Source organism: Lepidochelys kempii, chromosome 25 (genome assembly GCF_965140285.1).
Source record: "Lepidochelys kempii isolate rLepKem1 chromosome 25, rLepKem1.hap1, whole genome shotgun sequence".
NCBI classification, from domain to species: domain Eukaryota; kingdom Metazoa; phylum Chordata; order Testudines; family Cheloniidae; genus Lepidochelys; species Lepidochelys kempii.
The window spans coordinates 5,190,440-5,440,825 of NC_136404.1; the positions used below are offsets into that span (position 1 = coordinate 5,190,440).

At 48.6% G+C, this 250,386-nt stretch overlaps 3 protein-coding genes across 3 annotated transcripts; all 3 read left to right on the top strand.

Moving 5' to 3' along the window:
• Nucleotides 1-36,300: 36,300 nt before the first annotated feature.
• On the top strand, nt 36,301-50,402 carry ANGPTL4 (angiopoietin like 4). Its single transcript, XM_073324028.2, has 7 exons — nt 36,301-36,946; nt 37,415-37,525; nt 38,127-38,259; nt 45,365-45,478; nt 45,575-45,670; nt 46,797-47,072; nt 48,684-50,402. The coding sequence occupies exons 1-7, from the start codon at nt 36,458-36,460 to the stop codon at nt 48,860-48,862; spliced, it is 1,398 nt and encodes a 465-aa protein (XP_073180129.1). The 5' UTR covers nt 36,301-36,457; the 3' UTR covers nt 48,863-50,402.
• Nucleotides 50,403-73,846: 23,444 nt separating this feature from the next.
• Nucleotides 73,847-103,482, top strand: RAB11B (RAB11B, member RAS oncogene family). The gene is given in 6 exon segments (XM_073324599.2): nt 73,847-74,069; nt 74,072-74,239; nt 92,522-92,717; nt 93,819-94,012; nt 95,839-95,919; nt 98,290-103,482. Coding segments are annotated over 6 exon segments (1,008 nt in total). The 3' UTR covers nt 98,436-103,482.
• Nucleotides 103,483-113,373: 9,891 nt separating this feature from the next.
• Nucleotides 113,374-204,154, top strand: MARCHF2 (membrane associated ring-CH-type finger 2). Its single transcript, XM_073324472.2, has 5 exons — nt 113,374-113,514; nt 145,274-145,503; nt 159,136-159,331; nt 191,519-191,728; nt 200,626-204,154. Exons 2-5 carry the CDS (start codon nt 145,328-145,330, stop codon nt 200,782-200,784), a joined length of 741 nt encoding a protein of 246 aa, XP_073180573.1. The 5' UTR covers nt 113,374-113,514; nt 145,274-145,327; the 3' UTR covers nt 200,785-204,154.
• The last annotated feature ends 46,232 nt before the right edge of the window (nt 204,155-250,386 follow it).

Sequence of the window (250,386 nt, forward strand, 5' to 3'; positions counted from 1 at the left end):
TCAGGAAATCTAGTTGAGCAAATGAGTTCAAGACCTCTTGGAAAGACATGTCACATCTTAAACTAGGGCCTGGGTGGGGGAGGATTTTGCTGCATTCCTTTCTGTGCTTCTGACTGATTGGCTTTAAGTTAATGGCTGCAAAGAATTTTCTCTTGGTCTCTTAGCTGGTTCAGCTGAAAAAATCATTGCTGAGAAGAGCAACTCGTGTGTGGACGGGTGGGTGGAGGGATGAGCTGTCAGTGCAGATTTATGCAGGGTGAGAGAAGGCCACTTGCACAACTGCCCCTGTCTCTGGAAAGGCAACATTCCAGCCCTGGGGTTATGATTCCGCTTCCAGCTGGCGTCCTGCGGCTTCACCAGGCACCTCGCAGGGAGTGACCCGCTGCTAGGGATCTGAACAACACGGAGCGGCAGGTGCTTCCAGCCCCTTTTGGGCACAACGTGGGGGTCCCTCCCTGCACCAGACACTTGGGACCACTCCCTGCTTGTTCTGAACTGAGGTTCTGCAGCTCACGCCATTGGCTGAACACCAATGCAGTTCCTGTAGTGTTAGCAAGGGCAGGCCAGGAGCGATCTCACAGCAGGAGCAGGCATCTCCCTGGGTCCCCTAGACCAACCTTGGTGGGCTCAGGACCCACCTGTAACTGGTTATGGCCTGTCGCCACACAGTAAACAGTCTGGGGGTGGAGGCCCTGGGATGGTCCTGCCCAACACTCACCCCACAGTGGTGGCTTCTGCAGCCCCTGTGCTGTGGGGCTGGCTGGGCTCGGCTCCGGGTGTTGCAACCCCAGGGTGCCTGTGCCCCACCCCCGTGACTGGACCAAACTGCTGTGAGAGGAACTGTGCCCTTGCTCACGGGGAGGCAGCACCATTCACGGAGATTTGGCCTGCCCGGGCTCCCATCGTCATGACAACTTGGGACATCAGAGGTTGCAGAGCTTGCACCAGGGAGGCGAACCCAGCCAGCCCCATGGGACCGGAGCTGCCATGGGACCCACTGAAACATTCTGCTGACCCACCGGCTGAGAACCCTGATCAAGACCTGCCCTGAGCAGGGCAGAGTGACATGGTCATGGGGATGCAGTGGGAGCTGCACTAATGCTACAGCTGAGGCCAGAGCTTTCTGGGCACAGAGCTGCCTGGAAGGGGATTTCTGGGCAAGGGAACTTCCCGTTTCTGTTTGTTCCCACTGTGTTCAGGAAAGCAGGGCCTTGTGCACCACAGAAATACCTGACGCGGGTCACTATTGCGAAGGGTTCGGTCACGGGGACCCCCTTGGGACTGTCACCTGACATAGTGGAATTACCTCTGAGCCTGTTTTCCCTGCTAGCCTGGGACTCCAGAACCCTGCCTTGTTGAGCCAGACATGCCAGCCTGCTGCAACACAGATCCAGGTCTGGTCCATGCCTCCAAAGCTGCAGGCTTTAACCAAAAACTGCTCAGCAGGTTACCTGACTCCAACACCCAGACACCCAGTTCCCAATGGGATCCAAACCCCAAATAAATCCATTTTACTCTGTATAAAGCTTATACAGGGTAAACTCATAAATTGTTCACCTTCTATATCACTGATATAGAAGCACAGCTGTTTGCTCCCCCAGGTATTAATCACTTACTCTGGGTTAATAAACAAAAGTGATTTTATTAAGAATACAAAGTAAGATTTAAGAGGTTTCAAGTTATAACAGACAGAACAAAGTAAGTCACCAAGCAAAATAAAGCAAAACCATGCAAGTCTAAGCTTAATACATTAAGAAACTGTTTACAGGTAAAATCTCACCCTCAGAGATGTTCCAATAAGCTTCTTTCACAAACTAGATCCCTTCCTAGTCTGGGCACAAACCTTTCCCCTGGTACAGTTCTTGTTAGTTCCAGCAGACATCTTAGTGGAAACTAGGGGTGTTCTCATGACTGGCCACCCCCTTTGTTCTCTTCCACCCCCTTTTATATCTTTGGCACAAGGCGGGAATCTTTTGTCTCTCTGGGTCCCCACCCTCCTTCTAAATGGAAAAGCACCAGGTTTAAGATGGATTCCAGTATCAGCTGACATGTTCACATGTCCTGTGAGACCCCAGCCTCCATTCTTCCAGCGCTGGCCGCACGCAGCCAGGAAGTTTTGCAAGTAAACAGACCATTTACAACCAACTGTCCTAGTCAATGGGAGCCATCAAGCTTCCAAACCACCATTAATGCATAATTACAATAGCACCTCAGAGTTATTCTTCATATTTCTAGCTTCAAATACAAGAATGATACATACAAACAAATAGGAGGAATATATTTAGTAGATTATAAGCTTTGTAATGATATCTTACAAGAGACCTTTTGCATAAAGCATATTCCAGTTACATCATATTCATACTTATAAGCATATTTCCATAAAACATATAGAGTGCAACGTCACAACTATCTTCCCTTCCTAACGGCAACAACCCTGCAAGGATATTGCTAACCACTCAGGCCAACGGGACAGTGCTACCATACAGATCTCCTGGGTGCGTGTCCTGGGGCAGTCTCTACAGGAAGTGCTGGTCTAGGCCCTAATGGACATGCTGTGTATCAGGTCTGCAAAGAGCAGCTCTCGTCTAATATTTATTATGGGTCGGAGCGTTTCCTGCACACTCTTCCTGCAGCTTTCGCTTGAGAGCTCAAGGAAGATTTGAATTTGCTAAATAGCAAAAAAAAAAAAAAAAAAAAGGCTTTTCAGCAACACATTGATCGCAAAGCCACTTATCTCGTAAGGCATCCAAGGGGCAGCTCCAGGCGATGCAACCTCCAAACACCCTGTCTAGTCTCAGCAACACTTGGTGAACCATTTCTGGTGTAAATACTCATGTTTTGAATGTCAGACTTCACCTGCCTATCCTGGACACAAATCAGACGTCAAGAATTATAACATTCAAAAACCAGTCGGAGAACACTTCCACCTCCCTGGACACTCAATTACAGACCTAAAAGTTGCAATTCTTCAACAAAAAACTTCAAAAACAGACTCCAATGAGAAACTGCAGAATGGGAATTAATTTGCAAACTAGACACCATTAAATTAGGCTTGAATAAAGACTGGGAGTGGATGAGTCATTACACAAAGTAAAACTATTTCCCCATGCTAATTTTTCCCCTACTGTTACTCACAGCTTCTTATCAACTGTTTGAAATGGGCCATCCTGATTATCACTACAAAAGTTTATTTTTTCCTGCTGATAATAGCCCACCTTAATTGATTAGTTTTGTTAGAGTTGGTATGACAACCCCCATTTTTCATATTCTCTATATAAATATATCTTCCTACTATATTTTCCACTGCATGCATCTGATGAAGTGGGTTTTAGCCCACGAAAGGTTGTGTCCAGATAAATGTGTTAGTCTCTAAGGTGCCACAAGTACTCCTCATTCTTTTAGGAAAGTCACTGTTTCTCTGCAAAATTGCTGGCTAGAATATTCATGGAAAGGGAATGAGACAGGACTATGAACACAGGTAACGTAAATCCAGCCTTAATCACAGGGAATATCTGCCAGACATTGTTAGAGTGATTTACCCACCCTCTCCAGTGAATGCTCTGAAAAGAAAAGGATTCACCAACTGGCAGTTTTGTTGTACTTTTTCCTAATCTTTAAAAACAATGCCTACTTTGGTCAAATAGCTCAGTGTCTATTATTTGATTAAGGAAATGGGTACAATTAGTATGAAACGCAGCTACGAAGGTGCTGAGAGCCATACAAATGCCTGATGAGGAAGAGAGCGAGCAAGATTATTTTGTTATGGGTTTTTATTTTTATGTCTTCCTGATGCTAAAATCATCCAATCCCCTCCTTTCCTTAGGTGATGAGTTTTTCTTGAGCTGTTTTCTGCACATGAACAACTGCACAGTGGTGATTGGCACTTTGTCGGCTCTTCGTCAGCAAAAAGGGCACGTGCTTTACCTGGCAGATCGGACATGAACCACACTTGAGACAGGTTTGGGATTTTGCATTTCTTGGGCATGACACTTAACACTCCCTTCTGGGTAGAGCCCTTCCCTTCTGGAGCGCTTCCCTCAAGAGATGAGCAACAGCTCCCCTTCGGCACAAAATTGCGTTGGTGCTGAGCCTTGATTAATGGCGTTTAGTTGGGTTAGCCTAAAACAAATCCTACTGAAGTCATCTTTCAGAGCTAAGTGGCAGGGCTGTTCTGGGGCCCTGTGCAGCCCCCCTGGGGGGGAGGGGCAGACCTCCATTGGCGGGGCTTGCTTGGGGGGCAGGGAGGAACTGTCCCCCCAGCACTCATCAGCAGTGCAGCTGGGGCTGGGTCGCTGTACTTCCCGCTGCCAGTGAGCGCAGGCCCAGCCCTGCTGCAGTCTTCAGGGGAGTGGGGGCGGGGTGGGGGTGGAGCAGGGGTGGGGCCATGGGGAAGAGGCGGAGCAGGGGCTGGAGCAGCACGCAGCCGCGTAGGGCACCAGGAAATGTGGTGCCCCAAATTTCCTGTTGCCTTACGCAGCTGCGTACTTTGGGTATGGGTAGGGCCGGCCCTGCTAAGTGGGTGCAGTCAGGACTGTGATTTCAGTTTAGGCAGTTCCTTTCAACAGGGCTGGTTCCTGCTGCCCTTGCTTGATCCTTTTTGTGCATGTGGCCCAAATGGTCTAGACATGGGTATGGGCCCTGCCAAGTGGAAGACGTATGTGACACTGAAGACACCTGCCTAGGTGAGATATTCAGGAGCAGAGCCCTAGGGATGTGATTTCTATAGTCTAGTGTGTGCAACTGCCATTGATATTAATAAGCCTGTATGAATAGCTCCTGTTCTCGCTGCCCTAGAACGTGCTCCTTCATGTGGGAGGGGTGGGCCGGGGCAAGTGGACTCTGGCCTTGCCCTGACCTGAGCTCTGTCCTCGCACATGTCTCCAAAGCCTTGCTCAGCCCTGCGACCCTCACGCCAGCCTGCATATGGAAGTGGAGAGCTAGGCTGTGAGTCAGCCTCAGAGGATGTGAGCAGGTTCACAGCCTCCCATCCAAGACGTGCACTCATTCACACCCGTGTCGGGAACGAGCACCTGTGCGGTCAGGCATTACCCGGCTGTCAACTCCTGTGTGCCGGGGCGTGTTAGCAAAAAGCTGCTGGAGAGGCTGCCTCACTGGCCTCCGGTGCATTGCACCAGAAGTGACCTCATAGGACTTGTCTATCTCCAGTTCCTGGAGCTCTACAAAAGCCATAATGCACTAGCCACTCTGCCTCCCAGCCACAAACACCTCGCACCCTCCGCTACCCAAGCAGCTCCATGCTCAGTAATTCACACTGAGTCCTGGCCATTGACCCGTCTGCACCCCTTGCCTGGCCACAGACAGAACGTGTGGGATGCGGCACAGTTAAGGCAGCAGAATGGTTTCTTGTTAGAGCTCAGTTTTGGCTCCTTGCTGAATTCCACGTATACAGTCAGCTGAGCTCGAAGGCCGTTTTGCCAGGTCAATGGCCAGCAAGGACATTGCACTACAATCTGAACAAGGGACTCCCAATGTACAGTCCCCCCAGATTACCTGCGTTTAAACTTCCAGCACTTGGGTAACACTTTGTGTGTCTGTGAGCACAGACAGAGAGCAAACATGGGCCAAGCGCCCATGCCACTGACTGATATTGCTACAGTGGGAGGCGGTAGCCAACTTTATTAAAGACCAACTCACTCCCACATGCAGACAGACTGTAGGGCACCGTGCCGACTTCAGCCCCATTGACAGGAATAGGAGAGGCACCAATTTTGCATAGGGGATAATTTAGAAGTTGGTGCCTTTTGTCATGTTTTCATGAGACAGATCAAAAATTTCCCCAAAATCAACAGAGTTGCAATGCAAGTGCAGGAGCTGGCAGTGCTGAAAAAGGGGCAGGCCCACTGTGCACCAACTTATTCAGCCCACACATTATTCTTCTGCCATTTGTGTAACCATGCCCAGGCCCCAACCCTGCAATGGGATCTGCATGGATGGATCTTCATGACTGCCCAGAGCCCCACTGACATCTCCGGGTGGGTTCTTGGGCCGTCATGGGTCTGATTGCAGCCCGGGAGCCTAAGTGTTAATGGTTTCTTCCTTAATATGTCAGTGAAGATGAATATATCACAAAAACGTGGAGCAGCTCTGTCATAAACATACAGCTAAGGGTAGCATAAAATCCCCCCATTACCTGTAAAGTGTTAAGAAGCTCAGATAACCTGGTTGGCACCTGACCAAAAGGACCAATAAGGGGAGAAGATACTTTCAAATGTGTGAGGGAAGGTTTTCGTGTGTGTTTCTTTGTGTTCTCTCTGGGTCAGTGAGGAAGCAGGGCAGGGAAAATACATCTCCTAAAGCCATACCTGAACTAAGCATCTAAGATTACAAATTGTAAGTAATAGGAAGAAAATGCATTAGATTATCTTTTGTTTTAGCTTGTGAATTTTCCCTGTGCTAAGACGGAGGTTTATCCCTGTTTTTTGTAACTTTGAAGTTTTGCCTAGAGGAGAATCCTCTATGTTTTAGATCTTATTACCCTGTAAAATTACCTTCCATCCTGATTTTATAGAGGTGTTTCTTTTACTTTTTTTCCTTTAAAATAAAGTTCTGTTTTTTAAGAATCTGATTGGTTTTTAGTGTCCTAAAAACCCAAGGGTCTGGCCTGTGCTTACCTTGTTTACCTATCTGGTTAGTAGATTATTCTCAAGCCTCCCTAGGAAAGGGGGGTGGCAGCAGTACTCATTCAACGACAGGGAAGGATTTGTGCCTTGGGGAAGTTTTTAACCTAAGCTGGTAGAAATAAGCTTAGGGGATCTTTATGCAGGTCCCCACATCTGTACCCCAGAGTTCAGAGTGGGGAGGGAACCCTAACAAGCTCCAAGACACAGATTCAGGGGCTGGCAGGGTCAGGGCTTGAAGGGGATTACCCCAGGCTTTAATCTACTTTCCCATCATTACAATCTGCCGCCAGGCAAAGTCCCACAGACTGAAAAATCTATTTACAATTAAAAACAGCAATGCAATTCTTTTTCCAAGAAATGTAAAATAAACAAAAAGCCTCTATTCTTTAGAGCATGTCCAACGAGTGCAGCTTTATTACCTTGCGCTACCTCTCTCAGCTGTGCCGTAGAGTAACAACCAACATCTCAGCTGGGCACACTCCTTTATTAACAAGTATTTGAAGGAAAGTAGCGCACAAGGGCTCCACTCAGGATTGAGGGCATATTGTGCTAGGTGCTCTACGAGCTAGAACAAGTCAGTCCATGCCCTGGAGGACTTGCAGGCTAAACTGTTGTCTGACGACATGGGTGGGGTACAATCAAAGAAGCTACAAAATGGGACCATGTTGACTGCTAGCGCCTGAGAAGTAGAACAGGGGAAATCAACGTTTGCCAATGGAAAAAGTCGAGAGAGATGGGCAGAGGGTGCAACTTTAAGAGGAGGTTTATCCACGCAGGAGAGAAACTATAAGCGCTGTGACTCCCTCAGACTGGGTACTTCCATATTATGCCAGAGCCCTGGGCAACTGGGAATTTGTGAACTCACTCCAATGGAAAGGACGTTAATGAAATTCAGATATAACATTGGTTTCAGTGTTTATACCAAGCTATGCCACAAACCTGGTTCAGAGACCATTTGCCCAGCCTACAGGAGATGATGTCACAGGCGGAAACATCCACTGAATGCATCCGATGCAGTGAGCTGTAGCTCACGAAAGCTTATGCTCAAATAAATGGGTTAGTCTCTAAGGTGCCACAAGTCCTCCTTTTCTTTTTGCGGATACAGACTAACATGGCTGCTACTCTGAAACCATTCTAAAATCAGTAACTGATAAAGGAAGGAAGGGAAAACAAAGGCAGGAATGTCTGTCCAGTCTGCTCGATAAGTAATCCAGAAATGGACACATTTCCAGGGCCAGCTCAGCACCATTGTCAGGGCCATTACTGCAGCTCCCACAAAATGATTTGATTCCATTCTGCTCAGGTTCTTATCTCACTCTCGTCCCAGCACCGGCTCAGCACCTTCCACGGAGGCCGTGACTAACAGCTGTTGTGTGGTTTGTTTCCTCTCTCATTGTCTCTCCTCCAGGGTGAACAGTGTGAAGTGCAGTGTTTTGTTTTGGTAGGGTTGTGTTTAAATACCTCCAGGCTGCTCAGTGATGCAAGGCCAGTCAGAGGAGCACACTTGGAGCAGAAGGCAAAAGGTTTGGGACAATCCTTAGCTCCCAGGCAAGTTCATTCCACGGACAGACTCGGCCCAGCCCCACAAAAGCTCTGTCTCCTGCACAAGCTCTCCCTCCACTCAACCAAGCACAGCCCTGCTGCTCACAACGGCATTTCCTGGCCTCCTAAGCCAAAGTGTTTCAGATTCATCAACCTCTCCATGTAGTTTAGCCACTCAGTGGGGACAAAGAGCCAGGCTGAGCTGCGCTGGGTTGGCATGGTTCACTCAAGGTTAGCGAGGTGTCCAGCTGGACCCAGAGTCTGCGAGGGGTGGAGGCAGATGGTTTTGCTGGGACGGGAGGTCAGTGTCTCAGCTAGTTTTTCAAACAGCTCCCCCCTCCCACCAGCATCACCGTGAATCTGCCCCATCGCTGGACTCCCCCTGGCCTTGGGACAGCCTGGTGGTGGCATTGGCTGCATCTGTGGGAAGTGAGACACCCAGTAGGGCTCAGAGGAAGATTGCTGGCTGAGAAGCCTGTCACCTTCCCATCTCCCCTAGCGATTTCGTGTGGATACTGAAGAGAACAAGTCTTGCAGAGCGCCCCAGGTGAGGGCCCTGTGAGGGGCGGGGTGGGGGCACAGTGCTCTGGGTCCTGCTGGAAAGGAATGATTGGAGCACAGCCCCAGCCATTCCAGCTATAGCATGTAGGCATGTTAGCAGCTCTTATGGCTGACAGTTTTGACAGCTGCAGAGAGGTCAGTTCACAGGAGCGTGGAGACATGGCCGTGAGGAGGTCAGCCTGGAGTGCTAGGGGGGCAGCCCCTGTGACTGCAAAGAACCCAGGATGTTGGCAGATGCCACAGCATGATGGAGCCTGGCCGTCTCTGCTTCTGCAATTCGAGCTATGGAGCAGGAGCGTAACAGCCCCACGCACAGGGCCCAAGAAAGGTCTGTCTGCACCAGCGCGAGGAGACCTGCCCACTCTAGCTCTGCTTGAGCGGGAGCACGGACAATAGCGTGGAGCCTTGGAGCCATGAGTCAATCCCGTCTGAAAGACTAGCTGCATGCATGGGGCGGCCGGCCCCACGCCTTGCCTGCCTTGCCACGGCTGTACCCTGACCCCATCAGAGCTAGTGCGGGCAAGTCTCCCTGAGCGGGAAGCTCCCCCCAGTTCCAAGGGCAGGCACCTCTGCACTTCAAACGCTGCCTCGGTGCAGCTGGAGCACGTTAATGGAGGCAGGAGAGCTCTGCCTACTGGTGGAGCTGACCCACCTCCCCGGAAGCGATGGCTACGCCGGTGAGAGAAGCTCTCCCACAGGGGGTGTAACAACGTCCCCCCGGAGCGAGGCAGTGATGCTGAAATAGGTCTGTCGTGCAGACCAGAGCTCAGTGGTTTTCAGTGAGTCTACGTGCAGAGTAAGGTCCGACACAGTGCAAGCAAGAGGGGGTCGGATCAGGCCCTCGGGGCACAGATGCATTCTGCACTAGTTGGAGCTACCAAACAGTCCCTAAGGGTGGCTCATGCAGATCATGTTTTAATATCCCTTCTTGAGGTGAGTGAGGCCTGGCCAGCTGTAACAAGATCCTGTATCCCACAGGAAAGGTCACGCCCCCCTAGCCAGCGCTGGCTGGAAAAAACTTCTGTTGCTCCCTGGACGCAGTTAGGAATCTCACAGGGGCCTCCTAACACCAGCCTGACAGGCCCAGAGCAGACTCATCACTCAGCAGGAGACACAAACAGGGCAACTCACTCTCCTGCGTGCCCCTAGGGTGGCCCGGCACTGGCAAAGCAAAGGGACTGTAATGCTCATATGCAATGAAACAGGGACCTAGCGTGAGGTTCTGCGGGGTCAGTGACACCTCCATGCGGCTACCCAGCACAGGCTGTACATATGGTCACATAGGCCCTGTGGAGATAAACTCCACAAAAACTCACAAGGCCAGCCTGACAGTTTCCCTCCTGGCCCCTTTGGTCCAGGTGCCCTAGCCCAGGGAGTTCCAGGAAGTATCTGTGCAATAAGGGGGACTCCCCCACCAGCTATCATAACAGACCTGCCTCGTGGATCGCTCCTGGCCTCCTGACCCCACTCTGACCCTTGGCTCTGACTCCTGATTTTTGACTCCGGCTCTGCTCTGGCCTCTCCGACCACTAGGCCTAACCACCCAAGCCCCTGTCATGACACCTGGAAGTGAGGTTCCCCAACTACACTGACAGGCCTGCAACCTCACAGCCACCAGAGGAGTGATGCCCGGCATGGGACAGCCTGGACAGCAAATGAGCAGCTGTCCATGACAGGCCCTGGAATCTGTCAGAGAAGAAAAAGCAGAGTCCCTGAAGTGCAGCTCCAGCCCCCTTCCCTGAGTGCACAGGTGTGTGCAGAACCCACCTGACCTGCAGGGGTGAAGGCTGCTGGGAGATTATTTGTAAATATTAGCATGGTCAGGAGACCTTTATCCATTCTCAGAGGCACTCACTGACCAACAGACCCAGCTCCATAGCAGTAGCAAACACCAGAGTGAAAGGGACCAAGGACACCAGGGCTCTTTTGCTATGACTCTCTCAGGCATCGACCCTGAAAAAGGCAAGTCAGAGGCTAAGAGGTGACTGGGCAAGACTGTCAGCATTAAGCGTTGGATTCCTGAGCATGGGCCCAGAAGTGCTCCTTGGAGGGACACTTCCCTTCCATGCAGGCAGCAATCATTCCAGGGAGACTGACTACGAATTCAAGGGAGCAAAGGGACATTTAGGAGACACTGTATCACTTGTCAGGGACAAAAGATGGTCATATATGAGCAGAGCAGACAACTTGCTCTGCAGTATTCTCCTCTAGAGAAATCTGAGACCCATCTGAGTCCATCTTTCTCTAGGGGCAAAGCACAACTGAGCCCTGACCTGAGCCTGGAAAAATGATAGCCCCAGCGTGACACTTGGATCACCAACCACGCACTCTCCAAGCCAGACCAAATGCAAAGTGCAGAGCATCCTGACCGAGCATCTGTCTGAACTCTAGGAATAGTTTGGGGGACACATCGTGTATGGAGGTGTGATACAGACTGAAGTGGTGTAAACCCAAACTACTCTAAAGTTCTACAGAATTTCCAACAGGGAAGCAGTTTGGAAAAAGAATTTCTTTAAAAGAAATATTCACTCAGAAAGGTAACAGGTCTGTCTGGCTCCTGGAATCATGTTTGACCCAGAAGTACAGAACTTTCTCTTTCCCCTCTGTTCTGTATGGAATTTATTCCAAGTCCTTCTCATTTGCAACAACATACTTGGTGGAGAAGAAGTCAAGGTTATGGAAGGGCTGACCATGCACTTTTAGGGTGGCACTTGCCAATGCTTGCAGAATACAATTGTTTCCTTTCAAAAATCAGCCAACAAACAGAGCATAGAGTGGCATCTAATTCTGTCAAAGTATCCAAGGGCACCGGGATCCCGAAGAGCCCCACTAAAGGATGAGCTGGGAAGGTACATCTGTTACACTTGTGAAAAGCCAGGGCATACTAGCCGGGAATGTCCACTGAGAAGGAGAACAGAGTCCCAGGCACTGAAAACCAATGGGGCACTAGGAGCGAGTGGTCCATCTACAGTAGAAGGCCAAGCAGTGGCAGAAGGATTCCTAGGCCTCTCCTTGGTGGAAAATTACTCTGCATACAGTGTTGAAAGGAATCATAGAATCATAGAATATCAGGGTTGGAAGGGACCTCAGGAGGTCATCTAGTCCAACCCCCTGCTCAAAGCAGGACCAATCCCCAACAAAATCATCCCAGCCAGGGCTTTGTCAAGCCTGACCTTAAAAATATCTAAGGAAGGAGATTCCACCACCTCCCTAGGTAACGCATTCCAGTGTTTCACCACCCTCCTAGTGAAAAAGTTTTTCCTCATATCCAACTTAAACCTCCCCCACTGCAACTTGAGACCATTACTCCTTGTTCTGTCATCAGCTACCACTGAGAACAGCCTAGATCCATCCTCTTTGGAACCCCCTTTCAGGTAGTTGAAAGCAGCTATCAAATCCCCCCTCATTCTTCTCTTCTGCAGACTAAACAATCCCAGTTCCCTCAGCCTCTCCTCATAAGTCATGTGTTCCAGTCCCCTAATCATTTTTCAGAGTAACAGCCGTGTTAGTCTGTATTCGCAAAAAGAAAAGGAGTATTTGTGGCACCATAAGTACTCCTTTTCTTTTTTCTAATCATTTTTGTTGTCCTTCACTGGACTCTTTCCAATTTTTCCCCATCCTTCTTGTAGTGTGAGGCCCAAAACTGGACACAGTACTCCAGATGAGGCCTCACCAATGTCGAATAGAGAAGAACGATCACATCCCTCGATCTGCTGGCAACGCCCCTACATATACATCCCAAAATGCCATTGGCCTTCTTGGCAACAAGGGCACACTGTTGACTCATATCCAGCTTCTCGTCCACTGTAACCCCTAGGTCCTTTTTTGCAGAACTGCTGCCGAGCCATTCGGTCCCTAGTCTGTAGCGGTGCATGGGATTCTTCCGTCCTAAGTGCAGGACTTTGCACTTGTCCTTATTGAACCTCATTAGATTTCTTTTGGCCCAATCCTCTAATTTGTCTAGGGCCCTCTGAATCCTATCCCTACCCTCCAGCGTATCTACCTCTCCTTCCAGTTTAGTGTCAACTGCAAACTTGCTGAGGGTGCAATCCACACCATCCTCCAGATCATTTATGAAGATATTGAACAAAACCGGCCCGAGGACCGACCCTTGGAGCACTCCACTTGATACCGGCTGCCAACTAGACATGGAGCCATTGATCACTACCCGTTGAGCCCAACAATCTAGCCAACTTTCTATCCACCTTATAGTCCATTCATCCAGTCCATACTTCTTTTAACTTGCTGGCAAGAATACCGTGGGACACCGTGTCAAAAGCTTTGCCAAAGTCAAGGAACAACATGTCCACCACTTTACCCTCATCCACAGAGCCAGTTATCTTGTCATAGAAGGCAGTTAGATTAGTCAGGCATGACTTGCCCTTGGTGAATCCATGCTGACTGTTCCTGATCACTTTCCTCTCCTCTAAGTGCTTCAGAATTGATTCCTTGAGGACCTGCTCCATGATTTTTCCAGGGACTGAGGTGAGGCTGACTGGCCTGGAGTTCCCAGGATCCTCCTTCTTCCCCTTTTTAAAGACGGGCACTACATTAGCCTTTTTCCAGTCATCCAGGGCTTCCCCGGATTGCCATGAGTTTTCAAAGATAATGGCCAATGGCTCTGCAATCACATCCGCCAACTCCTTTTGCACTCTCGGACGCAGCGCATCCGGCCCCATGGACTTTTGCTCGTCCAGTTTTTCTAAATAGTCCCAAACCACTTCTTTCTCCACAGAGGGCTGGTCACCTCCTCCCCATGCTGTGCTGCCCAGTGCAGCCGTCTGGGAGCTGACCTTGTTCGTGAAGACAGAGGCAAAAAAAACATTGAGTACATTCGCTTTTTCCACATCCTCTGTCACTAGGTTGCCTCCCTCATTCAGTTCGGGGCCCACACTTTCCTTGACTTTCTTCTTGTTGCTAACATACCTTCTTGTTACTCTTAACATCTCTTGCTAGCTGCAACTCCAGGTGTGATTTGGCCTTCCTGATTTCACTCCTGCTTCCCCAAGCAATATTTTTATACTCTTTCCTAGTCATTTGTCCAATCTTCCACTTCTTGTGAACTTCCTTTTTGTGTTTAAGATCAGCAAAGAATTCACTGTTAAGCCAAGCTGGTCGCCTGCCATGTTTACTGTTCTTTCTACACATCACGATGCTTTGTCCCTGTAACCTCAATAAGGATTCTTTAAAATACAGCCAGCTCTCCTGGACTCCTTTCCCCCTCATGTTATTCTCCCAGGGGATCCTGCCCATCAGTTTCCTGAGGGATTCACAGTCTGCTTTTCTGAAGTCCAGTGTCCGTATGGGTAATGCCAGCATATCTAGTGACTTCTGTAAGCGAGCATTTGGAAACTGTCTAACTGCTGAAGTATGTATAGCAGGGGTGAAGACCAGATGTTTGTTAGATACTGGCTCAGAAGTCACCCCCGTTACTGAGTTGCATTTTCAAAAATATTTGAAAGACAAGGAGCTGACCGTGCACAGCACATAGTTTGTACGTCTAACAGCAGTTAATGGGCTGGCAATCCCAGTGATGGGATGCCTCAAAGCAGACATAGACTACATGGGCCAGACACTGCCAGGGAAATGCATCTTCATCCTGAAAGACAAAGACTCTGAAGGGAGCCATATGGGAGGAGGAGTCCCAGGGATTCTAGGGATGAACATCATTCTTGAGCTGAAGGAGCTACCGTTGCCAGAAGAAAGAACCAGGAGGGTGAACGACCATGGGCACCCCGAGAAGAATGCTGTGCTGAGTAGAGTACTGGCTCGAGCACAGAGATAAAACCCTGCATTGGGCCCTGCGGGGCGGGTTGGAAATGTTAAAGTGGGCAGAAAACACAAGACTGTTATTCCTCCTCGGAGAGGGAAGATCCTTGACAAACACTGCTGTGTATTGGAAAATACCAATCGATGTCGAACTCTTGTAGAGCCTACATCTGGGGTAAACCTACCTAATGGACTTCAGTCAGCCAATGTACTGACTAGTGCCAGCAAAGGAAGAGTACCAGTGAGTCTTCTACACTCCAGTATGAAGGCTAGGGAGTTACAGCCTGAGGAGGTGATCCCGCAGGTGAAGGTAACATTTGGGGAGAGGGGAGAACAAGTTACCTTTCCTCAGGAAAGATGTGGTGGGAGACTGCCAGTTCCAGTTCAAGCAGCATGCCAAGGGCTGATTCCTGCACAGGTGGCTAACTTAAGGGTGTTGCCAGAGAAGCATCAAGAAGCCTTTTCAAAGGATGAGGTGACCAATTTTGATGACTGGGTCAAAGGTGTCCATGGCAGGCCAAAGACAGCCAGCGAAGTTGCTCTCAGTACAACTAAAGACACAGCCCAAAGTAGGAAAAGGACTTATGATCGCAAGTCCAGTGGGGATCTCATCAGACCTGATGACAATGTACCAGTTCGTAGCCACAGACACCAGAGATGTAATAAAATACAGGACAGATGGGAGCCAAATCCGCACACTGTGGTCACCCACAACAATCCCGAACTGTCAGTGTACGCTATCCAGCCTGAACAAGGAGGTCCTGAGAGAGTAGTACATAGGGACCAGCTAAAGCATTGGACTTTTAGTCTTACCAGGGCTCGTAGGAGGCACAGAGCAGCATTTCCAGAGAAGACTAAAACCAATGGGGTAAACCCAAACCCTAACGGGAATGGCCAGATCCCTCAAACTCACCCAGTTTTACCTGAGAACAGGGAAATAGAAAATACGCGTAACGAACCACCAGTTTTAAGAAGATCCCAGAGTGCTAATAAGGGTGTACTTCCTCTTAGACTTAGATGATTATGTTATTGGTTCTATGAAGTGTTTTAATGAATATTGTTATGTAGAGTATGAAGAAGTAGATGTGAAATGTTAAATATGTCAAATGTTCTTTTGATCATTGTTAATGGGTTTTTGATATGATATGATGTGGGTATATGGTGTTACTATGGGGCCCGGATGTACTGGTGTGAATATTGTGGCTGTGGCAGAATTTTAGCAAGGGGGAATGTAAGGGGACTGTTGCCCCCTTACTAACAGTCAGTGGGGGTGTTTTGGTTGGCTAGCTCCCAGTACTAAAAGGGGAGGGGTCTATAGGAAATCAGGACCCTGAGACTGACAGTCCCCAGGAACAATGGGGAAAGGCCAATGCTCCAGGTCATCCTGAATGACAGGGCAGGCAGGCTAATCAGGGAGTCAGGAGGCCAGGGAGGTCCCGTCCTCCCTGTGAGCTGGTTTTGCCTGGGTCAGACAGAGTGGGGCCGACCTCAGGAGAAAGCAGGGGCCTGAGCTGAGCTGGGGAGCCAGAGCTGGGCCAGATGCAGAGAGAGCAGACCCTGTCCTGGGTGCAGAGCTGCAGCCCCAAAGCCAGAGGCACAGCCCAGAGAGAGCAGACCTGCCCTGGGAGCAGAGCTGCAGCAACCAGAGCCAGAGGGGCCAGAAAAGCAGCCCAGGAAGCAGGTCAGTGCTGGGAGCAGAGTCTCAGAAGCAGCCTGCAGAGCAGACCTGTCCTGGGAGCAGAGCTGCAGCAACCAGAGCCAGAGGGGCCAGAGCAGCAGCCCAGGGAGCTGGAGGCAGAGCAGCAGCGGTGCAGAGACCGAGTGGTGGGGCTGGGGCTGGAGCAGTCCGGAGCCGGGTGTGGTGAGCAGCTGGGGAGAGCGAGGGGGACCCTGGGCAGTGGGCCCAGCACAGGGAGACGCCTCAGCCAGGAGGCTCTGCAGGCCAGGCTCGGATCGTAACCCCGACAGGGCGGGGGCGACACTGGGAAGAAGGGTCCTACCACTTAGAGCCTGAGAGCGTGAGGCCACCACCAGAGCAAGTGTCCAACTCACAGCATCCCCGCAGCACAGCCAGGGTCGGAGAAGGAGGCCTGGGACTTACAAGGAGCAGACTGTGAACTGCCCTGACGTTCCAGAGACCCTGTTTGTGATGTTCCCTGCCACAGAGCGGGATGATGTGTTCCCTTTAACAGTTCCCATTATTCCTTATTCTTTTTAAAATTAATTGTTGATTAAATAACTTGCATTTGCTTTAACTTGTATGTAATGGTCAGTGGGTCAGAGAAGGGCCCAGGGCAGAGAGAGTACCCCGGAGTGGGGTCACCCTAGCCCCTGTCCTAGGTGACCACAGCAGGGTTGGGGGTTGAGCCCCCCAGGAATCCTGGGCCCAGCCTTGTTGGGGTTACAAGGACTCTGCCAGAGAGGAGAGGGGAAGGGGAGTCCTCAAGGGCAGGGAGGCCACTGGGTAAAGGAAGTGGGAGTGAGGACTCAGATCCTTTCGCTAGCCCACTTCACCGGGGTAGTGCAGACTATTCCCCCACTAACATAGAGTCTCCAAAATAAACTGAGGGCTGGAGATTATGATGTGGAACTTCCTCCTTGGGAGGCCTTGAGATCTCTCCATCAATGAACTGTGGTCTCCAGCTCAGCAGGAGCCAGTAATTTGAAACGCATGTTGTTTAAATTGAAGGATGATTGTAAAAATAAGGGACTACATTCTCAAGCTGCCAAGCCTCCCACGTTCACTGAAGACCTCCGCTTTTCTGTCTTCCGGCTAAACATGACCTTTTACACAGTAACCTTAGAGTCCCAAAGTGAGTCCAAAGAAGAGAGGGCAGGAAGAATAAAGGGTAGCAAAGAACTGCATAACTTCCATTCAGTCCAACCAAGGAAATAAGGGTGAGTTGGGTAAATGGCACTTCTCTATAGCCTTTTATGTTGGCTCTCAGCTTTTGCTACGTAAACTAGGATTCTTGTTTCAGGTTATTGTCAATAGAACTTATTATGTGTTGCTAGAAGAATGTCTTGTCAATATGTTGCTGCCTGGCAAAGTGTGTGTTCTCCACATCTATCCTCCCCGGCCCGAGGAGAAAAGCAGTGTCTGGATTATGCAAAGGTGCAGTTGCATGGCCCTGGGAACTGATATCTGATAGCCCAGCAGGTACAATAAGCACAAAGCAGACACTGTAATGACAAAGAATTTTGCTTGATGCGTGGGGTACGTCTAAGTAGCACAATACTTGAGGGCCTGATTCTCACTTACCCTGAGGCTCTTTTATGCCTCTCTGGCATATGGCCACTTATAGACCCCGGTACACTGCCAGAGCGGTGTAAAGGAGCCTCAATGTAAATGAGAATCAGGTCCTTGTGAATTTATCATCTGGCCTGCATGTGCCGGCTATTCAGCAGAGATGGGAAAGCTGTGAAGGAGCCAGCCCTTCCCAATCAGTCCAGCTTGGACAGGTTAGTGACAGCTTTTAACCCTGGCAGGAGAGAAATCAGCCCAGTAAGTGCCCAGTTTAACAGGCAAGAGGGAAGGATGGTCTAGTGGTTAGGATGCACAGAAACCTGGCTCCAATTCCTGCTCCACCATAGGCTTCCTGTGTGACTTGGGTCTAGTCAGTGAGGGTCAAATTTCAAAAGCACTTAAATCATTTAGGAGCTGAAAATCACTGAAAATCACTGGGATCTAGGCTCTGAAGTGCCTAAATCCCTTCTGACAATGGGACTTGGCTCCTAAGTTGGTTCATAGAATCATAGAATCATAGAATATCAGGGTTGGAAGGGACCCCAGAAGGTCATCTAGTCCAACCCCCTGCTCAAAGCAGGACCAATTCCCAGTTAAATCATCCCAGCCAGGGCTTTGTCAAGCCTGACCTTAAAAACCTCTAAGGAAGGAGATTCTACCACCTCCCTAGGTAACTCATTCCAGTGTTTCACCACCCTCTTAGTGAAAAAGTTTTTCCTAATATCCAATCTAAACCTCTCCCACTGCAACTTGAGACCATTACTCCTCGTTCTGTCATCTGCTACCATTGAGAACAGTCTAGAGCCATCCTCTTTGGAACCCCCTTTCAGGTAGTTGAAAGCAGCTATCAAATCCCCCCTCATTCTTCTCTTCTGCAGGCTAAACAATCCCAGCTCCCTCAGCCTCTCCTCATAACTCATGTGTTCCAGTCCCCTAATCATTTTTGTTGCTCTTCGCTGGACTCTCTCCAATTTATCCACATCCTTCTTGAAGTGTGGGGCCCAAAACTGGACACAGTATTCCAGATGAGGCCTCACCAATATCAAATAGAGGGGAACGATCACGTCCCTCGATCTGCTCGCTATGCCCCTACCTATACATCCCAAAATGCCATTGGCCTTCTTGGCAACAAGGGCACACTGCTGACTCATATCCAGCTTCTCGTCCACTGTCACCCCTAGGTCCTTTTCCGCAGAACTGCTGCCTAGCCATTCGGTCCCTAGTCTGTAGCTGTGCATTGGGTTCTTCCGTCCTAAGTGTAGGACCCTGCACTTATCCTTATTGAACCTCATCAGATTCCTTTTGGCCCAATCTTCCAATTGGTCTAGGTCCTTCTGTATCCTATCCCTCCCCTCCAGCGTATCTACCACTCCTCCCAGTTTAGTATCATCCGCAAATTTGCTGAGAGTGCAATCCACACCATCCTCCAGATCATTTATGAAGATATTGAATAAAACCGGCCCCAGGACCGACCCTTGGGGCACTCCACTTGATACCGGCTGCCAACTAGACATGGAGCCATTGATCACTACCCGTTGAGCCCGACAATCTAGCCAGCTTTCTACCCACCTTATAGTGCATTCATCCAGCCCATACTTCCTTAACTTGGTGACAAGAATACTATGGGAGACCGTGTCAAAAGCTTTGCTAAAGTCAAGATACAATACATCCACTGCTTTCCCTTCATCCACAGAACCAGTAATCTCATCATAAAAGGCGATTAGATTAGTCAGGCATGACCTTCCCTTGGTGAATCCATGCTGGCTGTTCCTGATCACTTTCCTCTCATGCAAGTGCTTCAGGATTGATTCTTTGAGGACCTGCTCCATGATTTTTCCAGGGACTGAGGTGAGGCTGACTGGCCTGTAGTTCCCAGGATCTTCCTTCTTCCCTTTTTTAAAGATTGGCACTACATTAGCCTTTTTCCAGTCATCCGGGACTTCCCCGGTTCGCCACAAGTTTTCAAAGATAATGGCCAGTGGCTCTGCAATCACAGCCGCCAATTCCTTCAGCACTCTCGGATGCAACTCGTCCGGCCCCATGGACTTGTGCACGTCCAGCTTTTCTAAATAGTCCCTAACCACCTCTATCTCCACAGAGGGCTGGCCATCTCTTCTGCATTTTGTGATGCCCAGCGCAGCAGTCTGGGAGCTGACCTTGTTAGTGAAAACAGAGGCAAAAAAAGCATTGAGTACATTAGCTTTTTCCACATCCTCTGTCACTAGGTTGCCTCCCTCATTCAGTAAGGGGCCCACACATTCCTTGGCTTTCTTCTTGTTGCCAACATACCTGAAGAAACCCTTCTTGTTACTCTTGACATCTCTGGCTAGCTGTGCTTTTGAAAATTTTATCCTTAGTCTCTCTGGGCTTCAGTTCCCTCTTGTCCAGTGAGGGTCATAGCACTTCCCTGCTGTGGGTGGGTGGGGTGGAGGAGGGAGAGGAGGGGCTCGACATTACAGTAATGGTACCAAACCCGATAGATAGAAATGGCCCTCTACCTCAGTGCCTGTGCAAATCAGGGCAGCAGACTAGGGATGGGAACTTGGAGTTAAGCAGCTGCAAAGCAAAACAGAGCTGACTCCGCCAAGAATCAGCAGCTAATTAAGTCGAGTAGCCAACTAATGAAATTTCCTTCCTCTGCTCTAGGTTTATGAATAGTTTGCAAAGGAAAATAGCAAAATATCAGCCCTTATTATTGAAATAACAGTCCAGGCACGGTGAGAAAACCTTGGCGTTATGCTCATTTTCACTTAGGCCCCCCGCCTGTGTAAAGAAGTTTTGAAGTGGGAGTACGCCAGAGTGGTGTGAAGTGGAAATGAGAATCTGTTCTTTACCGTGTTGGATGCAGTCAGACGTAGGCCATGGAGTCACCTACACTGTTTAGAATCTTGTTCGACCCCCTGTTTATACAGGTTCTGCCCCTACACACTTGCCCACAAACAACAGCTCAAGGCGGTTTGATCTCTTTCCATATTTCTGTTGCTCGGTGTCTGACTCCCAGCCCTGCAGACATCTGAAATCCTTTGCTGCTCTGCAGACTAGGGACACTTTCTAGTCTGTTTTATACAGCTTCTTCTCCTGCCCTCCACCACAGGGGCTGAGCACTTCCCAGAAGGGCATTAAGCAACATCTGTCCCATGTGGTTTGTTTTCTTGACGTTGAAACAAAACATTTTCTTTCACCCAAATCATTCGGGTTTTTTGTTTTGGGGGGATTTTTTTGGTTTGCAAAAATTTCTAAGGGTTTTTTTGTTTTGTTTTTTGTTTGGAGCAGGAGAGGGGTCCCAAACCAGGAAAGGGAAAAAATGTGAAACCTTGAAAACTTTTACAGGGTGGGAACCCTGTTTCCTGCCTGCTCTAGTGTTGAGGTTTGGGATAGGTGCTCGTTCCTGGGGGCTCCTTTCCCCCTTGGGTCCCCACACTCATTGCTGACGTCTTTTTTCCAGAGCTGGAGGAGACAGCCAACTCTCGGATCTTGGTTCAGTCATGGGTCTCTTGGCTGGGTTGCTAAGGGGTATGTGCTATGGAGACTCCCTCCCAACCCAGTTCATGCAGGAGGCCCCAAAGAGGGATCAGAGGGCAACAGCTTCCAATCACTGCTAACCTGGGTCAGATTTGAACCACGGCCTGAGCGGTTTGTCTACACACAAAAGTTGCACCATTTTAACACCGCTGGGCTAAAGTGGTATAATTCCCTAGTGTGGACGCAGTTATACTGGTATAAAGGTGCTTATATCAGCATAGGAGAATAAACAATCTCAGTATAAGGTACCTTTGTTCCAGTTTAACTGTGTCAACAGGCTGGCCTTAGGCAGGGGTGAGCGGGGAGAAAGCCCATGGCCCTGCTACAAACGGGCACCTCCAGAGCAGGGGAGGGGCTCTGATGTCAGGGGTGTCCCCCCCGCCCAGGTACCCCATCTCTGCAGAGCGGGTGTGGGGGAGCGGGGACAGGGCTCATCAAGAGAGGGACGGAGCTGCTGGCAGCTGCTGCTGTGTCTGAAGGAACCTTCAGACTGATGAGTGCCGCTCTCTTAAAGGTCTCCCACACACTTCCCCAGCTCACACACGCTGTCTCTCTCACACTCATCGCCCCCCAACACATACTTATCTTGTTGTTGTTACTTGTTGGTACTTCCTGCAATGCACATATATTCTCTGTCATTTTATTCTTTCAAAGTGCTGTTATTTTAGTGTTTTGACTGGTCTGTGCATTTCATCATTTTATTTCTTCTCTTTATATGCTTTCATTGAATTCTTTGAGTAGTGAGGTCTAAAATGCCTAACCTGTCCTGGCTGGAGTAATTATCATTATTACTGTTATTATCATATTGTGCTTTGTCAGTCATTATTTAAAGTGGTACAGTCCAATAATAGTATCCTCCTAGAATGTAACTTTAGCTTGTACTAACCTTAGCAGTGCCCGTTTAAAAAAAATTAGCTAAACACAGAACTATAGACACTGGGCAGATGAAGGTCGCTTATTTTCAAATTGTATTTTTAGTTATATCTGTAAAATAACTTAAAATTTGCATGAAAATAAACGCAGTTCCAGCTCTGATACCAATAGCAATGATAGAGTCCAATGTCAGTGAGTCACACACATGATTGTGACTGGTAAACGTAAATGCCAAAATAATTGGAAAAATTAATTCCCTTTCTTAACAAAATAGAAAGAAAAACCTTAATCGCATATGTTAAAATTATGTTTTAAGTGAAAAACAATTGACTAAAATAGAGGCGATAATGGCAGTAACACAATGTGTCTGTTAGAGAAGGTAAGCAGTATTTATTAATTTTTATTTATCTTTACTAAAGATAGTGTACAAGGTATCAAATATCAGGTTTCAGAGTAACAGCCATCTTAGTCTGTATTCGCAAAAAGAAAAGGAGGACTTGTGGCACCTTAGAGACTAACCAATTTATTTTTGAGCATAAGCTTAAGGTATCAAATGTGTGTGTGATCCATGGCTAGAAAGGGTTAAACAGCGTTCACGCTGAATGACCCAAAGCCCACCTTTAAAGACATGTAAGGAAGGTATGAGAATGATAATTAGGGCCATTCATGCTAAATAGGCTAGAACTTTGAAATGCAAAGCTATGTTTTTAGAAATAATACTAATTGTGTGTATCTTAGGTGCTACCTGTAAACAGACAGTTCCTGTCTGTCCCGATAACTATTGATTCACAGATCAAAAGGGAATATTAACATTTGGATGAATCTTGGGTAAGACTAACACGGCCGTTATTCTGAAAGGGGTAAAATAATGTAATTGTCTATACGTTTCTTTGAAGTTTGTAATACACTGCCTAATGGATAAATTGCCCTAAGTTAATTTGTGTAACTAATTACTGGTGGTGTTTACAAAGCAAAAGGTTACATCAAAAGCCTATTGTTTAACCAGGACTGTGGTCAAGTGGATGCCAGAACATTGTATAAAAAGACCCTTGGGTCCTGATTCTGTCATCTCAGATCTGCTTAGGCTTCATCAGGGGAAGTTTGAGACACAAGACTGAGGTCCCAGTTATGCTGTTATGCCCTGAATACGAGATTTGGACATCGGACTATAAACTCTGAACTATTTCTGAAAGAGCTCTCTGCAACTACAAAGTTCACCATCTCTGCTATGAATCTGAACCTCAACGGACTGAACTCATGTCTGTATGTAAATTGATCTTTTAACCATACCCTCTCTTTTTTGGAGGCCTGAGGTTGGATCACTTTAAGGGAACTGTGTTTGGTCTTCTGAGTAACCAGTGAGGTAATAAAGAAGGTTTCAGAGTAGCAGCTGCGTTAGTCTGTATTCGCAAAAAGAAAAGGTGGACTCGTGGCACCTTAGAGACTAACCAATTTATTTGAGCATAAGTTTTCGTGAGCTACAGCCCACTTCATCAGATGCATTCAGTGGAAAATAATAAAGAAGCTGTTTTGTGCTGGTTTGGTAAATCTAAGTATTGGAATATCCACCAGCTTTTTAGGGTTTGGCTGCCCCATTCTTTGCAGATCACCCTAACTGAGTGACCACAGCTGGCCCCCACTAGGACCCCGGTCACAGTGGCATAGTCGTGCTTGGATACACATTATCGCAGGTTAATTGGGTTTTTGGATCAGAACCACACGCTTGTCAAAATTTTATTTTGATATTGGAGAGTTTAAGGGTTAAAAATCAGTTACAGTGAGTGACCCATGATCAAGATCCTGATAGAAAAAGCCTGTAAGACTTTTGCTTACAGAGAGGGTGGTCTTTTAAGCAAAAGGCTCCAGAGCAGGAACTGAAAAATCTATTAATTGCCAGTGATAAGGAAGCAAACGCAGCTAAAATGTTTGCGGTTAGAAACCAGCAGCTGGAATTTGAACAAAAGCAAAAAGTAGCTGATATGGAAGGAGAAGCTGCTGAAAGAGAACGCCTGTGCTTTGAACATGAACAGAGAATGGCATATATTCGATTGCAGGAACTGGAAGTTAAGGCAGAAGTGGACAGACTTAAGCTCCAACTCAAAAGAATAAAGGAACAACAGGAACTGTATCATCCTGGAGAGCCACCCTTACTTCTGCGCTACTGCTGGCCGTGGCATTGCCTTCAGAGCTGGGTGCCTGGCCAGCACCCGCCAGCGTCAGGCCGCCCTGCCAATGCCTAATTTGAGCTACGGCTGAGCTCTGGCATCTCTTTCAGCACAAATTAAACATGCTGGGAGGCCATAGGACCTAGAGGTGATGGGGGGGGGTCCCAGGGATCTGTGCAGGCCAGGGATGATGGGGAGGGGGGTGCTCAGGCTGCAATTTTTCCTAAGGCCAGCCCTGCATGTCCATCCCAGTGTTTGTACCAGTGTAGTTAGAGTGGGGAAAAATTACACCCCTAAGCAAAAAAATCTATGTGTAGAGCATGCCTCAAGCTCAGTCAGCCCCTGCTTGATTTCCTAGTGGGGCTGGCCTTGATGGCGGTTTGGAACCATCCCCAAGACCCAGTTCAGGGCAGTTATCAGGAGCCTGTGTTCCAGGCTGACATAACTTCACTACCTCAGGAATATTGGTTCTTGGGGAAGATCCGAATTTATTTTCCAAACCTAAAATACCCTGTTTCCCCCTTTACTTCAATCTTCTCTGTTATGTGGTGGCATGCCTGTTGCTAACAATAAAGCAGTCTTTTGATCAGCCTTCCTGTAAATCAGCAAGTTTCCCATCTTACTCAGTGACGTTAATAACCATCACCAGGCTCAGCAGCTGCAGGCATTCATTCAAGTTCAGATCATGCTGAACTTTTACACAATAACCTCCAGGGTCAGCATGGGAAGGAACAGTATGGAGAAAAGATCAGAACAAAGACAATAACCACAGACCACTCCTCCTGCCCTCCGCTCAGCATCGCCAGAACCCAGCTCTTCAGAGGGAAACCTACTACAAGATAGCCATGTGCACAAGAGAGTGCCAATGTTGTGTAAAATGGGCTGGCTATCCCTGGCTGTTAATTATATTCTAGCAGCACTCACACTGTGTTAGGTGCTGGCTGAGCCTGTAGGAGGGACAGCCCTGCCCTGCAGAACTCATCTGACAAGACCATGTCAGAAGAAGTAAATGTGAATCCCTAGCCAGAAAACGAGGGACAAGAAATGTTCCATTCCTGCCAGGTCCTGCAACAGAGACAATGCAGACCCTGATGAGCCAGCAGGGGAAATTCAGGGAAACGCTGGCAAAGCAATACGGGGCAGAAAAAACCAGTCTCCCAGCCGGCTTGGGGCAGCTGAATGGGGATGTGTCAGCAGTTCCACACGCAGGGCGAAAGGCAGAACTTGGCCCATCCTTGGCCTGCCCTGCAGTCCTCGGGCTGGTTTCTCTTTTGACTTTTTGAAGTTTAATCATTATGAGCCAATCAGCCCCTTAGTGCCACATGTGGAGCAGACCCTTCATGCTCCGATCTGCCCCTCTCCTCTCAGAAGGAGGCAGTGAGCCACTGCCTCCTGTCATCACCGCATGCTGGACAGGGGGCTCTGCCTCGCCCAGGGCAGGTGCAGAAGCAGAGAGGAGACAGGGCAGGTACAGGGGAGGAGTGGGCAGGTCAGGGGCATGGCCAGGGTTGCACGTCATTATTCCCCTGAATCCCCTTCCCCTCCCCACCCCAATCAAGACCCGGGCTGCAGAACATTGTCAGCAGAAAGTATCACAGCCCGGAGTCTCTGGCCTGTGGTGAGGGGCTGGGATTCTTGGCCTTCTTGGAGTCAGGGAACTCCAAGAGATGGTGCCAGGGACCAGCACCAATGCAGAAGCACTTGGCCGCTGCCAGGGTAGTGCTGGCTGCCTGAGAACTCTCGGGGGGCCTGCTAGGGTTTGGGGCAGGGCTCTTGGCCTCCACCACAAGGCCAAGCCAGGACAGTGGGATCGGGGAGAACCTTGCTGGTGATCTCCTCCCCCAGGGACTGGAGGGTTAGGCCCCAGGATCCTTCCCCCCATCTCGCACTGAGCAGAACCCGACTCCAGGGATAGCTCTGTGTGAGTGAGGGAGCACCCTCTGTCAGCAGCGGTGTCCTAGCCACAATTCCCTGTTCTTTTGGGGCAGCGCTGGGCACCCCCCCGCCATGTCAGTCAGCAAGGGGGGTGTATACCAGAGGCTTCCGCGGCCCAGGCCAGGCAGAACAGCAGCAGGGTCTGTTCTGGCACAACTCCTCCAGGAGCACATGATGAGGAGCCAAAGTGGGGAAGTTGCTGGGGGAGGCAGAAGCAAGGCCACAGCTTTTGGGGCAGGACCAGCCAGTGTCCTCCAGAGAGGTGTGGGGGTTTGGGAATGGGGATGCGTCCCTGAGTCCTGGAAAGCTCTAGGACAGGGGTGGGCAAACTTTTTGGACCAAGAGCCACATCTGGGAATAGAAATTGTACGGCGGGCCATGAATGCTCAGAAATTTGGGGTTGGGTGTGGGAGGGGGTGAGGGCTCAGATTGGGGGTGCAGGCTCCAGGGTGGGCCAGGAATGAGGAGTGCAAGGTGCAGGAGGGGGCTCCAGGCTGGGGAGTAGGGTGCAGGTGGTCGTGTGAGGGCTCCGCCTGGGGATGCAGGCTCTGGGGTAGGGCTGGGGATGAAGAGTTTGGGGTATAGGAGGGTGCTCTGGGCTGGGACTGAGGGGTTCGGAGGGCGGGAGGGGAATCAGGGCTGGGGCAGAGGGTTGGGACACAGGAGGGGCTCAAGGGTGCAGGCTCCAGGCAGCACTTACCTCAAGCAGCTCCCAGAAGTAAGCGGCATGTCCCCACTCCTTCTCCTATGCGGAACCATGGCCAGGTGGCTCTGCATGCTGCCCTGTCCACTCCCATTGGCTGCAGTTCCCAGCCAATGAGAGCTGCGGGGGCAGCGCTTGGAGCAGGGGCAGTGTGCAAAGCAGAGCCCCCTGGCTGCCCTACATGTAGGAGCCAGAGCGGGGCCATGGTGCTGCCTCTGGGATCCGAGTGGAGCGGCTCCTGACCCTGCTCCCTGGCTGGAGTGGGGCAAGCCCCAGACCCCGCTCCCCAGCAGGACCTCAAGGGCTGGCTTAAAATGGCTGGTGGGCTGGATCCAGCCCGCAGGCCATAATTTGCCCACCCCTGCTCTAGGAGATGTGGGACAGCAGGGCCCCACAGCTCCCACTGGTGCTGGACCCAGCGCAGTGCAGCTCTAAGTGATCCCCGTACAACATACTCAAGTTATTGATACACTTGGAATATCCTTCATCTGCTGGGTGAGAAGAGACCCACATGGGAACAGACCCATCCCGGACACATCACTCAGGTACCTTTTCTGCTGGGCTTTCCTGTCCCTATTTTGTGACAGTCGCTGTCAGGGTTGGGGGTGAGCACTGGGGGGCGTTGCTCAGTATATCATAACCACACACCCTGCCTCTGAGCAATGACACGCTGTGTGCTTCTGGTGTGCCTTTGAGCTGGGGATCTCAGAGCATTCACAGACATCGGTTGCTTAAGCTCCAGCGGAAGTGAAGACAAATCCACCCATTTCTAACAGCAGAGTGAATTTAGAGGCAGACCCCAGCTGCCAGGGCTACAGTTTGGCCAGGACTCTGGGGCTAACACTGAAAGCACCATGGGCGCTTTAATGACCCCCCAGGGGTCAGGACCTCCATTTTACAGCTCCTCTGAAGGGCAGCTGCAGAGCCACACACTGGTGCAGTTATTCAGTACAGGCGTGGAAGAAGACTCCCAAGTACATTCTTTCTTTCAGTATCTGAGTGCTACCCGGGGAGCTCCTTGCCAAGTAGCGAGATCTTGGAGGATCACAGCTCAGGTGGCTGCAAGGCAGGTTGAGCCCTGCAATTTCAGCTGTGACTGTTTATTCGTCTGCCAAAGCTAATCACAGTGACTTAGCCAGTGATGGTGAAAGAATGGATAAGAAACCACCGCTGGACTGGACAGCCGGGTTAAAGCACATAGCAGAAAACCATATGTAAGCAGAGACCCACAGCTGATCAAAATAAGGAGCTATGTTACCCAAAGCTCAGAGTCAGAAATTTAATTCCCACTCAGATCGTGGGCAGAACCATAACCAAAGGGCAGAATCTGACAGGCATTTCACTGGAGCTCAAAGATTTGTAGAGTTATGCACATTTCTCTACAAAAGGGCAGAAGTGAAACCTAGAATCCTAGAGAAATACACTGAAAAATAGAACAGGTTCTGACGAGTCCCGCTAAGTGTATCTGACTTTACTGAGATTGGTTTATAGCACTAAGTAACTCAGAGCCTTGGGGGATTTTCCATTTTTGTTTGTTAAAAATTAATATTTTTCTTGGCATATCAGAGACTTTTCAATAGTAAAATACACACAAAGTAAAATGCAGAACTTTTGTGCTTTCTAAACAGTGTTTTGTATGTTCCATTATATCTCCCTTATTTCAGTTCAAGCACTAAAAATACAGAAAAAAACTGCAGGGGAAAAGTTAGTGTGAATAAATATATGAACCAAATTCATCCATTCATCTTCCGGTGAGGTCAATGGATTTACACCAGGGATTCATTTGTCTTGATGTCTTTGACCTAGACAAATAAGATACTTTAAAGAGAGTTTCTTTGTTTGTCCCAATGACCCACAAGTGTTCTCTGATTCCTATTTTCGTGAGCTCTTGAGAGGTTGTTGAGACTCTCGCTTAAATGCATTTGAACCTCAAATTCCTCTGTTTGATTGCACACTCAAAAGGAGCACACTTTTTCATGCCTGGTGCCCTTTCTCAAGAACACCGGAAAACTGGGGAAAGGATAAAAAGGAAGAACAATTTCCACGGTGGGGGGGGGGGGGGGGGAATTGGAGGGAATTTCTCCGTGGGTCTTGCTGTTAGTTGGGCCTTTTGCATCAGACTTGGTGTCTAGCTGCAGAACCAATAGAAATCTTCAGGACATGTGGACGGACACAAAAGGACAGTGAGTATTATTAGTGACTCTAGTGAGGTGAAAGGTTTTGAATGAAAAGGGGTTTCCCTTCTTTTCTTCACAATCAAACATCGTCAGGAAAAGCAGTGAGGTTCACCATGTTTTACCATTTTCCACACCCTTTTTTCATCATATTCATCATTTCTTTTCATTCAGGGTTTTTCCTTCTTTTCCTTCAGCTTCTGGGCCATTTTCAAAAGTAGAAATTCCCCCCCCCCAAAAAAAATGACTGATGATAAAAAGAGAGAGGAGGGAGAGAGAGAGAAAAGAGGGAGCAAGGGTGCGGGGGTGTTTGGGGTAGGGGTCTTCGGTGAGGAATGTTTTGGGAATGTGGGTTTTTTGATGGGAGGGGGACTGGTGGGGGCAGGGCTGCTGGGGTGAGGGTTGTTGAGGGAGGGGAGGGGATGCAGAAGGCCCAGCCAGGGCTTTGCTCCCCCTCCCAGAGGCCAGGACATCTCCCTGATTTCTCCTTCTTTCCCCATTTCTGGGTCCCTGAGCCATCCCTCCCCCACTTTCTTATTTTCATGTGGTTGGGTGTTGGCAGTGGCGGGGGGCAGACAAGGTGGTTCTGGGTCATTTGTTTCTTGCTCTTTTCCTTCTGCTGTCTCCTCTCTTTTTCCACCTTCTCCCTTTGTCCCCTGCCCACCCCTCCTCTCTCCTCGGACTTTTCCAGAGATCTGGAGAGACAGGTTTCTGCCCCTGCTCCCAGCCGCCCTCGGGCTCTGAGGGCTGGCTACATTACAGACCTTATCCTGTTGGCACACACACTTGGGCAGGGTGCAGTCTGCTGACAAGACTGACCTGACAGCCTCGACCTTGGGAAATTGCGCTTCGGAGCATGTCAGTGAATGTGACTCCCCCAGACTACAACCCCCAGGATATAGAATGAGCCTGGCAGGGGACAGGAGGCTCCTCGTCTTCATGGGGAAATCTGGGGAGGGAAAAATCTAGTGCAGACCAGGCCAGGTACTTGAGGTACCTCTCCCCTCACCTCACTGCATAATGGCCCTCCCAGAACTCAGTTGAGGACATGGGGGCTGAGGATTTCAAGGCAGCCACCCCACGGGACATACCCAAGAGCCGGGGACTGGAGAGAGAAGGGAGCAGCCACTCTTTTGGGAGATGCCTCTGGGAAATCAAACCGTCCCAGAGGTTAAACAATGTATATTTGAAAATTTTTTCACAAATCCCTGTTGATAAAATGACCCCTGGGCTCTGTGCCCAGCACCTGCTCCTCCTGCAGGCACAGAGCAAGGATCCAGAAGGGAGCAGGCTCCAGGGGGCTGTTGGGGGGTGGTGGTGGACCAGACAGACCCAAGAGAGAGGGATGGAAAGACGGCACAGGAGGAGAGAAGGCCTGGGAGATGATGAACGCAGACCAAGGGAAGCAGCAGGGAAGGGAAGGCTAGAGCAGCAGCTTTCTGCCTATTCCAGCCCATAACCCCTTTTTACAACAGAAAGACAGTGGGTTAGGCCCCTCCATTTAGCCATGGGGAGTTGTGACCCCAGCTGGGGGTAGAAATGGGGCTCACATCCACTCACCTCCTCAGCTTGGACACCAGAGCCATCCTGTACGGCCACTCAGCCTGAGACCTCAGCTGCCAGGGATGCTTTTCCCAGCATTACCTCGAACCATTGACCTGTCACTGGCTGAGCGTTGTTTGAATGGATGGGCTTTGGCATTTATTGATCAAGAGCTGACCTGAGGCACTAACGACCTGATAGAAAATAGGAATTAGGCCAACACAAGGGATGTGGGAGATTATTGCTGAGCAAACATTAGAGATGGTGTAATGTGCAGCCTTCTATAAAACCCAGATAATTTACATCCCGCTCTCATTTGTATATTTGTGAATAACCACTTCCCCCATTGCAAAATCTGACTGGCACTAAACACCCTGCAAGCCCAGGATGGAGGGGAGAGATTGGTGAAGCCTTCCCTTTGTGGGACATTGTGCTGATGGGTCCTGCCTGTGCCCTGATTTCTGATGGCAGAAGATAACCTACAGCAGAGACACTATGGCCCAGGCCCACATGCTCATTGGGGGAAAACAATGGCCTTCAGTTAAACTCAGCACCAGCAGCTTCCCCAGCAACAATAATTTCTCATCGCCCCCAACTTCTGTTCTCACCAACAATCACCTGCACCTGGATGTACTATACTGATACAGAACCAACCAACCAACCCCTGACCGGAGAATAGGGCAGAACCACTCAACACCCTCTGGGAACAATGCAGAACCACCAAAACCCATCCAGAATGGAACAGACCCACCCAACCCCATACACACACACAAGAACAGGCCAGAACCACCAAGACCCATAAAGAATGGGACAGAACCACCCAATCCCCCCCAAGAATGGGATAAAACCACCAAACCCACTGATAATGGGACATAACTACCACAACATATCAAGAATGAGGCAGACTCACCCAAGCCCTTAAGAATAGGGAAAAAGTGTTCAATAAATATTTCTGTTCTGTGTTTAGAAAGAAGCAGGATGATATGTGTATATCCTGATGATGATGAAGTACTTTCTAATCCATTAGTAACTAAGAAGTGTGTTAAACAACATCTACTTGAGAGAGAAACCTTTTTAAACCAGTAGGCCCGATAACAGTCCTTACAGAACCGGCTAAGGAGATCACAGACATCTCGGTCCCTAGTCTGCACAGATTCGGTCCCTAGTCTGCACAGCTACAGACTAGGGACCGAATGGCTAGGCAGCAGTTCTGCGGAAAAGGACCTAGGGGTGACAGTGGACGAGAAGCTAGATATGAGTCAGCAGTGTGCCCTTGTTGCCAAGAAGGCCAATGGCATTTTGGGATGTATAAGTAGGGGCATAGCGAGCAGATCGAGGGACGTGATCATTCCCCTCTATTCGACATTGGTGAGGCCTCATCTGGAGTACTGTGTCCAGTTTTGGGCCCCACACTACAAGAAGGATGTGGATAAATTGGAGAGAGTCCAGCGAAGGGCAACAAAAATGATTAGGGGTCTGGAACACATGACTTATGAGGAGAGGCTGAGGGAGCTGGGATTGTTTAGCCTGCAGAAGAGAAGAATGAGGGGGGATTTGATAGTTGCTTTCAACTACCTGAAAGGGGGTTCCAAAGAGGATGGCTCTAGACTGTTCTCAATGGTAGCAGATGACAGAACGAGGAGTAATGGTCTCAAGTTGCAGTGGGGGAGGTTTAGATTGGATATTAGGAAAAACTTTTTCACTAAGAGGGTGGTGAAACACTGGAATGCATTACCTAGGGAGGTGGTAGAATCTCCTTCCTTAGAGGTTTTTAAGGTCAGGCTTGACAAAGCCCTGGCTGGGATGATTTAACTGGGAATTGGTCCTGCTTCGAGCAGGGGGTTGGACTAGATGACCTTCTGGGGTCCCTTCCAACCCTGATATTCTATGATTCTATGATCTCTGGCCTGCATAGGTTCATTTTTAATAAACCTTGGAATGCCAGGGAAAATTCAGAAGACTGAAGAGTGCTAATGTTGTTCCAATATTCAGAGAGAGTAAGTGGGGTGACCTGGGTAACTATAGGCCTATTAGCCCGACATCAATCCAAGGCAAAATAACAGAAAGGCTGATATGAGATTCAACTGATAAGGAATTAAAGGATGGGAATATAATTAAAACAACAAAACATGGAAAACAGGTTTTGTCAAACTGACCTGATTTCATTATTTCATAAAATTACAAGCATTAGGCTGGAAGGTGTTAATAGCCCCATCAATCCCAGACATGGTTGAAGCCAGGGGTCTCAAATGCCCGGCCCGCAGGCCATCTGCATCTCACGAGCCTCCCCAATGTGGCCCACAGGGCTCCAGCAGTGTTGGGTCTCTCCCTTGGCCCCACCTGGGGCCCCCTGGGTGCTTTCCCCCCCACCAGGGGCCCCGGCAGCACAATGGAGCTGAGTGGCGTCTGCCTGCTCGCTCCAGTGGTTGCCAGCCCCTCCTTGTGACCTCGGGGTGGGGCAGGGCTGTGCCTTCACGCTCTGCCCCCGCCCCGAGTGCCCCTGCAGCCAATGGGACGCTGTGGGGGTGGTGCCTCCCCACAAACCCTCCAGCCCCCAATCTCCCTCCCAGAACCTGCACCCCAGACCCTCTCCCCCACCCAAACTCCCTCCCAGAGCCCAAGCTCTCACCCCTTCTGCACCCAAACTCCCTCCCAGAGCCTGCACCCCAATTCCCTACCCTAGACCTCCTCAGGAGGTCATCTAGTCCAACCCCCTGCTCAAAGCAGGACCAACACCAACTAAATCACCCTAGCCAGGGCTTTGTCACTGCAGAGGCCAACAGTAACCATGGAAACTGCTACTGCTTGTTAGTTCCTACTGTGGTCAGGGAAACAGGACTGTGTGGACACCCTTTGTAAACAAATAGGACCCCACCAAAGCAACGCCTGACTCATCAACTTCTCCTAACAGAAAGAACCAAGCAATGCCCTTAACACTGGCTAACATAGCGGTTTACAAACTTTTTGAACTTAGCCCCTCCACCCTGTCCTCTTTGAGTTAGAATTTTTGGTCGCTCCCCTGCAACCAGACAAAAATGGACACAATACCTGCTCCTCCCACCTCGGGTTTTCTGGGTGGGGGAAGGCAATGGTCTCTGGGGGTGGAGCCAGTGTTGGGCACAGGGGCTGCTGGGAGTGGATGTTGACACTGATCCACAGGCCAGCCTGCTGAGGGGAGTCAGGGTGGAGGTGGCAGAGCTCCCTCCCTGAGCCCCATTGCGCGGAGCTGGTCCAAGCTGCCTGGCATCGCTGCTCACCCCCCCAAAGGTTCCTCCATGTCCCTCTAGGGCAGAGCCTAGGGGCCACGGCCCACAGTTTGAAAACCACTGGGCTACCTGAATACAAGTTTGATTGATGACGCGAATTGCGTAGATGCAATATACTTAGACTCACATCTGGCATTTAGCTTAATACTGCACAACATTTCAATTAAAAACCTAGCTCTATAGCACATCACGAGCGCACACGTTACATGGCTTAAGAACCAGCTGACTGACAGATCTCAAAAACGTGGTTGTCATCTACAGTTGGGGAATCATCGAACAGAGGCGATTCTAGTGGGGTTCTGCCTAGACCAGGACTAGATGCTATTCAATGTTTTTATCAGTGATCTGGAAGTAAATGTAAAATCGCTGCTCATAACGTTTGTCAATGACACAAGGGTTGGCGGAGTGGTAACTACTGCTGAGGACAGGGCAGTCAGTCAGAGTGATCTGGGAAGCTGAGGGCTATTCAAACAAAATGTTTTTCAATACAGCCAAATGCACAGTTATACAACTAAGAACAAGGAGTGTCGGCCACAGCCACAGAATGGGTCTCTGTCTCCTGGAAAGCAGGGACTCCAAAGGATTTAGTGGTCATAGTAGACAAGCAACTCAAAAGTAGCTCGCACTGTGATGCTGTAGCAAAAAAGGGCTAATGTGATCCTGCAACGTATAAGTGGGAGAGTAGAGAGTAGGTGCAGGGAGACCATTTTATCTCTGTATACAGCATTGTGAGACAATACAGCAATACTGCATCCAGGTTTGGGGTCCATGTTTTTAAAAGGATGCTGAAAAATTGGAGAAGATGCAGAAAGGAGACACAAACATTATTTGAGGACTGGAGAAAATGCCAGACGGTGAGAGACTTAAAGAGCTCAGTCTATTTAGTTTATCCAAAAAATCATTGGGCAGTGGCTTGATTACAGTATATAACTATCTTCTCTGGTAGAAAACAGCAGGTACTAAGGATTCTTTAATATAGCAGAGAAAGGCAGAATAAGATCAAGTGGCTGAAAGCTGAAGCCAGGCAAATTCACATTAGAAATTGGGCACAAATTATTAACAGAGAGGGTGATCAACCATTGGAACAAACTACCAAGGGAAGTGTGGATTCTCCATCTCCTGAGGTTTTCAAATGCAGACTGGTGCCTTTCTGGAAGATGCTTTAGCCAAACACAAATTATCAGCTCAATCCAGGGGTAACTGGGCAATGTGAAATGGCCTGTGATGTACAGGAAGTGAGACAAGATGATCTAATGGTCATAAACTTCTGGCCATAAACTCTATGAACCACCCAAACCACCAGAAAACAGGGCAAACACACTCACACCCCCAAGAATGAGACAGAACCATCTAAACCCACTGGTACCAAGGCAGAGGGTGGGCACCCAAACTCACCAAAAAGAGAGCTGGCTGGGCAGTGCTATGCCCATCAATGGAGTGCCCCCAGTCAGCACTGCCCCCAGCATGCCCACCCCAGCCAGTCCCTGGGCCAAAAGGGGAGAACATGCAGCTGAAATCTAGCAGGGAAAGGAGACTGAGAAGGGCACAAGGCCTTATCCCTGCACAAAGCATCCAGATGGAGCCCTAGGGCAGCCCCCTCCTCAGGGTAGGTCCAGGCCTGCAGCTGATGGGGCTTTTCCTTCACAGGGGTGAGGTGACATGGTCACTGACACCCAGGCGTGCCCCATGGGCTGGCTTGGAGCAGCCGAGCCAGGCTCCCCACCAGGCCCAAGGGTCTTGCCGGTGGTTTGCTCTAAGAGGGCTGGGACTGGGCCAGGGCACAAGGTGTTTTTGTGGTGGTTAGTGCAGGCAAAGGCGTGGTTCCCTGGGTTGTGTCTGGGAGGCTCGCTCGGGGGTACTCCCTTCTCGGGAGGAAACCCACAGCGGCGCCCCTGGGTGATGCCTCCTCCGGTTCTTAGCGGGCTCCTGGAGAGCAGCGCCGGGGCTGGGAGGGCGGTGGCGGCTGGGGCGGCAGGTCCCCAGCAGGGAACTCCCAGAGCCGCCTTTGGAAGCAGCTCATCCCCTCCCGCCAGGTAGGGACTGGGGGCTCCCGGCCTTTTCCAACTTCACACGCCAAGCAGGGCCCGGCCCCAAGAGCTCCCGCGTGCCCGGGAGACCGCAGCTCCAGCCTGGAGGGAGACACGCTGGCAAGGGGGCCTGCACGCCTGGAGCTGGGCTCAGCCCCCTCTCCCCGTGCCAGGCTGCGCTGCGCGGGGAGGCAGGCGGCGAAACCGGAGACGCTCCCTGGCCGCTCCCCAGGGCACTCCCCCGTCATTATGCAAAGCAGAGCGGCGAGGTGCACTGGGAGGCTATAAAAGGGGAGCGGCCGGGTCTGGGTGTTTACTCCGCTTAGGCTGAGCCGGCTGCTGCACCGGGCCGGCTGCGCTGCGCTCCCACGCGCCGGGCCCCCGGGCTGCGCTCTGCACCGGGCCGGCTGCGCTGCGCTCCCACGCGCCGGGCCCCCGGGCTGCGCTCTGCACCGGGCCGGCTGCGCTGCGCTCCCACGCGCCGGGCACCATGCGGCTGGCGGGGGCAGCCCTGATGCTGTGCGCGGCGGCGTGGCTGGGCCCCCGGGCGGGCGGCTTCCCGGCCGGCAGCAAGGAGAGGAAGGTGCAGTTCGCCTCCTGGGACGAGGTGAACGTGATCGCGCACGGGCTGCTGCAGCTGGGCCACGGGCTCAAGGAGCACGTGGACAAGACCAAGGGGCAGCTGCGGGAGCTGGGCGGCCGGCTGAGTGCCCACAACGGCTCGCTGGGGCTGCTGCTGCGCCAGACCCGCGAGGCGCAGGAGCAGGGCGGGCAGCTGCGGGCCGCCGTGCGGGAGCTGCAGGGCAAGGACCAGGAGCTCTTCAGCCTCTCCGAGGCGCTGCGCGAGAAGCTGCAGCAAATGGCCGGGGACAAGGCGGAGATCCAGGGCCGGCTGGAGCAGCTCGAGGGCAAGATCCGGCAGGTGCTGCAGGGGCGGCCCTCGGAGAACCAGAGTGCCACGGAGCTGGGCACGCTGCAGGTGAGTGCGCCCCTGGCCGGGGGGGGGAGGGTCCCCCCGCGCTCCCTGGCCGGGTGGGGGGTCCCCCCGCGCTCCCTGGCCGGGGGGGGGGTGTCCCGGGGGGCGCGTACACGTGCCGGGCCGCTCGCCGCTCTCCCAGGGACCGCGGTCTGGGTGAGCCCCCGACCCGGCGAGGCTGGCTGCCGCTCCCTTCTCGCCGACGCCTTGACCTCTCCTGGGGGCTGCTGCCGGGAAGGGGAGGCCGCTGGGGCCGGCGGGCTGAGCTGTCAACTGAGCGCTTCATGCGCTACGTGCCGGACGAGCCGCCAGAGGCAGAAAAACCAAAAGTAGCCTGGGGGATTCCCAGCCTTGATCTCGGAGCTGGGCAAACGTGGGGCAGAGCCGGGCCCGCCCGCCCGCCCCCAGAGCGACCCTCGCCCGGCAGCGGGGACAGGGGTTTGCCAGCTCATCGTTTTCTTTGCATTTTAGTCCCTAATGGATGCTCAGAACAGGAGAATCGAGGCGCTTTTGCAGAAGGTCAAACAGCAGCAGTACAAGCTGGACAAGCAGAACCTGCAGATTAAAAGCCTGCAGAGCAAAGTAAGTTCCGCAGGGACTTTTCCTGAATGTTAGTAGCGGTTCAACTAGGGAGCAGAGACGGACACCAGCAAACGCTGGCCGCAGGCTGGGAGCCTCTTGAGAGCCTAATCTCACTTAATAATTCAGGACCCAGCCCAGGGGCTTCATCGCTGTCATGGGACGGTAGAAGGAATCCTTTAGCTTCACAGGGCTTTAAAAGGGCCTGCTGTGTTTGCACAAAATTCTGTGTGTGTCTGACCCAGAGGATCAAAGGCTAGAAGTGGGAACCTTTTATCCAAGCCCCCTCACCCTCTGAAACGGGGGAGGGGGTTCAGATAGATTGGACCTGGGCCTAGACCTGAGGTGCTCTGCTCTGCTACCTCTTACTTTGTTTGCAAAATAAACTCTTGGCTGACACGGCTGTACAAAACCACAGGCGCTCCGAGCCCCAGACAGGTTGTATAATCTGCCCAGGTGAGTTCAGCCATCACTCGGGGCTGATCCTGGAGCAGGCAGGCAGTGTCACCCCTAACTGCTCTGGGTTGCAGACCAGCTCACTTATGGATCAGTGTTTCAAGTCTGCTCCATAAAAGTCGCTAACTTGTCCATGCTTTTGGCACAGGTCAATCTGTTGATCCCTCTGCATCTTAAGGACAACAAAACTCAGAGTCTAAAGTGGAGGATAGACCTGAAGAAAAACATCAGACCCACCAACCAGAGCCAAAACACCAGCGTGGAACCTGCACAGCCACAGAGTGAGTATCTGTCACCTCCCTCCCACCCTGTGAGCAGAGTCGGCCTGTCAGCAGTTCCAGCTACAGCCCAGAAACAAAAGGTTCAATTGTTCTGATTCAGGATGTGAAATTGGCTTTCACGGGAGTTGAGTGGAACTGGAAGGATCTGCTGTGTGGTCAGGGTCTGGCATCCAGGATCTAGCAGGGATCCAAGGATCCAGTTGGGCAGGGATTTAAGGATTTTACAGGAGTCTTTCAGCCTCAGATGGAGAATGCCCATGGGAGGCAGATTAATTCTGCCTGAAGGCATGTAGCTAAATGGATGAAGTGGCTGAATGAGGCTGGCAGGCCAGGGTGGTAGCACTTGGTCATTGGGTTTGTGCAGAGGTATCTTGTTCTATCTGGGGGTTGAAATGCAACTGGGGAGTCTTCCCATATCCTGTATCCCTCAGTGTGGGGGTGGGGTTCATCTGCCACTAGCGAAGGACAGGCAATAGATGGGAAGCTGTGGTTCTATCTACCTGTGTCACTCTGGTATGCATCCGATGAAGTGAGCTGTAGCTCACGAAAGCTCATGCTCAAATAAATTGGTTAGTCTCTAAGGTGCCACAAGTACTCCTTTTCTTTTTGCGAATACAGACTAACACGGCTGTTACTCTGAACTCTGGGGTCTGAACACCTCACCATCCAACACCCCCATGAACAGGGAAGTGCTGAGGCTGTCTCCACTGCACAGAGGGGGAGTGAGGTGCAGGGAGCTGGAGGCTTACCTGGGAAGCCTGTGGCTGAGCAGGGTTTTGAATCCCAGTCCCAGATTAGTGCTCTGGACTGCTGAACAATTCCCCGCGCGCGCACGTTCATTGGGCCTGTGACCTTTGGAGCAACCTCCTTCAGGCTGCACAAAGAGCCTGGCTCTGCTTCCATCACACTGCATATTCCTGCTGAATTCAGTGGAAGCAGGACCAAGGTGAGTGGCTTAGTGGCTTGTTGGGCCATGCACTGCAGGCTGTTCCCCGGACAGGAGCTCTGTGCAGACTAGGGAAATGACTAGGCTCTCCGGCTGGCTGCGTAAAGGGTCTGATCCAAATAAGAACGATCTAGAAGGCAAGTGGGTTTCCTCTGTCAAGCACAGGAGGGTCTCCAGGTAGAATGGCTTCAGAGGGGGGCTAGTTAGTTAGCATGTGGGAAGACTGAAAGCAGAAAGTGCTATTATCTGGTTGCTGCTGCCCCTGAAAGAGCAAAACACAGAGCCAGGGGCTAGGCAGAGAACAAAGAGCATAAGAGACGAATGCAGACGAATGCAGACAGGGAGAGCCCAAAATATAGCATGCTGCATGTGGGGAACTTCCAGCCAGCTTTCAGTTGAGTTGGGTTAGCCATTGGTCACACTGGGTTCTTGGAACCAAAGTCCTCTATATTAGGACAATGAGGAGCAAACTAGAGCACCCAAGTTCCCCTCTGCCCTTGCCTTACATGGCTGGCATGAGACTGGGCAGGGATGGTGTCCCTATCCTCTGTTTGCCAGAAGCTTGGAATGGGAGACGGGATGGATCACTTGATTGACTGTTCTGTTCATACCTGGCATTGGCCACTGTCGGAAGACAGGGTACTGGGCTGGATGGACCTTTGGTCTGACTCAGTATGGCCGTTTGTATGCTCTTACGAGGGCAGCATCTCCCCTAACCCTGTCTCTACGCTGGGGCATACTGACTATTACAGGCTGTGGCAAAGACTGGCCAGCAGGACCAACAGTTACAGAACCTTGGGTCTCTTTCACTGTGGAGCAGGCCATGCTTATTCTGTTGATGGCAATGGTGGTTCCACTCAGGACAAGGTTCCCCTTTTAGGCCAAACCTTGAGCTCCTCTTCATTTGTCTGATCACTTTTGTTGACTGGAAACTGCAATTAAATTTTTGCCGTGATCAGCAAGGAGAAAGCCTTCCGGCAAGTGCTGGCCCCAGTGTCCTCCCTGGGCTGTTGGTTCCCTTCATTCCTAGCAGCCATCACTCCAAAGGTTGGTTCCCAGAACTGCTCCCTGCGTATAGAGAGCCCGTCCCCCAGTGCTGCACTGGGGGTCGTGTGGGCAATGAGCCCCCTAAGCAACTTCAGAATGGCCCTTTTATTTACATCCAGTGAACACAAGTTAACAGACTCCATGGCACTCGGTCAACTGTGCAAAAGTTGAAAGTTTGAAACAACCTCAAGAGCAAGAGGTTTAATCACTTGCAAAAGGCGGATCATGTCTTCAGACGCTGCGTACACTCTCCTCCCTGGCAGCTCGCCAAGTAGGCAAAAGTTAAACCCTAGTCTCCCAACAGTGCTGGGATTCCAAAATAATTTGGTTGGGGAAGGCGGGGTGGGGAAAGCAAAGCAAACAGTTCCTACTGGGAGTAAAAGAAACACTTGAACAACTGAGCCTGGAATGCAATCCTGTGTTCAAGGAACAGTGTTTACTCGCCGCTTGACGCGTTCCATAAATACATGGCCATCCAAGGAGTAATTCTGCTGGGCTTTGTTGTTTTAACGTTCCTTTATGGGTTTATTTGTTTTTTAAATAAACACTTCACTCTTCATTTTTATGAGCCTGTGGGCTCAGGCTCTTCCACGGGGGATTTAAAGCTTCACAACTAACAACACTAAAAACTAAAGTCAGAACTACGACTTCTAAAGCAAAATGAGCTGAGGTTATGGAGCTAGCTGCACCTCACTTAGTTAGGAATGTAGCTGCTGCAGCAGGGGAACAAAGCAGCAGCTGAGCAGAGTGGTACATCTGGCAAAGCCCAGCAAGAAGGTAACTGTTCAACAGGAGCTGCTCAAAGATTCTTGGCCCCAGCAAACAACAATCTCTCTGGGGCAGTGTGGTGTGATCTGCCTGACTTATGGATTGGCAAGAGATCCAGGCATCATTCCTGCAGATAGTTAGGTCAGATTAGAGAGGGAAGCAGTGAGTAGTCCTGAGAAAATGCGGCATGTGATTTCTTCTAGCCCCTGGGTCTACGTCCTAGACTGGGAGGCAAGCCCACCCTGCCGTAATTTCTGCTGACTCACCTGTGTTTGGCCCTGTGTGAGACACGCATCCGCCACTCTGCTGGTCAGAAGCTTTAGGATGACTGGTCAGTGCCTGCATCCAGCCCATGACAAACTAAAGTAATGGATAAGACTAAGAACCCCAGCCCCTTCCTCAGCCCTCTCTCCAGATCCTGTTTGCTTGGCCCAGCAGAGTGAGCTGGGGCAGGATCGGGATGAAGGTTAGGTGAGTGAGTTTTGTGGTTTGGTGCTATTTGTCACAACCCTGACATGACTAAACAGCCCCTCTGGTAGCAGGGTGACCAGACAGAAGTATGAAAACCAGGACGGGGGTGGGGGGAAATAGGAGCCTATATAGGAAAAACACCCAAAAATCGGGACTGTCCCTATAAAATCGGGACATCTGGTCACCCTATCTGGTAGCTCGCCTCTGGACTGGCCTGGTCCAGCCTGGTCTTGTCTATGAATGACTTGGTGGGACCTGGCTCTGATGGCCCAGCCCAAGTGCTGATGCTAGTCCGAGAGGCCGGTGCATGACGGCCAGCGTTCGGCCGCCTGTTTGAACGCTGGCGTCTGTGCAGGCTTGCGTGGGGAGAGGTTACCCTGCTGCACCTCCTTGGTGAATGGTGATTTCAGCTGTCAACCCACCACCTCGCCTCTGCTCAGGGCATCTGGTTTCATGGTGTTATGGGGGAGGGAGGAGGAGTAACCTGCCCAAAGAGTCAACTAGGTGAAAGTTCAGACCTTAGCAAGAAAATAGCTATTATGACAGTCGGGTGCGACCCACGTGGGTTGGGGGAGGGGGGAGCATGGCTGATCAGAAAGGCAGCACGGTGATTGGCTGGAAGGAAATTGGGTGAAAGTTAACAGTCCTTTCTAACCGTCCCTCCCCCTTCCCCCGGAGCAGGCTTGCTTCATTGTTTTGGGAAGAAACCCCTCCCCCAGCACGTTCCCAGGCTGGGCTAACCTTTCCCCTACTTCAGACTCAGATGCTGATGTCAGAGCAGGGGGGCGGGTGCAAGGAGGCTGCGGGGAGCCCTTATCCCGGCATCTGCCTTTCGCAGAGAGTGGTATTTAAAGCCTGGACAGGGGTTTCCATCCCTGTAGCATCTTGGTGTCACTTGCTTTATATTAAAAACAACCACCCCACAGTGTGACCCCACTGGGTGGGGTGCTCGGTGGAGTTTGGGAGGGGCTCTTTTGTCTGCTGGCCTGGGCACATGGAGAGTGGCTGGCACCAAGTGCTGCTTCTTGCACTTCCCATTGGACCTGCTGCCCAGACACTAAGGTGGGAGAGGCCTTAGCAATACTCTTTGTAGCATTCAGCTTGAGCTCTGACAGCAAGAGCCCTGGGCTCGGGGCCAGCACAGGGAGCAAATGGACATTCAGGGGGGGAAGATTCCTGAAAATCTCACTCCTGTGAGGGCAGCAACAGAACCTTCTCAGCAGCACCCCAAGAGATGGGAATGGAAAGAGGACCCCCACGTCCCACCCAACCCCCAGCATTGGGGGAGTGGGGGGAGAGCAGCATCCTTCCCTCCCTGCTGGGGGACAGCCCCGTCCTGCTTACCTCCCTTCCACAGCAGCTGGGAGGGGGTGAGTGGCTGGGGCTGTGTTAAATGACAGACCTAAAAGTGGCAATTCTTCAACAAAAAAACTTCAAAAACAGACTCCAAGGAGAGACTGCTGAATTGGAATTAATTTGCCAACTGGATACAATTAACTTAGGCTTGAATAAAGACTGGGAGTGGATGGGTCATTACACAAAGTAAAACTATTTCCCTTAAAAATAAAAGGAGGATTTGTGGCACCTTAGAGACTAACCAATAAGCTTTCGTGAGCTACAGCTCACTTCCCCTTGTTTATTTCCCCTGCTCCTGTTCTTGTAAACTGCTGGAAATGGCCCACCTTGATTATCACTACAAAAGGTCCTCCCCCCCCCCCCCCCCCCCGCTGGTAATAGCTCACCTTTCCTCATCACTCTGGTTACAGTGTGTATGGTAACACCCATTGTTTCATGTTCTCTGTGTATATAAAATCTCCCCACTGTATTTTCCACTGCATGCATCCGATGAAGTGAGCTGTAGCTCACGGAAGCTTATGCTCTAATAAGTTTGTTAGTCTCTAAGGTGCCACAAGTCCTCCTTTTCTTTTTATGGATACAGACTAACATGGCTGCTATTCTGAAACCTGTCTAAATGGGGGTGTGAGGCTGAAGTGAGGGTTTGCTGAGAGTATGCTCCCTTGCAGTCCCTCCGTTTCCAGAGCCCTCTGCACCAAACCCGACAGATAGCTCCAGCATGGGCTGGAGCACAGTGGAGCCAGTTCAGAGCCCAGTCCAGTGCCACCCCCGGGGCCTTCTGAGCTGGAGCCTAGAGAGTTCTCTGAGCCCTCAGTGCAAGGCTAGCTTCTCTCTGGAACCCCAATAGCTGTGTGAAGTGCTGCTCATCCCCTACCAGAGCTCAGCTACTTTGTATGATGCAAGACATACTGTACATTGCTTTACAGTAAAACCCCTCCAGGCCTGGGAGCTCAGTGCTGAGAACGAAGTTCCTGCGCTCCCCAGTGGAGGAACAAGGCAAAGGAAGTGGGGGAAAGTTCATGTTTACACTCACATCCCTGCAGTTCCTCTTGAACTTGTGCTTATGGCAGCTGCACAAGAATCCAAGCTCCAGTTCGCCAAACCCAAAGGAGGGGGCTGTCTTCATTTAGACATATTTTTTTTGTCCCTGCAGCTCAAGGGAACAAAGACAATATGTTTCAAAGCTGAATGCAAAGGGCACTGTCCCAGCTTCCCCCAGGCAGCTACATTAGGAACAGACCTCACTTTGTTTGGGGAGGTGCTAGGAAAGGGGCTCTTGCCACCTGTTGCAGGCAGACAAAGAGCTGTTTGATTTTGTGGCTGTTCCTTGATGCTCTGCAAAGCTGGGTAAAGTCCCTGCATGTCCTGACACCTTCCTGTCCTTTCGACTCAGGTTTTATAACTGGATTCTTCTTAGGCCTGTTGATTGCTCCCAATGGACTTTTACCAGTTCTGTTGAAATGGTGATTTGCTGGCAGTTACAGTAAAGCCGAGGCCAAAGTCCAGGCATCTGGGGAGAGGAGGAGCAGAACTTCTCTTTGTTTACAATTAGTCTTGCTGATGCTTTGCAGGGAACAGTCAGAGCCTCTGGCCAGTGGCCTTAGTGGCAGCTGTGGGTTGGTGACTTCCCACGGGCCCTGGCAGGGCAGCCCTCTCCGTGTCTGAGCCAGTCCTGGCCTGCAACTGGGAGTCCCACCAGGGTTGTGCCTGGTCCCACACTTCCCCCTATTCATTGCTTATGGGGGCATTGGTCTTATGAGGGGCTCTGGGCAAAAGGGTCACTGTATGCTCATGGTCTCTGATCCGCACCTGCTGTTGTGTCAGTCAACAAGCCATGCACTAGGCCATCCGGCAGCACGTCTTCCTAATGCTGTGAGTAGCTGGCATGACTACAGTCCCATCTGAGAGCTAGATGGAACTTGCAAGCAGTTTGTGCATTAGTGGTAGTCTGGGTGAGTTAGAACAATATTCTGCAGCTATTGCCCTCTGCAAGGGTGGGGTGGGGGGGAAAGGAGCATTACCCCTTCCTACGATCTAGCCTCATTAGAGATAATGTCTGGAAGCCGCACCATGCTGCTACCTGTTTGCCCCTGGTCTGCAGACTCTGCATAGCTCATGTGACCTGTCTCACCAGCTCCTCCTCCTGGGTTACACACTTGGCCCTGTTCTCTGGTTGGCTGTAGGTGTCTATTTACCTGGGCTCTTTGAGTCCTGTAGTAACTTCTGTACAAAATGAAACAAGCCCAAGGGCCTGGAGATAAATGCCTTGGAAAATTTTAGGGCTTTATTTTTTATTACTTCTTTTATTGCCGTAGTACCGAAAAGCCCTAATCATGGACCAGACCCTATTGTGCTAGGTGCTGTACAAACCATCTCTAGCTGTAGCATTCAAAGTGGTGATTAAGCTGGGCTCATTTGTAGAAGTGTGTAGCTGCTAGGATTGTGGTGTGAACAAAACTGTTTGAGAGTAGCATGCTGAGACAGCTTCTTCTAAATTCCCCCTCTGTCTTTTTGCAGAGCTCCCGCTGGATTGCCAGCAGCTCTTCCTGGCAGGGGAGAGAAGCAGTGGTGTGTTTCAGATCCAGCCCTTTGGATCTCAGCCTTTCAAAGTCTACTGTGACATGACTGCTGGTAAGTGAGGGGAGCACCCTAGGCCATTCTGAGTTCTGCAAACTGTTCTTGGAAATAACAGAACTGAAATAAAGGAACAATCTCTTCCACCCGCAGAAGGTGGCTGGACGGTGATTCAGAGGCGTCTGGATGGCTCCATGGACTTCGACCAGCTTTGGGAAGCCTACAGGAATGGCTTTGGAGACCTTAGCGGTAAGCAGATGATGGAAGACTTTTATTCTTTTTATTTTAGCTTTTCCAGATCAGCAAGCAAATTCCATGCCCACGCTACCCCGCCCTCCCAGAGATGGACCAAAGATCTTCATGCAGCAGAACACCCAGCTGGACGAGTGGGCACAGCTGGCTGAGAAGGGATTGAGGAAGTTGGGCCAAAATTGGAGGATTGGGTCAAAAGAAATCTGATGAGGTTCAACAAGGACAAGTGCAGAGTCCTGCACTTAGGACGGAAGAATCCAATGCACCGCTACAGACTAGGAACCAAATGGCTAGGCAACCTAGGGGTTACAGTGGACGAGAAGCTGGATATGAGTCAACAGTGTGCCCTTGTTGCCAAGAAGGCCAATGGCATTTTGGGATGTATGAGTAGGGGCATTGCCAGCAGATCGAGGGACGTGATCGTTCCCCTCTATTCGACATTGGTGAGGCCTCATCTGGAGTACTGTGTCCAGTTTTGTGCCCCACACTACAAGAAGGATATGGAAAAATTGGAAAGAGTCCAGCGAAGGGCAACAAAAATGATTAGGGGACTGGAACACATGACTTATGAGGAGAGGCTGAGGGAACTGGGATTGTTTAGTCTGCAGAAGAGAAGAATGAGGGGGGATTTGATAGCTGCTTTCAACTACCTGAAAGGTGGCTCCAAAGAGGATGGATCTAGACTGTTCTCAGTGGTAGCGGATGACGGGACAAGGAGTAATGGTCTCAAGGTGCAGTGGGGGAGGTTTAGGTTGGATATTAGGAAAAACTTTTTCACTAGGAGGGTGGTGAAACACTGGAATGCGTTACCTAGGGAGGTGGTGGAATCTCCTTCCTTAGAAGTTTTTAAGGTCAGGCTTGACAAAGCCCTGGCTGGGGTGATTTAATTGGGGATCGGTCCTGCTTTGAGCAGGAGGTTAGACTAGATGACCTCCTGAGGTCCCTTCCAACCCTGATATTCTATGAAGTTCACCACACAAGGGTGCATGCACCCACTGACCTCCCTAGGCACATTGTGCTCACCAGAGAATCTGGAGTGATCCTAGCACTGCATGCTAACATCTTCCTTGATTTGCATAGCGCTTGTGTGTGATGCCAACTCATGCAAAGTTCCTTGTTTCAGGTGATTTCTGGTTGGGCCTGGAGAAAATATACCACATTGTCCAAGAGGGAAGGTACAATCTTTCAATTGAGCTGCAAGACTGGGAAGGAAACTCTCAGCTTATTCAGTTCCTATTCAGCCTGGGTGGAGAGAACACCGCCTACACACTCAGTCTCCTTGGACCTGTGTCAGGAGAGCTGGAAAATGCTCTTGGGGACTTCAGACAGCTGCCCTTCTCCACTCGAGATCAGGACAACGATTTCAAAGCTGACACTAATTGTGCCAAGCACCTGTCAGGTTAGTACTGGCAAAGGCAAGGTGCTATGTTCCTAAGCAAGAGTCTGTTGTGGGGGGGGGGGGAATAGCTCAGTGGTTTGAGCAGTGGCCTGTTAAAGTCAGGGTTGTGAGTTCAATCCTTGAGGGGGCCATTTAGGGATCTGGGGCCAAAAAAGGAAGGGGGGGGGCAGTACTTGGTCTGGCCCTGCTTTGAGCAGGGGTTGGACTAGATGACCTCCTGAGGTCCCTTCCAACCCTGATATTCTATGATTCTTTCTCTTGGTGGGTAGGTCTTCCTCCATCTGCCCCAAGCTGCTTGAAGCCTAGCTCTCCTTTTCCAGTGTAAGACCCTCCTTGTTTTGGCGCAATGCGAACTGAACTCTGCTTTCGACAGCTTGGGGCAGATGGCACTGGTGAAAAACGGCCATTTGGGTATTTTGACTCTGACCTTGTCGCCTGCCTCGCCATCCTCCTCCTCCATGGGGATGGGACCATGAGCTCCACAGAGGGAGCTGTGCGAGCAACTCTAATCAAACCTGAAACCAGGTGACGTTCTCATGGTTCCAGGTTCTGTTACAAAGTCATAACTTGGCCCAGCTTGTTCCCAGTGACTCAAACTATCCAAGCAAAGGAGGAGGCCAGTTCATGGACTTAACACGCGAATTCACCTATGTCTGAATGTTTGGCTTGTTTGAACTGTAACCTGAATACAGATGAAACAGACGACCCGTGTGAACCAAAACGGTGGCATTTCCCACAAGGCTAGCTCTGCTAGCGGTGTAACGCACCTACCCTATCCATCCAGGAGTCTGCTCCTGTCTCCTGGGGCCACACCCCCCCCTCCCCCCGGTTACTTCCTGCACTCCCATCCCAACCCTTGCTCACCTCCGTTCCACCTATTCCCCTGAACACGCTGCCTCTCCCTCGCCTGAGAGGGAGGGGGGAGAAGCAGAGCTGCCAGGTGTTCAGGGGAGCGGGCGGAGCAGAGGTGAGCTAGGGCAGGGGGGTGGGGAGGGGGGAATGTGGCATGCCCGGGGGAGGAGGCGGGGCCAGGGATTTGGGGAAGGGGCGGAGCCAGGGGCAGGTGGGCGCCAAAAAAAAGCTGGGGTGGCCAAAATTTTTTTTGCTTGGGGCCGCAAAAATCCTAGAATCGGCCCTGCCTGCACATATGCCCCCCTCCTCCCTCCATGCTGGGTGTCACTGGGCAAGTTGCTGCAATTCAGCCTGTATTCCCTAACTGCAAAATGGAACTAATAACGCGTCCTATTGCATCAATGGATCTGCCCTACCACCTAGGGCTCCATATGACTGGTATGGGGCTATAAAGTATTTGCATTAATCTGGCCTCTTTGATGGCCATGCAGGCCTAGCTGCCTGCATGGCTTGATCTCCTTCAGACCTGGAAGTAGTGTTGGAATTCCCTGGAGCATGGGACCCTCTGAAACACATGTCATGTACACACTTCAGGTCTCTTAACTTTCCAAAGCTCAGCAGGGGCAGACTGTGCTTCGAAGGGAGGGTGAAGCAATAGCTCTGAATCTGGGGTGATTTTCTTGCCCTGTTATGGGACTTTTTAGCTGTGAGAATTCCCATTGGCTGAAATCTGCCTCTTCCTTTCTTCCTTCCTTCTAGGAGGCTGGTGGTTCAGTACCTGTGGCCATGCTAACCTCAACGGAAAGTACTTCCGCTCCATCCCCCGCCAGAGGCATGAGCGGAAACAGGGCATCTTCTGGAAGACATGGAAAGGGAGGTATTACCCGCTGAAATCTACCACCCTGAAAATCCAACCCACAGAGCTGGAACAATCCTAACCTAACTGCCACTTGAAAGACTAAAAGAAGTGCAGATTTGCAGCTCTGTAACTTGGTGTTTACAGAAACCAGAAATGCAACCCTCAGTGACAGTTCAGAGAGGAACCTTTCCTCACATTAGCAGCTCTTTAGCTGGCAGAGTCTAGCATGGAGCAATGCAGCAACAGGCTCTTCCTGTAGGTATAACCACTTAGTGTTACCGGGGTCCAATGAACTCAAAGGATGGGAGCTCCCAGAATGGGCGAGTAGCCCTGAACAGGGAGAAGGGTTACTGTGGAATGCACAAGCTGGGGGAGCAGTCACAGACCAGTGCTGCTGCTGTCCGAGTCAATGATGTACAAAGCTTTGTCCTAAGTCTTAGTTGATCAGTTACCTTTGCTGTTAAAGCCACTGTGCTTTCAAGGGGCTCGCTTGGTCCCAGCACTGAAGCTGGGGAGAGGTGAGGTGAATAGGGTCCTCTTATAACCTAGATAGAACAGCTGTACTCTGGGCCCATGTGCCACCTTACTCCTCTCCTCTCACAGGGATTTCCAACTGGAGGAGGTTCACAAAGCCCCCATGAGCCAAGAGGCTGCTGACACTGTCAGGCTTTTCTTCTAGGATAGCTCCCTGCTGGGCTCTGAGGTTTGGAGCCGTGGTCAAGTGCTGCTGCCAAAACCCATCCCATTCCCCCCAGAACAGCTGACTAGAGACCCTCCTCTTCTGCCCCACCTCCAGCCATGGCAGGTCAGTTACACGCAGCAGCAAATATAACTCGTGTCTGACACCTTGCTTCTCATGACCTCTGCCCAGCTGCCCCCCTCTCTCCTCAGTTACTTAAACCCCATTTGACTGTTTTCCTCCAAGGGGAAGGTTCTGGGGGCCCCTCTTGAGGAGCAGGGACTGAGGCCCATCTAGCTTTCTTCATCCTCAAAGATTACATGCAACTCCTCCTTCCTGGCCTCCCCACCTGGGAAGAACAGTTTCAGAATTTCACCCAGTAATTCCCCCAATCGCCTGTTACCAGGAGACCAGACTAGATCATAGATGTCTGTTTTGGCTCTGTGAATCCTGAGCTTCAGGGAGAGCCTACCAGTGCTGCTCCGAGTCAGCTAGAACAGCTGCTAGAGTGGCATGAGGGACAGTCTGCCCTTGGGCATGGGCCCAACCCCGCCTCTCCACCCTGAATTCCCAGCGAGGGCTGTGCATCTCTTCCTTCACCTTATCCTGGAGGTTTAGTTTCTTGAAAGATTCCAAAATCCCAGTGTGGACTAGACCCTGTCCCCTGGCTGTGACCTGAAATTGAAACACTCTCTCTGAAAGGTGAGGTCCAGTAGAGTTCACTCAAGATGCTGGGAGCAGCATCAATCGCACATGGTGTCTGCCCCTAAACACTGCACAGATTATTCTGGTATCTTCAGCAACTGGATTTGAGGATTTCCCAGAGTATCTTAGAGGCAGGGAGCAGGTGTGGTGGGGTGCGTCTGATCTTTGGGGAGACCCTGGGTAAAGTGGTGATCACTGAAAAACTGTTACAGGCCAAGTTTCCCTCTTGGGTGTTCCCAAGTATCCTGCCCTATTTGAGTCATATTGACTGACTTGCTAGAGCTCTTAGCTGCTGAATACTGTAAATAGTCATTTGTAGAATGCTGGATCTTTTTAATGAATTTTCTGTTTAATTTGCTTCTGTATTTAAATGCAGCGTTAATAACAGTGTGGTCTAATTTATAAATGTTGGGTTTGAAAAAAATTGAGTAGTTTGTCTGTTTTCAGCTCTTAACCTTTTTATACTAAAATCTGACTTTCTGCAGATGTTGTCGTTCAATAAAACCCACCAACCTGATCAATCTCACACATGTGTTCAGAGTTCTGCTCTAGGACTACTAAGGAGGTGAGGGAGGCCACCTGGTGCACTGCTATGTAAGGGACTCACCTCTTGGTCCCAACTATGCTAGGTCAGTTCTGGTGTTCACATGTTAAAGGACGTCTGGCAAAACTGGGGAGGGCTCAGAAAAGCTACGAGAATGACAAGGTCTGGAAAACAGGCCTTAGTAAAACTAAGGAAGCTCAATCTGTTTAGCTTATTGGAGAGAACATGACGTGCCAATTCAATCCCCCATAATCACCTATGCAGGGAGGAGATCTCTCATATCAGAGGGCTGTTTCTTCTAGCAGCCAATGGAAAAATAAGATCAAATGGCCAGAAGCTGAAGCTAGACAAATTGAAATGGTCAAACTTGAACGTTGCTTCCAGTGGAGCAGCTTTTCAAGAGCTGTGTTGGATTCTCCATCACTTGGTGTCTCAGGCATCCAGTCTCTAGTTAAAAGAATAAACTCTTAAGTCAACAAATGCTTGGACTCTGCACCGGAATTGCTGCTTGAAGTTCTCTACTGGCCTGGAAGTGCTCATACAAACCATGCAACGTATCCACGCCCCCTTGTGTTCTGAAATAACACGTTGGTGGATAGATACGGGGGGGGGCGGATGGTGTTGGTTTCATTCAAAACTAAATTAGTCCCAGGGTGTGTGAAGACATTAGAGACCCTCTGTGCTATGTTCACTGAAGTAAGATGCTCCTACGAATAAAGAGCAGTGAAAGGGCTGCACCCTTATCTGTTCATTTCTGGATTTTCATTTTGTGGCAGTTGGAATAAATTTTCCAGCTTTACGCTCCAGTGATACTCAACCTTTATTTCCAGCACCAGCCAGAAATCGTTCCCGTTGTGAGCTACTTACTGCCTGGCACAGGGGCCCTAATGTGCAGAAACTGGCTTTCTGCAAGACTCCAGCCAAAAGAGCAAAGCTAGCAGACAGTCCAACCTTTCACAAAAGACTAGCACTGGGACGCTTGCAAGCTAGCTAAAAGAGCTGACCCTGACCAGCTGGAGAACTATCTGCTGTTCTCACTTATTCCTTGGTCCTGATCTACCCTATGGTGCAATTCCACCTCTTGCTGTGAGGGATGAGACCCCCCCAAGGCAGAGACTAATCACAAATTAAGTGCGTTACTGGGCCTTCCCAGCCAGGTGCGGATCGTTCTCTGGGAAATTCCACTATTGTGACATACATTAACAAGGAAGGGGAAGTACCTGGACTCTTAACTAGAATTCCCTCTGAATCCCTCCTCATCTATTTTCCAATGCACACTTTGAATTCTGATTTTAGTTTGATCTTCAAGTCCAAATGAAAGATGAGGGCTCCCTCTGGTGATGAGAGAAATGACACTACATGCAGTGCTACTGAGGAAAGGGCCATTTCAAATATTCCTGATATTCCAAATATTCACAACCATGGATATGAAATGCCCCCTTCCCAGGAAACAGGGCAGCACCAAGTTGATATCTGATGCTGTGGCCTTATAACAATTAATTTAAGAAAGCATTTATGTAGCAGCTTCCATCTAAGGACTGCAGCGCAAGTCATGCAGCACGAGAGTGTTCTGAATTCTAGTGAACCGCTTCCCCCGTGGGGCACAAAGCTCCGCAGCCTTGCTGGAAAGAGTGGCTTGTTTTCCCACCCGTGAACAAACTACTCTTCCCTCAGAATAGGTTCTCTGCCTTGGATAGAGAAGTGTTTATCTGACTGACAGCTGTGCTTCAAAACCCCCCAAGAATTTAAAAGTGGTAACAGAATCTAGATCCAGGCTTTAAAATGAGTAATAGTGTGTAGCTGAAAATCAGTTCTCCTTCACTCCCCTGCCATGAGTTTGGTTCAGGTGCCTACATGGCCCCTGGTTGTAGAGCAATGCATGAGCTGTTCTATGCTAGAGAGGTGGAGCATGTCGCCAGGGGAGGCGACCATACAGAGTCCTCAGGGACAGAAGCCTCAATGAGTCCTGAGGGGTGCAGTGAGAGGTGGGTAGATGGGAGTGATGTGGGGCTGCTAATACAAACTGTGCAGGCCAAGAACTCCGTGGCCCTCAGAGTCAAGGCTGGCTGGAGTCAATAGGCTGGCCTCGAGGCAGTGGTCACGGACAGATCAAGTGTGACACTGGCGTGGTGAATCACTCATGTTTTAAGCCCCTCCAGAGCAGTATCACCCACCGCAGAGGTTTCCATATACTAGTTCAAACTAGGCTTCCAGACACTAGGAAAACAAAGAAAGGGCTTTAGGCTTAAATAAATGGCATTTAAACTGACGCAGGGTCTTCTTTCTAGTACAGCTAACAGACAGGATCTTCTGCCCAAGGGGGCCCCATAAGATTTTGGCCTACCAGGGCCCTGTGATGGGCGACTTCTGGTAAGCTCTAAGCATGCATATAGGAACTTTCAACTACCTGAAAGGGGGTTCCAAAGAGGATGGATCTAGACTGTTCTCAGTGGTAGCAGATGACAGAAGGAGTAATGGTCTCAAGTTGCAGTGGGGGAGGTTTAGTTTGGAGATTAAGAAAAACTTTTTCACTGGGAGGGTGGTGAAGCACTGGAATGGGTTATCGAGGGAGGTGGTGGAATCTCCATCCTTAGAGATTTTTAAGGCCTGGCTTGACAAAGCCCAGGCTGGGATGATTTAGTTGGTTTTAGTCCTGCTTTGAGCAGGGACTTGGACTAGATGACCTCCTGAGGTCTCTTCCAACCCGGATCTTCTATGGTTCTATTGTTTTTATGTTTCCTGTGCAATGCTTTTACCTTAGGACTCAGTGTGCTTGCTCAGACAGAGCTGGGAGGTACCTTGTACCTGCTGGCAATACACTGTTCATTGCCTTTGGAGAGAGAGCAAAGCGCAGGTGCTACCTTTAGGCATGCTGGCTTGCTGGAGATATCACAGTGTAAGGCAGGAAGATGGACAGCCTTAAAACACTGATCAGAAGGGAGAGAGAGACACACAGGTCTCCACCCAAGAGAAATAACAGCTGGGGGCCAGAAACCTTAGGTAGGTGCCCTTGAGGCTCCACACAGAGCAAAATACAGGTGCAGTTACCCTGAAACTATGACAGGAACTAAACTGCTAGATCCATCCTCAAAAATCATGTTTGAGGGCAGGAGGTTTCTTCTCCCAGTTTAGACAGGATATGAGAGGGAAGAAGTGCTGTTAGGGGCTATGTTTGCTTGGTCCTTGGGGAGGGGAGGCAGATGTACAGCAAATGGGTGAATTCATCATTGTGTTTCCTTATTTCCCTCTTAAATGGTACCCCACTTGTGTCTCAGTCCAGCTGACTACTTTTACATTTCCCATTAACAAAATGCCTCCTCACGTTGCAGCTTCTGAGTCCCTGGGATGGAGGTGCCAGACACTTCCTCCCATTGGCTTCACCTTCACGCCAAACAGTCATTTGTTATTTACAGAACTGTCGCTTCCTTCACACGGCAGCCCTTCCCCGGGGCTCGTGCTGACACAGAGGTTGTACGGAGGTCCACAGTGAGAAGATTAACAAGTGGTGATACTCCTGGCTAGCAAGCCTGACTTTAGGATTTTTGAGTCCCCATCAGAGTTGTTCTTGGAAGTTGGCATTTCCTCAACACCTGTTCTTCACCCACAGCAAATCCCCCCGGTCTCTTCTCTCTTGTTTCCTTCCACCCTGCACTGGCAATGGTTAAGAAAAAGCTTGCAGGACACTGGGCAAAGAACACACACAGCTGCAGACCGTACATCCCCACAATAAAATTGTGAGCTACCTGTGAATCCAGGTGTTAGTCTCTATCTGCAAAAAGAACAGGAGTACTTGATTCAATGGCTGGGTTATTAGACATATAATAGCTTCTACACTTTCCACAGCATGCATCCGATGAAGTGGGCTGTAGCTCACAAAAGCTTATGCTCAAATAAATTGGTTAGTCTCTAAGGTGCCACAAGTACTCCTTTTCTTTCATCACTGACTGGTTTTCCAAGAGCAGAGTAGTGTCCATCTTGACAGCAAAGCATTCATTCAAGGAGCCATCCCCACCTATCTGTGAGAAGCAGCAATGGCTGCTCTCCTTCCTGGTACTCCTGTGAGACTGCTCCTCTGACCACATCTGAGGAGATCTCTGCAGGAAGGAGAAGGGATTCCTGAAGGAGGGTAACTCACTGGAACGGAGAGAGCCTTGTTGAGGTGTAAGAGGGAGGCGAAAGCCATACGTCCACCTCCCTAAGCACCACGCCTTTTTGTACATCACTCCTCCTTGATCAGATGGTGACATGCTCAGTGGCACCATTGGTGGGCTGTGTTCTATGCTGTCGGCCAATCACCATATACTGAGGCTTGTATTCTCACGTTCTCTGCCTAAGGCCCCCCAGCTTATCAATTACTAAAGTCAAAGGGTCATCAGGAAAATATTATTCTGGAAAAAGGCAGCATGTGTTCTCTGAGAAGAAGACAATCCCTGGAGTACATCTATACTGTTAATGCTGAGTCCCTCCTATTATCTTTCTCTTCCATGTCCTGGGCTCCCCTCCCATGACCTTCATGTCCATCTTTCTGCACAGGAGTGACTGCATCATGTTAGCAGCAGCATCTCTCCCAGAAAAGAAGAACTCCCTGCCATGAGTCATCCTCAGACGGCTCTTCCTCTACAGCTACCCGACCTCTTCTGCACCATCCTGTGACTGAGCCACATCCTCTACGCTCATTAGGGACCCCAATCCATGGCTGCTTAGTTTTCCCAGTCAAAGCATGGACAATAGCCTGGTGCTACCTGTCACAGAGTTCACTCACTGCTAGGGCACCTCCTGGCTGCTCTGGGGATTAGTTCCTTCCAGGTCCTATGCCCCCTTCTGTCACTCGTTCCTGTGCACTGCCACCCATCTCTCTCTCTCTCTCTCTCTCTGTGACTCAGGGTGCTCTCTCTTCGTGACTTGGCCCTCTGTGCAGGAGAATGTGTGCTCTCCCCTTCTGGGGGTTATCAAAGTCTCTCCATCCAAAATGGCAGTCTTCTTCCTGTCTAGACTGTATCACTTCCCCAATGGCTGGTAGGGAAATCTGGGCCTGTCTCTTCTCCAGATTCCAGCTCAGGGACCCTCTAATCAGCAGCCAAGGTCTGCAGTGTCCCACCTTGATGCCATTTCACTGAGCCTTTTCCCCCGCTTCTGGATAAACCCTTCCCTAGGGCCCGGGTTCCCTGGGGGTTTCTGTTCTCGCTCTGGGTTTCCTTCCTCCCCTCTTTAACATCCTAAGAGTGGATGCTGGCTCCCTCACTACAGCCTTTTCTGCTGCCAACTTCCTGGCTTTATACCAGCCATGCCTGTTCCTTCTCAGCTGGGGTTACTTAGGCCACCTAATTCCCCTCAGGTGTGGCCTATCCATTTAATTGGCCCCTTCTCAGCCTCATTAACACTTCCTAGGCTAGTGTGAGGTGAACACCCCAGCACACTACCATGCAGTAGACTGCTGTAGGCTGCCACGGGCACAAGTGCCCCGGGAATAGGGGTTAGCAGAGTGGGAAAATGTGAGGGGTAGGAAACTGTAGAAGATAAGAGAAAACATGTTCAGCCACAGCATCAGGGGCTCGTTCACCTGCACATCCACCAATGTGATCTCTGCCATCATGCGCCAGCAATGCCCCTCTGCCATGCACATTGGCCAAACCGGACAGTCTCTACGCAAAACAATAAATGGACACAAATCTGACATCAGGAATTGTAACATTCAAAAAACAATAGGAGAGCACTTTAGTCTCCCTGGACACTCAATAACAGACTTAAAACTGGCCATTCTTCAACAAAAAGAAAAACTTCAAAAACAGCCTTCAACAAGAAACTGCAGAACTAGAATTAATTTGCAAACTTGACACCATCAAATTAGGCCTGAATAAAGACTGGGAATGGCTGGGTCACTACAAAAAATAATTTTCCCTCTGTTGATACTCACACTTCCTTGTCAACTGTTGAGAATGGGCCACATCTACAATGATTGAATTAGCCTCATTAGCACTACAAAAAGTCATTTCCCCTCTATATTCACCCCTTCTGGTCAACTGTTGGAACTGTCCTAATTGAATTGTCCTCTTTAGCCCTGACCTCTGCACTTGGTAAGGAAACTCCCATCTTTTCATGTGCTGTGTATTTATACCTGGCTACTGTATTTTTCACTCCATGCATCTGATGAAGTGGGTTTTAGCCCACGAAAGCGTATGCCCAAATAAATGTGTTAGTCTCTAAGGTGCCACAAGGACTCCCCATTGTTTCAGCCTCACTGAAGCTATCAAAATGCATCCTGTCTGATTTTGCAGAGCTCTCTGGGAAGCAATGGGACCTGTGGATAGATGTACAGTAGACCCCATGTCTACAAGATTAGGAAGGCATCAGACAGGACACCTGGGCTCACGCCCCCCCAGAACAGAAGATCTTGTTGTTTTGTGTTGCAAACAGGTCCACTCAAGAATAATCTCTGTCCAAAAAGACATTCTGGAGGATGGAGTCTTTGATTTCCCCCTTGTGGTCTGAAGAAAAGCGTCTGCTCAAATGGTCTGCTATGCTGTTTTGCAGACCAGGCAAGAGTACCGCAGAGAGTGAGATCTGGTGCTTGATGCACCAGATCCAGAGCCTGACTGCTTCTTGACAGAAAGGGGAGGATTTTGCCCATCCACTTTGTCAGGGTTCCCTCCGCACTCTGAACTCTAGGATACAGATGTGGGGACCTGCATGAAAGACCCCCTAAACTTATTTCTACCAGCTTAGGTTAAAACTTCCCCAAGGCACAAATTCTTTGCCCTTGGAGGGTACGCTGCCACCAACAAGTGATTTAACAAAGAATCAGGGAAAGGACCACTTGGAGTTCCTATTCCCCCAAAATATCCCCCCAAGCCCTTACATCCCCTTTCCTGGGGAGGCTTGAGAATAATATCCTAACCAATTGATTACATAGTGATCACAGACCCAAACCCCTGGGTCTTAGAGAAATCAGTCAGGTTCTTAAAAGAAGGATTTTATTAAAAAAAAAAAAAAGTAAAAATCACCTCTGTAAAATCAGGATGGAAAATAACTTTACAGGGTAACAAAGATTCAAAAACACAGCAGAACTTCCTCTAGGCTTAGTTTCAAAGTCCCTCCCTCCAGCAAAGGAAAAATTCACAAGCAGAACAAAAGATAATCTAACACGCCTTGCCTGGCTTTTATAGGAGAAGGAGTTTTCTGACCTCATGCTTCTCTGCTTCCCAAGAGAACACATACAACAAAGCCTTCCCCTCCTCCCCTTTCCCCAAGATTTGAAAGTATCTTCTTTCCCCATTGGTCCTTTTGGTCAGGTGCCACCCAGGTCATTTGAGCTTCTTAACCTCTTACAGGTAAGGAGGAATTCTAGGCTACCCTTAGCTGTATGGTTATGACACACTTGTTAATGTAAAATATGGTCATTGTATTGTCTGTCATTATCTGTACAGACTGCCCAGACTGACCCACAAGCTTTTGTGGACTGTTCTGAAGTCTAAGAGGCTGAAGTGTGTTTGTGCTTCTCAAGGCATCCACGGGCCTGCACCTGCATACCATCTATTTGTGCTCTCCGTCCCAAAAGTGAGGCACCTGTCTTCTTAATTTTGAATGGGAGGAGAGGTGTAAAGGGAACTTCTCTGCAGGCTTTGTAGAGTCCTTCCACCATTTCAGGTTGACAGAACTAGTGAAGGCATACATCCTGGCCATATCCAGATGATATTTGATGGGTGTATACCAATCTCAGCCAGACTTGCATGCATTGGAGTCATAGTCTGCCATGAGACGTCTTGAAGCTACACAAAGCCATGTGTCTGAAATGAGTGAAGACACTGTGGTGTCTGGATGCTTGAATAATAGGAATATAGCAGTAGGAATATACTACTAACCAACTGACCGGGATGGTGACCAGCAGTTGTGAAATGCTTAGGGAGATTAAAGAGGCTACAAAAACAGAAAACCAAATAATAACAGGATTTCAACTATCCCCATGTTGACCTGATACATGTCATCTCAGGATGGGATGCAGAGATTAAATTTCTAGACACAATTAATGGCTGTTTCTTGGAGCAGTTGGTCCTAGAACTAGGCAATTCTTGATTTAGTCCTAAGTGGCGCACAGGATCTGGTCCAAGAGGTGAATATAGCGAAACCACTCAGTAATAGCAACCTTAATGTAATTAAATTTAACATCCCTGTAGGGGGGGGAAATACCAAAGACACCCACCACAGTGGCATTTAACTTAAAAAAGGAGAATTACACAAAAATGAGGAAGTCAAATCATGGACTTGTTTGAATCTAAAATTGCTCCGATGAATTTGATTCTCTGGATGGGAGTCAGATAGGCTTTTGAACACTGACTTTCAGATGCAGGTTCTGGAACAAGTTGAGTGTGTAACTAATGGCTTCTGAGACGTGTTGAGGAGATTGTCTCTGTACCAGTCAAACATCCAGGTAAGGATACACTAAAATATTCCTCCTTCTTAAATGTGCTGCCATGACTGCTAGCACTGTGGTAAATACTCTTGGTGTGTTCAATAGACCAAAGGGTAACATTCATAAGAACATCAGAATGGACCTACTGGGTCAGACCAAAGCTCCATCTAGCCCAGTATCCTGTCTTCCAACAGTGGCCAATGCCAGGTGCCCCAGAGAGAATGAACAGAAGAGGTAATCACCAAGTGATCCATCCCCTGTCGCTCATTCCCAGCTTCTGGAAAACAGAGGTTATGGACACCATTCCTGCCCATCCTGGCTAATAGCCATTGATGGACCTTTCCTCCATGAATTTATCTAGTTCTTTTTTTAATCCTGTTATGGTCTTGACCTTCACAACATTCTCTAGCAAGGAGTTCCACAGGTTGACTGTGAGTTTTGTGAAGAAATACTTCCTTTTGTTTTAAACCTGCAGCCTATTAATTTCATTTGGTGATCCCAAGTTCTTGTGTTATGAGAAGTAGTAAACACTTCCTTATCTACTTTCTTTATACCACTCATGATTTTATAGACCTCAATCATATCTCCCCTTAGCAGTCTCTTTTCCAAGCTGAAAAATCCCAGTTTTATTAATCTCTCCTCATAAGGAAGCCGTTCCATACCCCTAATAATTTTTGTTGCCCTTTTCTGAACCTTTCCCAATTCCAATCTATCTTTTTTGAGATGTAGTGACCACATCTGCACACAGTATTCAAAATATGGGTGTACCATGGATTTATATAGAGGCAACATGATATTTTCTTAAAAAAGGAGTTCTTGTGGCACCTTAGAGATTAACAAATTTATTTGAGCATATGCTTTCGTGAGCTGTAGCTCACGAAAGCTTATGCTCAAATAAATTTCTTAGTCTCTAAGGTGCCACAAGTACTCCTTTTCTTTTTGCAAATACAGACTAACACGGCTGCTACTCTGAAACATGGTATTTTCTGTCCTATTATCTATCCCTTGCTTAATTATACCCAGCATTCTGTTCACCTTGTTGACTGCCGCTGCACATTGAGTGGATGTTTTCAGAGAACTATCCACAATGACTCCAAGATCTCTTTCTTGAGTGGTAACAGCTAATTTAGACTCCATCATTTTATATGTATAGTTGGGATTATGCTTTCCAATGTGCATTACTTTGCATTTATCAACATTAAATTTCATCTGCCATTTTGTTGCCCAGTCACCCAGGTTTGAGAGATCCTTCTGTAGCTCTTTGCAGTCTGCCTGGGTCTTAACGATCTTTAGTAATTTTGTGTCATCTGCAAATTTTGTCACCTCACTGTTTACCCCTTTTTCCAGATCATTTATGAATATGTTGAATAGGACTGGTCCCAGAACAGACCCCTGGGGGACACCACTATTTACGTCTCTCCATTCTGAAAACTGTTTATACCTACCCTTTGTTTCCTATCTTTTAACCAGTTACCAATCCATGAGTGCACCTTCCCTCTTATCCTGTGGCAGCTTATTTTGAGTAAGAGCCTTTGGTGAGGGACCTTGTCAAAGGCTTTCTGAAAATCTAAGTACACGATATCCACTGGATCCCCTTGGTCCACATGCTTGTTGACCCCCTCAAAGAATTCTAGTAGATTGGTGAGGTATGATTTCCCTTGACTAAAACCATGTTGACTCTTCCTCAACAAATTATGTTCAACTATATGTCTGACAATATTGTTCTTTATTATAGTTTCAACCAGTTTGCACGGTGCTGAAGTCAGGCTTACAGGCCTGTAATTGCCGGGATCACCTCTGGAGCCCTTTTTAAAAATTGGTGTCACATTAGCTATCCTCCAGTCATCAGGTACAGAAGCTGATATAAATGCTACTACAGTTAGTAGTTCTGCAATTTCACATTTGAGTTCCTTCAGAACTCTTGGGTGAATATCATCTGGTCCTGGTGCCTTACTGCTGTTTAATTTATCAATTTGTTCCAAAACCTCCTCTAATGATACCTCAATATGAGACAGTTCCTCAGATCTGTCACCTAAAAAGATGGCTCAGGTTTGGGAATCTCCCTCACATCCTCAGCCATGAAGACTGATGCAAATAATTCATTTAGTTTCTCCGCAATGGTCTTATCATCCTTGAGTGCTCCTTTAGCATCTCTATCACCCAGTGGCCCCACTGGTTGTTTAGCAGGCTTCCTGCTTCTGATGTACTTTTAAAAAAACTTGCTATTACTTTTTGAGTCTTTCCTCAAATTCTTTTTTAGCCTTCCTAATTGTATTTTACACTTCATTTGTCAGTCTTTATGCTTCTTTCTATTTTCCTCACTAGGATTTAAATTCCACTTTTTAAAGGATGCCTTTTTGCCTCTTTTGCTTTTTTTTAATCAATATTGGTAGTATTTGTGTCCTATTGTGAATCTCATGTACTTCCTGTGTGATAGTATTATTGCTATGTGGAAGCACACCTCCTGAATATCAAGAGATGTGAACCAATCCCCTGGATGCAGAGTAGGAATTATGGAGGTGAGTGTAATGGGTTCCCCCGAGGGTGCCACCTGGAACTGGAGTACCACTGAGCCCTCTGACACACTAGCCTGGATTCCCTCTCACACTGTGTAGCTGTGACAAGCTGTAGACTCACTCCAGGTCCTACACTTCCTCCAGCATTCACATGGGTAGGGGCACACCCAGCTGCAGTTACATGCAGCCTCTCTGATCACCCACGGCATAAACCAACAATAGAGAGGCTACAGCCAAAATAACCATCAGCTTCCCAACCAAGGACCCCAGAAACTTAGTACCATCCTGCCCTGGTCCAAACTCCAACCAGTATGAATTTATTATCCAGTTCACCTCCCTCTCAATGTGGAGTGGAAATGCAACAAGCCTGTGTTAAACCAAGTTGAGATTTTCCCCAAGACACTTCACTTAAAGGCACAGTGGGTTTAAATTAAAACATAAAACAACTTTAACAACTATAAAAGATAGATTTTAGGTGATTATAGAGGATAGCAAACAGATCAAAGCAGATTACCCAGCAAATAAACAAAAATGCAAACTGAGCTTAACGTACCAGATAGATTGGATATGAATTAGCAGTTTCTCACCCTGAGAGATGGTACAAGCAGGCTTGTAGATTCTTAAGAGACAAGCTGCATTTGCTTTGCAGCTTGGGATCCCCAGGTTTTCATACACAGGCTAGAAATCCCTTTAGCCTGGATCCAGCACTTCCCCCCGTTCGATCTGTGTTCCTCAGGTGTTTCCAGGAGTTTTCTTGTGTGGGGAGTGAAGAACAACAGATGATGTCACTCCCTGCCTTATATCGCTTTAGCATATGGCAGGAGCCCTTTGTTCCAAAACTAGCTCCCAGATCAGTGGGTGGAAAAATAGACACCCCAAGATAGAATCCAGAGTCATGTGGCCTGGTCACATGCCTTCGCATACCTTGCTGAGTCATAGCAGCCATTATTTACAGGCTGTCTGGAATGTTTACAGGAAGGTTAAGTTCTTCCGGGATCCATTGTCTTTGCTGATGGGCCAACAGCACTATTTGGCCTCTTCACTGTTGTACCTGAAAGGCTAGTTGTGGGTTTCACCCAGAGTAACCACATTTTAAATACAGATACATAGTTAATATTTATAACTTTAGATACAAAAATGATACATGCATACAAATAGTATAATAATATTCAGCAAATCATAACTTTTCTGATGACATCTGTGACAGGGTCGGGCCAGATGGCTATAGGAGAGTAATTTTTTTTTGTTTGAATCAAAAGATGTTTTTTTATTTGCATAACACACTTACAAAGTAAAAACAGCAGCATATGCAATGTGTAACATTGCAACCAATCACAATTGTTTTCTCATTAGCTTCAGGGGAGGGAAGTGTTCAAGCTTGCTTGGGCCCAGAGTGGGGGGCTTCCTCGACTCTCGTGGTCTTCCACCCTTCCGAGTTACCTGGTGGCCCAGAGCGAGGGGGCTTCATCGACTCAAGTGGTCTTCCACCCCTTTGAGTTGCCTGGCGCCACGCCCGAGTGTCACCAACAATTCCCTCCTCTGAAAGCACCCAACAAGAGGGGCAGGCTGTGGGGTGGACAATCCGGGGGGGGGACGTGCACCCACATGTGAAAGGACCCCTCTAAGGTGGTGGTGTCCGCAGCAGCAATGGCTGGGGCTGGGGTCCCTTACTCTCTCCCCCAATCAAAGGGTCAGACAAAGGGACCCGGACGGGGACACCGAACAGAGAACCTCGGACAGTGCCCACTGCTCCTCAAAAGCGTCAAGGGAGTCAGTGGACGCCGCCCAGAGGAACACTGCCCAGATACATGAACGGACTGAGGATTGGAAAATGGCCCTACAGTCACAGGAAACTGCATCAGCCAACCTCCTCTCTCTGATTTTATAGATGGCCGTTTTAGCCAGGGCCAGGAGGAGGTTAACTAGGAGATCCTGCGACTTTGTGAGGCTACAGATGGGGAGTGCATAAATAAAAAGGTGAGGGGAAAAATGCAACCAAAAACATAATAGGAGATTTGTGAGGAGCTGGAACAGGGGCTGCAGCCTGGCACACTCCAAATATACATGCGCCAGGGTTTTCCTCACACCACAAAAGGGACAAGTATCTGGGACGGGGGTGAACCGCGCCAAGTATGTGCCCATGCTCACAGCTCCATGAAGGAGCCGCCAACTGATGTCTCCGATGGGCCTCGGAACCAAGGTGGAATATAGGCTGGCCCACTGGGGCTGCTCACCCTCCAAAGGTGGCAGAAGGTCTCGCCACTTTGTTTCGGGGCGGGACACTAGGGTGAGGGCGTGAAGGGTGTGGAGCACAAGCGTGTATAGATGTTTCCTTGGCGCGGTTTGGAAGCGTACCGGCTGCAGTTCATGCAGCCGGCTCGCAGTGAAGGGGTGAGGGGGTCGATTGGGTCTGCAGGGCAGGGGTCCAATTAAAAGGTCTGGCAGGCCTGGGGTAGAGGGTGGGCGGGGCGTGCCCTTGAGCAAGACCCGGTCGAGGTAAGCTCGAGCAGCAGGCGGCAAAGCGGCCTTCGCCTCCTGAAGTACGCGCCGGGGGATGTGAGGTCTGGAGAGCCCCATGCGCCGGGTGAGCGTCAGGGGATCCAGCCAATCTCCCCGGTCGTAGTCCAGGAGGTCTCCGACTCTTGTGACTTCTGCCAGGATCAAGCTCTGGCGCACCAAGCGGGACTCCGCCACCTGCACACGGAGCTGGGGGTTGTGTAGCAGGGGCTCCGCGAGGAGATCTACCCCCTCGGTGGCTGCCACGGACCTGGTCATTAAAAACAGTTTCCAAGTCTGGAGGAGGTCCTGGTAGAAGACCGGCAGCCCCGAGAGGTCTCGCGGAAGACCTCCCGGACAGAGATAAAAGAGCTGCCGGTCATATCAGAGCCCTCGGATGCGGCGCAGGATGGCGTGCGCCAGTGTGCTCCATGCCAAACTGCCTGCACCTTAGAAGAGCCTCTGTAGGGCCTGGAGGCGGAAGACAAGGACCTGAGTGTGCAGACACTTCAGGTCCTGTCCTCCTTCCTTCAGGGGTAGATGAAGAATCCCTACAGGGGCCCAGTGCATTCCTGACCAAAAGAACCGCAGAATTGATGTCTGGAGGTTGGTCAGGAAACCCAGGGCCAGGACCAGGGTGTTGAGCCGGTACCAGATCATGGACAGGACTAGTTGATTAAGCAGCAGCGCTGTCCCTCAAAGGGAGAGACATCAGAGTAGTCCCGTCCATTTCCGGAGCTGCTCTATCACCCCGCCGTCTACATTTTCCCAGTTTTCCAGCGGAGAGGGATGCATGGCAGAAAGGAAAACGCCGAGGTAGAGCAGCAGACCCGTGCTCCACCGGATGGTCTGAAGCGTGGGTGGGAGGGAGCTCGCCTGCCGCCAGTCTCCTACCGCCAAGCCAGAGCTCTTGACCAGTTGACCCGGGCGGAGGAGGCTGCCGAATAGATGGCCTGGCAAGCCTCCACCCGCACCAAGTTGCCGGGGTCCTGGATCACGAGGAGCACATCACCAGTGTACGCCGACAGGACCAGCTGCAGCTCCGGCTCCAGCAGCACCAACCCTGTCAACCTCCAGTGGAGCAGACAGAGGAAGGATTCGATCACCAGAGCGTACAGTTGGCCCAAGAAGGGGCACCCCTGCTGTATTCCTCACCCGAAGCTGACCGGTTCGGTCAGGGTCCAGTTGAGCTTAACCAGACACTCTGCGGAAGTGTACAGCACCTGGAGAAAACCCACAAACTGCGGTCTGAAGCCAAATGCCTGAAGAGTGCTCAGGAGGTACCCTTGGTCCACCCTATCGAACGCCTTCTCCTGATCTAGGGACAGGAGGGCGAACGACAGATCATCTCTACTCTCGAGTTCCAAAAGGTCCCGAACCAGAAATAGGTTATCAAAGATACTGCGGTCCGGGATGGTGTAGGTCTGGTCTGGGTGGATCACGTCCGCCAGCACAGACCCTAGCCACAGTGAGATTGCTTTCGCTACGATTTTGTTGTCCGTGCTGAGGAGCGAGATGGGAACAACCCCGGGTGTTCAATGTTGCGATGGTGAGAGGTGTCATGGGGGGGGCAGGGGGGATCCTCACTAGCGGGGACGCTCGCATCCCCCAGCAGGCCGCGCAACCGTCCTTGACCCATCCCGTAGGTGAGTAATTGGTCGCGGAAGACGCAGACCCGCCAGTAGGCCGCGGCATCCTGCTTCCCTGTCCCTTTATCTTCCCCCATGAGGGCCCTTGTGGCCCGGAGGATTTGAAAAAAATCCCCCCATCGCTGGAGAGCAATGCTGCGGGAGTCACGGACAACCTCTAAAAACTTCCGCAGCTCTCCTCGCAGCTCATGGGGGGGTAGGGTTATGGTTTCCTGGTTGTTCCCCACCGGGGCCCTTGGTGCAGCCCCGTGGTCCACTAAAATGGACAAGCACGGTGCGGACCCCCGACGGGGTGCCTGATGGGCTGGTGTTTCTAGGCTCGCCTCAAGCTCTGGGGCGATAGTGGGCGGTGGAGGGAAGATAGCAGCTCCTAATGGGACAGAGCAGGAGAACACAAAGGCCGCTCCCTGGGGGTCATTAATTGGGAAAGGGAAGGAGACAGCCCCAGGGGCAGCAATGACATTGCAGGAGTTAAATTGGATAGGGGTAGGGGCAGGAGCAGGGGTGAGGTTCTGGGTTTCGGGAGGCAAGCAGCTGGATGGTGGCACCTCCAAATCAGACTCAAGGGTTAAGGGGGTGGGGAGGGAGCTCTCAGTGATACCGGGCACGGGCTCTATGGTGGATTTAGCGGCCACAGCATCAGGAGGTGGATTATCTTCTGTTGGGCCCCCACCCAAGAAGGAAATGGATTGCTCCAAACCAATGGGGGGTGCCCCTGGTGACTCGTCTCCCTGCCGCGTGGTGCCGGCTGTCACCTGAGCAGGCTCGGTGGTCGTCAGCGGGGTGCCATCAGTGGTCAGGTCGGTGGAGGAGTCCAGGGGCTCCTTGGAGGTGGGAGCAGAAGCAGCAGTTAGGGGGAGGGAGCATGGGGAAAAGAGGGGTGGAGTGAGGTCGCCCAAATCGAGGTTTGCTGGCAAAAGGTCACCCTCCCCCTGGGCAACTGGGGTCAGATCTAGGGCCTCGATCTCCTCGAACATGGAGGAGAGGACACTTTCCATCGCCCCAGGGTTCTCCCCGCTGGCACCTGCCACGACGGTTGCCTCGGGGTTCACGGGGGCTTTGGGTAGTGTCAGGACAGAAGGGGCTTCCTCGAGGGTCTCGGAGGGGAGGGTCTCCCGTGGAGGGGAGACACTACCTTCCGGTGCTACCACGTCTTTCCCGGCTGACACCGGTGGATGGGATGCACTCGTGGGCAAAGCGGAAGGTTCGGCATCGGTGCCCCCCTTCCTGGTCTTTCGGGGGGCCTCCGCCTCGGGTAGATGAGGCGGAGCTCGAGCCTTCTGCTTGCCTCGCTTCCCCTAGACTAGGGCCCAGCCCTCCATGGCATCATCTGGGGGCTGGTTAGCAGGGGTCATTTCAGGGGATAAAGGCAGTGGCTCAGGGACTTGGGGGGGGAATGGTGGGGCAGCATAAGGGAGGGACGACTCTCCCTGGGGCAGGCTCTCTCCCATGCCTGGTGGTATCTCTGCCACACCCTCCTCCATAGGCCCCTCCAGATTGTCAGCAGCGAGGGCGCGGCTCTCCCGCTCATCTGGGCGTTGTAGGGGAGGTGCCCCTTGGGCCTGAACAGGAGAAGTGGTGGTCTGAAGGGGGGGGGGGGTTCAGGTATCGGGCAGCCAGGGGCGTCGGCAATGACGGGCCGATGTCCTGCTGGGTCTCGGGGATCCCAGATGCCCCTCCTTGCCGGGCTAAGGGGCAGTTCCTCCGGACATGCCCTGACGCCCGGCAGAGGTAGCACCCGGTAACAGGCCCCCGGTGGGGGACTAGGAAGGACCCCTCGAGTGCCTCTCCGTCAATCGCCGCCGACAGCAGTAGAAGCTGCACTTGCCGGCGGAAGGAAAAGATGTGACGGAGGGTGGGGTCCTTGCAACCCAACAGGAGAGGGCTGATGACAGAAACAGGTTTCCCCAGGCTGGAAAGGGCGGGTAACAGGGCAGCACTGGGGAGAAAAGGAGGGACAAAGGTCAGGACCAGGCGAACGCCCAGGTCCTCTAACAGCTCTAGGGGGACAAACACCCGCCCCACTGCCAGGCCCCTTTCCACTGCCTCCTGGGCGGCAGCCTCCGATGCTAAGAAGAAGACGACCTTCCCATACATTTTGGAGGCCGCCACAATGGCTGAGGGCCCCACCACCCTCGCCAAAGCCCGCACGTAGGTCTTGACGTGGGGTGAGGTGGGCACCAGGAGGCGTCGGACACCATGCTTCCTTGTCATGGTGGGGAAGGGGCCCCGGCTGCTGTTGATGGTGGCGGAGGCGGTGGGCGGGATAGATGATGAGGCGGCAGGTAGGGGGGCTGCCGCCGCCTGGGCATACATCCTGGGGGGTGAGGGAGGGACACCCACAGAGCTGGTGAAGGGGGCAGCGGGGAGGGACGCTGTGGTCGGTGATGGGACCACAGCAGTGGGGGTGGCCCCTGCCACGGAGGGCCTGGTGGTTTTAGTGGGGCCCTTCCCCTTCTTCTTGCCCTGGCCTTTCCCGCCGGCTGGGGGGGCTCCCCTAGAGTCTGGGGAGGTGGTGAGCATGTCAGCGGCGGAGGTATTGCCGATGCCCCAGCGGGGGCGGTGGCAGGTTGTTAACAAGCATTGGGGTCAGGTAAAAAGGGACAGGCTGTGGGATGGGCAGTTCGGGGGGACACATGAACCACCATACGCTTGTCCAGAGAGTTCTGTTTGGTTGGCTGGTGTTTCTGGCCCACACGGTGGAATCAGGGCGAGCAGCTAAGTCCAGAGGTAGATGTTAAAAGCCAGCAATGACGGTGGAGGAGGCAGTTGTGAAGATGGTAGTGTGGGGGTTGGGAAGATACAGATGGATCAGGGGGCAGCTCCGTGCCACACCCCCTGTGTCCCTACAAACACAGTCACGACACAGTCAAGGCCTCCCCCCACACGAGAGCACAGTTTGAAAGTTACTCAGTCTTGGGCCCCCTCCACAGCGATTTGCAAGTTCCCCGGGCGGTGTTCCTCTGATAGATAGCTGTTTCTCTGTCTGTTCCGCGTTTTCTTTTTTGCATTCCAGAAATGCCGGAGCAAGTGATAAGACTCCTTTCAACCAAAGACGGGTCCACAAACAAACAACAAGCGGCTGGGTCTGGGTCCTTCCACTCCCCCCCTCTGGGGAAGCGGGCCGGCAGGCCCCCCCCCCGGGGGGGTTCAGCTGGAGCGGCAGCAGCTTCTGAGGGCAGGTGGGCGGCAGCCGGCCAGCACTCTAGCAACAGCGGAGAAAGAAAAAAAAACAACAAAAGGAAAAGAAAGGGGGGGAGAGCGACTGGTCCACTCGGGGTGGGGAAGCTGAAAGCAGGGGCAAAGTCAAGGAAAGCCCAGGCCGGAGAGCAGGCTAAGTAGGTCCCTTTTCCCTGGGTAAGGTAATAGGGAAGATTTCAGAACAATCAGGAACCTTCTGGAGACAATTAAGACAGGCTGATTAGAACACGTGCAGCCAATCAAGAAGCTGATAGAATCAATTAAGGAAGGCTAATCAGGCACCTGGGTTTTAAAAAGGAGCTCACTTCAGTTTGTGGTGTGCATGTGAGGAGCTGGGAGCAAGAGGCACTAGGAGCTGAGAGTGAGAACGCAGACTGTTGGAGGACTGAGGTGTACAAGCATTATCAGACACCAGGAGGAAGGTCCTGTGGTGAGGATAAAGAAGGTGTTGGGAGGAGGCCATGGGGATGTAGCCCAGGGAGTTGTAGCTGTCGCACAGCTGTTCCAGGAGGCACTCTAGACAGCTGCATTCCACAGGGCCCTGGCCTGGAACCCTGAGTAGAGGGCGGGCCCGGGTTCCGCCCCAAATCCTCCCAACTCCTGGTCAGACACAGGAGTCGTCGACCTGGACTGTGGGTTCAGAAAAACGGCCAAGCTGAGGGCTGCCGTGAAGCTCCAAGGCGAGCAAATCCGCCAATAAGCGCAAGACCCACCAAGGTAGAGCAGGAACTTTGTCACACATCTTACATGCCCCATCTTGTACAAAATGCATCAAAATTATATCATAATAATATCACTGTGAAGAATATGTGGTGCAGTGTCACAGTGAGGGTGACCGTTCTGAACTTCAAGTTGTGTATGATTGAGTTCAGCTTTCTTAAGTCCAAGATGGGTTACCATCCCCCTTTCTTATTTGGGATAAGTATTTGCTGTAGAACCCTTTCCCCCAGTATTGAGGTGGGACCTTTTCTATCATTCCAAAAGAGAGGAGTGAGAGGACCTCCTGTTATAAAAGATCCTTGTGAGAAGAGTCCCTGGAAAAGGAAGGGTAAGGGGCTTTGGAGGTAGGCGCAGTGAGAAACCAGGTGGTGTAGCCTGATATCATGTCCATAAACCCCTGGTCTGTGTTGAGAGAGGACCACATGTCCCTGAAGAGGGTTAGGTGATTCCCAAAAGATAGGATCGGTTCTAGATCTGAAGAGGTGGGCTCATATCTCTCAACAGTCCCACCAAAATTAATGTTTCTGCAATGCTGGGTGGGTTGCTGAGTGTGGCTGCCTGTGTCAATGAAAATGTCCCTTTTAGGAGGCTCTGTAGACTTCTAGTGGAAGAAGGGTGGCAGAGCATGAGATTGCTGCCTAAAATGCTTCATTTTAGGGACCAAAGTGTAGACAGAAATCACAGAGATCCTCCTCTGCAAGGTGTGAAGAGCCTCATCTCTTCTTGAGCTAAAGAACTCTGCACCTTTGAATGGTATGTCCTCAATGGTGGATTGTAAATCCCAAGGAAAGCCAGAGCCTTTCAACCATGAGGTGTCCTCATGACCACCACTATGGCCACTGATCAGGAGGCACTGTCTGCAGCATCCAGAGAAGTCTGGAGACTGGACTTTGCCATGAATTGGTCTTTGTTGATTAAAGAGAAGAACTCTTCTCTGGCTTCTGGTGGAAGTCTGTCTGTAAAGGCTGCCAACTTTTTGAAGACTTGGAAGTCATATCTGGCCATTAGAGCATGATAGTTTGTACCCAAAATTATAGTCTTGCTGAGGAATACAACTTATGGTCAAATAAATCAATTCATATTGGTACTCAGACTTTTGGTGTGTCTTGGTTTTGCTGTGACTTCTCGTGTGTAGACGTCATGACCAGTAAAGATGGCATAAGGTTTGTATAGAAGAATTCAGCTCCATTAGGGAGGACTTGGTACTTTTTGTTCACCTTGCAGGAAGTTAGTGCTGCTGTGGGTGGTGTTTGCTGGGTCCATGTAGAATGTCCATTAATTTGTGGATTGGCCTCCTGGATCTCTTCTATGGGGATCTGTAAGGCTGTTGTGATTCTCCAAAGTAGGTCCTGAACCCCTTTAAGTCATTCCTTTGAATTTGGGGAGTGCTGGAAGGACAATGGCCTTGTCAGGGGAGAATGAGGTTAAAGTCAGCAGCAATAGGTGCAACCTCTTTTGGTACCTCCTCAGGAACAGGTGAAGGCTGATTTGGTGAAGGTTCCAGAGCAGCCAGGGTGGCCAAGACTGTGTATGGAAGTGTCTTAGGTACAAAGGGTCTGAGGTTAATTATTCCTCTTTTTTGCTGACCAGGGTCCCCAGTACAGCCACACTGACATTGAGAGTTATGGACCAGTGGCCAAGGTATTGCGATCCACATTCCGTGACCCGATTGATGGGTTTCCCAGTGCCTGTCTCCAGAAAAGTCTCTAGACCATCTGTAAGGCACTGAAGAGGAGGCAGGAGAAGCTCTAGGGAAGTACATGTGCTGCAACCTCTCCGAGTTGTGACTGTCATCTCAGGCCACTGAGGAAGAGTATGTCAGCTCTGACAACACCACTTACGATCTTGGTGTGGTAAGTAGAGTCACTGAGGTAGGCAGTGCTATGGTTGCTGAATGTTTTGGCACCAGCAGAGAAACTGATGTAGACAACAGAGGTGATTCAGGCTCCTGCAATATAAGCATATCTGACAGTACTGTAAAACTCTGATGCCATCTGGTGCTGTGGAGTAGACAGTCTACATGGGGCTATGGTCTCTTTGAGTAGTGTCATCCCAAACTGCTGGGGTTGCAGTGTCTAATGTAGGAGTACCATAAAAGCTTTCGGCGATGCCAAATGTGACATCAAGAAGGAAGAGCCCCTGAGCGAAGGCAGCTTCATCAGTGACAATTGTGATGGTTCCTCAGTGTGCCGCTTTGGTGGGAACCACACTGGGCCACAAAATCTCGGTGGAAGAGTGCTTTGGGAGAGATCTCCTTTTGGATTAGCTCTTTGTAGGGAATCTGCCCCTGGAACTCCCGGAGCCATAAGGGAACTCTGATGTTCTTTTCTTGGGCTTAGTCACTAAAGCTGAAAAGGGAGCCCCATGAGTCAGAGAACCCATGCTCATGCCAGAGGTGCAGTCTTTCTAAGCTGCTGGGGAGTGTTTGACCCCCACTCCACCGCCCCGAGCTCCCCCCGCCTCCTCCCCAGCACCTCCTGCACACTGCTGAACAGCTGATCGCTGGTGTGTGGGAGGCGCTGGCGGGGGTGGGGGGAGGAGGAGCTGATTGGGGGCTGCTGGTGGGTGCTGAGCACCCACTCGTTTCTTCCCGGAGTTGGGAGCCAAGCAGCGCCTGGCCAGGGTGGGGTTGGGCAGAATTGATACCAGCCAGCTGCCCTCGGGGCCTGCCCGGGGTGGAGCTTGGGGCCGCGTGTCCTCTCAGCACTGCCGGGGGGGGGGGACCAGCCGGGTGCCCTCGGGGCCTGCCCGGGGTGGGGGCCGCGTGTCCTCTCAGCACTGTGGCGGGGGGACCAGCCCGGTGCCCTCGGGGCCTGCCCGGGGTGGGGGCCGCGTGTCCTCTCAGCACTGCGGGGGGGGGACCAGCCTGGTGCCCTCGGGCCTGCCCGGGGTGGGGGCCGCGTGTCCTCTCAGCACTGCCGGGGCGGGGGGGACGGGACACCAGCCCGGCGCCCTCGGGGCCTGCCCGGGGCGGGGGGGGGGGGACGGACACCAGCCCGGCGCCCTCGGGGCCTGCCCGGGGCGGGGGGGGGGGGACGGACACCAGCCCGGCGCCCTCGGGGCCTGCCCGGGGCGGGGGGGGGGGGACGGACACCAGCCCGGCGCCCTCGGGGCCTGCCCGGGGCGGGGGGGGGGGACGGACACCAGCCCGGCGCCCTCGGGGCCTGCCCGGGGCGGGGGGGGGGGGGACGGACACCAGCCCGGCGCCCTCGGGGCCTGCCCGGGGCGGGGGGGGGGGACGGACACCAGCCCGGCGCCCTCGGGGCCTGCCCGGGGCGGGGGGGGGGGACGGACACCAGCCCGGCGCCCTCGGGGCCTGCCCGGGGCGGGGGGGGGGGGGACGGACACCAGCCCGGCGCCCTCGGGGCCTGCCCGGGGCGGGGGGGGGGGGGACGGACACCAGCCCGGCGCCCTCGGGGCCTGCCCGGGGCGGGGGGGGGGGGACGGACACCAGCCCGGCGCCCTCGGGGCCTGCCCGGGGCGGGGGGGGGGGGACGGACACCAGCCCGGCGCCCTCGGGGCCTGCCCGGGGCGGGGGGGGGGGGACGGACACCAGCCCGGCGCCCTCGGGGCCTGCCCGGGGCGGGGGGGGGGGGGACGGACACCAGCCCGGCGCCCTCGGGGCCTGCCCGGGGCGGGGGGGGGGGGGGGACGGACACCAGCCCGGCGCCCTCGGGGCCTGCCCGGGGCGGGGGGGGGGGGGGACGGACACCAGCCCGGCGCCCTCGGGGCCTGCCCGGGGCGGGGGGGGGGGGACGGACACCAGCCCGGTGCCCTCGGGGCCTGCCCGGGGCGGGGGGGGGGACGGACACCAGCCCGGTGCCCTCGGGGCCTGCCCGGGGCGGGGGGGGGACCAGCCCGGTGCCCTCGGGCCTGCCCGGGGCGGGGGGGGGGGACCAGCCCGGTGCCCTCGGGCCTGCCCGGGGCGGGGGGGGGGGACCAGCCCGGTGCCCTCGGGCCTGCCCGGGGCGGGGGGGGGGACCAGCCCGGTGCCCTCGGGCCTGCCCGGGGCGGGGGGGGGGACCAGCCCGGTGCCCTCGGGCCTGCCCGGGGCGGGCTGGGCGGTCGGTGCCGGCTGCGAGGGCCCCGCTGCAGCGCGCCTGCGGGCTCAGCACATGACGTAAGGCAACGAGCGATCCCTCTGTAATGGCCCGGCCCGGCCCGCGGCGGGCAGCGGCCACAGGCCGTGTCCCGGTGGCGCGGGGGCCGCTGCCGGCTCGGGGCGGGGGCTGCAGCAGGGCCGACGCAGGGCTCCCCTCACACCACGGCGCTCCTGCCCTGCTCAGCTAGGCTCCGCCCCGGCCTGAAATGATTGGTTCGGCGGCCTGTCGGTCCTCAGGACGCAGTCTCCCATTGGGTGGTATCTGCGGACTCGCGCCGTGCCCGCCCTCCGGCGTCCTTGGCGGCCGCTGATAGGCGGCGGCGGGAGCGGTTCTCCCCACCCGCACCGCACCGCGTCGGTGCCTGGCAGCCAGAGGACCGGCCCCGCCGCCATCGCCATGGGCACCCGGGACGACGAGTACGACTATCTCTTCAAAGGTACCGCGGGCGGGGGGCGCTGCCCCGTGCCGCGGCCCCCGCCCCCGCCTTGGGCCCCCCTCCGCGCCGCTCCCGCCCTCGCCCTCGCCCTCGCCCTGGCGGCAGGCCCGGGAGCGGCCCCTTCCGCCCGCTGCCTGGGCTCGCTGCCCGCGATGGCCGCCGGGCAGCGGGTCGGGGCCGGGGCCGCGGGGCTTGTTCTGAGGGGGGCGGGCAGCGGGGCCTGCGGCGCTCCAGGGGCGGCGTATCCCGCGCCGAGAGCCGGAGCCCCCCGGGCTTGGCAGCCCGCGTGTGGGATCTGCCGCAGGCCGTGGGCGCTGCAAGCCGGGCCGGGCGCTCGGCGCAGGTCAGATGGGTCTGTCGAGCGCTTGCCCAGCCCCTGCCCCGCGGCCCGTCTCTTCCTCCCCCGCTGCCGGGGGTGGCCAGAGCGTGTCCGCTTTGCCTTGCAATAGTCGGGGGGCTGGTGGCGGCCCGGGCTTGATGCACAGAGCGCCTGTGTCCCCCCCGAAGGGTTTTCCAAGCACCTTCGAAAACCCAGGTTTTTTTAATGTGGTGAAGACCATGCTCCTAGCTGAGCGTTTGGAAGTAGAGGAAAAAGGCGTGAACGCAATTTTTTCTGTTCTTAGGCTCTGTGTGTCTCTCGGTTTTTAAGCACTTAAAAATGTGAGTGTAATGCTTGGCTACGTAAGGCTCCGTCTACACTACACAGCTTTTAGCGACATGGCTACGTTGCTTGCTGCATCCGTGCTGCTAAAAGTTGGGCAGTGTAGCCGCTGTTTGTCGGCTCTCCTGCCAACAAAAAACTTCCGCCCCCAAGGAATGTTCCTGCCAACATCGCACTGTTCACACTGGCGCTTGTCTTTCCGGGGGTGGGAGGCGTTAACACCTCTGAACAACAAAACTTTTGTCTTTCAATTGCCAGTGTAGACATAGCCTTAGAAACAACAGGTTAGCATAAATTTAATTTTTCCACAAAACTAGCTTTGGGTTGAGACCAAGCACAAGAAACTTCAGCTCAGATGTTGCTCAAAAATTGCTAAGTGAACATGGAGGTTAGAATAGAAAACTCTTCTCCACCTTAACTGGAGAGTTGCTATAATAAGCAGAAATTACTCTATTGCTATCCCAATAGAACTGCAACTTTCTAACTACTGGACAGCTTTAAACTGGGATTACTCAGTAGATATTTAATCCCAGCATGAAATTAATAAATTAACTTCATAAAATTCTTTGAAGCCGGTTGCTGAACATCTGCAGAAGTTTTTAGGATTAGGGATTTCTCTTTAGAGAGCTGAAATGGCTTTGTGCTCTCATCCAAAAATATTGGTGGTGGATGCTCTGGAGTTTTAAGGGTGTGTGTCTGTTAACACAAATATCTCATTGTCACATCTTCGCTGGCAGTAGCAATGATGATTGCACTAGTGCAGACTGACTGCTGGCCCCAGCTCGGAGCTGGTCTGTGACACTGGCAACAATAGCACTCTCGCTATAGCTTCCACCAGTTGAGTTGGAACAGTGTGATATTCTAGGAGAACAAGCTGAGGGTTGATGACATCTAGGTGTGTAGTTGATTTTTGGAACTGGAGTAGGATGTGTGTGTTTTCTCTGGTGAAAATCTTCCTGAGGATTTGAAGTTGATGTGTATTGTAGGACGGTTGCAAATAGCAGTACTCCTAGTGGTAATCCAGGACACTCTCTGTGCTGTAACAGTGTCCTCACAAAAAGAAAAGGAGTACTTGTAGTACCTTAGAGATTAACAAATTTATTTGAGCATAAGCTTTCATGAGCTACAGATGAAGTGGGCTGTAGCTCATGAAAGCTTATGCTCAAATAGATTTGTTAATCTCTAAGGTGCCACAAGTACTCCTTTTCTTTTTGCGAATACAGACTAACACGGCTGCTACTCTGAAAAGTGTCCTCACAGTGAGTTAGTGTGTGGCAAGCTAGTGTGCTGTAGATTCACACACGGGCTTGCCATGCTGGAACTTGCTATTATAGACAAGCACTTGTTCTTTTCATTGGTGGCCATGCATATATATTTGGCTTGCCGGGGAAAAAATGAGTTTTTTCCATTAGCAGCAGTTTACTGTGTCTCTTACTTTACATTAAAGTTAATATATATTGCACTATATGACCCACTCATTTTAAGAGCTGCCAAATAGTTGGAAAAACTTTCTTCTTCCCTGCCTCCTTTAAAGCACAATTGATTGACTTCCAAATTATGCTAAGCTGCCATGTCTGGTACTAAATCTCATCAGCTTTCCAAATGGCTCAGTATCCTAAGACTTTAAAGCTTGACAGCTGTCTTATTCTTTTCCCCCTCAATAATAATTTGATTAAGTAGATGAAAGTACACAACATTACATGGATCTTGTTTAAAAAAAATCTACACTGTTTAGAAATATCTGAACTTAAATTAGACTTTAAATTTTCAGGGAGGGACTGTGCTTTTGTATTTCTATTGTAAAGTACTTTCTAACACTGTTTAGTGTGGGGGAACCCTGTTCTATGTGGCTGTGTCTAAATTCCTTAGGGGGGGACCATGTCTTCTATGTGCCATGTGGTGCTGGAAACGCACTGATGTTGCTTAGATATTTTTTTATTATTAATTTATCTCTTGGCCCAGCAGTAAAAAAATCTGTTGTGCTGTTCCCCTTCTAGCTATGGGATCACTGATACCAGAGAAGGAATCCTATAGTGGCTCATGATTCTGACCTGGAAAGAGATGGGGCTGCTGCCCAAGCTGTGTCCCCAAAAGTAATAAGACTGAAGTTGGTCTTACCCACTATCTCCACTCGCTTGTGGAACTATATATCAGGGAGTTGTGCAGGCACTGCAGAAATTATTGGTGTCTGAGTGAATTTTTTACTGGTCTTCTGACTTGCCCTTATTTTTATCTGTGCACTGGCTTTTTGAGTTTTTCTACCACTGTTCCAGCAGCCATATATTCGGGGATCTGAGCAGGAAGGAGATGATTGTATTTCAGGAAGGAATTTTTAATTTTACTCTCTGTCAAGGAGAGAGACTATGCTAACCACTTTCTCTGAAAGGGACCTGATATTTATCTTCTGGTGCATCTTTATGATATAATTTAACTCTAATTTTAGTTTTACAGATACAATTTGCTAACGAAAGATACGTACTAATAATCCTCCCAACTCACATATTGGAGTGGCTCTTAGTAGACCTAATGAGGCTCAAAAACTTCAGGTTTCAGAGGGGTAGCTGTGTTAGTCTGTATCAGCAAAAACAACGAGGAGTCCTTGTGGCACCTTAGAGACTAACAAATTTATTTGGGCATAAGCTTTTGGGGGCTATAAACCACTTAATCGGATGCATGATATGAAAAATACAGTATGCAGTTATAAATATACAGCATATGAAAAGATGAGTTGTCTTACCAAGTTGAGGGGTCAGTGCTAACGAGACCAATTCAGTTAGGGTAGATGTGGCCCATTCCCAACAGTTGACAAGAAGGGGTGAATATCAACAGAGGGGAAATTATTTTCCTAGTCCTTATTCAGGCCTAATTTGATGGTGTCAAGTTTGCAAACTAATTCTGCAGTTTCTTGTTGAAATCTGTTTTTGAAGTTTTTCTTTTTGTTGAAGAATGGCCACTTTAAAGTCTGTTGAGTGTCCAGGGAGATTGAAGTGTTCTCCAACTGGTTTTTGAATGTTACAATTCTTGACGTCTGATTTGTGTCCATTTATTCTTTTGTGTAGAGACTGTCCAGTTTGGCCAATATACATGGCAGAGGGGCATTGTTGGCACATGATGGCACATATCACATTGGTAGATGTGCAGGTGAACAAGCCCCTGATGGTGTGGCTGGGTCACTACAAAAAATAATTTCCCCTCTGTTGATATTCACCACTTCTTGTCAACTGTTGGAAATGGGCCACATCCACTCTAACTGAATTGGTCTCGTTAGCCCTGACCCCCCACTTGGTAAGACAACTCCCATCTTTTCATATGCTGTATATTTATACCTGTGTACTGTATTTTTCAAGCCATGCGTCCAATGAAGTGGGTTCTAGCCCACGAAAGCTTATGTCCAAATAAATTTTAGTTTCTAAGATGCCACAAGGACTCCTTTTTTTTTCTTTAAACTTCAGAATCTCACTCTTCAACTGTTAAAATATTTACTGCTCTAGAACTTCCTTTGTAAAATCTTGAGTTCAGTAGCTTTTTCTGTTAGCAAAAATGGTATTCAGCAGCTTTAAGAAAAATCATTAGCCAGTGGAAGAATTTTAAATTGGGCTTTTCTCTCTTCTCCACCCTGATGATCTCTCTAGTGGCCAAGAGAAAAACAGCAATGTTTTATGTGAAATTACTGCATAAACCAACTGTTCATGCTCAAGTTTCTCAGCCATTTTCAAATTCTGAACTGTTGCTACAGCCAGCTCACCGTTTTGGTGTTCTCTCACACAAGATGGCCAATTCTTTTGTGTATGTGGATATGGCTGTTTTTTAATGACTGTAGTAGATATGGAAAGAGATGGCTGAAATCTGTCCTCAGGTAATTTGTTGTTTTTGTACTTGGAGGGTGAAAGTGTGGTTATGGTCAGAAAGCTGCTCTGGAGGACTAGACTTTCTTAGAGTATATCTGTATAATAAACTTTAGTGTCATGTTGTGCATCTTTGGTCAAATCTGTTTTTTTTTTATGGATCAAAATGAAACTTTGTCCACTGTCAGCACTGCTCTAGCTTTGTCTGTTTATGCTCTATCTGGGGAAGAACAAGCTGATGTCTGCATGTGGCAGAACAGAATTAAAATTGCCAGTGAAGGACTTTGAAATAAGTCTCTCGTTGGTGAATAATACACAAAGCTGAAACAGTTTGGATTTTTCTATTAGCAAATTAGCTTGCAGTGTGGGCTTTTTTAAAAAGCAGAAACCTTTTGCTTTGAGTTATAAATGGAAGATATAGCAGGTGGGTTCATTGGTCTGTTTAGAGTCAAATACATTAATAGTTGTCCTTCAATGTTTCATAATATCCCCTAAATGGTCTTTGAGGTGATTCACTGTACCTGAAAACTGCAAACTCTGTCAGTTGTCTTCTAACAAGAAAATCAATTGTTACAGAAAAAGTTCACTTTTTTAAATAAAAATTTTGCAGGCTGCAGGAAGGAAAAATTGCTGACCTTTGTTAAGAAACGGTATCTAGAGCTAGAGAAATATTTGCCTCTAGCTTTTTTGGAATTACGACCAGTATAACTGAAGCTTTAGTAGTAGGAGCAGTAGTAGTAAAGGTAGGTTTATTCATAATAAACCACTTTAAATAATACAAATAATTTAACATATAGGGATGCCAAATCTTTGTGCAACAAGCTTTATTTCTGCAAGCCCTAATGGGAAATGTGCTCTGATATTGTTTAGAGAGTTCAAAATACCACAGGCAAAAAATTAAAAGATGCTAACAAAATTTATTGATGGATTCCAAAGCCAGAAGGGATCACTGTGATCGTCTAGTCTGAATTTCTGTATTATCTTGCAGGTGACACTAAACTGGGAGGAGAGGTAGATACGCTGGAGGGTAGGGATAGGATACAGAGGGACCTAGACAAATGAGAGGATTGGGCCAAAAGAAATCTGATGAGGTTCAACAAGGACAAGTGCAGAGTCCTGCACTTAGGACGGAAGAATCCCATGCACCGCTACAGACTTGGGACTGAATGGCTAGGCAGCAGTTCTGCAGAAAAGGACCTAGGGGTTATGGTGGACGAGAAGCTGAATGAGTCAACAGTGTGCCCTTCTTGCCAAGAAGGCTAACGGCATATTGGGCTGTATAAATAGGAGCATTGCCAGCAGATCAAGGAATGTGATCATTTTGCTCCATTCGGCATTGGTGAGGCCTCATCTGGAGTACTGTGTCCAGTTTTGGTCCCCCTCCCCCCCCCACTACAGAAAGGATGTGGACCAATTGGAAAGAGTTCAGTGGAGGGCAACAAAAATGATTAGGGGGCTGGAGCACATGACTTATGAGGAGAAGCTGAGGGAACTGGGATTATTTAGTCTGCAGAAGAGAAGAATGAGGGGAAATTTGATAGCTGCTTTCAACTACCTGAAAGGGGGTTCCAAAGAGGATGGATCTAGACTGTTCTCAGTGGTAGCAGATGACAGAACAAGGAGTAATGGTCTCAAGTTGCTGTGGGGGAGGTTTAGGTTGGATATTAGGAAAACCTTTTTCACTAGGAGGGTGGTGAAGTGCTGGAATGGGTTACTTAGGGAGGTGGTGGAATTTCCTTCCTTAGAGGTTTTTAAGGTCAGGCTTGACAAAGCCCTGGCTGGGATGATTTAGTTGGTGTTTGTCCTGCTTTGAGCAAGGGTTTGGACTAGATGACCACCTGAGGTCCCTTGCAACCCTTGATTATTCTATTCTATGATTACTAAGGCCCTATCAAATTCATGGCCATGAAAAATGTGTCACGGACCATGAAATCTGATCTCCCATTCTGAAATCGGGTCTTCTGTGTGCTTTTACCCTATACTATGTAGATTTCACAGGGAGATCGATGTTTCTCAAATTGGAGGCCCTATCCCAAAAGGGAGTTGCAGGAGGGTCTTAAGGTTATTTTTAGGGGGGGGTCGGATCGTGGTATTGCCACCCTTACTTCTGCGTTGCTGATGGTAGGGTGCTGCCTTCAGAGTTGGGCATGGCCAACAGCCATTGCTCTCCAGCCACCCAGCTCTGAAGAAATAAGGGTGACAATACCATACCGCGCCATCCTTACTTCTGTGCTCCTGCTGGACCATGGTGCTGCCTTCAGAACTGGGTTCCCGGCCAGCAGCCACCGCTCTCCAGCTGCCCAGCTCTGGAGGCAGCGCCGCCACCAGCAGCAGCGCAGAAGTAAGGGTAGCGGTACTGCGACACCCCCCTCTCTCTAAACTTGTACCCCCAACTCCTTTTTTGGGTCAGGACCCCTACAATTACACACTGTGAAATTTCAGATTTAAATAGCTGAAATCATGAAAGTTACTATTCTAAAATTACTAAATCCTATGACTGTGAAGTTGACCAAAATGGACCTTCTCATGGCCAATGATTGGTTAGCCTCAAAAAGCTCAGTCTATTTAGTTTGTCACTATAAGGCTTGTTTTCAAATCCTTTACTCATTCTTGTGGCTCTAAACCCTGCTCCAGTTTATCAACATCCTCCTTGAATTGTGTGCACCAGAACTGAACTCAGTATTCCAGTAGTGGTCGCATCAGTGCCAGCGATAGAGGTAAAATAACATCTCTGGATTCCCCTCTTTATGCATCCCAAGATTGCATTAGTTGTTTTGGTCACAGCATCACACTGGAAGCCCACCCCCGAATCTTTCTCAGAATCACTGCTTCCCAGATAGGCCATACTTACAGGATGGGGGACTACATTCTTTGTTCCTGAATATATAGCTGACATTTAACCATTTTAAAACTACGGCTATCAAGCTATTAAAAAAATTAATAGCAATTAATTGAGCTGTTAAATAGTAATAGAATGCCATTTATTAAGTATTTTTGGATGTTTTCTACTATTTAAAATATTGATTTCAGTTACAACACAGAGTACAAAGTGTACAGTGCTCACTTTATATTTTTTATTACAAATATTTGCACCGTAAAAAAGAGAAGAAATAGTATGTTAATTCAGCTAATAAAAGTACTGTAATGGAATCTTTTTATCATTAAAGTTGAACTTACAAATGTAGAGTTATGTACCAAAAAAAACCTGCACTCAAAAATAAAACAATAAAAAACTTCAGAGACTACAAGTCCCTCACTCCTACTTCTTGTACAGTCAATTGCTCAGACCAGGGGCCGTCAACTTACGGCTCTGGAGCTGTATGTGGCTCTTTGGCTGCCCCCTTGTGGGCAGCCATTTTTTGAGGGCAGGTGAAGTGGGGGGTCTGGCCAGGAGGTGTTTACCACAGGTGGCTCCTGTCTGGAAGTGCAGCTGGGCTTGGCAGGCAGGCTGCCTGACTGCCCTGGCCCCATGCTGTTCCTGGAAGTAGCTGGCTGCTGGCACATCTCTGAGCATGCCTTGGTGGGAATGGGGGCAGCGGGTCTCCGTGCACTGCCCATGCCTGCAGGCAACACCCCTGCAGCTCCCATTGGCTGGTTCCCTCACACCCCCTGCACCCCAGTCCCCTGCTTTGTAATCCAGGAAGACTGGCACCCAGCAGAAGAGGTGGTGGGAGGTTTGCATGCAGGGGATTCGGAGTCTGATACAAAGCCAGGGTGAGGTTCACATAAGCACTGCAGCACAGATGTAGTTACTGTGCTGTCTCAGGTACGCAATGCTCCTGGCACCCCATGATTCAGAAATGCAGAGACCACTCAGCCCTCAGGGAGCACACACATGGTATAGTGACATCGCATTACTGTGACCCCCTACCAGGATACTGGCCTTATTCAGAGCCTCATTTGAGGGACTGCCAGGTCGCTTCAGGCCCTGTAGCAAATGTATTTGAACAAACCCAAATCTGAATGCAAGTATTTGCAGGAGTGATGGGTTCAAACTTATTTGTATGTCATGAACATCAGTAGTCCCCAACTGAGATCAGGTCTTCATTGTGCTAGGTGCTGTGCAAATGCAGGGGGTGTGCCTGCATTGCAATCAGAAGCGTGATTGCAGCTCTGCTAGCTTTACTCTAGCTACCCTGGCTAAAGATATCGGTAAAGATGCAACAGCATGAACCCAGCATGGACCCAGCATGGTTTAACACCATGGCTACATACGCAGGCTGTGGGCAGTCTGGTACAGTCCTCGCTGAAGCCTCTAGATTGGGGATCGGCAACCTTTGGCACGTGGCCTGCCAGGGTAAGCCCCGGCGGGTCGGGCCGGTTTGTTTATCTGCTGCATCTGCAGGTTCGGCCGACCGTGGCTCCCACTGGCCGTTCCAGGCCAATGGGGGCTGCAGGAAACGGCAGCCAGCACATCCTGCACTGCTTCCTACAGCCCCTGTTAGCTTGGAGCGATGATCCGCGGCCAGTGGGAGCCGCGATCTGCCAAACCTGCAGATGTGGCAGGTAAACAAACCGGTCTGGCCCACCAGGGGCTTACCCTGGCAGGCTGTGTGCCAAAGGTTACCGATCCTTGACCTAGATTCTAGTTGCATTAAAAGTATTGGTGAGTAGTAATAACTTTAATATGTTCAATTATTATTAGAATTTATCAACTAACTTTACAAGTAGCTTTGGGTGTGATAGCAGCAGAGAGTCTGTGGCACCTTATAGACTAACAGACGTATTGGAGCATAAGCTTTCGTGAGTGAATACCCCTTTGTCGGATCTTGAAATATTTTGGTCAAAGACAAAAACAAAAAAAAAATGGCTCTTCTTCTTTGAAAGGTTGCCAACCCCTAGCTCAGACAAACCAAGTTTGTTTACATTTGCAGGAGATGCTGCTGCCTGCTTCTTGTTTACAATGTCACCTGAAAGTGAGAACAGGCATTCCCATGGCAGCCTTGCAAGACATTTACATGCTAGATGCACTAAAGATTCATATGTCCCTTCATGCTTCAGCCCCCATTCCAGAAGGTCATGTGTCCATGCTGTTGACAGTTCTGCTCGATAATGATGCAAAGCAGTGTGGACTGAGGCATGCTTATTTTCATTATCTGAGTCAGATGCCACCAGCAGAAGGTTGATTTTCTTTTTTGGTGGTTTGGGTTCTGTAGTTTCCGCTTCAGAGTGTTGCTCTCTTAAGACTTCTGAAAACATGCTCCACACTTCGTCCCTCTCAGATTTTGGAAGGCACTTCAGATTCTTAAACCTTGAGTGCTGTAGCTATCTTTAGAAATATCGCATTGGTACCTTCTTTGCATTTTGTCACATCTGCAGTGAAAGTGTTCTTAAAGCAAACAACATGTGCTGGGTCATCATCTGAGTCTGCTATAACATGAAATATATGGCAGAATGTGGGTAAAACACAGAGCAGGAGACATACAATTCTCCCCCAAGGAGTTCAGTCTCAAATTTAATTAACACATTTACTTTTTAACGAGTGTCATCAGCATGGAAGCATGTCCTCTAGAATGGTCATTGAAGCATGAAGGAGCATATGAATGTTTAGCATATCTGGCACATAAATACCTTGCAATGATGGCTACAAAAGTGCCATGTGAACACCTGTTCCCACTTTCACATGACATTATAAATATGCAGCAGGTAGTATTATCTCCCGTAAATGTAAACAAACTTGTTTACTTATAAGGAAGTAGTCATCATGTTCCCTAGTGTGATATGATGGTCTGTACAAGACACCAACTAATAGCCCATCTTGTGCTTAATCTATAAAAACATCGATCTGTAAGAATTAAGTATCATTTTCTTCTGAGTTATCAGTGACTCTGAAACAGGTAATGCCGTTTTTGACAGTGCCCCTCCCTCTCCCCTTTTGCCCACTTGATCCTTCCTGACTAGGTTATAATAATTGGTGTTGATGTTCCATTGTGCAAATCATTTCACTGGGCTTCAGTAATACCAACTAGATTGAATTTATGTGCATAAATGAGCAATTCCAGTTCTTGTTACCCAGACACCTAGCATTGGTGCATAGGCAATTCAAGGCTAGTGAATGTCTCCATGCCCTTTTGGTTCCTTGATTAATTTTTTTGCTGAGTGCTCATATCTTCCCTCTCTTTATCCTTCCCTTTTATTAGCTTAGCCCCCTCCTGACTACTCAAGCCAGCTTGTCCCCAAGAAGATTGATCCCCTTTCTACTGAGGCAGAGGTCATCCAGACTGTATAGTCCCTTCTCCCCATAGAAGGTGGACCAATGTTCTGCAAAACCAAAACCCTCCATCGTACACCACTTACCTATCCAGTGGTTCACTTCCTCAGTCTTCTGTCTGTCTTGTTCATGGGACAGGAAGGATCTCAGAGAAGATTGCTTGGATGCTTGTCTTCAACATGCTTCTGAGTTTCCTGAAGTCCTCTACTATCTGAGAGATATTCCATGACCATGTCATAAGTGTCAATTTTTAATGTCAACTAGTGTCAATTTAAGCTGCACAACTGTAAGAAAATCAACTTTTGTCTTTGTGCTCAATTTTTTTTAATCCGGTCTTCCATCTTTACTGCTCTAGCTCTGCTAGGAGATGTGTATTTTTAAAGTCAGGATGTCTGCTTATTTTTGGTTCTTACTGGCTGAACTTTGCCATTGGTGCTTCAGTTATCTGGAATTGAGTATGAGACTTGACTCTTTTTGTGAACTAGGTAGTGTTAATAATGTATGTTGCACCTCCAGATAGGCAGAAGACTTCAACCATTTCTCTGGGATGAGGACCTAGCAACAATAATACGTTAATTCATTACTTCTAGACTAACGCACAACAGTTCCCTCTACACTGTGCACTTAAAGGCCAATCTGAAGTTCTAACTTGTCCAGCACACAGCAGCTTGCCTTCTGGGTGGGATGAACTGGTGTGTGTGAGAGAGGAAAAGTACATCACTTCTACACTCTCAACTCTGTCCAGTTCAGGGTCGTCTTCCTAGATTTTTTTTTTTAAAAATGCCTTTAATGACCTGGGAACAGACTATTTCAGCAACTAGTTTACCATTTGTCCCCCTTCTTTCTTTTGCCAACTTACTGTACTATGTTTGGTACTTGTAATAATTAAACTGATGGCACAGTGTAGTTAGAGAAAAGGAAGTACAGGAAAGAGGTAAGCAGCAGTGTAGTTGAAGATCCAAGTTTGGTTGACTTGAGATCGGGTTAAACTGATTTTAAGTGCACTTACATTAGGGATTTGCACTGGTTTAACTAAATTAAAAATCTATCTAGTTAGATCAGTGCAACTTTTTTAGTACCTTTAGAGCCCATTAATGTTGTTGTGGTTTGGTATATTCCAGCGTAGGAGCATTTGAAAGTGATGTATAATTTTATTTATTGCAACACCTAGAACTCCCGTCATAGACTAGGTTCCCGTTGTGCGAGGCCCTGTAGAAACACAGGACGGACTGTCCCTACTCTAAAGAGTTTTTACAATCTGAGTTTTGCCCTATTTATTTCATGTTTCATTTATTTAAAAAAAAAAAAGCTTCACACCACATCCAAAACCATTTTTTTTCATTTAACTCCACCGGGAAGCTCTGCTGATTGTCTACTGAATTGTTCCTGATGCTAGGAACCTCTTGAATTCTAAACTCATGTCTGACTTTGACATGTTGTCTGACCTTTGAGTAAGTCACTTCAACCTTTGTCTTCTGCTTCCTCTTGCTTAACTCTCACAAGGTTATTATGAGGATTGATGTTTGTAAAGTACTTGGAGACCTTTGGATGAAAAGTTGTATAAATACTAACGAATACTTACTGAAATTTTTAATTTAATTGGGTGTAATGACTGGAGAAACAAACTTGATATCTGCAAATTTCTAACCAAAATGTCATTCAAACACACAATATCCTGATACAGGTGAAATGCCACTCCCCCTTAGCAGGATTTATGGCAAGACTAGGGAACTACTTAAGATTTTAGGAGGTGCCTGAATTCGCTTGTCACAGAGGTTGCATGAAATGACCCCTTCCTCCCCCACCCCCTTCTCCATTTGTCTATGAATCTGATAACCAAAAATGTTGAAATGTATGTCTAGATCAGGGTGTTAATCTCATTCTAGGGATAAGGCAAATTCCATTTATGGTCTGTGGAAACTTGAGACTGCTTATCCCCCACAATCCGGAGTGTAACTCCCCTTGGAATCAGTGGGAGGTTGGCCATTGTGTAGTTACTAAACTTCAAGGGCCCCATGAAGCTGACTCAGTGTCTGACTACTGTGGTTTATGAAGTAAAAATAATCACAACTAAACACATTTTAAAAGCTTTTATAACTTTATCAAGACTTCCCTCACCCCTTGGTTCTTACTCTGCATCCCAGCTATTGGGGATATTACATACACAAAGTCACTTAAATTGCTTTGAAACTGATTAGTGCAACTTTCTTTATGGGTTTTTTGGTTTTGTTTTTTTTATCCAGGCTTTCAAAAAATAGTCAGTATATCCCAATTCTTGTTCACGTCAACTAAATAAAACTTTGAATTTTTAGGCAAAAACCACTTTTAAGTGGCATTCTAAAAATGTATATGTATAGTCTTGTTTCCCTGCTTCCTCCTTAAAATTTCCAATATCTCAGTTGGCAGAGGAGTACTTGGCAAATGTCAGGTGGATTAGTGCTGAGTTTTGGCAGTGTTTTTTGTGGGCTAGGAACCAGGGAAAGGGGTTCAAAATAGGGCTTTTCAGTCACTGATTTGTTTAAATTTTAAGGTAAGAGACCATTAGATCATTTCATAGTCTGATTTCACATATAACATAGATCATATAATTTCACCCAGTTACTCCTGTATTGCCCCTAATAACTTGCAGTGAAGAACTAGTCACAAACTTAACTGTAATTCCACACATATACTAATAGAATGTTAATGTCACAATTGAGCACTTGGATTAGGAGATGCCAAAGCTAAGATTGGACACAGCTTTAACTCTGCCCCTTTTTGCATGTGTAAAGGCTATCATAATTATATGATCACATTCTATTTCTCAAATGACAAATACCTATAGTATTACAACATTAAATACACGTATATCATCTTGGAATACCTTTTTCATTTTTTGGCTTCTGCGGTGCAAAGCAGGGTTATGAACAATATTTGAATGAGGCTCTTAGGATCAACAAACTTCTTTACCAGACTACTGGTGGGATAAGCCTTCTCTAGAAGATGGAGAGGGCACTTCTTGCTAGCTTAATCCTTTCTTGGTGTAAGAGCAAAGACTAGTAACTTTTTGTCCAGGTAAGTGGAAAAGCATTCGTCCTCCTGTCCTTCCCACTTCAGGTTTTGTCTACACTGCAAAATTAAATCAACCTAAGTTAAGTCAACGTACAGCCATTGCAGTAATTACTGCAGTTTTTCAGAGCCACACTAGCTCCTTCTGTTGGTGGTGAACGTCGTCCTCAGGAGTACTTGTACTGAGGAAACTGACCGTGTGGAGCAATGACAGCCTGGAGCCCCGACGCTGGGGCTGACGGTCCAGAGTGGAAAGCAGGAGGGGAAGAGCACAAGCCTGCCCACCTCCCAGTAAGGGATTGGGGGAAGGAGAGCCCAAGCCTGGCCATCACCTGGGCTCTCCACCCCGCCAATTCCTCCCCAGTTCCTCATCAGGAGGTGGCAGCAGGACTCTGGGCTGTGGGGAGATGGCAGGGGGCCCCAGGCTGTCAGCCAATGGGCAATGTATATGCCATATGCCAATGTCAGCCAATGGGCATAGTGATCAATGGCTCAGTGTCTAGTTGGCAGCTGGTATCAAGTGGAGTGCCCCAAGGGTCAGTCCTGGGGCTGGTTTTGTTCAATATCTTCATAAATGATCTGGAGGATGGTGTGGATTGCACCCTCTGCAAGTTTGCAGATGACACTAAACTGGGAAGAGAAGTAAATACGCTGGAGGGTAGGGATAGGATACAGAGGGAACTAGATAAATTGGAGGATTGGGCCAAAAGAAATCTGATGAAGTTCAACAAGGACAAGTGCAGAGTCCTGCACTTAGGACAGAAGAATCCAATGCGCTGCTACAAACTAGGGACCGAATGGCTCGGCAGCAGTTCTGCACAAAAGGACCTAGGGGTTACAGTGGACGAGAAGCTGGATATGAGTCAACAGCATGCCCTTGTTGCCAAGAAGGCCAGTGGCATTTTAGGATGTATAATTAGGGGCATTGCCAGCAGATCAAGGGACGTGATCGTTCCCCTCTATTCGACGCTGGTGAGGCCTCATCTGGAGTACTGTGTCCAGTTTTGGGCCCCACACTACAAGAAGGATGTGGAAAAACTGGAGAGAGTCCAGCAGAGGGCAACCAAAATGATTAGGGGACTGGAACACATGAGTTATGAGGAGAGGCTGAGGGAACTGGGGATGTTTAGTCTACGGAAGAGAAGAATGAGGGGGGATTTGATAGCTGCTTTCAACTACCTGAAAGAGGGTTCCAAGGATCTAGACTGTTCTCAGTGGTAGCTGATGACAGAACAAGGAGTAATGGTCTCAAGTTGCAGTGGGGGAGATTTAGGTTGGATATTGGGAAAAGCTTTTTCACAAGGAGGGTGGTGAAACACAGGAACGCGTTACCTAGGAAGGTGGTGGAATCTCCTTCCTTAGAAGTTTTTAAGGTCAGGCTTGACAGAGCCCTGGCTGGGATGATTTAATTGGGGATCGGTCCTGCTTTGAGCAGGGGTTTGGACTAGATGACCTCCTGAGGTCCCTTCCAACCCTGATATTCTATGATTCTATGAATGTAAGTAACGCAGTGTCTATGCTGACACTGCGTCATCCTAACTACATCAACCTAAGTGCATGGATGTGGAGTTAAGTTGATGTAGTGGGCTACTTGTATTGGCAGGAGCGCCATTGTAGTGTAGACAACTAGAGCTAGATCAACGTAAGCTGCCTTATGTCGACTAACTCTCTGTGTAGATCAGGCCCTAGAAATATCTGAACCACCACTCCTTGTGGAGGGCCTGTTATCTAGGGTGGCTTAAAATCTGATTTAAATAAACTAGATTTGTTTAAATTGGATTTATTTAAATTTTTTCTTTTTACAAATCTGTTTAATTTTAAACTTGAAATAACAGCCTGTGCTAAGTCTAAAACCTCCTATAGTATATGTTAAATAAGAAATAATTCAAGCAGTATATGTTTACTACTGAAGTTTTTAAAGGAAGTCAAATCCCCGAACTGGTGGAAGTCACAGTTAAGCATCTGGGACTAGAGTTTGAAGTGGTAAACCAGTTTTTCACAGCAGTAGCCTCTGTTTGCACATGCAGAAGAATATTTTATTTATTTCAGTTCATTCAGCTAGTTCATTCAAAGCTGTAAAAGCAGGAAAGCTTATTTTCCACCTCCAGTCTCTGAATTAAAGAGGTCTAAGACTTTGAAATAAAATTTTTAGTTCTAAAATCTTCAAGGGTACAGGGACCAGAAACAATCAGGTCAATTCACTGACTACAGATAATACGTCCTTTAATAAATTAAATACAAAATATGTTCTCAAACTTCTTATGTATCCAGAAATATTTACTTAACTAATGAAAAGCTTTTTAAATGTCTTGTGCATTTTTAATTGAATTTAAATTACCATCTAAATGCAGCTTGACACAGATCATGAGTAGAGAAATTAATCTAATAAATAAAAAATCCCGTTTCCTAATTTTTCCATTTTTGTATTGTTAGAAATCTTAAATGTATGTTAAGCAATATAATTGCTTAAATGTGTGTGGAAATGGTGTATGCTCCTGGCTATCAGGCAGAAGTACCACATTTAGTGAAGAGGAAGTCTGTGAGGCAACCTAGGACCCACCCACTATAATTCACTCTTGTTATTGCAATAACGGGATGTCCCACATACCGTCTGTCTGTGTCTTTTTGAACCTTCTTCAACTTCAGTAACCCCTTTTGGAAAAGGGATGCATGATGCTCATATTTTTTGCTGTGATTGGTGAGGGTGGCTTTTGTTGATTTGACCATGAGTTTCCATTTATTTATTGCTTGCTAACTTGTGCACTCCCTAAAGTAGGAATTTAAAAAAAAAAAAATAGTAGTCCTGGTACCTATAATTCCCCCTCATGGTCCCACAAGAGCTCAACTCTAGGCTCCTCAGTCATTACCTCTCTTGGATGGACACCTTTGTCTTTGTCCCTCTTGACCAGGGTTTTTCCAGGCTTCATAGTTCCTTCCCCGCACTGAGTTGCTCCAGGAAGGCAGACTGCCTAAACAGGCCTGTTTCTGCACTTTGCTACCTCCTCAGGCTATAAATAGTGTAATTGCCACAGTAAAGTTACCACACAGCTCTTTCTAAGCAAGTACATTTATTCTTAAGGTAACCGCATTAGAACATTAAAAAAATAAACAAGCTTAAATGGATACCAATAAGCTTAACAGAGATCATCTCCCCAAGAGCTCCAGCTGGTGTCAGTCCTTTCAACCATACCCTAAGGATTGGGGCCTTCCCCTTGGACAAGTCTGATCCTGTTCATTTTGCTGGATCAGAACAAAGACTGAGTCAGTTTAAACTCAGGCTCTTTAGTCATTCCTTTGTCTGTTGGCCTCTGGAGAATCCAGTTTGAACTAATAAAAGGGAGCCTCCCCAAGGCATGGTACCTCACTCTGGAGGTGTTAAAACGGAGGTAATTAGGCAAATTCCCTCACTGCTGTTCATAGTTCCTAAAGGGATGTGGTTACCCTCCCCCATGGAATTCTATATAATCCCTGTTCCATAATGATACATAAACTTAATATGGTAAGATCTCTCAAAGAGATTGTAGGCAACTGCCTAAAATGTCTAAGTCCCTGCAATGTTCTGTTAAATAAACTTGTTTGATAGATCTGGCTGAGAAAATGAGATCTGGCTGAGAAAATAAGTTGTTGTTGGTTTTGGGGGAGAGGGGATTGTATTGGGAGCTCAGCAACTGACCAAAGAGTAAAGGAGCAACCTGTTTCTCCTTAGAGTGTGAGCACAGGTGCAAGCTAGGACTGGGTTTATATCCAAATACATGTAATGAATGTTAAGTGTGGCTGGTCCCAGAGTTAGGAAATGGCATTGGGATCTGGCATTCATTTAATTTTCATCTAATTGCAAGTATTTTTGTAAAATTGATAATTTGTTTGTAGTCAAGATCTCATCAGTGCTGTTTATACCAGTGATTCACTACCTATTTACCACTGTGGTAAGTGTTTTATGTGGGCCATAGCCAATATGACCTGTATGGCCCTGAGGTTGTCCCATGGACTGCAGCTGTGTGCTGATTGGGCCACAGGTTGAGAACCACTGGTTTATACCATTTCTCTACAAGGTTTAGTTGGAACCTTGCCATGTTCAGGTAGAGACTTTCAAATGGTCATTTATCAACAATGATGTAACCTACCAGAAACTGGCTGTTGGTTGAATTACAAGTTTTACACTATGAAATGTGGGTTTCTTTCAGATCTTGCTCATAGTGGTAAGTGACTGTCTGTTTTCTTTCTGCCTAACTTTATGTGAAGCTCTTGCTTATGCCTACAGATCAAAAACTTCTTAGAATGAAACCTGTACCGAAGGGACTGCAAATAATTGTTTATTTTAGGGGTTTTGTACTCCGCATCTGGGCAGGCAGTGAGTGGCCTGATAAAATTTTGTTGACTGGGGACTCTGGAGTAGGGAAGAGTAATCTTCTGTCTCATTTCATATGCAATGAGTTCAAATTTCCCAAGTCATAAAATATTATCATTAATTCCTTCTACAAATCTCAAGATAAAGGATTAATTTTGATTTCTTCCAGTTGTGTTGATTGGAGACTCTGGGGTAGGGAAGAGTAATCTTCTGTCACGCTTCACTCGCAATGAGTTCAATCTTGAGAGTAAGAGCACCATTGGGGTGGAATTTGCCACCAGGAGCATCCAAGTGGATGGGAAGACGATAAAAGCCCAGATCTGGGACACTGCAGGGCAGGAACGATATCGTGCCATAACCTCAGCGTGAGTATTGCCTGGCACCAGCTCTCTTCTGCTCCACTTCTGCTGTTGGTGGAGATGCATGAGAAGGAAAGAAACCAGTTTTACTTTCTACTCCCAGGATTAATCTGCATTCAGTGAGGCTCAATAGAGCAGTGGTTCTCAACCTTTCCAGACTACTGTACCCCTTTCAGGAGTCTGATTCGTCTTGCATACTCCAAGTTTCACCTCTCTTAAAAACTACTTGCTTACAAAATCAGACCTAAAAATACAAAAGTGTCACAGCATACTTATTGAAAAATTGCTACTTTCTCATTTTGTTTGTGTATGAAATTTTAATTTGCACGGACTTCACTAATGCTTTTTATGTAGCCTGTTGTAAAACCATGCAAATCTCTAGATGAGAGGTATGCGTGTCCCTGGCTGAGAACCACTGCAGTAGAGAACCACTACAATGCTACTTTTACAGTCGCTTTTCAGAGTACAAACACACTATAAAAAGAATGGTTTCAGAGTAGCAGCCCTGTTCGTCTGTATCTGCAAAAAGAACAGGAGGACTTGTGGCACCTTAGAGACTAACACATTTATTAGAGCATAAGTTTTTGTGGGCTACAGCTCACTTCATCGGATGCATAGAATGGAACATATAGTAAGAGGATATATACGTACAGAGAAGGTGGAAGTTGCCATACAAACTGTAAGAGGCTAATTTCTCCTGCGAATAATAGCTCATATTAATTAATTAGCTTCTTACAGTTTGTATGGCAACTTCCACCTTCTCTGTATGTATGTGGAAAGCTCTATTACATAAACTCAGCAAAACTTTTTTGAACAGAAGTCTCCTGTTTCTTATTCTTTGAAACGATAGTGAGTTTCCCTTTATGCTGCTAATATGTCCTGCTTAAAACAGTCTCCAGATCTTCAGCGTTTTGTTAAATACATTTCAGTTTTCTGAAAATCCCATTTTTAAAGTTGAAACTCGCTTTTCTCTTTTTAAAGAAAAAAACAAACCCTTAGTGCCCTTTTTTGAAAATAAACATTAAAATAGAAAAACTAACTGAAATGTTTCTCTGTAGATCCGTGAGCTGAATACCGTCTAACGCAGTGTATTCTTTATGGTTTCAGCTATTACCGTGGTGCTGTTGGGGCCCTCCTTGTCTATGACATTGCCAAACATCTCACCTACGAGAATGTCGAGCGCTGGTTAAAGGAGCTCCGGGATCATGCAGACAACAACATTGTCATCATGCTGGTGGGAAATAAAAGTGACCTGCGCCATCTGAGAGCTGTGCCCACCGATGAGGCCCGGGCTTTTGCAGGTTTGTGGACTGTGTGTGTGTTTTATCTGTTAAGCAGTGTTTTAACTTCAGCACATGGTGTGTAGCAGACTCAAGTACTCCATCTCAGACAAGGGGCAGCCTTCCATTTGGAAGTTCTGACTTAAGGGGTGATGTGATATTAAAAAAAAAAAAAAAAAGCCAATGGAAAAAGTGCTCTGAAAGGTTGAACAACAGTGTTTGATTAAACTCTTTTGAGACCCAGAGCTAGGAAGATGTCTTGCAAACCAGTAGTGATCCTGTCCCTGGGCTGCCTGATATCTGAAGACTCTTGTCCGTCTGGGAAGAGTAACAAAGATCAGGATGAAAAATGTTGCTGATGTAAAAACCAGTGTCAAAGGATCTTGGGGGATGAATAAAGAAGAACATAAAACACCAAAAAACTAAACTTTCTCTGAGTATTACATTCACTAAAGAGTGAAACATTTGGGTTGAACAGAGCTTTACCTTTGGCTGTGGAAATGGTTTAAAACCCTCCCTGCCTTGGTGTTGGCTAACACAATGTAACTGAACAAGTCACAAATCTCAAGAGACAAAATGGGTCTTTCCCCTGCATGTGCTACTGAAAGCGATATGGAATGAGAGGCTGCAGCTTCTACCTCAGCTGTTCGATCATAGTTAATGATGGGGCGGGGTCTGCAATGCAGACTTCCAATCTAAGGTCTCACATTTTGGCAGGCAGTACTGTAGCATCGTATGTGTAGCATTTAAACATTGATGGTGGCAGTAGTACATGACCTCTGTGGAGGGAAGGCAGTCCCAGGGGTGGCGAGTTGTGTGGGTCTGTGGTGCCTGGGCTCCAACAAATTCAGGGGCCGGCTCCACCAATGTTAGGGGCCGGGTCTCTCCCCCAGCCCCGCCTGCTGCCCCTACATGCCTCCCCAAGCGTACCTGCCCGCCCCAGGCAGCAGGCAGCTGCCCCGCCACTCCGTGCTGTGCTCCCTCGCCTGCCACTGCCAGCTACAAGGGAGCGGCGCTGGAGGCAGGCTCGGGCGGCTGCTGCGCCTGCAGGAGGAGGAGGCACATGGCAGCCCCCCCTTTTCCCCCTGCAGGTGAGTCCTCTCTGGCCCTCCCAGCCCGGGGGCAGCCTGCCTGCTGTACCCCAAACTCATCTGCAGCCCTGCACCCCAGCCTTCTGTCCCAGCCCAGAGCCTGCACCCTAAACCCCCTCCTACACCCTTCCCACACCCAAACTCCCTCCCAGAGCCTTAGGCAGGTGGCGGGGGGGGGGGGGGCACTTGGACCCATTCTGGGTACTACCAAAAATTATACAAACCTGCCATCCCTGGGCACTCCTGTTTCATTGTTTCCTGCCCTTTCTAGTGTGCTGTCTCCTGTGATCCCACATCCAATAATTCCCTGAAGTCCTGCTTTTTCCAAGTCAGTCCCTCTGGGAGTGGAGGGAGGGTGAATCCTGCAGTTACTCATCTACATGACCTGTGCCTGTGCTATTGCTCAGAGGCACTTCTGTGTTGCTGGGAGCTGCATCACACTGGTCGTGTCAAACGGCTGTTGGCGACTGCAGAGGAATAATAGCGGGCAGGGCAGGGCAGGAGACCCTGTTGCTTGGCAGAAGAGGGATTGAAAGGAGGGAGATGTGCTCCGACTTGGCGGATTGCTACTGCTAATAGGACTATAGCTAAATAAAACGAGGTGCCAAATCCATTTGAGCAAGTAATGGAGTCTCCCCTCTCTCACAGAAAACAAGACTGGGGTCCGGGCCGTCTAAACCAAGAAGTCGAAGCTAAGGGCTGTAATTCAAAAGTGCTGCTAAAGTCTTTAACTGAATGATCTGTTCCTTTTTACAGAAAAAAATAACTTATCTTTTATTGAAACTTCTGCCCTGGATTCCACAAATGTAGAAGAAGCCTTCAAGAACATCCTCACAGGTATCGCTTTGCTTTTTGGCTTGCATGTCTGCAGTACGACACACTAAAGGGTTTTACATGGGGAAAAGCTAATGAGAACCTCTGTAGGAAAGGTTTCAAAGTGGTAGCCATGTTAGTCTATATCAGCAAAAACAACAAGGAGTACTTGTGGCACCTTGGAGACTAACGAATTTATTTGGGCAAATGTGTTAGTCTATAAGGTGCCACAAGTACTCCTTGCTGGTTTTGCTTGATAGGAAAGGCACCTACCAGCTGGATAGAAGACTTGAGTCTTACGTGATGATGGGTACAGTGGAGACAGACCGTTAGGGACAGCAGTTAACTTCTGAAGCCTTTTTGCTGGTTTGTAATGCCAAGATGACCTGGAAGGGATTTGTGCCCTTGCAATTGCTGCTGATGGATACCGATGAACAGAGAGGTTCTTGCTGTGTTTTTTATTATTTTATTTTAAATTGGGACACTAAGGGCTGGATTTGGATTTTGCTTGAACTCGGGCATGTGGTGTTTTCTTGGGCTCACCATTTTGTATAGAAGATGGTAGAAAGACACTGAGTGTGCCAATGCATACATACACCACTGTCTTTAAATTTAATCTGAATTTAATTGAATCTTTCAATGTTTTTTAATTCAAACATGAAAGAAAAAAGAAAATCCATCCACACTAGCACTGTACATGCTGTCATACAGGGCTGTGGAGACCCATTTAAAAGGAGGAGTGGGGCAGCCTCTAGCTTAGCCTTGCCCCTGCTCAGCTTCTCCCAGCCCCCTTGCTCTTGCTGTCTCAGCCCTGCCCTCTTGTGGATAGGGAACTGTCTGTTAGGGCTTGAGCTCCCTGTAGTTTATGGTCATCGCTGCTTTCTTTATGGGGGAGTGGAGGATGGGCTACATACAACAAAACAAAGGAACACACAAAACATCCTGCAGGCTGTCCTTGTCCTGGGAGAGAATTAGCCTCTCAAGATCCTTTTATGTCTGGGGGACCCATCTGAAACAGACACCAAAAGTGGATCCCCTCCCAGCAAGGAGGAGGGCACACAATGCCAGTCTTCCTCTGTATCAAGGTGAGAACACTCCTGCTGCCCTGCTCCCAGACCCTCTGCTTGGCTTCCCCAACCCTTTGCTCTTGTTCTCCCAGCTCTGTCCTTTTCTGCATCTCCAGTCAGCACCTCTGTCCCTGGGGCTGGGCCATGATCACTGCTGACTGTCCACTTGCTGGCTCTGGCTGCGTGCTCCAAACGGCTGCTGCTGCCTGAATTCCACTGCTCAGGGTGCTGTCTGCTGCCCAAGTGGAGTGAGAGTGGGTTGTAGATGGCGACAACAGCAGCCAGCACAGAGGAAGCAGCCAGAGCCATCTAGCAGACAGTGAGCAGCCTGGAGGCACTTCCTCTGTGCTGCGGCTGTTACTTGGAGGTTGCTGGCCCTCTGAACAGAATGGTGGGCAGTGAACACTGACTTCCAAGCAGACACCCCTTCTTTGTCTGCCCACCATGGTAGGCAACTGGCACAAGGAGTGAAATGAAATTTGATTTTAAAAGGCCTTTTTACTTGAATGATTTGTTACGACGCAGGGATCAGTTCTGGGTCTGGTTCTGTTCAGTCACTTTTCAGTGATTTAGATAACTGCATAGAGCAATGGTTCTCAAACTTTTTTTTTTTTTTTTTTTTACGGACCACTTGAAATCGCTGAGGGTCTCAGCGGACCACTTAATGATCTTTCCAAATGTACTTTGAACCGTTAGCGAACTATTTGTAAAGCTCTTTGGATAAAAGCGCTATATAAAAAAACCCCTTAATTAACAGGCACGGACCTTAAAGGGAACTATCCGCAGACCACCTGAATGGAGCTCGTGGACCACTGGTGGCCTGCAGACCACAGTTCGAGAACCTCTGGCTTAGAGAGTACATATATAAAGTTTGTGAACGATACCAAGGTGGGAGGCCTTGCAAGTGCTTTGGAGGACAGGATTATAATTCAAAATTATCTGGAGAAATGATCTGAACTACATAGCATGAAATTCAATAAGGACAAATGCAAAGTACTCTTCAAAAATAATGGCTTTGAGGTGTCAGTGGGTATTAATATTCTGCCCTGCTTTGGATTAAGCAAAACCAGAATTTGACTAAACTAGAAGAGATTTGGGATTAGCTAGATAACACTGTATAAACCTTGTTATGGCAAGGCAAACCGCCTCCTTTTGAGCCAAAAGGGTCTGCTGTGGGTAAGCATCAGGGCTGGTCAAACTAGATTACCCTTGAAACTCTTCAGTACTACATTCTACAGTGTCTTTTCTGTGGAATGTGCAAATACCTTGTTGGAGCAAATGTGTTTTAAGTCTAGGCTCTCACTAATGAGTCTGTTCTCATCTACAGAAATCTACCGCATCGTCTCACAGAAGCAGATTGCAGATCGATCTGCACACGATGAGTCTCCTGGCAACAATGTAGTTGATATCAGTGTCCCGCCAACCACCGATGGACAGAAATCCAACAAACTCCAGTGCTGTCAGAACCTGTGACCTGTAGATGCTGTCTGTGCCCCTTACATCATCTGTGCTTCAGTTAGAAACTTGTGTGGGCTTCTTTCAAATATTCTTGTGATTCAATGACTCCCTGTGTTCCTCTTCTCCACACCCCTCCCCAAACCCCGTCTTTCATCTTAGAGCTTTAATTGTAGGGCTAACATTCTCCTGCCTCTGAAATTCCCTTTTGAATGTGATGACTTTTGGGCTTGAAATGTAGGCACTGATCTGGTAGACATATTTATTGTGGAACATCTGCTGCTGGATGTTATCCTGTGAAGCACTCTCCTCAAATGTATATTTTTATTTTTGTGTGGGAGAGGAGGTATGGGGACTTGGTTAGAACGGCTGAAGAAATGACTACATTTAGGTTTTCATTTTATCTCTTAGTCAGACTTTTTCAAAGCCCCATATGTTTCTGTAAACATGGGGGAGAAATTAAAAGAAAATATCTATTCTACCAAACATTCTGTTTCTGTCCAGATGAAGCATCTCAGTGAGGTTTTTAGGGGCTGCACACATGAGTGGTGTTGATAAAACTTTACTTATTATGTAATTCCCCTGAATGCAGAGTTAGTCTGGCTGTGCAGTTTACTGTTTCCTGCCTGGGAAATCTTCTCTTCTCTTTTAATTTGTTTTATTTGGGATCAATGAAGTATGTCTGCAATGCATTATTTGCCATGATGGATGCCTGTTCAGCTCTGTGCAGGCAGTATGGAGTGGCTTAATATTTATTCTTGGCTTTGTTAATTAACATTAATGTACAGTAAGTGCCAGCATATTAATTTTAAGATCTTTTTGCAAGCTATAGAACTAGGTTCATTTTATACTGTAGATCAGTGTCTGGAGGAGAAATCCTCTCTAGTCCCAGAATTTTTTTGCATGCTGCTTTCTCACTAGGTCTATCCTTAAATCCATTTGAGTGAGAGTAAAGCAATATTTTCATGTCATGTACATACCTGCACTTGTAAGGTTTTTTGGTTGTTGTAGAGAAACACAATACTTTATACATTTTGTAAAACTTATGCAGAACTGTAGCATCTTGGATTTTCTTTCCATTATCTGTCACTGTTGACCTTGTGCTTAATTTTTTTTCTTGACCTCTACTAAACTGTATAAAATTCCACATAATACACACAGTCCTGCTACTTCACTCTTAGCCTGTTTTCTGAATTGCAGGTTGTAATTTCCAAATGACTATCTGTCATCAGCAGGGCTAACAACTCTAAAACTTGTTGAATGGGAATAATTTTATCAAAACTTGTCAGTCGCTTGCAAGCTTGTGAAAATCCTCGGTGGGGAAGGGTTCAGCATCACCAGCTCTAATACTGTTACGTCTTTGCAGTAACCAGTGTTGTGTTGAAAGAGAATCCCAGGTGAAATGATCAAAATGAGGCGTTGGGAGCACCAGCTGTTCTTGGGAGGCTAGCTAAAGCAACTTGCTTCCAAATTCCGAGTCCATGCCTCACTTGACAAATCCTACCTTGCATGTCAGTGAGTTGTTGAGCTTTTTATGTTACAAAGTGAATCTGAAACTACATTGTGTGCTTGGGGTTGGGGGGTGGGGGTGGAGTTGACATTCCAGTCTCAACTGTTTTGTATCTGGTTATGTAATAAAATTAAGGGCAGTTAACTCTGATGGCTTTTCTTTATAAGATGTCCAGCCAAATGCATTGAATTTTACAAATAGAAGGCCAGAGTTTTAAACTAAGCAATCACATGGTCTTAGTACTTTATAGTTTAACATAAATTCTTTAAATTTAACCTGTTTTCTAGCACATTCACTGCAGTCACTGGCTAGGGTTCATTTCAGGCTGTGGGATTATGCTCTAGGTGAACAATCCCCATCTCATGGTGAAGGTATTTATCCCTCCTGGGAATTGATGGTGCTGTCCCAGCAAACTCCCAGTGCTGGAAGCACTCTCAGCACATGACACTATCACTAATAACCTTCTGAGAACAGGATTCCTAGCAAGCCTGAACTGGAACCCTTCTGGTGTGTCTGAGCCATTGTGTGACTTGCAGTTAGTATTTGGAGGCTGGCGGGGGAAGCACATCATGCATAATATATTTAAATATTCTCACAAAGGTTTGAAAATATTCCAGGCAGCCGCTCTTGGAGCTGGATTCTCTCTTTTTTTTTTTTTTTTTAAGAGCTCTATCAACAGAACGCTTTACGTAAAGGAGTAGGGAGCAGTCCCTGAGTACTTGCGATGGCATGAGGAAGAATTGTGCTGTTAAGAGGCCTTAGTTCAGGGTAATTTACTAATACTGTGATTATCCTGCAAAGCCTTTGTTTCTAAAGATGAACTTCACCTTCCTCTCCTCTTGTTAGCTGGTGAGGGTTTTTCTGGCTAGTTTGAGAAGAGTTGAGAGAAGAGTAGGTGTCATAATTGGTTACATTCCTAGGCTCTGGAATAGAAACATTTTACTCCTGGGATTCGTGCAGAGCTCTAGGATTTGGCTCAAAGCCCTAATAAACCATCCTTGTCCAGGGCTCAAGTACAACCGACTGTCTTGCTTACTGAAGAGATCCTGTGCTACTTCCACCTGCCCTAAGAGGTCCTGGCATCATGAGCTGCTTAGTTGTGCTCTCCCCTGGTGATAAAGTGGGACTACACTGCCCGCATCACAGCGCTGCCGCGGCCATGCTGTAACATGGGCAGTGTCGACCTACCCTTAGTTTTCTGGCTGCACTCCAGCCCATACGTGACATGAAGTTTTTGTCTGCAGTGGTTGGTTGCTTCGTTAGACTAGGTCTGGACTGTTTCCCAGAGCCTGTTCTGCAATTGTTTGCAAAGTCAGCAGAGCACAAAACTCTTCCCCCTCCTGTGAGGATGAGATGATTTTGCCTAAGGTATGCCAGAGGCCATTAGCACTAGAGAAAGGGCACTTACTGTAGTCTTAAGTCTTATTCACTCTTAAATGTCTTCCCATGCACAGATAGGAAACCTTAATGGGGTTACCCTGTAATCTAAACTACCTTGATTCTTCCCCCATGCCAATCCCATACGCTTCTGAAAGGTAGAGTGATTAGAAAGCATTACAGGTGCCTGCTGTTGGAGCCCATGCAGAGGGGAGCTGGACGAAGGAATTCAAAGGAAGCTTTCTGATAGTCAGACCTGGAGTAGCTAGAACAAACCTTCCAATAAGCTGTGCAGTAGTGTGCACTTTCTTGACATGAAAAAATTGAGCTCATCTTAGCTGCAGCATAATTTCATAGGAGTCCCTGGCATAACCTCATTAGCTCCATATCCCAAAGTTGTAGTGCAAGGAAAAACAAGAAGGGGTACACTTCTGCCCTTAGTCACTTGTCTCCAATGGGGGCATTTGCATGTCACTGAAAGCAAAATTTGTCTCCTAAATTAAAACTTTTGTTTACAGAAAGCTGTCTGTCTGCTCAAGGAAGCAAACCAGTTCTGTGGGAGTTAAAGTTAAATCTTCACAAAGCTTGTTCCCCAAGCTCCTGCTTCACCCAGACACTGCAAACAAACAGTGTTAGCTTTCTAAAGTTAGTTAAAGCTAACTTTAAAAATGTCTTCCACCATCTGGTGTGGATGGTCTGGTCGTTGTCTCCATTTTGAAGCTCCCTGCTGACTTTAAATTTATTTCTGCCTTGGATGGGGCCATGATAGCAGCATCTTTTAGTAGTTAAATAACTAGCTAATCACTGTCTATTGAAGATGTTTTGGAGAGGAGGCAAAAGACCAAAACTGACAAACATTGGGTGTTCGTTACTGAACACATGCACAGTAGAACCTCATTATATTGGCTCATCCTATTCTGAGCAGGGGTCTCTATTGTTAAATCTCAGTCGTTTCTGTCTCAGATGGGGAAGTCTCAGTAACTGCCTACATGACTGAGTTCAGTGAAAGATATTCAGCCTGTCTTTCTGGAGTTCACCTCTGATGTGCAAAGCAAGCAATTGTGGTCCAGTGGAAAGTTTAAATCACTAAAATTGTTATTGCAAAACTTCACAATGGCTGTCTGCTGTAATTGTTGAATCCCTTTGTTAAAAGGACTCTGTCTGCTGTAGAAGTGTTTGCAAAGGGGAAAGGAATATGATTTCCTCTTTCCTCCCCCCACAGCTCATCAGAGCTATATCGGGGCACCACGTATAGTCAGCTCCCTCTACAGAACCCCCAGCCTGTGGGAAAAGACCGAGTATATTTGTCCATTTTAAAAAAGATCAAAGTGGGAAATATAAATCAAGAGAGAGCTTCACACTGCAAGACAACTGCCCTTTCAATTGGAATTGTTAGGCTGCCATCTTGATTTTGAGGACAGGTCTGTGCCTTTGCTATTTGAACAGGTCACTCATTGAAAGAAGCCAACTTGCTTTGCGAATCTGCTTCTCTGTTTGGCCAGTAATATTTTGATTTGTGGGCTAGCCCTGTGGGCACAGAATGCAGTCATGGCCTTGATCTGTCAGTGGTGTGAAAGTGTGTCCGTCTGTTCTCCTGTGATAGGAGAGTCTCCATTCCGAGCATAAAGGAAGAATACTTTCCTTAGACATTTTGATCTCAGTAGACAAATACAGACCTAATTCAGTGTTTCATAGGCACCTACTGAGGCCTTTTTCCCCCCCTTCCTAACAATAAAGGAACCTACACTAAGGACCTGCTCTTTTTAAAGAGGCAATTTGGAGTGAAGGCTGAAATTGTCCTGAACTGATCTACAGCCCGTAAGGGCTGAGCTTGGACTCTCATGGTTTCTAGAAGAGAACCTTAACAGGACTGTAATGTAGAATTTTGTAGTTCAGAATGATGAGTAGTGGGCTATTTCTAGAAAAATTTTGTGATCTCCAAGGCTGCTTCATTACAGTTATTTACACTATCCTCTTCTTTTTGGTAGAGTGTAGTCGATCCGGCTTTGTGGGATGTAACACTGGACCTTTATGCAACTGAGAAGAGGTTCCTTTCACCTACTTTTACTCATGGTTAATGTGTTCAGTTAAGTGCAATTCACTTTGTAAATATATATATGCATCACTTGATTTTTGTGCATGATTATGTATTGTGGATATAAAGATTGCCAAACCAAATTGCATGTGTAAATTTATTTTGTTCTGAACATTCTTAGAATAAGATGGGAATCTGTTGCTTTTGGAACTGGCAAGGTAACTTTTTTTTTTAAAAAAAAAATTTTTTTGTTTAAATGGATAAAGAGGGCCTGAAAGCTTGGAGCCTTTTTTGGCTTGTTTTGAGTGAGTGTATTGTCTCACACACATTGATCCCAGTACTTTGCTTCTCCAAAATCCGTATGTGTCAACCTCTTGTAGCCAAAAACAGACCATAAAGAGCTACCCAAATTTATATAAGCTAAAAGAAGTGCTGCCTGATGTAGCGGAGGGCTCCCTGTTTTTCCTCAAAATGCCAGTTAATGAATTCTCTGCTTCCGCCCTCTATCCATCCTAATTCCCTAGTAGTTATGGAGTTTGTGGTGCATATCAATTAGCTTTGTCCTTCCAGCCTTTGCCCCAAACCATCATCAAGGGTACCCACCCACTCCCATGTCAACTTTGTGTGCATGTACATCCCTGATATCTAACCTGTTGCTCTCCAGCACACCTGTATGCTTCCAGCAGCTGTGAAAATCCTTTCACCCCTCTGGGAGGATGGGGGCACTTTCCAGGTTCTTTGTGTACATCTCCCAGATCTGAGATGGTGGTCAGCTTTAACAGGCTTGCGTCTTCAGCCTCCCAGGCCTGGTCACACGCAATGAGGGAAGGGAGCCGCTAGCTTCCTCTTTCTGAAGGTGGCTTTGGCTGTGCTTTCTCCTCCCCTATACAAAATTTCTATGGGCCCCTGAGGGGGGTGTGCTCTATTAGGCTCAGGCAGTAGCTGTCATAGGCTGGCTCCCTACTTTCAGAGGAAGAGCAGCCAATCAGAGGAGATTCCCCCTAGGCAAGTCTGAAATTTGCATGAAGGGCTGGCGCTCTTTGAGGCACAAGACAGACTGAAATTTCTTAACCATATGCAGAATGACCACAATTTTTGTTAAGTGAAATCTTGTATTAATGAATGTGTAATATGAAAGCTAAAGGTCTGGGGCAGAAGAGAGATTAGCAGTAGCTATAGTAGGATCTTAGTCAGGGTCACAGGAAAAGGGGGGAGGGCAGACCAGGGAGCCATGGTCCCATCACTTTTTACCAGCCATAAGGGAGAGCAATGGAGAGGAGCAAGTAGGGCCAGAGCCAGTGTAGGGGCAGGGCCTCAGGGGTGGGGGTGGTGCAGGGGGACAGGGCCATGGTTCAGGCACTGGTTACCTCCACACTTTTAGGGAGCTTCCACAGCTCCTGATCGGAGTTGCATGGCTAGCTAATGTAGCAACAATCAGCCATAGCATCTGAGCTGCCCTGGACTGTTCTAACTTGTAATGGGTGTAGAGCTAAAGCTATATTCAGTTCCAACTGATTTGAACAAGTCTATAAATCCCTGCCTTGTCCTGTACTATAAATGCCCCCTTATGTATCCATCCTATGCCCTGAATGAAGCAGTGGGGTACAGGCAGTGGGGGAAGGGAAGTATGTGATCATGTAAGTGAAGGACTGTATCACAATGATACACACAGGGGCAAAACATATGTAATTTCCTACTTCTCTCCTCATCCCACCCTTCTTTTGAAGGAGAAAAGTAAAATCATGCAATTGTAACAGTCCCCTCCTTCAAGTATATGTGCCTACAGGTGCTCTACCATAGGCTGCGTGTGTGCTGCTGTGCTCACCACTGGAGACTGTAAACAGCAGCATCCATGCCGCTGTAGAGCAGCACCTTATGCTCCCACACAAGAACATAGAAGAAGCATGGAGCTGCTGCCCCTCCAGTTCCTTCTCAACCAGCTGTGGCTCAAGATGGAGCAATTGCATTGTCTGCTGCTGTGACCCCCCAAAGCACCCCAATACCAGTTGGCACACAGGCGTCATGCTATTACATGCCACCTTTTGGATATATATCACTGGAAAACTAACAACTCACTGATGACTAATGTTCTCTCATGGTGTAAATATGGTAAACTCAAAGGACATAAATATAAGCTGGAAAATGTTATCAAAATGTATTTGGCAAGCAGCCCCCAGGCCATGCCTGTTCCTGACAAAGGAGTGTCATTCCACCTGCTTGAATGCCTTTCTGATATAAATTAAGAAAGGTGTGCCCAAAGAAAAGCACATTTACATGCAAGAGATACAGTCAGCAGGAGAGCAAGTAGGGAAAGATGACCACTTAATGATCTTGCTGTGGGATAGAAACTCCACCCCCAGGAAGCCCTCCTGCCCCTTGAAGCAGAGTCAAAGATTTTGGAAAGATACAAGGAGTGAAAAAAAATAATTTTAGCTTTCACCAGAGGAAACAAAGGCACCAATCATTCTGAGCTCTGTGGAGAGTCAGGGCCAGAGTCTAGTCAGCTGGGCTGGAAAAGGAGACTTGGTAAGAAACATCTTTGAGCAAGAGATGAGTTTGTTATATCAGGGTGTATCTTAGTGGTGTATTTTTACTTTTGTTTTCTTGTCACCCTTTCTGTCTTCATTCCTTATACCTGGTATCACTTAAACCTCTCACTTTTTGTTTAATAAACTTGTTTTACATCTAAATTCAGTGCTTTGATTAAAAGGATGTGTGTTAATGCCACTTAAGGTAATAAGCTGCTAGGTACTGTCTCTTTAAGGGAACAACAAATGAATAACTTCTGTAAGCATTCAGCAAGAGAGCTGGACACTACTGGGCAGATGATTTGGGGGAAATTTGGGACTGGGAGGTTGCAACGTTCCCCTCTGGTGTTATCGGGACTGGTGATCTGTAGGTCACTCCAATCCTTGACTCTGGGAGCCAGCTTTACCCTGCTCTGCTGTGAGAACCCCCACTCCTGGGCTGCTCCCAGCTACTTGCAAGCAAATGACACTAGCACATGTCTCCAGTCCCAGACACAGCCCTAGAAACCTCCATCTTGCAGTGTCTAGTTATGCCTGCTGGATGCTGCAAGCTTGTATGAGTTCATCAACTTAAAGAAATTGATATGTAGCAGGCTTGTTATCCCAAGGGGAGTCTCTGACACACTTCAAACCAAACACATTGCTTCAGGTGGAAGAAAAACATTTATTAACTACAAAGATAGATTTTAAGTGATTATAAGTCAAAGCACAAAAGTCAGATTTGATCAAATGAAATAAAAGCAAAACACATTCTAAGCCGATCTTAACAGTTTCAATGTCCTTACAAACTTAGATGCTTCTCACCACAGGCTGGCTGGTTGCTCTTCAGCCAGGCTCTCCCCTTTGATCTTCCCTTCAGTCGCTTGGTGTGGGGTCTATAGATGTAGGGGAGAGAGAGGAAGAGCATGGCAAACATCCCTCCCTTTTATTATGTCCTTTCTTCCCTCCTGGGTTTGCTGCCCCCTTCAGAGTCAGGTGAGCATTACCTCATCGCAGTCACAAACTGACCAAAGGAAGGGGGTGACTCACTCAAACAGATCCTTTTGTTGCTGCCTAGGCCAGCGACCTTTGTTCCTGTGAGGCTGGACTGGGTTTGTCTCATACCTGCCCTGATGAGGTGTGAACTGCCTCTCTGCTCTTGGAGAGTTTTTGCCTGGGCTTATTTTAAGCCATTGGGATTCATTTTCAGCCTCATAACTAGATACAGTAATGTTATAGGTTATAATTTCATGTAACAATTACTATAACATTATACCAACAATGCTCAGTGCATCATAAGCCTTCTGAAGACACCCAACATGACAAACTTTGCATTGGATACCACACAATCATTTTACAAGGATGAACATGGGGGTACTGGGTGTTCCCCCAAGGTACAGAGCATCACAGAGGTGCGTTAGGGTCACCTTGCGTGATGTAATTCGGCAGTGGAAGCCAGGGTACGCCTTGCATGCTTGTATGCTAGTTGTTGGTGTCACGGCTGTGCGCAACACCAGCACAGCATTTAAGGCACTCAGAATGGCAGGGCGGGCAGTGACACAACCCCTTACTGGCCTGGATTGAACACCAAAGTGTTACAGCTGCACTGCCTTTTTGTTATTGTTTGGTTCTGTATATATTTAGTTATTTCTAGGGGTTTTTTCCCCCAGTTTTAAACACAAATTGTGCTTGGGGTGTGTGTCCCCCCCTACAAACTTCTTGCTTGAGTGCTTTGGCACTTCCGTGGGTTATGCCTAAAACTACAAGGTTCAAGCCCTGTCACATGCACTCTAGTTGACTCCATTGTCTGAAACACTCGCGTCCCATTGAAGTGTAAAGTCTCTGTGGGGTTTAAAGGCAGGTCTTGTAAAGATAGAGAGGTTAGGTTGAAGCTCCTCTTAGTGGAACACTCCCTAGTTCAGTGGGGTCCACTCACTTGCACCCCTGAACATTGGCCTCAATCTCTCAGGCTACTCTGCTGACTTCTGGAGCCTCAGAGGTGGTTCCAGAGATGAAGACCTCTAAAAGTAAGAAGACCAGAGACTCTAGAAAGAGGGCTAGGTCACCTCATCAAGCTGACTCTTGGGAGACCTCAGATCCCATAATGTGTCCCACTGAGGCTCCAGCTGATGCCAGTACCGAAGCTTTTGTACCACCTAAGAAGTCCTAACCAGAGAAGCCTTCAGCTAAGCAGCACCAAGAAGCCCCTATCTCAGTAGCATCTCACATCTTTTGGCACCAAGATGCATCTAAAACTGGAGACCACCAAGACTGGCACTTGGTTCCCTCCCCAGTACCATCTTTGGAGCATCAATTCTCCAAGCTCAGAGACTTAGTCTCTTCAGCATCTCCAGTACCACATGCAGCATTTGCAGCTCTACACTGATCCCCATTCCAGGTTCCTTTACCAACTCAGGCTAGAACTGTAAGCTACGACAGTCCTCCAGCACCCTTCAGATTCTTTTCCCCTGAGGATAGCCTCATCTTGTAGGAACCAGAGTCCTTTCTTCTAAGGAGCACCACAAGGGCTCCTTTCCCAGTTCCACTCTTGGCATCTGACAAGAGAACCCTCCTATATCACATCACCTTCCCCACCCCCCTTTTCAACTCAGTGATGACATTTTCAGACTCTAAGGTCTCCATACAGGGCTCTGTTTTGGCATCATATAACCATATTCCTCTAGGAATCTACACTTCCCAGAGCCCATCAGATGTCCTCGGTCCCTTGTACATTAGTACTATTGGGGACCCTTCCCCTAACCACCTCCTCAGTGGGTTCACTGGAACCCCTGGGCATGTTACAGAGACCAATTTTATAGAGCATTACCCCAGAGGAAATACAATCAGTCAGGACCACAACACTCAGAGGCACAGCAAGATCACCTGCAGTACCATGTGTCCCCTTGCTATCCGATGAGATGCAAGAGGAACAGGAGCCACCAAACGAAGGCCTGCCCCCTTTGGACAAATCCTTCTCATTCCCTGAAGAGGCAGTAATACTGCCACCGTCCACCCACACTGAAGATTTTGGGGCCTTTCAGGACTTAATGAGCCATCTAGTGAAATCTCTCCAGATTCCTTTAGAGGAGACCAGAGCCTCAAGATTCCCTGTGTGACAGGTTCCCCCCAGGGTGCCACCTGGAACTGGGGTACCACTGAGTCCCCTGACCAATGTTCCCTCTAATTTTTTCCATCCATGTGTGGAATAAATTTTGTTATGTGCATCAAGGTATGTGCAGATTTGTGCCACTAGTAAAAACAAAAAACCTAGATATATATATATTTTTTAAAAGTTACCATAGGGATATTACTCCAGCCAGGACCGTTTAGGCATTTTAGAAGTCACTACTCAAAGAATTAAATTTAAGTGTAAGAGAAATAAAAATTATGAAATGCACAGACCAGTCAAAATACTAGAACAACACACTTTGAAAGAATAAAATTATAGAGAATATATGGTTTCAGAGTAATATATGTACATATATGTATATATTATATGTAATATATGTACATTGCAGGAAGTACCAAGAAATAACAACAGTAATACAAGTATGTGTTGGGAGAGGAGTGTGAAAGAGAGAGAGAGTGTGTGTGTGTGTGTGTGTGTGAGACAGAGACTATGTGAGTTGGCTGCTTGGGAAATCTCAGAAACAGTGCACTGTCTCTTTAAGAAAGGCAGTCACTCATCCTTCACCACAGCAGCTCCAAGTCTTGACACAGGCTGTATCCCCGTTCCCTTGCTCTGTGGAGATGGGGTACAGGGGCAGGGGGACATCCTGACATCAGCACCCTCCCTCCCCCACTCTGCACAGCCAGCAGAAGGGTCCCGGGAGCAGCTGCAGGATGAAGCAATGTGGGGGGAGGGGCACCTGAACACATGCTGCTGGCCAGCTGGGCGGCATTTGAATCTCCCCTGGGCAGCCACACAAGCATGTAGCTTACAGGGAACACAGCCCCTGACCCACTGGCCTGGGCTCCCTCTCACACTGTACTTAATATACTAAATAGATGGGATATGAAAAGCAGATTATTACCCTAAGAGATGATACAAGCAGGCTGCAGATTCTTAAGGGGCAGGCTGCACTTGCTTTACAGCTTGGAATCCCCAGGTATCTCATTCACACACTAGAAATCCCATTAGCCTGGGTCCAGCACTTCCCACAGTTCAGTCTTTGCTTGTCAGGTGTTTCCCAGAGTCTTCTTATGGGGGGAGTGAAGAACCACAGATAATGTCACTCTCTCCCTTATATAAATTTTTGCATATGGCGGGACGTTTGGTTCCCAGACCAGTTGGGGAAAAATACTGACATGTGGTCTGATCAAATGTCCTTCTGGAATCATATCAGCCATTACTTACAGGCTATTTGGAGCGTTCACAGGAACGCTCCCCAGGTGGGAGATAAGCTTCTCCTAAGGCCTACTGTTTTTTCCAAATGGCCCATTGCCCTGAATAGGCCCTTCCCCACCAACTATCCAGTCTGAAAGCATCTTGTCTAGTGGTTGTTACCCAGGTGTTACCCTCTGCATTTGAAATGCACAGACACGGTCAATATTCATAACTTCAGATATGTACATGCATATAAATAGGATAATCATATTCAGCAAATGATAACCTTTCCAATGACACCTCATAAGAATTATCTTGCATAAAATACATCATAATTATATCATAATCATATCATATCACTATGAAGAATATGGGGTGCAGGGTCACACTGTGGTGGACATTTTACACACCACCTCCCAAGATCAGATCATCCTACCCACTAATAAGGCACCATTATCGCCTGCATGCACTTCATGGTAACTGACTGCCACTATTTCGCCCACTTGTAAGTGGGCAAAAAAAAAATTGTTACATTCCAGCCAAGGGAATGGAGTACTACTTTTCCTATCCCAGCCCCAACTACCTGGTTATGGACACAATCAATGAAAGGAATCATCAAGCAAGCTCCAGATCCTCTCCATCCAACAGGGAGTCCAGATGCCTAGATCTCCTGGGTAGGAAGAGCTATGTGTTGTTGGCTCTTCAATTTTGAGTCGTAAATTACCAGGCCTTGATAGCAAAATATGATTTTAACAGCTGTTTATCGTTCACTTATTTTATTGAACATTTGCCAGAAGAGCAAAGGAAATATTTTCAACCCCTCATTTTGGAGGGTCCCTTAATTACCAAAACTACCCTACAGGTCGCTCTCAATGCCACCAACATAGTTTCTTATCCTTAGCCACGACAGTGGTTATGCTGTGAGCATGCTGGCTCTAGAGTTCTGGCCTCCTGAAGGAGGTGCAAAACACTCCTTTGAAGGGCCCAAGTTCTTCAGCAGTGCCATGGACTCCTTGCCCCACTCCCTTAAGGTTTCAAGGGCTCCCATTGTGGTTCCTGGGAATATATGTGCTTGCAACAAAGAGAAGTTTCAGCAGGTCTCAAACCTGAAAGAGGTACGGTAGTCTGGAAAGGCTACTGCTCTAAGAGACGATTTTGACAATCTCATCAAGAGCCTCAAACAACCTCTACTGCACAACTCTGCCATCTTCCCCCCTTTGGAGACCGCCTGTCCCACCTACCTAGGAGTATATCACCTCAGACAAGTGGATCCTGGAGGTGGTTGCTAGGGGATACTCCATTCATTTCCACTATATTCTCCACTCCCAAACCGTCCCTCATCAGGAACTCCTCTCATGAGGATCTCCTAAAGCAGGAAGTCTAGTCCTTCCTGGATTTTGGGGTGATGGAGCTGGTTCCCCCAAAATTTGTCCAAAGAGGGTTCTATTCCAAATGCTTCCTGATTCACAAAAGAAAGAGCAGCTGAAGACTGATTTTTGATCTCAGAAACGTGAACACCTATGTCCTATTGCAGCACTTCAGGATGGTAACGCTAGCCACCATAGTGTCATCTTTAGATCCAGGGGACTGGTTTGTCTCCTTTGACCTCCAAGACATCGACCTCCATACTGCTAGTTTCCTCTCCCATGAGCACTTTCTATGCTTTGTCACAGGCTCAGAATATTACCGATATCGTGTCCTCCCCTTTGGGCTCTCTGCGGTGAGGGTTTTCATGAAGGTCCTCTCAGGAGTAGTGGCTCACTTGCATCAGCAGGGCACTGCAGTCTTTCCATATCTGGATGACTCACTCCTACGGGGCTGCACCACCCAAGAGACTCAGTCAGCAACCACCAGGGCCCTAGCCCTATTTTAGTTCCTGGGCTTTCCCATCAATCTAAGGAAGTCTACACTAATCCCAATCCAGGGGATAGACTTCATCAGAGCCACACTAGACTCCCCATCCACCAGGCTTATTTCCCCAAGGAAAGCTTCTTCACTATGACCAGCCTGATGTCTACTCTAAAGCACAGCCCCCAAACAACTGCAAGGGCCTGCCTACAACTCCTGGGCCACATGCTGTCATCCACACTTGTTACACCGCCGGGGAGGCTGCACCTCAGAGGTCTTCAGGCTGGGGTAAGAACTATGTAGACCCCAAACAGACAGGGTCTTTCCAAACGAATCACAGCGCCTCAGCTGGTACTAGACTCTCTCCGGCGGCGGAAAGACCCACTGACGGTCTGCGTGGCAGCCCATTCTCACATCCTCCCCGTTCCCATCGGGCCCAGGAGCGGAGTTCGGGGACTGTCTTCCAGAGCATGGACCAAGCCGGGGCCTCACCCAGACAGACTCTGGGCACCCCGAGCCAGCGAAGACGGTTCCGCTGACATGCGGCCAGTTCTCTGCCGCGGGAGGGGAGCGGCAGCCGCTCCCCGGGAGACGTTCTGCCAGGGCGCCGGCCCCGCTGGGCGCCGGCCCCAAGGCCTCTGCTCGCCACACCGGTGCTCAGGCCGAGGCACGGGGCGGCGAGCGGTAACCGGGCAGCGCCCGGACGGGCGAGACCGGCGCAGCCGCTGGGGGTCCCTCGCCTCCGTGTGGCGGCGCCTCTCAGCCGGCTCGGCCCGGCCCCCTCAAGCAGCCCAGGGCGGCTCCCCGGGAGTCAAACATGCGGCGCCTTCTCCGGTCCGGCCGGAAGGTTTCCACTGTGGGGAAGCTTTGCGAGCCCGCCGCGCCCACGGGTCGGGGTCGGGGTCTGGGGGCCGCGGAGGAGGCGACAGCTCAGCCGCAGCCGGACCGCCTTGCCTGGGGCTCGAGCCCGGCCCGGCCGCAGCCCGAGGGCCCAGGCGCGGGCCGAGCCGGGCCCCAGCCCCGGGCGGGCCCCGCTCCGGCCCCTCGCGCCCTGGCCCCTCGCGCGCGCCCCGCGACGGCCCCCGGAGGCAGCCCCTCCCCCGCGCTGAGGGGCGGGGGGAAAAGGAGGCGTGGAGGCCCCGCCCCTGCTCGAGGCCCCGCCCCTCGGCATCCCGGGCCCGGCTGGATTACGCTCTTCCCCAGCCTGCTCGTAGCTCGAGTCATCCAGGTAATGCCATGACGTCTAGAGTCAGGTCTGGCAGACGATTGGGCGAGATGTCTATCCTTCTGTGTAGTCCCGTGCGCTGATTGGCTGTATGGGTGGGGGCGGGGTTTTCCGCGGCCGCCGTGACAGCAGGAGGGAGGCAGTAGGCGGCGTCCGGCGGCCGCTGGAGCCGGGGTGTGGGGCGGCCCAGGCCCCGCTGCGACTCCGCCCGGGGCACCGGGACCGGCCGGCGGGCGTCGTGCGATAGGCCCTGGGTGCCCCTGGGACGGTGAGGCGGCCCCTGCGGGCGCGGGACTGGGCGCGGGGAGGGAGTGGGGCGACCCCGGCGCGGGCGCAGCGGGGGTCGGGGCGGCCGGCGCTGCGGCAGGGCTGGCGCTGGTGGGGAGCGGCGGGGGCCCTGCGGGCAGGGGAGGAGCGGCGGGGCCCTGCGGGCAGGTGAGGAGCGGCGGGGCCCTGCGGGCAGGTGAGGAGCGGTGGGGCCCTGCGGGCAGGGGGGGAGCGGCGGGGCCCTGCGGGCAGGGGGGGAGCGGCGGGGCCCTGCGGGCAGGGGGGGAGCGGCGGGGGCCCTGCGGGCAGGGGAGGAGCGGCGGGGCCCTGCGGGCAGGTGAGGAGCGGCGGGGCCCTGCGGGCAGGGGGGGAGCGGCGGGGCCCTGCGGGCAGGGGGGGAGCGGCGGGGCCCTGCGGGCAGGTGAGGAGCGGCGGGGCCCTGCGGGCAGGGGAGGAGCGGCGGGGCCCTGCGGGCAGGTGAGGAGCGGCGGGGCCCTGCGGGCAGGGGGGGAGCGGCGGGGGCCTGCGGGCAGGGGGGGAGCGGCGGGGCCCTGCGGGCAGCGAGGGCGGGGTCCTCCGGGGCACAACGGGGGGATGTGAGCGTTGGGGGTTTAGGGAGATAACGGCCGCCCTCATGGGGCGGGGGCTTGCCTCGGCTTGCGACCGTCTCCCCTGCGTAGCTGGGGAATGCTGCGGGCAAGGGCTAGCTGGAGGAGGGCTGGCTGGGGGGCTCTGGAGCCCCACGCTGGTGCTGGAGAAGCTGCTCCCATTCCCCACACCGCCCGAGGTGCTGCGCTGGCCCAGGGCAGCTGGCAGGGGCAGCGTCAAGTCAGTTCGGGTGGAAGCTAGATACTTCCCGCCCTGGACTCCCCGAGGCTGAGGCAGGTTCTCTGGGGCAAGGGACAAGAGCTGGCTGTGCCAGCGTTTCCCTGGGGCTACGAGGCTGTCAGTCTGCCTAGTTGCCCAGTGACATTTGGGATTCCTATCTGCCTGTTGGAGTGTTTGACTGTTGCTTTCTAGCTGTAGTTGTTCCCCTGTCCATTTCGGGTTCTGGTCTTTCCTCTTTAATGCTGGCAATGGTACTTGGTCTGAATTTTAACATGCCCACCTTTGCCATGCTGGATAAGCTTTCACACCTCTCCTCTTCCAAGCATCTACAGAGTAAATAGTGTGATGCCTTAAGTATATTTTGTTCTGTGATTAAAATATGTAATATAATAATGCTTAGCTCTTACATTTCCTTTTTTCATTAGATCTCAAAGCATTTCACAGTCCTTAACGTATTGCTCCTCCCAATACTCCTGTGAGGTAGGGAAGTAAAAGCCATAGGTTTCTCCAAGCTTCACATTTAGATTAGGGCTCTGGTATCCAGTACTGTGTTGTCTTTCTGTTGTTGTTGCTTTTTTATTGTAGGACACTTCCGGGGGTAGGACCTTGTTTTCTTAGCACTCTGCAAACTCCAGCATAGTCAGAATTCAATTGAGTGCTCTCTCAAACTTCTCTGGGGTTCTGTCACCAAATACAGCAAGATTCATCTTGAGTTCTCCATACTGGACTCTGCTCTTCAGCTCTAGCCTGGGGTCAGTGTGAGCAAGCCTCCCTTTGTCCAGGTGTTTGATTTCACATAGGCAGAGTGACACCTGGTGGTGTCCAGTCAATAAAGTTTGCTGAGGAGATACAAGACTGGGTGGTGTTGGTATGTTTTTGGCAATTGAGCCTACATTATCTTGCAACTTATCCGTGAGTTCTCATATTGAAGGGAAAAGAGGCAGGGGCAGCAGTGATTTCTGCAGATCTGTGCATGTGAATGCTCTTGGGGATGGGGAGCAGCTACGCTCTGGGGCCAGTTCAGGAGAAATTATTGCAGCAATGACAATGCTGCACCATCTGCTCAGGATAGGTCTTGTAAGGTCAGTAGCACCTTGTAATTGACTGCCTTGAGCATTGCAAAGAGACTGAATAGTATCAGTGTTGAGGTTTGTTCTCTTTCAGTTGCCATAAAGAGGTTGTTGACTAACTTTTAGGGCTTGTCTCTGTGTCACATAGAATCATAGAATATCATGGTTGAGAAGGGACCTCAGGAGGTCATCTAGTCCAACCCCTTGCTCAAAGCGGGACCAATCCCCAATTTTTGCCCCAGATCCCTAAATGGTCCCCTCAAGGATTGAACTCACAACTCTGGGTTTAGCAGGCCAATGCTCAAACCACTGAGCTGTCCCTCCCCCCAGTCATGGATTGAAACCTGACTGTGGAGAGTCCATGTCAGCATGGCTAAATGGGGAAGGTTGGAGACAGGGCACTAGTAGGAAGTGTGTGTTGGTACCAAGGATTGGCTTTTAAAGACGTGGTAGACTGTTGCATTCTCCAGGGGCCTGGTAGGTTGCCTTCTCTGAAGGAGTTGTAATTTCCATTGTATGGCTCTATTGTTGTTCACTGGCTTTCCCTACTTAGAATAGGCAAGGATCTGTTTCAGAAGTAGTGTCCAGATGTGTTTCAGAGCAATCTAAGGTGTGTATATGTGTGGTGATACTGTGTTCATTCAGAGTTGTCAGGATGGATATTGCTCTCTATTATGGTCCGATTCTCTTATCTTGTCCTCCAAAAGTTCAGATTTTAAAAATCCAAACCCCTGAACGATGTAGTTAAGGCTTTGTCTACACTAACACTTCTGTCAGCAAAACTTTTGTCGGTCAAGGGTGTGAAAAAACACATCCCTGACCGACAAAAACGCTGGTGTGGATAGCAAGTTTCCAGTTTAGAACTAGCCCTTGTGCCACAAGGGGGTGGCAATTAGAAGATACCATCCTACTTTTCCACCCCCAATCAAGAAGGAACTTAATCAAAGGGGCCAGCAAAGTGCATGGGCGTGTTGAAGCCTGACCAAAGAAGAACCCAGCTTAAGGAGTCCAGGGGAGCTCAGAGAGCAGCACAGTCATATTTTAGTATTTGCTCACTTTATACTGAGTGGTTTCTTATTCTGGCATCTCACATGGGCAGAGCTTGGAAGAAGACTGCCACACTTTAACTTATCTTGCTCAGGGGTGTGGAATTCTTACTCCTCTGAGAGACAAAGCTAAGCCATTGTAACTTTTCAGTGTAGCCCACCCCTTTTCTAAAATAAAATCTGAGATTCTGGAGGACAATTTAATATTGGGGGGGCATAACAGTTGTCAAGTATATAAAAGGTTGTTACAAGGAGGAGGGTGAAAAAAATTTCCCCTTAACCTCTGAGGATAGGACAGGAAGCAGTGGTCTTAAATTGCAGCAAGGGTGATTTAAGTTGGATGGTAGGAAAAACTTCTCAACTGTCAGGGTAGTTAAGCACTGGAACAAATGGTCGAGGGAGGTTGTGGAATCTCCATCATGGGAGGCTTTTAAGATCAGGTTAGACGAACTCCTGTCAGGAATGGTCTAGTTATTACTTAGTTCTGCCTTGAGTGTAGGGGACTGGATTAGATGATTGGTTGAGGTCCCTTCCAGTCCTACACTTCTATGATTCTATGCTTGTTGTAATGAGCATTTTACTGAAAACAAACATTGGGACCTCTTATGTTGTAGACCACGTGCTAGAAGACTTATCTGCTAGAAAAGACAGTTGAGCCTGCAGTGGTGTGTAGTCTAGCAATCTGAACAGAGAGCTGGAAATCGTGGGGTTCTGTCACTGATTTAGCCCGCTGTGGCTCAGTCTTCTTGTCTGCATAAAAGGGTCATCTGCCTCTTGGGCTGTTCAGAGACTTAATGTTTGTGGTCTTCAGAAAAGTGATACAAGTGCAAAGTATTGTGACTGATGATAATCTACTACTGTTAGTATAACTGTGTAGTCAGGCAATCTCAGAGTTTTAACAATGAATCAAGTGGACTCTTTTTCCGCCCCAATTCTTTCATGTAAACATCCTTCAGAAAGGTTTCAGAGTAGCAGCCGTGTTAGTCTGAATCCGCAAAAAGAAAAGGACTTGTGGCACCTTAGAGACTAACAAATTTATTTGAGCATAAGCTTTCATGAGCTACAGCTCACTTCATTGGATGCCTACGGCTGCTACTCTGAAACTTTCAGAAAGAGGTACTTATGACCTAATGCTGATAGCCTCTTTTAGGCAAATGGAGATTACATATTTTTGTTCAAAATGTAGCTTTCCCAGAATTAACATAATTCTAACAATTTCTAGCCCCTCCCAGGAAGTTTTATGTTACACTTCTTCAGCAGAGTATGAACTCTTAAAATGTGGGCCATCATACACACCATGTTTAACACCTGGTTAATTAGCTTAATTTTTGAAAACAAGAATCAAACATTTTTTATCCTACACTATATTTTTAAGCAGATCTAGGGCCTAATCCTTAAAAGTGTTGAGAACCTTCAACTCCCATTAAAGTCAATGGGAGTTGAGGGTGCTCATCTCTTCCCAGGAGGCTTTCAGCACATTACACAAGTAGGCTCTTAATGATTTAATGTTGATGCTATATGTAACAAAGGTTTTGGAAGATAATATAACATCCTCCTCTTCTCTTTCAGTCTGGTGTCACTGCATCATACTCATTTCTTGAACAAAGAAAGAACTTGGAAACTCATACTTTGTTCTTTAATTTATGCAGACATAAATATTATGTTTGTATTTGAAAGGATTTTTCTTATAATTGGTTTTGTATGCCTGTTGTATCCTCTTGTCTTTGTGGACTCATACTGAATCTCATTTGTCAGACTGTGTTGCTGTTGGCATACAAAGAATTGTCTGGCATAATTGGTCAAGCTTATGAAAGTACAGAAACACAGGTGCTTGTTTGTAGAACTACCTGTCATGGCTCAGTTTCACCTTCCTCTGCAACATAGGGCACAGATCACTTGTAGGTTTAGACTAGTGTAAATGGCAGATTTTCTGTAGCTTGAAATCTTTAAACCATGATTTGAAGACTTTAGTAACTCAGCCAGAGGTTATGGGTCTATTACAGGAGTGGGTGGGTGAGGTTCTGTGCCTTGCAATGTGCAGGAGGTCAGACTAGATGATCATGATGGTCCCTTCTGACCTTAAAGTCTGAGTACAGTTGCACCTATGTTCCCCCTCTTGTGGTCCCTTAAGGGCTCCCAGCTTCTCGGCCATCACCTCTGTTGGGCAGAGACATATCTCTCTTTCTCTCCTGACTAAAGTATTTCCAGGCTGCACAGTTCCCTGCCTAGACTGTAATTTCCCCAGCAAGCCAGACTGCTTAAACAGCCCAGCATCTGTGCCTTGCTTTCTATCTGAAGGCTATGATCAGCTGTAGCCACCAGCATCACAAGTTACCACACAGCTCTTTCTAAGCAAGCACATTTATTCTTAAGATGAAAGCATTACAGTGAAAACCTACTAAAACAATAAAAGAACCTACACAGATGTCCATAAATTTACCAGAGATTATCCCCCAACTAGTACCAGGACTGTAAGCTGACCCTGGCTGGGGCTGACTGTTTGGTTTCCTCTTCATTTTTCTTTTTCCCTATCTGCGACCAGAAGCGGAGAGAAGCAGTGGTAGGAAGCGACTCAGGGAGGGTAACTTACAGGGTATTCCCAGAGGTTGAATGCTGCCGACCCTCCTAGGGCCCTGGTTTGGAGTCCAGTGGAGTGGGTGGGCCTGGGCTCCCCTACCACTGCCCCACAACTGAGTGGACGCTAACCACTAGGCCTCCCAACCGACTGACAATCCTATTACAAGCTCCTGCAAAGGGCTTTTTCTGTGGTCACAAGTTCATAACGGCCCTAGCTCAGAACCAGCACAATCATGAATAGTTAAGTCTTCCCTTTATACAGCTGATTGTTCATACACTCGGAATCTGTAAATCCATGTTGTAAGATTAGCAGGTACCCCATCCCAAGATAACTTGTTTAGTATTGCTCTCCATCACCACTGTCCTCTGCTCCCTCTCCTCTTCTGTGTCCCTTGCTCCAATGACAAACTTGTGGCTGGATGGTGGGTTTGTGACATTAGAGGCACTTCTTCCTCACAGGACAGTTGATGGTGTCATATGAACACGGTTATTGGGTGGGGAGACTGTGACATAAGAGGGCAACGCTTTTTTGAGGCCTGTTAATCTGAACAGCTCTCCAACAACTCTTATTATACACTTACGGGTTATGGACTTTCTAATGACTACTAGAGCAGAAGACCACTTTACCAGGATTTTATTAATTCAGACACACGTGACATGCAGACTCTACAGCAGGGGTCAGCAACCTTTCAGAAGTGGTGTGCCGAGTCTTCATTTATTCACTTTAATTTAAGGTTTTGCATGCCAATGCTACATTTTAACATTTTTTAGAAGGTCTCTCTCTGTCTATATATTATATAACTAAACTATTGTCATATGTAAACAAGGTTTTCAAAATGTTTAAGAAGCTTCATTTAAAATTAAATTTAAATGCTGATCTTACACCGCCGGCTCGCTCAGCCCACTGCTGGCCTGGGGTTCCGTTCACCTAGGCCGGCAGCAGGCTGAGCGAGGCCTGTGGCTGGGACCCCGGGCCAGCAGCGGGCTGAGCGGGGCTGGCGGCTGGGACCCCGGACCAGCAGGTCGCTGAGTGGCTCAGCCCACTGCCGGGCTGGGGTTCCATCCCCCGGCCCCTGCCAGCCGGGGTCCCAGCTGCCGGCCCCGCTCAGCCCACTGCCGGTCTGGGGTCTCGGCCCTGTCCACATAGAGTAGGTACCTACTTTCTCCCTGGTTCTGGCCCATTCTCTTCCTCTCTCTGCACTGAGCTGAGGGTGGGAGTGCACTGAGCACAGGGCTGGGGGTGAAGGAGCAGGCTGGGGGTTGGGGTGCAGGGTCTGGCCAGGAGCTAGAATGAGGGAGGGGGCTTAGGGTTCTGGCAGGAGGTTTGGGTGTGGAGTGCTTACCTGGGCAGCTCCCATTTGGTGCGAGGGGTGCAGGTGGGAATATATGTGTGTGTGTGTGTGCACGCGCGCGTGCAGGAGCTCCCTTTTGGTGCGAGGGGTGGGGGTGGGGATGTGGGGGGTGCAGGAGTCAGGGCAGGGGGCTGGGGAGGGGGGGCTGGGTATGTGTGGGGGATGCTGGAGTCAGGGCTGGGGTTGTGGGGGGGTTCAGGGGTCAGGGCACGGGGCTGGGTGTGTGTGAGGAGGGTTCAGGGGTCAGGGCAGAGGGCTGGGGTGTGTGTGAGGGGGTGCAGGGGTCAGGGCAGAGGGTTGGGGGGTGCGGGCTAGGGTCGTGGGGGTGCTCCCAGCCCCCTGCCCTGAGCGGCTCATGGCAGGGGGCTGGAGGGGATATGCTGATTCCACCCCCTTCCCCAAGGTCCTCGGAGCAGAGAGCGCACTGCGGCTCCGTTTTTCCTTCTCCCCCTCGGTAGCAAGGGCCATCAGCTGATCAGCCGCAGGGAGGGAGAAAAGGAGGGGCAGGAACCCAGCACGCTGGGGGAAGAGGTGGGGGGAGGGGGAAGCTTGCCTGCCCTGCAAGGAGAGAGCGGTGGGTGGAGAAGAGTGGGCCGGGCAGGATTTTTATTTGCACGCAAAAAATTGGCACGCGTGCCATAGGTTGCCGACCCCTGCTCTACAGTATAGAACCATAGTAGAGATGTGATGGAATCTTCTCCCCCAGACTCCTCTGATATTGGACACAGTGCACTGAACTGGAATAACCCAGGAGAGATGGGGTTGTGGATGTTGAAGGGAGCCACAGCAGGTACAAAAGATGAAAGGAGTCTGTGATTCCTGTAAGTGCAGGAGATGGCTAAGCCATCTTTAGGATACATACCATGTATGTGTATCCTAATCCAGACTTCACAGCATGCATGCTTGGGTAACTGTCTGTGTGGCTAAGCTTTTTTTAAAAAAGAAGTATACTTGAGGGGCTTTCCTTTTTTGTAAGATATCAGTACGCTTCTTGGCTGAACAAGCTCAGAGAATGAGGTTGGCTGTTACCCAGTTCACAGGAGCACCCTCAGGTTAATTAAATGCAAAACAAACCTTTTAATGAAAACTAGTGTTGCACAGTTCAGAACTTATTTCAGGAAGTGCTAATGTTAAGGTTGAACACGAAACTGTAGCTCTCTGTTGCACATGTGCGTTGTAACAATCTTCAGTTGCATGATCTCATGTTCTATCTTTATAGTATCATACATGTGTGTCTAAGTTTGTAGAAAAGATGCCACAGATCAAATCGGGTTCCCCTTGCTGGCAGCCCTCCAGATTGCTGTGAAGGGATCCACCATTGAATACACATGTGTCTTTTGCATCTGGACTCTGAACAGAGCCCAGGCACTGTCCCTGTCTTGGGTCTCGGGGCACACACTTGGGATGCAGAGCCCCTGTCTAGCCCCCCCCCATTCTGAGAGTTTAGACCATGTGGTTCCTCTGCCCAGTCCCTGGAACCAGTGCTGATGCTTTAAACGTCTCCTGTAGCTTAAACACAGTCTCTCCCAGAACACCACCCAAGGTGTGAGCCTTCTGTCTCTCCTCTTCGGGGGCGCTGGTGGTAAGAATAACACTTAACACGCACAGAATTCTGTATAAAAGAGTCTAACACCATTGTTCTTTAGTTAACAAATAAAGCATAAGAGAGTACAGATCATTTAGAAAACTTCAAACATCCTAAATGCAGTGCCCCTGGCTAGCTCACCTTTCCCTTGGAGTCCTTGGAGGTTCTCTTTATTCAGAGGAGCAGGCTTCCCCTTTGGGCCCTACATGCAGCTCCTCTCTTCAGCCATTTTCACCAGCTAAAGCTGAAGGAGCAAAGAGGTCCTGCTCTTTTTTAACCTTCCAGGCCCTTTGTCAGGTGACCACCTGGTCAGTCCCAATAGGTGATCTCATTGCTAGCTGTGGTGGGGTGTACAAACCCCACACTGGGCAACACAGAGTTAACAAGCTAATGTGAGCTCAGGGCATGGGCAGGAGGAATAATAGGCCAGGGGAGGCTAAGCCTCTCCTAAGCCAAGCCCTGGCCCTGCCCACACTGCGCCCTGTTCCCAAAGCTGGTGCCAGCTCAGCTCCAGCCATATGCCAGCAGGTGGCTGGGGCCAGCGAGCGGCCTGGCACTGGGGCCAGCCAGCGGACCAGGGCTGTTCGGCCGTGGCTCCTCCAACTGTGCACTCAGGGCTCTGGCAGGCATTGGGGGGGGGGGGGTGGAATCTGGCTCGGGTGGAAGGGGCGAGGCCTCATGGCTAGCCTCCCCGAAGCAGGGGCTCATGCACCGTCCATGGCTACGAGTGCCCTGCCCTGTCAGTGCACCTGTGAGAAATGTCAGAATTTGAAGGAAGAGCTTAAAAGCCCAGTCCAGTCAGTGGCACACTTCTGAGAAGAGAAGGTCTCCAATATTCAGCTCCTGGAGCAAGGTCTGACTAAAGATTAAAAACTGCTCAGTTGATCACTGCCTGGTGACCCGTCCCCGGAGGGAAGAAGGGCGGACCTGTTGTGGATCCACTTGTGATGCCTTTACACTAGCCAGTGAGCCTAGTTGGGCCCCCAGCTTTACAGAGGAGAACTTTACCACATCTGAGAGGCAATTGGTTTGTGTTTAGTGACAACCCCTGGAAGGGGTGGACTGTCTGGGGCTCAGGCCTCCGCCTGAGCCTCTTGAGACTGGGCAGGTGTACAGGAACAGCCACATACCCCGAGAGCAGAATGCTGGTTTACAGCCCTGGGGATGCCCTGGCAAAGGGACCTTGTACTGTAGAATATGGTCCACTGGCTACTGATTTAAAAGTCATTGGCATGTTCTTAAGAGGACAGATGTAAATAAATTGAAAACTAAATTCTTTCCAAAAAAGTTCTGACATAGAATTGTTTTCCTTTGGTTACTATATTAAATAGTAGTTGTATAAAGACAGATGTGTTAATGAAAGATGATTGGTACATGGCTTATGAAAAGTGTTAATATTGTAAGTTAATGGTAATTTCCTGTGTATGCTAACACTTAATATTGTTTGCTGCTTCTTATACAGCAGATGAAGCGTGACTTATGTTTTTCTGTGTACTCATCATTTTAAATTACCTTCAGTCAATCTGGCATAGATGGGTAGTACAAGATGCTATACAAGTGTATTTAAAGAAAATATTGAATCTGAGAACTAATATGTGATCATGCAGTTTGTATCGTGATACATGCACAAAATGGAACTGAGGTAAGGTTTGTATGGACAGCCTTAATATTGACTCTTTAAGACATAAATTTGTTATGCACTGTTAAGGTTGCAGGGTTAGAGTGTGTGTGGATGTATAGTTACATTATAAAGATAAGGTTGAACTAAGTTTTTTGCATTTAATATCAGTGATTCAACTTCTTTATGTGTGAAAAATATGTATAACCATCCCAAGCTCATAACACTTACTCTTGGAGTAATGAGTGAATTTCCATTAAGGAGCTCCACATGGCCCTACTGGCTCCCAAAAAATCTGCCGCAAGTTGGCTTCCTGCTACTACCCTGCTCCCAAAGTTTCACACCATGATTCCAAATCCACCTCTCAGCTTTGAATCCCTGTGGACTTTCTGAAGATCACCGGACCTGCTGTAGACATTAGTGCAGCACACACAATCAAATATGGATATTGTAAGTTCCAGAGCAGCTCCTGTGGCCCCTTTAAAAATCTGAAGGGAGGGCGATCTGGTGTGGGAGTTAGGAAGTAGGCAGCAGATAATCAGGAAAACTGGCTTTGACTCATAGACATGGGCAGGCATCAAGGTCTGTGTGGCCTTGGAAAGTCATGCAGGAGCTCTGAAAGCACCCCCCGGAAGCAGTGGCAGTCAGGCCACTTGATGCATTGTGCAATTGATTGTACACATATTGGCACATGGTAATGGAGCTCAAAGTTGGGTTCCGTGATTCTGCATCACTTACCTCTCCTCCTCTATCCTCACTTGGATCAAAGCAGTTCTGTTATCTGGGGGAGATGCCACCACATTTTGTTCTGTGTTTGTACAGAGCTTAGCACTCTGGGCCCTGGTCCAAGACTGGTGCTCCTGGTTCTACTGCAACACAGATAATACATATGCCTCCAGTGGGTGTGATGATTATGCCACTTTCATCTCCAATTCCACACCTCACCCCACCCAGAGGAAAGTTCTGATATCTGCATGAGAAGATCCTTCTGCTGCATGGGTGAGCCAGGTAGCATGCAGAAGCTTATACCACCATGGATTATAAACTCTCTGGGGCAGGGACAATCTGTCACTGTATGTCTGTACAGCATCTGGCACAATAGGGTCCTGACCTTTGTTGGGACTTTTAAGTGCTACCATATTACAAATAATAAACTGAAACATGATTTTCTTCTACAGACGGGTCTGGGCAGTTTCAGATGCTCTTAAGAAAAGCTGAATGACTGTCACAGCAATGAGTTCTCTGGCAAAAAAACGTGGCCTATATTTTCAAAATTGACTAGCGATTATGGGTGCTTCAGTGTTGGGGGGGGCATCCAAAATCACTACTCACTTCTATCAATATAGGCATCTGACTCTTATGGTTTTGTTATAAAAAGTGCTGACCCTTGTTACCCCATCCAGCTTACTGCTGGTCAAGATGCCTCTATTAGTCTACAGCTTTCACCCAGTATCGTCTGAGGTAGTGCATAGGATTTTTAATAGTTTTTACTCATAAAGATTATGAAAGTGGTTTAAACTACATTTTTTGTAAAATATTAATCATGTTTATTACAGTAGTGCCTACGGACCAACCAAGAATGGCTCGCATTGTGCAAGGCACAGTACCAACAAAGCAATAGACAGTTTCTACCCCGAAGGCGTGACAATCTAAATAGACCAGAGAGAGACAGGGTGGGGACCAGCAGAGGGACCAACATGAGGGCATCAAATGGCATGTTAGTTCCACATTTTACGGGGGATGGATTTAGTTAGGAAGGGATCAGCTAAATGGGAAGGGAAGAGAGATGAGCGGGGGTAGGGGAGGAGAGGGTAAGAGGAGCAGGGGTGGAGTGAAGCTGAGGTGAAGGGACTGTGAGGGAGGGGAAGGCTCGGAGCAAACAGCCTGTCAGCACAGGGCAGTAGAAAGTTCTTTACCGCCCAAATGTCCCTGCTATGGCAGCTTCTGCTCCTTCCTGATGGAGCCTCTGGCTGGTTGGTTTCTCTCTGCAGTTTTTCCCCCAACTAAGGACCACCTAGGTCCTAGTGCCTCCAGAGTATGACAGGTTTCAGAGTAGCAGCCATGTTAGTCTGTATTCGCAAAAAGAAAAGGAGGACTTGTGGCACCTTAGAGACTAACAAATTTATTTGAGCATGAGCTTTTGTGAGCTACAGCCCACTTCATCGGATGCTTATGCTCAAATAAATTTGTTAGTCTCTAAGGTGCCATAAGTCCTCCTTTTCATTCAGAGTATGACAGTCTCCCCTGTACAGTTGTGGGTCAGAGGAAGAGTGATCCTGTGTAGGCTCCATTTTGCCCTCCTCTCCTCTCTCCACCCCAGTGCAACAGTCCCTGGTTTGGTTGCTTCTGTAGCTGCTCCTATTGACTGGAGTCTCATGAATAAATGACTTTCTTCAGAATTTTCCACGGACAACAATATAAAATTAAAATACGGTTGAGCCATGCCTTCCCCATTTTTCACTAACACATGACTCTGTTTTTCCTGTGACAAAACAGTGACACTTCCAATTTTTTTTTTGTCCTGGGCAAACAAGCAGCTTTGTTCATAATTGGTATTTTAACTTTTGCAACACATGGACCGTTTTCACACATGGAAAAGGCCATGTGTGAGACAAATTTCAGGTGCAAATATGGCTCAGTCATAGTCCAACAATTGTTATGACTTTTGGACAGTAGGAAGAACAACATTTTTTTAATATAATGTCTCAAAATGACACAGAAATTTCCAAAAACATTTTAATTTGGGGAAGATTCCAAGCATGGAAAAACTTGACCCAAAAGCTGAGAGTTTCAGAAAGCTAGAATGATCAGATACAGGTAATGGGGCTATATGGGAAATTGTCCTGCATTTTGACCTCTAACACTTGCTACCTTTGGTTGTTCAGAATTCTGAACTTTTTATTCACTTTTTAAGGGAAACTATTCATTTTTTTAAAAAAGAACAAACTTTCAGCAATTTGACAGGTAAAATTAAAATTATTTTAGACCCCCCCCTTAACTTGCTGCCCCCAAACTTTTCCCTTATCTCTGTTGTTCCCTCCGTGCAAATCAGCAAGGCTTTTATCCCCAGAATACATGGCATTTCCAGTTAATCAAATATATTACAAATAGAACAGGGAGAGAGAGAATGAGATTTCCAATTGTGATTATAATGTTGGAGAGGAGAGGCTTGGCTTCCTGGCCAATAGGGAGGGAACGTGTGTGAGAGAGGGGAAAATAAGTCAAAATGTAATAGTCTCAAAAGCCCATTTGCCTCTGTGACATAGGACCCTAAATCTCATTGTAAGTAAATGAGGACAGTTAACAATAGAACTGCATGTACGTTTTAGAGCTCTCCAGTTGCTGGGCAAGTGAAGCTAAGCGTCTGTGTTTGGTGGAAAATGGTTTCAAAATACATTCAGTGCAGAAAGACTTGTATATTCAAAATTAATCGTATAGTTATTTTTGTACTGTAATTATGTAAATTGCATTCAGATTAATAATAGTAGGCAGCAGTTTAGGAAAACACATACTAGATGGCAGTGGTTCTCAACCTATTTACCATTGTGGCCACGAGCTGCAGTTTCAGAACCACTCCTATATGGCTACTGAGAAATAACCATGCGTCAATTATGTAAATGGCACGCCCACAGCCAATAGGAGTGCAGGAACTTGTATAAATGAGAGCTGTAGTTCTACATTAGCAAGTGTCCAGGACACCTTTGTTGTGGATGAGGATTCCAGTTCAGTTCATTTTATAGTTTGTCTCCAAGTGAACCTTACTATTCATCTCCAAAGTTGGTGTTCTCTAATTGATCACTATGGGAGCAGGCGGCTGTCTGTCTCTCTTTTCAGTTGCTTTCTTGTAAAGTTTGGCTGAATTTGGTTCCAGTTTACCTGGGAACCCTCTCCTAATGCTGTAGTTCTTCATTCCAGGTGTTGGTGATTACCATATAATATGCTACTATAGTAAAGAAAGAGCAGAGAACTCTCCTCAATTATGATGTTGTAGCAGATGGCCCTTCTGAGACATTATCAGAATTAAACATGCGTCTAACTTTGGCACTTCCATCAGGCATGGTCTAATCTCTTTCAAATATAAGTCATAATGATAACTCACCCATTTAGTCAGATCATCAGTTTTCTTTTCAATTAGGTGTTGATCTTCCAGTGTTAGAAGTTTGAAACTCATCTTGTCTAGGGACCGAATGGCTAGGCAGCAGTTCTACAGAAAAAGACCTAGGGGTTACAGTGGACGAGAAGCTGGATATAAGTCAACAGTTTGCCCTTGTTGCCAAGAAGGCCAATGGCATTTTGGGCTGTATAAGTAGGGACATTGCCAGCAGATCAAGGGATGTGATCGTTCCCCTCTATTTGACATTGGTGAGGCCTCATCTGGAGTACTGTGTCCAATTTTGGACCTCACACTACAAGAAGGATGTGGAAAAACTGGAAAGAGTCCAGCGGAGGGCAACAAAAATGATTAGGGGACTGGAACACATGACTTATGAGGAGAGGCTGAGGGAACTGGGATTGTTTAGTGGAAGAGAAGAATGAGGGGGGATTTGATAGCTGCTTTCAACTACCTGAAAGGGGGTTCCAAAGAGGGTGGATCTAGACTGTTCTCAGTGGAAGCAGATGACAGAACGAGGAGTAAGGTCTCAAGTTGCAGTGGGGGAGGTTTAGGTTGGATATTAGGGAAAACTTTCTCACTAGGAGGGTGGTGAAACACTGGAATGCGTTACCTAGGGAGGTGGTGGAATCTCCTTCCTTAGAAGTTTTTAAGGTCAGGCTTGACAAAGCCCTGGCTGGGATGATTTAGTTGGGGATTGGCCCTGCTTTGAGCAGGGGGTTGGACTAGATGACCTCCTGAGGTCCCTTCCAACCCTGATATTCTATTATTCTATGATTGTCATATACCTAAAAAATCACTTGTTTACTTGGTCTCTGACACGTAGGGAGTCCTTACAGCATAGAAACATTTTTCCTTATTTCCTCATCTTACTGATAGAAACTACCACAGGGATGAATGTTAGGGCAGTGTGAATCCTGCAGGGTTTGGTTCATAAACTCATTCCAGTTTTCATAGGGACTGGAAGCGAACCAGCCCTTAGACGTTTTCTTGGAAGCTAGAGTTCAGACTTCAAGGAGAAACCCACCAATTTCCTTCTCCCTGGCTCACCCCCCTTCTCTGGCACTTTGCCTTTGGGCCTTCATCTTCAGGCTTGGCCCAGGCCTCCCTGGGCAGGCAGATTCTCTGGTTTCTCAGGTGAACTGACTTCATACCATGTTCAGACATCTCAGACACAAAGCTTATTTTTGAGTTTTGATGCAAATATTTAATCCATTTCTAATGAATATAGAAATATAATTTCTATGGCTTCTGTGAGTGCACAGCAGCAGCAAACTACATATCCCATGATCCCTAGCAGTCCATTAAGGAGATTGTATGATAGAAAGAGGAAGTTGAGGGGGAGTTAAGCCTGGCCTACACTAGAAAATTCTGCTGTCAAAACTTGCAATCTGCTGGCACAGCCTGGCTTAATTTTGTGTTCTACTATAAAATCCTCCACCTTCTCAGCATAGTTATGTTGCTAGGTGAAGGGGAATAAGCCCTCTGCTGGTATAGATCTGTTGGCATAGGTACAACTAGAGAAGAACATCCATACTGGGTCAGACCAATGGTCCGTCTAGCCCAATATCTTGTCTTCCACCAGTGGCCAATGCCAGGTGTTTCAGAGGGAATGAACAGAACTGTCAATCAAGTGCTCCATCCCCTGTCATCCACTCCCAGTTTCTAGGAAACAGAGGCTGGGACATTCGGAGCCTGGTGTTGCATTCCTGACCATCCTGGCTAATTGCCATTGATGGACCTATCCTCCATGAGCTTATCTAGTTCTTTTTGGAACCCTGTTATAGTTTTGGCCTTCAAAGATCCCCTGGCAATGAGTTTCCACAGGCTGAATGTGCATTGTGTGAAGAAGTACTTCCTTTTGTTTATTTTAAACCTGCTGCCTTTTAATTTCGTTGTGTGACCCCTAGTTCTTGTGTTATGTGAAGGAGTAAATAACATTTCCTTATTAACTTTCTCCACACCTGTTGTGATTTTATAGGTCTCTATCATATCCCCTCTTCGGCCTGGTCTACACTAGGGGGGATCGATATAAGTTACGCAACTTCAGCTACGTGAATAACGTAGCTGAAGTCGACGTACTTAGATCTACTTACCGCAGTGTCTTCACTGTGATAGGTAGATTGCTGATGCTCCCCGGGGACTCCGCCTACGCTTCTCGCTCAGGTGGAGTACCGGAGTCGACGGGAGAGTGCTCAGCCGTCGATTTATTGCATCTTCACTAGATGCAATAAATCGACCCCCGCTGAATTGATCGCTCCGGAGGTAAATGTAGACATGCCCTGAGTCATCTCTTTTCCAAGCTGAACAGTCCCAAACTTTTTAATCTCGCCTCATACAGAAGCTGGTCCATACCCCTAATAAGGTTTGTTGCCCTTCTCTGTACCTTTTCCAATTCTAATATATCTTTTTTGAGATGTGGTGACCAGATCTGCACTCAATATTCAACATGTGGGCATACCATGGATTTATATGGAGGCGTTATGATATTTTCTGTCTTCTTATCTGTCCCTTTGCTAATGGTTCCTAACATTCTGTATATCTAGCTAGGAACAGTAATAGATGAATGTGTGTTGCTATGTTGGGAAAGTATAAACATATTAACTACAGGTGTGTGAACGTGATTGGACAACTGAAGAGTACTCTGCTCATGTTTTATGAAGATGAAGGCCTATCAGCATCTAAATAGCAAAGAGAAGACAATAGGTCTGGTTCACTTAAAATACTTAGTTAACTGTAACTGTTTTGAAATTATTATGGAACCATAGTAATGTCTGCAGAGTTCTTCTAGCGAGACAGTTTCCATTTGGTGCAGTTTTAATTAGTAAATGTAAGTATTTATCAATTTGGACTGCACCCCAAAAACTGATCCAGGGAGAGGGTTGTGCTATAGCCACCAATATAAATATAAGGTGATTTCAAGAAAATCTCTTCCCTCTATGGAATACACTGTGTGAATACCCAGTAGGCTCCAAACTGAAGAGCAAAAGAGAGTGCTGTGTGTAAATATGCACTACGAGCTCTGTGACAGGGCAGTGGTAAAATACACTGCAACCTGCAGGCAGCTGCTAGTTTTCAGAAACAAAGACAATTGAAATCAAGTAAATGAAATAGACTGAAATAAAGTAATTTGGAAAAAATCTCTAAATGTAGTTTTCAAACTGTTTGGTAACAAAATGTATTGATTATAAATGATCAATATTGCCCATAAAAACTGAAATACAATGCAAATAAAATCCTGCCAAGCCTTGAGCTTGACAAGTTTGTTTTTCTAATGTTTTTAAGAGTGTACTCTCTTTGGAAGACTGTCTTCATCTGTGTTTGGAAAACAAGCTCATTTGAAGCCTGACCAGAATTTAAATAAACCAAGTCTTCAAACATTCTCTGGAACATATCTCTACAGTGGCCTCTCTAGGAACTACAGGTTGTAGTCATCTGTCCCCACTGCAAGATAGGCAGGCCTAATTTTATTACTATTGAACACTAACAGTGTGGCAGCTCTTAGAAGCCAGCCAGGCCAGATTGCTAGGTGATATACAAACACCTAGAAAGTGACAGTTCCTGCCCTAAAGTGCTTGCTATCTCTTCAGAAGGTCATGAAGCTGATTTTGGAGTAATTTGTTATGACTATTTGAAATTTCACTCCATGAGTGAGGCAAATAGCCCTTGCTGAAAAAATATAGTAGCGTATGGCATTAAGTCTGCCTCTGGAGCCTGCAAGGAGTGCTGGCACAGCCTCTTCCTTCGCTAAGGCTTGATAAAAAGTGTACTGAGTCAGTGGGACATTTGTTCCCTTGGCTTCAGTGAGCTTTGGATCAGCTCTATCCTTCTGTGATTTACTGCTATGAAGCAGTGCCTGAAGAAGTGAGTTAATGATGGGAATCTTAACTCTGTGAAGGTCTTGATTCTTGTGCAATTAGATTCTCAACCTTAATGTTGCATTAAATAAACACAAGCCAGGAAATCCAGAAGTGGCCTGGTGAGTGATTACCCCATGGATGTGCTCTACAGAACTTGAAAAATACTTTGAGATCCTTCAGACTGAGAGCTTGCTTTACAAATGTAAGTTATTGTCCTGAGCTTTGATGACTTGATTGATGTCATAAAGCACTATAGAACTATTATCTTCATACTGAAAGGGCTCTCCTCAATTGCACGTTCATTCCGGGTCCATACTATTCTTATGACTTACAAGTTTGAGCTAACCAGTGTCTGGAGACCTGAAAATTCCTGGTGTATTTTCCTGCAACTTCCATTTTTGTTTCACTGTAGTAATCTCCTGATGGTGATCCCTCCTTTGTGTGTGTTACTGAGTACATGTTTGTAACAACGTTTAAAAGATGTATTAAAATTATTTATGTATAAATGTGTGTGCAGCCCGGCCAACTATCTCTTCAAATGCTTTCAGAGTATGACGTGGTGGGCTAAGCCAGATGAGTCATGTTGATGAACAGTTTTTTGAAGCTATGCCCCTGAATCATTAATCACAGCCACAAAACTCTCTGCAGCAGTTGGGGACCAGTGTTTGTAGTTGGGTTAAACCAGTTCTGAAGCTTTGTGACCATAGGACTGTCTGGAAACACACACATGTGCACATGCTGGAATAAGGGGGAGGAATGAACCAAAACCACCTCCACCCCAGAATGCAAATGGCAACCGGGTGCTATAGGAATCTGCAGAAACATGGTTTTGTGAGAACCTGTCTGGATCTACCCCAGCTCCATCAGTTGCACAGGGTGGGAAGTGGTGATGACCATTTCAAAACAGCCTTCCCCTCTTCAGAAACCCAAAATCACAGGGATCTGTGGAAGACTCTCCAGAATTTGACTTTCGCCAGGGTCTGATTTTATCTTCTGTAGCCTCTGTGTGTATGTATGTAGTACTCTTACTGTTACACTGCAGCAAAGAATGCAGCCCTTTCTAGTGTATTCTTGAATAAAACCATGTTAAGATGGAGTTTAAGGTTGAGAGCAGAGATTTATGAAATTACCGGTGTTTTAGGGTAAAAAAAAAATCACAGTTTAGTTGTAATTATTCCTAAAAACAAGCATCAGGAAATCCAGTTATGGTTTAACTTAAAAGCAATCCAAGCATATTGAGGTAGGGAAGTGCACAGTTAAGGTACTTGACTCTGCTCTATAGTGATACCATGCAGTAACTACATGATTATGATTAAGGCACTTAGTGTCTGCAGTCTCAGGTTAGATTAAACTGATTTTTGGAACCATTTGACACCACCCCACCTCCATCCCTGGTGTCAATTGTAATTTGGATTAAAAAAAGTCAAATTTCAAGTGAAGGTTCCAGTGGCAATGTTAACTTGGACATGCTGCACACAATGTATATTACAGGTTTCAGAGTAGCAGCCGTGTTAGTCTGTATTCGCAAAAAGATAAGGTGCCACTAGTACTCCTTTTCTTAATGTATTTTACGTTGCACACAGAAACGCTGTACTGCACGTATGTAACGTGGGTGAGTTAATGTTACTGGAACATAAACATTTCCCGACTTTATTGTATTCAGGTGTCAAATCTTGCTCACTTTATTCACACAAATGGGACTGCTCAAGTGAGTAAGGCAAGGGGGATTTGGCCGCTAATCACCACTGTAACATTGCCTGAACATAAAGTTTGTTTCTAGTATTGATACACTAAGGTAGCAACCCCCTTTTCCACTCCCAAAATACAGAAGAACTTCATCCAGGTAAAATGGGTTGGAACCAATGCAATTTATCCCGCTTTGAAACCGGAGTAAGCTACACCAATATAAGTGCTATACTATATCGCTGCAGTGCATCTGCCATAGTGTAGATGTGCCAGATATCTCTGTTTGTGCACTGCACAGCGTGTCCACACCAATCTCCCTTCTCATGTACCTAAAGAATTCCTCATTGCTGGAAGATGCTTCCAGCCTTAGCACTTCATTTCCTGACTCTTCTAATCCTGGTTCTGGCTTTGCTTTCTGTGACTTTGAGCAGGTCACTTATCCTCTGTTCTGCAATTTCACCATTTAGGTGTAATAACTGTCTACTTCATAAGGCTCTTGTAAAGCCTAAAAGTTCCCATGCAAATATTAAGGCTAGTCAGTGATGGGAATAGAACTCAGGATGTCTTGGCTCCTTGCCCTCTGCTCCCTCCTGTGTAGGTCATGGAGCCTACTGGTGGAGGGAACAGTAGTCTTTGAAAGATTTGCCTGGCTTGTCCAATCCATAGACCAGGGGTGACCAAACTTACTGACCCTCTGAGCCGCATACAACAAGCTTCAGAAGTTCGAGAGCCGGGGCACACCTGCCAGGGCTCGGGGCTTCAGCCCTGCTCCTGCTGAAGCCCCGAGCCCAGCAGGTGCACCGTGCAGGGCTGAAGCCCTGAAACATCTCCTCCCCCCCGCCCTTCCCACTGCTCAGAAACCCCTACCTCACCACCCTGGTGCAAGGCAGAGGTCCAGAGCTCTTCCCGCCCCCTTTCTGGTAGATGGAGAATGGTGGGAGACCTGGGGGTTCCACGAGCCACACTTAAACAGTAAAAGAGCCACATGTGGCTCATGAGCCACAGTTTGGCCACCCCTGCCATAGACATTCAGTCACAGAGCTTGGCTGTTTGTAACCACTCCTCCCACTGCACCAGGTCAGTCACAAAGTGGGAACCAGATCCATTGTTCTGACTCCAGCAACTGAAGATTTATATTGGGGTGGGGATAGGGGGAGGAGTATTACTTGTGGTTTATTCACAGTGGCTCTTACTGTGTGCTGGGTGATGTACAAAGGGAAGCTCAGTCCCTGCCCCAAACAGCTTTACAATAAAATGAATAAACAAAAAGTGCTTATATGAGAACCACCTAATCTTGCTGTATGTGTGTGAGAATTCTGAAATCCTAGACGTAACTCGCACTGCTGAGCTGAATTTCTAACACACGTGGTTTAGCCCTTTTAAAATCTGAGGGAGCTCTACAAGCCAAGTCATTTTTGCTGCAGATCTGTTTAGGTGTTGAGTATGCGAAACTCCCATCTGTAACATTGTGGAGACCTTTATTCACCTTCACAGAACTCAAAGTGCTGAGGTGATCTTATTTTGTAAACTTAAAAAAAAAATCTCTGGGCAGATATTGAGCATGGAAAATTTCAGCTGCAAAGGGCTGTTAGAGAAAGCTATGGGTGACTGAAAAGAAGGGTGTGTTTTTGAAAACAGCACTTGTCACTCACTCCTGGCTCTTGCTCCTTGGTGTTCCCATGATAGGACTGGGTTTGGGTATGATGAGCTGTGGAAATTCTTGAGGCGAGTGAGTGTGTAGAGGAGGTTGAGATCCTGAGGAAGTCAGGAAAGGGATAAACTTGGCTTTGCATGCAACTTGTTCACCTGGGTTTGGAATTGGAGTGCACTGGAGATGTTATCTTTGGATTTCAGCAACGCATTATTAAGGATCTACAACCTATCCTAAAGGATGACCCAACACTCTCACAAGTCTTGGGAGACAGGCCAGTCCTTGCCTACAGACAGCCCCGCAACCTGAAGCAAATACTCACCAACAACCACATACCACACAACAGAACCACTAACCCAGGAACTTATCCTTGCAACAAAGCCCGTTGCCAATTGTGCCCACATATCTATTCAGGGGACACCATCACAGGGCCTAATAACATCAGCCACACTATCAGAGGCTCGTTCACCTGCACATCCACCAATGTGATCTATGCCATCATGTGCCAGCAATGCCCCTCTGCCATGTACATTGGTCAAACTGGACAGTCTCTACGTAAAAGAATAAATGGACACAAATCAGATGTCAAGAATTATAACATTCATAAACCAGTCGGAGAACACTTCAATCTCTCTGGTCACGCAATCACAGACATGAAGGTCGCTATCTTAAAACAAAAAAACTTCAAATCCAGACTCCAGCGAGAAACTGCTGAATTGGAATTCATTTGCAAATTGGATACTATTAATTTAGGCTTAAATAGAGACTGGGAGTGGCTAAGTCATTATGCAAGGTAGCCTGTTTCCTCTTGTTTTTTCCTACCCCCCCCCCCAGATGTTCTGGTTTAACTTGGATTTAAACCTGGAGAATGGTCAGTTTAGATGAGCTATTACCAGCAGGAGAGTGAGTTTGTGTGTGTATGGGGGTGGGGGGGATGTGAGAAAACCTTGATCTATGCAGGAAATAGCCCGACTTGATTATGTAAAGAGTTGTCACTTTGGATGGGCTCGCACCAGCAGGAGAGTGAATTTGTGTGGGGGGGTGGAGGGTGAGAAAACCTGGATTTGTGCTGGAAATGGCCCACCTGTTGATCACTTTAGATAAGCTATTACCAGCAGGACAGTGGGGTGGGAGGAGGTATTGTTTCATGATTTCTGTGTGTATATAAAGTCTGCTGCAGTTTCCACGGTAAACATCTGATGAAGTGAGCTGTAGCTCACGAAAGCTCATGCTCAAATAAATTGGTTAGTCTCTAAGGTGCCACAAGTACTCCTTTTCTTTTTCCCCACTAACTGTAACTGTGAAATACTAACTGCTTTACCTTCGCATTTATTGGATGGCATTCGTCAGATACATATTAAAGCAGTGACTTCACACTACACCCTGCCATGACCATGCCGAGAAAATCCCAAATAATTTGTGACAGACCACTCATTTCCTGGCAGACAGTAATGTGTGTCAATTCCCCTACAGCACTGAATAGAGGCAGAGAGGTGGGGAAGATTCTGTGCTGCATGTATTTCAGCAAGATGCAGGACATGAAGAAATGCAGTGTTAAATATCCTCAGGATGTGAGGAGGGAGTAAAGGGTCTTGTGCAAATGCACAAAGGGGCATTTTTCTCCTGATTTGAAACAAAGAAAGAAATGTTTTGGCTGAGCAACTCTAACTGACCTTTCCAGTAAAAGCATATATTTTTCACCCATTTAGGTAAAATAGATTTTAAAAACTTAAGAGTGCATTTTTATTATTTGCAAAATAGCTAGTTTGATAATCATGCAAATGACATTATCTGTGATGGGATTTCCTTTTTGCTTCTTTAGACTCTGGGAGATCCTGTGTCTCTTTTTTAAAAGAAAAAAAAAAAGACAGAGAATGTTACAAACATGTACTTCTAGTCCCAGATGCAGTCAGCCAAGAGGTAGAGGTGAGTTGAATCAAAGCCAAATAGCCAAATCCAGTTCACATTAAAGTCAATGAAAAGGCTCCTGTTGAATTCAGTGGGAACTGGTTTGGGCAGTGGGTCGGGAAGATTCCTGTGAGGATGTGGAGGAAAGGTCTCTAGATAGCTGTCCAAAAATAGTTTTGCTAAACAATTCAAATCAGAAACATTAGAAAACTGTTCATGAGTTCCCTACTGAGGGCCTTTAGTATCTGACATTTTCCAGTAACGCTCAAATGAGATTCTTGTGGAGTGATCAGTAAACCAGAGGTGTGTGTGTTTATGGAGACAGGGGGTACAGTGAGTAAATGAATTATTTATAAATTACTCAGAATATGATTAGCACATAAGACTTTCTGTGAATTGAGGGAGCCCTTTGCTAAAGGTTGTTGCCTACCAAAAGGAAGTCAGGTAGAGATGCGGATTCGCTCCTGGATCTATTCAAAGGCAACACAGCCATTCTGAAAGATACAGTTTTCCACTATGCAGGACTCACTAAAGTTGTTGTAAATTCCTGAAAAGGAAAGTTCATCCAAACAAGTTCTTCTATTTTTAATCTTCTGAATAAGTCTTCTTAGAATCTCCTTAATAGTCGTGCTGTCATCTTTTCTCTGCATGTCCAGCCAAGCATGTAACCAGGGAACAGCCTTTCTGTTGTTTTCTTTGTCTGTTTTAGTCTGATTTAGGCCCACCTATGACTGATAAACTGTGCTGGTTCATGGTCATGGCTGACTTCCATAGTGCAGAGATTTGAAAACAAAACAATTTCACTTCAGTGTAATCGGTTATTTCAGGATCTCCCATAGGTCCAGAGCCCTCTCTGGGTATGCTAGTCAGCTGCCAAACACTGACTTGTCCCAGCAACCACCCACCCACCCCTTTGAGTAAGCTCTCATCTACACCAGCCATGCCTGACACATTCCATGCTATTCTGTGTCCTAACCTGCCAGTGCTTGGGGCAGGGTTTATTGACCGAAAGCTTATGGTTATAAGTAATTTATTTGCATGTATGGAAATTAGTTTATTAATCTGCATACAATGACACACATGGAGCAGAACAAAACTTGACAGCTATGGAGGAAACTGAAGGAGTGCAGGGGTGTGGAGATCCAGGGGTGTGTGTGGAAGGCAGACTGAAAAGGAGCAGAATATGATTTAGGAGGTGCAGAGGAGGAGGGGTGACAGATGGAAAATGTGAGAGATGCAATATTGTAAAGGGAACGGGAGTGACAATGTGGGGGCAGGTAAATCTAGACTGGAGGCGGGACACTGTCAGGGAGCCCGGAGTCGGATATGAGTAAAGGAGGAGACTGGGTGGGCTGGAGAGGAAGGCAGGAAGGGGGATGGAGTAGTGATAAAGGAGAGATAGGGAGAGTGATAGAATGGCAGCTCCCCCTTTTCAGGGATTAGCAGAGGCGAAGGAGTGCCCTCTAAGAACCCAGAGGGGTAAGATGTTTTTGCCCATGTATGTCACCTTGAGTTTTGACCCTGAAATGTTCACACACTGAGGGGGTGGGGGGAGGAGCTGCAGCACAGGTGGATCAAAGGACCAAACCAGAAGGCAAAACTGGAAAAAAATATGGGTGGATATGAATCATTAATTTTGGTGCCTGGATCCTTGACGGAATGATTGGGGTTGGCAGTACCTTCAGACAGCCTCTTTGCAGGCTCTCAGGAAAGGAGTTAATGTAACTCTACCAAGCATTTTATTTCTTCTAAACAGCCAGCTTGTTTTGGAATTGTTGTTCATTTTTGTCTGTCAACTTTGGATGAGCTGCTGTTTCTTCTCCAGCCAGGAAAAATCCCCCTTGGTCTGTGAGAATGATATTTAGTTAATATAATAAGCTAGTGATTGAAGTCACCGATGTTCTTCTGCACAATTTCCCGTGTTGTCATTGAGGCTGTTTCTAAAAGCCTTGCCTCTCTTTATTTCCACTTTTCATTTCTCATGCTCTCTTTGTGGGAAGACTGAATACCACAGAGATGACAAGGAGCACATGAACACAGGCCACAGTTGGGCAGGTCACCATTAAATGATGATTTTGGTCAAGTGGCACCAAAAGTCTGGAAGACTGCCTTAGAATGAGTGGGGGGGACATACCCAGCGCTGCACCATCTGTTGAAAGCCAGTATACTGTGATCATATCAGATCTCACAAGCAAAACGGGGTCAAATCAAGCTGGGCAAGTGCTTAGATGGAAGACCTCTCAGGAACCACCTAGGTGCTGCAGGAAGTGGTATTGACTAACAGATTTATTTGGGCATAAGTTTTTGTGGGTAAAAAATTTCGTGGGATGCATCTGAAGAAGTGGGTTTTTTACCCACGAAAGCTTTATGCCCAAATAAATCTGTTAATCTTTAAGGTGCCACCGGACTCCTTGTTATTTTTTGTGGATACAGACTAACACAGCTACCCCCTGATACTTGAAGTTTTGGTGATTCAGTAGGGGATCCTGTTCTCTCTAAATTTCCATCAAGTCAATGCCCAAGAAGAATGCTTGGCAGAGTGGCTGGAGGTGCTGAGTCAGACTGTAGATGAGCAGTAGAGTGAACTATTTGATTCAGTTATTTGTTTGTTGCCCTACATATGAGAGAGAGAGGGCATGGCTACACTTGCAGATGTGAGTTAAACCCGCCTTCGTACAGCGCAGTAGGGAAAGCTCAGCAGTCTGTCCACACTGACAGCTGCAAGCGCACTGGCGTGGCCATATTTGCAGCAGTTGCAGCGGCATTGGGAGCGGTGCATTGTGGGCAGCTATCTCACAGAGCACCTCTTCCCATTCTGGCGCCGTGGCTTGTGGGAAGGGGATGGGGAGTGAAGGGCATTCTGGGTCCTCTCCCAATGCCCCGTGATGCATCGGTTCACATCCCAGCATTCCCTTTGTTTCCGTCCACATTTGGCGCCATCTTTCAACATTTTTTGTACTGCGTGCTCTGTCTTCCCTTTTTCTCTGCGGGAATGGAGCCCAAACTGCTGAGGAATATGCTGACGAGTCTCGCCAACGCATCACTTTTGGCAGTCGAGTTATTCCTTAAGATCCAAAGTGACAGTGAGGACTCTGACAATGATATTGACTGGAGTAACACAAATGACACGAGTTTGCTTGTGGCATTCACGGACATGCTCACCACCGTGGAATGCCGCTTTTGGGCTCAGGAAACAAGCACTGAGTGGTGGGATCACATCGTCATGCAAGTCTGGGATGATGAGCAGTGGCTGCAGAACTTTCGGATGAGAAAAACCACTTTCATGGGACTCTGTGAGGAGATTGAGAGCTGCCCTGACGGTGGAGAAGTAGGTGGCTATTGCAGTCTGGAAGCTGGCAACTCCAGACAGCTACCGGTCGGTTGCTAACCAGTTTGGAGTGGGGAAGTCGACTGTTGGAATCGTGTTGATGCAGGTTTGCAGGGCCATTAATCACATCCTGCTCAGAAGAACCGTGACTCCGGGTAACATGCATGGCATTGTGGCAGGCTTTGCACAAATGGGTTTCCCTAACTGCGGAGGGGTGATAGATGGGACGCATATTCCAATTCTGGCACCAACCCACCTAGCCTCCGAGTATGTTAATCGGAAGGGCTATTTCTCTATGGTTTTCCAGGCACTTGTGGATCACCGTGGGCGTTTCATTGACATTAATGCAGGCTGGCCCGGAAAGGTGCATGACGCACGCGTCTTTTGTAACACTGGCCTTTTCAGGAAGCTGGGACTTTTTTTTTCCAGACCAGAAGATCACCATAGGGGAAGTCGAAATGCACATTGTGATCCTTGGAGACCCTGCTTACCCTTTGATGCCGTGGCTCATGAAACCCTACATGGGGAGCCTTGACAGCAGCTAGGAGCAGTTCATCAACAGGCTGAGCCGGTGCAGAATGACTGTGTTTTGTGCTTTTGGCCGTTTAAAGGGTTGCTGGCGCTCTCTGTATGGGAAGCTGGACCTGGCTGATAACAGCATCCCTGTGCTTATATCCGCATGCTGTACCCTCCATAACATTTGTGAAGGGAAGGGTGAAAGATTCACTCAGGCATGGAACTCAGAGGTTCAACACCTGAAGGCTGAATTTGAACAGCCAGAGAGCAGGGCTATTAGAGGGGCCCAACGTGGGGCTGCAAGGATTAGGGATGCCTTGAGGGAGCAATTTGAGGCTGAAAGCCAACAGTAGCGTCTGGTGTGGTGCCCTGCACGGGAGTGAAGTGCGGTAGGAATCTGTGTTTGCTACGTATGATACGCTGACTTGTAGTGCCTGTTGGTTTCCTGGGCTACGGTTTCTTTTATGTTCTGCAATAATAAAGAATGTTTTCAAAGCCAAAAAATCCATGTATTGAAAAGAAACACAACACAACTGCTTGGGAAACACAAAGGGCAAGGGGGTGGGATGGGGTGGGGAACGGTACAATCACAGATTTGCATATGTAATGTCTGGAGTGCTGTGCGATGCATGCTGCGCTTCAGGATGACTACACGGCACGGTGATGGGGGTTGAGTGCAGTGGGTCAGGGTCGTAGTTTTCAGGGCTGGGTGGTGAAGGTGTTGGAGGTAGCGGGTGGTGGCAAGAACCTGGATGTTGGGGAAAGTGGTTCGGAGGTGACATGGGAGCACAAGGGAAAGAGTTTGGGGACAAGGGCTGCGGGGGCAGAGGAGGCGGGTACAGTAGTGCTCCGCCTGCATGGCTACGAGCGCCTGGATCAAGTCCACTTGGCGCTTCATGATGCTTGTCAGCCACTCTGTGCTTTGGTGCCAGCGATCCGCATTCTGCTGGCAGACCCTCCTTTCACTCTCCCGCCACTCCTGCACTTTTTTATTTTCATTAGTTGAATGCTGTGTGATTTTATGCAGCATGTCCTCTTTGGTTCTACTTGGCCTCTTCCTGATTCTTTGCAGCCTCTTGGCCATTGATAACACGGACGGCTGAGATCTCAAGGTTGCATCTGTAAAGGCAAAATGCAACACTTAACAGAGGCAGCATTGTTCACACCAGACAGAGCAATGATTCCCCTGTACTCAAGGTCAAGCACAGTCTACGTAATAGCATAATTTGCCCGTCCCAAAGTGAGCGCACATAACCCACAGGAGCCCCAAAATGGTGAGTAAGCACAGGGTCAAGAGTGACTGATAGTTTCACGGCTGTAATGCCCTCTGGGTTTCATAGAATCATAGACTTTAAGGTCGGAAGGGACCATTATGATCGTCTAGTCTGACCTCCTGCACAATGCAGGCCACCAACCACCACCAACTCCTGTAACAAACCCCTAACTTATGTCTGAGCTACTGAAGTCCTCAACTCGTGGTGTAAAGACTTCAAGGTGCAGAGAATCCTCCAGCAAGTGACCTGTGCCCCAGGCTGCAGAGGAAGGCGAAAAACCCCCAGGGCCTCTTCCAATCTGCCCTGGGGGAAAATTCCTTCCCGACCACAAATATAGCGATAAGCTAAACCCTGAGCATGTGCCTTGGGGAAAGCCAGCAGCCGCAGGGGGCCCCTATACTGAACACTGTCCCCTCATTTTCCACGGTAGTTTGTCCTGAAAGAGATCTTGCTGCTGAGGGTGACCTGGGAAGCAAGGGAGGGTTTTCTGTTATAATGCGGCTTCTGCCCTGGCCCATATGCAGCTTGCCTGTGTGCAGCAATGGTCCCCTTGCCCCTCACGGCACAGTGGCACGGACAAGTTAGCCTGACTGGGACAAGGACCACAGTGGCTCTCCCGAAAAACCTGCGCAAGCACATCGCCCAAGTTGTGGCTGAGACCTTTGAAGAAATCACTGAGGCCGATTACCGCTATGTGAGAGAGCACATCAACGCCCTATTCCGCATCTAGGCATGCATGCAGCCCTAACCCTCCTCGCCCCAAGAGCCCGCACCGAATAACTTCCTTCCCAAAACAAAAGCCGCTTACTGGGAACCTCCTCTAGTGTTTGTCCTTCCCCAAGCACCAGCCGCCGCGACTGGCTACCCTCTTCCTGGCTTGAGAACAGCTCCTGGTTGCATGCATCTAGGGATGCTGGGGTGTCTTCCTCCGCCGGAGCACTCTCGCTCCCGCTTTGCTGCTGCTGCTGCTCCTCCTCCTCCTGCCTTGTTGCATTGGCCTCTGAGGTGTCCATGGTGGTACTCGGCGTGGAGGTGGGGTCGCCCCCAAGTATCGCGTCCAGCTCTTTGTAAAAACAGCAGGTCACAGGGGCAGCACCAGAGCAGCGGTTTGCCCGTCGGGCTTTGCAGTAGGCATTCCGCAGCTCCTGCTGTGCATCCTGGTCATGGCCCCTTTCCAGCATGGCCCTTGATATCTACCCGAAGGTATCGTAATTTCTGTGGCTGGAGCGCAGCTGGGACTGGACAGCTTCCTCCCCACAAACACTGATGAGGTCCAGCACCTCACCGTTGCTCCATAGTGGGGTTCGCCTGGCCCGTGGAGGCATGGTCACCTGGGAAGATGCGCTGAGAGCACTCCACGCCTGGCTGAGCAAACAGGAAGGGGATTTTCAAAATCCCCAGAGAATTTAAAGGGTGGGTCTGATAGTTGGTCACCTGAGGGCAGGGCAGTAGAGCTCAAAGTGATGACCAGCGTGGCTAGATCAGTCATTGTGGGACACTTCTGGAGGCTGATCACAGCGCACTATAGGACCAGGGCGTCCACACTGGTGCCGCAGCGCTCTAGTGGGGGCGCAGCAAACGTTATTCCACTCGCTGAGGTGGAGTACCAGCAGCACTGTAGCTGCGGAGACAGGCGCTCTGCATGCCTTGCCAGTGTGGACGGGTAGTGATATAGCGCGCCTGGGGCTCCTTTAATGCGCTGTAACTCGCAAGTGTAGCCAAGCCCAAAGAAGCTACGTTTGGCTTGGTTTTTAAACAGCAAAGCTGGTATAGTGAGAGCAGGAGAAGAATTTGAGGAAACAGTGAACAAAATCTCATAAAATTCAGGAGTCTGATCCTGGGGTGTTATTAAAGGGAGTTTCAATTATTACACCATATTTTAACCCACCAAGCTTTTCAAGAAAAGCTCTGCAAGCTAGCCACAGACTTATTTTGTCTATGAAGCGCTGGGTATATTTATAGCACCATTTGAGTCATCAATAATAATGACCTATGTACTGTTGAGACAGGTCACTGGGACAATGAAGTTAAGTGTATGGACACAAAGAAATGGAAACAGAAATTAGAGTGGGAAAAGACTTGTTGGGTCACCTTATTTGTCCAGGACCTGTACAGAGTGGCTGAAAGAAGAATCCCCTAGGATTTAGGACAAAAACTACGGGTAAAAGTCACAAAGCTCTGTGTATGCAGAGTTTGGAAAAGCTGGCACAGACTCAGGAAAAGCCTGTTTAAAAAGGGTTAGGAGTGAAGATCTTAAAACACTTTATGGGATGATGGGAGAAGGGCAGAGACTTGGAAACTCTTTGCACTTCAGGACTGGAACGAAATGGGGAGAATGTAAGTGGAACTTTCACACAACTTTTGCAAGTGATTCTCCTCTGAGGTCACAGAGAGAAAATTAGCAGAGGGGAAAGGTGTGGTTCCTCCCTGGAAATTGACTCTTTAAAGGTTTGTTTAGACTCGAATGTAAAGGTGTGGTGTTAGCTAACATGATTCAAAAGGCAAGTGTAGACCAGCCATGCTGCCTTTAAATGTTCTAACCTGGTCCACTTAAAGCCTGGGGGTAGACTGGGAGGGGGAGCTTTAATTAGACAATAATGTATCTTAGTGTGCCTTGTCTACATTAGACTTTTCAAATATGTTAGCTAACACATTCTAGCATCACACCTCTAAATCTTAGTCTAGACGAGGCCAAAATGGCCCCATGGGGCTCTCTGGTTAATGTCCCATCATTTCCACATTCAGTGTGCTCAGTTTTACAAGCTAGGATGGCTATTCTAATTGCGGGTACTGTGAACTCTCCCTGGAGGAGCAAAATACATAACATCCTCCCCAAAATGGATGAAAAGGCCACTTCATTTGGAACCTCAATTTTATGTTAAGGCAGCCTCACAAAATTCTACGTCTACATTTCAAGGACAAGTACAGCCTGGTAAAATATCATTAATGGCTTTTCTTTATCACAAGGGTGGACAAGTCAGTTTTGTGCCTAGGCCAGTAAGGACAAGTGTGCAAGGCTTTGTTTAGGGTTCCAGTCCCATGTATGTAGGAGGACAAGGTAACAATAGCACAGTTAGTGATGTTGAGGCCAGAGCAGGATCCTAAATGACTTGGAGTCAGGCTTCCCCTCTCCCGTTGCCCACTGACTGCAGGTAGCTGATTCTGTGTGAAGAGACTTGCAGAGCAGTGTAAGAAACAGCACACTGGGGGAAGGTGAGTCTGATGGCATGGGTGCTGTGTGCCTCAGGAGGAGCAGGAGAGGCTGGTTGTGAGAGAACCTAGCTGGAGCTTGAAGGAGGAGTGAAATGGCTTAGAAACCTCTTCATTGGCTTTGTCTCGTTTTGTTCCAGGCCTATCATGACTGTGAGATTCAGTCTCTGAAGGAGTAGGTGCTCTTTGTTGCCATGACGACAGGCGACTGCTGCCACCTACCTGGCTCACTGTGTGACTGTCCAGGAAGTGCTGCTTTGTCTAAGTCAGTGGAGGACTCCGACATCGGGCGACCACAGTATGTCACCCAAGTGACTGCAAAAGATGGCCGGCTGCTCTCGACAGTGATCAAAGCACTGGGAGCACAAAGGTAAAGGAACGTTGCTCACTGCTTGCGCTGGGTGGATCAGCCTTTTGCTCTTAGCTATTACTATATCCCAGCCCATTTGCCCAGGAGCTTCATGGTAAACTAATATGGGGGATGATATCTGTGTAGCCAGACCTGTCCAGGGAAATAGACCCTAAAATGGAACCTAATACTAAGCAAATACATACAGTTAATTAGGCTCTCAAATGTCCATTGCATCCTAACCAGACTACCTAGCACTGACCAAGCCTGGGCCCTGTGTGCTACTGGCATCAGCTGGGGCTGCAGCGAGGTGAGACATCCACCACTAAAAAAGCCAGGGACTAGGCTAACTGTCATGATTATTTAAGCACCAAAGACTTAAGACAAAATGCAATCCTTGCTCCAACAAGCTTATGATGTAAAAAGTGCACATGCAGACTGTACAATGCCCTTTCTCCCCAGCATACTGGAACAGCAAGGCACTTATATCTGAAGAAATCATGATGTCCAAATGTAACTAGTGTGGGATTCTTGTATATTTGAATATCCCAGCCACTCACAAAAACAGGCAGACAGAACAGAGGGTCGGTATGATGTGCCTGGGAGTCATAGAGGGTGATGTGTGTCAGCTGAGTCCATTCATGTGTCTGATGGAATCTAACCAAGCTAATAAAATTTAAAGCTGTATCTTTATAGAGCATTTGCCAATTTTTTTTCCACATCTGACTTCCAGTTTTGTCCTCTGCAGACCAGACTGTGTCTTAGTAGGCCTCCGGGATTGTTGATTCAACAAGCAAATGGCAGCGAAATGTGCTGAAACTTTTTTGGTTAAAAAAAGTGCAGATAAGCTGGGCAGTCTCCCTCTGCAGAGAACACAGACCTCACATTCAACTCAGCTAGTGAGTTGGTCAGAGATCTTATTTTCAAATCCTACCTGAGTGTCAGTTATTCTATTCCATTTCAAATCTCTCCACAAACTACAGATAAAGAATTGATGAAGTGTGGAAAATGGTGACTCTATGAATATGTGGAAGGAAAAGCTAGACGCAGACATTGACAAAGGCAAAACTGAATTCTTTGTCTAACAAACCTGGAGCAGAATGGTGGAAGTGAGACTTGAACTTCTTTTCTTGGGGACTGCAATGGGAGTTCACGTTCCTCTCTGCAAACAGACCATCTGGGTTTTATGGGCCGGGATGTAGGAAGTCTGGCCTAGTAGTCAGAGAAGGAATAAGCTCTAGTGAGCAAAGCATCCAGGGTGGGGAAGGAAGTCAAAGGTCAACATCAGTTTTAACTGCCAGTTACCAGAGTCATGGGTCAAGCCAGAATCAGGAATCGAAGGTGAGGATCAGAGCCAAGGTCAGCTGCCAAATGCCAGACCCTAGGGTCAAGCTGGAGTTGGAGCCAGGACTGGTCAATGAGGGTTGGAGGTGAGGCAGGGAGGAGCCAGGAACAGGAAGAGAGGTAAGAATCAAGTGTGGAGCAGGAGCACAGTAGGAACAGGAGCGAAGGTTCGGTAAAGCAGGAGCAGAGCAGGAATAGGATTGGGTGCAGGAAGCGGGCACAAGCAGGGTTCAGTGCAACTACAACAGGAAACTTCTTTGTTGGTTGGACAAACTTCGTGTTCCTCCTCCTTGTTTAAATAGCATAATTGGATCAATCAGTGGAGCCAGGCAGTCTTTCAATCAGAGCTCCCATGGGTGGTGCCTTGACTGGGGCTATCGCCCTAGTAGCTTCTCAACCCACCTAGTTTCACTAGCTATTGGGTGGAGGCCAGGATGTGACAGTTGTCTGGGGGCTCCCAGGCCTGGGTTCAAGAACTGGGAGATCACATCACCCCCCTTCCTATCGCAGCAATAGGATGGGCTTTTCAAGATGGTTCTTGTGGAATATTTTTACAAATTTGGGGGCATGGACATTTTCAGCAGGCTCCCAGGAATGCCCCTCAGGCCTGTAACCCTCCCAATCAATCAAATGCCACAGCTTACCCTACTTGGTTTTAGAATCGAGCACTTCATGGCCGATATACTCTTCATGGTCCTGTACCCACGTTGGAATGGGGGATGGCTGGATCCGGTGGGGAAAAGGGTTAGCCACATATGGCTTCAATAGGGATGCATGAAATGCTGGGTGGATTTTGAAGGAACGAGGCAGGTAGAGTTTGAAGGTGACAAGGTATCAACCCTGTTAGTGGATTCGATACGGGCCAATGAATTGGTGATTGAATTTATGGGATGGTTTGTTGCTATGGAGGAGCTCTGCTGAGTGCCATACTTTATGGCCTACAGTGAAATTGGGGCCTTTTTGTTGCCATTGGTCCTCATATCGCTTGTAGTCCTGTTTGGCTTCCTCAGCCGGGTTTTTAGCTCCCCATGGGTACGATGGATCAGTTGTACCCCATCTGAAATGGCTGGAATAGGGGAGGTTGGGGGTAGTTAAGGATGGAATTGGGGATGGAACACGTAGTTTGCAATAAAAGGGCTTTGTCCTGTGTAGGCGTGTTCAGTGTTGTTATATGTGAACTCCCGCATAGGATAGCGGTGAGGACCAGTCATTCTGATGGTGGTTGCTGTAGCTCTGGAGATACTGCTCCAGGATTTGGTTCACCCTTTCTGTCTGGCTATTCATTTACGGGTGATAAGATGAAGAAAGACAAGCGTGTACTCCAACTAATTGGAGGACCTTCCGCTAGAAGCAAGCAACGAACTGAGCACCATGGTCAGAAATAATGCGCTCAGGGAGTCCAGGAAGGCAGATGATCTGGTTTCCCTGTAGCTGGGCAATCTCCTCGAAGGAGGGTAACTGGGTGCAGGGCACAAAGTGGGCCATCTTCCTGAGGGTGTGTGATAAATGAAGGGGAGTGGGGGAAGTACCTCCCTGTTATGGACATCCAGCTAGCCAGTTAGCTATAAAATCCCTCTTAATAGCTGTTCTCTACTTGCTTTACCTGTAAAGGGTTAAAAAGTCTTACTGCTATGCATAAGTAAAAGGAAGTGAGTGGGCCCCTGACTAAAAGAGCCAATGGGAAGGCTAGAACTTTTTAAAATTGAGAAAAAACTTCCCCTTTGTCTGTGGTTGTTCTCCTGGGGAGAAGGGGACAGAACAGTAATGCTGAAAGAAGCTTTGGGCCAGGTATGAAAAATCATTTGTATCATACCTAAAAACAACGTACTTAAAACCCCAGATATGTAAGTAGATCAGGAAATGTCTAGGAAGATGCAATTAGGTTTATCTTTTTTATTTCTTTTTGGCTTGTGGATTCCTCTGTGCTAACCCCAGGTGCTTTTGTTTTGCTTGTAACCTTTAAGCTGCACCTCAAGAAAGCTATTCTTGTTGCTTAATTCTTGTATTTGCTCTTTTTAAATCTAGCAGTAGCCTGAGTTTTCCAATGTATTTTCTTTTTTTCTTTAAGAACAGGATTGGAGTTCTGTGTCTTAAGAGGTTTGTGCACATGTAGTTTTTGTTTGTTTGTTTGTTTTTAATAAGCTGGTGGCAACAGCTCATTTCCTTTGTTGTTTTTTTTTCTCAGCTCTTCCCCGGAGGTCGGGGTGAAAGGGCTTGAGGGTACCCCACAGGAAGGAATTCCCAAGGGCGCCTTCCTGGGTTCTCAAAGGGGTTTTGCACTTGGGCGGAGGCAGCATCTACTGATCCAAAATCAGAGAAAAGCTGTAACTTTAAAAGTTTAATACAAGCCTGGAGTGGCCAGTATTACTTTTTAGAATCCTTGCAGCTCCCACCTTCTGCACTCGAAGTGCCAGAGTGGGGAATCAGCCTTGACAAGGTGATTGAGAATAGTTAAGATGGCTATATACCTATTGTACTCAGGTAGCTCCATGATTAAGTCTTGTGAGATGGTCGAGGGTTGGGCAAGCTCTCAAGGTTTGTTATGTGGCACCTTAGTGCAGACACGCAAGTCACAGGAGGCTACATATGCCTGTGAGGCTACCAAAAGAAATAGTAGGCCAGGTGCTAGGTTTTGGAACATCCAAAATGCCCCAAACGGGGGAATCGTGGCACATCCGCAGGGCTGCCACATGGGGGCTGCCAGGGGGAACATATATGCATCCCTTCACAAGGTCAGTCTGTCTTGGGTCTCATGCACTTCCTGGTCGATGGCTTCTTGATCATCGAGGGAAGTCCTCTTGGCAGAGGCTGAGCAGATTAGGACAAACTAGAAACTCAAGTTGCAGTGGGGGAGGTTTAGATTGGATATTAGGAAAAACTTTTTGACTAAGAGGGTGGTGAAACACTGGAATGCGTTACCTAGGGAGGTGGTAGAATCTCCTTCCTTAGAGGTTTTTAAGGTCAGGCTTGACAAAGCCCTGGCTGGGATGATTTAACTGGGAATTGGTCCTGCTTCAAGCAGGGGGTTGGACTAGATGACCTTCAGGGGTCCCTTCCAACCCTGATATTCTATGATTCTATGAAACTGGTCCGGGAGCATTGACACAGTGAGGAAATTATTGGACTTTAGGATGTAGGAGATCTCTTGGTTGGGTTTCTTCTGATCAGCATAATACTCCACATTTCAGGTCAGGGCATCTGCTTTGCCATTCCTACCACTTGCATGATAGGAGATTGTAAAATGGGAGAAGAACAGGACCCATCGGAGCTGTCTGTGATTGAGGGCTTTGACTTTCTATAAATATTCCAAATGCTTATAGTCTGTGTATACTTGGACCGGCTGTTGGGCCCCTTTAAGGTAGTGTTGCCACTCCTTGAAGGCTGGCTTGATAGCCATGAGTTCATTTCATAATTTTGCTTGGCAGGAGTGAGCTTTCTAGACTAAACGGCATGCGGATTCATCACTTGCTGGCACCCATGCCTCTGGGAGAACACTGCTCCAGTTGCTACGTTAGAGGAGTCTCCTTCCACAATGAAGGCTCGTGTAGTATCAGGGTGGGCTAGTAAATGCAAGTTTTATGTAGTAAAGCGGTCAGAGGGGCAATCTGCTCGAAGGCACATTGGGCCTCCAGAGTCCAACTGAACTGGATGTTCTTATGGCATAAAGCGGTCAGAGGGGCAATCTCCTCTGAGAATTTCAAGATGAACCAGCGGTAGAAATTCATGAAGTCCAGGAAACGCTGAGCTTTGTGGATGTTCCAAGGTACTGCCCAATTTCAGACCGCTTTTATCTTTTTTGGATCCATTTTAATTCCTTCCAGGGACAGGATGAATCCCAAGAAGTCAGTAGAAACACAGTTGAAGGCACATTTTTCCAACTTGGCATACAATCAATCCATCTTGGCAAAGCCTCTCCAAGACAGTGTGAACATGAGTTGTATGTTGTTTGGAGCGGTCTGAAAAAATAGGTATATCATCAAGGTACATTACTACGTATTGATCTAGGATGTCCCAGAATACATCATGAAGTACAGTATTGGAATGTAGTGGGGGCATTTGTCAGCCCGAATGGCATAACCAAATATTCAAAATGGCCATAGCGGATCCAAAAGATAGTAATCTCCGTGCCTAATGCACACAAGAATATATGCGCCCCAAAGGTCTAGTTTTGTGAATATTCGAGCAGCCCCTACTTTGTCCAACAGCTCTGGGATTAGGGTTAGCAGGTACCTATTTCTCACTGTTATCTGGTTCAAGGCCTGGTGGTCTACACAGAAATGGAGGCTTCATGAAGAGAAAAGGTACCCCAGCAGATGAGGTGGATTTACAGATGAAACCCGTGGCCAAATTCTTCTGGAGGTATGCATATAAGGTAGCTAGCTCAGGTTCAGACATGTCATAAAGCTGGCTGAATGGGACTGTTGCTCCAGGCTGTAAGTTTATAGGACAATTGTAGTCCCAATGGGGAGGTAGGGAGTCCGCATACATCAGCAAAATCACTGTATTTGGTGGGGAGTTAATTGAGGATTCCACCTCCCATATCTGTTAGGCCAATCACTACTTCCCCTGGGGCCTGGGTGTCTTCTGGGTGTTTCCCATCCATCAGATCCCAGCAGTGCTGTTGACAGAACTTTGAGGAAAAGGAGACTCATGACTCCTGCAAGTGAATGAGGGGATTGTGATGGGTTAGCCAGGAGATACCCAGAATCAGGGGGAAATGTGGGAAGCGTATTATGTTAAATTGCAGCATCTCTTGCTGCCCCCAGATTGTGACCTCCAGGGGGATGGTTTTAGTGACTACAGGCCCTGAGGATATTGGGGAACCATCAATGGTTTCTATTAGGTCTGGACAGACTTGAACTATAAGGGTCTGGTCTGTTGTCTCATCCATAAAGTTTTCTGCGGTGCCTGAATTGATGAGGGCCTTATGCACAGGGAGTTGCCAAGGCTGGGGCAGGATTCTTAGCCTATCGGGCCCTTGGAGTTGTGGCCCCACCTGGTGGGATTAGGTTCATGATCCTGTCAGAACTCAGCCTTGGGAGTGGGGTTGTATCTTGCCTATGTGCCCAGCTCAGACCAGGACTGGGTTGGCTTGTTCTCCAGACCCTTTTGTGTTAGCTTTCGGGCCAGGCAGGTGGAGACGAAGTGGCCTGGCTGGCTATAATAGAAGCACAGATTAAGGTGCTGTCTATTGGGTGGAGGCCAGGATGTGGTAACTGTCTGGGGACTCCCAATCCTGGAGGTTTCTTCAGGGTTAAGTTGCCAGCAGGCAGAATCCATCTGCATCTGCTTGGCATGCTAAATAGTGTGGTAGTTGTGGCAGGCGCATGCATGGGAAGTGGAAACTCTCACTTCTCTTCTCTCTACCCAGGCTCAACAGATAGTGATCGATGGCTCCATGTCTAGTTGGCAGCTGGTATCAAGCGGAGTGCCCCAAGCATCGGTCCTGGGGCCAGTTTTGTTCAATATCTTCATTAATGATCTGGAGGATGGCGTGGATTGCACCCTCAGCAAGTTTGTAGATGACACTAAACTGGGAGGAGTGGTAGATACGCTGGAGGGCAGGGATAGGATACAGAGGGACCTAGACAACTTAGAGGATTGGGCCAAAAGAAATCTGATGAGGTTCAACAAGGACAAGTGCAGAGTCCTGCACTTAGGGTGGAAGAATCCCATGCACTGCTACGGACTAGGGACTGAGTGGCTAGGCAGCAGTTCTGCAGAAAAGAAACTAGGGGTTACAGTAGATGAGAGGCTGGATATGAGTCAGCAGTGTGCCCTTGTTGCCAAAAAAGCTAACGGCATTTTGGGCTGCATAAATAGGAGCATTGCCAGCAGATCAAGAGATGTGATCAGTCCCCTTTATCAGGCATTGGTAAGGCCTCATCTGGAGTACTGAGTCCAGTTTTGGGCCCCACACTACAAGAAGGATGTGAAAAAATTGGAAAACGTCCAGCAGAGGGCAACAAAAATGATTAGGGGACTGGAACGTATGACTTATGAGGAGAGGCTGAGGGAACTGGGATTATTTAGTCTGCAGAAGAGAGAGCTGCTTTCAACTACCTGAAAGGGGGTTCCAAAGAGGATGGATCTAGACTGTTCTCAGTGGTAGCAAATGATAGAACAAGGAGGGATGGTTTCAAGTTGCAGTGGGGGAGGCCTAGGTTGGATATTAGAAAAAACTTTTTCACTAAGAGGCTGGTGAAGCACTGGAATGTGTTACCTAGGGAGGTGGTGGAATCTCTTTCCTTATAGGTTTTTAAGGTCAGGCTTGACAAAAGCCCTGGCTGGGATGATTTAATTGGGGATTGGTCCTGCTTTGAGCAGGGGGTTGGACTAGATGAGCTCCCAAGGTCCCTTCCAACCCTGTTATTCTATGATTCTTCTCACGCCTTTCCCACAACTGGTTGTCAAGTTGTATAGTCAGCTCTATAAAGGTGTCCAGGCCCGCTAGGGTTTCCACTGGGGCCGGAGCATCCTTGAGCTCCTCACTCAGACCCCATTGGAAGTGGAATAGGTGGGCCACCTCATTCCACTCTGTGTCCGGTGCCAGTCGGCAAAAGTGAGCTGCATATGCGGCAGAAGTACCCTGCCTCTGCTGGGCAGCCTCAGCCATTAGAGCATGGTGGGGGTCAACAGTGCCTGTAGGAAGGTGTCCAAACTGGTTAGTACTGGATGAATGCCCTCTAATAGTGGGGAGTCCAGTCTAGTGCCTCCCCCGTTAGCAGGCTGACTACCAGGCCTACCTTGGCCTGGTTGGAGGAGTACATTTGCGGCTAACGTCAGAACTGGAGGCGACCCTGATTTATAAACCCTTTCCATGGTGCCTATTGAAATGTTCTGGCAATGGAGTCACAGGCCCTTGTGCGAAGGGTGCACTGGTCCCTCTAAGCTGTGCGCGTGCACAGGGATCCGAAACACCGTGTGCACAAAAATTTGCACAGAAGCACAAATTGCATAGAAGAAATTTTTTGCGCACACAGCCTGTCAAAAATTAGAGGGAACATTGACCCAGAGGTCAGTGTTCTCGGCATGGAGTTGAAGAGCCTGTTGGTGTAGTGCCTGATTCTCCTCAGTCAACTGAGAAAGATGGGCCTGTGTTGCCTGGTAGTCTGCCTGGAGGTGGGGTACCCACTCAGTTCTCTAGTTCCCTTTGTGAAGAAAGAGTGAGCCTTGCTGATTCCATTCTGCTGAGCCCTCCCTAAGAAGCAGTATGAGCAAGCTGTTATGGACTGGGATTCAGGCAGTGCGCCTAGTAGAGCAGGAGTCGGGTCCAATGGGTGGAGCAGACATACAGGGTGGGGCAGGAAGCTAAGCAGCACCAGGGTCAACTGCAAGTTACTAGAGCCAGGAGTCAAGCCAGAATCAGAACCAGGAATCGAAGCTGAAGGTCAGAGCAGAGGTCAGATGCTAAGTTCCAGAGCCAAGGGTCAAACAGGACGGGAGTCAGGGTCAGAAGTTGGAGGCCAGGCTGGAGCCAGGACTGGATTGGAGGTGAGACATAAGGGCAGGAGGAGAGGCAAGGATCAAGCACAGAGCAGGAGCACAGTGGGAACAGGAGTGAAGGTGGGGGTAAGACAGGAGCCAGGAGCAGAGCAGGAACAGGGTTGGGTGCAGGAAGCAAGCACAAGCAGGGTCCAATAGAGCCACAACAGGAAACCACCTTGTTGCTGGGACAAACTTAGTGTTCCTCCTTCTGGTTTAAATAGCGTAGCTGGACCAATTGGTGGAGCTAGTCAATCCTCCAATCAGAGCTCTCGTGGCTAGTGCCTTGGCTGGGGCTATAGCCCTAGCTTCTGAGCCCATCCAGTTTCAGTAGCCATTGGGTGGAGGCCAGGATGTGGCAGCTGTCTGGGGACTCCCAATCCTGGATTCAAGACTTGGGACATTCCACTGGGTGGGAAACAGCTCATGCCTTTAAATTAGGTGGGGGAATGAGGATCAGTTAAGCAAACTCTGTCTGGAATTCCAGAGCATAAAAATGCAATCGTATCTGTAAATTGTGCTGCTTTAGGGCTCCTGGTGTGAGGGTGTCTATATGGCTGTAATGGAATCCTACTCAGCCATTGCTATTTCAAATCTCTGCATTTTCACAACTACTTAAGGTGTTGGTGAAGTCAAACAGAGCCATGTGGCTGAATCTGATTGTGAACATGGCCAAACCAAGAGCTAAGTAACTGCAGAACAAAGTGAAATACAGTAGAACCTCAAAGATACCAACATCAGAGTTACAGACCGACAGGTCAAGTGGACACCATGGGGAACTGGAAGTAAGCTATCAGGCAGCAACGGAGACCAAACCCCTCTCCCTCCCCAAACCCCACAAATAAACCAGCAAATACAGTACTATACCATGCCTGTATTGCATCTTAAAGGTAGGCACATCTGAACTGCCTGTCCCCGTCCCCACTCCCTACTAACCATGGGTTGGGGCAGCCACTTACAGGTAGGAGGTGGTGAATGCTGTTTTCCCCTTTCCTTCCCCCCTGGCTGGGAGGGGAACAAGCTTGCAAGCTCAGAGTCCGGGAAAGAGACTTTCTGAGCTGCTACTGAAACGTGTTGTGGAGTGGAAGCTGCTGGAGCCAGAACTCCTGCCTGCGTGCTGCACTCTGGAGGAGCAGCTCTGTTTTAAAGGACCACAGCCTGCACTGTTTGCCCACTGACACTGCAGTCTCCCAGAGTGCCTCTCTCATTAACTTTGCAGCCAGGGGGCTAGAACCAGTCCTCACCCTCACTCACCAGGCAGCCACTGCAGAACTCTGAGCCCTTGCTCTGAGCAGTCCACCCTGAGGAGCGTTCCATAACAGCTTGTTCAGAGTTATGAACAACCTCCATTCCCGAGGTGTCCGTAACTCTGAGGTTCTACTGTACTGAGTGCTGCTGCTGCGTTTATTTGGCTCAGATAAGTATGTGAAATGGAAGAGTTATTGAAAGCAAAATAGGAAGAGATGGAAGGAACCACACTACTGATAACGTAAACTCTGTCCTGCCACAGTAACTGACCTCAAGATCTCATGAAACCAAACAATGCCAGGAACAGCGTGACCGATCTTAAAACCGTGAGAGAGAGAGACGGAGCTAGGTCAGGGTTGCAATCTCTCCACAAAACGGAGTCACATTTGAAATATTTCCTTTGTAGTGCCAGCAAAATTTTGCCTTTTTATTTTGAAAGCTTTTCAGATGTTATCCACTGGATTGCTTATTGGTAGCCAAGGTTATATTAGGACACTGGAAATCTGAGATTTCTCAAACAGGAAGAGTGTAGATAAAATATCTCACAGATGCAGTTCTTAGCAAATAATACAAAAGCATGAGAGTATTTGAGATTTGGGGTGGTTGTTTTTTTTGTTTTGTTTTTATTATAAACTACCTCAGTTGTTAATGCTGCTTATACATTATCTGAGCCATATTTATATAGCACCATAACTGGATTTGGTGCTTGACTGAAATAAGACGCTGCCCCATGCCCTGAAGAATTGCACTGTGGATCAAAAGAAAGAGGCAGAAGTAGGGAGAGCCAAGATACTTTTATGTTTTGCATGAGGCTTCTAAGCTATAGTGTTTTTTTTCATCCAAGTCCTGGCTAGGGCAAGCAGAGAGGAGTAGGAGGCCCAGGAATGGAGTCAAGCAGTGTCAAGTGGGATTTGAAAGCAAGCGAGGGTTTGTGGCACGTTGGCAGAGGGTTCCAGGAGCCGGAGGCAGAAGGAGGTGGGAGTAGATAGAGCAAGGAGAATGGGCAGAATACAATGGGGGATGTGTATACTATGGAATGTTCAGTGCCCTGGTGAGCTCTGAACTTGACATGGAAGGTGACAGGTTGGTGAAGTGATGCCAAGGTGTGGCAACGTGGTCAGAGTAGCAGGAAAGCGCTTTGACCACATCACCCCACCCTGATATCACTTCATCAGTCCCCTGCCACTTTCCACATTGAGTTCAGAACTCCCCGGGGCATTGCACATGACTGTTGCTTGTCGTGAAGGCTGGATAGTCATTGAGGCCCGAGAGGAGCAGTTGATGGAAGTCCAAGTGAGTGAACTGTGGCATGAGCCAGGTTTAGCAGTATGGGGGAAGAAAGACGTCCTTCAGTGCTAGCACAGACTGGGTAGGACAGAGCTGCACCTCCGTAGTTCTACCCACTGGCAGCAGTGGGAGAGGGGTGCTGACTCTCCCCAATCCCTGCAAGTGTCAACCAAAGGCCCTGACCTACCCTCTCTCTAGCAGAGAAGCTGGGTGCAGGTGACACCTGCTGCTTCCTGCTCTCCCCACTCCCTGTCCTCACATACCTCCCAAATGCTGACTCCAACAGGAGGTGAGAGGAGGTCATTAAACCCAAACTTAGCCTTGGAACAAGCAGACAAAGAAAGTTATTAGCCAGGCACAAGGCCTTCTATATACAGTCTGTGTTGGAGCACTGACAAGAAATCATACAGCAGTAGAGGGCTAAGAGCCTTCACAGCAGCACAACAGGCTAAAACGTGGCTTACAACCCTGCCACCCCCACGCCCCCCATAAAGGAGTTATTAATTTGGGCCATTTATATAAAACTTACTAAGCACCCAGCTGGAATTGGGAACAGTTTTGTGGGATTGTGTCTCAGATTACCTCCCCTTTCCTGGCATGTTGCCCCGCCTTCTGCTCCTTGGCATTTCCTCCAACATGACCTTTCTGTTGCAGTTTCACTGCAGTGTTTTCCTGATGCTGTGGAGAGGTGGGATTCCAAGACCACTTTTTCTGTTTCTGGCATCCTGTGATCTCTAAAACACTTCTTATATTTACATTAAATTTCAACCCTCGGCAATGTAACAATTAACAATGAAATGTAAGACCAGATCCACGAGAGGGATAAAGAGCAATGTAGCCAGGAAGTCAGCATGACCAGGCCAGACTCCTTGAAGACAGATTATTTGCATTCATTTCACTTCCATGCAATTTAATTTTATGTGTTGCATTGATTCATCACTGAAAATGCAAATTCCACCTAAACCGATATGAATCTATGAGGCAGAAATTCTCCCTCATTTTGCCAGAGTTCTCTGTAGATTTTGTTGTTTCAACCCATTCTTTTGTGCTTCTCTGTCCCTTTCTTTCTGTAATTGTAAATACTCTTATGAGCTACTTGGACAATGCTCCTGTGGTGAGCAGCTTTGGACTGTGCTAACAGTGCACAATAACAGAATTCCAGAAGGACCCAGGGAAAGGTACCCTCAGGACTATATGGACAAACTGAACTATTTTCATTTCGATCAACAACCCAGGACCATTGCTTGGAAAACTTAAAAGGCCCTGAAAGTATTTGCACTAGTCGTCCAAAGCTTTTCTAGTCCTGACAGGTCAGAAGATACTTGACCTTTAAAATCAAATCTCTCTGATTACTGTGTTGGCTTCCTCCACACTTGATTCCAATATGTCTGTTTTTGGTGATATTTCAAACCACAAGGGGAATGATTAATGCATTGTATTATTACTAAAGTGTAGTCTGTGTGCTAGGCCTGGCCTCTGTAGATATGTAGGAAGAAATAGCCCCCTAACCCTGCAGAGCTGACACTATATATGGACAGTGTACAAATGGAGGGTGGAGTTGGTTGCAGTGTGGTGGACAGAGAAGCTTAGTATGCCACTAATTTTGCTGGGTGGTCTTTTATTTATTAGCACATGGTATGCCTTTTGAGAGCATGGCTCCTGATCTGTTTTTATTTCAAATGCAACCTTGTCTTTAGTTCTTGCTGGGTTTGAGACAGCAGCTGCCAAAATGTGAGTAGGTGGGAGGGGGAAAGCAAGTGATAGTCTCAATTATCTGATTTTTAACATTGTGATTTCATGACTTGGATATTCATGATTGCTGTGTATGCTGTAGAGCTGAGACCCTAAGCTCTTTAGGGAGATATTTCTGTTTACAGCGTATGCTTGAAAATGAAGACTCTGAATCGGTCCATAGCATCTTAATCTGGTGCTTTTCAGAAGCTTCTCCAGCAGTACAGGTAGCCATTGTGGACCCTGGTCCACTGTAATTTTTGCTCCCTCATTACATACTAACATAGGCTAAGATGTAACTTTTAGTAATTCTCATGCAGTTACTGACATGGTCCACATGCTGTCATTTACTGTGTATCTTTTTGAAGCTATTTCTGCTGCTGCCACAGCAGTTTGCTTTGAAGATTCCCCCAATCTCCAGCACAATGCAGCACCTTGTCTAGCATTATAGCATGCCCTTGCAGGGAATGGCGGGACGTCTCAATGTTCCCTGGGCATGGCTGTGCCATTCTGCCCAGTCTGACAACAATTTCATCCCATTATTTGCCTCTTCTTTAGTGATGGTCCCATCTGTCGAATCTGCCATGAAGGTGGAAATGGGGAGGGGCTGCTTTCTCCCTGCGACTGCACAGGAACACTGGGGACCGTGCACAAGAGCTGCCTGGAAAAATGGCTCTCCTCCTCCAACACTAGTTACTGTGAGCTCTGCCATACTGAGTTTGTCGTAGAGAGAAGACCAAGGCCCCTCACAGAGGTACCACTTTCCTCCTGCTTGGCTTTTCATATGTTATTTTTCTTTACCTTTGAAGGAAAATGACTGATTTAACAGTATTTAATTCAGTACTCTGGATACCGTTAGGTCCCTTGGGCCCTAGATTCAGCCTGTCTTTTAAGCTGTGGGGAGGGATAGCTCAGTGGTTTGAGCTTTGGCCTGCTAAACTCAGGGTTGTGAGTTCAATCCTTGAGGGGGCTATTTAGGGATATGGGGCAAAAATTGGGGATTGGTCCTGCTTTTGAGCAGGGGGTTGGACTAGATGACCTCCTGAGGTCCCTTCCAACCCTGAGATGCTATGATTCTGTGTATTTAGCAAAACATGAATCATCTCCTTCCTTCAGTGTTTTTTAAAAATCGAACCTGCATAGTTTATTTTTAAAAGTTGCATAACTTAGTGTAGGCCCTACCTATAGATGAAACAGTCTCCCAGTCACATGGTGGGTCATTCTCAACCAGAGGTTTGTTTTGGACATAGACAATTTTGATCATGTCTTTTTAATGCACTATAACCAGCATTGAGTAAAAAAATTACTGAGAAATAGTCATTTTTCCTCAATTTTAATAAAACTAATATAATGTGAGGAGAATATATGACACATTATAAAAATGGCCTGACATAGTAACTTGAGCTGTAAGAAATCTGTGGAAGAGCAGAATTCATGCCTTTAGTCTGACTGGGAGTTGGCTGAGAGACAGGTGTATGTCCTAGAGGAGGGTTGGAGAATGGGGGTGAGGTTAGGATATTTGTTGTTTAGCCTCCTTATAGGCAGACACAATTGGGTGAATGAGGAGGCCAGAGAACTATAAATTTGCCTTTATGATAGAGACTGCAAACAAAAACACTGTGGAAATGCAGAATTGTTGTTTTCATTTGCCCTGTTGTCCATACATAGGTAGAATTCTGTCTTCTTCTATGTGGTGTCCCCTTTATTAAGTTAATATTCATGTTAATGGCTTTGAGAAGTCATTTTTCGTTCCCTATCCTCCTCAATATTTTGGCATCTAATATCTCAATGTTGCATTAACGTAGTTCTCTTGCATTTAATTTCCTTGGTGTATCTTGTCCATAAATATGATGCATGGTACACTTTTGATGTTGTATGTCATGGACCAGTCCTTAGTGAGTGACCCTGACATACATGAAACCATTTGGTTTGTAGGTCAGAAAGTTCGGTTCCTTCCCCTCTTTAGATAGGTTTTCTCTGGCTGGTTGTAATGTCACATCTCCTGCTCATTGTAGGGGTCATTCCATACAGGAGAGGAAGATATCTTAGACCAATTGATCTTTCAGACTTATCAAATTACTGTGCAGCTACTATACTATACCTGCTGAAGAGCTTGGGACTGACTCCTGCTTAGGGTGAGCATATCTAAAACATCACTGAGCTTGCAGATGTGTTTCCCCTGGGATGAATAAATAAATTGTGAATTACAGTACAAGGGGGCAGCAGCTGAGTTAGTCAGAAAACATGATTTTACTAAATAGACCTGATGAGGTTTCAAAGCTAAATAGATTTGAAACTTGTTAGAATCATAGGGGTAGAAGAGACCACAAGGGTCATCTAGTCTAACCCCCTGTCAAGATGCAGGATTTGTTGTGTCTAAACCATCCCAGACAGATGGCTATCCAGCCTCCTTTTGAAACCCTCCAGCAAAACACCTTCCACAATGTCCCTAGGCAGTCTGTTTCATTGTCCTAACAGTTAGGAAGTTTTTCCTGAGATTTAATCTAAATCTGCTATGCTGAAGTTTGAATCCAGTGCCTCTTGTCCTGCCCTCTGTGACAAGAGAGAACAACTTTGCTCCATCTTTTTTATGGCAGCCTTTCAAGTATTTGAAGAAGGGAGACTGTCCCCCCTCAATCTCTTCTTTTCCAAACTAAACATATCCACTTCCTTCAGCCTTTGCTCATATGGCTTGCATTCCATCCCTTTGATCATCTTTGTTGCTCACCTCTGGATCCTTTCCAATTTCTCCACATGCTTTCTACACATTGGTGACCAAAATTGGACACATACTCCAGCTGAAGCCTAACCAGCACCGAGTAGAGCAGTACTCTCACTTCCCGTGACTTGCATGCTATGCCTCTGTTAGTGCAACCTAAAATTGCATTTGCTTTTTTTTTTTTTTTTTTTTTTTTTTGCAACAGCATCTCATTCTGACTCATGTTGAGGCTGTGATCCACCACAATTCCCAGATTCTTCTCAACCGTGCTGCTGCCAAGCCAGTTATCCCCCACTTTGTATTTGTGCATTTGTTTTTTCTTCTCTGTGTAGCACCTTACATTTGTCTTTGTTGAATTTCATTGTGTTGTCTTTAGCCCAGTTCTCCAATTTATCAAGATCCATCTGTATCTTAGCTCTATCCTCCGAAGTGTTGGCAGCCCCCCTATCTTTGTGTCATCTGCAAATCTGATCAGTGTGCTCTCTGTTCCTTCATCCAGGTCATTAATACAGACTTTAAACAGCACCGGAACCAGAACAAACCCCGTGAAACCCCACCTGAAACCTCCCTCCAATCTGACATAATTCCATTAATGGTTACTCTTTGTAGTTTTTTAACCAATTATGTATCCACCTAATGGTAGTTCTGCCAAGCTCTCATTTCTCCAGCGTACCTATCAGAATGTCATGTGGGACTGTGTCTAAAGCTGTGCTGAAGTCCAGATATATTATGTCCACTGCATTCCCCTTATCCACCAACCCAGTTATCCCGTCAGAAAAGTAAATCAAGCTGGTTTGGTTTGATTTGTTCTTGGTGAATCCATGCTGACTGCTTGTGTTACCCCCTTCATCCTTCAGGTATTCGCAAATTGAATGTTTTATACATTGCTGTAGTAGCTTCCCTATCAAAAGTTAGGCTGACTGGTCTATAGTTCCTTGGCTCCTCCTTTCCCCCCTTTTAAAAATGGGCACTACATTAGCCCTTCTCCAGTCTTCTGGGACCTTCATTGTCGTCCATGCATTTGCAAATATTATTGCCAGTGGCTCTGAGATTTCTTCAGCTAATTCTTTCAGTACCCTCGGGTGAATAGCTTCTGGCCCCACAGATCTGAATTCATTCAAATTGGTCTGAAGATCTCTGACGTGTTCTTTGCTTATCTGATCTTCATCCCTTCCCCTTTATTGTCTATGGTAACTTCACTAGTCGTCTGGTCACATGTTATTTTCTGTGAGAAGACTGAAGCTAAGTAAGCATTGAGCAGCTCTGCCTTCCTATCATCTTCCATTACCAGCTCACCTTCTCCATTAGCAGCAGATCCACACCATCCTGGATCTTTCTTTCTTTTTTTTTTTTCTGACGTTTGAAGAACTCCTTCTTGTTATCTCTAACATTCCTTGCCAGCTCTAACTCATTGTTTGCCTGGGCTTTTCTGATTTTTGTCCCTACACGCTCATACTATTCCCATGTATACTTCCTGGGTGAAATGCCTGTCCTTCCATTTCCTGTATGTATCCATTTTGGTTTTTAGATTGTTAAAAAGCTCCTTGTGCAGCCATGTTGGCCTCCTCTGGGTCGTCTTACCTTTTCTCACACTGGAATAGCTTGATGTTGAGCCTCTAGTATTACATCTTTTAGGAGCTGCCAGCCCCCTTCGACTCCTTTTCTTCCTAATTGGTCTTTCCATGAGATGGTGCCTACTATTTCTCTGAAATGGTCGAAATCCATGTTTCTGAAGTCCAGTGTCCTTGTTTTGCTGTTCTCATGTCCTCCTTTCCATAGGATCTTGAATTCATCAGAGCATGATCACTTCTTCCCAAGTTCCTGACCACCTTCACATTTTCAACTAATTCCTCCCTGTTCGTCAAAACCAGATCCAAACTGGATGACCCTCTGCTTGTTTCGAAAGTTGTCACCTACACATGTTCAGAATTTGCAGTTTCGCTGTAATAGTTTTCCAACAGATGTAAGGGAAGTTAAAATCCCCCATTAATACTTGCTCATGTGTGTTAGCTAATCTTGTTACCTGCTTGTAGAATGACTCATCCACTTCCTCTTCCTGATTTGGTGGACTTGTCAAACACTAGTCAAACAAACGGTCACAGCAGACAGATACTCAGATATTCACCCCACCAGCTCACAACACAGCCCCCCAATACAGCACCTACCTCAAGAGCACTCACTGTAGCTCCTCTCGGATAGTTCCCAGGCAAACTCCCTCTGTTTGCTTCTCCTCTGTTCACTAATCGCTAGGTTCGCAGCTGGCTGCCTTTTTATAAGACTACAAAAGGTTTTCTCCCTCCCCCCACCTCCCCCCCTGCTGGTAATAGCTCATCTTAAGTGATCACTCTCCTTACAGTGTGCATGATAAACACCCATTTTTTCATGTTCTGTGTGTATATAAATCTCCTCACTGTATTTTCCACTGAATGCATCCAATGACGTGATCTGTAGCTCACGAAAGCTTATGCTCAAATAAATTGGTTAGTCTCTAAGGTGCCACAAGTCCTCCTTTTCTTTTTATAAGACTGCTGGCTTGAAGCAGCTACCCCAGCTCAAAGCCTCTCCTGGTTCACACTTCAGTCAATCACTCAAGACCTACCTGGAACAAAGCACTCCCAGTTCACACTTTTCAAACAAACACACACACACACAAATCAGTACATGACTAGGTGGTAGTCTGATAATGCCTGTTGTTACTAGTTATGATGGCAACAACAAAGAAATGTCATATTGCCAAATCACCAGACAAGACGTTGCTTAGCTTGGAGAGCCGTTGGCTGAGAGTCCTTTAAAAGAGTCTGCTGAACACTCACCTTTAGTGGATCTCACTGATCCAGCTACTCTTCTATCCCATCACCTACGGAAATTCCTTGTAAACTTCTCCCCCCACTATTCACTTCATATTGGGGTTGGGCAGCTTGGAGGAGGAGTGGATGGGGCCTTTATCAGGACTATTTGTGCAGCTGGCGTGGAGGTTTACTTTCTTATTGTCTTTTGTTTTTGTAAACTTAAGAAAGTCTCCCCCCGGGGGTTCCCCCAGATCTGTTGGTGACTACTCTGCCAGAAGGAAAACTCCATAATAGAAGAATTAGGAAACCTAGTTCAGGTGCCCACAGTTCCCATAATCCTCCCCCTTGTGTGTGCTCCCATTCCCATCAGGCAATTTGACTGTGATCTTGCTCCACCCAGGCAGGGCTATAGAATGGGATACAGTAAAGATGTAAAAAGAACAGGAGGACTTGTGGCACCTTAGAGACTAACAAATTTATTTGAGCATAAGCTTTCGTGAGCTGAAATAAATAAAATGTATTTGTCCCAAGGATTCTGCTACATAGCCTGGTGGTTTAGAGCTCACAAGATCTTATACTCTGTAACATTTACTAGGGCAGGGCCTGTATCTCAGCTGTGAAGATACATACTACTGATATGCCCAGCAGCACTTGGGTTATTTAACCTTACACAGGGCCTAATTTTCCATATCAGGTACCTAAATAGGACATCCAAATCCTGCACTTAAGTGCTAGTAAAAGCATCCAATGCATAAAACAGAAACATATGTGTTGATGTGAGCTAAGTGCAGCATTTGGACATCCTGTTTAGGCACCTTCTGTCTGAGAGCCATCTATCTTTAGTGACATTTTCAGGTTTGTGATTGGTACAGGTTCTGGGGAGACATAAAATAGCTTTGTAAAATCTAATGGTGTGGAAACTCATTGCCAATTTTGGTATTTATTCAAGTCAACATTCGGAGAGGCCTGCATTTGGGGGTGGATCTCAACAGAGCCATTGCTTGACCATGCAGGCACTTCTAATGGCCATTGGTAAGAGGCCAGAGCATGTGAAAGATGATGAGTTTAAATTCCAAGGTGGATGAATTAACGGCCAAAGATGATAAACTTTAAAGTCCTATTGATGGCTTCAAGGAATACTCTGCCCAAATGGATTCTGCAGCCATGATGACATAGTATGGATACTTTCTGAAAACACAGAGGCAGTGCACTGAAAGAAAACAAAGTTTTGAGTTTACAACTAAAAATGGTCAAATCCAAATGAGACACAAATGTCAGTTGTGGTCACCAGGAGGTGAAGAAGTCCTCCTTTATTCTAGATGTGACACTCAGCTTGTTGCCCTGTCAAAGAAAGCTAGTAGGTTGGTTTGATGTGATTTGTTCTTGACAAATCCATGCTGTTACTTATCACCTTATTATCTTCTAGGTGTCTGCAAATTGATTGATTATTTGCTCCATTATCGTTACGGGAACAGAAGTTAAACTGACTGGTCTGTAATTCCCCAGGTTGTCCTTATTTCCCTTTTTATAGATTGGCACTATATTTGCCCTTTTCCAATCCTCTGGAATCTCCTGTCTTCCATGACTTTTCAAAGATAATCGCTAATGGCTCAGATATCTCCTTGGTTAGCTCCTTGAATATTCTAGGATGCATTTCATCGGGCCCTGGTGACCTGAAGACTTCTAACTTGTCTAAATAATTTTTAACTTGTTCTTTCCCTATTTTAGCCTCTGATCCTACCTCATTTTCACTGGCATTCACTATGAGATATCCAATCACTACTAACCTTTTTGGTGAAAACCAAAACAAAAAGGTCATTTAGCACTACCATTTCCACATTTTCTATTATTGTCCGCCTCTTTCCCCCCCCCCCAATTGAGTAACGGTCCTATCCTATCCGTGGTCTTCCTCTTGCTTCTAACGTATTTGTAGAATGTTTGCTTGTTACCCTTTATGTCTCTAGCTAGTTTAATCTTGTTTTGTGCCTTGGCCTTTCTAATTTTATCCCTAAATACTTGTGGTATTTGTTTATATTCATCCTTTGTAATTTGATCTAGTTTTCACTTTTTTTGTAGGACTCTTTTTCTGAGTTTCAGATCATTGAAGATCTGGTTAAACCAGGGTGGTCTCTTGCCATACTTCCCATCTTTCCTGTGCAGTGGGATAGTTTGCTCTCGTGCCCTTAATAATGTCTCTTTGAAAAACTGCCAACTCGCTTGTACTGTTTTTCCCCTTAGACTTGCTTTCCATGGGATCTTACCTACCAACTCCCTGAGTTTGCTAAAGTCTGCCCCCTTGAAATCCATAATCTTTATTGTGCTGTTTTTCCTCTTACCATTATGATTTAGTCTTTAATTACATGATCACAGACTGTTTTTTTCCACATGCCCCACCTCACTGAGTGCACAGGAAGGACTTGCTCTGCTGAGTGAATCAGGGTTGGACAGTGAAGGAGCCTGTTGTCTTTGTATAAGTCCCTCTACCTTGTTTATTTGTTGCAGAAGTTGGAAGATGTTGCTATTTGCAGAAGTGGGACAGGCAGGAGACCTGCCCAAAACTAAAAGCCTACCCCTCAAAGAGGGAGGAACTACTAAGCCCAGGCCACAGCTGAGTATTGGAAGGTGTGCAGTGAATGAGGCAGAGGAAGAGAAAAGATGGTCTCGTGATTTACACAGTCGAATGCTGCCCTGGAGAATTGGATTCTATCCCTGCCTCTGTCACAGAGTTCCTGTGTGATGCTGGGCAAGTCATTTCAATCAGATTTTTCGCAAGTGGATCACGAATTGTGTTCCTCATTTTCTGGGTGCCTGACTTGGAACCCTGTAGTCTGATTTGCTGAAGTGCTGAGTGCTCACAGCTGCAACTGAAATCAGTGGGAGCTGGGCTTTCGTAGAATCGCAGAATATCAGGGTTGGAAGGGACCTCAGGAGGTCATCTAGTCCAACCCCCTGCTCAAAGCAGGACCAATCCCCAACTAAATCATTCTAGCCAGGGCTTTGTCAAGCCTGACCTTAAAAACCTCTAACAAAGGAGATTCCACCACCTCTCTAGGTAACGCATTCCAGTGCTTCACCACCCTCCTAGTGAAAAAGCTTTTTCTAATATCCAACCTAAACCTCCCCCACTGCAACTTGAGACCATTACTCCTTGTTCTCTCATCTGGTACCACAGAGAACAATCTAGATCCATCCTCTTTGGAACCCCCTTTCAGGTAGTTGAAAGCAGATATCAAATCCCCCCTCATTCTTCTCTTCTGCAGACTAAATAATCCCAGTTCCCTCAGCCTCTCCTCATATGTCATGTGCTCCAGCCTCCTAATCATTTTTGTTGCCCTCCGCTGGACTCTTTCCACATCCTTCTTGTAGTGTGGAGCCCAAACTGGACACAGTACTCCAGATGAGGCCTCACCAGTGCCGAATAGAGGGGAATGATCACGTCCCTCGATCTGCTGGCAGTGCTCCTACTTATACAGCCCAAAATGCCATTAGTCTTCTTGGCAACAAGGGCACACGGTTGACTCATATCCACTGTAACCCCTAGGTCCTTTTCTGCAGAACTGCTGCCTAGCCACTCGGTCCCTAGTCTGTAGCAGTGCATGGGATTCTTCCATCCTAAGTGCAGGACTCTCTGCACTTATCCTTGTTGAACTTCGTCAGATTTCTTTTGGCCCAATCCTCTAATTTGTCTAGGGCCTATCCCTACCCTCCAGGATATCTACCACTCCTCCCAGTTTAGTGTCATCTACAAACTTGCTGAGGGTGCAATCCATGCCATCCTCCAGATCATTAATGAAGCTATTGAAAAAAACTGGCCCCAGGACCGACCCTTGGGGCACTCTGCTTGATACCAGCTGCCAACTAGACATGGAGCCGTTGATCACTACCCGTTGAGCCCGGCAATCTAGCCAGCTTTCTATCCACCTTATAGACCATTCATCCAGCCCATACTTCTTTAACTTGTTGGCATGTACAGTGCTGTACGATGCTAAGAACTATGAAGAATTAGGTTCTAAGCATCTCAAATTGGACACCCAAAACTTTTCATCTCTCTGTGCCTCAGTTCATCTGTAAAATGGAGATAATATCCAGTCATCTCCCAGGAATGTTGTGAAGGTAACTAGATTTATATTTGTGAATCCCTCAGATACTGTAGTGATGAGCACTATGAAAAAGCTCGTGAGGAAATTAATAATTCTCTGTTCAGAGCAGGATTTGAATAGCGTACAGATAGATGCCCTGGAGTCTCACACTGAACAATGATGATAAAACAATACAAAATATTGAATACCTTCTCATTAAGTGAGCGCCATCTGGCCTATGCCCTAAATGAGGCAGGAGTTCTGTGGAGGAAAGATTTGAATTATATGATCACACACTATATCTTAATGCGGGAGTGAATTAAGGTTGTAGGGGCAATCTTAATTCTGGCATTTCCTAATGTTTGCTTGCCATTGCTACATGGATGATCTTTAAACATAGTTTTTTGTATGATTGTAGTTGTGATCTGAGCACACTGGTTTCCAGCCAGTGTTGTTCTAGCTCTTTCAGTCTTTAAAGCCTTTAAGAAGAGACTCCTGACTATAAGAACTCAAAGTGCATAGAATTACTTTGAACCAGATGTTTCTACTTTAGTAAAACCACGTCAAGTGCAAACAAAAGGCATAATTACTCTATAAAAAGAAAAGAAGGACTTGTGGCACCTTAGAGACTAACCAATTTATTTGAGCATAAGCTTTCGTGAGCTACAGCTCACTTCATCGGATGCATACTGTGGAAAGTATAGAAGATCTTTTTATACACACAAAGTATGAAAAAATGGGTGTTTACCACTACAAAAGGTTTTCTCTCCTCCCACCCCACTCTCCTGCTGGTAATAGCTTATCTGAAGTGATCACTCTCCTTACAGTGTGTATGATAATCAAGGTGGGCCATTTCCAGCACAAATCCAGGGTTTAACAAGAACGTCTCTGAGGAGGGGATTACTCTAATAATTACTCTATAGGATTCATCTTCGAAAACACATCTCGTATTTCAGGTGTTCAGAGAGGTTTTGCAATAACTAGGAAACTCCTTCATTCTAGAGGTTTGCTGCTTATGAACAAAAGAAGTCTTTGGTCTGATCAACTGTAGTAGCCCAGTACATCAGTTAGTCTGTTTGTATATCTGCTGCTCGTGGAGTCCATTTGCTCTTATGGGATGCACTGTAACAACTGTATAAGCTCTCTCTTTTAGGCCTTCAGGCAGAACTATGTGAGTTGAGTCATTCATTGCTGAGTCTATGCCTCCTTTCTCCCTAGGGGCCATTCTTCAAGATGCTGCTGGGTCTTTGTTTATATTGACATGGGCAGCCTTTTCTGGGAAAATATCACTGTTCTGCATGGACTTCATTAATCTCTCTGGCTGCTGCTTACTGCCGAAGCACTGAGTGGTCTGTTAAAGGCTTTGGTACTTCCCTCTGCATTCACCCCTCCCTGTGTCTCTCTCCCCTTCCCTGGCTGGGGAGAGGGGCGGACAAGGGGGAAAGGATCCACCAAAATACTTTGATACCTATGTTTCTTTTTTTGTAAATGGTTTTAAGCTTTATCTATTTTCCCCATTTGTGCCTGAGCCTTGTCTGTTTGCCCTTCCTGTCTCTCGGATTGTCAGTGAGTGCGTAACCGTCTGTGATTTCCTTCGTGTTTGGAGTAGGCATGTAAAATAGTAAGTGGTTAACCAGTTAACTGGTAAGCATTAGTCTTGCCAATTAACCTGCCCTAATGGTTAAACCCAGGCTGGCCAGAGCAGCCCCAGCCCTAGCAGTTCACCAGTTAAACTAAAGGATTAAAATTATATAAACGGCTAACTTTTTAAAATAATATTTACATCCCTAGTTTGGAGCCCTTTGCTGGTTTCCTGTTGGAGGCTATTTATAGTGCTAATTCGCTCCTCTTTATTTTAACTATTAATTTAAACATTTAAAATAATTTTAACCGTTTCCTGACCTCTGCTGCAGTGTTATAAATGGGCTAACTAGAAACTTTGCCTAGCTACCTGCTATTAATAGGACATGCCACCCAGTCCATACCTGAGTCAGTGAGGGACTGCCATTGGCTGCCAGCATCCTGATCCAGGAATGGATGATTTCCAGTCTCCTTTGCTACAAGCTGCAGCTCCAGAAGCTCCCAGCAGTTACAAGTGCTGCCTAAATATAATAACTCACTCCTGTCATTAGGAAGCTCATGCTCCTCGTAATGCTGACGTGCACTGAGTAATCAAGGTTTCCGGGGGAACAAAACAGGTGTCTGAACTGATTTCCTATTCTCGTTCCTGGGTTAGGCAGGTGCACTGTTGACTTCACAGCAGCAGCTGTTAACAAGCCCAATGACAGATCGGTCCAACTGAAAGAGGAGCACACTTTATCTAAGAACCTAGAGAGAGAAATCCTGTGAAGGTCAGGGCCAGTGAGAGAATGGGCACATACTTTTGTGACTTGTGCTGAAGGGCCATAACTTTTCTAAAAACAACTACTTAAAGGTATCATGTTTGGGCAATAAAATCCACCCTGAACCATCACTGGTCTATCCCCAGACCAACTAAGGTCTTAGGGTCTTTGTTAAATCCAAATATTTCAGTATGTGTGTTTCAGTAACCATTTTAAATTCCAAAAAGTTTTTCACTTGCCAGTCACCCTTGGGCCCATAAATATTTTGGCATTCATACCTTGTTCACGTATTTACAACGTTGCCAACTGATCTCTTGTAAATCCTTGCTTTGAAATGTATGAAGCGACCCAACAAAGAGCTCTGTTTCTGTATCATCATCATCCGTTTTGTCCTCCAGCTGCATGTCTATTATTGTATGTTCTGGTATTTCACTGCAAAATAATTGTGTTTTACTGCTACTCTGAAACCATTCATGACACTGTAACCTTTTGACTGGTCACTTTGCACCATGTTGGAATTGCTTCCATGTTTGTTACATACAAATCTGGGTTTGCAGTTTGTGTACCCTTCCATTCTGTCTTTATGCCATAGCATCCATTTTAAATTAAATGCAGTCGGATTTTTTTTACTGCATGCAAACAGTTAGGAAGCACAGTTTTCACACACCCTGCAATTATCTGCTGTACTTTGCAAGAAATTTACTTAACTTTGAAATAACCTTGCTTTGACCTGCTTATCAGTTATACTACAAATAATTCAGTCTCTAATTAGTCTGTTAACTGATCAGATTCACCTAAATTAGTTATTTTATGAAGGTCAGTGGTTTTTGTCTTGCATGAATCTCAGTATTTTTGAAGTTTTTAAATGAGTTTGTCTTGCGGTTTCATTCCCCTTTCTGCTCCAGTTGCAGTGTGTTGCATGGGCCTGCCAACGGTGGTAATTTGGGGAATCTCTACAACTGATTAATTCTGTTCAGTGTTGTGGAGTTGTTATGAAATTGCTGTATCGTGGAGTGCCTCTTTCTGTGTGTCCTCCACTGCTGACAAGGCTTTAAGCCAGGGGTGGGCAAACTTTATGGCTCAAGGGGCACATCTGGATATGGAAGTTGTATGGTGGGCCATGAATGCTCACGAAATTGGGGGTTGGCATGTGGGAGGACGTGAGGGCTCCGGCTGTGTGTGCGGGCTCTGGGGTTGAGCCAGAAATGAGGTCCAGGGTACGGGAGGGGGCTCTGGGCTGGGGCAGGGGATTGGGCAGTGTGTGGGGGGGGGGGTGAGGGCTCCAGCTGTGGATGCAGGCTCTGGGGTGGAGCAGGTTGGGACCGAGAGATTCAGAGGGCCGGGAAGGGGGATCAGGGCTGGGGCAAGGGGTTGGATGGTAGGAGGGGGTCAGGGGTACAGACTCTGGGCGGCGGTTACCTCAAGCAGCTCCCGGAAGCAGTGGCATGTCCCCACTCCACCTTCTACGTGGAGGTGCGGCCAGGTGCAGTGCCGCCCAGAGGATTCAGGATGCCTGGGGCAAAGCAATTTTGGGGGCCCCTTCTATTAAAAAAAAGTTAGTTTTGCCGCCCCAAGTGGTGAAGAAAAATAAAAATAAAAACCCAAGTCATGCTGCTGAAGAAAGAAGAGGACAGGAGGACCCGCTGCCGAATTGCCACAGAAGACTGAAGCAGAGCGATTGAGCTGCCGCTGATGAGGAAGAGAGGGATTGAAAGACCTGCTGCTGAATTGCCGCCGAAATTGCCCCCGCCCTGTCTGTGGGGCCTGGGGCAAATTGCCCCACTTGGCCCCCACCTCCCTGGGCGGCCCTGACCAGGTGGCTCTGCACGCTGCCCCGTCCACAGGCACCACCCTGCAGCTCCCATTGGCCCCGTTTGCTGGCCAGTAGGAGCTGTGGGGGCGGCACTTGGGGCGTGCGGAGCCCCCTGGCTGCCCCTTCACGTAGGAACTGGAGGAGGGACGTGCCGCTGTTTCTGGGAGCCGCATGGAGCAAGCCCCCAACCCTGCTCCCTGGCAGGAGCCTGAGGGCCAGATTAAAATATCTGAAGGGCCAGATGTGGTCCTTAGGCCGTAGTTTGCCCACCCCTGCTTTAAGCAGTCCGACCTCAGACCAGGCACAGTGGGAGGTCCTTAGAACCCAGCAGCCTCCTATTCAGGGAGAAGCCACTTCCTGCTGCTTGTCTGCTGGGGGCTGACATCCGTGGTCAGCTCCTAAACAAAGCAGACAGAGGTGACAAAGCAGGGGCTTATAAAGGAATCACAGAGGGAAGACAGAGCCACACAGGGAGTTTTGGGCAGGAGAGAGGAAGGGGACAGATCAGCCAAGGTCAGAGAAGATGGGCTGGGGAGAGAAGGCTCCATGTTTGAAAACACAGGCCATGCACTGCTGCAGAGGATCCTGGATGCCCCAGACGACTCTGACCCCAGCCCAACGAATGTTCTGGAGTGGCGAGGAAAAGGAGGCGAACAAATGCGTGCAGTTTATTTTTCTACAGATCAGTGTATTTCTCATGTGATTAAAGGACAGTATTAGAATCCTGTGCAGAGTGGCTGTGCATTTGATGCATTACACTACCATGTGCATTACACCTACCATGAACTGTCTGCCCAGAATACCGACATGGCTGAAATTCTAGAAGACTGTGTGTTTAAACTATATGGGGGGCTCTGAAGGCTAAACTCTGGCCCTGGGGCTGGGCAATGGGCCACTTGGCACATTTCTCAGGAGGGGGTGCTAGAGGTTCTGCGCATAGGGACCTCAAGAAGGGGCAGTACCTGGACTCTGCTGAGACTCTGAAAGCTTAAAATGCCCAGGGATCCAGCAGCTAAATCCCCTCACACCAGTTTGGGTTACGGCCAAGTGGGAGCACTGTACTGGAACTGTAACAGGTAGAGGATTTTACATTCTCTTATTTTCTTTTTAATGTCAGTAGCATCCAGTCAGGTTTGGAAACACTGCAGCCTCCTCCTCTGGTTCTCTGCCATGTTCCTTTCCAGTTCTTGCTGACTTCTTCCAAGAGAAAATTAACAAAATACAATGTGACCTTCCCGTCCTACAACTCTGTCATCCTCCACAGATGCCGAAGTTTCTTGTCTGCTGTCCTCCTCTAGCCCCTCCACTTGCCCCAGAGACCTCTCCCCTCCCATCCTGATCACCCTTGCACCTATTCTCATCCATTCCCTTACTCTCCTCTCTCTCCTCTGCCTCTTTCCCCTCACAGTACAAGCACGCTTTAGTCTCTCCCAAAAAACAAAACAAAAATCTTTCCCTTGACCCTACTTGCCTCTCCATCTTCCTTCTCCCTTTCATCCCTAAGACCTTTGAACACACTTGATAATTGTTGCCTGGTGTTCCTCTTTTCCACTTCCTCTCCAATTTATTTCACTGAAATTGCTCTTACCAAAGTCTCTGATAATCAATTCCAAGCTAAAGTTCAGAACCAGTACTTCATCCTCATTCTCCATGACCTGGCTGCTGACTATGACGCCATCAACCATGCTCCTCTTCTTGAAATCTTGTTCTCACATGGCTTAGAATCACAGAATATTAGGGTTGGAAGAGACCTCAGGAGGTCATCTAGTCCAATCTCCTGCTCAAAGCAGGACCAACACTAACTATATCTCGTCAGCCAAGGCTTTGTCAAGTCGGGCCTTAAAAACCTCTAAGGGTGGAGATTCCACCACCTCCCTAGGTAACCCATTCTAGTGCTTCACTACCCTCCTAGCCCTGGTCTACACTAGGAGTTGAGGTCGAATTTAGCAGTGTTAAATCGATTTAACCCTGTACCCGTCCACATGACGAAGCCCTTTTTTTCAACTTAAAGGGCTCTTAAAATCTATTTCCATACTCCACCCCCGACAAGGGGATTAGCGCTGAAATCGGCCTTGCTGGGTTGAATTTGGGGTACTGTGGATGCAATTAGACAGTATTGGTCTCCGGGAGCTATTCCAGAGTGCTCCATTGTGACCTCTCTGGACAGCGCTCTCAAGTCAGATGCACTGGCCAGGTAGACAGGAAAAAGCCTGCGAACTTTTGAATTTCATTTCCTGTTTGGCCAGCATGGTGAGCTGCAGGTGAGTGCAGAGCTCATCAGCAGAGGTGACCATGATGGAGTCCCAGAATCGCAAAAGAGCTCCAGCATGGACCGAACGGGAGGTACGGGATCTGATTGCTGTATGGGGACAGGAATCCATGCTCTATGATGAGCTGCATGCCATTTTAGGGGATTCAGCCACCACTACCCCAACCATGTTGTTTGACTCCTTCAATGGAGATGAAGGCAACACAGAAGCAGATTTTGAGGATGAGGAAGATGATGATGAGGTTGTAGAGCTCACAGCAAGCAAGCAGAGAAACCGGTTTTCCCGACAGCCAGGAACTGTTTCTCACCCTGGGCCTGGAGCCAGTACCCCCCAAACCCACCCAAGGCTGCCTTCCGGACCCGCCAGGTGGAGAAGGGACCTCTGGTGAGTGTACCTTTTAAAATATTATACATGGTTTAAAAGCAAGCATGTTTAATGATTAATTTGCCCTGGCATTCGCGGCTCCACTTTACCACTCCAGGCCAGTAGCATGTACTCGGGAATCATTGTAGAACAAAGCATTGCAGTGTATGTTTGCTGGCGTTCAAACAACATCCTCTCTTTATCTCTCTGTGCTCTCCTCAGGAGAGTGATATCATTCATGGTCACCTGGTTGAAATAGGGTGCTTTTCTTAAGGGGACATTCAGAGGTGCCTGTTCCTGCTGGGCTGTTTGCCTGTGACTGAACAGAAATGTTCCCTGCTGTTAGCCACGTGGAGGGGCTAGCCACGTGGAGGGGCTAGCCACATGCTGTGGGGAAGCAAAATGCGATCTTGGAACGAAAGCACATGTGCTATGTATGTAATGTTAACAGCAAGGTTTACCGTGAAAGAGTGTACCCATTGTTCTATAAAATGTCTTTTTAAATACCACTGTCCCTTTTTTTCTCTCCACCAGCTGCATGTGTTTCAAGTATCACAGGATCTTCTCCTTCCCAGAGACTAGCGAAGATCAGAAGGCAAAAAAAATGCACTCACGATGAAATGTTCTCTGAGCTCATGCTGTCCTCCCACACTGACAAAGCACAGACGAATGCGTGGAGGGAGACAATGTCAGAGTGCAGGAAAGCACAAAATGACCGGGAGGAGAGGTAGCGGGCTGAAGAGAGGGCTGAAGCTGAAAGTGGCGGCAGCATGATGAGAGGAGGCAGAATTCAATGCTGAGGCTGCTGGAAGATGAAACTAATATGCTCCAGCATATGGTTGAGCTGCAGGAAAGGCAGCAGGAGCACAGACCACTGCTACAGCCCCTGTGTAACCAACCGCCCTCCTCCCCAAGTTCCATAGCCGCCTCACCCAGATGCCCAAGAACGTGGTGGGGGGGCCTCCAGCCACCCAGCCACTCCACCCTAGAGGATTGCCCAAGCAACAGAAGGCTGGCATTCAATAAGTTTTAAACTTTTAAAGTGCTGTGGCCTTGTCCTTCCCTCCTCCACCACCCCTCCTGGGCTACCTTAATAGTTATCCCCCTATTTGTGTGATGAATGAATAAAGAATGCATGAATGTGAAGCAACAATGACTTTATTGCCTCTGCAAGCGGTGATTGAAGGGAGGAGGGGCGGGTGGTTAGCTTACAGGGAAGTAGAGTGAACCAAGGGGCGGGGGGTTTCATCAAGGAGAAACAAACAGAACTTTCACACTGTAGCCTGGCCAGTCATGAAACTGGTTTTCAAAGCTTCTCTGATGCGTACCGCGCCCTCCTGTGCTCTTCTAACCGCCCTGGTGTCTGGCTGTGCGTAACCAGCAGCCTGGCGATTTGCCTCAACCTCCCACCCCGCCATAAACGTCTCCCCCTTACTCTCACAGATATTGTGGAGCGCACAGCAAGCAGTAATAACAGTGGGAATATTGGTTTTGCTGAGGTCTAACCGAGTCAGTAAACTGCGCCAGCGTGCTTTTAAACGTCCAGATGCACATTCTACCACCATTCTGCACTTGCTCAGCCTGTAGCTGAACAGCTCCTGACTACTGTCCAGGCTGCCTGTGTATGGCTTCATGAGTCATGGCATTAAGGGGTAGGCTGGGTCCCCAAGGATAACTATAGGCATTTCAACATGCCCAACAGTTATTTTCTGGTCTGGGAATAAAGTCCCTTGCTGCAGCTTTTGAAACAGACCACAGTTCCTGAAGATGCGAGCGTCATGTACCTTTCCCGGCCATCCCACGTTGATATTGGTGAAACGTCCCTTGTGATCCACCAGAGCTTGCAGCACTATCGAAAAGTACCCCTTGCAGTTTATGTACTCGGCGGCTTGGTGCTCCGGTGCCAAGATAGGGATATGGGTTCCGTCTATAGCCCCACCACAGTTATGGAATCCCATTGCAGCAAAGCCATCCACTATGACCTGCACATTTCCCAGGGTCACTACCCTTGATAGCAGATCTTTGATTGCGTTGGCTACTTGGATCACAGCAGCCCCCACAGTAGATTTGCCCACTCCAAATTGATTCCCAACTGACCGGTAGCTGTCTGGCGTTGCAAGCTTCCACAGGGTTATTGCCACTTGCTTCTCAACTGTAAGGGCTGCTCTCATCTTGGTATTCTTGCGCCTCAGGGCAGGGGAAAGCAAGTCACAAAGTTCCATGAAAGTGCCCTTACGCATGCGAAAGTTTCGCAGCCACTGGGAATCGTCCCAGACCCGCAACACAGTGCGGTCCCACCAGTCTGTGCTTGTTTCCCGAGCCCAGAATCGGCGTTCCACAGCATGAACCTGCCCCATTAGCACCATGATGCCCACATTGCCAGGGCCCATGCTTTGAGAGAAGTCTGTGTCCATGTCCTCATCACTCTCGTCACCGCGCTGACGTCGCCTACTCGCCCGGTTTCACTTTGCCAGGTTCTGGTACTGCATATACTGCTGGATAATGCGTGTGGTGTTTAATGTGCTCCTAATTGCTAAAGTGACCTGAGTGGGCTCCAGGCTTGCTGTGGTATGGCGTCTGCACAGAAAAAAGGCACGGAACAATTGTCCCCCATTGCCCTGACGGAGAATTCAAATGGGCGGCGGAGATTGCGGGAACTGTGGGATAGCTACCCACAGTGCAACCCTCCGGAAGTAGACGGTTGCCTCGGTATTGTGGACACACTCCGCCGACTACATGCACTTAGAGCATTTGTGTGGGGACACACAATCAACTGCATAAAAACGCTTTCTACAAAACCGACTTCTATAAATTCGACCTAATTTCATAGTGTAGACATACCCCTAGTGAAATACTGTTTCCTAATGTCCAACCTAGACCTCCCCCACTGCAACTTGAGATCATTACTACTTGTTCTGTCATCTGCCACCACTGAGAACAGCGTACCTTCATCCTCTTTGGAACCCCCTTTCAGGTAATTGAAGGCTGCTATCCAATCCCCCCTCACTCTTCTCTTCTGCAGATTAAATAACCACAGTTCCCTCAGCCTCTCCCCGTAAGTCATGTGCCCCAGCCCCCTAATAATTTTCGGTGCCCTCCGCTGGATTCTCTCCAATTTGTCCACATCCCTTCTGTACTGGGGGGACCAAGCCTGGATGCAATACTCCAGGTGTGGCCTCACCAGTGTCGAATAGAGAGGAATAATCACATCCCTCGATCTGCTGGCAATGCTCCTACTAATACAGCCCAATATGCCATTGCCTTCTTGGCAACAAGGGCACACAGCTGACTCATATCCAGCTTCTCATTCACTGTAATCCCCAGGTCCTTTTCTGCAGAACTGCTTAGCCAGCCTGTAGCAGTGCATGGGATTCTTCCTTCCTAAGTGCAGAACTCTTTACTTGTCCTTGTTGCACCTCATCAGATTTCTTTTGGCCCAATTCTCCAATTTGTCTAGGTCACTGTGGACCTTATCCCTACTCTCCAGCGTATCTACCTCTAGCCCCATCTTAGTGTCATCTGCAAACTTCCTGAGGGTTCAATTAATCCCATCATCCAGATCATTAATAAAGATGTTGGACAAAACCAGCCCCAGGACCGACCCCGGAGCACTCCGCTTGATACCAGCTGCCAACTAGACATCGAGCCATTGATCACTACCCGTTGAGCCCAACAATTTAGCCGGCTTTCTATCCACCTTTTAGTCCATTCATCCAATCCATACTACTTTAACTTGCTGGCAAGAATACTGTGGGAGACCATATCAAAAGCTTTGCTAAAATCAAGATATATCACATCCAGCACTTCTGTGACTCTGTCCTCTCCTAGTTCTCCTGCCTCTCGCTGCTCCTTTGGTATGTCCTTTGAAAGATCCTTTTAAGGATTTTTAACAGAGTAATTAACCATTGGAACAACCTGTCAAAGATCATGGTGGATCCTCCATTACTGCCAATTTTTAAATCAAGATTGTATGTTTTTCTTAAAGATCTTCTCTAGGGATTATTTTGGGGAAGTTCTCTGGCCTGTGCTATATAAGAGGTTAGACTAGATGATCATAATGGTCCCTTCTGGCCTTGCAATCTGTGACTCTCCTCATCTCCTTCTCACCATCAACAACAATTTTCTCTGGGGGGATTCCATGGGGCTCTGTCCTTGGTCCCCTTCTCTTCTCTCGACACCTTATCTCTGGACAAACTATGATGAAATAACTGGTTCTGTGGATGAGGGGAAAGCAGTGGACGTGTTATTCCTCGACTTTAGCAAAGCTTTTGACATGGTCTCCCACAGTATTCTTGTCAGCAAGTTAAAGAAGTATGGGCTGGATGAATGGACTATATGGTGGATAGAAAGTTGGCTAGATTGTCGGGCTCAATGGGTAGTGATCAATGGCTCCATGTCTAGTTGGTAGCCAGTATCAAGTAGAGTGCCCCAAAGGTTGGTCCTGGGGCCGGTTTTGTTCAATATCTTCATTAATGATCTGGAGGATGGTGTGGATTGCACCCTCAGCAAGTTTGCGGATGACACTAAACTGGGAGGAGTGGTAGATACGCTGGAGGGTAGGGATAGGATACAGAGGGACCTACTCTAGACAAATTGGAGGATTGGGCCAAAAGAAATCTGATGAGGTTCAACAAGGACAAGTGCAGAGTCCTGCACTTAGGACGGAAGAATCCAATGCACCGCTACAGACTAGGGACCGAATGGCTAGGCAGCAGTTCTGCAGAGAAGGACGTAGGGATGACAGTGGACGAGAAGCTGGATATGAATCAACAGTGTGCCCTTGTTGCCAAGAAGGCCAATGGCATTTTGGGATCTGTATAAGTAGGGGCATTGCCAGCAGATCGAGGGATGTGATCATTCCCCTCTATTCGACATTGGTGAGGCCTCATCTGGAGTACTGTGTTCAGTTTTGGGCCCCACACTACAAGAAGGATGTGGATAAATTGGAGAGAGTCCAGCGAAGGGCAACAAAAATGATTAGGGGTCTAGAACACATGACTTATGAGGAGAGGCTGAGGGAACTGGGATTGTTTAGTCTGTGGAAGAGAAGAACGAGGGCGGATTTGATAGCTGCTTTTAACTACCTGAAAGGTGGATCCAAAGAGGATGGATCTAGACTATTCTCAGTGATAGCAGATGACAGGACAAGGAGTCTCAGGTTGCAGTGGGGGAGATTTAGGTTGGATATTAGGAAAAACTTTTTCACTAGGAGGGTGGTGAAGCACTGGAATGCGTTACCTGGGGAGGTGGTGGAATCCCCTTCCTTGGAAGTGTTTAAGGTCAGGCTTGACAAAGCCCTGGCTGGGATGATTTAGTTGGGATTGGTCCTGCTCTGGGCAGGGGGTTGGACTAGATGGCCTCCAGAGGTCCCTTCCAACTCTGTTATTCTGTGATTCTAATCTCAACCACCAATACAAATTCAGTTACCATCTCTATGCTGATGACATGCAAATCTACCTCTCTACATGAGGCCTGTCTCCTTCTGTCCAAACTGAAATCTCAGTCTGTCTCACCGATATCTCCTGGATGTCTAGCCATCATTCAAGCTCAATATGACTAAAACAGAGCTTCTAATATCCTCACCACTCCCCAGTATCTCCTTTCTGTCACTCCTGCCTGTCACTCAGACCTCTAACCAGGATGTCATCTTCAACTCAGACCTCTCTCTAGATCCTCACATCCAGATTACATCTAAACCTTGCTGATTCTTTCTTCATAACATCTCTAAGATACAGCCTCTCCCAAGGGCGGCAGGGCCTTCCCAAAAGCAGGGGGACCAGGGGGGTCATCCCCCGAAGTCCCACCCCTGCCCCTGGCCAAGCTGGAAGCCGAAGAGGGGACGAGGCGCCCGCCCAGGGTGGGGCCGAAAGCAGCCCCCTGTTCCCACCCCTCAGGCTCCATGCCCAGGGCAGGTGCAAGGACCCAGGCTCCCCACAGCTGCCCCTGTGGCAGCTCTTACCCCGACCCAGCTCCGGCCTCGGAGCCACAGCCCAGCCATGGTAAGAGCCACGGGGGCAGCTATAGAGGGCCGCCGTGTGGACCCTCCATCTGCCCAGAGTGGGCAACCCAGGGGGTGGGGACATGGGCTGGGAGGGACTGCTCAGGCCCCCCGCACCATAGGCAGGTGGAGGGTCTGCCACAGCTCCCCACACCTGTGGGCAATTGGCGTGTGGACCCTCCACCTCCACCTGCCCTAGGATGAGCAGGGGGCTGATTTAGACTCTACCCCACAACTCCCACAACTGCCCAGGCTGGCCTCCACCAGCTGCTGGCCTGGCCGGGGGGTGTGGCCTTTGGGGGAAGAGGAGGGGAAGGAGGCGACCTCTGCCCTGGCAAAAGTGGATGGGCCATGCCCCTCCCTTTCCAGCTCCCGCCTTGTGCCAGTGGCCTTTCCCCTTCATCCACAAAGCTAAAACTCTGACCCAAACTCTCATGGTCTAGGAGGGGGGACTGAAGCCCAGCCCCACCCCAGCCACCGCCACCGCCCTGGGTGCGGGAAGGGGCCAAAGCTAAAGCCCAAGGGCTTCTGCTCTGGGCAGGGGGAATGTAACCTTAGCCTCTCTTCCCAGAGCTAAAGCCCTCAGGCCATTCGCCTTCGGCCCCAGGCCCCAGCAAGTCTAACACCAGCCTTGGCGACTCCATTAAAATGGGATCTTGACCTACTTTGGGTTCCTGACCCACAGTTTGAGAAACCCTGTACTAGAGCAATGTATAAAACATTCAATTTTCGAATACCTGGAGGATGAAGGGGTAATCACTAGCACCAGTATGGATTTACCAAGAACAAATCATGCCAAACCAGCTTGATTTCCTTCCTTGACAGGATAACTAGTTTGGAGAATGGGGGAATGCGGACTTCATCACGGCTTTTGACGCAGTCCCACATGACATTCTGATAAGTAAGCTGGAGAAATGCGAGCTTGGCAGACCTACCATTAAAAAAGCTTTAGCAAAGCTTTTGACACGGTCTCCCACAGTATTCTTGTCAGCAAGTTAAGGAAGTATGGGCTGGATGAATGCACTACAAGGTGGGTAGAAAGCTGGCTAGATTGTCGGGCTCAACGGGTAGTGATCAATGGCTCCATATCTAGTTGGCAGCCAGTATCAAGTGGAGTACCCCAGGGGTCGGTCCTGGGGCCAGTTTTGTTCAATATCTTCATAAATGATCTGGAGGATGGTGTGGATTGCACTCTCAGCAAATTTGCGGATGATACTAAACTGGGAGGAGTGGTAGATACGCTGGAGGGGAGGGATAGGATACAGAGGGACCTAGACAAATTGGAGGATTGGGCCAAAAGAAATCTGATGAGGTTCAATAAGGATAAGTGCAGGGTCCTGCACTTGGGACGGAAGAACCCAATGCACAGCTACAGACTAGGGACCGAATGGCTAGGCAGCAGTTCTGCGGAAAAGGACCTAGGGGTGACAGTGGACGAGAAGCTGGATATGAGTCAGCAGTGTGCCCTTGTTGCCAAGAAGGCCAATGGCATTTTGGGCTGTATAAGTAGGGGCATAGCGAGCAGATCGAGGGACGTGATCGTTCCCCTCTATTCAACATTAGTGAGGCCTCATCTGGAGTACTGTGTCCAGTTTTGGGCCCCACACTTCAAGAAGGATGTGGATAAATTGGAGAGAGTCCAGCGAAGGGCAACAAAAATGATTAGGGGACTGGAACACATGAGTTATGAGGAGAGGCTGAGGGAGCTGGGATTGTTTAGCCTGCAGAAGAGAAGAATGAGGGGGGATTTGATAGCTGCTTTCAACTACCTGAAAGGGGGTTCCAAAGAGGATGGCTCTAGACTGTTCTTAATGGTAGCAGATGACAGAACGAGGAGTAATGGTCTCAAGTTGCAGTGGGGGAGGTTTAGATTGGATATTAGGAAAAACTTTTTCACTAAGAGGGTGGTGAAACACTGGAATGCGTTACCTAGGGCGGTGGTAGAATCTCCTTCCTTAGAGGTTTTTAAGGTCAGGCTTGACAAAGCCCTGGCTGGGATGATTTAACTGGGAATTGGTCCTGCTTTGACCAGGGGGTTGGAATAGATGACCTTCTGGGGTCCCTTCCAACCCTGATATTCTATGATTCTATGATTCTAAATGGATACATAACTGGTTAAAAAACTGCAAACAGAGTAACTATTAATGGAATAAGAAAAGGAGGACTTGTGGTACCTTAGAGACTAACAAATTTATTTGAGCATAAGCTTTCGTGCATCCGACAGACTAACACGGCTGCTACTCTGAAACCTGTATTAATGGAATGATGTCAGATTGGAGGGAGGCCTGAAGTGCGGTTCTACAGGGATCTGTTTTGGGTCTGGTGTTATTAATCTTTATTAATGACCTGGAGGTAGGAATAGAGAGCAGACTGATCAAGTTTGCAGATGACACAAATCTGGGTGGGGCTGCCAACACTTTGGAGAATAGAGCTAAGATACCGAGGGTTCTTGATAAATTGGAGAACTGGGCTATAGACAACACAATGAAATCCAACAAAGACAAATATAAGGTGCTACACTGAGAAAAAAAAACCAAATGCACAAATACAGAGTGGGGGACAACTGGCTTGGCAGCAGCACTGTTGAGAAGGATCTGGGAGTTGTGGTGAATCACAACCTCAACATGAATCAGCAGTTCGATGCTGTTGCAAAAAAAAAAAAAAAAAAAAGGCAAATGCAATTTTAGGTTGCATTAACAGAGGCGTAGCATGCAAGTCACGGGAAGTGAGAGTACTGCTCTACTCGGTGCTGGTTAGGCTTCAGCTGGAATACGGTGTCTAATTTTGGTCACCAATGTATAGAAAGTATGTGGAGAAATTGGAAAGGATCCAGAGGTGAACAACAATGATGATCAAAGGGATGGAATGCAAGCCATACGAGCAAAGGCTGAAGGAAGTTGGTACGTTTAGTTTGGAAAAGAGGAAATTGAGGGGGGACATGGTAGCAGTCTTCAAATACTTGAAAGGCTGTGTCATGGAGTCCCCGGGCGATGCTCTGGAACTGCTCCCTACGAAGCCAGTCAGGACTCTGGGGAAGTCTCCTTTCTGTGAGCAGACTGTCTTCAGGACACACAGCTCACACAACTTCCACCTTCCTGGGTCTGACCTCAGAGCATTCAGCATCCTCTGCCCCTCCGTGTGCTTCCCACAGCAACTCCACCCAGGCGGGGTCCTGGGGAAGCCAGAGGGTCCTGCCCCCCAACTTCGCAGTCAGACGTGACTCTCAGCCAGCCAGTAAAACAGAGGTTTATTATACCACAGGAACATGGTCTAAAACAGAACTTGGAGGTGCAGAGAACAGGATCCCTCAGCCAGGTCCATTTTGGGGGGCAGTGAGCCAGACAACTGCGTCTCCATGTCCCCAGCCAGCCCCAAAATGAAACTCTCTCCAGCCCCTCCTACTCTGGGCTTTGTCCCTTTCCCGGGCCAGGAGGTCACCTGATTCCTTTGTTCTCCAACCGTTTAGCTCTCACCTTGCAGGGGGGAAGGGCCAGGCCATCAGTTGCCAGGAAACAGGATGTTGGCCATTCTCTGGGTCCAGACCCCTGCACACACCTGCCCTCTAGGGCTCTGCAACAATCATACACCCTTATCCCACTGCCTAGATACTTAAGAACTGCATAGGGGAAACTGAGGCACCCCCACAATATTCAGAGGAAACATTAGGAACAGTCCCGCTTTGTCACAGGCTGCCATAAAAAAGATGGAGAAATGTTCTCTTTTGCCACACAGGGCAGGACAAGAGGCAACAGGTTCAAACTACAGCCCAGCAGATTCAGATTAAATCTCAGGGAACCTCAGTCGCTGGCTTTTCTCTGCTGTATAGACATGTCCTGTGAACTCGACTATTGCAACATCTTTTTCTCTGGCCTTGACAAATGCAATCTTGCCTCATTCACATCTATTCAGAATGCTGCTGCAAAGATCATTCTCCTAGACTGTTGCTTTGGCTGTGTCTCCCCTCCTTTTGCATCCGTCAGTTGGCTTCCCCTTCTCTATCACATCAAACATAAACTGCTTGTCTTCACATTCAATGCCCTTCACAGCCTGTCCCCACCCTACCTATTATCTCTATTGTAACCTCTGTTTCCCATGGGAGCTCCTTCTGCAATGGATTCCTGGGTACCCACTGCTGCAGAGGCAGACTGAGCCGACAGGGCAGTGGTTAGGCACCCCACGTGTACAGGTTGAGGACATTGCAAACAGGGCTGGTGATTTGCTAAGAGAAGGGGAAATGAGAGTGGAATAAATACAAAAGAGCCACTTAAACTGACAGCTGCTTAGAGAAGTGGTTTGCACTAATCCATTTATGTCTCCCTGTTCTTCAGAAGTGGTTTAAGAGGATTATGGCTCAATAGCCCACTTCTCACCCAGTCCATCACCACCACCCTGCAAGCCATCAGACCTCCATGTGCTGCCGAGTTAGGAGCATGCAGGTCCTTGCTGGTTGGACAGGTCCGGGCATGTCTCTTGGGCACTGGCATCGGTCAGAGAGGGGAGCCCCAGAAGCAGGCCTTTTCTTGCTCTGCCCTCTTGGTGCAGCTGTGCCGCGGCTTCGGGCCATGCGATAGCAGTGAGCTGCAGCTCTCTGTCCCCTGCCTCTCTCTGCTGGAGTACTCGGCCTGCAGCAAAGCTGCTTCCTCCTCCTCGGCACTGCTTGGCCAGGCTCCGGCAGTGACGCTCTCACTCTTCCCTCTTCTTGGGGTATTTTGTTGCTCACCGCGCTACACAAGGTGGGATCCTGCTCATTGCCCTCCCCCTTTGAAGTGTGCTTCACTGGGCCATACTGCAGCCACTGGCTTCCTTCAATACATTTCTTCACTGAGTGGCACCAAGCAATGCTACAAGCCCAATTCCTGTCATGTGGAGCTGGGTGTTCCATGAGAGGAGACTGCAGTTTTGTTTCAGTTCCAGCTGAAGGCATTTCCACCTACTGGGGAGGGAGTAGCTTTGCTCCAGGCCGAGACCTCCAGCAGAGAGAGGCAGGGGACAGAGAGCTGCAGCTCACCGCTATCGCATGGCCCGGAGCCGCGGCACAGCTGCACCAAGAGGGCAGAGCAAGAAAAGGCCTGCTTCTGGGGCTCCCCTCTCTGACCGATGCCAGTGCCCAAGAGACGTGCCAGGACCCCTCAGACTGCACGCTCCTAACACAGCAGCACATGGAGGTCCGATGGCTTGCAGGGTGGTGGTGATGGACTGGGTGAGAAGTGGGCTATTGAGCCATAATCCTCTTAAACTACTTCTGTAGAACAGGGAGACATAAATGGATTAGTGCAAACCACTTCTCTAAGCAGCTGTTGATTTAAGTGGCTCTGTAGTATTTATTCCACTCTCATTTCCCCTTCTCTTAGCAGATCACCAGCCCTGTTTGCAATGTCCTCAACCTGTACATGTGGGGTGCCTAACCACTGCCGTGTCGGCTCAGTCTGCCTCTGCAGCAGTGGGTACCCAGGAATCCATTGCAGAAGGCGCTCCCTCTGGAGTCAGAGGTTACGTTAGCTTAAACTGCCCTTACCCTGCACTGAATGTTTAATTATAGCGTCACCTACAGCATAACTGCTTTTTGCGACTCTCTTATTCCCAGTGAACTCACCCCACTGCAATCCCCTCTGCTACAGTTCTTATGCCTGGATGGCCACTGGCTCTCTTGGGGTGTCTTCCCTTCCCAGTACTGTGACTCTCTCTCTGGTGCTCTGTCGGTTGGTTTGGTCTCTTGTTTTGCTGTTTGTTTTAATAATTTTTGAATGAGAAGAAACCCAACAGTTCTGGAGCATGGACCTGTTATACCAATAAAATAAAAACCAGCAGGATCTTATTAAAGGGGAAAAGGCAAAATGCCACATTTATTGTGAACACAGAAAGAATCATAGTAAGCAGTTAGTTATAGCTCTAACATTCCATTCAATTTCATATTTATTCACACATTCATTCATACACACACACACACAGGTTCTGCAAGGTTGTTATCATAGTTACCAGCTTTAGAGTTGCTCATGCCAAGCCACTGGCCAGGTGGCCTGGACATGAGGTGAGAGCAGGGCCTTATTAGATGCTCCTCTGATGCTCCTGGAAGTTGGTTTGCAGAATCAGACCCCAAAGTTCTCACTTTCTAGAGTCCATTTTTATAGGAATTTCTTCCTATGCCAGTCTATGGGAATTGCTTCATCATGCTGTTGCTGAATCTATCAGCAGATGGCACATTTCTGACGGCTCCATGCTGCCAGATGTTATCTTGTTCTTTGGTTCTCCCATTCTTGAGGCTGTTGCGTGGATTCCAGTCTGCCCTCCGGGTGTCCTCTGGTTATTTCCACTTGACGCCTTCTTCAGCTGATGGACACTGGATTCTTAGGCTGGCACCTCCCTGATCATTCAGTTATTATCCACACCAAGCATCCATCCACATACATCCTCTATCTCTATTTTAATCACAATTATTAAAGCGAGATGAATACAAAAGGGTGGGGAGTCTCTGGGTGCTGTTTCTGTTGTTACAGAGTATTGCTTTGAGTCTCTCTCTGTGTGAGTAGTTGTTGTTACAAGGAATTGCTTTGAGAACAGACTCTGTCTTAGAATGTACTAACACAATTAGCAGCTTGCAAGTTTCACACATAGAGGGAGAGAATCATAGAATCATAGAATATCAGGGTTGGAAGGGACCTCAGGAGGTCATCTAGTCCAACCCCCTGCTCAAAGTAGGACCAATCCCCAATTAAATCATCCCAGCCAGGGCTTCGTCAAGCCTGAGCTTAAAAACTTCTAAGGAAAGAGATTCTACCACCTCCCTAGGTAACGCATTCCACTGTTTCACCACCCTCCTAGTGAAAAAGTTTTTCCTAATATCCAACCTAAACCTTCCCCACTGCAACTTGAGACCATTACTCCTTGTCCTGTCCTCTTCTACCACTGAGAATAGTCTAGAACCATCCTCTCTGGAACCATCTCTTAGGTAGTTGAAAGCAGCTATCAAATCCCCCCTCATTCTTCTCTTCTGCAGACTAAACAATCCCAGTTCCCTCAGCCTCTCCTCATAAGTCATGTGTTCCAGACCCCTAATCATTTTTGTTGCCCTTCGCTGGACTCTCTCCAATTTATCCACATCCTTCTTGTAGTGTGGAGCCCAAAACTGGACACAGTACTCCAGATGAGGCCTCACCAATGTCAAATAGAGGGGAACGATCACGTCCCTCGATCTGCTCGCTATGCCCCTACTTATACATCCCAAAATGCCATTGGCCTTCTTGGCAACAAGGGCACACTGCTGACTCATATCCAGCTTCTCGTCCACTGTCACCCCTAGGTCCTTTTCCGCAGAACTGCTGCCTAGCCATTCGGTCCCTAGTCTGTAGCGGTGCATTGGATTCTTCCGTCCTAAGTGCAGGACCCTGCACTTATCCTTATTGAACCTCATCAGATTTCTTTAGGCCCAATCCTCCAATTTGTCTAGGTCCCTCTGTATCCTATCCCTGCCCTCCAACGTATCTACCACTTCTCCCAGTTTAGTATCATCCGCAAATTTGCTGAGAGTGCAATCCACACCATCCTCCAGATCATTAATGAAGATATTGAACAAAACCGGCCCCAGGACCGACCCCTGGGGCACTCCACTTGACACCGGCTGCCAACTAGACATGGAGCCATTGATCACTACCCGTTGAGCCCGACAATCTAGCCAACCTTCTACCCACCTTATAGTGCATTCATCCAGCCCATACTTCTTTAACTTGCTGACAAGAATACTGTGGGAGACCGTGTCAAAAGCTTTGCTAAAGTCAAGAAACAATACATCCACTGCTTTCCCTTCATCCACAGAACCAGTAATCTCATCATAGAAGGCTATTAGATTCGTCAGGCATGACCTTCCCTTGGTGAATCCATGCTGACTGTTCCTGATCACTTTCCTCTCATGTAAGTGCTTCAGGATTGATTCTTTGAGGACCTGCTCCATGATTTTTCCGGGGACTGAGGTGAGGCTGACTGGCCTGTAGTTCCCAGGATCCTCCTTCTTCCCTTTTTTAAAGATTGGCACTACATTAGCCTTTTTCCAGTCATCCGGGACTTCCCCAGTTCTCCACGAGTTTTCAAAGATAATGGCCAATGGCTCTGCAATCACAGCTGCCAATTCCTTTAGCACGCTCGGATGCAACTCATCCGGCCCCATGGACTTGTGCACGTCCAGCTTTTCTAAATAGTCCCTAACTACCTCTTTCTCCACAGAGGGCTGGCCATCTATTCCCCATGTTGTGATGCCCAGCGCAGCAGTCTGGGAGCTGACCTTGTTCGTGAAGACAGAGGCAAAAAAAGCATTGAGTACATTAGCTTTTTCCACATCCTCTGTCACTAGGTTACCTCCCTCATTCATTAAGGGGCCCACACTTTCCCACTGTTAATGAAACAGTACCAAAAACCAAGAGACCTCTTAATTAGTAATACCCTGGAATTTAAACTACGGGGAATCAAACTCATTTGTGATTCTAATACAGAACTTCTTTAATATGATCCAACAGACCAAGCAGGAATCCAAAAGCTTGGTCTGCATTACACCTCACCATAGAAACCTTAGGTATGGCTAGCACCTACAGATTCCTTCCTTCTTTTCTTTTCTTTTTCTTTATGGAAGGCTAAATATAATATAATCCTCAGAGGAGAGCAACTCCTGTTGTAAAACTTGGTGTCCAGCATAAAAATTAAGCAGCACTTTTACTAAATCAAGACCATTCTGCAAGAAACAAATAATGAGGTATCAGTATCCTCTGTCTGGAGGGAGAGAAAGAGCTGGGTTCTTACTAAAACAGCTTCCTACCTTCTGATTGGTACACTAGAAAGAGAACATTTACACAGGCTCACCCTCGTAACACAGAACAAGGGTTCATTGTGATGGAAATCACTGCATCACCAAATGCACAGAGGGAGAAAGTGAGCAAGTCTGTAAAGAAGGGAGAGTGTCCTGGCAAAGAGCATCTGTCTGGTGAGTGTCTCGCGGCCCGGAGCCCTTGCTTTGACTGGTGTCTTCGGGACTGTTGTGCAATGCGGCTGCCAATGGCTCTTCACACAATGGAAATGACATTGACTTTGAGCTTTGACAGCGTGAAACAAAGGTTTCAGCTCTTTTGCCCACAAGTTTATTTGTGGAAATAGCAAAATCCCTTCCCCAGCCAATGTGGCTGGGCTGAGATGGGGGAAAGAGCAGTTGAGTCCCTTGTGGGAGGCTTTCCCTAGTACATGGGGTCATTTTACAGCTGAGTCAGAGCTTTTGACCGAAGGTGCGCTATAAGAGAAGGTGGGTTTGAGTCGCCTTCCCCTGACTGTACTTGGTTTTCCAACGCTCAGCAGCCAGCCTGCCCTGTTCAGGCAAGAGGCTTTCAGTCCACATCCTGCGTGGTGGGGTTTTTTCTCATCCTGGTTTCCTACTTAGTTAATTCAGCAGGGATTATTCCCCCCAAGTTTGCTGCCTCTGAGGTGATGACAGCATCAAGAATATCTTATTTGGAGTTAATCATCCCCTAGACAGAAGGGTCTGGGTAAGCATCGGTAGAGTCACTGGACTGCAGGGCCTAGGAGAGGCCCAAGGTGAAGCAAAATCATGGAGATCTCTCAATTTTAAAGCTGGCAGAGAAAGGCAATTCCATTTAATGGAGGATTTTAAAATTTGGTTTAATTAGGAACAAAACCCAAAAATGTTTAGTCTTCAGATGGGAATGGCATCCCACCTCCAGGCAGTCCGCCTGGTGGGCTTTGGACCTGGGAGCCCAGGGTCCCCAACAGCCTACCAGGCAGGCTGCTGAGGACCCAGGTAGGCAAGCTGGTGGAAAACCAGGTAGGTTTCCATCAGAGCCCTGACTGAATTCCATCAGACCTTCAGCAAAATCAAACTGAGTCTGTGGTTTAGTCAGAAATTTTCTAACCAGCTCACTCTGTTTTGACTGTTGTGGCATGTTTAATATCACTCAGATTCAGCACCTTTGGAGGATGTGTTTGCTCTCTCTAATTCAGTGAAAGAAATGTCTCCTGCTGGCAAAGTGAACAGGAACTCCTGCTTCCTCTCAGCTCCCTGCCCAGGTCCCAGAGCCAGCTTGATTGGATTGCAGGCCTAAAACAAAACCTCTCAATACAAGAGATGAATCCTCACTGCTAAAGCAATGAATCCTGCATGAAGTGTTGGGCAAGAAGATGCTGGCTCATTTGCATTGTAAGATTACAGTAAGCATCACCTAGAAAGAGCTGCACTCAACTTCTAAGATGCCTTGTCTGCCAGCAGCAGCCTGCCCTTTGCTGCTGTTTGGAGAGCAGCACTCTGCTTTGAGTGCTCTTAGTCAGGTGTTCCCCTCTGCACATGCAGATGTGTTAACACCTCCCGTATGCTTGGTTAGTGTTTAAAAACATGCTCTGCATTTTTAACCAGTTTTTATGAGGCCTTGTGCATTGTTATTGTTATAAAGCACCAGGTGCATTTATAGGATGCAAATAATGAGAAGTAAACACACTATAGCTCCTATTTCGCTCCCACACGTGCGTATGTATTAGCTCTTGTGTGTCACTGCCTAATCATCTCTTTCCTCTTCTTCGTGTAGTGGCTGAAGGATCCTGGCCCTCGTAATGAGAAGAGGACCCTCTTCTGTGACATGGTGTGTTTTCTGTTCATTACTCCCCTGGCAGCAATCTCGGGCTGGCTGTGTCTTCGTGGTGCCCAGGATCACTTGCAGTTCAACAGCCGGCTGGAAGCCATTGGACTGATAGCACTTACTATTGCACTTTTTACTATCTACGTCCTTTGGACACTGGTGAGTGAACAGTGAAATGTAACAGTTGCCAAGTGCCACCCAGTACCTGAGCCCAGGGCCCTGTTACATTTAAAGTGGTTTCTCAGTTACGGGAATTGAAAGCAGAGCATCCCAGGAGGATAGTTTGTTTTCCCAGAGCTCAGTCATGGATGTGTCTGCAGTTCCTCCATAGCTGCCCAGTCCTTAGTCCATACCAAGAGGCAAATCTTTGGCTGTTCCCATTAAATACAAATAAATGAAATTTTAAAATGTAACGTGCTGAGGTCAATGACACTTGGAAATGAGTTTCTGCCAGTGCATGCTAACTCACTGCATATCATCAGGAACATCTACAGATGGACATTAGGGCAACAGCCCTTTTGGTGTAGTGTGTGCAGTGTGGAATGTAGACGTGGACAGACCAAGCCTGACATTAGCATGGGGACCGGTTTGGTTAGCAAGAATGGGGAGAGGAGTAAGAAGCCCTACTGTTCTTTGTCTTCCTGTTTTCAAATAAAAATCCCAGGATCTTGGCACTCCGGTAAAAACAATACTGTGGATAAGAACACAGGAATCTGCACTCCTGTCAGCCTGGTCAAAGGCTCTATTAAATATATCAGTGAGGTATAGTCAGGCTCTGTCCAAGAGCAGCACTGTCATGGCGAAGAGGGGAAAGGAGCACTAGTCTATAGAATGGTTTGTGGGACTCCTCTTGGAGATCAGCTGGGGTCACTGAAATTCCAGTAGGAAGCTACCAAAAGGATTTCTTAAAAGCTCTGAGAAAATGCACAGGGGCCACAAAGTGGTTTGTTTAAAAGTCAGACTCCAGCCAAGCTGGAGGAGACCTGCCCTCTTCTTCTCACTTGAGAAATTGTACCTGTAAGTCTCTTGTAGCAGAGCAGTCCTTTCTTCTTTGAGTGATTGCTCATGTCCATTCCATTGTAGGTGTGTGTGCTCGCCGCATAGGTTCATAGATATCAAGGTCAGAAGAGACCATTATGATCATCCAGTCTGACCTCCTGCACAACGCAGGCCACAGAACCTCACTCATCCACTCCTGCGATAAACCTCTCACCTATGTCTGAGCTATTGAAGTCTTCAAATCATGGTTTAAAGACTTCAAGCTGCAAAGAATCCTCCAGCAAGTGACCCGTGCCCCACACTACAGAGGAAGGCAAAAAACCCCCAGGGCCTCTTCCAGTCTGCCCTGGAAGAAAATTCCTTCCCGACCCCAAATATGGCGATCACTGATCAGCAAGATTCACCAGCCAGGTACCCAGGAAAGAATTCTCTGTAGTAACTCAGATCCCACCCCATCTAACATCCCATCACAGGCCATTGGGCCTATTTACCACCAATATTTAAAGATCAATTAATTGCCAAAATCATGTTATCCCATCTTACCATCTCCTCCATAAACTTATCGAGTTTAATCTTGAAGCCAGATAGGTCTTTTGCCCCCACTGCTTCCCTTGGAAGGCTATTCCAGAACTTCACTCCTCTGATGGTTAGAAACCTTCATCTAATTTCAAGTCTAAACTTCCCGATGGCCAGTTTATATCCATTTGTTCTTGTGTCCACATTGGTACTGAGCTTAAATAATTCCTCTCCCTCTCCGGTATTTATCCCTCTGATATATTTATAGAGAGCAATCATATCTCCTCTCAGCCTTCTTTTGGTTAGGCTAAACAAGCCAAGCTCCTTGAGTCTTCTTTCATAAGACAGGTTTTCTGTTCCTTGGATCATCCTAGTAGCCCTTCTCTGTACCTGTTCCAGTTTGAATTCATCCTTCTTAAACATGGGAGACCAGAATTGCACACAGTATTCCAGGTGAGGTCTCACCAATGCCTTGTATAACGCGACTAAGACCTCCTTATCTCGACTGGAAATACCTCGCCTGATGCATCCCAAGACCTCATTAGCTTTTTTCACGGCCATATCACATTGGCAGCTCATAGTCATCCTGTGATCAACCAATACACCAAGGTCCTTCTCCTCCTCCGTTACTTCTAATTGATGCGTCCCCAGCTTATAACTAAAATTCTTGTTATTAATCCCTAAATGCATGACCTTACACTTCTCACTATTAAATTTCATCCTATTACTATTACTCCAGTTTATAAGGTCATCCAGATCCTCCTGTATGATATCCCAGTCCTTCTCTAAATTGGCAATACCTCCCAGCTTTGTATCATCCGCAAACTTTATTAGCACAATCCCACTTTTTGTGCCGAGGTCAGTAATAAAATGATTGAATAAGATTGGTCCCAAAACCGATCCCTGAGGAACTCCACTGGTAACCTCCCTCCAGCCTGACAGTTCAACTTTCAGTATGACCCGCTGTAGTTTCCCTTTTAACCAATTCCTTATTCACCTTTCAGTTTTCATATTGATCCCCATCTTTTCCAATTTAATTAATAATTCTCCATGTGGCACCGTATCAAACGTCTTACTGAAATCTAGGTAAATTAGATCCACTGCGTTTCCTTTGTCTAAAAATGTTACTTTCTCAAAGAAGGAGATCAGGTTGGTTTGGCATGATCTACCTTTTGTAAAACTATTTTGTCCCATTTACCATTGACCTCAATGTCCTTAACTACTTTCTCCTTCAAAATTTTTTCCAAGACCTTGCATACTACAGATGTCAAACTAACAGGCCTGTAGTTACCCGGATCACCTTTTTCTCCTTTCTTAAAAATAGGAACTATATTAGCAATTCTCCAGTCATATGGTACAACCTCTGAGTTTACAGATTCATTAAAAATTCTTGCTAATGGGCTTGCAATTTCATGTGCCAATTCCTTTCATATTCTTGGATGAAGATTATCTGAGCCCCCCGGTTTAGTCCCATTAAGCTGTTCGAGTTTTGCTTCTACCTCAGATATGGTAATATCTACCTCTGAATCCTCAGTCCCATTTGTCATGCTACCATTATCCCTAAGAGCCTCATTAGCCTTATTAAAGACTGAGGCAAAGTATTTGTTTAGAGATTGGGCTGGATATTGGGCTGTAAGTTTTTTCCTCAGTGGTATCCATAGGGGACCGGCTCTGGCGCCCTCTAGAGTGGCGCACGTATGTGCTGATATAAGGGGCACTGCCAGCCCTGTCCCTCCCTCAGTTCCTTCTTACTGCCAATGTCAATGGTAGAATGCTCCCCTTGCTCTATCAGGTGGTTCTCTTTCAGTGTTCTTTGAACTTTTATTGTGTAAACAGTTGTAGACAGTTATCAGTTTCCTTATAGTGTTAGTGTATTTAGTTAGTGTATTTAGTTATTCATAGTCCCCTGAGGGACTTAGCCCAGGGACGGGGCATGCCCTGCTCCCCAGGTTTCAAGCTGTGCAATCACTGTAAGAAACCCATGCCAAGCAAAGATCCACATCTTAGTTGTTTGAAGTGTCTGGGTGAGTCCCACATTCGTGAAAAGTGCCATATTTGCAAAGGATTCAAGCCCTGGCCCAGAAAGGAGAGAGACATCAGGCACCACGCTCTCCTCATGAAGTCTGCTCTTGCACCAGCCTCAGAGCCAGCACATTCGGACTCGGTGCGAGTACTTCGGCATCGACAAGAAGTGTGCCCTCACCACTGGCTGCCTCCTGACGCCGGTCCTTGTCACCGGTACCAGCCAAAAGGCACAAGAAGCACACCAGGAGGGGACACTCCCGAGAGTCCCATAAGGACAAGGGAGAAGAGGAGCCTGGACCGAGTTGGGCCATTTCGCTGTCACTGGAGAATAGCCAGGTGGCATCCTCGCCTATTGGGCCTAGTCCATCCCGTGACCTGCCTCCTACCCCAGGGAGCGGTAGAGGCATGTGATACCTCATGGTGCTGTCCACCCTAGAACCCTTTCAAGTGGCAAAAGACATCTTCTCCCTCCTGGTGCCGCCTGCTCCTCGGAAAGAGAGGCTTAAGGACCCCTCCTACCCACCCGTTTCTGAGGGAAAGCCCTCAATGGCACCCCTGCAGAAGTCACTCCCATGGCACTATACCCCAGCCCACTTGCCAGGACCAAAGCCGCATCCCAAATCGCAGACCCACGGCTACTCAGCAGGTTCCTAGCAATCCACACATCAGTCACTGGGTCCGTCACCCAAAAGTTGCCACTTCCTGGTTCACAGGCGCTGCTCACCAGAGCCTCGGCGCTCCCCGCCCAGAGTCACAACACCGCTCTTCGGAACGACGTCAGTTGCCGGAGCCCCGGGGACAATCACCGGAGCCCTGTCACCAGAGCCAGGTCGCTGGCCACCGGAATCCAGACATCGGTTGCTGGAGCGTTGTAGACAATCTCCATGCTCCCGGTCACCGGAGCCTGCGCACCATTCCCGAAGCAGGTGGCATCGTTCTCCAGATTATTACCGGGCATATGAGCAGCACCGCTGATTGTCGGATACGCGACATGGCTCAGCAGGGTCCCGATACCACTACCCGATTGGCAGGCACAAGACCGCCAGACATAGTGGGGAAACCTACCCTACGGTAACGCCACCATGGTCACCAGAGGAAGATTGTTCCTCCTTGGGCTCTAAGAGCAAGGAGTCAATGGCCTCCAGGGATCAACTGCCACCTGCACGGCAAACAGGTTCTTCCCAGAGCCAAGCTGCAGGCATGTGGCCGCAGGGTCAGTGGCCTGGGCCCTGGCAAGTCTATAACCCATGGGCAATTCCCCAGGCTGGGGGACCTCAGTCTCAGCCCTCAGTCTCAGGGGCATTGGAAAAACCTTCGGCCTCAGTGTCTCAACCGCTCCTGGGCTCGGACATCATGTCGGTTCAAGGGGCCCAAGAACTACTTCCTCCAGTGGACGTGGTTCCCTAGGCAGGGGACATAGAACCCGCCCCTCTTCCTGGGCTGGCCGCCACCACCTCATTGCCTGATGAGGCAGTAGCTGACCTGTTGCAGACTGTGCCTCAGGATGATGTCAGAGCCCACCAGGAGCTGCTTAAACGGGTGGCAACCAACCTGGGACTGCAGGCGGAGGAGATGTCCGAACCCACGGATTCCCTATTTGATGTCTTTCGGCTGCAGCCCTGGCAAAGGGGCTCTACCCATGCACAATGGGGTAGTAAAGATTGTAAAAGCCCTGTGGCAGACCCCATCATCCCTGCCACCCATGTCTAAGTGGGCAGAGTGCAAATACTATGTTTCTGCAAAGGGTTTTGAGTACTTATATACATAGCCCTCTCCCGGGTCTCTGGTGGTCGCGGCTGCCAACTAGCACGAAAGGCAGGGGCAGTCCTACTCAACCCCCAAAAAATTAAGATGCCAAACGACTTGATCTGTAGGGCAGGAAAATTTATTCTAAAGCAAGCCTACAGCTTTACATCACAAACCACCAGGCTCTGCTCGGCAGGTATCACTTCAATGTATGGCAGTCCACAGCCAAGTTTGCTAATTCACTCCCGGAGGACGCCAAACGGAAGTTCGATGCCACACTAGAGGAAGGCAGGGCAATTGAAAGAGTCTCCCTCCAGGCTGCCTCAAACATGGCAGACTCTGCAGTGGCCATGAGAAGGACATCATGTCTTCAATCATCTAGTCTGTTGGCGGAGGTCCAACAGTCTATTCAGGACCTCCCATGCGACGGCTTGGCCCTGTTTTCTGAACAAACAGACAGCAGATTACACGGCCTAAAAGACTCAAAGGCCACTCTTTGCTCGCTGGGCCTGTACACTCCAGCCCATGCTAGAAAGAGATTTAAACCTCAGCAAATGCAGAGGTTGATGGGCCAGACCAGAGTGGAATCGTACTGCAGAAAGAGATGGGGATATAGGCGTCACCAAGGCCAATTGCCTGTTGTGGGGGCTCATTTGGGCTCGAGCCGTGCCCCTCCCAAAAACAAGCCGTCATTTTGAGGGGACGCTCGAGGACAACCTCCCAGCCTGCAACCAGGATCTGTCTCACCCTTTATTTTCCCACCATTTGCTACCTTTCCTCCTGGCTTGGACCACCATAACTACGGACAGCTGGGTCCTCAATACAGTGGCAGTGTGATATATCCTCCAATTTTGTTCTATCCCCCCTTCCTACACCCTTCCCCATCTCTCCTCAGGGACCCTTCTCATGAGCAATTGCTCGCCCAGAAAGTGCAAGCCCTCCTGTGGCTGGGAGCCATGAAGGAAGTGCCAGCAGAATGAATTGGGAAAGGTTTTTACTTCTGGTACTTTCTGATTCCGAAGGCCAAAGGGGCGCTACAGCCATCCTGGACCTACAAGACCTCAAAAAGTATCTCGAGAAGTTGAAGTTCTGCATGGACTCCCTGGCCTCCATCATCCCCTCCCTGGATCCTGGAGACTGATATGCTGCCCTCGACCTAAAAGAAGCTTACTTTCATATCTCAATATTTCGCGGCCACAGGAGATTTCTACGTTTTGTGGTCGGTCAGACACATTACCAGTTCTACAAGGACAAGGTGCAGCTGCGGCCCTATCTTGCCTTCCTGCCAAAGGTGGTGTCGCACTTCCATGTCAGTCAGGATATCTTCCTCGGAGTGTTCTTTCTCAAGCCTCACACGACCAATGAGGATAGATTTGGAGTTCATCCAGCCCTTCTGCAGATCAGCTCAGCTCTTTATTGCAATAGCTGACAGGATGAAGGGTCTTCCGGTGTCCCTTCAGAGGATTTCAGACTGGATCACCACCTGCATCCGCACTTGTTACAAGTTGGCATAGGCTGTACCTCCACAGATAGTGAAGGCCCACTCACCTAGGGATCAGGCATCTTCAGCTGCCTTCTTGGCACATGTTCCTATCCAGGACATCTGCAGGGTTGCCACATGGTCTTCGGTACACACATTCACCATGCGTACCCCCTAACCCAGCAGGCCAGAGATGACGCTGGATTTGGCAAAGCTGTGTTAAAATCGACACAGCCTGACCGCCTCCAGAGGTACTACTTGGGAGTCACCTACAATGGAGTGGGCCTGAGCAATCACTTGAAAAACGGTTGCTAATCTTTTGCTACTGTTCTTCGAGATGTATTGCTCATGGCCATTTCATGACCCACCCTCCTTCCCCGCTGTCAGAGTTCTGGCTAGAAGGAACTGAGGGAGGGAGGGGGCTGGCAGAACCCTTATACCAGCGCATACGCGCGTCACTCCAGAGGGCACCAGAGCCGGTCCCCTACGGAGACCACTGAGGCAAAAACTACCGGCACCAGAGCCCGTGGCGAGCACACACACCTACAATGGCATGGACACGAGCAGCACATCTCAAGAACAACGGTTACGAAAGGCTAGTAACTGTTTTTTCTTACCCACAGTATGCAGAGTTCTCTATTGTAGCAGAGCAGCCCAGCAATACAGCCTTAAAATTGCCTGTCACTGCCTTGGAGTTAACAAGTTACCATAGACCACTGGGAATCTGTGACTGACATTGTTTCTGGGCTCTCTGCCCCAGCTGTGCATGGGATGCTAAGGGCATTGTTACTGGGAACAGGTTCTTCCTGCGCGCTCCCCACTTGCCCACCTCCAGGGCATGTTGAATCTGTCAGTCAGGAGCACATGGCCTGAGAGAGGGGGAAATCAGTCTGAATTTGACATCTAAAGGCAGTGTCGTGTCATGTTGTATCTGTGTGCCCACCCCCACCCCCACTTTCTGAAACACAAAGAACTGACCAAAGTCTGGGGGATAGTTCCCAGCCTTCTGTTGTTGGAGCCTTCCCCTCCCCACATAGATTGTTGCCCCCTTTCTTCAGCGTTATGCCCCTCACTCCATTTTCTGTTCAGTTTCTCTGTGGGTTTGTGAATGTGACTCTTTATTTTGTTTTTGTTCTCTCTCTCCATCCCTTTTCAACTCCCCAAACGCACACACACACACGCTCTCTGCTGCCATATGGCCAGGAAGGGAGAACATTGGAGGTGGGGAGCAAAGAGGGAGTTGATGGTTCACAACTCTGTGGGCAGGCCATGACAAGTGTGTTCCCCTCCCCTTCAACTTTGGGAATCCCAGGTCTGGTGTGAAAACTTAGCCCAAATCGCGCTGCAGCGTCCTGATTTGAAACCGTTTGTGGAGTCCCATGTCCATCGTCCCAGCCTGCTTCTGGGCTCCTGTTCCATCCAGCCATAGGGCCTGGCAAACTTCAGTTGCATCACTTCTGGGTTCAGGCTGAGTCCTGGGCTCAGCTGTGGGAGGAAATGTGGGTCCCTCTGGCAGCAGGAATGTTTTCAGAGGGAAATGAGGAAAGGCTGAAGCGCAACCAAAGTGTAGTCACTGCAGGCAGGAAAACAAGTTACTGCAAGAACTTCAAAAAACAGAGTATAGGGCCAAGCTCCCCCACCGCCTGCCACTTGCAGGGATTTGACCATATGAGATTCACTCACCCTCCTGATCCTGCTATAGACCTGCCTTGCTGAATGTTCCCTCGCAGAATGCCTGGTGGGACATTCATTCTAATCCCAGATCTGGCACTCTGGTTAACTCGTGCACAGGAATAAGATTCCTGTTGCAGTCCCTTAGAGGGACACCCTGTACTTCCATGGTATCTCCATAGATCCTCTCCAGAGGGCACTGGGACTGGTGTAAACCAAATCAAGCAAACTCTGGCCCAGGAATGTGTGCTCTCAGCAAATCCAGCTGGTCTGTGTTACTAGTTAGGAACAATTTATTAAAATAAAAAAACAACAAAAAACAAGGTCTTGAGTTTGCAAACAATCAGTGAAATTCCTCAGCAAAGGCTTGAAGCTCAAGGCTTGAAGAGGTGTCTTCCAGCCACTTCAGGCACAGCTTTGTCTCCCTTGGCTTCAGCGGGCTGTGGAAAGAGTGCAGGAATACATTTTGCTGGGCTCAGGAAGGCAGCTAATGCTACCATTATATCTCACTAGCTGTTCCCAGCATTGTCTGCTCCTGGGCACAGACATTCAGCTCCCATCCATTCCCTGGCAGGCCCAGGCAGCTCAGTAATCAGACCAAAACTTTGTTGTCCATCAGGTTTCATTCCGTTATCATTGCCAGCTGTATTCGGAGTGGAGAAGGACCAATCAGAAAGTCCGCTTAATGATTCCGGACTCCAAGAGCCCTTATCCTCTCCAGCATTCCCTGCTCTCCACCAAGCTTATGAAGAAGAATGCAGATGAAACAACTGTGTGAGTTATCCCATGCCAGATATCCTCCGAATAGGGCAGCTGTGAGCAAGGCGAGGACGAGAGCGGCTTTGCAGGAATGTCGGCAGAGAAGCGGATTGAATCTTTTTCTGCGGACAAGGTGTGTGACAGCTGCAGCGACCTGGCAAAACAATCATCCCAACCAAAGGGACTTTGCACTCAGCAAGTACTTTAGTTTGAGGCAAACAAACAGATGATAAACATTTGACTGTGTGAGATGGCCCCAAAGGGCTCTGAATCCACAGAGACAGAAAGCCAGATGTGTTTATCTGCCAGAATTCTTTCTTAAAACTAAATACATTAAGTGGAAAAAAATCCCTCTATATAGCTATATATAAATATTATTTTTAATGGCCATGCATATTGTGTTTCAGTCCTTTTGTGTTGATATAGACATTTTTCTAAGCTTCAGTATAGAAGCTGGCAGCCTGATCTCATTCAGAGGTTGAATCTGTGCCATTTCTCAAAATGAGCATATAAAGAACACTTCTCATTGGACATTGCTAAAAGTTCCTGTCTCCTTTGCACTAAATGGATTTTGAGATCATTGCAGCAGGTTTTCTCCTTTGTTTTCTGTAGTGGTGGTATTGTCCTTTTGGCAAGGTTGTGTGTGCTTTTAATAATTATTATAATCCCAGAAGGAGTAAAATGACATAATACTGAATGGAGATATTTTGTATTGTAAAATACTGTAATCTTGCAAATTTCACAATGTTTCAGAATATGAAAACTCTCACTTGAAGCTGTGAGCTCATAAAATATGAAATTATCACTTTATCCCTAGGACTCTGCTGTGTTCAGCTGTTGGTATACTATTACTCCTGCTAAACATAACACAGTGACTGACTCCAGGTGCTAAGACGATATGATCCTAAAAATCACTGCATGGGCCAGAGACAGCCCATTCAGGAGCCCCTCATGTGCTTAAAACCCTCTAAAGGCTGAGAGAGGAGCTGTCGCCACCCCCAAAAGAGCCGAGTTGGGTTCTCAGTGGCTAATGTATTCTGTTCATGTTCCCTAAGATCAACATGTGCCCTGCTAGAAGTCTGAGATACACTACCATTAGCTCCTGCGTGGATCTCATGGGACATATTCATGTTCTGCATCCCAAGCAGCAGGGAGGGAAACCGTCAGGACTCCCTGCGTAGTGACCTTCCATGCACACAGCCCCTGGGGCTGCTATTTGGAGAGTCACTGGAATTGCTGCCTGGACAATCAATGGCCCTAACTCAGGTATTTTCATGGGTTTTCAGGGCTGAATGGACTCCCAGGTCACTCTCTAGTCCAGGGCACGGGTTTCTCCTCTTGCCACCCAGTGCATCCAGTTGCCTCTGCAATAAGCTTAGCAAATAGCCCTTGACACCTTGCAGTGGAAGATCTGCCAAGGGATTTCCAGCAACTCTTCGTTCATAGCTAGTGTAAATGTTCCTCTTCCTGGCTTTGGCCTTCAGTCCTTGCCTCATCCTCTTCCACCTCCCACTTCTGTGAGCCTCAAACAATCCCTCCTCTATTTAATATTCTACTGTACACAGTGCCAGTCTGCAGGTGTTCAGTAACCATGGTCCAAGCGAATGCAGCCTGGCAAGTGCTCTGATTATAGAGAGCTATTTCGGAGAGCAATATTCTGAGATCCAAATACTGCAACTATTAAGGGAAATAGCAAAGAGTAGGCAGGTTTGAATTATCGAGCTGTACTTGCATCCATGCATCATGATTCTGAGACTCGAGTTGCTGAACTCAGAGGTGGAATTTAGCTTGGATAGCACAGTTCTGAGCCTTAGTCCCATAGTTCCCAAATTGCTGGATTCTAAATCCAACCTGCCCTTTTCCGTTCTCTCTCCTGCCTGGCTGAGCTGGATCCTTTTGCCAGAGCGGCCCCTCTCCCCTCCCTGGCTTTCGGTTTGGATCAAATTAAAAAAATCCTTGATGGGCAATGCTTGCCTAACTGATCATATGAAATGCTCAGCTCTCTCTCCTGGGGTCGATGGTTCCATGTGGCCAGGGCTTTGCTGTGTGGCTGGCTTCCCTCCTGTGTCTGCCTTGCACTATTCATTGGTGATTGGGTGGTAGGTTACTGTGGGACATCTTTCACTCTTTTCTCCCAGGGTTTGGTGCGGGTTTGTGCATGTTCCCATCACTGATTGAGGGAAAGTCTCTTCTCTCGTCTGATAGCTCCTTGGTACCTGGGACAATAGTTCTCTCCTTTGTCACATCCACACAGTACAGAGGCTTTGCTCCCCTCTTCCCACTGCTGCCTTTCTCCCCAGCTTCCTGGGAAGGCCCTTGTCTCTTCCCTTCTGCTGGTTATCCTTCAGTCTAGACTCTCCAAGGAGGCTGGCATACCCTGTTGAATTCCTTACAGCCCTGGTGAGACGTGAAAGGCTCCTTCAGCAGAGGTGCAATCTGAGGGGCTTGTGGGTGGCTTCACAATAGTAATCAAAATCCTGTTAGTGTTTGTGCGAAATCACGAGGAGCCCATTCAGACTCCTAGCAGCTCCTAAATGCAGCTGCAGGCTGCTCCACAGGTTTGGCCAGGTCTCTCTAGTGCTTTCCAAGAGCCACGTGAACTCACTGACACTGACTGCACGGTTATTGGAAAAGCACAGCCACACTTCCAGGCTTAACTGCTCTTAAGTAGTAGCTGCCTCCCGCTCCTTGCAGTTTTCTGCATTAGTGTGTTGTACATGTTCCCCCGGGGTGTGAGATCTGGTTACAGCCATTCACTGTGCAGACACCTGTGTCTTGGGTGCATTTTTCTCCAAATGTGTTCCCTTTTATTTGACCTCCCCAGATCCAACCAGCCCCTGGGAGGTGGTTCCTTTGACACATCTAGCACAGACGTAAGTCTCAAAATTCAGCTCACAGTCATATGTGCATTCATGATAATAGTAAATAAATAGCAAATAAATTGGTTAGTCTCTAAGGTGCCACAAGTCCTCCTTTTCTTTTTGCGAATACAGACTAACACGGCTGCTCCTCTGAAACATGATAATAGTAATGACTCTAATGTAACCAGTCTTTCAAATAGAAACCCAGCGTTGATACAAATCTGCAACTGTGAAACCTGGGAGTCCCTCTCTTGGGTGATGGGGGTGGCTGATCCTCTCCCATGGAAGTGTAGCTTTATTTTCTCTCTGCAGCCTTGTATTTATAGTACTTTCCAAGTAATCTGAGTTGTTGCATGTGCCCCTGTAAAATGGTGATACCCACTTTTGAATCCTCTAGGGCCTCCTCCTTCCCAGCGGAGACATTTAGCTCTTGTGGAGTCTGGAAAATCAGCGTCTCTGCTCTCGCACGTTTTAGTGTCCCGGAGGAAATACACCGTGTGATTATGTAAATAAAAGTGAAACAACTTTTGTGGTTGTTGTGTTGTTATTGGAAGAGGCAGGATGTGCTCAGTGACAAATGCTTGCTGGAAAGAAACAGCCTTCCAGTCTCACTTACCAGGCCATGATTTAGAGCACTGTGAAGACTGTCGCAGCCCTGCTTCTGTAAAGCTCCAGAGTTTCAAAACCTATGCTGCTAGGCTGCAGCTGAAAGCTGCCTTCTGCCTAAAGGCACCACACACAAGCCCCTTCCTCGGCTTCAGAGTCCAGAACAACTCAACGGAGGACGAAGGCCATACTGGTTAAAAAACCAACCTGGTTTAGAAGGGAAGTGTTGGCAACTCTAAAAAAATGACGTAACAAATGGAAGAAAGGGGAAGTTGATAGTAATGAATATAAATCAGAAGTTAGGACTGAAAAGGGACATAAAGAGAAATCTGTGGCCAGCAGAGTTAAGGATAATAAGGAGGAGTTTTTAAAATATATTAGGAACAAAAAGAAACCTGGCAATGATATTGGTCTATTACTAGATGGAAATGGTAGAATTATCAATAATGCAGAAAAGGCAGACGTGTTCAATAAATATTTCTGTTCTGTATTTGGGGGAAAAACATGATACAGTCTCATCATATGGTGGTAACACTCTTTCCCTTGCACTAGTATCTCTGGAGGATGTTAAACAGCAGTTACTGATGTTAGATATTTTTAAATCACCGGGCCTAGACAACTTGCACCCAGGAGTTTTAAAAGAGCTGGCGGAGGAGCTCGCTGGATTGTTAATGTTGATTTTCAGTAAGTCTTAGAGCACTGGGGAAGTTCCAGAAGACTGGAAGAAAGCTAATGTTGTGCCAGGTTTTAAAAAGGGTAACCAGGATGACCTGGGTAGGTGTAGGCCTTTCAACCTGTCGTCAATTCCAGGCAGGATAATGGAGCAGCTGATGCAGAATTCAATAAAGAAGTAAAGTAGGCTAATGTAATTAATGCAAATCAGCATGGGTTTATAGTAAATAGATCCTGTCATACTAACTTGATACTTTTTTATGAGATTATAAAGTTTAGTTGATAAAGGTAATAGTGTTGACATAATATACTTAGACTCCTGCAAGGCATTTAATTTGGGGCTGCTCAATATTTTGGTTAAAAAACGAGAGTGATATGAAATTAACATGGCACATACTACATGGATTAAAAACTGGCTAAGTGATAGGTTTCAAAATGTATTTGTAAATTAGGAGTCCTCATCGAGAGGCTATTTCTCCAATGGAGCCCTGCAGCAATCAGTTCTTGGCTGTATGCTATGCCACTAGCAACGACCTTGAAGGAAATAAAATCATCACTGATAAAGTTTGCTGACGACACAAAAATTGGGGGAGTGGCAAATAATAGCGAGCAAGTCACTGATTCAGAGCGATCTGGATTGCTTGGAAATTGGGTGCAAGCAAATAATACGGGTTTTACTATGGCTAAATGTGAATGTGTAGAATCGTAGGACTGAAAGGGACCTCAAGAGGTCATCTAGTCCAGTCCCTTCCACTTAAGTCAGGACTAAGTATTATCTAAGGGCATGTCTACACTACAAAGTTAGGTCGAATTTATAGAAGTCAATTTTTTAGAAAGCAATTTTATACAGTCGATTGTGTGTGTCCCCACTTAAGACCATTAAGTCGGTGGAGTGTGTCCACAGTACTGAGGCTAGTGTCGACTTCTGGACAGTTGCACTGTGGGTAGCTATCCCACAGTCTCTGCCGCCCATTGGAGTTCTGGGTTGAGATCCCAATGCCTGATGGGGCAAAAAATATTGTCACGGGTGGTTCTGGGTACATGGCATCAGGTCCCCCATCCCTCCCTCCCTCCGTGAAAGCAACAGCAGACAATCGTTTCGCGCCTTTTTTTCCTGGGTTACCCGTGCAGACGCCATACCACCGCAAGCATGGAGCCCACTCAGCTCGCCGTCACCGTATGTGTCCTGGGTGCTGGCAGATGTGGGACTGCATTGCTACACAGCAGCAGCTCATTGCCTTGTGGCAGCAGACGGTGCAGTACAACTGGTATCTGTCCTGGTCGTCTTCTGGGTGCTCTTGGCCGGCCTCGGTGAGGTTGGTCGTGGTGCCTGGGCAGATATGGATGCTCCTGACAGATCTCGGTAAGGTCTGTTGGGGCGCCTGGGCAGATATGGGTGCTCCTGGCAGACCTCAGTGAGGTCTGTCAGGGGTGCCTGGACATAAATGACTCAGGTCATTCTCTTTGTTAAGTTTTGTCTAATGGAGATTCAGTCCTGCCTGGAATATTGGCAGAGGGATAGCTCAGTGGTTTGAGCATTAGCCTGCTAAACCCAGGGCTGTGAGTTCAATCCTTGAGGGGGGCCATTCTGCTTCAGGCTGCTTTCCCAGCCAGCAGAACTGCTGCTATCAAGGGTAGTGACCCTGGGAAATGTGCAGGTCATAGTGGATGGCTTTGCTGCAATGGGATTCCCTAACTGTGGTGGGCGACAGACGGAAGGCATATCCCTATCTTGGGACCGGACCACCAAGGCAGCCAGTACATAAACCAAAAGGGGTACTTTTCAATGGTGCTGCAAGCACTGGTGGATCACAAGGGACGTTTCACCAATATCAACGTGGGATGGCCGGGAAAGGTACATGACGCTCGCATCTTCAGGAACTGTGGTCTGTGGGAATGGCTGCAGCAAGGGACTTACTTTCCAGACCAGAAAATAACCATTGGGGATGTTGAAATGCCTATAGTTATCCTTGGGGACCCAGCTTACCCCTTAATCCCATGGCTCATGAAGCCATACACAGGCAGCCTGGACAGTAATAAGGAGCTGTTCAACTACAGGCTGAGCAAGTGCAGAATGGTGGTAGAATGTGCATTTGGACGTTTAAAAGCGCGCTGGTGTAGTTTACTGACTCGCTTAGACCTCAGTGAAACCAATATTCCCACTGTTATTACTGCTTGCTGTGCGCTCCACAATATCTGTGAGAGTAAGGGGGAGACGTTTATGGCAGGATGGGAGGTTGAGGCAAATCGTCTGGCCGCTGATTACGCGCAGCCAGACACCAGGGCGGTTAGAAGAGCACAGCAGGGTGCGCTGCGCATCAGAGAAGCTTTGAAAACCAGTTTCATGACTGGCCAGGCTACAGTGTGAAAGTTCTGTTTGTTTCTCCTTGATGAAAACCCACCCCCTTCGTTCACTCTTCTTCCCTGTAAGCCAACTGCCCTCCCCTCCCCCCTTTGATCACCACTTGCAGAGGCAATAAAGTCATTGTTGTTTCAAATTCATGCATTCTTTATTAATTTGTCATACAAGTGGGGAATAACTGCCAAGGTAGCCCAGGAGGGGTGGCGTAGGAGGGAAGCACCGGGTGGGGTAGTGGAGGAGGGGAGGATGGAAGTACCATCCCTGACAGGTGTTTTTCTAACCAGCTCTTAAAAATCTCTAATGACAGAGATTCCACAACTTCCTAGGAAATTTATTCCAGTGCTTAACTACCCTGACAACACGTTTTTCTGAATGACCAACCTAAACTGCCTTTGCTGCAATTTAAGCCCATTACTTCTTGTCCTATCCTTAGAGGTTAAGAAGAACAATTTTTCTCCATCGTCCTTGTAACAACTTTTTATATACAGTACTTGAAAACTGTTATCATGTCCCCACTCTGTCTTCTCCAGACTAAACAAACCTAATTTTTTCAATCTTTCCTCATAGGTCATGTTTTCTAGATCTTTAATAATTTTTGTTTCTCTTATCATAGAATCATAGAATCATAGAATATCAGGGTTGGAAGGGACCCCAGAAGGTCATCTAGTCCAACCCCCTGCTCAAAGCAGGACCAATTCCCAGTTAAATCATCCCAGCCAGGGCTTTGTCAAGCCTGACCTTAAAAACCTCTAAGGAAGGAGATTCTACCACCTCCCTAGGTAACGCATTCCAGTGTTTCACCACCCTCTTAGTGAAAAAGTTTTTCCTAATATCCAATCTAAACCTCCCCCACTGCAACTTGAGACCATTACTCCTCGTTCTGTCATCTGCTACCATTGAGAACAGTCTAGAGCCATCCTCTTTGGAACCCCCTTTCAGGTAGTTGAAAGCAGCTATCAAATCCCCCCTCATTCTTCTCTTCTGCAGGCTAAACAATCCCAGCTCCCTCAGCCTCTCCTCATAACTCATGTGTTCCAGACCCCTAATCATTTTTGTTGCCCTTCTCTGGACCTTCTCCAATTTGTCCACATCCTTCCTGAAATATGGCGCCCAGAACTGGACACTGTATGTGTGCAACTGATTGTTCCTTACTAAGTGGAGTACTTGGCATTTGTTATTATTGAATTTCATCTTATTTACTTCAGACCATTTCTCCAGTTTGTCCAGATCATTTTGAATTTTAATCCTATCCTCCAAAGCACTTGCAACCCCTCCCAGCTTGGTATCATCCGCATACTTTACTCTCTGTGTACTCTCTGTGCCATTAGCTAAATTATTAATGAAGATATTGAACAGAACTGGACCCAGAACTGATCCCTGGAGGACCCCACTTGATATGTCCTTCCAGCTTGACTGTGAACAACTGATAACTACTCTCTGGCAACAGTTTTCCAACCAGTTCTGCACTCACCTTATAGTAGCTCCATCTAGGTTGTATTTCCCTATGTTGTTTATGAGACGGTCATGCGAGACAGTTTCAGAAGCCTTACTAAAGTCAAGATATATCACATCTACCACTTTTCCCCTTCCACAAGGCTTGTTACCCTGTCAAAGAAACCTAGTAGGTTGGTATGACAGGATTTGTTCTTCACAAATCCATTCTGACTGTTATTTATCACCTTATTATCTTCTTGGTGTTTGCAAATTGATTGCTTAATTATTTGCTCCATTATCTTTCCAGGTACAGAAGTTAAACTGACAGGTCTGTAATTCCCCAAGTTGTCCTTATTTCCCTTTTTATAGATTGGCACTATATTTGCCCTTTTCCAGTCTTCTGGAATCTCTCACATCTTCCATGACTTTTCAGAGATAATCACTAATGGCTCAGATATCTCCTCAGTCCGCTCCTTGAGTATTCTAGCATGTATTTCATCAGGCCCTGGTGACTTGAAGACATCTAACTTGTCTAAATTATTTTTAACTTGTTCTTTCCATATTTTAGCCTCTCATCCTACCTCATTTTCACTGCCATTCATTATGTTAGACGTCCAATTGCTACTAATCTTTGTGGTGAAAAGCAAACCAAAAAAGTCATTTAGCACATCTCCCATTTCCACATTTTCTGTTATTGTTTTCCCCCCACCCCCATTGAATAACAGGCCTACCCTATCCTTTGTCTTCCTCTTGCCTCTAATGTATTTGTAGAATGTTTTCTTGTAATCTCGTTTTGTGCCTTGGCCTTTCTAATTCTGTCCCTACATACTTGTGTTGTTTGTTTATATTCATCTTTTGTAATTTGACCTAGTTTCCACTTTTTGTAGGACTCTCTTTTGAGTTTCAGGTAATTGAAGATCTCCTGCTTAAGCCAGGGTGGTCTCTTGCCATACTTCCTATCTTTCCTATGTAGTGGGATAGTTTGCTCTTGTGTCCTTAATAATGTCTCTTTGAAAAACGGTCAACTCTCTTGAACTGTTTTTCCCCTTAGACTTGCTTCCCATGGGATCTTACCTACCAACTCCCTGAGTTTGCTAAAGTCTGCCAACTTCCTGATGCAAGTGCTGGAGGAACCAACTAGGGGCCATGCTCCTCTTGACCTGCTGCTCACAAACAGGGAGGAATTAGTAGGGGAAGTAGAAGTGGGTAGCAACTTGGGCAGTAGTGACCATGAGATGGTCAAGTTCAGGATCCTGACAAAAGGAAGAAAGGACAGCAGCAAAATATGGACCCTGGACTTCAGAAAAGCAGGCTTTGATTCCCTCAGGGAACTTATGGGCAGGATCCCCTGGGAGGCTAATATGAGGGGGAAAGGAGTCCAGGAGAGCTGGCTGTATTTTAAAGAAGCCTTACTGAGGGTACAGGAACAAACCATCTCAATGTGCAGAAAGAATAGCAAATATGACAGGCGACCAGCTTGGCTTAACAGTGAAATCTGTGGTGAGCTTAAACACAAAAAGGAAGCTTACAGAAAGTGGAAACTTGGTCAGATGACTAGGGCGGAGTATAAAGATATTGCTCGAGCACGCAGGGGTGTAATCAGGAAGGCCAAGGCACAACTGGAGTTGCAGCTAGCAAAGGATGTGAAGGGTAACAAGAAGGGTTTCTACAGGTATGTTAGCAAAAAGAAGAAGGTCAGGGAAAGTGTGGGATCCTTAGTGAATGGGGGAGGCCACCTAGTGACAGATGATGTGGAAAAAGCTGAAGTACTCAATGTTTTTTTTTGCCTCGGTCTTCACAGACAAGGTCAGCTCCCAGACTGCAGCACTGGGCAACACAGTATGGGGAGGAGGTGAGCAGCTCTCAGTGGTGAAAGAACAGGTTAAGGACTATTTAGAAAAGTGGGACATGCACTAGTCCATGGGGCCAGATGCAATGCATCCAAGGGTGCTGAGGGAGTTGGCTGATATGATTGCAGAGCCATTGGCCATTATCTTTGAAAACTCGTGGTGATTGGGGGAGGTCCTGGACGATTAGAGAAGGGCAAATATAGTGCCCATCTTTACAAGAGGGAAGAAGGAGAATCTGGGGAACTACAGACTCCTCAGTCCCTGGCAAAATCATGGAGCAGGTCCTCAAGGAATCCATTTTGAAGCACTTGGAGGAGGGGAAGGTGATCAGGAACAGTCAACATGGATTCACTAAGGGCAAGTCATGCCTGACCAACCTGATTGCCTTCTATGATAAGATAACTGGCTCTGTGGATTGGATAAATGGACTATAAGGAGGATAGAAAGCTGGCTAGATTGTTGGGCTTGATGTCTACTTGTCAGCTGACATCAAGCGGAGTGCCCTAGGGGTTGGTCCTGGGGCTGGTTTTGTTCAACATCTTCATTAATGATCTGGATGATGGGATGGATTACACCCTCAGCAAGTTTGTGGATGACACTAAGCTGGAGGGAGAGGTAGATATGTTGGAGGGTAGGGATAGGGTCCAGAGTGACCTAGACAAAGTGAAGGATTGGGCCAAAAGAAATCTGATGAAATTCAACAAGGACAAGTGCAGAGTCCTGCACGTAGGATGGAAGAATCCCGTGCAATGCTCCAGGGTGGGGACTGACTGGCTAAGCAGTTCTGCAGAAAAGGACCTAGGGATTACAGTGGACAAGAAACTGGATATGAGTCAACGGTGTGCTCTCGTTGCCAAGAAGGCTAACTACATATTGGGCTGCAATAGTAGGAGCATTGCCAGAAGATCGAGGGAAGTGATTATTCCCCTCTATTCGGCACTGGTGAGGCCACATCTGGAGTATTTCACCCAGTTTTGGGCCCCACACTACAAGAAGGATGTGGAAAAGTTGGAAAGAGTCCAGCGGAGTGCAACAAAAATTATTAGGGGGCTGGAGCACATGACTTATGAGGTGAGGTTGAGGGAACTGGGCTTATTTAGTCTGCAGAAGAGAAGTGTGAGGGGGGCTTTGATAGCAGCTTTCAACTACCCAAAGAGGGGTTCCATAGAGGATAGAGCTAGGCTGTTCTCAGTGCTGGCAGATGACAGAACGAGGAGTAATGGTCTCAAGTTGCAGTGGGGGAGGTCTAGGTTGGATATTAGGAAAAACTATTTCACTAAGAGGGTGGTGAAGCACTGGAATGGGTTACCTAGGGAGGTGGTGGAATCTCCGTCCTTAAAGGTTTTTAAAGCCTGGCTTGACAAAGCCCTGGCCGGGATGATTTAGTTGGTGTTGGTCCTTCTTTGAGCAGGGGGTTGGACTAGATGACCTCCTGAGGTCTCTTCCAACCCTAATCTTCTATGATTCTGTGATTCCTTGAAATCCATTATCTTTATTTTGCTGTTCTCCCTCCTACCATTTCATGATCACTTTCACCCAAGCTGCCTTCCTCCTTCAAAATCTCAACCAGTTCCTCCCCATTTGTCAAAATCAAATCTAGAACAGCCTCTCCCATAGTAGCTTTCTCCACCTGAAATAAAAAATGATCTCCGATACATTCCAGTAACTTGTTGGAACTGCTCCTGTAGCTCAAGCAGTAGATGTGTGCGCTCTGCTTCTGCGGGGCCTGGGTTCAAATCCTGCTGACAAACCATGGGGTTGGGGGGAGGGGATAGCTCAGTGGTTTGAGCATTGGCCTGCTAAACCCAGGGTTGAGAGTTCAATTCTTGAGGGGGCCATTTAGGGATCTGGGGCAAAAATTGGGGATTAGGTTCTGCTTTGAGCAGAGGGTTGGAGGTCCCTCCGGAGGTCCCTTCCAACCCTGATATTCTGTGATTATCTGTTCCCTTCTCTGTTGTTTTCCCAACAGATGTGTGGGTGGTCCCCCCTCACCATCAAATGCTGTAGTTTGGATGATTTTGTTAGTTGTTTAAAAAAAGCTTGATCCACCTCTTCTTCCTGGTTAAATGGTCTGTAGTACACCTTTCTATGACATCACCCTTGTCTTTTACCCCTTCTGTCCTTACCCAGATACTTTCAACACGTCTTTCTCTTATTTCTATCTCAACCTCAATCCAAGTGTATACATTTTTGATATACAAGGCAACATCTAGGAACAAAGAATGTAGACCATGCTTACAGGATGGGGGACTCTGTCCTAGGAAGCAGAGACTCTGAAAAAGATTTGGGGGTCATGGTGGATAATCAGCTGAACGTGAGCTCCCAATGCAATGCTGTGGCCAAAAAAGCTAATGTGATCCTGGGATGCATAAATGGGAAACTTGAGTCGGAGTAGAGAGGTTGTTTTACCTCTGTATTTGATACTGGTACAACTGCCTATGGAATACTGAGTCCTGGTTTGGCGTCCAAAATTCCAGAAGGATATTGATAAATTGAAGAGGGTTCAGAGAAGAGCCATGGGAATGATTAAAGGATTAGAAAACCTGCCTTATAGTGATAGACTCAAAGAGCTCAGTCTGTTTAGCTTCACAATGGCTGGAAGTTGAAGCTAGACAAATCCAGACTGGAAATAAGGTATAGATTTAACAGTGAGGGCAATTAGCCACTGGAACAATTTACCAAATGGCGTAGTGGATTATCCATCATGGGCAATTTTTAAATCAAGACTGGATGTTTTTCTAAATGAGCTGCTCTAGGAATTATTTTGGGGCAGTTCTCTGGCCTCTTCTGTACACAAGGTCAGCCTACATGATCACAATGATCCCTTGTGGCCTTGAAATCTGAGTCTCCTCAGCGCAATGCCAGGAGCTGTCTGACAGGAACAGTTTCCTCTTTTGTTCCAGACTCTCCCTATTAGCTCTGCTTACACCTTTACACCTCAGTAAAGGTTTCAGAAGTTTCTACGCTTGGCTTAAAACCATGACAGCAACCCTCTGGTCTCTGTTCAAGCAACACATTTACTTGGTGTCCATGCACCCCAGGCATGGGACAAGCTTTTGTTGTACTGAGTGGCCAGAGGGCCTGTGGCCCTGTTTGCACCACAGCTCCAACAGAACCCTGCTCTGCATTGGCCCTACAGGGGAGGGGAAGGGACCAGCATCGTAGCTGCACTACTTCATATGTTCTCCTTATTCCTAGTTCCCCAGCGACTGGGATCCCATAATGCATGCCTCCGTATTTACAAAGGGAGTCCTCTGTATCAGGGACTCCTCCTTCCCCCAGTGCTACTCGTTTTGTGGCACTTCTGCCTGGGGTAAGGGGTCATCCCTTACTGGGGACCGTGTCTAATGCCCAGCACTTGCTGCCCCCTCACCCTCCTGTGCCGTCACGCAGCTAATGGGGGATAAGGGCACACTCTTGTGTTAGCTAGCCCTGGCATCCGGTTATCCTGCTAAATCCTTGGGTGAGCTGCCAGTTGGTCCAAGTCTAAAGGCAGGGTCCTGATTGGAACTGGGAAAATTAAGACCATCCAGCTGCAGCTTGCCAGTGAAGTACAGCTACCTCTGGGGTGGAACATGGCAGCTGTTTTGCAGGTCACAGCAACAATACCCAGCAGTTTATGACAAGGAGCAGCAAAGAAAGTCCCCAGGTTCAAGGTAGGAAATTCCCCAGGGAGTGCAGGTGGGACACTGGGTTGTTCCCCAGCGCTGGAGTCGGTGATTGGAACTGCTCATGGCTACATGGGGATCTGGGCTGGAAAACAGCACATGAGCATCCTGCAGGGGTATTGTTGCTGTTCTCTGCGCATCCCCTCCTGATTCCCATCGCCCCTTCCTGCATTCCTGGGGCCCTGCTGAGCTGCCACAGCTAATGGCAGCTCAGTCCAAGGCGAATGGAGACGTGTTTGCTTTATAACCCCTCTCGCTGCGGTGCTAGGCTCCCTTCAACCTCCTGTAACGCAGGGGCCCACGTGCTTTTCACACAGGCTCCCTCTCTCCCACGCCCTCCACCCCTGGCAGCTCTACGCAGACTCACTATCACGTTCCATCTCCCTGCCAGCATGGGAACAGCCTGACCCATCCCACACTGCCCATGCCCACACCATCAGTATCAATGATCAGCCCCTCCCCCCATAACCCAGTCTCCTGCCCCCAAGCTCTTCTCACAAATCTCTCCCTCCAGCGGGGGACAGGGCCCCCCACTCAGAACTGATTTCCTCCTTGCTCTGTCAGTTCCTGGTCTGCCCAAGTCACAGCCCAGGTTCCTCAGTCGCCCCTCATTAGCTGAATCCCACCAATACACATTGTCCCCACACACCCAACTGCCCCTTCTTCCAGCTCCCTCCTTGCACCTTCCTGCCTGCTTTCCCCACCCACCCTCCTCCAGGCTCTTGATCCAGCCACCCCCTTTTCTGCTCTCCCATCTTTTGCCCCTTGGGCCAAAGTCTTCCCCCACTCCTGCTTTGCCCCCCAACCCAGTCTCTCTGCTCTCTCAGCCTGGCTTCCCCTGAACTGACCGTTTGGCCTGGATCCCACACTGGCAGCACCGTAGGGGCCCTCAGTGGGGACTCCTGGAGGGGCATTGCTGCCCATGGGGCGTTTCCCCAGTGGGTGTTTAGTGTGTTATTTTCAGCTGCCTGGCTGGTCACAGGCTTATAGCAGTGTTGCAAAATAAGTACTCTTGGCCCACTGAGCCAGACAGAAGGAAAGAGGAGGAGGATGGGGAAGGGGGAAGTGAGGTGTAGGGAAGGAACTGAATACATTCAGTGAGATGGAGAGGACAAAATCTCACATCCCAAGTGGTGATGGGGATTTAGCCAGAGCTGGTAGTTTCGTTTAGGTCCCTCTCTCTGGTCCAATCTGGACAGGACATCTCTCAGGCTTAAGGCAGGAGAAGGCAAAATTGTGTCATGCTGGATGGGGCTCAGGACGGTAGCCCTGATGGCGACGCTCACTCCTTTCCCTTCTTTCAGTCAGATGTTGTTGGTGTTGTTCAGTTTCTCCCCCCCCCCAGTCTCTTTCTGAGGACCCCCAAGGGCAGCAGTAGGCAGAAAAGCCCTTCCCCTCACTATTTTGTCCCCTAATTAAACCTAATTTCCAACTCACCAATTTTGTTCCATTGATTTGCGCTCCTACACGTCTCATGTTTACCAGGCATGATTTTTACACAGTTACCTCAGAGGTCTGTTTGTTTAGACAAATTCCATTTCCAGCTCCCTTTTGCACATTTTCCCATTAACATTTGTTACTGTAGGTTATTGTGACACTCTGCATTTCCACTCTTTGCACAGTTAAGGTCACAATTAGGTTTGCTAGGCATCTAGTTTTCAACTGGAAAGTCCAGTCGGAAAAGGGACCCTGGAGGCTCAAGTCAGCACAGCTGACCAGGCCACTAGAAGGCTGGTAGGCTGCAGTGGCCAGCTCCGCACGGCTCCTGGAAGCAGCTGGCATGTCCCCCCGGCTCCTAGGCAGGGGGCGGCCGCAGGGGCTCTGCGGTGCAGGCACTGCCCTGAGTGCTGGCCCCGTGCCTAGGAGCTGGAGGGACATGCTTCCTGGGAGCCACCTGAGATAAGTGCTGCCTGGAGCCCGAACCCCCTCCCCCAGCCCTGAGCCTCCTCCTGCACTCTGAACTCGTCAGCCCCAGCCTAGAGCCCCCTCCTGTACCCCAAACCCTTCATCCCCACTTAGAGCCCAACCCCTGCCCCAGCCCAGTGAAAATGAGCAAATGTGGGGGAGAGCGAGTGACGAAGTGAGCCGGGGGGGGTGCACGCGCTCGGGGAAGGAGTGTTCGGTTTTCTGCAGTTAAAAAGTTGACAGCCCTACTCACGGCTAGGGCAGGGTTGCAGGCCCAGTTGTCCCAATACGCCTGCCCTTGTGGCTGTAGCAGGTTGGAGCTGTGCCTGGCAAATGCAGCAGAGTCACAATCACCAGCAGCTGCATAGATGAGCTGGGAGCGTTACCTCAAGAGCCCAGAGCAGGCCCAGGGCTGGGGGAGGTGGAGCTTGTAGCTCTGGATTAGCCTTGGCCCCCCACATTGCATCTCCCAGGAAGAGCTGGAGAGGAAAGGACACTGTAAAGAGCCAAACAGGTGCGTTTCCTGCCTGTCCCCACTTAGGCCTGATGCCTCTGGGGCCAAGCTGCAGCCTGGCTCATCCTGGCGGTAGAACAGCATCATACACTGCAGCAGGGCCAGCTCCGCCATCTCACAGCCCCAGGTGGGAGAATCAGGCCCAAGGCTCCTCTGCCATCAGGCTGCGGCACCATTTCAGACTGCAGGGGAGGGCAACTTTCGTTGTGATTCCAGGGGGTACTTAGGCACCTGAAAACTCCAAGTTTTTTGCAGCTAACTTAGAAATTAGCTCACCGGAGCACTGTATCTAATTCCTTTATAAAGGAAGGAAAAAATATACTAGCACCAATTAAAGCCATATTTTAAGTTATGTAAATTTCAAACTATGAGGCGATAATACAGCAAGATATTCCCAATCCCAAGCCTTGAGGAATCAGCTTTAACGCAGATATCAGAGACACACGTTTGATACTTTGTATGTCCCAAATATAGTCCCCTATACGTTATCTTTAGTAGCGATATGCACACTGCCCTGTAGTTAACGTCAGCCAGCTCTGCCATGGAGAGCCCTGTCCCTGTAAGGGGAGACGCACCCGAGGGCACATGGCACCCGCCCATGTTAAGGTACCAAAAAACCAAAACAAAAACCACGCAACCTGGACAGCTGGCAGCATGCACTTCCATTCGGTGGACAGCATCCAAGGCCAGAAGGGACTACGGTGATCATTAATCTGACCTGCATAGCAGAGGCCAGAGACCTGAGCACAGATCTGTTAGAAAAACATCCCGTCTTGATTTGAAAATTGCCAGTGACAGATAAGCTGTTTAAAGGGTTCAAAAACCTACCTTGCAGTGATAGACACAATCACTCCCATGGCTCTTCTCTGAACCCTCCCCAATTTAGCAACATCCTTCTTGAATTGTGAGCACCAGAACGGGACACACTATCCAGCAGCAGTAGCATCAGTGCCAAGTGGTAAAATAATCTCTCTACTCTGGCTGGAGATTCCCCTGTTTATGCATTTCAATGGAGCACACGTACCACCAGGGCACCTCTTCATGGCTGGGTCTGAGGATTAGCTCTCACCTGGTCCAGTGACTCTTCTGGCTGTTCACACCCTGGCCCCTCTCTCATTCATGACCCAGTTTTACAGGCAAGTCACTGTATAGTCTTCCTCTTTTGGTAGCACTATATGGGGTATCAAAGTCTCTCTGGATCAGCTATCCAGTTGGTGTCTCCAACAATCCTGTGCCACTTCCTAGTGGCTGGTAGGGAAACCCAGACCCACTCTCTACACCGGGTTCCAACCCAGTGGCCCTTTAACAAGCAGCCAGAAAGTCTGCACAGTTCTCTTGCTTGCTGCTGTTTTCCTGGCCTTCTTCCTACCCACCACACTGTGACCAGCCCTCTCCCTGCAACCTCCTTCTGCTGTAAACTTCCTGGCTTTCTACAAGCTGCGCCCAGTGGCAACAGTTAGCCTTTAGCAGGCCCTGGCTCTCCCCCAGGTGCAGCCTCTATGATTAATTGGCCCCTTCAGGGCCAAGGTGTGGTGAATCTCTCCCCACCTGCATCCAAAGGTCACATTAGCCTTTGTGGTCACAGCATTGCACTGGGCACACACATTCAGCCAGTTATCCACCCCAACCCCCAAATCTTTTTCAAAGTCAAGCCCTCTTACAGATTTCCTGCAACAACTGCCTCAAACAAGGGGTGATCCTGGGAAAACCTGGCCAGGTGGCAACTTTATGGTAAGAGCCTACATAGTGCAGAGAAGCTGGTGGGCAGGGGACATGAATCTCAGCCAGGGAGAATATCTGAGCCCTGCAAGCTGTTCATTCTGCTCTCCACTGGCTGGATCTACTTGTGCTTGGCTCATTGCCAGGACAAGTAGCTTTCATTAGTTTGCAGTGGCTATTTGTCCTGGGGATACAGTCGAGTCTTGCCCCCTGCAGGTGTGTGTCAGCACTGAGGGGAGGGAGCTTGCATACTGCAGAGGCTCAGCTGGAGACCAGGCCCTGTCATGCTGCTGCTTCTCAGTTCCCTTTTCTGACCAGCTTCTGTTGCTGGCCTCAGTGAGAAGCTACAAGGTCTGCCCTCCTCCAGGACCATCCATGCAGGGACCTTGCAGCCCTTTGCAAACATGAACGAAGAGCATTGTGAGGTGGGGAGGTAGCATCATCCCCATTACACAAGTGGGGAAACTGAGGCACAGAGACGGGGAAGGGTCACCCATCAAGTCACTGGCAGAGCTGGGAATAGACCTATGCTCCTGATTCCCAGGCTTGAGCTCTATCCACTGGACCAAGTTTCCTCTCTCCTCCCTCCCAAACTGATCCACTTCCTTGTGGCAAACACTGACATCCTTAAAAAGAACAGGAGTCCTTGTGGCACCTTAGAGGCTAATAAATTTATTAGAGCATAATACCTACCTCCTGAAGTGAAGAAACAAATTGACAAAGCCAGAAGAGTACCCAGAAGTCACCTACTACAGGACAGGCCCAACAAAGAAAATAACAGAACCCCACTAGCCGTCACCTTCAGCCCCCAACTAAAACCTCTCCAATGCATCATCAAGGATCTACAATCTATCCTGAAGGACGACCCATCACTCTCACAGATCTTGGGAGACAGGCTAGTCCTCACTTACAGACAGCCCCCCAACGTGAAGCAAATACTCACTAGCAACCACACACCACACAACAGAACCACTAACCCAGGAACCTATCCTGGGATAGGGAGCTGGGATTGTTTAGCCTGCAGAAGAGAAGAATGAGGGGGGATTTGATAGCTGCTTTCAAATACCTGAAAGGGGGTTCCAAAGAGGATGGCTCTAGACTGTTCTCAATGGTAGCAGATGACAGAACGAGGAGTAATGGTCTCAAGTTGCAGTGGGGAAGGTTTAGATTGGATATTAGGAAAAACTTTTTCACTAAGAGGGTGGTGAAACACTGGAATGCGTTACCTAGGGAGGTGGTAGAATCTCCTTCCTTAGAGGTTTTTAAGGTCAGGCTTGACAAAGCCCTGACTGGGATGATTTAACTGGGAATTGGTCCTGCTTTGAGCAGGCGGTTGGACTAGATGACCTTCTGGGGTCCCTTCCAACCCTGATATTCTATGATTCTATCCTTGCAACAAAGCCCGTTGCCAGCTGTGTCCACATACCTATTCAGGGGACACCATCATAGGGCCTAATCACAATAGCCACACCATCAGGGTGTGCACATTCACCTGCACATCCACCAATGTGATATGCCATCATGTGCGAGCAATGCCCCTCTACCATGTACATTGGCCAAACTGGACAGTCTCTACTCAAAAGAATAAATAGACACAAATCTGACATCAGGAATCATAACATTCAAAAACCGGTAGGAGAACACTTCAACCTCTCTAGCCACTCAGTAAAAGACTTAAAGGTGGCAATTTTGCAACAGAAAAGCTTCAAAAACAGACTCAAGCGAGAAACTGCTGAGCTTGAATTAATATGCAAACTAGATACCATTAACTTGGGCTTGAATAGAGACAGGCAGTGGCCGGGTCATTACACACACTGAATCTATTTCCCCATGTTAAGTATCCTCACACCTTCTTGTCAACTGTCTAAATGGGCCATCCTGTTTATCACGACAAAAGTTTTTTTTTCTCCTGCTTATAATAGCTCATCTTAATTAGCCTCTTACTCCACCTTTTCATGTTATCTTCTTACTAGATGTTCCATTCTATGCATCCGACGAAGTGAGCTGTAGCTCACGAAAGCTTATGCTCTAATAAATTGGTTAGTCTCTAAGGTGCCACAAGTACTGCTTTCTTTTTGCAGATACAGACTAATATGGCTGCTACTCTGAAAACTGACCTCCTTGTACATTTCACCTAATGCTTGTCAATTCTGTCCCTTGCCAGGAGGACTGGGCCTGCTCCCACCAGCACCCGCCTCACCCTCGAGAGCAGCATGGTTGTGGGGCTAGTGCTGGTTCGGAACGTAGGAGCTGCCCGGCTGGATCAGACCCCGAGTGCAGTGTCCTGTCTGTGTGGCTGACACCAGACAATCCAGGGGAAGATGCGGGTCTCATCTGGCCCCTAGTAGTTAGAGCCTGGCTTAAGCAAGAGTTGGACACTCTCTTGCCAAGCTCTGTGTTTTAGTGTCACCCATTATAACACTGGTGGAGCCTGTTCTTCCCCTAAATGTCCAGACCCTCTGATGCTAGGTATGTTCTTGGCAACATTTTATGCTTGCGGCCCCCTCCCTCCAAGGTTTCAAAAGGCTTTATGAGGAGGGATGGGCCATTGCCCCACTTCCACAGAAGGAAACCACAGTCCAGGGAGGGGGACTAGCCCACAGGTCTCCTGACTCCCAGGCCTTTCCTTTAACCACTGGGCAACACTGTTCTATGATGGCAACTGTTCTATGATGGTAGGGACGGCCTGTGATGCACACAACATCCTGTTTTGGCAGCTGAACAGAGTGGAGTGAACGCACCCCATAAAGCTGGCCCTTCTCTACAATTGAGAGTTTACAGCAGGGAATCCAGCACCCTCCACGAAAACCTTGCACAGGAACAAAACAAGAAAAGCCAGTTTCTTGGTGGCGCCAGATACCGAGGTGCCAGGTTGATCCAAGCAGCAGCAAGGCCCAGCAACCTACGGCACAGAGAGAAACTGCCCTTTGGCTGGCAGAGCAGAGGTTACAGGAGCAAGCAGCAGTGAGGTGCTGCTGACTGGGCCTTTCAGCCCTGCGGCATCTGGCTGACCCCACAGAGGAGGAGAGACCCTCCGTGGAGCATCCCATTCTGGTCACACCTAGTAACAATCACACCTGGTGATGGAGCACCAAACGCAGAGGGACGGGCTGGCTGCTTGGGGCAGCTCTGGGTGTGTTTGCCCAGAGGGGCAGCTCCTGGGCTCAGAACTATTCATCAGTCTTTCCATGCTGAGAGTATCCTGCCGTCACCCAGTGCTTTCCACCTGGGGTCCCTGGAGGCCCCTCCTGACTCACCAGGACCTAGCTGGGACCCCTCCCCCCATTTATAATGTGAAAGGCGGGGGGGGGGGTGTCTCATATCTGTGGCACCCTTGTCTCCCCACCCCAAAGCGCCCGCGGTGGTGCCCCACCCTGTCCTGCTGTAATAGGCAATGCCTAGAGCAAGGCTCATGAGGATGGGACCCTCCCTCAGGGTACCCTTCACATCACAGGGCCGGCGTAGCCTGCCGCCAGGACCGTTACACGGGCCCGTCCTAGGCGTATGCACTGGGGCTAGGACGGCCGGAGGGAGGGCTGCGTGTGGCGGTCACAGTTTGTCCAAGCAGCTGCAAGGGCATCGTCCGCCAGCCCAGGCCCGGGGGGTGCGTCTCCCCGAGGCCAGACAACACAGCAGTCAAAGCTCCTACCCCCCCTGCGGGCACTCACAGCCCAGGCAGCTTTAGCTGGTGCAGGGGCAGCTAGAGAGAGATGGGGCTCTGCAGGGTACGGCAGCTGGGTAACAAAATGCCTGGGAGCTCCCTGCAGTACCCTCTGTGACTAGCTACCTCAGGCAGGTTGGGGACGTGGCCTGCGGTGCCACCAGTGCTGGGACAGCCCCAGAGGTGGGAGCGAGTGAGGGCCCAGCGCAGCCTGGAACAGCGGCTACTGTGGTGCCTGTCTACACTAGGGCCCCCAGCTGGCACTGCAGCTAGTCCAGCCCGGTGGCGTTTTACACAGAAGTCAAGTGCAGACACAGACTTCTCCCAGGGGCTCAGAAGCCGCAGCTCATCAGTGCCCACTAGCCATGGGGAGAAAGGACACTGGGTACAAACCCAAAACAGGTTTCAGCGTAGCAGCCGTGTTAGTCTGTATCCACAAAAAGAAAAGGAGGACTTGTGGCACCTTAGAGACTAACATTTATTTGAGCATAAGCTTTTGTGAGCTACAGCTCACTTCATCAGATGCATTCAGTGGAAAATACAATGGGGAGATTTACATACACACTGTAATGAGAGTGATCACTTAAGGTGAGCTATTACCAGCATGAGAGCAGGGGGAAAACACATTTTGTAGTGATAATCAAGGTGCGCCATTTCCAGCAGTTCACAAGAGTGTGTGAGGAACAGTGGGGGGTGGGGTGGTGGGGAAATAGGCTTGAATAAAGACTGGGAGTGGATGGGTCATTACACAAAAGTAAAACTAAGTTACTTGTATCCAGTTTGCAAATTAATTCCAATTCAGCAGTCTCTCCTTAGAGTCTGTTTTTGAAGTTTTTTTGTTGAAGAATTGCAACTTCTAGGTCTGTAACTGAGTGACCGAAGAGATTGAAGTGTTCTCCGACTTGTTTTTGAATGTTATAATTCTTGACGTCTGATTTGTGTCCATGTATTCTTTTACCTAAAGACTGTCCAGTTTGCTGGCACATGATAGCATATATCACATTAGTAGATGTGCAGGTGAACGAGCCTCTGATAGTGTGGCTGATGTGATTAGGCCCTTTGATGGTGTCCCCTGAATAGATGTGGACACAGTTGGCAACAGGCTTTGTTGCAAGGATAGGTTCCTGGGTTAGTGGTTCTGGTGCGTGGTTGCCGGTGAATATTTGCTTCAGGTTGGGGGGCTGTCTGTAGGCAAGGACTGGCCTGTCTCCCAAGATCTATGAGCGCGATGGGTCATCCTTCAGGATAGGTTGTAGATCCTTGATGATGCGTTGGAGAGGTTTTAGTTGGAGGCTGAAGGTAATGGCTAGTGGCGTTCTGTTATTTTCTTTGTTGGGCTCATCCTGTAGGAGGTGACTTTTGGGTACTCTTCTGGCTCTGTCAATCTGTTTCTTCACTTCAGCAGGGGGGTATTGTAGTTGTAAGAATGCTTGATAGAGATCTTGTAGGTGTTTGTCTCTGTCTGAGGGGATGGAGCAAATGCAGTTGTACTGTAGAGCTTGGCTGTAGACAATGGATTGTGTGGTGTGGTCTGGATGAAAGCTAGAGGCATGTAGGTAGGCATAGCGGTCAGTAGGTTTCTGGCATAAGGTGATGTTTATGTGACCATCGCTTAATAGCACCGTAGTGTCCAGGAAGTGGATCTCGTGTGGACTGGTCCAGGCTGAGGTTGATGGTGGGATGGAAATTGTTGAAATCATGGTGGAATTCCTCAAGGGCTTCTTTTCCATGGGTCCAGATGATGAAGATGTCATCAATATAGCGCAAGTAGAGAAGGGGCGTTAGAACAACGCTTCCTCAGCTCTCATCCCCTAAGTCAGCCATGGCATCCTGTGGGGCCATGCGGGTACCCAGAGCAGTGCCGCTGATTTGAAGGTATACCTTGTCCCCAAATGTGAAATAGTTATGGGTGAGGAGAAAGTCAAAGTTCAGCAGGTTTGCCGTGACATTATCGGCGATACTGTTCCTGACGGCTTGTAGTCCATCTTTGTGTGGAATGTTGTAGAGGGCTTCTACATCCATAGTGGCCAGGATGGTGTTATCAGGAAAATCACCGATGGATTGTAGTTTCCCCAGGAAGTCAGTGGTGTCTCGAAGATAGCTGGGAGTGCTGGTAGCGTAGGGTCTGAGGAGGGAGTCTACATAGCCAGACAATGCTGCTGTCAGGGTACCAATGCCCGAGATGATGGGGCTTCCAGGATTTCCAGGTTTATGGATCTTGGGTAGGAGATAGAACACCCCAGGTCGGGGTTCCAGGGGTGTCTGTGCAGATTTGTTCTTGTGCTGTTTCCAGGGCGTTTCTTGAGCAAATGGGGTAGTTTCTTTTGGTAGCCCTCAGTGGGATCAGAGGGTAATGGCTTGTAGAAAGTGGTGTTGGAGAGCTGCCGAGCAGCCTCTTGTTCACATTCCGACCTATTCATGATGACAACAGCACCTCCTTTGTCAGCCTTTTTGATTATGATGTCAGAGTCGTTTGAGGCTGTGGATGGCATTGTGTTCTGCATGGCTGAGGTTATGGGGCAAGTGACGCTCCTTTTCCACAATTTCAGCCCATGCACGTTGGCGGAAGCACTATGTAGAAGTCCAGTCTGTTGTTTCTACCTTCAGGAGGAGTCCACCCAGAATCCTTCTTTTTGTAGTCTTGTAGGAAGGTCTCTGTGGGTTAGTATGTTATTCAGAGGTGTGTTGGAAATATTTGTTGAGTTGGAGATGTCGAAAATAGGATTCTAGGTCAACACAGACCTGTATCATGTTTGTGGGGTGGAGGGGCAGAAGGAGAGGCCCCGAGATAGCCCAGCAGAAGAATCTGTCCTAAGAGTATATAGTTGGATAGATTAACAATATTGCTGGGTGGGTTAAGGGAACCACTGTTGTGGCCCCTTGTGGCATATAGGGGTTTAGTGTCCTTTTTCTTTTGTAGAGAAGCAAAAAGTGTGTTGTAAATGGCTTGTCTAGTTTTTGTAAAGTCCAGCCACGAGGAAGTTTGTGTGGAAGGTTGGTTTTTTATGAGAGGATCCAGTTTTGAGAGCTCATTCTTAATCTTTCCCTGTTTGCTATAGAGGATGTTGATCAGGTGGTTCCTCAGTTTCTTTGAGAGCGTGTGACACAAGCTGTCAGCATAGTCTGTGTGGTATGTAGATTGTAATGGATTTTTTACCTTCAGCCTTTTTGGTATGATGTCCATCTGTTTGCATTTGGAAAGGAAGATGTCTGTATCTGTACGAGTTTTTTCATGCAGTTGATTGATTTCCACTCCATATGGCTAAATTCAGTGCCTTGCATAATGACAGGTTTCAGAGTAGCAGCCGTGTTAGTCTGTATCCGCAAAAAGAAAAGGAGGACTTGTGGCACCTTAGAGACTAACCAATTTATTTGAGCATAAGCTTTCGTGAGCTACAGCTCACTTCATCGGATGCATTCAGTGGAAAATACAGTGGGGAGATTTATATACACAGAGAATATGAAACAATGGGTGTTACCATACACACTAACGAGAGGGATCACTTAAGGTGAGCTATTACCAGCACTGGTGGGGGCAGAGACGGGACCTTTTGTAGTTATAATCAAGGTAGGCCATTTCCAGCAATTAACAAGAACATCTGAGGAACAGTGGGGGAGGGGGAGGGAAATAAACATGGGGAAATAGTTTTACTTTGTGTAATGACCCATCCACTCTCAGTCTCTATTCAAGCCTAAGTTAATTGTATCCAGTTTGAAAATTAATTCCAATTCAGCAGTCTCTCCTTGGAGTCGGTTTCTGAAGTTTTTTGGTTGAAGAATTGTCACTTTTAGGTCTCTATTAGAGTGACCAGAGAGATTGAAGTGTTCTCCGACAGGTTTTTGAATGTTATAATTCTTGACATCTTATTTGTGTCTATTTATTCTTTTGATTAGAGACTGTCCAGTTTGACCAATGTACATGGCAGAGGGGCATTGCTCGCACATGATGGCATATATCACATTGGTGGATGTGCTGGTGAACAAGCCTCTGATCGTGTGGCTGATGTGATTAGGCCCTATGATGGTGTCCCCTGAATAGATATGTGGGCACAGTTGGCAACGGGCTTTGTTGCAAGGAAAGGTTCCTGGGTTAGTGGTTCTGTTGTGTGGTTGCTGGTGAGTATTTGCTTCAGGTTGGGGGGCTGTCTGTAAGCAAGGACTGGTCTGTCTCCCAAGATCTGTGAGAGTGATGGGTCGTCCTTCAGGATAGGCTGTAGATCCTTGATGATACGCTGGAGAGGTTTTAGTTGGGGGCTGAAGGTGACCGTTAGTGGCGTTATTATTTTCTTTGTTGGGCCTGTCCCGTAGTAGGTGACTTCTGGGTACTCTTCTGGCTCTGTCAGCCCAAAACAGACATTGAATCCCAGTGCCTGCCTTGCAGCACCACCTGCTGGGTGTCACTAACACTGCAGATGCCACCATACTTGGGGTTATATTGTACAGACATGGCCTGTCCCTCCTTCAGAGACACCCCTCCCCTATGCCTTCTGACCTTCCCCCAGGAAGCATTAGCCTGCTCTGGGGAGAGGCCAAGCCGGGAGCCCCACAGGCCTCCAGGCCTGCCCGTCTCATTGCAGTCTGGCTCCCCTCCATCCCTGGGAGCTGGGCAGTGCTGGGCATTGTGCTGCCCTAATGAGGACCCAAAGGGTACGCAGAGCCTCCACAGTGCCCTTACATCCTATACTTCCACAGTCCCTCTGCCCTGACAGCCAGATCTGCCCACAGCTGTTTGGTTGGGAAATTTCCCACTCTGCAGCTGGGAAATTTGAAAATTATATTTTCATTTTTTTCCCCTTGTGCAGCTAATGAATCCCTGAATAGACGGGACAAGTGAGTCACCGTCCCAGCTCCCGGCATTTCCTGAAAAGCAGCCCTGGCTGGTTTTGACTCAGCTAGGAAAACATTCTCTCGCAACAGGGTTCTGGCTCCAGCTGCTTTGCTGATGGAAAATCATGTCTAGTTTCAAGAAAAGTCTCAAGTTTCTTTCTATTCTTGCCCTTGAAAACGACCTCTTGGGCAAGTCAGTGTCACCATCTCCTGGGTCTCAGATGCTGTGGAGTGATGGGATGTTGCTGAGCAGATGGAGGGACGTGAAAAAACTTTGGACACTCAGCAAAACGGTCTCAAAGCCTTTTACTCAGCAGACAGGCCTCCCCATTCAGCCACTGGTTCCAGACCCGCCCCCCGTAATGGTCAGTGAGACGACCCAGGACAGGAAAGCAGGAGGTTGTTTATTCCTGGAGTTACAATTCACCAAAGTCACAGGCTTGGCACCGGCCCATGTGATGCTAGAGGTCAGACTACAGGGCAGGGGTGGGCAAACTTTTTGGCCTGAGGGCTACATTGGGGTGCAAAACTGTATGGAGGGCCGGGTAGGGAAGGCCATGCCCCCCAAACAGCCTGGCCCCTGCCCCCATCCAACCCCCTTTCACTTCCTGCACCCCCTGAGAACCCTCCACCCATCCAACGCCCCCTGCTCCTTGTCCCCTGACCACCCCCTCCCAGGACCCCTGCCCCTGCCACCCGGGACCCCACCCCTTATCCAACCGCCCCCATACCCCATCCCCTGACTGCCACGCCCCCATCCACACCCGGACATCACCCCATATCCAATCCCCCCTGTTTCCCGTCCCCTGCCCTCCCGAACTTCTGCCCTATCCAACTGCCCTTTCTCCCCGTCCCCTGACTGCCCCCCCAGGACCCTCTGCCCCATATCCAACCCCCTAGCCCCCTTACCATGCCGTGTTGCCCGGCTGGAGCCAGATGTGCTTCCCTGCATGAGGGCAGACAGCAGGGGAGGGGTCGGGGTCTCGCCTCCCTGGCGGGGAGCTCAGGGGCTGGGCAGGATGGTCCCATGGGCCGGATGTGGCCTGCAGGCTGTAGTTTGCTCACCTCTGCTACAGGGTGTAATGGTCCTGCCTGGCTTGAAAACAATGACTTGATGACACCTGGGTGTCCAGAACTTGAGGCATTTTAAATCAGGGGCCACTTTCAGACTTGGCCTTTAGTTTTCTGGTCTAAAGCCTCTCTCCACCCCCCCATGTCAATCGGGTGCATGAAACATGGCGCTCCCTCCCCCCCCCGCCAGTTTGTCCCATTAGAATCATAGAATATCAGGGTTGGAAGGGACCCCAGAAGGTCATCTAGTCCAACCCCCTGCTCAAAGCAGGACCAATTCCCAGTTAAATCATCCCAGCCAGGGCTTTGTCAAGCCTGACCTTAAAAACCTCTAAGGAAGGAGATTCTACCACCTCCCTAGGTAACGCATTCCAGTGTTTCACCACCCTCTTAGTGAAAAAGTTTTTCCTAATATCCAATCTAAACCTCCCCCACTGCAACTTGAGACCATTACTCCTCGTTCTGTCATCTGCTACCATTGAGAACAGTCTAGAGCCATCCTCTTTGGAACCCCCTTTCAGGTAGTTGAAAGCAGCTATCAAATCCCCCCTCATTCTTCTCTTCTGCAGGCTAAACAATCCCAGCTCCCTCAGCCTCTCCTCATAACTCATGTGTTCCAGTCCCCTAATCATTTTTGTTGCCCTTCGCTGGACTCTCTCCAATTTATCCACATCCTTCTTGAAGTGTGGGGCCCAAAACTGGACACAATACTCCAGATGAGGCCTCACCAATGTCGAATAGAGGGGAACGATCACGTCCCTCGATCTGCTCGCTATGCCCCTACTTATACATCCCAAAATGCCATTGGCCTTCTTGGCAACAAGGGCACACTGCTGACTCATATCCAGCTTCTCGTCCACTGTCACCCCTAGGTCCTTTTCTGCAGAACTGCTGCCTAGCCATTCGGTCCCTAGTCTGTAGCTGTGCATTGGGTTCTTCCGTCCTAAGTGCAGGACCCTGCACTTATCCTTATTGAACCTCATCAGATTCCTTTTGGCCCAATCTTCCAATTGGTCTAGGTCCTTCTGTATCCTATCCCTCCCCTCCAGCGTATCTACCACTCCTCCCAGTTTAGTATCATCCGCAAATTTGCTGAGAGTGCAATCCACACCATCCTCCAGATCATTTATGAAGATATTGAATAAAACCGGCCCCAGGACCGACCCTTGGGGCACTCCACTTGATACCGGCTGCCAACTAGACATGGAGCCATTGATCACTACCCGTTGAGCCCGACAATTTAGCCAGCTTTCTACCCACCTTATAGTGCATTCATCCAGCCCATACTTCCTTAACTTGCTGACAAGAATACTATGGGAGACCGTGTCAAAAGCTTTGCTAAAGTCAAGAAACAATACATCCACTGCTTTCCCTTCATCCACAGAACCAGTAATCTCATCATAAAAGGCGATTAGATTAGTCAGGCATGACCTTCCCTTGGTGAATCCATGCTGGCTGTTCCTGATCACTTTCCTCTCATGCAAGTGCTTCAGGATTGATTCTTTGAGGACCTGCTCCATGATTTTTCCAGGGACTGAGGTGAGGCTGACTGGCCTGTAGTTCCCAGGATCTTCCTTCTTCCCTTTTTTAAAGATTGGCACTACATTAGCCTTTTTCCAGTCATCCGGGACTTCCCCGGTTCGCCACGAGTTTTCAAAGATAATGGCCAGTGGCTCTGCAATCACAGCCGCCAATTCCTTCCATTACCAGGGTTCTGTTTCAATTCACCCTGTGGCTACAGTGTGAACATAGTTTACACGACATGGCACGCCCCCCTTGCTTGGCTGCCGCCCTTTGCCTGTCAGCCAGAGTCAAGCGCTGTCGGGAGCTGGTGCATCTCAGAGAAGGGTCACTCATGCAGAACTGGCGGCCGTGGATGACTTTATCCAGTAAAACAGGGGCAAGGCAGAGTCAGGGAGAAGTGTTGCACCTTTCCCTAGATCAAGGAGTCAAAGAGCCAGAAGGAAATGTTACGACCATCCACTCTGACCAGCTGCCATACAGTTTAACCCAGGGGGTCCTGCACCAAACCCATATTTTGTGGCTGAGCTAGAGAAGATCTTTTGAGATATGTCCAGTCTTGATTTAAAGAATCTGAATGACAGAACCCTCTCATCCCTGGGGATCTCAATGGATAATTGCCCTGGTAGAAACGTTCCTGAACTGTGACGGTGTATTCCATAAGGCTTTACGGAAATATGCTTATGAATGTATATATGACATAGCTGGAATATGTTTTATGCTACATATGCCATGTAACATATCTCCGTAAAGGTTATGATCTACTGATTTATTCATCCTATTTGTATGCATGCCATTATTGTGTTCAAAATTATGAATATTGGCTGTATACATGTTTGATTTTAAATAGCCTTAGTAAGGCATTTGGTCAGCTTCTTGAGAAAGGAATGTGCACATTAAATACCCAGTCAAGAAGCACTTAATGAACAATAGATCTTGGAAGGCTCCAATCCAAATAAGAAGTCTTCCTGGAGACATTCAGGATAGTATGTGGGCAATGGCTGCTGCCTGTAAAAACCGAGTCATGCATGGACATGTGACTCCAAAACTCCATTTTGTAGCTGGATTCTACACAGGGGGAGGTTTAAGAGAAAGTCTATTTAAACCCCTGGGAGAGCCCTCCATTTTGTCTTCAGCTGGCTCAAGAGATCATAAAATCATAGATTATCAGGGTTGGAAGGGACCCCAGAAGGTCATCTAGTCCAACCCCCTGCTCGAAGCAGGACCAATTCCCAGTTAAATCATCCCAACCAGGGCTTTGTCAAGCCTGACCTTAAAAACTTCTAGGGAAGTAGATTCCACCACCTCCCTAGGCAACGCATTCCAGTGTTTCACCACCCTCTTAGTGAAAGTTTTTCCTAATATCCAATCTAAACCTCCCCCACTGCAACCTGAGACCATTACTCCTCGTTCTGTCATCTGCTACCATTGAGAACAGTCTAGAGCCATCCTCTTTGGAACCCCCTTTCAGGTAGTTGAAAGCAGCTGTCAAATCCCCCCTCATTCTTCTCTTCTGCAGACTAAACAATCCCAGTTCCCTCAGCCTCTCCTCATAAGTCATGTGTTCCAGACCCCTAATCATTTTGGTTGCCCTCTGCTGGACTCTCTCCAATTTATCCACATCCTTCTTGAAGTGTGGGGCCCAAAACTGGACACAGTACTCCAGATGAGGCCTCACCAATGTCAAATAGAGGGGAACGATCACGTCCCTCGATCTGCTCGCTATGCCCCTACTTATACATCCGAAAATGCCATTGGCCTTCTTGGCAACAAGGGCACGCTGCTGACTCATATCCAGCATCGCGTCCACTGTCACCCCTAGGTCCTTTTCCGCAGAACTGCTGCCTAGCCATTCGGTCCTTAGTCTGTAGCTGTGCATTGGGTTCTTCCGTCACATCGCGAATCTTAGCCCCTGGCAAGCAGCAGACTTCTCGGTTTTCCCGGTCAGGGCAGCAGATAGATGACTCAGTCCCCCGGAGGAGAGAGTCCCTGACCACCACCACCCGCCTTCTCCTCTTGGGAGTGGTGGTCGTGGAACTCCCAACCTTAGGACATAGCATCTCATGCCTTCCAACCAGCGGAGTCTCCTTCTGCTTTCTCGCCCCAGACATATCATCTGGTCCACTCTCCGCAACGATACCTGTGGAGAGAACATGAAAGCGGTTAGTTACCTGTGTCTGTGTTACTGGAACCCGGACATTCCGCTTACCTCTTCTGGAGGTCACACGTTGCCAAGCTTCTTCACTGGCCTCTTGGCTCCTCTGTGCAACCTGCTCTGTATCTGTAGAGCTTTGTGCCCCTAGAAGCCTATCCTGAGTTTTGTCCAGGAAATCCTCAGTTTCCCGTATGCAACGCAGGGTTGTTATCTGTTGCTCCAGACCTTCAATCTTCTCTTCCAATATGGAGACCAGCTTGCACTTTGTACAGACAGTCACTTCTGTCCTGTGGAAGAAAGACAAACATGGCACATCCAGTGCAGGTCACAACAGCTGAACCCCCCCCCTTCCATATCACCTTCCTACTATGAGCTTCCTCAGAGCAGGGGTCACTGGGCTCACTCCAGGCAAACTCCCAGGCAAACTCCTGCTGTGAGCTGCTCTGCTGTCCCAGCTGCTCAGCTGGTTCGCGAAGCTCTGGCTATTTTTAAACAGCCAGGCTTCCCTGATGCAAACAAACAGACACCCTACTGCCCGCCCCCTGCAGGCTAGCAGCCAATTAGACACTCTCAGGCTCTCACACTGCCCCCCCAGCAAACACACGCTCGGATACTTCCTCAGCAAGCAACCAAACACACACTCGGATACTTACCAGTCCCAGGCAAACTCCTGCTGTGAGCTGCTCTGCTGTCCCCCGCTGCTCAGCTGGTATCCTCAGATATCCTTAGTGTGGGGGCGGGGGGGAGGGGAGGCTACCTGAAAGAAACTGGAACAAAGGACAGTAACTACAGGAGGTGTGAGTGATTCCTGGACCCAGACTAGAAGGAGACTAGTCTGTAAAAGGAAGATTACTGGAATTCTTCTGGGGGTGAGGTTTTTATCTGTACTCAGTTTTCTTACTGAATTAGACATAGACTTGCATGTTCTATTTTATTTTGCTTGGTAATTCACTTTGTTCTGTCTGTTACTTGGAACCACTTAAATCCTACTTTCTGTATTTAATAAAATCACTTTTTACTTATTAATTAACCCAGAGTATGTATTAATACCTGGGGGGCAAACTGCTGTGCATCTCTCTCTACCAGTTATAAAGGGCGAACAATTTATGAGTTTACCCTGTATAAGCTTTATACAGGGTAAAACGGATTTATTTGGGGTTTGGACCCCACTGGGAGTTGAGCATCTGCGTGTTAGACAGGAACACTTCTTAAGATGCTTTCAGTTTACGGCTGTTAGGGGACGTGGTTCAGACCTGGGTCTGGGTTTGCAGCAGGCTAGCGGGCCTGGCTCAAACCAGGCAGGGCACTGAAGTCCCAAGCTGGGAGGGCAGGGAAAGCAGGGGGAGAACTAGTCTTGGCACATCCATTGGCAGCCCCAAGGGGTTTCTGTGATCCAATCCATCATGGTAGCTTTTCTGACTTATTCTGTACCTAACAAGAGGAGTCTCTTCCAGTGTCCCAGAACTCTGACAGCACCGAGAGACCTGCTGGAGACAGAGCACATCTGCTGTGCACAGAGCCATGATTCCAATCCAGCCAGTTCTGCTGGGGATGGCACCCTGCAGCCCTGGCAGGTGGGGACTGTCAAAGATCCCTGCAGTGCTGTATATCATTTGGGCAGACAAAGTGTTGTGATATCTGGCAGGGGGTGACTGGGACATTGCTCAAAGAGGGCAAGGGTCAAGTTGCCAGGGCTGTTGTGTAGAACTGAGGGGCTGTGTGTTGGGATTGAGGCACGTGAGGGGCAGAGAGACACTGAAGGTGGATTGTGGGGAGTCAGTAGAAGATGTGGGCTGCAGGTTGAGCCTAGGAGTATCAGGAAGAGAAAGGGTCTGTGGGTTGGGACTCCAGTTCGTCGTCAACAGGAAGGGGCTGCAGGCTGGGACTGACTTAGGCTACAAGCCACAGCCTATCATTTAAATCAGCTTCTGTACCAGATGACTGGCAGGTAGCTGATGTGACACCAATTTTTTAAGAAAGGCCCCAGAGGCGATTCTGGCAACAACGGGCCAGTAAACCTGACTTCAGTGCTGGGCAAACTAGCTGAAACTCGAGTCAAGAACAGAATTGTCAGACACACAGGTGAACATGATTTTTTTTTTTGGAGGAGGGGTGGGGGAGGAAGCAGAAGAGTCAGCATGGTTTGTGTCAGGGGAAATCACACCTCACCAATCTGCTAGAATTCTCTGAGGGTGTCAACAAGCATGTGGACAAGGGTGATCCAGTGGACAGAGGTCCCTCACCAAAGTCTCTTAAGAAAAGTAAAGGGTCATGGGATAAGAGGGAAGGTGCTCTCATGGATCAGCAACTGGTTAAAAAGACAGGCAACAAAGGGGAGGAATAAATGGTCAGTTTGCACAGTGGAGAGAGGTAAATAGTGGGGTCCCCCAGGGGTCAGTCCTATTCAACATATTCATAAATAGGGCGCTACTAAATTCATGGTCCATTTGGGTCAATTTCAGTCATAGGATTTTAAAAATTGTAAATTTCATGATTTCAGCTATTTAAATCTGAAATTTCACAGTGTTGTAATTGTAGGACTTGTGCGGCAGGGTTCCCTCTAATTTTTTACGTACATGTGCGGAATTAATTTGGTGACATGCACCGATACAGAGGGGATGTGTGACCCGTCACCTTCATATTGGTGCACATAAAATTCATGTGGTGGCGGCGAGGGATTCGGAGTGTGGGAGGGGCTCAAGGCTGGGGGGAATCAGGGCTCTGGCTAGGAATGCAGCATGCTCTGGGGTGGGGATGAGAGGTTTGGGGTGCGCGAGGGGGCTCGAGCTGGAGCGGAGGGTTGGGGTGCAGCATGCTCTGGGGTGGGGATGAGAAGTTTGGGGTGCGCGAGGGGCTCGAGCTGGAGCGGAGGGTTGGGGTGCAGCATGCTCTGGGGTGGGGATGAGAGGTTTGGGGTGCACGAGGGGGCTCAAGCTGGAGCGGAGGGTTGGGGTGCAGGGGTGTGTGGGCTCTGGGGTGGGGCCAGGGATGAGGTGTGCAGCTCAAGGCTGGGTGAGGGGTGCCTCTCCCTGGCTACGGCAGCTCCGGTGGGGCTTGGCCAGGCCAAGGGAGGGCACCTCTCCCTGGCAGCTCCAGCAGGCCTGGGCCGAGGGAGGGGCGCTGCACCTCTCCCCCAGCCACAGCAGGTCTGTGCTTGGGTCGGCAGGGAGGGGTGCCTCTCCCCGCTGCAGCCCTACACGGGGCTTAATAGGCAGCTGCGCAGCTTACAGGGAACTTAGTTGTGTGGTGGTTGCAAGGTTATGGGGGGGGGAGGGGGAGGGTTGTGGAACTGCTACCCTTACTTCTGCGCTGCTGCTGGCGGGGTTCTGCCTTCAGAGCTGGGTTCCCAGCCAACAGGTGCCGCTCTCTGGCTGCCCATCTCTAAAGGCAGCGCAGAACTAAGGGTAAAATAACCTTGTGACCCCCTCCAACTCCCTTTTGGGTCTGAGCCCCCAATTTGAGAAACACTGGTCTCCCCCATGAAATCTGTGTAGTATAGGGTAAGAGCACACAAAAGACCAGATTTCTCGGTCCATGATGCATTTTTCGTGGCCGTGAATTTAGTAGGGCCCTATTCATAAATGATCTGGAAAAAGGGGTAAACACTGAGGTGGCAAAATTTGCAGATGATACAAAGCTACTCAAGATAGTTAAGTCCAAAGCAGACTGCAAAAGGATAATACAAAACTTGGGTGACTGGTCAACAAAATGGCAGATGAAATTCAATGTTGATAAATGTAAAGTAATGCACACTGGAAAACATCATCCCAACTATAGATATAAAATAATGGGGTCTAAATTAGTTGTTACCACTCAAGAAAGATCCTGTGGATAGTTCTCTGAAAACATCCAGTAGTGCCCCATATGCCAGAGAAGCAGGCGGGGCCTGTAATGGGGTTCACTCACCACTGTGGCACCTCCTGCTGGCTGTCTAGGAAATTAGCTCAGCACCCTCTCCAGGTGGTGTTTTGCTGCCATCACTCCTGCTCTAGGACCCACATCTCTCCAAGGTCTGCAACATCCTCTTCAGCAACACAGCCCTCCAGCCATGCCACACACTGTCCTCCCCCCTTGCAGGGGGACCTGCAGTCCATTGTTCAACCATTTCCTTTAGTGGCTACTGCAGCAAATTGGCATGGCCGCAGCATCCTCTTTGCCCTTGCCTCAGCCTGAAAACCCCCGCAGTCTCTCACATCCCTGCCCCTTCCAGAGACACAAACCTTTCTCTCTATGTGCCCAGCAGCTCCTTTTTTATATGGGCCTGCTTGACACTGATTGGCTGCTCCCTTCAGCCCTTCTCTGATTGGCTGCCTCCAGCATGGCCTCCCTAGGGCTGCTTTTAACCCCTTTTCTGCCAGTGAGAGGCAGCCACCCCATCACAGGACCCCTCCCCCTGCACTGCCCCATGTGCCAGGGACACAGGCCAGGGACCCTTCCCCAGCCCTGCCCATGTCATGGGTGGAAATTCCTTCTGGAGCTTGGCTTGGAAGAGCAGTCTGCCCCTCACTCATGCACAGGCCTCACAGGCCTCTGAACTCCAGCTGGGGCCCCTGATGCAGCTGGGGCCCAAGCCACTGTCCTCACATTTGTGCACCTGGGGATTGGCTTCTGCAGGGCAGCCCTGGGCAGAGCCCAGCCAGGCTTCTTTGCCTTTCTAAACCTTGCCAGGGCATCCATGCGTTGTTCTTCCTTGCTGAGGTCAAATCCATCCTCCTGTGAAGCCCGGGGATCTTCTTAGGTGGCTCACTCACTCCCTCCCCTTCCCCCTGCAGCCCCCTCTGTCAGAGCTTTCAGCCTTTCCTCAGAGCCAGGGCCCCCAGCACTTTGCCCAGTTGAGCAGCTTTTATAGCTACTGGCACTGCCGGGGCTGGGAAGGTGCCAGCATCTCCCTGGGGCCCAGTCTTGTTCACTTGCCACCCCTGAGGGGCCACCTAGGCCCCTCTGGCCCAGCTTTGCAGCAGGTGCATGGAGCATGCCACCCTCCTGCTACTGGTGGCCAGAACCTGCGCCCCTTTCGGTGTCAGCACCTTGTGCCTGGACCAGCCATGCAGAGGACGCTTTACGAGCCTGAGATTCAACATGTGTCTCTGTACATTGACTCCTGTTAAACACACCATACACACACGTCACATGGCCTGGGTCAGCGGTGCTAGGCACAAGACTGCCAGTGCTGGGGCCAACAGCAAGGCTTACCCAGCCCCCGCCCTTGCTCATTACATCTTACCCAGTGCACTGTTAGGGAGCCTTTCCTGTCCCCCCTGCACCCTGGAAGGCCTGGTGTAGCTCAGGAGGCCTTTTCTTGTGGCCAGCCTCTGCCTCGCACTCACTCTCCTTTGCATTTGGGGGGTTCTTGTGGCCCTGCGTGCCCATGTGCTCACTGTCCGCTGCTCCCTGGCCATCTGGGTGGTCCCATTCTCAGGGGCGGGGTGAGACATGGCTGGGCTCTTCTCCACTTGTCCTGCTTTGGAAATAAGATCAAAAAAGCAAAACCAGAGATGTCCTCACCCTGCCTGACCTCAACACCCACCGAAGCAGTTTGCTCCATGGTTTTGCCGATCCAGGCTGAGAACAGCCCATGCCTGCACCCGCACCAGCAGTTACTGCTAATCCTGGGTAAAGCAGGGTGGGGAGGAGAGCTTCCCCCATGCAGACCCCAGCTCTGACCCTCTGCCAGTAGTCGCACAATGCCCCAGCCCAGCTGCACATGCCCCCGTCCCTGTGTGCCACCCATTCACTGGCTTCCCTGTCGTATGGGTCCCCAGGGTGGTGGGACTAGGCATGTACCGTCACATCCCCCCATCAGCACATGGCCACACACCCAGAAGGCTTCTGCCCCAGACCAAAGGTCCCTGCCTGGAGGCCCCAGTACTCCAGGATTCTAGTTATAATCCCCAGGGAGGACCCAAGGCAGGTGGCAGGACAGCAACTGGAACCCCCACATTACCCTGGGGAACGCGCCGCTCCCATCGGCAAGCCTTGCTGTCCTGTCAGCCTGAGCCAGAGCTGCAGGAAGGGATCTGCTCCATGCAGATTCCTGTGACTCCTGAGCACAGACAGCAGGCGCCCAGCGAGGAAGTGGGGCAGGGCTGGAACCTGACCCCAGCAGATAACAAGGCCAGAGGAAACTCTGTCTCCTTCCTGCCTGAGTCAGGACAGTGGGGCGTTTTGGGTGGGGGAGGAAGAGCTGAGCAAGGAGAGCAGCCGGGACAGTCACCAGGTATCAATGGGCCTGACTATCCCAGCACTGCACTGGGGATTGAGACCCAGCAGTCTGAGCCACCCAGAGCCCTCCCTCTGCTCCCCCCGGCTCATCCCTCTCCCAGGTAAAGCCTGGGGGAAGACATCCTACTAGCCTAGAGCCCACAGGCCCAGTCACTGCGCTAGGTGCTGTATGAATGCATGGCAAGACAAGGTCTAGATTCACAAAGGGACTTAGGTGCTGTTAAAGTCACCTCCCTCCTACTGCCATCCAGTGTGATTTACAGCCCCAGGTGGGCACCCTGGCTCCCTCTATGATGCCTGGGGAGAGTCAGCGCCTAGGAAAGGGATTCTCAATAATCAGCATGCTGCGCCGGGAGCTGCCTGAGCCAGCCAGCGGGCAATGCCAAGGACAGGGGGAGGCTTAGGGCCCAGATCCCCCAAGGCACCTCACTCCCACTGATCACAGCCTTAGGAGCTGACAGTTGGACCTGAGAGAAGCGCCTCCGTCTGCTCAGGAGTCTCAGCCACAAACCCTCTCTGAGTCAGCCCCATCTCTCTCGCCACACCACCCCCCCCAAGAGCCCCAGGCCCATTGTCCAGGGGCCAGTGCCTGCACCTGGGGTGTGGGGGGGACCTGGCTCCAAATCAAGCAGAACTGATTGAACCAGCCTGGCTGCTGTTCCGCGCTGGCTCTCGTTCGGTCTCTCCTGTTGGAGGTGTCCCTCTTGGCATGAATAATGAAACAGTTGTTGGGCTCGGGCTCTGTCGCCCAGAGACTAGGAGCACTCACCTGGGAGCTGGATTCAAGTCCCTGCATTTGAATCCAGCCCACAGTTCCTGGCCTTAGAGCCCAAGGGCCCATTTCTGCAAGGCTCATGCACATTGCTGTACTCACGTGAGGAGTCCCTAAGTCTCTGCAGGGTCAGGCCCTGATTTAGACAGGAGCGGGGGTGGGTAAGCAAGGCAAGCAGGTTAGGGTATCCCCCGGCTTGGGATGAACACGACTTGATGAGGCTGAATCATTTGCAAGTTTTATTCCCCCTATTTCTATTCTGTTTTTCATTCCTCTGCCCACTAGGGTTTGGAGATTCGGAGCAGGAAGCACATTCCAGAGACAAGGACAGGTCCTGCCTCTAGGGTGACCAGGTCTCCCGATTTTACAGGGACAGTCCCGATATTTGGGGCTCTCTTTTATATGGGCACCTATTACCCCTCACCCTGTCCTGATTTTTCACACTTGCTCTCTGGTCACCCTACCTGCCTCCAGCCCCATCTCAGTTAAATCAGGGCTTGCTCATGTCAGTGCGCGGATGCCCCCAGGGTCCCGCGGTCCCACCCAGGGGAGGCACGACCCAGCCCAAGGCAACGCTTTGGGATGCTTTTCATTCCTCGGGAATTGAATGTGATGGGCTAAACTCAGCTGGGGAGTGAGATGGAGGGGGGCACCATTTGCACCATGACTGAATTTGGCTCAGTGGTTTACTCCCAGGCTGAGCCCATATACCTGCTCTAGGGGTGCCTGATCGATCACAACCTCGCCAATCTCCAGGGCTCAGAAATCCTGAGTCAGGGCACCCAAAATCATGAGATTTTAAAAATTAATCATTTTGGAATCTTTGTCTTCAGGTTTTTGAGCCTTTGACGGTTCTGCAAAAGCTGGAGCATCTTGGGTAATTGTGTGACTCCAGAAGCTGGGGCTTTAGAAAATCACTAAAGATCAGGAGCCTCACAATAAAACCATGACAGGAGGCTGCACAGCTATAGGAAAAAGACAAGGAGTACTTGTGGCACCTTAGAGACTAACCAATTTATTTGAGCATAAGCTTTCGTGAGCTACAGCTCACTTCATCGGATGCATACTGTGGAAACTGCAGAAGACATTACATACACAGAGACCATGAAACAATACCTCCTCCCACCCCACTCTCCTGCTGGTAATAGCTTATCTAAAGTGATCACTCTCCTTACAATGTGTATGATAAATTAGGCCATTTCCAGCACAAATCCAGGTTTTCTCACCCTCCGCCCCCCCCCCCCCCCCACAAACTCACTCTCCTGCTGGTAATAGCCCATCCAAAGTGACCACTCTCTTTACAATGTGTATGATAATCAAGGTGGGCCATTTCCAGCACAAATCCAGGTTCTCACCCACCCCCTCCAAAAACCACACACACAAACTCACTCTCCTGCTGGTAATAGCTTATCCAAAGTGACCACTCTCCCTACAATGTGCATGATAATCAAGGTGGGCCATTTCCAGCACAAATCCAGGTTCTCACCCACCCCCTCCAAAAACCACACACACAAACTCACTCTCCTGCTGGTAATAGCTTATCCAAAGTGACCACTCTCCCTACAATGTGCATGATAATCAAGGTGGGCCATTTCCAGCATAAATCCAAGTTTAACCAGAACGTCGGGGGTGGGAGGGAGGGTAGGAAAAAACAAGGGGAAATAGGCTACCTTGCATAATGACTTAGCCACTCCCAGTCTCTATTTAAGCCTAAATTAATAGTATCCAATTTGCAAATGAATTCCAATTCAGCAGTTTCTCGCTGGAGTCTGGATTTGAAGTTTTTTTGTTGTAAGATAGCGACCTTCATGTCTGTAATTGCGTGACCAGAGAGATTGAAGTGTTCTCCGACTGGTTTATGAATGTTATAATTCTTGACATCTGATTTGTGTCCATTTATTCTTTTGCGTAGAGACTGTCCAGTTTGACCAATGTACATGGCAGAGGGTCATTGCTGGCACATGATGGCATATATCACATTGGTGGATGTGCAGGTGAACGAGCCTCTGATAGTGTGGCTGATGTTATTAGGCCCTGTGATGGTGTCCCCTGAATAGATATGTGGGCACAATTGGCAACGGGCTTTGTTGCAAGGATAAGTTCCTGGGTTAGTGGTTCTGTTGTGTGGTATGTGGTTGTTGGTGAGTATTTGCTTCAGGTTGCGGGGCTGTCTGTAGGCAAGGACTGGCCTGTCTCCCAAGATTTGTGAGAGTGTTGGGTCATCCTTTAGGATAGGTTGTAGATCCTTAATAATGCGTTGGAGGGGTTTTAGTTGGGGGCTGAAGGTGACGGCTAGTGGCGTTCTGTTATTTTCTTTGTTAGGCCTGTCCTGTAGTAGGTAACTTCTGGGAACTCTTCTGGCTCTATCAATCTGTTTCTTCACTTCCGCAGGTGGGTACTGTAGTTGTAAGAAAGCTTGACAGAGATCTTGTAGGTGTTTGTCTCTGTCTGAGGGGTTGGAGCAAATGCGGTTGTATCGCAGAGCTTGGCTGTAGACGATAGATCGTGTGGTGTGGTCAGGGTGAAAGCTGGAGGTATGTAGGTAGGAACAGCGGTCAGCAGGAGAGTGAGTTTGTGTGTGTGGGGGGGGGGGGGTGAGAAAACCTGGATTTGTGCTGGAAATGGCCCACTGTGATTATCATACACAGTGTAGGGAGAGTGGTCACTTTGGATGAGCTATTACCAGCAGGAGAGTGAGTTTGTGTGTGTGGGTTTTTTTTGGGGGGGGTGTGTGTGTGAGAAAACCTGGATTTGTGCTGGAAATGGCCCACCTTGATTATCATACACATTGTAAAGAGAGTGGTCACTTTAGATAAGCTATTACCAGCAGGAGAGTGGGGTGGGAGGAGGTATTGTTTCATGGTCTCTGTGTATATAATGTCTTCTGCAGTTTCCACAGTATGCATCCGATGAAGTGAGCTGTAGCTCACGAAAGCTTATGCTCAAATAAATTGGTTAGTCTCTAAGGTGCCACAAGTCCTCCTTTTCTTTTTGCGAATACAGACTAACACGGCTGTTACTCTGAAACCAGCTATTGGAAAGTGGTTTTCCGAGCACTACAGCCAGTTCAGACTAACTGCTTCCTCCAGTTCCACAGGTAAAGAGCCATTCTGCAGCCAGGTAACTTTTATTGTTTAACTTTGGAACCTTAGCATTCTTCTAATGTAGCTTTTACTTCTCTGTAATAGACAATGAGTTGTGTTGCCATTATAATGAATAACAATTATCGGTTACTTAGCTAAAAGTTTGTCCATTTTGTAGTACTGTTAATACTGTCATTCTTAGAAGAAATGGAATTACTTAGTAATTTTAAAAGAATTCAATTACTAAGCAAAATATACTTAAGTAATTTAGGTTTCAGAGTAGCAGCCATGTTAGTCTGTATCCGCAAAAAGAACAGGAGTACTTGTGGCACCGAGAGACTAACAAATTTATTTGAGCATAAGCTTTCGTGGGCTACAACCCACTTCTTCGGATGCATAGAATGGAACATATAGTAAGAAGATATACACACACACACACAGAGAGAGAGAACATGAAAAGGTGGAGTAAGAGGCTAATTAATTAAGATGAGCTATTATCAGCAGGAGGAAAAAAAAACTTTTGTCGTGATAAACGGGATGGCCCATTTAGACAGTTGACAAGAAGGTGTGAGGATACTTAACATGGGGAAATAGATTCAGTGTGTGTAATGACCCGGCCACTGCCTGTCTCTATTCAAGCCCAAGTTAATGGCATCTAGTTTGCATATTAATTCAAGCTCAGCAGTTTCTCACTGGAGTCTGTTTTTGAAGTTTTTCTGTTGCAAAATTGCCACCCTTAAATCTTTTACTGAGTAGGCAGAGAGGTTGAAGTGTTCTCCTAGCGGTTTTTGAATGTTATGATTCCTGATGTTAGATTTGTGTCCATTTATTATTCTTTTGCGTAGAGACTGTCTGGTTTGGCCAATGTACATGGCAGAGGGGCATTGCTGGCACTTAATGGCATATATCACATTGGTAGATGTGCAGGTGAGCGAGCCCCTGATGGCGTGGCTAATGTAATTAGGTCCTATGATGGTGTCACTTGAATAAATATGTGGACAGAGTTGGCATTGGGCTTTGTTGCAAGGATAGGTTCCTGGGTTAGTGTTTTTGTTGTGTGGTGTGTGGCTGCTGGAGAGTATTTGCTTCAGGTTGGGGGGCTGTCTGTAAGCGAGGACTGGTCTGTCTCCCAAGATCTGTGAGAGCGAGGGATCATTTTTCAGGATAGGTTGTAGATCCTTGATGATGCGCTGGAGAGGTTTTAGTTGGGGGCTGAAGGTAATGGCTAGTGGCGTTCTGTTATTTTCTTTGTTGGGCCTGTCCTGCAGTAGGTGACTTCTGGGTCCTCTTCTGGCTCTGTGAATCTGTTTCTTCACTTCAGCAGGTGGGCATTGTAGTTGTAAGAATGCTTGATAGAGATCTTGTAGGTGTTTGTCTCTCTCTGAGGGATTGGAGCAAATGCGGTTGTATCTTAAGAGCTTGGCTGTAGACAATGGATCACGTGGTGTGTCCTGGATGGAAGCTAGAGGCACGTAGGGAAGTATAGCGGTCGGTAGGTTTCCAGAATAGGGTGGTGTTTATGTGTCCTTATTACCACAGTAGTGTCTAGGAAATGGACCGCTTGTGTGGATTGGTCTAGGCTGAGGTTGATGGTGGGATGGAAATTGTTGAAATCATGGTGGAATTCCTCAAGGGCTTCTTTTCCATGGGTCCAGATGATGAAGACGTCATCAATGTAGCGCAAGTAGAGTAGGGGCATTAGGGGACGAGAGCTAATGAAGCATTGTTCTAAGTCAGCCATAAAAATTTTGGCATACCTTGGGGCCATGTGGGTACTCATAGCAGTGCCGCTGTCTTCAAGGTATATATTGTCCCCAAATGTGAAATAGTTGTGGGTGAGGACAAAATCACAAAGGTCAGCCACAAGGTTTGCCGTGACATTATCGGGGATACTGTTCCTGATAGCTTGGTCCTCATTGAAAATGGCCTTGACAAAGTGCAGAGATACTGCCAGATGGGTTGGCTTGTGTCACCTAATCATTAACTGCTATTGCAAATGTCTCTCTAGAAAATGGTTTCTAAAGAGAATGAAAGAATGGACAGGTTGATACCGAATGACTGATTTAGCTTGGGAGCTCTTGAGAACAAATTAAGTTTACTCAAAAAATGAAAAAACAGGCAGAATTGTGTCTAACACCTTACTCAGCCCTCAAAAGTTAGGAACTGCCAGAATTAAGGTGCCTGTGTTTTCATTCGGCCCCATTGTGGGTGTGTGTTATGATACAGCCTTTAATTACATGATCACATACTATTTTTCCACAGGATCCTGCCTCATTCATTTCCTTAGACATGTTCTCCTGCTTCAATTCCACATGTGAGGAGTGTTGAAGGTTATGTCTCGAGATGGGCCCCTTGTGTTGAGGGCAGGTGTCTTGCTTCCCTCAGATGTCATTGTCTGGGCAGCAGCAGCCCTAGGGTCCCATTCTGGGACATGGGGTACAGCCCTCCGGCTGCATCTCTAAGTGGTCCACCCCCTGCCACAGATATGGAGCAGTCCTAACAAGAGGAAAATACTTCCACAGCCCTCAGGAGGTCAGACCCCTTCCTCGTGCCTAGGTTGGGAAAACTGCAGGCCCTCTCATCACCCACTCTTCTGCATTACTAAAGGTTGGGCTGGGGTTTAGTTCTGGGGTCCAGCTTCTCAAGTCACCCTTCCATTAGTATCACAGAGCCCTCACCAGGGGCCCTAGCTCTGCTTTCTTCCCAGCAAACTGCACAGAGTGTCACCCACAAGAGCCAGCCCCCGGGCCTGACAAGCCTCACTGATGCGATGGAAGGGGGCTGAAGCTGACCACAGGAGTTCTTTAATCCCTTCTTGGCTGCAGGTGTTGGACGGGTCATCTGCTCCTCCACAGGATGATTCAGAAATTCAACCTCCACATGTCATTAACGACAATAGATATTGTTCTGTCTCTTGCCCTTTCCAAAGATTCAGGCTCTGCAAGCTCATCTCGGCAGCCTCTGTGGGAGAGCTGATTTTCCTTCTCCCAGACTAGGTACAAATGGAGAAAGGCATAGGCGCTGACTCCATCGGTGCTCTGGGACTGGAGTACCAACAGGGAAAAATTGGTGGGTGCTCTGCACCTACCGGCAGACAAGCTCCCCGCCCCAGCTCACCTCCGCCTCTGCTCTGCCTCCTCCCCTGAGCGTACCACGTCCCCACTTCTCTCCCTAGCTCCCAGCGCTTCCTGCCAGAAAACAGCTGTTTTGTGGCGGCAAGCGCTGGGAAGGAGGGGGGGAGGAGGGGGAAAAGCGGCATGCTGGGGGAAGAGGCGGAGTCAGGGCAGGGATTTGGGGAAGGAGTCCAATAGGGGCAGGGAGGAGGCAGAGACTTTGGGGAAGGGTTTGGATGGAGGTCGGGGCAGGACCGGGGGGGGGGCGGTGTTTGAGCACCCACCGGCGCTGGGAAAAGTTGGCACCTATGGAGAAAGGTGCCCTTGTCTTACAGAGGTGTCTGATTTTGTAACAGTCCTGTTACCACAAAACCCTGGATTTTTAATATAAACATTATGAGCCTGATTCTTACTTCCCACAGATTTTACACCAGTGTAAACTCATGGACTTCCACAAAGTTATTAACAATTGACACCAGTGTCACTGCAAGAGGAATCTGGTCCAGCCAGTCTACGCCGGCAAGAGCATGTGAAGCCAGCAGCATGGCTAGATCCTTCGATCCAGAACAGGGATATCATGATGTACCTGGCAAATTGGACAGCTGCTGCAAGGGAAAACGTGGATTTTTATCACTAGCTGTTTCCAGTACTAACATGATTCTCAGTCCCTGGCCATAGGAAACCTGCTCAAACCAGGCAGGAGAGGCAGATCCAGTGACAACTAATGCGATCGCTAGACACACTATGTACTCCTGGCTATACGTGAGAAAAAGGAAAGAGATCATCTCAGCTCTGCACTGTGACTCCATGCTGTCAGCATGGTGAGGTCAACGCTGAGATCAGCACTAGGCCCAAGTGGGAAATGCCACCTTGTACCTTTCTGAAGGACTGCCCAGTGCTCCCATTAGGAACTGAGCCCTTCTGTGCAGTTTCTTGGCCGGGGAGCCAAGAGGGGAGAGAGAAAACCGCTATGAATTAATAGAAAGGGATTCAAGAGACAACACTGTTCAGCAGGGGGCTCTCCTTCACCCTCTCTCAAACTCCCCTGTTTGTGGTCCCTTGGTTGCTTAGCCACTGGCTTTTAAGGCCTTCCCTCCTAGGTCAGGCCTACCCCCTCGTTAATCACACAGTGGGAGGATGATCTCAAGGATGATCAAGGGAACAAAGGCTCAGACTGTCCCCAACCAATAATCGCAATTGACCCCGTAACTGAAATAACCTGGAAGAAAAAGACAAACAGCCAAACAAACTCACTCACCCCAAGGTTAGTACTCACACCTTATTTGTTCAGCAGGGGGATCTCGTCTTCGTCCTCTCTCAAACTCCCCTGGTTGTGGTCCCATTCGCTAGTTCCCCTTGGTCGCTTAGCCTCTGGCTTTTAAGGCCTTCCCTTCTAGGTCAGCCCTTTATCTTCTAGTATAATGCTCAGTTTCAGGCATTTATACAATCTGACATATGTGCTGACATTTCTGAGGCTTGTTTGAAGCCTAAATTGTTTTTTTTAAATAGAGCTTAAGCCTTAGTGAAATTGTGTTAGGCTGATTCTGAAAAAACAAAAGGACTTTTGCACATGAAGAGTTTATCAGGGTCCTTTCTCATGTGCACTCAAGTAACTAAACCCCAGATTTCAGAGTAACAGCCGTGTTAGTCTGTATTCGCAAAAAGAAAAGGAGTACTTGTGGCACCTTAGAGACTAACCAATTTATTAGAGCATAAGCTTTCGTGAGCTACAGCTCACTTCCTCAGATGCATATCGTGGAAACTGCAGCAGGCTTTATATATACACAGAGAATATGAAACAATACCTATTCCCACCCCACTGTCCTGCTGGTAATAGCTTATCTAAAGTGATCATCAGGTGGGCCATTTCCAGCACAAATCCAGGTTTTCTCACCCTCCACCCCCCCCCCCCACAAATTCACTCTCCTGCTGGTGATAGCCCATCCAAAGTGACAACTCTTTACACAATGTGCATGACAATCAAGTTGGGCTATTTCCTGCACAAATCCAGGTTTTCTCACATCCCCCCCACCCCCATACACACACAAACTCACTCTCCTGCTGGTAATAGCTCATCCAAACTGACCACTCTTCAAGTTAAAATCCAAGTTAAACCAGAACATCTGGGGGGGGAGGGGTAGGAAAAAATAAGAGGAAACAGGCTACCTTGCATAATGACTTAGCCACTCCAAGTCTCTATTTAAGCCTAAATTAATAGTATCCAATTTGCAAATGAATTCCAATTCAGCAGTTTCTCGCTGGAGTCTGGATTTGAAGTTTTTTTGTTTTAAGATAGCGACCTTCATGTCTGTGATCGCGTGGCCAGAGAGATTGAAGTGTTCTCCAACTGGTTTATGAATGTTATAATTCTTGACATCTGATTTGTGTCCATTTATTCTTTTACGTAGAGACTGTCCAGTTTGACCAATGTACATGGCAGAGGGGCATTGCTGGCACATGATGGCATAGATCACATTGGTGGATGTGCAGGTGAACGAGCCTCTGATAGCGTGGCTGATGTTATTAGGCCCTGGGATGGTGTCCCCTGAATAGATATGTGGGCACAATTGGCAACGGGCTTTGTTGCAAGGATAAGTTCCTGGGTTAGTGGTTATGTTGTGTGGTATGTGGTTGTTGGTGAGTATTTGCTTCAGGTTGCGGGGCTGTCTGTAGGCAAGGACTGGCCTGTCTCCCAAGATTTGTGAGAGTGTTGGGTCATCCTTTAGGATAGGTTGTAGATCCTTAATAATGCGTTGGAGGGGTTTTAGTTGGGGGCTGAGTAAACCCCAGATGATTTACATGTAAGCAGAGTCTGAATGAGCTCTCCTCTGACATCTAGTGGTGAGCTGTGGAAAAAACCTTCAGGAGGTGATCTCATTTGCATGGACACACCCACCTTGCCTAGGTGCTCAGCATGATAGGATTGCTTGCCCAAATGATCATTTGTGGTTTGTGTTGGATTCCCCCCGGTCTCCCTGTTATTGGGGCAGCAGGTTTGTAGAAATTTTGGTGGTGCCCAAAGGGGGGTGCCCCCCCACCTGCATAAGGCTCTGCGAGGGAGTTTGGGTGCGGGGAGGAGGTCTGAGGTGCAGGCCCTGGGCTGGGGCAAGGATTGGGGTGTAGGATGGTTGAGAGGTTGGGCTCTGGGATAGAGTCTGGGTGCTGGGTACAGGCTCTGGGATGGAGTTAGGGTGTAGGCTCTGGGTTGAGGCAAGGGGTGGGGTTGTAGGAGGGAGTTTGGGTGCAGGAGGGGGTGTGTGGGAAGGGGGTGGGGGTACAGGCTCTGGGCTGGAGTTTGGGTGCTGGGTGCAGGCTCTGGGCTGGGGTAGGGGCTGGAGGTGCAGGAGGGGGTGAGGGGTGCAGGCTCTGGGAGGGAATTTGGGGGCTGGAGAGGGTTGTGGGAAAGGGGAGGGGGGTGCGGCGCTTACAGGAAGGGGACTGCCATCACATGTGGCTTTCTTCCTCCCCTGCTGCCCCTCACCATAGCCACACTGGGGGTGGGGGATGGGGCTGCCCCTTGCCCAGTGTTGGGCAGGAGTTGTGGCTGGGGGGGGGGGGCGCCAGGGGAAGATCACAGGCCCCAACACTCACCGAAGCCCCAGCAGCTGCTCAGGTGAGTGAGGTCCACCCCCGATGTCTCCCGCCGGAAGCCCCCTCAGCGTCTCCTCTGGGTGGGTGCAAGGGGAAGGGAGGACTGCCAGCGTGTGCGTGCTCCCTCCCGATGCGCAGCAACAGCAGCTGCCTCAGCCTGCCATTGGCACTGCTCTTGTGCTGTGCTGGAGCCTTAAGCAACAGCCCTATTGGGATCCAGGAAGTGGGCAGGCAAGGGAGAGCCATGCTGCTTTCATGCAGGCAGGGATGCTCCGGGGCCCAGTGAGGCGGGCGGTGGGGTGAGGCAGGTGGGGGCCGGGGGCGGCTCCAGGCAGGGCTGGGGGAGAGACCCAGTTCCAAACATTGGTGGAGCAGGGCCCCCAACCCTGGGCCTGGGCACCACAGGTCCATACAACGTGCCGCCCCTGGGGGCGGGAGTGATAAAGGGTTGTCATCCTTGTCGTGTGAGCTCAGGCCCCAGAACTGTCCCCGGCCCACCCTGATGGAGGGACTCACCCTCAACGCAACGGCGCTGGCTAGGCAGGGGACACGGGTTCCAAAGCCCGGTGAATTGAAAGGACGAGTGAATGGGCTGCGTAAGGGCTCTAGAACCTCTTTGAGCTTTTCTCTCGCCACAGAATAACGAAAGAGCTGGCTGCGGCTCGGCTGAGCGTCCCGTCACACGCTACAGCGCTGAACTCCCCCATACTGAGGTCGAGGTCTTAGGGCGACTTGGGGACAGCGTGCACCAGCGCCCCCCAGCAGCTAAAGTCACCGAGAGCTGCCTTCGGGGGAGCCCTGAAGCCATCCTGGCGTGGTCTGGTGGAGAGGGCCAGAGCCCGCAGGCAGGTGTGCGGTGGGGGAACAGCTGTTTGTCTGGCCCCTGGCTCAGCGCCATGCCCAGCCCGACCGCCCGCAGCCACCGGCCTGACCCCCAGACACGGCCCCCCCAGCCCCGCACGCCCAGCCCGACCCCCCGCAGCCACCGGCCCGACCCCGGACACGGCCCCCCAGCCCCGCACGCCCAGCCCGACCCCCCGCAGCCACCGGCCCGACCCCGGACACGGCCCCCCAGCACCGCACGCCCAGCCCGACCCCCCGCAGCCACCGGCCCGACCCCAGACACGGCCCCCCAGCCCCGCACGCCCAGCCCGACCCCCCGCAGCCACCGGCCCGACCCCGGACACGGCCCCCCAGCACCGCACGCCCAGCCCGACCCCCCGCAGCCACCGGCCCGACCCCCGGACACGGCCCCCCAGCACCGCACACACCGGCCCGACCCCAGACACGGCCCCCCAGCCCCGCCCGACCCCCCGCAGCCACCGGCCCGACCCCGGACACGGCCCCCCAGCCCCGCACGCCCAGCCCGACCCCCCGCAGCCACCGGCCCGACCCCCGGACACGGCCCCCCAGCACCGCACGCCCAGCCCGACCCCCCGCAGCCACCGGCCCGACCCCCGGACACGGCCCCCCAGCACCGCACACACCGGCCCGACCCCAGACACGGCCCCCCAGCACCGCACGCCCAGCCCGACCCCCCGCAGCCACCGGCCCGACCCCAGACACGGCCCCCCAGCCCCGCACGCCCAGCCCGACCCCCCGCAGCCACCGGCCCGACCCCGGACACGGCCCCCCAGCACCGCACGCCCAGCCCGACCCCCCGCAGCCACCGGCCCGACCCCGGACACGGCCCCCCAGCCCCGCACGCCCAGCCCGACCCCCCGCAGCCACCGGCCCGACCCCCCGCAGCCACCGGCCCGACCCCCCGCAGCCACCGGCCCGACCCCCCGCAGCCACCGGCCTGACCCCGGACACGGCCCCCCAGCCCCGCACGCCCAGCCCCCCCAGCCCCGCACACACCGGCCCGACCCCGGACACGGCCCCCCAGCCCCGCACGCCCAGCCCGACCCCCCGCAGCCACCGGCCCGACCCCGGACACGGCCCCCCAGCCCCGCACGCCCAGCCCGACCCCCCGCAGCCACCGGCCCGACCCCAGACACGGCCCCCCAGCCCC

Excerpts from the sequence above, each read along its gene's own strand:
- ANGPTL4 (XM_073324028.2), top strand. The coding sequence starts at position 36,458 with ATGCGGCTGGCGGGGGCAGCCCTGATGCTGTGCGCGGCGGCGTGGCTG. Across the intron at positions 36,947-37,414 it reads CGGAGCTGGGCACGCTGCAG|TCCCTAATGGATGCTCAGAA; the intron begins GTGAGTGCGCCC and ends TTTGCATTTTAG. Across the intron at positions 45,671-46,796 it reads TGGCTTTGGAGACCTTAGCG|GTGATTTCTGGTTGGGCCTG; the intron begins GTAAGCAGATGA and ends TCCTTGTTTCAG.
- MARCHF2 (XM_073324472.2), top strand. The coding sequence starts at position 145,328 with ATGACGACAGGCGACTGCTGCCACCTACCTGGCTCACTGTGTGACTGT. Across the intron at positions 159,332-191,518 it reads GACCAAGGCCCCTCACAGAG|TGGCTGAAGGATCCTGGCCC; the intron begins GTACCACTTTCC and ends TTCTTCGTGTAG. Across the intron at positions 191,729-200,625 it reads TCTACGTCCTTTGGACACTG|GTTTCATTCCGTTATCATTG; the intron begins GTGAGTGAACAG and ends GTTGTCCATCAG.